The following is a 277860-nucleotide window of genomic DNA, read 5'->3' on the forward strand; positions in this document are numbered from 1 at the left end:
AAAGCCATTTTGTAACGGTGTTACCGGTCCTGGTCGGTCGGATTATCCTTCGGTGGTGGTTGCACCCCCCCCCCCCCCCCCCCCCCAGCCGGATGCTCGGAGTCGACCAGGGTCAGTTTTTAGGAGGGAGTAGGATAAGTAAATAATTGGACACGTTATTAAATTGATAATTGTAGTTTTATTCAAGCGTCACTTCGGATCGCTAGGAAAAACAGAAATACAAAAAAGCGTATGCTGCAATCAACTTGGTTTTTAACAATTAATTATAACTAACATATATATATGTGCAAAAGGTCAAGAAATATCTTTATGCATTAGACAAGGTATGACAGGTAATAGATCGGCGGTGCCGGTACAATGGATATATATGTTTATATATTTATGTTATATATATATATAACAAGTTAGCAAACCAACTTCGCATTTTCGATATGACTTCTTCATATCCTTCTTGGGGGGCCGCGTCCGTCCAACAGGCTTGAGTAGTGATACCGAGTTACACTCTCAGTCTTACACACTGTACTGTCTATAACATCTCACAGACACAGTCAAATTGTGCCTCTGCGACGAAATTCACATTTCTTCTACATACAATACGGCACACGAAAACAAACAGTTCGAATAAAGGTTGATGAGAGAAATTAATGACACTGGTGTCAGGGCGGCTAGGTGGTCTAGTGGAGTAAGTCTCCGGCTAAGCATCGCTAGATACCAGGTTCGATTCCTGGCTCCGTCGTTAATTTTTCAAGTCAACCAATTAATATTCGAAATTAAAATTTTTCTAGCAAACCAACTTCGCATTTTCGATATGACTTCTTCATATCCTTCTTGGAGGGCCGCGTCCGTCCAACAGGCTTGAGTAGTGATACCGAGTTACACTCTCAGTCTTACACACTGTACTGTCTATAACATCTCACAGTCACAGTCCAATTGTGCCTCTGCGACGAAATTCACATTTCTTCTATATATATATATATTTTTTATATATATAAAATTGACGCTGAAGCGTCTGGCGCCCAACGTGTATCTTTTCGTATCTTAAATATCGTATCGAATAATTGGAGAATCGCGCCAAAGTGTTAACGGTAAGTCCTCGTCAGAGGGTATATATATATATATATATATAAAGTGTTAACGGTAAGTCCTCGTCAGAGGGTAACAGAATTTAGCGTCACAATATATATATATTTATTGTGACGCTAAATTCTGTTACCCTCTGACGAGGACTTACCGTTAACACTTTGGCGCGATTCTCCAATTATTCGATACGATATTTAAGATACGAAAAGATACACGTTGGGCGCCAGACGCTTCAGCGTCAATTTTTAGAGAAAAGGAAAAGATACGAGACAATAATAATAACTAGAGAACCCGTTGTATGGCTGGCTAGGCTCAGGTACTCACACGAACTGGTAGAGTGGCGGTATCCAAAGGCAGTTACAACAGTTACGGAAATAAGGAAAATAACGAAATCAAGAAATAAGCTCGAATCAAGTAAATTAACAAGTCAATCAGTCTTATATTATTGATCAGTTCACAAGCGGTAGATTAGTCAAATTGGTTACAGAAAGTTAACAAAAGATAATTAGTCAACGAGAGTGATTTACAAGATTTTCGATAAAAGAAGCTAAGCGATAATTCGCACAAAAGGGATAGGTAACAAAAGAAATTAATCGCAGGTCGAGAGAAGCGATATAATGCAAAAAGTCTACTTAAACTAGACGTCACTGGGCGACGTGATCTTACCCAAATTTCAAAAGCGGCACTACGAGAATTGTTAATTCGTTAAATTAAAGCAAGGGTGGAACTTTAGCGAAAATCGGTAGTTGACGGAATTGACGGTAGCTTAGAACGATAGTGACAAAAAAATAATATTGAAATTAGGACAAACGGTAATTAGCGAGAAAGAGTGACAGTGATATACGATTTACAAATGTCGCTAGCTTATACGGAAGAATTATTCACGGCAAGCGAATCGATAATTACAACAGTCAAAATTACGATATTAAATTAACAAGGAAATTCGAAATTACGGTAACGAGAGAAAATACAAAAGTTATACGAGATTGAGAGGTTTATAAAAGGGATCGCAGAGTAAAAATAATACACTAAATACACCTGGTTACAATAAGCAACTTAAGATAACACAGAAATACGATATTCGGGAAACAAGAAAATATTACAAGGTAATAAGAAATGTAAATCAATATAAGCGATAGAAAACAAAGGTGGGGTAGTATTTAGCGGCTCAATCTACGCTCAGCTGTATTCCAAGTAGCTCGATATACGATACGAAATTTCATGCACAAAGCAAATAATATAAAACAAGCGATACGATACAAAGCGATAGGCAATACTAGTAAGAAAAGTAAAGATAGCGATAGCGATAGACAGTAGAAATTACACAAGCGTTTCTAGCATAAAATTATGAGAAGCAAAGAAAATCAGAGATACAAAAGATAAGCATTAGGCAAAGAAATTCAGAAATACAAAAGATAGTTATTTGGTAGTTACGAGGTCGCTCACGATAAGTTTTCGGAAATTAATTACGAAACGAAATCCTGCAGTCGCACGGCGGCTTACAGCACCTCAATGTCCGTGGACCATGATTCACAAAGAAACTGGCATCATTTGATGCAACCAAAACGATAATTAAGATACGATAAGAGAAACAGAAATTAGAGCAACTTCGTAACGGTACGATATATAGGCCTTACCTAAAGCCTTACCTTAGTCGGCGACGAGATTAGGCACTGATTTTATTTTAAATTAAACTTAAAGAAAAGCTAAAGAAAAAAGGAAGGAAGTGATTTTACAGGAAGGAGTGAAGCTAAAAGATCAAAACGGTAGTGGGTGCGAAAAAGGTAACGATAGCGATAGCGATAGAGGAATAAGCAATAGTGGTAGAATATAAGAGGAAGGTTAAGGGATTTCTAACTAAACGAGAGCGAGGTGGTAGCGAAGCTGTCTCCTGGCGGGTTGAGCGTAGAATAGGCAGAGTTCGGAGTCCGGATCAGCGATCTCGCCGGTGTCGTCAGGTGATTCTTCTTCCCCTTCGGTGGTCATTCAATCCCCACCATAATTGGGTCATCCCTCTGGCGAATATCGGCTACGCGTTATCGACGATTACCGCTAGATGAGCGTAGTTGACATCACACGTACTTTTCTTCGGCTGCTGCGTCGTACTGTCCAGGTTGCCTGTCATTGGGGTTCCCTCCACGAAGGCAGGTACGTAGGCTACCTCCGGAAGGTTACCGGATGGAGTGCAACTCCACATTGTTTGCCTCCACCGGCTTCGTCGTCCAGGCAGTGGCCAACTGCCCACGATATATCACGAAGACCATGCAGTCACACGGCGGCTTACAGCACCTCATCGTCCGTAGACCATGACTCACAATGATTGTAGCCCTTACTGACAGGGAGGCTGCGTCAATCCTCAGGACGAGGGCTTCATCAACTTTGGACGTAGTGTTTTGGGTTCGGTCCGGCTCCTGGCCGGTAAGTCGGTGAACGACAGGCTGCGGTCTGCCCTTACTGTCGACCTTACGGCATCCGAAAAAGTAGGCATTCAAAGTTGTACGGGAGATTCATGTTTACGAAACGGTAGTTGAATTCGTCGGTAGCTGGGACTGTAGTTTTCGGTAGTTGTCGATCACTCGGTGAATCAAAGAAACGTGTTGATCCCTCGTTGATCGTGGTTGCGGTACCTGTTTAGCTTGCGCCGAAGCGCGGGATTACAAAATTTGTACAGAAAATATTAGTAACTAGTATTTTCGCCTATATTTTATCGAGCTTGCCTGGAGTACCCCGCCAGGGACGCGTTTTCGGTAGTTTCCTTTAGATTTTTAGCCTTGTAACGAGCCATTCTGAAATGCCACGTTACAATATATATATATATTCACTATTGTGTCAAAACTCTCACTGATAATGTAACTTTCTTTGGAAATTTGTACCTTTCTATTTGTGTAACATCTTTCTTATGTCCTGATAAACGTTATCCTGAAACCTTGTACTACTCTTTGTCAATATTGGGGATGGAACAGTAAATCGGTACTGCTCAATAGGAAGGTACCCATGCGCAGTCATTGAAATCATAGTTAAATTGCCGTTCGCATCAACGTCAAACCAATGACAAATTACTCCGATAGATTTTGTGTTCCCGATTATTTTGGCAAAATTATTCGAATGTTCCCTTGTCTTCCAAGTACGTCCTTTCGTGTACGAAAATCTCAGGATGAAACCTGGAATGCAAGCATTGCTATCACTTGATTGGAAGAAACACCACTCTCCAACTCGTATCTCCTCAGACACAAAAACAGAATTAAGTGCACAAGATTTCTGCAACATCAGGTTGTTGTCCAATTCTGAATTACGAACTCGCTGTAATCTATCACTACTTAACTTAGACGTCTTCGAATTTAACAACCAATATATAGAGGACTTTCTTACAACATGTTCGTTGCCTCGCGGATCTCTAACGACCGTGAATGGACTGTCAATAGTTATCTGTTGTTGAGTTGTAGAGTGGTCCGGTAACTCTAAATCCCCTGTTATATTACACAAAATTTTCAAATCATCAAGAATTTCGGGATCGCATTCTTCGGCTTCGACTTTATTATTTGAATTATTCATTACTGTTTCTAAATAGTTTTCTGTTTCTAATATGTCATTGTCATAAAGACAATCGTCACTGTCTGCATTCACGTTAGTTATATTCTTGATTTGAATGTTATTTGCTTCTTCTATGCTGACGTTCATACCTAACATAGAAGTAATGTAATGTGCATCTTCTTTCGCGCGATAAAGAATATCTTTAACACGAGAATGATCCGGAAATGTGCAAGTTTTGTCTAGCAAGGCATTGGGCGTAGGTAATGTTGCGTCTTGAATTTCGTAGGATGAGTTTAAATGTCGCGTGTGGGGAAACAAAATAGTCTCTCCTGTAGATTCAAAATCGAAAACAGATATGTCGGCCTGCAGTTGGATTCTTTGAATTCGGTGAATTGACTCTAGAACACTGTAATTTACTACGGTGGAAAAAGTTGTGTTTGTCGATCGTCAATTTCTGTAAAACTTTCACACTGCTGACTACCTAATTGCCATGGTAAAAAAATTTCTTCGCATTTGTCCCTTGAGCATTTAAAAACCATATTTAACAGAGCGTGGGCGTTAAATTCGATACATAGATATGTATTTGCTGTTATACAATTATTTGTCACAGTGTAATGTACATGGAATCCTAACCAAGCTCGCCATAATCGAATAAAAAATACACTATGCCAAAGAAAATAAATTCTGTCTTCTATTGTAAGGGATGTTGAGAGAAAAGAATTGATAACGTAATACACGATTTTGAGATATACACGAGTACCTTCACTTCCAGGAATATGCTCTTCCAGGGATGACCAAACTTTTGGATTAGCTATTTCGACGACCGACGCGAAATTCATTTTATCTCCGGAGTACAAATCAGATAGTGCAAGAAGGTGTTTATCTTTCGAGACTGTACTGATTAATGCTTGCAAATGCCCGGGTGAAATAACAAAATCCCCTACCGCCAGGATTACGGATGATTTTAAAAACCTTGATTTCAATTTATTGCCTATATGAACGGTATCTTGAGTACATATCATTGTAGGATTACGAATGATTTTTCACATAGTTTTCATAAGACGAGAATCGCCGTCGGAAGAGAAAGCAACAATTTCTATTTTCTGTTCGTCGAGCCCCTTGGTTATGAATTTCCATCGTTGCATTACGTGATCTGTTGTGAATTGATTATCTGTTCCAAAAATACATAAACAGAAAGAAGAGGCATCGTGTTGCAATGGGTGAGCCATGATGACGTACAATAAAGTTGAAACTCTATTATTTGCGAAATGATCTTCAATGGACTTGACTGAGGTAGCTAAAAATGAATGTGTTACAGGCATTCCATTCTCACCGAAAGGTAGAACGAATCCAACAAGTTGATTCGTTTGAGGACAATACTGAATTTTGGAAGTTACACGTGAAGCGTCTTCACTCAGCCAGACTTTGAACGGCAAATTTCTAGACTTCAAGAATTCTTTTAATTCGATAAAACGACATTTCCCTTCTACTATTGACCCAGCATAGACGCTTATTGTACGACTAATTGTACTTGGCGAAGGTAATGGTAAGTTTGTTGCTAATGTATCATACAGTATTTTTCCGCCTATAATGAATAAATATGCTGCTATAAGTTTCATTGCTTCTTCGTATCTAAATCCACCTTTCTTGGACTGCATTTTTTGTTCGGCGCACCGCACAAGCTCCTTTAAAAATGAAGAAGACTTAGACTCCTCTTTTTGACAACTGTTGAGCGTGTCATCTAATTCGGTATCATTTTTTTGCAATCGGACTCTCTTTATACCTGGGTGTTCAAGGTCAAGGCGGTTAGTCCGTTCATCACCTGAAAAGATTGTTAAGGTTTTTGCCTTTTTCCTAATTTTCCTTCAGTGCAAACAATTCCTATTTTTCAAATTATTCTGTATCACGCTCCAATTAGCTTTTCCACAATTAATCATGGTGCTTCTAATTTTTTAAAATTTGCAACATTTTTTCTTACAATTTATTAATAACCAGACTTGTATTATCTACTTTTTGTGTAATTAGCTATTTCAAAATTCACGACACCTTTCTTCTTTTTTATTAGTTATCATTTTTAGAATAATACTATTTATCTGTATCTTGACTGGACAAATAAAGTTTATATTTAAGAAGTTCCGTAGTTTTAAAAGATAGAATTAAATGTAATTACATACGATACTGAGACATTCGATTACCTCATTTCATAATTTACATTTTTCTTTTTTCCTTCTGTTCACTTTTAATGAGTTACTTTTAGTCGAGTTCAACATACCTTGACTATTTATTCCCCCGTCATTAAACCGGAGAGAGCACCCATTGCTGCCCCCATCGCCGTAGGGGGATCCAACTGCGTATCGGGAGCGACTGCTTTCGGATGTTTCAATGTCCAAAATTTGCTTCTGCGAAGTTCCAAGCGAGGTTCTAGGTAGATGTGTGTCGGAAGGTTGATAATTAAATTCTTTGAGGTGGCCAGCAACGTGCTTTCTAAAATTCGACAGAATCCATCGAGGTTGTGCGGTGTCGCTTCCGTGAATTTTCGCAAATGTTAGGCTTTTATTACATATGAAACAAGCAACAGTTGCTTTCAATTCACAGCGTTGATTGTCTTTTGATGGTTTTGAAGTTATTGCAACATTAATATTGTTTTGAAATGAGGCCTTTTGAAAATCGTTTAGGAAGTGGACGTTTTTGAGAATAAAATGAATTTGTTTTACGACTTTCTTCTTCTCTACATCGTGATCTGTTGATTTTGGGTTTTGTTCAATTTTCGTAAACTGAGTAGGGGTAAGAGCTCAAAAATCCTCAGGCTTACTCTTTGAGAAGTCTGCTAATCTGAGTAATTCTGATCTGTCGCCAACAATAAATCGGAATTGCTCTGGTTTTTTGTGAAAATTGCCATAGTATTACTTGTAATCAACATTATCCTTTTCTCTGAGTAGTTCAAGCATCGTTATCTTCGTGAAATTTTCTAACTCGGTAATTACAGCTTCGTTGAGACATTTCATCGAAAACGGATTGTCGAAATTATTAAATTTGAGTATATTTTTCAAATACTGTGGAATGCGACAACCTGTGCTGTCGTGATTTTTTTTCCAAAAATGGGCAAAAAGACTTTCTTCCGAGTAATCATCTGTGGTGGCACAGGTGTCTTGAGAATTGAGCATTGCTTTGACGTACACCGTGTACCCTGTAACATCCACCAAAAATTCACTATGTTTTACAATAAATTTGTAGCCAAAGCCAATACAAGTGAATTCCACTCTACATTCTTAATAAAACTGCCTTGTTTTTTTTTTTTTTTTAATTTATTATTCAGTAATTTTTATTAAAACCGTAGAACGACGTTCCAATCAACCCGATCTCCAAAATGTAATAGCAACAACTAACACAGCACTGCGAAAAATTGTATGATAAGAAATACCTCGAGAAATACAATTTTCAATTATGAAACAGAATTATCAAGAACTCGCACGGTTTCTCCCAGTATTCCCTGCCGAACGTTTTTACGAGTGCTTACCATTGTATTACAGAAATGATGATCGATCAATTTGAAATTAGTTAAAATTTAATTGTAACAAAATCTTGAGATGTAAATGTAACTGAACTTGAATACCTATATATGAATGGTAAATCAGAAATTTACACGAGTCAAGTCAATTCTGAAATTGGAAAAAAACCTATGATATGTTAAATTCTTCGAATGTTAGGAATTTATTGCAATTAATTCGTCAATCAATTCAATGCAACATTCTATTTTCAGTTTTATAAAAAATGAGAGACTTCGTCTAATATTTGACAAGTGAGAACGCGAGCACAAATACTAAACGCTTGACAGCGTGTTACTGCTGCGGAATAGATAACCATTGGGCTCGTGATTGTTATCATCGATTTAGCACGTGCAATCCATGTAAAAAAGGGCACCTGTCAACAGTGTATAAAGCACAAAAAGCTGTGCGACACTTCAAGCAGGTATTCAAGGGCCAACAGCGAGCCGAGTACAACTGCGACAACGCAAACGACAATTTCTTCGTGACGGATGAGAGCAGCAAGAGGAAATCATCGAAGATGACTAGCAGTAACGCGAATCGCAATAATAGAATCATTGATAACGTAACCGCCGAACCAATGTATCTAGATGTGTTAATTAATTGTAGGGTCGTAAAAATGGAAATCGACACCGGCCCGTATGCAACCATCATATCTAATAAAGATAAAGACAAATATTTTTCAAATTGCGAAGTAAAATTAAGTAGTAATCCATTAAATGTATAGGGGACGGTAATTTTAGAGCATGTGGGAATACTGGAGGTAACAATAGGCAAACAAAAATCATCACTCGCCACGAGGGTAAAGAAAGGAGATGGTCCAATATTAATCGGCAGGCAATGGCTAAAAGTTTTCGAATTTGGCCTCTCCAAATGAATAAGGAAGCAATCATATGCAACATAATTGAGGGAGTAAATGAAACGATGTGGTTTACAACTAAGTTTCCGAAATTGTTAGGTAAACATCCATTTAGAAGCGCTGAATACAGTATTTAAAAGACTCGAAGGCTGTGGTTTGAAGGAAAATATTAGCAAATCCGATTTTTTCAAAGAGCAACATTTTAGGATTCATTAAAGATCAGAATGGGCTTCACAGATCAAAAACTAAAGTTAAAGCAATGGTAGAAGCACTAAGGCCGGCAAATAAAAAAACAATTAGATTCATTTCTTAGTTTGATCACTTATTACGCGAGATTTTTGCCAGAGAGAGGAGAAAAGTTAAAATGTTTTTATGATTGTATGACTCGCACTAGCGTCTCACTCATAGGAGTTAAGCCAAAAATTCGATTTTGAAAACCCCTCAGTAATCACCACCGAACAAAATTGCTACAAACGCAATACCAAGGAGATGATACACATATGCAGGAACAATAACAAAGTCTGTAGCCGTAAAACAGATATTCAGAATCTAAGCTACTTTTATCACGACATTGTTGGAGTCTCGTAAATTCGCGCATTGGAGTATCAATTGACTCACGATTTTGTGTATTCAAATGTAACTTGATGAACAGTAACACTTCCCATCATCTCACTTTCTCACAAATCGCGCAAGCATAAACATCCTGGTCAGAAGGTTGTCAAAAGTAGTGGTTAATCCGTAAATATAAACTGTAATCAAGGAGTCAAATGATTTAGTTTAATACGTAACTAATAATTCACCTACGGATTTCATAAATTCTGTAATATTATATCTAATTTAATTTAGTTTAATACGTAACTAATAATTCACCTACGGATTTCGTAAATTCTGTAATATTATATCTAATTTAATAGAGTCACTGTACATGAGGGTAAAATTTATATTAACACGTATTATCTAAAGTAATAACCAAGATTTACACATGCAATTAATTGTAATGTTTGTATGTACTACAATGTTTGTAAATAAATGACAGAGTGATACATTAATTTGTAAACGTAATATTCTAACCCGAAGACACCTGGCAGCTGCCCACCCAAAACGTCGTGAAATAAACAACGTTCTATTATACGTTCTATATACTGTGACGTGGCGGGTCTACCAGCCCGTCACCGACCCGCACCTCCACTCCCAGGCGGCCGCGTCGAGCGCTCTTAAAGAGCAAGGGAGAGTCCTGCCGTGCCGCAAATGAACAACCAGAGTTAGCTTTAAGATTTATGTATTGTTGCTAATGCTTTTTGTTACTCCCCCAACCCATTCTCTGAGGTGACCGCCACTGCCGCCGCCAATGCCGACGCCATCCAACGACCACCCTGCGCTGCCGTCGCGGGAAACGCGGAGGGACCACAGGACGACCGGCGCGGAGTTCGAAGCCCCGGACCCAGTAGTCGCGCTGTTGCTTGCTCGGACCTCGATGCCGTCAAGGACATGCTGCCGCTACCGCCCAGGGGTCGAGTTGCCTCCACCTGAGCCTCCGACAAGACCGGCCTTGCCACCCGGCACCCACAAATAACCGGACTCAGTCTCCCCCTGGGCTCGCCGATGCCGACCGGACATTTCCGCCTTCGCCAGACCACCCTCGCAACACGCAGCACAGCGCGGCGAACAGACCGGCTGCCTAGGCTCCCGCCGGTCTCTCGCCAATCTACCTATCATCCCCTCCCGTAGCGCCACCGCGGGATCGCGATCGCCGAGGGCCGGCGGCCACCTCACTCTCCCTTGCGCTGCCCTGTGAAAACCTCGTAACGCACCGTAGTGTATAATCGTTCTACAAGTATATCGAAATATTGAAGTCGAGTCAGTTTTGTTGGCTGTTGTCTGCGTCTCTGCCGAGGAGGAACCGTTGCCGTTTTTGTTTCGTGAAGAACCGGACGTTGTTTGCCGTAAAAGGTAGGCTGTCGCTATCCCGAATCTCGCTGGCTGTAGATTCTCAACGGCCTCAGGCCATTTTTCCTTTTTGCAACAGGTTGCCGGCCGGCTTCGGTCGGCCATTTTGTGTGAAAGCCCGCGAGCCTCGTGGTAGCTAAGCTTCTCTAATTGATTAAATTATTATTCTTGGTTGCTATTCTTATTTTATAACTAGTATTACATGCTCTGGTTGTTCATTCGGTAATTTTTTGCCGCTTTATTGTAACGCATAATTTGTAATAGATCGTGTACCGTGTCGCTTCCCGGCCGCGTACCGAGTACGTGAGTGTGAGAGAGAGAGAGAATCTGTGAGTGAGTGTGTGCGCCCGTGCCGTCGTTGCCGAGCGTAACTACCACCGTCAAGCGGCGACAGGCGACCGTGCCGATAATATAGAAAAAGTGAAGGAGGATTACCTCGTGTTTGTGAAACCGTTAGATTATTAGCAAGCTTGTTTCTAGAATTGTTCTGCCTTGGTTTGAGATTGGAAATTGTTAACGAACTTGCTTCACCACGAATCCGTAGTCGCACGAGCTATTGAATTGCTACTGATTTTATGCCGCTTATTATTCGCTTATCTTGGTCGCTTGCCGCTCGTCGCTTCTAGCTTATACTGCTTGATTTTGCCGTGTTCTATTGATTTGTTTAATTTTGTTGCTGTGTTATATTGTATGCTATTGTGTTTTATTTTTTTATTTATTTTGAATTGTATCGAAGCGTACCGCCACCGATAAGACCGCTTGCCGTGTAAATAACTATTTTGTTGCCTTCTGCCTTGCCGTAACGGCATTAGTTGTTAATAAACGCTGGTAATTACATCTATAATCATTCGATTATCACATATACTATTTCACCTCCGCGCCCACGTTCCCCTCACCGCTAGCTAGTCGGCTGTTTTTGTGTGTGTTTGCCCCTGCTATAGTTTCGTTTGAGATTTGGTGGTGTGAGTTAGGTTCGCCGTTCGAGTCGGCGAACGAATGCTATTGGACGGTAAATTTTGAATCTGGTAAGAGTGTATTCTCTTACGGCTCTCTCGAGCCTGGCGCCCAACACCTGTTCTGCAGTGCCGTCAATCTTTATTCTTTTTTTCATCTTTCTATTGCCGTGTTGGTCAACGCCATTTTTGTAAACGAGCCTCTGTGCCGACCCCGCTTTCCCCCGGGTGAAGTAAAAAGCCCGTTACAAATTTGGCGCCCAACGTGGGGCCCACGAGGTGAAATAGGTGAATTTTGGGGAAAACCAGCTTGCCGATTGAATTTATAAATAATTAAATTGTACATAGAATTTTTAGTCTGGCGAGAAGAATTTCCCGGATTCGAATCGGACGGTTACGCTAGATTTTATTTTTCCGTTATTTATTTCTCCGTTATTTATTTCATTGTTATTTATTTCTCTGCTATTGGTTTCAACCGCTATTTATTTCTGTGTTATCTATTCTGTACTTGTGCCTTTCTGTACCTGTGAATTGCGGTCTCGCTCCAGCGCGCGGAGCGAGCCGAGTTTGTTTACGCTCGGCGACTGCGGCCGGTACGCCCTTGCCGTACCGTGCCGTGCCGATCAGCCTGTTGCTTAGCCGAATATTAGTACCTGTGTGTTTGCTAAGCGTGTGTGCGACTTTCTTTTGTTCGAGCTCTACATACGCGGTCTGCCGATAATTTCGAATTTGCTTGCGATACCGGGTGTTCTGTAAAATGTCGGAAGAAAATTGTGACTTGCCGCCTGGCGTGCCAGCGTTAGAAACTGTCGCTCAGGTGCGAATCTGGGCCGAAACTTTGGTATCGGAAGAGGTGAACGCGTTTTTAAATTATTATGGTCTTTCGCGGGAGGGAACAATTTTAGTAAGACAAATACGGGCCGCATCTGCTTACGGGTTCATAAGAGGATGGTGGCGGACGTGGGCGCCATCGGAGGGACCACCACCGCGGGTGCCTCGCCGAAGGCTGCCGCCGCCCCCGTCCCTGTTCGACACGTGGCTTGCCGAAAGACAATCGGCGATGACCACCCAGTCTGGAACTGGTCCCATGCCGATTAGTAGCTCAACCAGCTTGCCGACACGACCATCGACTACCCTGCCTGAGATGCCGCCTTCTAGATCATTGCCGACGCGAGTAAATTTTGGACCTTCTGTCGAAATCTTGCCATCTACCAGGGGGGAGGGACCCAGTGCCGAACCGACGAGTAGCTCGCCGTTGAGGCGCGGGGGAATCTCCGGGGTCATCCCGGAAGGAACCCGCCGACTCGCGGCGGACAACCCATTTTTGGCATACTGCTCCCACCCTGCTTCACCTGTCACAGCCTACGGGCCTGCCGCACCGATTACCGACCGCGTTCCGGATCCGTACGCATACGTACACCACTTGCTTCCACCTCCAGCACCCCTGCCGGAGTATGGCTATCCGCACCATGCCGTTTTGCCGCCCGGGTCGCAACCGACTGGACTACCCCAGCGTTCGTATTCGCGTGCGCTCACGGAGCGTACCCGAAATTTACAAGATGTCGTGCGTAAATGGGGGGTGACTTACGCCGGGGAAAGAGATGCGAGTGCCGAAGAGTTTCTGGTTCGCGTTGCCGAGTGCCGGCGCGGAACTGGCTTAACCGACGAAGACCTTCTGGAGGCCATGCCGTTTTTATTAACCGACACCGCGCGTAAATGGTACCGCCTTTCAGAACACCGATGGCTAGCGTGGGCCGAGTTCGTAGAAGACTTCCGTCGTCGTTTCGGGGGAGTAAATTTCCAGCACCGCCTACGAGATGAGATTAGGCGTCGATTCCAGGGTCCCGATGAACCAGTTGCCGATTTCATCCTAAATTTCCGCCTAATGCTCGGTCATATACAGCCCCCGTACCCGTATGCCGAACAGCTCGAACTCACCTACACGAACTTGCATCCCGACTTCCAGGCAGCCATTCCCCGGGGTACCTTTAGAACCTTTGACGAACTTGAGCGTGCCGCCGAATCCGCCGAAGCCACCAGGGCCTTACGAAGATTTTATACTCTGCCGCCGCGACCGGAAGAATCCGTTTTGCCGGAGTTCGCTTACCGGGCTCCGGTTCGCAATAGCCGATCGCGAATGGCCGCGGCCGCGGAAGTGGAGACCACCGTTAATTCGACCGCGACGGGGACAGGCGCTCCTGCGTCTGCCGCCCGGAAGAAAGGTAGGACCTCGGGGGTGACAACGTCTGTGCAACTGGCCGCCGCGAGCGTACCTGCCGTGCCGACCCAGGACACCGTCGTCAGGGCTGGCAGCTCGACCGGCGAGAGATCGGCCGGGAGCATGGTTCCTCCGGTTCCCTCGGCCCCGGGGGCCGCTCCCTCCAGAACGACTCCGCGAACGGGGTACCGGGGGACCTGCTGGAATTGTGGTGCGACCGGCCACTTTCAAAGGGAGTGCACCGTCAGGCCACGGCGACGGTATTGCCATGCCTGCGGGTACTCGGGGGTTAGTACTGAGAATTGCCCGTTTTGCCGGCAATCGAACTCGGGAAACGCCGCGGGGAATTAGGGGGGCGAGCTGCCGCTAATTCCCGATTTATAACGAACCAGCTCCCTGAATCTGAACCTGTTGCCGACCCTGCGCCTGTCTCTGGACCTGAAACCGCCTACGAAACTGAACCTGCCGCTGAATCTGAAACCGAACCTGAACCTGCCGCTGAATCTGAAACCGAACCTGAACCTGCCGCTGAATTTCAAACCGAACCTGAACCTGAACCTGCCTCTGAAACCGAACCTGCACCCGAACCTGCCCCTGAAACTGAACCTGAACCTGCACCCGCATCTGAACCTGAATTAGTCAACGAACCTGTACCTGTTCCTGTCCCTGTCCCCGTATTAGTCCCTGAAGCTGTCCCCAGTGCCGCCGAACCGCGTGTTATTGTGCCGGAATTTTGTAGTCCAGTCACTGCCGGCCATAATGACACCCGTTATTATTTAACCGTAAGCATCGACGGGAAGTCCGTCCACGCTCTCTTCGACCCGGGGAGTTGCCGCACGTATGTAGGGAGGTTAGCTTATTGCCGCTTCGCGGATGCGTTAGCCTTAACCTCTGGGTGTGGCCGACCCCAAGTCCTGTTGCCGAATGGCACGATCGAGGAGACGGAGGGAGAACTCGTGCTCAGCGTCCGCTTTGGCGCACTGTGCCGCGACCTAACGGTCAGATTTGCCTCGTCGTTCGAGTACGAATGTATCGTAGGAATCGATTTTGCAAAAGCCTTCGGCTTTACAGTGGATTTTGTTAGAGGAACGTGGCGTCTGGAGAATGGCTCGAGGGGTACCTTTCTACCCCGGCCGGACCTCCCGCCGCCCGAACCTCTAGAAGAAGTTTCTCCAGGCCCACGAGGGCGAAGAACCAGACGACGACGTGCCGGAGTGAGGCCTCCCGTCTCCTCAGCCATGCCGAGTCGCTCTGAGGTGCCAGGGGGTGCAACATTTACCGAGGGATATCCCGTACCGTTGCCGATTCGCGTCGATGCCGTGTCGGATCTCGCGTTGCCTTCTCCAAGCGCGGGACTATCCGAACTAACCGTCAGCGAATCAGAACAACTCGCGTTATTCCTTGCCGAAAATGTGCCGCCTCCGATCTCACAACCAGGAGTCACCGATCTTGCCGTCCATCGTATTGATGTCCAGGGCCACGAGCCCATAAAGCAGCGCTATTACCCGGTGTCACCTAAGGTCAAAGCCGCGATGTACGAAGAAGTCGACGCGATGCTAGCTGCGGGAGTAATCGAGCCATCGCATAGCGATTGGTCCAGTCCGATCGTCATGATTAAGAAACCGAATGGAAAGTATCGATTTTGCTTAGACTTCCGCAAGGTGAATCAGGTCGCCAAGAAGGACGCGTACCCGCTGCCGTACATGACGGACATTTTAGATAAATTAAATGAGGCGCGTTATATCACGAAAATCGATCTTAGCCAAGCGTATTTCCAGATCCCGTTGGAGGAGGCAAGCCGCGAGATCACGGCATTTACCGTGCCGGGTCGGGGTTTGTTTCAATTTAGGCGAATGCCATATGGATTGTCAGGGGCGCCTGCCACCTTCCAACGATTAATGGATAAGTTAATCGGAGCGGAAATGGAACCGCATGTGTTTGTCTACCTTGATGACGTGATAATTGTTAACCGCACCTTTGCCGACCACCTAAATTGGGTAAAACGCGTGCTACATAAAATCAAAAGTGCCGGCCTGACAATCAATAGGGACAAGTGCGAGTTTTGTTGTTCTCAAGTCCAGTATTTAGGTTTTTTGGTCGATAAGGACGGCCTCCGTGCCGATCCAGATAAGATTTCCGCGATCGTAGAATACCCCGCACCCCGCACGGTCAAACAGGTGCGTCGCTTTTTGGGAATGGCTTCGTGGTACAGGCGGTTTATCAACAACTTTGCCGAAAGAGCCGAACCACTCACGCGTCTCCTTAAAAAGAGTCGTTCGTGGAAGTGGGGAGGCGAACAAGAAGCCGCGTTCGAAGATTTAAAATCGGCCCTCACCACGGCGCCTACCTTAGCGTGCCCTGATTTTGCCGTGCCGTTCGTACTACAAACCGATGCGAGTAATACCGGAATCGGTGCCGTCCTCACCCAAACCATCGACGATGCCGAACATGTAATAGCTTATGCGAGCCGCGTATTATCAGACGCGGAACGAAACTATTCGGTCACCGAGCGTGAATGCCTTGCGATCATCTGGGCGATACGGAAGTTCCGTCCGTACCTGGAAGGCGACCATTTCACCGTCATCACGGATCACAGTAGCCTTCAATGGCTACGGAGCTTACAGAATCCGACGGGTCGACTAGCCCGCTGGGCCCTGGAGCTCCTGGAGTATGATTTCAAACCGATCCATCGAAAGGGTGCCTTACACCACGTGCCGGACGCGTTATCACGCATGTTTGAGGACGACACAGACCCAGTTGCCGCGATTCTGGAAACTGCCGACCCCTGGTACCGAAGACGAATAGAATTAGTTGCGACTCGCCCGACTCAATTTGCCGACTGGAAGGTGGAAGAGGGTCGCTTATATTTTCACAAAGTTGACCCGCATACAGATCCGTTATTGCCTGATTTAGACGCCTGGAAATTGGTATTGCCGTCCGAACTTCGCGCTGCCGTACTTGCCGAGGCTCATGCCGTGCCGACCGCGGGCCACTTGGGGGTCGCGAAGACGCACGCTCGCCTCGCCCAGTTGTATCATTGGCCGGGGATGTATAAAGATGTTGCCGAATATGTCCGGGCCTGTCAGGTCTGCCAGGAGTGTAAAGTCGAACAGACCGGTCCTCGCGGACTCATGGGTAGGAGAATAGTAGAACAGCCCTGGCTGGTGGTTGCCGCAGATATCATGGGACCGTTTCCCAAAAGCCACCAGGGTTATACCTACATTCTCGTGTTGCAAGATCTCTTTTCGAAATGGGTCGAGTGTTGTCCGCTCCGGCGGGCAACAGCGAGCGCGGTCGTCAAGGCCCTCGAGGAGCTCGTCATATTTCGATGGGGAACCCCAGAGGTCCTGCTGACCGACAACGGGACGGAGTTCTCAAACAAACTTGTCACTGCCGCCTGCAAAGAGCTCGGAATATTCCAAACTACCATCCCGCCGTATCATGCACAGGCGAACCCTGTAGAGCGCGCGAATAGGACCATCAAAACCATGATCGTCTCCTTCGTAGAAAAAGACCACCAAAATTGGGACTTACACCTTGCCGAGTTTCGCTTTGCCGTGAATACCTCCGTGCATAGCAGCACTCGCGTTACGCCAGCCTTCCTAAATTTTGGCAGAGAGCTCCGACCCGCAAAATCGGAACGCAGGGCCGTCGAAGGTCCTCCGGAGATTTTGCCGTTGCCGACTGCCGATTGGCACACGCGAATACAGCGTCTGCCGGAGCTACGAGACTGGGTAGCCAGAAATCTAGAAGAGGCGTCCGACAGACGCGCAAGGTACTATGACCGGGGCCGACGAAATGAGGCCTTCAGAGAAGGCGACGAAGTAATGCGGCGACAGCGGGTGCTGTCCTCGGCCGCGAACTTCATTGCCGCCAAACTGAGCCCGAAGTATAGCGGCCCGTATACCATAGTGCGCGTACGTTCACCTCTTGTCTACGATTTAGCTGATGCCCGCGGGCGAATCTTAGGGAAAGTCCACTTGGATGATCTGAAACCGTACCATGCCGCGTTGATTAAAGAAACTGCCGCCGACGTAGTCGAGGATGTAGAGCCGAACCTGCCGAGAGTGAATGTCGAGAATGGAGTAAGTGTCGTACCGACCGAGCCCGAAACTGACCCTGCCTTGGTTACCCTGCCTCCTTCCCCTCAGGATGTCGCACTCCTACCGCCGGGGGCGAAGGGGCCGACAACCATGCCGTGCCGTCCCGTCCGACCATCCCCCGGGCTTTCCTCGGGAGGACCCACGGGAAGAAGAAGAGGCGACCCCCGGAACCGGGGACTGGGGCTTCGAGCCGCTCTACGGCCCGGACCCGGAGGAGGTGGTGACCCCCGAACCCCGGCAGCCGCCACCGACGATGGTTCCACCCGCGACCCGGACCGACGCGGAGGAGGTGGCCGAGGCTATGGCTTGGATCCAGGCGATCCCCCCGGATCCGCGCCTCCTGCGCCTCCCTACGCCTTGCGGTCCCTCGCGGCCTACCGCCCTGCCGGTGCCGTTGCCGGACCTGCGGGCGCCCCCGGGCTCACTGATACGGTCCCCCGCCGTATACTTGGGGCTGCCGTCAAGGCAGGCGCCGGCTCCCGTGGCCGCCCTGGGCCCGCCTCGCGCCGCGGTCGCCCCCGCACGCGCGCACCACCCGCCTGGAGCCCGCCCGGCCCCGCGGCTGGAGCGCCTCCGCCCGCCGGTGGGCAGGTGCTATAATTGTGAGCGGGCGGGACATGACTTCGGTCAATGCCCCCGCCCGCTCACCCGGAAGTTCTGTTTCCGATGCGGGCTGCGGGAACACACCCTGAGGGAGTGCCCGTTTTGTCAAAACGCTTGGCGTCGTGGGGAGACGGGCCCCCACCTTCCGTGGGGGGAGGAACGCCGCCGCCCCCGACTACACCCTCAGGGTGCCTCTCCCGCAGCCCCTCTGGCTCTCGGTGAGGACGCCATCGCACGGATTGTGCGCCGCGTCCTCACTGAGGCCACGGAGCGCCGGGGGGGCCACGCGGGCTAAGCGCCGCCCTGCCGTCATTTTTTTTTCTCTTCGTGTTTTGTTCTTTTTTTTTGCGTGTAGCTATTCGCTCACCTTGCCGTTGCCGTTTCACTTCTTTACTTTTCTTTTCTCATCTCTTTTCTGCTTTCTCTCTCTCTTGTTTTCTTTTCTTGTAATTGCCGTTTTCGCGTAAGCCTTTGCATTGTGCCGCTAGACGAGCCCCGTCTTGTCCGGGGTTGTTCCCCGTTTGACTGTAGGATTGTGCCGATAGGCATCCTCCTTCTGAGTGACGCGAGTTTCTGCCGTGCCGTTTGGGTTGCGGAACACTTTCTAGTCATGACGCGAGTCGCCTAGTCGCTCCCTCTGAGACCCAGTTCGCGATCGGAGTAAGCACCGTCACGCCAGCCCCAGGTGGGGAGCGGGGACCCCTTCTCTAGTCGTTTGTATATTGTTTTGCGTGAGGAGCTACGCCCCTCACTGCCTGTATTGCCGCTATCTGTATGTAACTGCCGACCTATATTGGGCCTGTGCCGAAACTGAGTGTGGATGTATGAATGTGAACCGAATGAACTCAACATACCGCATACTGCCGAGCCCGAGTGGGCCTCTCCCTCGTTACCTTTCTCGTTCTTAACCGCCACCAGACTCGCGGGCTCTTTATCCCAGCCAGTGGAGGTTCGGGTTGCGGAAGCCTACGAGGCTCCTTCTGAGCCCCGTACGTTCCGTCTGGGGGGGGGTGTTGTGACGTGGCGGGTCTACCAGCCCGTCACCGACCCGCACCTCCACTCCCAGGCGGCCGCGTCGAGCGCTCTTAAAGAGCAAGGGAGAGTCCTGCCGTGCCGCAAATGAACAACCAGAGTTAGCTTTAAGATTTATGTATTGTTGCTAATGCTTTTTGTTACTCCCCCAACCCATTCTCTGAGGTGACCGCCACTGCCGCCGCCAATGCCGACGCCATCCAACGACCACCCTGCGCTGCCGTCGCGGGAAACGCGGAGGGACCACAGGACGACCGGCGCGGAGTTCGAAGCCCCGGACCCAGTAGTCGCGCTGTTGCTTGCTCGGACCTCGATGCCGTCAAGGACATGCTGCCGCTACCGCCCAGGGGTCGAGTTGCCTCCACCTGAGCCTCCGACAAGACCGGCCTTGCCACCCGGCACCCACAAATAACCGGACTCAGTCTCCCCCTGGGCTCGCCGATGCCGACCGGACATTTCCGCCTTCGCCAGACCACCCTCGCAACACGCAGCACAGCGCGGCGAACAGACCGGCTGCCTAGGCTCCCGCCGGTCTCTCGCCAATCTACCTATCATCCCCTCCCGTAGCGCCACCGCGGGATCGCGATCGCCGAGGGCCGGCGGCCACCTCACTCTCCCTTGCGCTGCCCTGTGAAAACCTCGTAACGCACCGTAGTGTATAATCGTTCTACAAGTATATCGAAATATTGAAGTCGAGTCAGTTTTGTTGGCTGTTGTCTGCGTCTCTGCCGAGGAGGAACCGTTGCCGTTTTTGTTTCGTGAAGAACCGGACGTTGTTTGCCGTAAAAGGTAGGCTGTCGCTATCCCGAATCTCGCTGGCTGTAGATTCTCAACGGCCTCAGGCCATTTTTCCTTTTTGCAACAGGTTGCCGGCCGGCTTCGGTCGGCCATTTTGTGTGAAAGCCCGCGAGCCTCGTGGTAGCTAAGCTTCTCTAATTGATTAAATTATTATTCTTGGTTGCTATTCTTATTTTATAACTAGTATTACATGCTCTGGTTGTTCATTCGGTAATTTTTTGCCGCTTTATTGTAACGCATAATTTGTAATAGATCGTGTACCGTGTCGCTTCCCGGCCGCGTACCGAGTACGTGAGTGTGAGAGAGAGAGAGAATCTGTGAGTGAGTGTGTGCGCCCGTGCCGTCGTTGCCGAGCGTAACTACCACCGTCAAGCGGCGACAGGCGACCGTGCCGATAATATAGAAAAAGTGAAGGAGGATTACCTCGTGTTTGTGAAACCGTTAGATTATTAGCAAGCTTGTTTCTAGAATTGTTCTGCCTTGGTTTGAGATTGGAAATTGTTAACGAACTTGCTTCACCACGAATCCGTAGTCGCACGAGCTATTGAATTGCTACTGATTTTATGCCGCTTATTATTCGCTTATCTTGGTCGCTTGCCGCTCGTCGCTTCTAGCTTATACTGCTTGATTTTGCCGTGTTCTATTGATTTGTTTAATTTTGTTGCTGTGTTATATTGTATGCTATTGTGTTTTATTTTTTTATTTATTTTGAATTGTATCGAAGCGTACCGCCACCGATAAGACCGCTTGCCGTGTAAATAACTATTTTGTTGCCTTCTGCCTTGCCGTAACGGCATTAGTTGTTAATAAACGCTGGTAATTACATCTATAATCATTCGATTATCACATATACTATTTCACCTCCGCGCCCACGTTCCCCTCACCGCTAGCTAGTCGGCTGTTTTTGTGTGTGTTTGCCCCTGCTATAGTTTCGTTTGAGATTTGGTGGTGTGAGTTAGGTTCGCCGTTCGAGTCGGCGAACGAATGCTATTGGACGGTAAATTTTGAATCTGGTAAGAGTGTATTCTCTTACGGCTCTCTCGAGCCTGGCGCCCAACACCTGTTCTGCAGTGCCGTCAATCTTTATTCTTTTTTTCATCTTTCTATTGCCGTGTTGGTCAACGCCATTTTTGTAAACGAGCCTCTGTGCCGACCCCGCTTTCCCCCGGGTGAAGTAAAAAGCCCGTTACAATACCTACCTTAACGAATTGAAACTTGATATCGAAAACGACTCATTACCCTCGCTTCACCTGTCAAGCACACGGATTTCAAATTTCCCGCCGTTTCGCATGCGCAGTAGGTCGATATAATTTGAAAAATTTTGATAACCCAAAACCCGCGTAGCCTATCTACTGTGTGCTCCGCCAACTCTCTGCTTCGCTGTCACAGTACCAAACCACGAGTGAGAGGATCACGTACGCGCACGCGTATCGTATTCTATTTTTTGTAACACCTGTAATTGGAAGTTTGACTTGTGCCTGCGCGTATATGAATCGCGCACGTGTGCCGCGAATATGTGCGTAATCCTAAGTGTCCTGAATTTTCTCTGGTGCTTACGTACTTTCGAATAACTCAATCTTACGCACTGTGTCATCGAGCGTAATAGAAGTACGGAATTATTGGAAGCAGCTTTTCGAATTGAACAAATTTTCAATAAAATATTAAACCTGGTGGTTCCTATGGAAAACCCTCTAAAAGTACAATTAGGCAGAATATGAACGAATTTCAGAGCCTCACAATTTTTCGTTGTCCGCTTCATGTGAAATTCCCCATACGTCACAAGTGTAGATGGACGATATCTGACTTATGTAATTACAGCACTCACCTTGGCCCATCCTACGTACACTCTTGTACTCGTGCCATCAACTTTGCGCTTACCGGAAATCACCCACTTTCTACACTTGTAACATAATGCACTCCTCCTTCCTTTTATAAAATAGGAATGAATTTGCGTCTCAGTCAAGCTAATTTGCAACTGAAAATATTTATTTAAAATCTAATATCATTCCATTCAGTACTGTAATAAAACGAGCATAGTGATACAAAATTCTGCCCTTTGAATACACAATAGTATACATTTATTTTTCTAAAAAATCTCATGTAAGACATAATTAGAGGCAATGAAGTGATTTGACTTTCAATGGGTTCATTTATATAATGTTTATTGTTATTTCTCGCTTGAATACACATACGCACTGTTGCATTCTCGACTTAGAATATTTTTCTCCAACAGGGAGACAAGTAAAAAATTTTGTGTCTGCAAACAACAAGTACGATGGCTTGACGCTAGAAACTTCGACGCATGGTGGTGGTTAATGAATCAGCATCCTGTATTTCTGGCTGATCGACGAATCCAAGCTTACCGTAAAATTCATGTGCTTCTTTGTCTGTTTTAGAAACCGTTGTGTGTACGCCAAACGAGCCTAGAGTAAATTTTTTCCATTATTCGTAGTGAGCAAAAAATAAATGTTAACGTGCAGTAAATATTATATGTTGAGTATTGACAAAACTAATGAGAAGGGGTAAGTGGGTGGGTAGAATTTTACCCTTTATATGTTGATGCTGGAGGATCCGGGAAACTGCTTAACGAATAAGTTGGTGTATTTCCGACGTATTTTGGTGCACTGAATACGATGACATTAACCGTTGTTTTGCCGTCACGTCAGGATTTCGAGATATTTTATCGAAAAATGTCACATTTGAAGAAAATTCTGCTTTTTGGCTCCTATTATCTCACAAACCGTTACATAAAGTACAATAAAGAAAATTTTTGTTATGCAACCTGCGAAATGATTTACTACTTTTTTCTGAATTTGATTACACCTGCAATTAGCCACAAACATTTTTTTAACTAGGAAATTTCATATTTTTCACATTTATCAAAATATACGTATTTGTCCTTATTTTAAACATATTATCCAAGATATTTTCAATATGACAAGAGTATTTTGATTTGATTCCCATAAAAGGTTAAGTGGTGTAATTTGACATATTTGATTAGCACGCATATCTATTTTATAATGCTGAGGATAAAAATTTCGGTTTCTTCTGTCAAAGTTTACTGTAAGCTGGTATTTTAAGTCGGATGAAAATACCTTTGTTAGATTGAAATCGTCTTGCATGGAACGTTCAAATACGGATATCTTGACAAACGTAAAAAATATGGAATTTTCGGGTTGAAAAAATTTTTAATGGCTATTTTTGAGCGTAATAAAATTGAAAAGGAACGGTGTATCACTCAACAGGTCCTACGTGAGATAAATTTTGTTCCACAGTATTTTATGAAACGCCCCGGAAGATATTACGAGTAAAAACAGTAAAATTTTCGTAAAAAATTCAATTTTCGATCTAATATCGTGCTACCCTGGTGTGGTGGAAACAAACGGGCAACATCATCGTATTCTGCGCCCAAATAGGTCAAAGTACACTAATACATTCGTTGAGCAGTTTTTATAAAAAAATTTTGCAGGGCTGTGGTTATGATAAAAATTGACACTCTGGAATGAAATCAAAATCAAATGATTTTTAGAGGCTTCCTGAAATTGTTATTTATGAACGGAAAGAGATGAACTTAATTCCCAGCAAGTGAGTATTCGCTTTAATTTATAGAATCCCCGGACCATAAAGTCGAGAATTCTGGGAGAAGATGCATTTTAAGGAGGTCGTACAGTTAAAAATCAACCCTATTTTGTTAATTTATCACAGTATGATCGCACTTCAAGTGTTTATCAACTCCGTACGTTCGTAAGCTACGGTGTGTGCCCCAGAAATGTACAGAGAAAAAAAAAGAATGGAATTATGAACAAGTACTTCCATATCTAGGTTTTATTTGGAACTCTTGAAACACGGCGAAAAATGAAGTAAAATTATTCGATTACACTTCACTTTTGCTTATTTTGTTTGAAAAACTATTTTTAATAAATTCAATTTACTGATTGTTTTTTCTTTTAATAATTAACCCAGTATTCCTGCTTGTTGCGAAATATGTTTTCTTACGTATTTTTTAACCCTGAATCCGAATCTGAAGACAGATTAGGGGGTTTTTCGGGCCGATTTTCAATACTCGTAAATGGCTGTTGAAAGTAAGAAAATAGTGATACACAATCGATTGAGCTTTCGAAATCATAATCGTCATATCTACAAGTTTTTGGGGTCACTAAATCCGAATCTGGGGTCCGTTAGGACACCATAAAGACCGTTGTTGACACGAGCCTAAATGAATAGAGGAAAGTTGCGATTTTTATGTTCCAACTTATTCTCAAGCCAACTAGAAACTGCTGAATAATCCTCCTACTACGAAGAATAACTGAAACGATGACAACTGCTTCAAAAGGAGATGTGTAGAATGTTCTACACATCTGCTGATTAATCCTGCTACCACGAAGGATAACTGAAACGATTACAACTGCTTTGAAATTCATTCGAAGCAGTTGTCATCGTTTTAGTCATCCTTCGTGGTAGCAGGATTAATCAGCAGTTTCTACTTGGCTCGAGTGTAAGTTGGAACATAAAAATTCCAACTTTTCTCCATTCATGTATCCTCGTGTCAACAACGATCTTGATTGCGTCCTAACGGATCCCGAATTCGGATTCAGCGAACCCAAAAACGTATAGTTACGATGATTGTCTCTGCTTCGACAGTTGTTGATCGTTTTGACCTTGAAATGATCTTGACTTTGATCTGATAGGATCAAACTGACCCCCGATTCGGATTCAGCGACCCCACAAACGTATAGTTATGATGATTGTAATTTCGTAAATTCATACGACTGTGTATCACTATTTTCTTACTTTGAATAGTCATTTACTGAAAATCGGCCTGGAAGACCCCCCATTCTACCTTAGGGATTCGGATTTAGCGATAGAAAGTACGTGAGAGAACTCGTTTCGCTTGCCGAATTCAGACACTTTTTTTCTTTGTGGGACTGTGTAATATTCTGAGTAAAATGAGACCTCACAAAGTGAAATCAAACTAGTTCATCAAATTGATCGCTGTTTTAAGTCGGTTTGAAATAAATAATCGATATCGAAGCTCTTATTTATAATATTACTTTTTTTCTGGGTTATTAGAGGAAATATTGTAGTTTTCGAATACTATGGTTTCGTCACAGGGTGGATGGTTCTAATCACGACGAGTGGTTATTATCAATGACTGCACCCATACCCAGCTGTGACATTATTACAACCTATTTTCAGTTCGTAACATGTCGATTATGTGCACGTACGAAGGATAAAGGGATTCCGAAGTTCATTGTTTGCGTATGCAATTGTTTTATTGTAAAAGATATGGAAAGTACAATGCGATGATTTGGACGACAAAAATGGGAAGAGAGGTGGAGTCAGATGTTGGCCGATTGAAAGATGAATTGCGAGTGAACATATGGGAGAAAGGATCCAAGAGACCGGTTTGTTGCAGTTTAGGAGTAGAGGTAGCATTCTGCTGATGCGCTACGGAAGCCGAGATACTGAGAGGATTATAAGAAGAGGATTCATGGTATAAAGTAGCTAGAACAGTGTGGGAAAAGAATTCAAGGTTTGGAGGTTGTAACAATTTGATAATTACATGACGTGCGACAGTTTTGTAATAAAATTATCAAACAGGAATCGATTTTCAAAATTACACCTCATTAACATAAATCAAAAAAGCAATGGGAATGATAGGAAAATGTTTTTTGATATTCATTCTATCGGCACAAACATTTTTCTGTAATTATAAAACAGATGTCTTCAATTTCATCCAAGGTTGCAGAGTCGTCCACGTAACCAAGGTGGACAGCGATGCAGTACAGTTCCTTATCATGATAGGTGTATCTTGTAGCGTATGAAAATAAACCGTTGCAGAATGGGGCATTACAATAAATGATAGGATTGATAGATATTTATTACGGATAAACGAAAATAATTTAGAAAGGTTTCTAATAGTGTTATATTATATGCAGGACTATTGTATCCTCAGAGAGCTGACATAAATACGCGTAGCAATGAATAACAAACTCGGATGGTGTACGCCCGACGCGGAGCGATACATGTGATGCGTTACAATGCGTAGGTGCCGCGGTGATTGTATACATATAAGCAGAGATACGCCGCAGCGCGAGGTGATATTGTTGCAATTACTTGATAGAGCAGCTCAGTTCGTACTCAAGTTATTCTAACTGTTTCTTTGAATTCAAAGAGCAGATCTGTTTGTACTTTGGTCATTCGAACTGTTTCTTCATACCCTTTTTGTAGATAGGCAGCGTTCGTAATACAATAGTTCTCAAGCCTGTTCTATTCTATGAAAAGTATTTATTTCCGAGGGTGTACCTAGGTCTTCCCTGTGTCTGCTTCGACTCTCTCCTTTTTAAGTCAAGTGTATACGTAGGAATATTTTTGAAATAGATTAGATTCGTAGATCAATAGAGAATTATTAGACCAGAACGAAATAGGATTTAGATTTCATAAATCGCAGGCAGATTATTAAGTAATATCAATTCCCGTTCAATATAAAAGGAAATCAAGGATTTAATTATATTGTCTTTTAATTTGCGAGAGCTCTGAATTCTATAATATTAAATATCCCATAATTCTATAATTATACCTGTGTTAAACGGAGATTATATAAAAACTCCAAAAGTTGTTGCCTGTAACCCAGTTGTATCATTGAACGTATTTCTTGAATTCCATGTTTATAAATAAGAAATTTGGATTAGGCCTGATCAAGTAATTCCAAACCGCCTGGCAAATGGCGTCCAACCAAGCAGAAAAATAGAAAATAGCCGAAATGTCTTACAAGGGGAGGGTAAGATGCTTGCATTACCGATTCGATTCATCTTTATTACACGTGTAGATCATGATTAGCAGTATAAGAGATGCAAGTAGTAAGGTGCGCATATCAGCGTTCCGAGAAATTAAGTAAATGAATTATCAGTTGACTAATAATCAAAATTAAAAATTAAAATTGATAATCAAAATTTTAGTGCGTGCGTCTGAATTTTGCGTCAAAGTCAAGCTACTAACAATAAGAACGTGGTGCAGCGGCAAGAGCCCCGTTTCGTAGGTGCTGGATTGCTCTATTGAATCCCGCCGGTAAACTTATTTTCTTTCTTTTTTTTTTCCTTCAAATATTTCACATTTCTTACAACTTTAGGTGTCTTGAATAAAGCTAATTTTAGAATCAATTGTCATAGCTTCCTTTTTTAGTGGGAGAAGGCATTCTAAAAAATCGTATAGGAATTTGAAGAATTAGTACTTTTATTGCCAGTATTTTGTACTATTTATTCGACCATATTTTTTATTCACTATCAGGCTGTTCGAGTGACGAATTACTGCACAAGATGGAATGATATCGATCATAGAAGCACTGAAAACAATGATTATTACGGCATCTTGCGCATGTTATAAATCATGTATTTTTGTATAAGCATGGTTTTTTTAAAACATCAGTCGCGAAGCAAACTTCGTTCAAGTTCATGAACGTATCCTGTCATCAGACAATTTGGCCGCAAACCACGCGTATTTTATCATGCTACAGAAGATTGGTGCTGACAATTGATAGTGTACCAGAGACTGAATTTTGATTATCAATTTTAATTTTCAATTTTGATTACTGATCAATTGATAATTGATTCAATTAATTTCTCGGAAATGGCTGAGAAGCGCACCTTACTGCTTGCATAGGTTATACTTCGGGACATGAACTACACGTCAAATAAAGATGGATCGAATCGGCAATGCAAGCATTTTACCCTTCCCCTGTCAGTCTTTCTTAAGAAATCTGTTATCGAAAGCCAAATGTAGCAAATGTGACACTACTGAATTACAGAATAAATCAGAAATCGGATGGACTTCGTTCAAATAATCACACATTCAGAATCACAACCAGTCCCGTCATACGTTTTCGAATATGTCCCCATAAGCGGATAGCTTGCGCGGGGCGAATGAGGGATGTGTTAGTAACCATAATTAAGCGTCTGCAGCCATCTTGAGATGTTCAATAGAAACACTTGCATTTGCACAGGGGACCGGAAAAACTGCAGTAAATCTTGCCAAAGTATAGCCGGACTGAGTCCAAACCTCAGCTTCCAGATTGAGAACCTGACCGAAGTGACCTGTTTAACAATTTTCACAGGCTGACGCTCAGGTTTTTCTCAATACATGAAAGATTTGAACCCAACTTCTCCCATACTATAGTCTCGTAATTGCCAGCACGATGCTTCTACGCTCGTTAGACGATCATAAGACTGAACCAAAAAACGTTCTCAACAAAGATACATCTCTGACAAGGTCTTGTATTGCACCGCTTTTGCCTCGGTTTTTGGGGGAACTACGGTATTTTCAATTTTCTCATATTTTTTCCGGATCAAGAAGTGATAACTAACATCAATTCTCTTCAACTTTTTTCTATTAAATATTACTATCAACTTAGACCGTATGATTGATTCGGAGGAAAAATATTGATTGTCGTTGTTTGGGCATTTTAGATGACTGTTTATTTTGCACAGAGATTATTTCGATGTCACCTTATACATTGTGTCAACAATATCGCAAAAATGAAACAGGAATGTAAGCAAGATGTGATTAATTTGTTATCTTAAATGGAACACGTGACCATAACTTTGAGAAGGTATTGTGAGTGAAATATACGACATTCCTGGCATCAGAATCAAGTAATTCGTAATTACAGAGAATATTTGCGTCAAAAAAATTAGAAGAAATTTTTTTCTGCCAAGTTTATTATCATCAACCGCATTAAAAATACAAATTCTCTTAGAATTCTCGAATTTGCTGAATTGAGATTTTTTATAAATAATTTTTATCGATCTCATCCAATTAATGGTAGTGTAAGTTCGCAGGTGTACGTAGATCCAATGAAAACAGTAAACCATGCTTGACGTTTCGGCCCTTTGAGGGTGGCCCACCTCAGAAACTGGCTGATATATTTGAGTGTAAGTAATACAAGAAAGGAACAATATATAATCAAAAGAAGACCCAAAAAAGTTAAAATCAATTACAGTAATACTACTTACCTCAAATACTTGATACATAGCCAAAAAACATGCCAATAAAATTCTTGGTTGTAATACATCAGGACAGTACCGAAATCATTAGAAACTCAAAGTGGAATAACCAGGTCATCGATATTTATAGTATGAGGTTATGAGTTGCGGTTCTTAGAAGGAATCACCGCAAAAAGGACAATCAGTCTAAAATTTACACAAAGAACCACTGGGGCATGCTGAAGCTTTATTGGAATCGTTTCGTATCATTTCAGGTAAACAAGTAATAAAACGTAGCTCTTAAGCCGTGATCAAATGGAATCACCCCATGGCATATGTAACGTGACCTTTAGTCGTGCGAAAAGCAGGAACGAGTAAACAACCTAAGTATTTTGAACACAGATATTGTCAAATTTCAGTTACAATTTGTTAGGGCTGTTTGTTTTACCGAAAAATGTGGTTTCCATTGAAAATAAGTTTAACATTGTGCATAAAATATCTTGATTGTGACCAATGTAACATTGGTAAAACTGGAAGTCTTCCATAATTAGAATCAATGAGCACAAGAGAAACATTTTTGTGGATACGGATAAACAAACGGCCTTGACAAAACACAGGATTGCTTTTGCCAATAATTTGAATTTCAATGATGTTAGTATTGTTAATTTGATTTTGAGTAAGTTCAGCAAATATCCCCTTTCGTGGCAAAAGATCCAACTAGTCTAATAGTTAGAATTGTTGGCGCCGGGATGATTGACACCTTGCTTTCACGAATTACGAGTTGTCACTCTCTGTGTTCTTAACACTGTTCTTCACTTGTACCCGCTTTTTATACGACTAAAGGTCACGTTACTCATATCACAGCGTGATCCCATTTGATTACAGCTCCAAGAGCCATGATTTATTACTTGTTTACCTGAAATGATACGAAACGATTCCGATAAAGCTTCAGCATGCCCAGTGGTTCTTTGTGTAAATTTTAGACTGATTGTTCTTCTTTTTGCGGTGTTTCCTTATAAGGCGAGAACTCAAAACCTCATACTTTACAGATCGATGACCTCTCAGCTCCACCTTACTTTCTGATGATTTCGTTACTGTCTTGATGTGTTACATCCAGGAATTTCATTAGTATGTTTTTTGGCAATATACCATGTATTTGATGTAAGTAATCTTACTGTAATTGATTTGACTTTTTTGGATCTTCTTTTGATAATATATAGTTCCATTCTTGTATTACTTACACTTGAACATCTAATGCAACTTCTGAGGAGGGCCCGCCTTAAAGGGCTGAAACGTCAAGTATTATTGACTGTTATTATTGGACCTATGACACTGAGAACGTACACTACAGTGGAATTTTTTTTTTGGATTGTATAAATTATAGTGAATAATCATTTCTTTTGAATTTCATTGCCCTTGATGTGTTTGAAAGTCATTTTTTTAAAAAGCCTTTGAACATGATGCAGTGAAAAAAATCATGACATATCTGTTGTACACCAAAATTCAACAAATAAGAAGCTCAGTTGCAGAAAACATCGATGATATTAACTGCGGCTACATGTGTGACGCGTGTGAACGTCAACAAGGGCTTGGAAAAGGAAGACCGATAGTATTACTAAGGATTGACTACATATTGGTTCACCTATATCTTCAAATAGTATTCGAAATAAAAATCAATTATACGTAGATTTTGGGCTATTGAATATCGTACAATCCGTAATCATGCAGTGCTCTTTTACCAACCTTCAAACACACTTTGAAATACATCATACTGAACTAAGGGTATGATATTTGATTGCAAATTGTCTGCACTGCATCCTCGTTATTTGTTGAATAAGGTCTACACGTATAAATTTCATTACATGGGAACTTCTGGCGCCTTGTAAACAAACAAATCGTTTCCACTATCTACTGGAATCAATCTCTGTAATTTGAGAATATAACTACGGTAACTTTTGTAACAAACAATCATCAGGTAACCGAACGAATCTTGAATGGCTAGTGATGTAACTGGTTTTGCACCAGGTTATTTCTTGCAAGGGCTCTATAGAGTGCTACGATGTACAAGGTCAGAGAACTTAATGTAACCTCAGTTATTGAAGCACTACGAGTCGTGATTCTTTGCAGTTATATGTAGTTGTATTGTAAATTTACAGAGACTGCGATTCATTCACTGGAAGAAATCTTACAAGTAGCCACGAAATTTTGGGATAGATTATTCTAACTTTAATTTTACCATTTCACGTTATAGTTTATTGTAAGGATTTTCCTCAAATGTCGTACTTTGTTTTAGTTTCAAGTACAAATATGTAGTGAATTTACGTCAAGAAAAATAATAACGTGAACAATTTATTTTAGCTTAGAACTTCTAGTTGGATTTTATTATACATACCGGGAATCTCTGATAAAAGCGCAGTTTCCGAGACACGCGTTCACCACCAGCGCCAACACACGCACAACTTTTACGTGAGCCGAGCAAAGCGCACAAATGCTGTGAACGAAAACTTGCACATGTGTTGGCGCTGGCGGTAAACGCATGGCTCGGAATGACACTTTCACCAGACTCCCGGTATGGACGAAACTTTGTATTTTGTTGAGTAGTAGGATTTAAAGTGGTATTACTGAAAACTTACCATTTGCCCTTAAAGCAGCAAGAACACAAGTGACAAGCCTCTTTGCAACCGATTGATCTGTTACACTGGGTAGTATTGAACATATCAGTTTGGAAGGGTACTGTCTGGATAACTCTTCCGCAACGTCAGGCACGAATGAGTGAAAGTATTGTATTGCCTCCTACAAATTGCAATTAATCAAATCAATGCAACTATTCTGGATGTCTGGATACTATCTGGATACTGGATATTACTGCAGCAAACGGTTCAGAAATATACATGAATACTGTGTACTAATTACTAGGAAGTAAGGACATCTTAAATTTGGTGTATTAATAGCAAAAGTGAATATACGATATTTTTGTGGGCTCTATTCTGAAAGTCACATCATTTTTACTGCATAGTCACTGCATTATGTGAGGTTTAAGCATGCTACGGATCTCATGTCTACACGTACCAACCGATTAACCAGTGATTGATAGTATTCGAACGAAAAATTTTATTTAAATAAAAAACTGGATCTAACAGAACAGTTCGAAGACCAATGTGCATCAAAAATTTTTTGGGTGTTCATTTTCAATCTTCAAGAGAGTCAGTGACGAAGAGAATGATATAAGTTACGGAATTACCTTCTCATATTGCGGTAGATTTTTGACACTGTCTTCCAACGGATATTTAGCTTGAAGTTCTGGAATCCAGGAAATCGCCAGTTTTTGATTGAACGTTTTGAGGTTCAAAGCAGCGAGTGCATATCCCACAATGCCATCTTCATCCTCGACAACCATGCACAACTCAGGGCTCAGTAATAGGTAGCCTCCCACCAATCTAGACTCGCGTGAAAACAGTAGAATGACTTCATCCATAGTAAAATTTAGTAGGAGTAGCTAAATGCTTACCTATCAGCTATAATCGAAGTACCTCCAGATATTTGGTTGCAAATTGTCCGCACTGCATCCTCGTCGTTCGTTGAATAAGGTCTAATCGTATAAATTTTACTACACGGAACTTCTGGCGCCTTGTAAACAAACAAATCGTTGCCACTATCTACTGGAATTAATCTCTGTAATTTGAAAATATAACTACGGTAAATTTTGTGATAAACAATCACCAGTTTACTGAACAAATCTTAAATGGATAGTGATTTAACTGGTTTTGCACCAGGTCATCTATTGCAAGGGCTCCGTAGGGCACTACAATATACAAAGTCGAAGAACTTAGTGTTAGCTCTATTATCAAAGCACCAAGAGTCGTTACTATTTGCAGTTCTTGGTAGTTGTATTTAAATTTACAACTACTGTCTTGTTTAATTTAGCTGCAGATCCTGACAGACGATGACACAACTTGCTGCATACAACTCTTCCAGGGTTATAGCACATCGTCGGTTGAGGTATAGCCATTAGGACGAAGAACTCTTTATGGGACCTTAGCATGAAAAAAATAACTACATTTGAAACATCGATCCACCTCCCAATCAACTCTATTGGTTCTTACCCTGTACTATTTTCAATTTAGCTGTTAATTCTTTGAACGAAGTCTATTTCTTTTTTAATGGGTAACACCACTGTAAAAATCTAAAAATTTGACAATTTTTTTTTTTTGGATCAACGAAAGTGCTTTAAGACAATGATATTTTTTAAGAAATTTATTAGGCACATATTGAAGTATAATACAAAGAATTATTATCAACAAATATTCACAAATGGCAACACTCGCGTCATTCTAGCAAGACATATTAAATTCTACGGCAAATTTCTGGAAAATAAAATACTTATTTACATGTTTATAGCTAAGGAAATGTGTAGGGGATTAAAGAAGTATTGAATTTTCTGCGATTAGTGAGTATCTAAATAAAAAACATTGAATTTTCGACAAAGAAAGGGCAATTATTTAATAATGAATAATATTTAAATTAACTTATCGAGAACCCCTACGTATTTCTTTAGATATGAATAAGATATTTTTTTCCGGATTCAAATTTGCACCAGCTACACTACGTGCCGCAGAATTCAACTAGTCTCGCGAAACGGGCTCCAGTGTCGCAATGTTTTAATATTCGTTGATAATAATTTTTTGTATTATACTTAAACATGTACCTAATGACTTTCTTGAATATCACCTTATTAACTTTTGTTACATAAAAAAAAAATATTCAAGTATTCAGGTTTTCAGAGTAGTTTTAGCCATCAATCAACTTAATTTCTGAGCTTCTCTGACATCTTACTGTTGTCTAACTCTTATGTCTTATCTGAAAAAATTATTAATTACTAGTTTATGTGATCAGATAATCTCTTGAAATAACGTTTCAAGCGACGCAGTGTGTTTGCACCAAAACATATTTGTCTTTTGAACAAACTGAGGGGGGCAGGCGAGTTTTAACAACTTGACATTAATGATAGGCTGCTCGGCTACTTGAAGGTCCGCAAGCTTCACGGCAACCGATGGCGAAGGTTAATACTTAGAGAGGTGATAACTAATTTTGACAACGCAATCGATGCAAAGAGAATTAGTAAGATTGTGGACATATTGTGACATGCAATTACCGAGTTGGTTGGAAAATGTAGTTAAAATAATTGAACGAGAAACAGTTATTACAATGACTGTGGATAATGTTGCCAAATAATTGTATTTTAAATAATTAGAACAGCATGTAGGTAAAACGAAATTTTATAAAACAAATTTACCACAAATAAATTAGTCGACGGACAGCGGGGAAGTCCACTAATAAAATTCAGTCTACACACAATTTAGGATTAACTGCTTGAATTTGTTCGAATCGAAAATTGAACGTCTTGCATAAAAAAGTAGAAATTTACTAATCATAAAGTAATTGTGATCAGAATATGGATTCCTATTATTAAAACAGGAATACGGGATTAAGTAATTCGAATAAGTCATACACTGTTTTAAGCCTTTGCGGTTGTTTGTCTACTCTCAGCCACCAAAGCACACCTATGTCCAAATTAATACGACCGCAACGGGTTAAATTTATTCAGAAGATAGATCAGCAGAAAAAAGTAATTCCACAGGGTAAAGCGTAGTTGTCCGTTATATCCTCACAATATTCCTAGCCCAACTTCAAAAGTTGGTTCGAAAAGTTTTCGAACTCGGATGTCGTTGAATTACTGCGAAATAATAAATTGTGTTAGTACTGCATATCGTGTCAAAAAGTATTCGAAAAGTCGCCTGGAATTTTTCATGAGATGACAGTGAAGACATATTGATTCAAAAAATTAATCTTAGAGACACTGTCGGAGGATTCACAGCAGTCTGAACATAGCATATCCTCTCCTTTTCTCTTTGTAAGCAAGCTTTCACGTGCTCTTGCTACGGTCCAAGGGCCCCGACGCTATCCTTCCTGCTGTTACGCAAATGGTTTGTGTTGTAACGCCCAAAAGACGTTATGTATTATAATCCACGGAAGCAACCCACTTCCTTCGAGTCAACCACTCCGCGAATTAACTTTAGCCGCCACAAAGCACGAATATAACATATAAAAGACTGAAACTAGTCCTATAATATTCAAAAACGAGCAAAGCCAAAGAGAATAGAATAATATGTATATACTAAGAAATATACCTATAGGAGACACGCTAATCCGGCACAGCAAGCAAAAACCCATATCTATATAACGCACGGCGTCCGAGCCTCGCGCGCCGACAAAGAGGGGGAAGGAACCAAAATAGTATATAAGCCGGCACCTCGGACACAGGAGGATACTCTCTTCTTCAAGCTCTCCTTTGGAGAAGCTAATTCGCAAACAAAGGATCAACTAAGACCGCTCAGTTGATCCAATTATATACATTGTGTTCTAACCGTATAACGGCTATTTAAAGTATTATATTCTTCTATTTCGAAATCTCAGACCATTCTAAACAGCAAACCTACATAAATTTATATTATCTTTATTTACTGCTCTGCAGCACGTCAACGACTCGTAACGACTGTCATTAATTACAACACACGGCTGCGGTCGTGCGCTATTGCAGCGCACTCTGCATTGCTAACTCACACATCCATCCATATTAACGGCTGCGTCTTCTCACTATTGCAGTGAAAGATTCATTGCTGACACACACACACGGCTGCGGTCGTGCGCTATTGCAGCGCACTCTGCATTGCTAAATCATACATCCATCCACAACACCGGCTGCGTCTTCTCACTATTGCAGTGAAAGATTCATTGCCGACACACACACACACACGGCTGTGGTCGTGCGCTATTGCAGCGCACTCTGCATTGCTAAATCATACATCCATCCACAACACCGGCTGCGTCTTCTCACTATTGCAGTGAAAGATTCATTGCTGACGCACACACACACACGGCTGTGGTCGTGCGCTATTGCGGCGCACTCTGCATTGCTAAATCATACATCCATCCACAACACCGGCTGCGTCTTCTCACTATTGCAGTGAAAGATTCATTGCTGACACACGCACCCACACCTCCGGCTGCATCTTCTCACTATTGCAGTGAAAGATTCATTGCTGCGACACACACACGGCTGCGGTCGTGCGCTATTGCAGCGCACCCTGCATTGCTAAAGTACACATTCACTCACCCCCTCGGCTGCATCTTCTCACTATTGCAGTGAAGGATTCATTGCCACTACACACGCACACACGGCTGCGGTCGTGCGCTAATGCAGCGCACCCTGCATTGCTAAATCACACACCCATCCACCTCGCCGGCTACGTCTACGCACTATTGCAGTGGTGGATTCTTCGCCGCTTCACCCATGTAAATCCTCATACTCCCGCGCACAGCGTTGCACCTCCGCATCGAAGGACGAGCAGCACCCTTGGGCAGGGACCGCCCACACCAACACTTATCGACATAACCGCCCTTGGAAAGGGGATAAAGTACGTCCATCGCGTCTGTGACAGCCACAGAAAAACGAGACGTTACAGTGTCCTTGGACTTGTAATCGGAACCAGGGATCTGATCTGTGCTCGTAATTCAATCTCTTGCTCGATGGTTCATAAAAACAAGTACGCTTCTGTTCCGATTATACTTGTCAAGCTTCGTGCGATTGACATATCTCCAACTCATCACTGCCTAGAAAAGGCATGGCTTTTTATTCTCTTCGCACCTTGAGCCTAATCCCGCTGGTCTTGTGACCGCAATAAATGGCAATGAGGTTCGCCCTGGGGACTTCTACAAACTTCGGTTTGCTAGTACAGCTGATGTTAAGACCAGAAGTTTCAAATATATGTGGCATTACGATAGCGTCGTTCATATGGAGTTTGCGGATGGTCTTTAAAGTAAAGTCATCCCCTAGCTCACCGCTCAAGTCTGTGGAAAGCTCATCGTCTGCCTCTGGGCCTAGGTCGTTTCTCCTGATTGCGTGTGGATCTCTTTACGCTCGGCCCTGTGATTGGTCTTGTTCTGGCTCTGGTGGCATGTCTCGTGGTGGTTCACACACTATATCGCATATTGGGTTCTCAGCTCAAGTTTTAGAGTCAGTGGCAATAACGCTACTTTGCTAACTCTTCTCCATCCCATGTCAGCGCTTGTTCATCTACCAGGTTTGTATCTAAATCTGAACCACTTTGATGTGAATTCCATCCGTGGTCATCTGGATTACATGCGCTTTCATTTTATCTTATTCAACTATCAGGTCATCGCTGTCACCGAGTGTTTGCTTTATCCGGAGACCTTTGATAACTCGTAGTCCCCTTAGGTTACTCTCTGTTTCGAAATTATCGTATTGGTAAGATGGGTGGTCGTGTCACACTTCATGTTCGCAACTTTCTTCATGGAACATCCTTCGTGAGTGTTGTCGGTTTCTTACTAGATGAGTATAATATCCCGGAAACTAAAATTGAGTGCAAAATCTTTTAGACGAACGTTATAAGGTTCAAAAGGGGAAAAAAGATATCCGATTTTCCGTAAGTGGACCCGCCCAGGTCAGATGAAGGTCGACTCGTTTTTTTTTTTTTTAATGGAACAGTATATTTTTTTCATCGGCATCTGAAAAGGCATCAAAATCAGCATTCAAAAATACTGCATACTTACTACCTAAATTTGACTGGTGATGAGATACGAGCCGGTCGAGTTGCTACGGAAGGTTCCTGTCCTACTTGCTTTATGAATTTTGCATGTTAAGCAGGATTCGCAGAGGTCTGCATCTGACAAAGGGCACGAAATGAACCCTTCCACGGTGGCCCCCTTTTACATTTTATTTCTAAATATTCGTTCTTTTTTTTTAACTTTGTCTTAAATTTTTTTGATTATTTCATTTATTTAACTTTTAATAATGAAAAATTTTCCTTTTTCAAGTATTTTTCAAAGAAAATTTTGTTTATTTTATCGGAAACTTTAAAAATAAAACGCTATTTGGAAACCACATTTACGATAGCAAATTACGTACGGTTATGAATCACCTCAATAAATGTTCCAAAACATTTCTGCGCACTTCCATGTACCGTTTCTCTCGCATTTGAAATTGTTCGACTGTGTATAGTACTACAGCTCTCGGAATAGCGCGACATGCGTTGATGATTCGATAATTTGCTATCGTAAATACGGTTTACGAATAAGGTTTCATTCTTAATTTTTGATGAAAAAAGCAAGCATCCCTTCAAAAATATTTGAATAAAATAATAAAATCAGATAATTGTTACGTTTGGCGTTCCGCCAAAAGTCTTCCCGATCGTTTCGCTGCCTGCTAACTCTCCCACGATCCTCATAGCAACCTCATGGTCTCCACTCCGACTTTCTATCTCTATCCAGCACTATCGGCCTTAATCTGTTAATTTTATTACTCACTATTCTGGATTCTCTCATCTTTCGTGCACTCGTACTCTCTGCCCAAGCATTTCGATTCTAACGTCCGTCTAATATAGTTCTATTCCACTATCTATCAAATACACTCGACTTCCAACATTCAAACAATCCACTTCGTTTAACTATATATTTAAATACGTCACTATTCCAATAAAGCATTCACACATTCAATCATAAACCTTATTTAAATCAATTCTTAAGTACCATTCACAAACTTAGTGCACTGATAGGGGCAATGGTAGTGCAGTGCGGAAGTTTGAGAATACGAATACCACGCGAGCTTTCACATTGGAGTAGTGCAGGCGGTAGTGGGAACAGTAGAATTAGTGGAAAACCTTGCAATCTCCAAGCTTCTGTACTGCACCACAAATCAAACGACTGCAACGACCAATCAAAACAGACGCCTCGAAAATTCGTGCAGAATCCTCACCAAAAATTAACAGGATAGATGCCTGATATAGACGAATTAATCACTGAGAAATTACAAAATTATCCGGTAGTATGGGATCGATCCTTAGCAATCTTTCGTCAGTCAAGAAAGAAGAAAATGCCTAAAAAGAAATATTTTTAGTAATATTGCGCGAGTACACAAGACTTTCTAGGTGAGAGGTTTATTTTCATCCATTCTCGATAAGGTCCGTTGGGTTATTCAACTTGTTTTGAAAGTCTTTGAAACTCGAAATGGCAAATCCTCCTACACTGCAATACCGACGAATTGTGAACGCCATTCTGCACTAACGCTACACGCTGCACTACCACTGCACTACCACTGTACTATGTCTGTTGTGAATAATACTTTACTCCATCCTTCATTTCTTAGCTCAAAAGCAGTGACGAGATCGGACCCAAGGATACCCGAAACAACATCTCGGGTGAGTATGGAGATATATCGTCAGCCACTTCCTAATTCAGTAACATAATTTAGAAAACTAAAGGTAAAACTTGGAGAAAATATGAATATTTAGAAAAAAAGGTGAAAGGTGGCCAATCACGAGTATTCATGCCGCGGCCGCTGTCAGTGGCCGCCTTTGAGAATCCTGCTTAACATGCAAAACTCATGAACTTAGCACGACAGAAACCTTCCATTCAACTTGACCGCCGCGTATCTTCCATACCAGTCGAGTTTGAGTGGTGAGTACATAGTACTTCTTGATGCAGAATTTGATGCCCTTTCAGATACCGATGGAAAAAATATGCTGTTCCATTCAAAAAAAACCATGTTGATCTTCATTTGACCTTGGCGGCTCCACTTATGGAAAATCTGAGACTCTCGTGCGACACCCTGTATACTAGTCTCTGGCGCTAGTCCACTACCCTTTCCACTCGGCTTCATTCGTGTGCTTGAACGTTGAACCATATGTTTCTATGCATTTTTCACCTACTTCAAGGCAAAATAACGCTAAACTGAGATAAACGATTTGTATATGGTATAGTCTACTTTAAAAATCCGTTTGGAAAATTGAAGTCAGACCATTTCTTGAGCAAGGATTCATTATGCAAAATGACTTACGAAAAATTCAATAGGCAATTGTGCAAAAACCACTAATACGACAGCACCCGTCCTTAGCCAACGTATTCTGCATGTTATTGGCTAATATGTCGCAGATGGCCTACGCTACAACTTGTGAATTGGCATTTTCGAAAAATAATCCCATTTGTATGGTTTTTAAAAGTTTTTTCGGGATGAAAATGACTCAATCACATCGATTTTAGGCTCATTTTCTTATTGAAGTACAAGGATTGTTTTGTCAGTTTTCATCCTAGAAGCGAAAAATTATCTCTATCATCATAAATTATCTATTAGTTGTACCCCGAACTGAGTGTTACAAATATGTAAAATTTCACCTATCAATCGTGTTTCTTTCAGTATTTACGGAGGTCTTTAGCGAAGGTAAAGACACAGCACGTTTGGCTTTAATCTCAGTTTATATTTGAATAACCAAATTATATATTGAGAATCATGTAGTGTTAGCGGCAACTCAATTATTGTTAGCTCGCGTAACGGACTATTAGAGCCACGCCCGGAAGTGTCGTCATGCAAGTCATAGAAAAAAGATGGCGGGCTTGTTCGAGTCACTACAAAGAAGTGGGGTTATGTCGTTTACTTTAAAAAACTCCAACACTTCCTCTTAATGAAATCTCCGATCCCTTGTATTTTCTTGGCGATAGCCCCAATATTCTTACACACTCATTGAATTTTGGCTTGATACGTGACTTCGTGAGTACGTTGACTGGCATTTCTTCCGGCGGAGCATGTTTCAAGACGAGTAATCGGGACTCAACAATCTCTCGCATGAAATGTTAACAAACGTGGATATGCTTGGTTCCGGAGTGGAAGATAGGATTTGTGACAGGTGTCTAGTGACACCTGCCGACACTTGCTAGATTTAAAAAAAAAAAGAAAGTCAAAACAAGTATACATAAGCAACTAGAGTCAAGCAAGAAAGCTCGAACTTCCGTTAAGCCACGTTCTTCTCTCGCCGAGTAACCGTCCGAACAGTCAGTCGCCGAGTGGCCGCTCAACTGAGCAGTAGTTTCACATATAACTCCTTATGGCAATGAGTCGCTCAAATTTACGAAGCCAAAATACATGTAAAAAACCACGATAACGATCATCTACAATTACCAGGCCATGAATACGTTGGCGTTGAAAAATCCTTTATGAACAACGAAACATGTGGGCAAGGATGAATAAACCAGGAAGGAACGATCAATCGGAGCACATGGCCCAATAATGAACATCTTATCCGGACATCACGAACTGTTACCTCATTGTGATACAGTTCTTGATTGCACGTCGACGTTATTAAGTTAAGTAACTCATTGTAAAACCTCAATTCATAAGCTCCTTGTTAGACATGAATTGAAAATCTCTGGAATTTAGCTTCTTTTTTATTCAATTTCGAGTCACTGGCAGAGATTTTCTTTTTGTGTAATAAAATATAGAGTCAGAAATTTCAATAATTTAGGGAATCGTCCAGATAATTTAAGCTTTAAGAGCTTCTCGGCCTGTTAGCCTTTCTGTTTTTGGTTTTTTTTTTATGTGTAAGCATGAATGTGTGTGAATGTGAAATCTAGTTGATAAAAATCAAACAAATCATTGTTCGAGAATCTCAAAATAATGGAGCTTTAGCTCGAATAAATATCGCCTTTCAAGTGTTAAAGTAAAATGTTTCCTGCTTCATTTTATTCCGATTAATCTTAATCCTTATTCTAAGGCAACGTAACGAAACCGTTACAGATTCTTTGCGGTTTTCTGACCGCAATAGTTTTCATTGCAAGGAATAACTCCCTAACACTAACACTAACCCCCAATTCCTCGGGAAACCGCTGGCAATAAATAGCTTCTCTCGCAGCGTCGCAAAGTGACATGTACTCGGCCTCCGTCTTTGACGTAGGAGTGGACGCCTGTTTCGTCGATCCCCACGTGGCGGCGGCGCTGTTCATGGTGAACGCGTGTTCAGTTAAATATCGCCTGTTTTCGATGCATCCGGCGTGATCGATATCAGCATATGCAAGAATAGACTCCTCGCTGTGTTTGTAGATAAACTCCAAACCAGCCGATTTCTGCAAATAGCGCAACGGCTTCTGTCTTGCACTCTAATAAGACTTGCCGAAATTGTCGTTGTATTAACTCAACACGCTCACGATAAGGATGCTAATTTTCACCCGAGGGTGACTATGCGTCTTCTTTGATAAATCTCTCGCCGATGAGCACGGGTGTCGAAACTGGGTTGCAGTCTTTATTACAAAGCGCTCAAAAATTGACTTGATGTAGGTGTCTTGGCTAATAATCTTCTGGGTCCTTGAGGTCAAAGACTTTCTGTAGGGCGGCTCCGAAACTTGCGATCTTTTCAGGATCGCAGCTCGTTACAAGGATTTCATCAGCGTAGATGACAACAGAACAAAAATACAAGGATCAGTGGTGGTAGGCAATGCTCCGAGTATTCGTAGTTCTTCGTCGAAACGTTTGTAACAAACGCGACCTGCTTGCTTCAGGCCGTACAGCATTTTCTGCATGCGTCAAGTCAAATCTTTTCTCCTCGCGAGAGAGCTTTGAGCTGTTTTCCTTTTCATTTAAGTGTCCGTTGAGATATACTTTTGTCATGTCAAACTGGTGAACTGGCACATTTTCCTCGTTACGACAGCGATGGCGATCTTGATCGAGTCGAAGCGAGTGACGGGGGTAATGGTGGAATGCAAGTCCCTTCTGTTCTCCTGCGAATATCTTCTGACGTCAACGCGTGCTTTGTACTTCTCAAGCGCATTGTCATTGACCAACTTTTCACACAGAACGAGGCGACTTCCAATGGCGTTGAGTACCTTTGACCTTGGCACGTCCCCTCACGTTTGATTCTTCAAAATCTATCTGACTTCGTCGGTCATAGCGTCAATCCATTCATGTAACTCTGGGCTGAAGTGTGTCGTCAATAAATGTGCAAAAGTATTTACTACCGCGTTGTGAGGCTGCTCACAGTGGTCTGCATACATCCGCATGTATGATGTAGCCTGGCACCATCTTTTTGAGCAAAGCCGTGGAAAAAAGGTAGCTGACCTGAGGTTTCTTGTTACACTCTGGCTTGTTCTTGGTTTGACAGTAGTTCAAATCGTCGAAGCGCCTTGCAACGAGTACGACGCTTCCATTCTTGTTGAAAGTCACTCGATATACCTAGTCAGTTATCTTGCTAACTGAAATTTGGTTAACCCGCTAGTCGTGGACGTACAGCGTACTGTTGAAAGTCACATTATTCACTTCGTCTTTCACCTTTATTGCGACAGACACGCATGTCCTGCCCTGTCCACGAATGTTTGCATGAGCGTCGCTCACCAAATGGAACTTTCCCGCTGCAGTTGGGTTCAGCTGTGTAAATACCTCTACGACCGTGCACATGTCAGATATGCAGTCGCTTTCAAGACACCATGTAGTGCGTCAAGTGTCTTCGGCGACTCGATGAGTTTTGGCCGCTACGTGTGGTGAAACGAACAAGGTAACATTCGCGTTGCTTTGCGGAGCACGCGACTTAATTGAGTTTTGTGACTGTGGACAATTTCTTGATCGATAATCAATCTTGTTGCATCCGTTTTACTCTTGGTTGCTTCTTATTTTACTAGGTATGATCATTAAGCTTTCGGACGTACAAAGCGTTTTGAGTGTCATTTGTAGCTGTGCCCTTGCGAAAATCGTATTCTTCTACAATTTTGAAACGTAGCGAGTCCGGCATCTGTAGCTTGTCACGCGTGGCAATCACGCAACGAAAGTTCTCTCATGCGTCGTGCACGTTGCGCAGTAGAATCACTGTAAGTAAATCCTCGTTGATTTCTACTTCCATGTCAGTTAACCTGTCGAAGAAACGTCCTCTTCCTCTTGCTCTTTTATTTTCATTGACATGAGCAGATTGAACAGGTTGGCCTTACGCGCCGACCTTTTCGACTGATATGTTTCTTCGAGCTTTCTCTAGATCTCGTTTGCCGTGTTGCATCCCCTTACTTGTTTGATTTCTGACAAGCTTATAGCTCATTTAACGCTCGTTAACGTAAAACTATGTTTGACTGGGCTTTCACGTCTGCTTGGTTCTATTTCAGTTCTGCTTCGACATCAGCTTTGTTATTCTCGCCCGCAGGAGCGATAGTCTCGTTGGCTTAAGGTGCATATAAAGACCCGTTGTACACCTCGAAAACGCGGTGAGTTAAAACTCCTATACCGCTCAAGCGATCAGAGTTAAACTTGGGCAGTTAATGCCTTACTTTGGCAAAAAGTGGAGCGTCTTTTTACTTTTTCAAAATTTTGAAAAAAAATTTACAGATTAGTTACCACCCACAGAAATTGGCCAAATTTCCACAGTTACACTGAATTGATCGAACTATCCGGTATGATGCCACTCGGCGGTGATGAAACTCACATTTTGAGCCCAGTCCCATGAGGTTTGATGGTGAATTGACAAAATGGCAGCTAATCTGGTTTTCGATTACGAAATACACCGAAATCTCATTTTGGCGATATTTGTTATCGATATTACGCGCATGCCGGTAATGTGTATATGCACCTTAACCCCAAGCATCGTTTTTTTTTTTAATACGACACAGATGTGGATCTTCCTCGTATCGCAGTTCTCGTTATTCAACACTTCGAATCTGGCGGTGGTCGTATTCATCGTAGCGGGCACTCGAATATTTCGAACAGTTGAAAAAAAAGTCGGTCACCGTGAGGCAAACTCACTTCTTATTGTTACATCAAACTTCTTGGAACGCCTGGGTCCAAAAACCTTTTAGTATTTAGGGAGAACTTTAGCGAGAGTAAAGACACAACAGGTTTGGCTTTGAACTAAGTTTATATTTGAATAACCAAGTAACAAATCAAGAATGATCGAGTAATAGCGGGGACTCGATTGCTGTTAGCTCGCGTATCGGAGTGTTAGAGCCGCGCCCGAAAGTGTTGTCATGTGAGTCGTAGAAAATAGATGCAGGCATGTCCGCATCATTACAAACGAAAGGGATTGTGTTGTTTAATTCAAAGAACTCCAACAATTTTAAGTTACAGTTAGTTTACGGGTGCGATTCAAGTCCAGAAATCTCGTATTATTTTCCAGATTGATTGGTCTATTATGTGTACAGTGCAACTTCATGTATATGTTTTTCAAGAGGTGTGGCAATACTGACGCTTAGGTGAGAGTAACGTTGAAGTGGAATACGTGAATATTCCCACTCTTCATGATTGGAAAATAAGAAATGCATGATTTTTAGCGGTTTCACGCTACTGCGGTTGGTTGTGTTCATTACGGTTCTCTATTTTCCGACCGGCCTAGGCTATTTTACGTCAAACATTCCCACATCAGGTATCATTTCCCTACGGAACGTTTAGAGAAAACTTTTCCGGATTCGAGAATTTATCCCGCGGAGAATGGAGTGGTGATAGTCAGGCGTCAGGCTGACTCTCAATATTGACTTTTTGAATCGGTAGTCCGTCACTGTTACCTCCCAAACAATGCTCAATGTCTTCCTGAATACATTTCGATGCGTTGTACAGTACTCATACAGTTTATTATTTTATAGTACTTCCACGACACTCAAGTTTCTATACTTTTTTTGTATTTATATACATATACACTTTCTGGTGTAGAATTACTTTTTTTTTGTTTATCTGTTTTCGTGAATAAATTTGAAACGGTTTATGACTTAAACTGAATTGCTGAAACCCGTTCTCCCGTTTCAGTAACACAAATGCCCATTCTGTTTACAATTCCTTTATAATTTATAAATTTGGATTTTTCACGTAAGGCTTTCAATCGCAGCAATTTCAGTTTTTGATTTGAAGAAATTTAATTACTTGACCCTAAATTGATCAAAAAACACAGGCCTGCGAAATATAACTTTATTTCATCTTATTATAACGATCCCTTTTCTTTAGGTATTTAGGTATGTTGAATTAAAATATAGCACTAGTTATTTTACAGCACTTCCGAGATTTATTTTTATGCAAGATATGAATATTTACAGATTTCAAAACAATTTTTACGAAAAAATGAAATATAATGAATACAAAAGTGAATGTTCAGTTATCAAATAAACAGCATTGATTTTAAACAAGATACAATAGACTAGATAAAATAAAAAACTTGTATTATCTTTTTCTACTTTCTTCAAACCCCCTGTTCAATCTACTTCGCTTGTACTTACGTAACTCTAAATATGTTTAAAAATACCATAAATAACAACTAGTGAGGGGAGATGAATATTTAAATCTCAACACTATTATCAATACATATAATTAACACAGAAATTGGAAGTTAACTCTAGTAGAACTAAGAAAATATGAAAACGAAAATCTCAGAAAGTTTATGTAACAGAATTTTTTAAATATTTTATTCATAGATTCTTTCATAATACCTATCGAAATTTCTACTCAATTTTGCCAGGAAAAAACTGATTTTTTATTACTCAACTTCCAATGTCTTCCAACTTCCAACGTCCAATGACTAATTGATTTGTAATAAATTTACTTTATCAAATTTCGTTTCACTTGCATACTATTTTGATTTGCTTGATTTTTTGCTTACCACACTCTGCACAAAATTCAATTATTTCACAATATTAACCCTGCGCGGATCATATGTTTTTCTATGACACCCTCGCTCATATGGGTCCTTCTCTGGAATATCCTTTATTGATTCTACTTGAAAGTTTCACAGTTGTCATAGTCGTTGCATTCTTTTATTTTTAAACGAAACTTTGCTCGCCTTCTCTTGGTTTCAACATTAATATCAGTAAGGCGTGTGCATGTGAACCAAAATGAAAAAGACCCCAAAGTCGTGGAAAAAAAATCACTGCTAGTATTAAGTAAGTTCGACAACCACTTTTCGAAAACGACCAACCGCATATCCCGCAATAGTCAGGGCACATTTGCAGTTTTTTTTACTCCAAGACCTTTACACACCAAGTACAAAACAATTCATCGGCTAATCAGTCTTGAATCGTTATGTCGGGTGTGTTCTTTTGAATCTTTAATATTTAACTTGAAAATTATAATTAACGATCTCAAAAACTCAAACCTATTATTCTTGAGTCTTTGTCGGCCATTTTGCAGCCACTATTTCAAAATTTTCAAATTTATTTTCAAAACGATGGTAAATCAAATTTCAATTCGGAATATTTGTTACGAAATTCAATAAAGTTGCTGTTCTTTTTTATGCACTTGATAAATTTTCAACTAACTGGTTGTTTCGGATTTTTTTGGTTTTATTCTTGAATTAAAATTGAAAAATAGATCAGTGTCGTGATTGTATTAGATCATCTCGTAAAAGGATGCAGAGGAATAGAATTGTTGGAATGGTGTATCAAATATTTTGGTTGTCCATGGATATGTGGGAGAGGACCGTTTCTACAAGTGGCGACCCCACAAATTCGTTTCTTCCGATTTGCTTCGAAAGGTTTGTTTTTACAAGTTGCGGTCTTACAACTTCGTCCCAAAGGTTTTTTTTGACAAGTTGCGATCCTACAAGTTAGTTTCTACCAACGAACGGCGGTTTTAGTATTGTTGCCGTCCCAGACATAATTTTTCACCGACATTACACGCATGCATTACCAGCATGTGCGAAATGTCGGTAATAAATGTCGCCAAAATGAGATTTTGGTGTTGTTCGTAATCGGAAATCAGATCAGCTGCCATTTCGTCATTTCACCATCAAATCTCATTGGACTGGGCTTAAAATGTGTGTTTCATCACCGCCGAGTGGCATCATACGGGAGATTTCGATCCATTTAGTGCAACTGTGAAAATTTGGCCAATTTCTGTGCGTGGTAACCAACCTGTAAAATTTTTTTCTGAATTTTTAAAAACTAAAAAGACGCTCCACTTTTTGCCAAACTAAGGCATTAACTGCCCATGTTTCACTCTGACCCCTCAAGCGGTATAGGAGTTTTGCATCCCCGCGTTTTCGAGGTGCACAACGCGTCTGCATAAACACCTTAAGATACATCTGACGCTTGAACTCCATACCGTCTTCTTACTAAATCACTCCCTAGCCGTTTCCCTAGTTGTTTAATACCCTAAATAATATTGTATAATCTTAGTCTACCTAGCACGCAGTATTACTGTCATTTGTTACCGTTTTTGAAGTGATTATAAGACTGTTTATCAGAGTTTATCGTTGTTCCCGACTGATTAAAAAATCTCTAGTCCCGTAACAACCGACTTTTGTATCCCGCCTCTAACTCCCTTGCATTGTATTGAGCCTTCTGCTATAAGCTGTCCCGTTTCGATTATTTCGCACTTTAATTTGTCAAGCTCCTTCTTATGTTAATCCCGGAAATCGTTTGTAACGCGTTTTTCGTTTATAATATAAACGGTTTGTTAGTATCTTACTATTCTGTATTTTTTTAATTTAACCGTCTGTTTGAGACTAACACTGTAAAACGTTTCTCTTTTGTTACTGTATTCTCATTATTGAAAATTGTTTATCCTAGTTTACGTTATTACTTTCGTTTTGTATCGAGTCCTGTCAATTATCCTTGTTCGTTACCCCCATTCATAGAAGGCTGTGTACGACATAGGTGGTTTAGAGACCTATTTCTTTTTCCCTCTAATGAATTAAGATTCGTTAACCGTTAATTTGGCAAATTTCAAAAGTGTGTCTAACATTCTCTATCCGGCCACTCCTCTCCGCCAGATACTGAGCTGCCGAGTTCCCTTTTTCCTTCCTCCCTCCTCCAGCCTTTTCTTTAGAGTATCGTGGTACTTCGTACCTGGCGTCCAACAAGACATCCCTTTTCAGCTCCCGTGGATTATCAACGCGAGTATCTTTTTGGTAAAATATCCGTTCTAGCTGTTCCTTTTTTTTGTGCCGTTTCGATTGCTTTATTTGTCCTCATCCCTGCTGCTGACACAAATCCCCTGGTAAGTAAGCATCGATTGACAGGTCGCAGTATATATGTATGTATACATGTATGTATATATGTATGTATTGTAACGTGGCATTTTTTTTTTATGCTCGTTACAAGTGGCTCCCCGAACCTTAGGCGGGACTCTAACAAGGGATTTCGCGACAAGAATGATTATCTAATTCGTAAAGAGCGCCAGGACAAGGGTCACGCATCCGAAACACTGAGAGGGGACCCTTTACAGGCTAGCGAATGGAGTATTACAGGGTCTTTTTGTTTAATTTTGTTTTGAGTATTTTCGACACCAACCAGGGAGATAGACGACGAATTCGAGGGTGTGGAACCGGCCGTAAAGAGAGACCTCAACGGAGGATACACCGCGAGCGAAGGGTCTCACACGAGGCTACGGAGGGAGCGCCAACGCCGAGCTCTGCCGCGAGGGAAACCAAGGCGGACGAGATTCCCGCTGTTGGCCAGCGAACCGTAGCCTGCCTTCCTCGCGATATACCATCATGCCAACGATCGTGCTGCCTCTACGCCGCGCCACTGACGAGGACCGAACACCGGAGAGTCCGACGACCAATCTGCGAGCCGCGACAGCGGAAACCGACGTTAGCAATAAGCTAGAATTTAAGAGTCGCGTAATTCGATACTCAATAAGATACGTCAAATTTCGGAAACGACAACGCCTCGGTTTGAATTTTTGGCTCGGCGTGACGGAGCAGGACACTTGCGTCCTGGTGCTGAATCTAGCGAAGGCTGAGAAAATTTTGTAAAGATAGTTTTTTGGGTTATTGAGAGAGTTGAGCGATTGGTGTTAAAATTTTGGGATTCGCGGAAGACGGGACTATTGTCCAATTATCGTGACGGAGATTTTTCTGGTCTGGATTCATTGCGGTAAGCGCTATTGCTTCTTTGCGGACAAATTTCGAGAACGGTTTTGGTCGGCGCACCGAGTAACGGTTGGCCATGTTGAATTGCGTCAAACAATACTCGAAATTCGTTTGCCGATTTCCTTGGTTGGTGGCCGGAGCTTGATTTTTTTTGCGATAACGTATCGAGTCAATTTAGGCTATTGTACATGTTGAGTAGAGTCATTCGTTTCGTTATTTGCGAGCAGCCCAAATTCCGCTGCACAGGGTCAAGTCGCGTTCGCGTGCTCAGAAAGTGTCACCTCTCGTGTAGGTCGCGTATCGCTAAGTGTGAGCGCTCTGTTTGGCTGGGTTATTATTTCTAGTTTCCTTGTTCGATTTGTTTCGGAAGATAGTGAAGTTTCGGATGCGTCGCGATTAATCGCTTCGGTTTAAGTTGTTAAGTAAGAATTACTGTCGAGTACTTGTAGGGTATGTTTTGCGATTAGCGCGATAATTCTGTTTGAGTTTGGCGAATAGCGCCGATATTTATAATTAAGGGAAGGACGATCACGAGTAGAGTGTTCGTATCGTTGTCGATTTTCTGTATTTTGATTTTTGTTTTGTTGATCTCGTTGAGACGAGGAACGCGACTAGCACACGTAGATTTAAGGTCTAGTTAAGATTTGATTTTCTTTCTATTTTGTTTGTGGAATCGCGGGAGGCGAATTGAGTATCTATTTCTTTTTCCTTTTGTTTTGTATCGCTTCGATTTTTTTTTGAATATATTATTTTATTTTATTTTGTTAAATTCTGTATCGTGTCGAGTGTCCGTTCTTTCTCTCCGCAAAACTACCCACCCCCTCTCCGCGGTACTGAGCTACCTGGCATAGAGAAGGACAGCCGAGGAATTGCGAAGGTGAAGATTCGAGGCGTGTTTATCACGCCAGGCGCCCAAAAAAATTTCGCGATAGCTTTTGTAAGCTGTAGATTGCATCGCGGGTTGCCGAATCATTGTGCACCAGGTTAACTCTTGGGAACTTCTCCGGGTGACCAAGAGCGGAGAAAAACCTCGTCACAGTATATATGTATGTATTAGGGTGATTTTTTTTGAACGACTATTTTTTTTTTCAGTCCCCATCGAAAATTTTGTTCTATATGTCGAAGGAAAAATTCCCTGAAAGTTATCGCCCTTAATATTAATATTAAGTAATCGCCCAGGGCGTGAAAAGATTTCTCATATAAAATACACGTGAATCGAAACGTTTTTTTTTTCAAATCTCTACAACTCAGCGGAATTTCTTGATATCACAATGGTCTTGGTCGCAAATTACGCAGAATTGCACGATCTTCAAAAGTGTTCAAAACGGCGTAAGTGCAACTTTCATTTGTGTGGTGGTACAGGGCACTAAAGTTGATTTTTACCCAAGATTCTCCTTTTTTCGCTGTTATCTCCGAAATGATTAACTTTGCCGAAAAAATGTGAAAAATAACTTTGTTGGAAATTTTATTTCCTACAAGAAAGGTCCTTTAGACTGAAATACTCAGATTGATATTTCTTGAGATATCGGAATTCAACTTACTTGACGCATAAAATTTTTATGTTCTATTGAATTAAACGTTTTAATCTAATACAACCAATGAACATTATGGTTTATTGAATCAAACGTTTTGAATTACTAATATTCCAATGGAATAGATCGAATGGATCGAATCAAATCGAAAAAAATCAAATTCCAATACAATATCAACAATTCAAAACGTTTGATTCGATAAACCATAAAAATTTTATACGACAAGAAGTTAAAATTCGATATCTCAAGAAATATCAATCTGAGCAATCAGGTCTACGGGACCTTTTTTGTAGAAAATTGAATCTCCAATTAAGTTTTCATTCACATTTTTTTGGTAAAGTTGATCATTTCGGAGATAACAGCGAAAAATGGAGAATTTTGGGTAAAAATCAACTATAGTGACCTAGACCATCTCAGCAGTGTAAGTTGAACTCACGACGCTTCAGCCACTTTTGAAGATCGTTCAATTCTGCGCGAATTGCGACTAAGACCAATGTGATATCATAAAATTCCACTGAATTGTAGAGATTTGAAAAAAAACGCTTTGATTCACGTGTATTTTATACGGGAAAATATTTCACGCCCTGGGCGAGTACTTAATATTAATATTAAGGGCTATAACTTTTAGGGAATTTTTCGTTCGACATACAGAACAAAATTTTCGATGGGGATTGAAAAAAAAATGGTCGTTCAAAAAAAATCACCCTAGTATGTATGTATGTATGTATGTATGTATGTATGTATGTATGTATGAATGTATGTATGTATGTATGCATGCGCGCGCGCGCGTGCGTTTGTGTGTGTGTGTGTACGTGTGCGTGTGTGTGTGTGTGTGTGTGTGTGTGTGTGTGTGTGTGTGTGTGCGCGCGCGTGCGTGTGTGTGTGTGTGTGGGTGGGTGGGTGGTATCTTATAATATACATGTCTAGCTTAGACCGACCTGGCGCGGCCATCTTGTATCTCGTAGTTAGGGAGCTGGGTACCAAAATTTCTAAATGATTTGTTCGTCTGACAGACCTTAATAATATCAATTTTTTTACCATAAGAAACATTAAGGACCGCGTCTGCCACCATGACTTAATTTATTCAACAATTATCCAACGATTTATTAGTGAGTTCTAATTTTCAGAAAGATACACAAATTTAATTCCCATAAGAAAACAAAGAACTGACCAACAAATTGTTGAATGATTATTTGTTTAAACAATTTGTTAATAACTTTTGAGCAATATTATCATTGATAATTGATGTTCATAGCATGCCGAATGTTGATGAATTTTTTCAGATTTTTATTAAGTAACAAAGTACGAAAAGACTGATCGTATACAATTTTTGGCTTGAACGATCCAGGACATCCTTAAATTTATTTGCGTCTTCAGACGTTGTAATAAACTGTTTTTTTCTTTCTTCTTTTTATTGGATCCAATAAAAAACACTGAGTAATATAATAACACTAAAACTATTAATACCAACAATAAATAGCCGCAATACCCACTTTCCCTTGATTCTGCGTGAACTTCAAAAAATGGTACACCTCAAAATCAGTGACCAAAATGTCTGCCAACTTCTTTTTGTATTCGGGCAGTCCTATTGAATCGAATGGACGCAACTAGAACGACGAACAAATGATTTAGTAGAGCTTTTTTTTTTACATTTTTGCAACTACGTCCCGTGATAATGCAGGGCCCTGCATGTTTGCCTCGGGATTTTCAAAGTTTTGAGGATGATTCTGACCATCAGTCCAAGAGGCAGACACGAAGACATAATTTAGTACCCTTATTTTTTTACATTTTTGAAGCGCTGTAACTCAAAAACGCAGGGGCGTAGGACCTTAATTAACTGGACCAAATCGATTTGTATTGATCTGAACTTTCATCCCTACCGATATGAAAGACGAATAAATCATATACCAAAATGGCAGCCAGCTCCCTAACTATCGGTTGACTGTAACGTTTTTAAAATTTATAATGTAGTCAAATAAATACCGTTGAATATTAAGTATTGGGGACTCCAAGTATTATTTAAACATGGCGCAGTCGACAAATAGGAACTTGCGATCCCGTTAAAAGTAAAAATTGTGTGTCAACGCAAGTTGTCAACTGTGGGAGACGAACATTACCGCATCATAACCTCTAACTATGGCGTGAATAGACCGAGGCCACGTGAAGCTGCCACGGGGCCATTCATTAATTACGTAAGGGTTCCCAAGGGGAGGGGGGGTTAGGAAAATCTATGCATGCCCTTATCTTGGGGGGAGGGGGGTAAAACCCATTCTTACATAATATTTTACAAGTCGAAATTCATTATTAAAAATCTATTTCTATTTCGGATGCTAAATGATTGTCTTCATTCCATAATGTGCACTTCGATTTACATCTTATCTTAAAAATTTTTATTGTTTATTAAAATTTAAAAATCTCAAATATGTTCATTTTCATCCATTTTAAATGTCATAAATAATAATTATATCATAGTAAATTCTTCCTGCGTATTAATTTTATTTTAATCATTTGGAAAATAAAAAATGATTCTTGTGTTAATCGTTTAAAGATTGTTCAGCTGATTCATGTTTGTTCACTTTAAGATTATTTAAAAACTTACTTTTAATTATAATAATAATATTCCAAAGACTATATAGTTATTTAATAATATAAAGATAATCTATATCTGATAGCAATGATAAAGTATAATCAAAATTATCTGCTAAAAAATAAAAATATTTGATTTACGTTAAACTGTGAGTTTTAGTCTAATTGATTCTTTTTTAACAACGTTTTATTATTCAGAAAAACGAGATTGAATCTTACGTAAGAAAAGGGAGGGGGGGTTCGAGAAATCATATATATCCTTACATCGGGGTAGGGGGGGTCAAAAATCGTCAAAATCATCCTTACGTAATTAATGAATGGCCCTCACCGGACTTCGACCTACGAGCACCAAACGTCGGGAGTGAATAGGTTTTACGGAGAACTATTTGATTGCGACCGGTCAACACGAGACCGGCGACCGTGTTAAAATGTCAGTCCTGTGAAATATTATAGGGACAGACTCCGCCCACATTATAGCGATATTCGATTCGCACAAGCAGATGTCAACAACTACACACATATCATTAGTCTCATCGACAGATTCGTGAAACTACGCGTGAACCAGTGTTGGGACCGCTACCGGTTTCTGAGCAGAACCCAGATAGAGGGAGAAAAATTTGATCAATTTTTAACGTCTAACGTCTATTATTACTATAATTGAAGATTAACCCTCCGCGGGTCATATGGGTCTTTTTCAACTTAAGCTCTCCGTCACCTGGACAAAAACTGCAAATATGGTGTCATTTAACCCGACAGCGAAAGTGAAGAGCACAAGGCCGTCAGAAACAAGATCTTTACCGGTATCCATGAATCTACTGTACAGGTCACCCTGTTGAGAATCGATAACCTGGCCCTGGAAAAGGCCACTAATTTTTGTCGCACAGCTGAATAGAGCCGTTCTCAGAACCAGTAATTCCAACAGCAAGAATTCACAACAGACTCAACCGCAGAATCAGTGCGTAGACTTTGTGAGAAAATCTAAAAAATTCGTCAGTAAATCTCAATCTCAATATTTTATCAAGAACCAAACACAGTGAAAACAAATTTCAGTATGTGAGAGAAAAACTGTAGTCAAATGAAATAGTCACAATATACATCCCTACTGAATCACAACTCCCAGATCTTTTCACCAAGAATTTTAATAAACAGTGTTTTGCTTTGCTTAAGAGAGAATATTGGAAGGCAGTGGCAAAAAACTGCTTTATGCGCCTATGAAGATATTTTTTCTTGTAAATGAAAATATTTAAACAGGAGGTGTGTGGAATGGTGTATTAAATATTTTGGTTACCCATGGAATATGTATCAATGTGTATGTTGTACTGTATATTTTCCTTTAATATGTTTGGATCATGCGTCGGTCATGCGTGTATCGGAAACTTTGCCGGCACTTTTAGTGTTGTTGTCGTCCCCAAAAGGAAAGCATGTACAGTCAAACTCGCGCATCGTCCCTTGTTTCATGTTTGTATCGTTGTTAATTCGTACACAACACCATCGGGTGCTACGATAAATAAATCATTGTCAATACCTGACAAATTCCGTATTGAATTTATTCGCTATTTTAACGACCTAACTCAACAAAAAGGTATAATGATAACGATATAAGAGATAATAGGAGGAGAAGGTAGAGGAGTCGAATTGAAATAAGCATTGAAGAAAGAGAAAAAAGATAGAGAGCAGTGACAGATGAACATAAGTAGAAGAGTTCAATGAAAATGAAGAAAATATTTAAAGATTCAGATGTTTAAGTAGGACAGAAAAGTTATGCAATGGGTATGAAATGAACATCAATCAGATATGAATAGACGTTACTGATTACATCAAAAGTTGAATAAAGTAGTTAAATGATACATAATACCCTTAACTAGGGATGCAATAGGGAATATATATAAGGTACCCCTAAATTCCATTTTACGGGCCAACCAGCATGTCACCTATCTAAAATCCAACCAAATTTTTTTTTGCCAGAAGCTCGTCAGACGCATAGTTATTAAAGTATAAGAAAAAGCGCTGTGCCAATCCGTGTGTAGCATTTCCTTCAAAAATGATGCTACAAAGATTAACCATTTATTTTCCTGGGTGAACTATTTTTATCTATTTACGAATGAGATCGATTCTCTACACTAGAGCCTTATTTAGCGCAGGAACACTCTCTAGTCACTCTATTTTACGCAATACGTCATTGATCGTAAGATATCCAACTTCAATTTTATTTTCTGTGAGCTGGACTTTTAGTGCTTTTCAAATTAGTTTCCTTCGCAATTGTTAAAAAATAAACCCGTGTCTTACACGTGCGAGTGGGCGATATTTGACTTGTGTGATTAGAGTGATTGCCTTGGCTCATGCTGCATTCCTACTCATGGGAAATCAGCCACTTTTTGTACTCATAGTAGAAGCATTGATTGGATTAACTAAATTAAGTCATTGGTTCAACCGTTGAGTTGAACACCCTGCTAGGTCTGGATGATTTAGTTTATAGTCATTTTACAGTCAACTTGACTAAAACGTTTTTTCAGACCGGTTCGAATATTCCTAGGGTTTTTCGATTGACCTTTATCTATATTATGATTGGTGCAACGGGGAGGTATGTAGTTCTACGGTGTGAGCGATTATTAAATAGCGTTAGTGCGATACTTTCTAGAGAAGTATGTAGAAGAAAAACTTTGAAGGTAATTATGCGAAGTGCGTCCTCAAAGTAATAAGAATGATGTCTAAAATGAAATTCCTCTCATTCAAAAAATATGCACTCTATTTAGATTTGATTACCTTCGAAGTAAGACATCTGAAACTGAACATAATGATTTCAACGATGTTGCCATTCTTCGCAAGGGGCTAGTCAGAAATCAGCTTCAGGTAACTACATTTTCGCGTAGTTTCGCCACGATATCTGAAAAACCGCTCACAATATCAATCTCAATTTCGGGTAGAATTTCGGTAAATATCATACGCATGACCTGTATTCGAAATTAGATCGAGAAAAATTCTGTAATCTATTTTATAAGAATAAAAAATAAAATTAGAATTAATTTTCTTCACATTCTGATGTCATGTATTAATTTGATTCGTTTTTGTTCTGATTTTCTAGAAGCAACCGATATAGGAATGCCCGATGGATACAAAATTAATAGAAAAAAAATATATCCGGACTTCTTCTCCAGAAACCGTAACGAAACGTTATTGTGCACAATAATCCGAAAGGCTTTTGTGTATCCTCAAAATGTTTTTGAGTTACTGTGTTTTTTGATATTATTATAACGTGCCTGACAAGAATGATAGCAGGGGTGGTAGAGGTTAGTTTATATACAGTCGTACTTGATTAGGGCACGAAATTACGATTCTGATTTCTTCAATATCAAACTCCCACATGTGGATCAAATCAGGATTACAGTGCGAATTTCTAATCTATTTATAAACCCTGCTGGTTAGAATATGAACACCCAATTAAGAGTTCCATTTAAGAGACATATAGACAGTCAGAATCCAGTAACCTAAAGAATACAAGATGACAGAGGGATAAGTGTGATTCAAATTGTTAGATACAGCACTCAGATACTCGATTAATCAGAACTTGAATGCACTATTGAATTCAGAGGCTTGTATAGATTTTTATGATAATTTTTCAAATACTTCAACAGCCTGTATTTTTTATCAACTGACTGGCAAGCTCTCGCATATGAAGACATAGTTTGAGAAAGTTGGGATTGCGATTGAATTATTTTCTTGCTGCATGGTTGTACATTTTTCGTAATACTATATGGGGCAGTTCATTCCATTTCGAAGTGCGTCCGACCCTTGACCTCTCGGAGTTGGCCCGCGATTTTTTATATGATACTTCTCACATTAAAAAGCACTATTTTTTTTTCAGATCTTTCAGCGGGAGTCATTGTATTATGAATGGTTGCTGAAACATTTTTATATGCTACACGGGATTTTAGAAATTTTTTATCCAATTTTTTTAGAGTTCATTTTCTTATTTCTTTGTTTTGTTAACAATCGTTTTTCAATCACGATCATTTCGAAAAAAAAACTAATTTGAGATCGTAAAAAAAATTCTCAAAAATCCGGTGTGAAATATGAGAATGATTTAGCAACCACCTATAGTAAAACGACGCCCGCTTCTAATTTTTTAACCTTTTTCGGAAAAAGCTTGAAAACGGTAAGAAGTGAAAATCTTCCCACTTCGGCTTTAGGCTTCAAAATTTTTTCAGATTATTAAATTGTGTCAATTAATAAAATCACTTAAAACAAATGTAGAAAATTCAAATCGTTTCGGAAAAATCTAAAAACAATTAGTGTTTTTAAATCTAAGAACAATCATATAAAAAATCGTGAACCAAATCCGAGAGGTGAAGGGTCAGATGCAGGTCGAAATGGGATGGACTGCCCCATATGCTTAAAGATAGACTTCCAATCGACATACACTGAGAGAAAAAAATAAAATATATGTACCAACCTGTAAATCTGCAGTAAGTCCTCCTCGGAATACCCAGGGTTCTTGATCTCCGCTCATAAATGTTTCTTTCCATCCATTGGAGAACCCTGATGCATTAAAGAGTTATTAAAAACCGATTACGGGGATTTACCAGAAGTATGTAAGATTTTTAAATTCACATCTACGTTCAGATTTAAACTGAAATTCGAAACGAATACTACAAGATATAGATAGTTGGGCATCCATCAATTCCTTCGGTATAAAATCACTCAGGAGAAAATAATTTTTGAGCACAAAAATGAAAACTTATTTGTTTATATTGCGATTAATACAGTTTGTTAATGTCATCGAAAGTCTATGAAATAATAGTTCAGGTAAGCTTGTTAGTTCAACGATTGTCGATAGAGAAGTTTCATCACAGTGTAGACTAACAGGTTGAACTGGCATAGAAAAAAAAACAACATAAATTTGATAAGCTTGATTTGTTCAACAAAAACCATTCATAAAACTTACCTATCGATTTATTGGAAATTGAAGTATGATTTTATTGTATTATAACTATTACAGAACTGTTGAATAAAATATCAAGCAGTTTAACAAGCTGTTGCACCTACGCACTACAGTACTGCCTCGTTATAACAGTCTTGAGCGAGTTTGACAGCTTTCCCCACGCCACTTGTGTACCCGAGGTCTCCCGACTTTAGCGCGGACTCACCGTATAAGCGAACGAACGATTGCGTTGAATCATACGTGTTTAGACAATGAATACATATGTAGACCGTGATTCTCTTAGAACGAGAAGTAGTTCTGATCATCGACACACACGAGGGGACGTTCCGGCGAGGAATTTATTGAAACACTATTTCCCTAACCGCCCTGATACTCTCTTATAATGAAGTAGTACTGTATTAAGCACCGTGCGCAGGATGGGTGCTAATACTACCAAGAGGATATGTGTGAATGCATCCATATCAGCTATGAGTTGTAAAAGTAGTATAATTCACGCGTAATGTTTTGAATTAAATCAAGACTTCCGAAGTTATCGAACATCGATATTTGGAGTAATTGTGTCGTATGAAAAATTTTGTCACGATTTAGATTTTTAATCAGTAGAAAATCGTCAAGTTTATCAGATTCTAATTTTGTACTAGTGACCATAAAAGCGTGTTGAATTATGTATACGCAAGGCGCGAGGTTGACATCTTTAGGGTTCCTATGCGTCAGAGTTTTCGTTTCTGTTTTTTAGATCAATTGATATAATAAATCAGTAGAATATAAATTACTTTGAAATAAAATCATTCCCTGATAGCAGAGAAAAAAAAAATTATCGGTTCCCCAAATTATCCGCCAGCTTGAAATTAGTAAAACCAACTTTGTTTCTGACATTTCAAATCAAGTCAAGTCGAATTTTTTCGCTGATACGGAATTCTCGATTTTTGCAATGTTTTGATCCTAAAGAAGACTCATTCAAACAAAAAAATTGAATAGTATTACGTGCTCAGTCTCTCTTCGCATTCATAACTCATCCTTCGCCTCTCTCATCTGGAAGCCTCTTCATTTCATTAGACTAAACAATCTGTCTAATGTCCTGTGCACACCTGACTGTCTGCTCTCATTCCCGGACTCTGATCGTGCAATCTGGTTTCTGCATTCACTCACACTTCGTTCTGCTCATCCTAAGTTACTTTCCATCTACTTTTTAATCTGAACACTTCGTTTTTACCTCTCGACCTATGCATTTCACTTTGCTACTTTCGAATTACCCGATAACACGCATATGTTTATCATTAATAAATTACGAAGTACTATTTTACATCCGCAACCCATCTTCACTTTCAATATCTCAATCACGAATCCGGATCCATGTTGTTCCTAAATGAAAAAGTGAAGATGAACCGAGTCGCCCTGTATTCATTGCCGCTCGAAAATGAACGATTCTCAAGTCGTTATGATATAATAGTATATTGTGTAGCTACTGCGTGAAGCAGGCGATATCCGACGAGTGTGAAGTTTGCAGCACAAGCCGACAGGCGAGTGCTGCAATCACACGAGGCAGGTATCGCCTTCACGCACTAGCTACACACGCTATTTTTTGTAACACATGCGTAGAAAAGTGTTATTTGAGAGGCAAACCAACGTCGAATTGTATAGAGTGCCGCGCGCGAGGCGGGGTCCTAACCTGAAGTTAGGCAATAGTCGAGACCGTACATACGCCGCTCAAGCCAAATGGCGTTACTGTCGACCGTGTTGTCGGTGACAAGAATACGTTGCACCGGGAAATAGAGCATATCGAATGCGCGCATGCGCCAACTCTATTATTCAGGAATAAGGCACTTCACGCACGCTACACGACCCTCGAAAATGACACTTTCCATGCAGGTGTTACAAAAAAATTACAACTTATAATTGAACTTCAATTGATAATATACATCTTTCTATTTGGAATTGGTGTAGTGGATTTCCAGTGGATGTATAAAAAATTTTTTGATGTATGAACATATTCCGAAGATAAAAAAAGACTGATTAAAACTGTAGAAACCGTGAAAACCTATATTTGAAGCACAAAAAAAATTTTGTGTCCGCTGCCATGAATTCCCATCGGGGTGCAGTGCTGAAACTTTGTAGAGATATTTCATTATGGATTCAGAAGCAGTTCCGAGATGGAAACGGAAAAAATTTTCGAACTATACTTAAAATCCACATGTAGCACAAAACATGTTATATCAAAATGCTACGTCAAATTTCATCTGCAGAAGAAGTTATATCAAAATACAAATACAAAACATATTGATTTTCTCTGAAAATAGATTGGCAACAATACGGTGTACTCAGTATTAATTTTTAAACTTGTACGACTATATTAGCAGATCTACTAACTTCCGACCGACTTTTTAGGAAAAAAATTTCCGCCTGGCTGCAATTAGGGTTTTTTATAGTGTATAGTAGAATATGAAAATCCTCTAATATTTATCCTTAGCGTAGTCATTGACGGAAACACATTCATTGGTGTTATCCACTTGAACTTTGGATACTTGACATAAGTTTTTTCGAATCACATTTTGATTAAACAAGTTATGGCTCCAATATGTCTAAATAATAAAACATGCGTATTAAATATTTTGTATAGTTGCTAATTATTATTACACTTCTTTGTGTTGATTTTAGGTTATCGATATTTTATATTATTATTATCTTCGTGTGAATTCATTATTATTATTATTGTTGTTGTTGGTATTGTCAGTTACGTCACGTCAGGCAGCCATCCGTGTTCTTCCGTCTTAATAAGGTTTCTGTGTAGGTGGCAACTCGTTGCCACCGCTCTGTCCAGTGGAGCATTACCTCGACAATGTTGTCGGAGTTGATATTTCCCACGGTCGTCTTCAGTCTCCCTGTGAGTTCTGTCCAGCGGTCACATTCGAAGAACGTGTATTCCGCGTCGTCTCGTTCGTGTCTGCAGTACTTACAGTCAGGCGTCCGTACTCGGTTCATATTGTGTAGGTGCCATCTAAAGTAACCGTGGCCTGTCAGAAGCTGGGTAATGTAACAATTTACATCCCCAAGCCCCCTCTAGATCCACGGTCTCAGGTCCTTTATCAATCGTCGTGTCCAGTTTCCTGTCGGGTTTTCCGCCCAGCGGTCTTGCCATACCTTTATCGTCTTGTCCTTTTCCGTCGATGTCGCGTCCCATCGGGTTATGTCCGCGTCTCTTCCATAGATTCTCCTTCGTCCAAAAGCGAAGAGATCTATGGGAATCACGCCCGCCACCACTAGGACGACCTGTGCTGAGACCGTCCGGTAGGAACAAGCGATCCTCAACGCGCTCCGTCTCTGTACCGTCGTCGTCGCGTGACAGTATTTCTTAGTCTTCAAGGAGTCTGCCCAGATCTCCACACCGTAGAGGGGGATCGAGTTCGTCGTCGACATTAGTAGTCTCCGTTTCCCTGGTCTCGGTCTGTTTGTGTTTGCCATCAGACGGCTTAGGGATGCGATCCTTTCGGCCGCCTTCCGGGCTATCCTTTGTATGGGAGGCCAGAAGGTCATCTTCGTATCTAGGGTAACCCCCGGATACTTGACTTCCCAGCCGGTCTCCATCTCGTCTGTCCCAACCGTCATACGTCGTCTGGCCAGAATTGTTGTTGTTGTTGTTGTTGTTTCCTGGTCAGTTTATTGTCATTGCTTACTTTGGTTACTATATATTAAAAATATAACTGTACGTAAATATATGATCGGGATGAAAATAAGAACTAGTGAGCCGATTTTTATCAAATTTTGACTAATGGACGCTTTCCTTCGAGCTGACACAGAGCGTTACAGCTAAACACACTCCGGCGCAGTGTTGCAGGTGCTGATGCATATAATTACTAGAAGGGAGAAATAATGCTTCAGGTTTAAATATCAAACGAGTAAAATAGGTACCGAAAGAGTAGCCCAGAATTGGCCTAAAAAGTTGGAAATCCTGCCTGGACACAGCTTGCAAGCTGTGTCGACTGAGGTATGTTTTGTCGTTATTAGAAAGCACTTTGTCTGGCGCTATATCGCACTGGGTCGACTGATTTCGTCGATGGAAAGCCCCAAATATCTTCCTCATAATCGTGAAAGTAACATAAACTATGTGTCATCATTCTATCGCATCCGAAGATTGAAGATAGAACAGAACTAACAATGTTTTCAGCCGTCCTCGTAACTGCTGAGTGGACCAGCTATGCATCGCTTGACTCACAACAAGACTAGAGAGGCTGGTCATTTTGGACTTTGGACTGATCTACGATTCAATGTGTGTTTCACCGTTTCTAGTAAGGCTCTATATGTTTTGATATCATAATCTTGAATTTTCGGAAGCTCGGGTCGGTTGGAATATGAGCGGTAACACGCACAACTGCAACTTCGGTAACACAAGGCGAGCGCACTGCAGCGATGTAGCCAGTAACGCAGATTTTTCAATGCCCAGAGTTCAACTTCACCCACAGAACATCAGATCACTCATGTGTGTTGTGACAGCATTAGATTAGCCAAAGCAGTGTGTAAAGTAAGTGGTCTGCAAGTGAAACTGAACACTGGAAAATTTGTGTTGCCAGTTTCAGCACCTTACTGTCAGGTTCGATTCCCTGTACGTTGTTTTTGTTGTTATATAATATGTACGTAAATAGCATGAATACAATTATAACTTTCTCAAGATTACGAACAAAACTCGATATCTATGGTTTCAGAAGAAACATCCGGAGACAGGAAATCGATCTTAGAACTTGCCCCCTACTACTTTAGTGCTGTACTGCTGCATCCACGCTTCGTATGCGAAGTTACGGTTAAGCTATTGCTGGAACTGACTTAAATTTCATAAATTTTGAAATCGTGAATACTCAGCGGCCAGAGCCTATGAGATCTAAGACGGTGACCATGACGATTCAGAGGTCAATGAAATCCGCTTTGACTAGCCTCCTTACTCTGAATTCTCTTTGTCAGGCGATAAATTACGTATGATTCGTTTGCAATACAGTCCGCTATCGTAATAGTGTTACTCCCAATAGTGCCCTTTCCTCTTATGCTCGCTCGAACGTAACCCCCACCACGGGATCACTTCGGATTTTATGTTTGTCTCTCTCGATAGTGCTCAATGAAATAGCGCATAATTTTCTGCTTTAAATTCAATTCATTGTCACTATTTTTTGATAGTGTTATTTTATCACAAAATTCATATAGTAATAATATAATTTTTTTTTTAATGACATAAATTTCGATTATCATGATTAAAATAATAATTGATTTCATTCAAAGAAATAGAGATTATATACATTTAAGGATTTTACTAGAATAATGTGTATTTTTAACACATTTTGTGGAATAAATAGGTATACGTGTGAAAAATTTTCTTAAAATAACGAAATTTAGAATAATCTGAATAATTCATTTTTATATGATAAGGAAAAATGGGTAGAGTAGAACAAAACGATGTGTAGGTACAACAAACTTATGTATTTATGTAATGAAGTATCACAGAAAAGTACATGATATGAACATATTCTTAATTTCTCACACATATAAGATTCGTTTTTAGAATCACAAGTGCTGCATAGAATAACTTCTAATTTATCGAGTTAAACGAGTTAACTACATATTGATCTCACTCATCCTTTCTAATACATGGTTTTGATATTGATTTTTATATTCGAAAAAGAAAATAAAACGCAAATAATTCTGACGAAATAATAAATCACAACGACATTTATGAAAATCGTAATTTTTTTAAAAAATTTTTGTGTCATTCAAAGTTCTGGAATTACGTTACGAGTAGTCACAGTTTACCCGGTGCAGCGGCACTATTACGAGAGCGCGACGAGAACTATCGTGTGAACGCGCGTCGTGGTGAGGTACCTGAGTTCCAAGAAAAATCCCCCCCTCCCCCCTCCGCCCCATAACCGGCACTGTTATGAGAGCGGACTGTACATGGGTTCTACTTTTTTTAACTTTTCGAGGTCTAGAATTTTCTCAACTAGTACGAAGATTGAATGTGATTCGACGTTCAATAGGTCGGTTGCCTCCGACCACGACTTTGTTTACATTTCTGCTGATTATTTATAATCAATGGAGATGAAGTATTCAAAATTTGCAATGAGCTGTGTTAAATATAGGTATCGGCTCTAGAGTTATAATAGCATCTCATTGATTTTCAATTTTTACAATTGATTTAAAATCTTAAATACCATTTTTTTATTACGCACTTTATATTATATTAGCATCACACGATCCACTGAAACCATCAGTATTTACCACTGTCCAACAATAATGTGACGCGTTGGAAAGAAGAATAATGGCGGGGAAGTAGGGACCATACTACTTCCACCTCCTCCACATCTTTCAGCTCACGTTTTGGCGGACAAGGAGGGGGGCCAATGGTGGCCCTTCCTTCCCACCTTACTCCCATAGACTTATACATAAAATAGACTGAGCATTAGATCAGAGCGAGTGGCCCCTGAACCTCTATTCTCCCGTTTTGGTGCTATCATTGTTTTAAACCCGCAGTTGATACTAATATTTCCTTCGAACGATCTCGGGGCGGGGATATGTAGGATGGGTAAATGTGTATGCGTAATGAAACGCACATAACCAAGCTACCGGCTGTTTCGGAAAATTATCCCGTTGGAAGATGAATAGCAAAACAATTTGGAAAATTTTTTATATAGTATTAAGGGAGGGAGTAGGGTTTTGAAATTTCAAATTTTTCATTTTTTTTTTATTTGCTCATATGAAAGTATAGATATTTAAGAATAGTGTGTAAAATTGGAATTAGAGTCGGAAGGAGTGCGTGCGAATGGGCGAGCGCGGCTGACGATCTTCGAGTAAATAGAGCGGACGAAAGAACAGAAATGCAAACTCGAGAAAACCGAGTTTTACGTCAGCAGCAGCAACAAGATGCTCTAGACATCCAATCAGACAGTTCTCTACTGTATGGACCTGGGATCGATGACTCTGTGTAAGTATGCAACATGAAAAACTCGATCATTGATGTTCAAATCTCGAAATTCGAGCGCTGAACGCTTTGAAAACTTTAAACGCGTTTATCTCGAAACTACCTTTTTCAAAGTCCGTTGCCGCGATATCTCGAAATCTAATGAACCGATCCTTATGAAAATTTAACCCCATATTCTTGATCTACTTTTTCAGACATTGACATCGAGTTTTTTCAAAATTTACAATAAATATTAATTTTACAATAACAATTAGACCTTTTTTTTCGCCGAAAATCGCTGTTTTAACTTCAAAGTGCTGCCAAAAATTTTTTTAAAAATCCTAAAAAAAATTCCCTTCGTCAATTTCAGGGGAAAGTCATATAGTTTTCGAAATTTCCTGGTTTTTTTATTTCAGATGATCCAGTGACGAGTTATCAGGGCGTTGCGAAAACCAACTTTTTTCGAGGCATCTTCGGGAATCTGCTGCCAATCATTTATTTTTTTATATTTTCACAAAAAAAAATGATCCTTATTAATGATATGTTATTTTACCCGGAGCAGTTTATAAAAATAAATAATATTTAGCTCATCGCCGACAAAAAAATTATAAAAAATGGTCATTTTTTCAGCCTACAGGCCCTACCCCCCCCCCCCCCCCCCCAACATTCCTTACATATCTTCTTCGAAATGTATGTATCAAAGGTATTTAAACAGTAGGCGGTAAAATGTCATACTGTCGTATATGCAAAGTAGTAGTACATCTAGTACTCGTAATTGGGACCACATTAAACTACATTATCATTAACATAACAAGTTAATCCAAATAAAAACTTTTCTTGCATAAACACAAATTAGAATATTGTCATTTCATGTTTCCTAACAGCACAACCTGGAGCTGGCCCTCAATTGCTTTTCTCTTCCCTTCCAGCGCTTGGTTCCGCCACCATTGGCGGTATTGAGAGAAGAGTAGGCCGGAAACCCCCATAAGAGCGAACGAGACAGCACCGACAACGATGGGCATTCAGGGGACAAGGGAAATGGCCCGTCAGCTCAGTCTATTCTATGAGTCGATGCTCACTCCTCTACTCGCAAATAGGTCTTATAATGAGACAAAATTTCAGACAGCAATTTTTTAACAACTATAGTTCGGGCAAGTACAGCCTTGAATATCAGGAACAAGATGAATATTGGGAAATCATACATGCTAATAATCTTTGCGAATCTGAAGATTGACAATTACCGCCAACACGCCACTCTCACGCCTTGTATATTGTAGCCATACTACTTGGTCACGAAGGATATTTTGTTTCTTCGTCGGAGTCGAAAATAGTATAAGTAACGTATGATATGACTTTCACAACAAGCCGATATATTTACATGTCTTCAATTCTCAACGATTATTACGCGCATTGTTCGTGCTTTTTGATGCTCTCCTTTTAAGGAAGTTTTTTGATACAGATGGACATGAAACGATATTCAATTTACGATATCGATTTGAATGGATCTTGTAAGGAAGTTTTTTGACGCAGATGGACATGAAACGATATTCAATTTACAATATCGATTTGAATCGATCTGTATCAAATAGTTGACATGAAAATAAAGCAAGCTCTAGGAATTAAATGATTTACACATAGCTATAAACATAATCCAAAATCAAAGCTGAATTCAAGTCATATTGAATTGAGAATCTCCCCAGATAGCATTGTATCCCGGTACAAGAAATCGACATGAAAATAAAGCAACCTGTAGGAATTGAATGATTCACACACAGATATAAACATAACCGAAAATCAAAGCTGAATTCAAGTCATATTGAATTGAGAATCTCTACACAACATTGTATTCTGATGCAAAAAATTTTAGTTATACGTTGCAGTTATGTAACAGTACCTTGAGCAGAATAATTTGGAGTACAAATAGCTCACAGAAAACATGTGACTACTTACGGAAAACCAAAACTACGTAATCATGTGGAACGGTAAAGTACAATGAGTTGCTCTCAATCTGAGGGTGAATTATGCTTTGTTTATGACTTTATTGTGTGGTTGCTGAGAATCTTGACTGCTAAAAGTACATGTTGATACATAATTTCTTGCAATGCTGTTAATTGGAATCGAGAGCTCGCATACAATTAAGCAGGAGTGGATACCTCTTGCCTAAAAAACTCCTGAGTTTTGCTATCTAGGTCGTTACTAGGAAAGTGGATAGGAGTTGTGTATAGAGTCATGGTAATTACGCGCATTGCCTTGGGTTACTAAGTAAAACAGGTAAATGGCGTACATGTGTAGCTTCCTTGGGTAAATGTAGTCATCGTGGTTGGAAATCTGCCAAAAGCTAGTAAAAAACAAAAAGTAGAAACTGCAAGTTAGTCGGTATTCAGAGATATTTCAATCTTACAGTTTAAATACCAAAAGAGGGAACGCTTTCTACCATTGACATTTTCAACGAAAATCAATCAAATATATGGACGTAGAGAAGTACTTCAAATAAAATATGAGATATTTGGCGTTACACATTATGTTTTACCAATAAGGAGAGTTTTAGATCTCCGGATCACGAATTCTGCTACAAACTTCTAGGCATGTTTCTTTAGTTCAAAATATAGCGCTTCTCATGCGCAATTTCATCTATTCAGCCTTGCATCGCTCAATTTACAATGTACCAGGTTAACGAATATTTGCAATTTATACTTTGCTACGGCTTTGAAATAATAATATATCCGTTTAAACTAAAATTTATGTATAAGATCCTGTCGTTCAAACTTCAAGAGATAACAATGATAACAATGATTCGTTGATAACAATAAAAATTAGTATTGAGAGCAGAAATGGACAACAGGTTTTTTTTTATCAGGATATTCCACTGATTACACTGCTGATGTAGTTAATTTTAACCGGGCTGAAGAACGGCCCAATGTATAAAACTTTATGTCAGAAGCTTCATATCTTGGGACAAAGTAACACCCTGCGGAGTTGGAACAGAATTCGGAATCTGGAGGTCTTATAATCTCCTGATGAGTGTAGCAACTTTTCGATAAAACCTTCCCTGACTGGTAACTTCTGAGAAATCAAAGTCAACTACATGTGTAACATACATATTCACAGCTGGTACAATGACAAATTACCATATTATTCGTTGATTTTCACAAGTCACTGCTGGTACATGTTTGACATTTTCAAAAGATACAGTTCGCTACTTGCTTTATATAATACTCATTTGTAAAATATGAACTTGTACAGTCGCGCTTGCCACATGAGTAATGCAGACAAAAATCAGAGACCCGAAAACGATAGGTTGTTCATAACATGTCAAAAGATATAAGGCAGACTACATCAATGGTCTACAGCATATTTAATATTATGTGCGTGGGCTGTTTTCTCATTCTCTGCAGTGAAACTCCGGTAATAATATAGATCCTTTGGCATTGAATTCTTTGATGGGAGTGATCGACCTTCCTCTTTTTTCGAAAGCATTGAATCTCAAGCTTACAGCCTTTTCTATTCATCACACAGAATGCAAACAACCCCTATAGCATAAACCCGTTTCTATAGGCCAAAATGTTGGAAAATTAAACTTGGTGCATATGTAATTAGTAAGTAGAGAACAAGAATAAGGGAAGTACAGATACGAAAATTGATTCTGCGACAGCTAGTTTTTCTTCCCAGCTGGTTACGTTGGCAAGGAATTACAATTGGAGAATTTCAGCCGGTGGCACGCTACCGCTTTTCGCTCGAACGACACGATAGAAGCTGAAATTCTCCAATTGCAACTCCTTGCCAACGTAACTGGCTAAGAAGAGAAATTAACTGTCGCAAATCAATTTCCGTACGCGTATGTGTGGCACTTACCCGCCGATGTTGCCAACTTTTAATGGTCTTACTGCTAACAGAGTAATGCGGTGCTATAGAAAATTCAACACAAAATCCAAACATGGTAGAAAATGCCGATTGGAAGAAAATCAAAGTATCGACATGACTTCACAACCACAGTATGATATTGGAACTTGTAACGTTCAAAAATTCATGTCTGTCTGAAATTCGGCAAACCACGATTTTGTTTTATTAGCAGAAGATTTACATATTTTGGAGACCCAATTTTTTATGTCATTCTGAAGTTGGAGAATACTGATCTGTATTTCAATAATTTCTTACATTGGAAGGGAACTATATAGTCAGACTTTATTTACCAAGATATAATTTTTGGAAAATTTTCAAGTTACCACAATACAGCGACATAAATAGATTATGTTCAAAGAATAGCTCCAGCTAGCACCCCAAATTCGTTGAATTCGAAAAAAGTTGTCTCATTTTTTACCGTAAAATTGGGGCGTGTCATTTATGTTGAGTCTTATCTAAGAATACGCACCATTGGTACGGAAAAGTCATAGTTAAATTTTAAATCATTTTAAGTCGACTTTTAATCACTGGTGCTTATAACACCTACAAAGTAGTCGAGTTGTTCACAGAGATAGCGCAGAAAATGCTTTTATGTAACGCGAGCACGTTTTACACATTTTTCCATGGGTGTTTTTCGTACACAAAGTACCCGTTACTATGACGGTCCAGTGAGTCTGCGGGTGGCCATGTGCGGAGTACTAAGATGACCACTTTTAACTCCTACTTAAAAGTGTACATTTCTGTACAGCTTTTATGCGCTGTCGCGACAAACATAGTGAACCGATCTGACATTTCGCGACCCTAAGCTCAATTTCGTACTTCGTAAAAAAATGCGTAACATACTTTTGTTATATAAAGTATCGTGTGCAACATGGAGGCAACGTTCTTCTCGCCTCGCGTATTCGCAATATTCATCTGCAGCTCATATTGCAAACTTACGCTCGGCCCGAAAAGATCGTGTTTGCCTCCTTGTTATACAATATACTATTCCACAGTTCTCGGTATGTAATTGGTGATTGTTGACGGCTTGAATGAACCCTGATTATTCGAGTAAAATTGCATGCGTGCAGCTACTGTATTACTACACGTAGTATCACGTGACTCCTAATTCTGAGTAGAGTTCATTGGTTAGTGACGTGATACCAGTTGTGCCATCACAGCACCGGTAAACATGAAACTTTACCCGAATAATTACGGCTCGTCCAAGCCGTTGACAATTGCCAATTACCAACAATTCTAGGAATATATTTTCTGCAAGCACTGTTACGTGTACACAAATGTTTTTACATGAATGTATCGGACATTGCATATAAAATTACGCTATGACGTTTTCGTATCAGTCATGCGTAAGCCACGACAATAGTCAACGTAGATGACACCCAGATACTTCATGGTGCAAAATAAATCCATTTTTGCCGGTTTCAGTGGATTTCGGGTGCTAATTGGAACCAATTAATTATAAATAATCGGATGAATCCATTTCATATTACCGTTTCGGGTTGATATTCAAAATTAAAATCAATATCTCGGGCGGTAAAGACTGATTGTAGCATACTTTCAACAGTATATATATCTTCGAATATATGGAGTGCTCCTACATGCCATTCCATGGATAAGCCAGCATAATATTTTACTAAAATGCATCCGAAATTTTTTTTTGCGAAAAGCTCCTGAAACGCAGTTTTTGCATTATAAGCAACAGCGCTCAAACACATCGTGCGCAGTACTTCATATGCAGTTGCCGCACCGAAAGTTGACGTTTTATTTTTCTGGAATTGTAAAAAAAGTATGGCCAAAAGAGAAGAATAGTGGAAAAAACAATAAACAAAACTTGAAGTGAAAATTGAGCAGTTGAACGAGAGAAAGCGGATAGAAAGAAGAATTAGAGCAAATAAAAGAAGGAATAATGCAGCTTGAAGGAAGAAGCGGAGAAAATAAATAGCAGTATATGAGAAGGAATGGGAATAGAAAAGATGAAAACAAAATAGATAAGTACGAGAATAGACAATATAGAGAAAAGAGTAAAGATGCAAAAAAGGTGAGGAAAAAGAGATAATATAATGGTGAAAGGGATAGAAGATGAACGGGCGGACATAGCAAAGATACTGAAAGAGGCAATAGAGAAAAAAAACAAGGATCAAAGAACTAGGCAGAAGCAGAGAGAAAGAGAGCGTCAGAGTCATGAGATTGGAACTATACCAAGACCAAGAAGTTGAAGTTGAGGGGAACCAGCTTAAGAATGAAGGATGACCTGACCTGGAAAGATAGAGAAACGAGATAAGGACTATTGAGAATAGCAAGGAAGGAGAGAATGGGAGCCGTAGGAACAAAGCACAAATAGGAACGACAGATTCTGCATATAGGGAAAGTGGTGCAATTGGAATAAAGTGGACAAAACACTAAGAGAACAAGAAGAAACGCAATAGATATCAAAGGAAAAGATGGAGGGGAAATGATGAATACGTGAAAGAGTCGACAGAAGAATCAGGGAGACTAATTAGAAGATGGAATAAGGAAGAGGAAGGAAGAAAATAAAAAGAGATGAAAAAAAAGGATTCTGAAACGTAGCAGGGCTAAGACGAACTTTGTAGACAGGTAACGAAATGGGACACAATCAGCCTGGCGGAGAGATGGGTGGGGGGAAGAAAAATGAAAAAGGATAAAAGACAGACTAGCAAAGGCATAGGCGTTGTAATGCCAGCCGGCAAGAAGACTACACAGGAAAGGAAGTGTTATGAGAGTGATGTCCGGAATAAGGAAAAAACTCCGGCTGAAGGAGAAAAGGAGGAAAGATGAAACAAGGATGACGATAGGAGAGAAGGAGTGGGACACAACAACTTAAATAAAGATGTAGAGAAGAAGCTAGAGGAACTAAAAAGGACCATGGAAGAAGTTAATGTGTGAGAAGGACGAAAAAAGAGAGAAAAGAAACAAATAAAGAAGGAAAGCCATGATAAAATATATAGGAAAAGAGCACAGAAATTGAGCAGGTTAACAGACTGGCAAGGAAGGTATTCCAGGTCGGTCTCTCCGATTTGGAATCTTTTGTAATATGTTATAGTAGACTAAAAACTAAGTGACGCTTTTTTTATCTGCCATTAAACACTTGAAGGGGGTGAAACCACCCTCCAAATTAAAGCGATTTGAGAGATTTTTTTTTTCGTTTTTAATTTAGAAAATTAAATTTTTCATTTTTTGTTATAAAAAAACTTTTCCAGTTGGATTAGTTAAAAAATATTATGTTCTTGTGACTAAAACTACCAAACTGCCCCTTGGTATGCCTTACTTTGGAGGGTGGTTTCATCCTCTAAAAATGTTTAATGACATATAAAATAGCACATATCACTTAATTTTTAGTCTACTATAACATATTACAAAAGAAATCAAATCGGAGATATCGACCTGAGGTACCTTCCTTGTAAGGAGGAGCATACGCATTGAGAGACGGAAAACAGAAGACAGTAATCGGTATCGGAATCTTTATGCAGAACACTCTTGATTTCTCTACTACTTTACTCACGCGAATGCTTCGGCTACAACCTGCGAAGTACGAATGGGTTAGAGCCAAGCACAAACTTCGATGGTGATTATGGTTTCCTAAACTTCGTCACCATGTTTTCGTTTATCAGTGATCACGATAAATGAAAACAGAGCGGAAAAACAATACAACATCTACTCATGGTCTTTGCTTGAAACTGAAAGTACAGTATCCTTCCTGTGAGCCCCGAAGTGTTCTCTCTTGCCCATATATTTCTAACATATACGAAATGAATAATGGGTCCTCTTTTGGTATGCGAATAATAGGGATCAGAATAAAGGCATGCGACGATTTTGTGAAATTATGGATCTAGCACGTTCAGTCTAACAAGCTACGCATAGCGCGATTGCCAAAAATGTTCAAACTGCTTCTGATTCAGTACAAGATATGATTCTTATGTAAGTTGTGCGAAAGGAAAAAGAAATGAATACATGAGCAACGAGTGTCATTGGACATTATACTGGCACGGTACTTTATGTGAACGTTAAGTGCAAATATTGCAAGTCCTGTGAATTTGGAAAAACAAGGACAATACTGCTGAGCATGAGGACTGGGCAAACCGTCATAAAGATGCATGTACTATAAACCAGAAATGTTATTCCGGAAAAATGGGGGTTACGCAATGTCTGAATTGTTCGTAAGATCGACGGAAAATTACGAAATAACATATACCAACTATATAGGTGATGGAGGTTCCAAAACTAATAAGAGCATAAATGACAGAGACTCATATGGAGATACAAAAATAACCAAGAGGGAGTGTTTGGGGACTGATAGCCGTTTAAATTACTTTAAGAGAGAAAAAAGTCGTTGAATTAAAAAAACTTGCTTCCATCAACAAAATGCGGCGTTTACGGAGGGCAAAATGAATATTTGGTTATTGTAGCATTTTGTAAGTGGAATGAACTAAATGAAAAATACTTCTGCTGATCAAATTATCATTTAACTAAACTACGAGGATGTTCGTTCAACGAAATATTAGGTTGAAAGCCTTGCATTATATAGTTAATATGAAAATTATTTTGTTGATCTGAATAACCTACTTTTCTATCCAACAAATGTTAGATCTACGCAAATCATGTTCTATTGATTTAAAAAAATCTTAGTTAATAGAAATGAATATTTTGTTGGAAAATTCACAGCTAGGTAGAAGCAACTAAACATTCAGTTCAGTGTAGTGTTTCAATCATTAGGAATGGTTCTGATAAAAATAAAATTAAAATTTTTGCCCTAAATATCGCAGTTTACAGGATTTTCAGTAACACAAGTAACTTATAATTGTTGGCAAGTCGTATAAAACGCATTTTCAGATTTCCATTTGACGTCGCATGAAATTATTCGGGATTCGAACCAGGCCGCTCGCATATTCCTATCATCCAACCTAGTCGCACATCTATATCCGTGCCGCCAATCTATCGCACAAACTCTGGGTTAACTTTTGCTGACTTGGATGACGTAATATATTTATCTGGTGTACGAAGCTATTGTATATATTACTTTATATATAGAGATTTAACCAAGTGACATGAAGAGATTTTGTGCCAAAATGCAAGGATTTCATGAGTGTTTTAACAATTTGAAAACAGTAAAAATGTCGATGAAATAGTTTAGTTAACGATTGAGGCGCTCTTATCAACAACATATTTATTCGATGTAAATATTGCGATGTGATGAAAAATATTCAAAAGTAGCTAAAGGCTGACACAAATTTTGGCCCACTCCCTCCTTCTGCTGGCCTTCCACCATAGAAAACCCAATTTTTTCGACTTTATTTCGTAACTCATCGCCAAGTCGATCAATCCGCACGAAAAAAATACGGTGTATAGAGGATGTAGAGTTCCTTTAAATTGATTTATTTCAGTTTTTTTCACCTCCTCTTCTCGTCCAAAAAAATTCCCAAATTGTTTAATCATTTTTTCTCGACAACTATGATAGACGCGGATGTCACATTGATATCTTAAGTTTATTTTAACTTGACAAACACATTCTATTTTTTTGATATTTTACAAATTGGTGGAACACACTGAAAATTACGAAAAATTACTTTGAATGATGAAAAACGATTTTTTCAACTGAAAAACATTGAAATAAATGTTTTCTTCCCAATATAATACTCACGCGACGAATCGCACACATATTTATGTAGGAGCGAGACCGACAAGGGTTCGTTCGGGTGGTGAGGCCATGCCTACGACTCGTGTGCGTAATTCAGAGTGCTTGACTCACACCGGAGACCGCGTACGTCTATCACGACGACCGGCTCACTTCTGATCTACTCAGTCTCATGAGCTCACTCTTATATCTATCGTACGACTGACCTGCCATCTGTACTAACCTCTCAAGTGACCATACAAGGGATTCACTCCCACACTTATATATGTATATTTTGAAATACATTACGAGGTATTATTGCACATTAACTTTTCTTGAAGTGAAACTTCTTTTCCGCCACCAGACCACTATCTGTGAGGCCTAAACTCGGCAAAAAATATTTCTTATGTGAGTGCGCTCACTACTCGGCGGCGAACCGCGCCGAAACTATACGAAAGGGTACGAATGAGAATTGTTGGTTAGGTTCAGTTCACAGTGGTAGATATAGGGTGTACTGGCTTCTAGAAGTAGCATACAAGTCACGTATCACGTCCTAGTGTATGTAGTACAACAGTACAACACATGTTCAGACAGATTGTACTTCAGTGTGTGTGCGTGCTTGCGTGCCTGCGTGCGTGAAAACATAGAAAATATAGTGTTTAGAAAATATTTGATTGAATGTTTTTCCAGTTAAAAAAATCGTTTCTAGTCATTTAAAGTTAAGCAAAGTGTAGAAACAGCTGTAATTGAGGAAAATAACGTTCCTCCGTAATTTTAAGTGTGTTCCACCAATTTGTAAAATATAAAAAATAGAGTGTGTTTGTCGAGTCAAAATACACGTAGGGTATAAATTTGACATCCGCGTCTACCTTAGTTGTCGAGAAAACGATGTTTAAATAATTCAGAAATTTTTTCAAATGCGAAGGGGTGGTGAAAAAAAACTGGAAAAAATCAAGTGAAAGGAACTCTCTTCCTCTATACACTGAATTTTTTTCGTGAGGATTGATCGACTTGGCGATAAGTTACGAAATAAAGCCGAAAAACTGGGTTTTCTAGGGTGGTAAGGCCAGCAGAAGGGGGGAGTGGGCCAAAATTTGTGTCGAGCACTGTTTTTTGATTCCACCAACATAATAAAACCTTAATCAGCCAAAAATATTTCGTGGGCTAAATCACTATTTTCATCCGGCAATAGCCATTGGCTTATAGTCATAGTTTTTGAGTTATCTATTTTTTTAAATTGAAAAACTACAAAATTTCAAAATTAAGAAACATTATTAACCCAAAAAGTATGACTTTGAGCCAAATTTTGTAGAAATGACTTTCATTTTCAAATGGCCCAGTCATTAAAAAAAAAATGATGTACACAAAAAAAAAAAATTCTTTAAGCAATTGAGTGCTCGGGTGTTCGGAAAAAACTAATGCGATATTCGAATTCAGCGGATCAAAATACATAAGAAAAAGTATCACTTCGTCCACGGATATCAAAATTAAACGAAAAGGCAATATCGAGATGGGTCTAAAACTTTAAACGCGTTTTTGTCGAAACTATGTTTTCGAACTCGGTAACAGCTGTAACTCAAGAACCAGTGGACGGATTTTGATGAAATTTCCACAGCTTATTGAGAGCATCAAAAACTAGTCTTTAATCGAAGGATTTAATTTTTATTCAAGAACTTCTATTTTATGTTACCAAAATACTAGTGTTTTTGACCTTCAAGATCGACGAAAAAACTTTTAGAAGCCACCGTTTTGGTAATTTGCAAAAAAATCAAAAAATCTTCCACTAAAGACTAGATCAACTATTGAACTAATGATTCATTCTTATCTGATTGATTTCAGGTAAACCAGGCAGGTGTAATCGCTGTCACCGCAAACGATGCTTTAACAACCATTTTTTTTTTTACGTGATAACGTCTTATAAATCGATGAACGCCGGCTGCACTCATGAAAAAGCATGACTCATAGTAACGTTCCGCAGTAACGTTCCGCCTGAGCCGAGCGAAGCGTTCGGCTCGCTCCGCCTGAGCCGAGCGTGCAAGCGAGAGCGAGTCACGAAAAAAAGTGCGAATAAATGTTAATTTATAAAAAAAATTGTAATTTTCAATTAACTCCTTCTTTAAAGAACTTATTAAAGAACTTATTATTTACTTATTATACAAAATAATGATAATTCAGTGATAATAATTCAATTCAATTCATAAAAGTATGCAATTTTTCATCAATGTTTTCTTACGACGTTATCACGTAAAATTATCGTCCGTAAACCGACTTTACAGACAACTCGTTTTTTTTTTTATAAATTTGGTAGAAATATACTTGAAACATCAAAGAATAATTGTATATAATTGATTTTATAAAATTAATTTAATTACTATGAAAAGAAAACTATTGAAAACACTCATTTTTTTCCAGCTGTAACTACCCCTAACTCCTTAAATTCCTTTACCACCTCTGGTAATTCATTTTTGAACATTATTCTTATATTACTTTTCATAACTTTTTTTCTTATCCCTCTTGTCAGCATCACTTTAGTTTTCTTTAGATTTAGCAGTTGTCTATCAATTTCCATCCATCTGTCAATTCTTTTCATTTGTTAAGATTGTCATTTATTTCTTGGCTTAAATACCCTGTTACGTATACTAAAGCATCGTCTGCAAATAGTCTAATTTCACAATCACCACCAATAATGTTTGTCAAGTCGTTGATATACTGCAAAAGGAGTAACTGTCCTAACACTGGCCCTTATGGGAATCCCAAATTCACGGGAATGGAATCTGATAAAATTCCATCAAGTTTTACTCTTTGCCACCGACCTTCCAGGTAGCTCTTGAACCAGCTAAGTAGTTTCCCTTTTATTCCACACCACTCCATTTTCCTTAGCAAAATATTTCTATCCACTAACTCGAATGTTCTTCGTAAATCTAGGAACATGATTCCTATAATTTTCCCCTAGCCAATAATCTTTTTTAATTCTGACTAGGGGCTCCGCCCCTGCGCGCTTCGCGCCTCGCGCTTTTGAGTGTGAATACTACGGAGCGCTACTCCCGGAATCGTCCCTCTGACCCGGACCACGAATACGCTGGTTCCGTCGACCTGGACTACGAATACTACGGAGCGCTGCTCCCGGACTACAAAAAATATCGTACCTCAGTCCTAAAACACCTAAAAACATCGTCCCGTAAATATATACCACGTATACTACTACATATTTATACAATTATTATTCATATTTATAACCATGAAATATATTTCATTTAGAGAAATTATCGCTACAATTAAGTTAACGTTTTAGATGTCGACCGCGATCTTACATCCAGGTTCTAAAGCTCTCGTTATGTGGATGTTGCTTCTTCGGTCCAATAACGTTACGCAACGATCTAGTATTTATTCAATACGACATCAACTCGTTTTTCGCTTTTCGTTTTGCTGTTTATATTTTTTGTGATTTCGATCATGCCCCTGGCATACGTAGTCCGAACTTATTTTAACGTTATCCTGGTGATCTGCACCACTAACACTACGGAACGCTGTATGTAAAACATCGTCTCATCGATCTGTCACACGAATTCGGTGTTTCCTTTGACTTTGACTCTTGTACGACAAAGAACATCGTTACGTGGACCTGTACAATGAATACCACAGAGTGCTGTTCCTGTAACGCCATAAACTACGAAGCGGAAGACCTTTACAAACTTGGTCACGTCAAACTACGAAGCGAAATATCTATACACCTGAAACAATGAATCGGAACTTGAAGAATTAAGAATATTACTGATCGCTGGTCCTGTACGATTTTAAACATCGTCCCGTAGACTTTGACCACGAATACTACGGAGCACTGCACCTGGACGACGAACAACATCGTCACTCCGACCTGGACGACGAATTCGCTGGTTCCTTCGACTTGGACAACGAATACTACGGAGCACTGCACCTGGACGACGAACAACATCGTCCCTCCGACCTGGACGACGAATACGAAGCTCTTCTCCTTTACTATGAAAAACATTGTCCCTCTGACCTGGACCACGAATACGCTGGTTCCTTCGACTTTGACAACGAATACTGCGGAGCGCTGGTCCTGGACGAAGGAAAATACATTTCCAGCGACCTGGACCACGAAAACTACGAAGCACTGGTCATGGACAACTTTACCCACGTACCGCTTATAATCTATGGTATATTTAACCGCTAATCTATGTGATTCGTCACCCACGATATAACCTTCATAATCGCACCAGTTTTGAGTAACGTACGAAACGATATCTTCCCTTACCTTTAGGTGATTCTCTTGAGTATTATATACACACTGATATCGCCCTGAATAAACAATTCCCATCTGGCACCATATTTATAACTTTTACACTAATTTCACTGATGTAATCAATTTATCTCTCTTTTTTAAAACTGTTATTTTTGTTGCTTCCATGACTACTTAAAACTGAACACGATTATCTGAAGTCACAGTCGGCAATACTGCAAGTATATTTCGGAATGTACCTTTCCTGGACGACCCCTCGCAACCTTGACTACGAAACTCCTGAGCTCTGTCCCTGGACGACGGAAAACACATTCCCGTCATCCTGGACCACGAATGCTACGTAGCGTGGACCACGAAAACTACGGAGCGCTGGTCCTGGACGACAATCAACATCCTCCTATCGACCTGGACCACGAATTCTACGGAGCACTGGTTCTGGATTGCGGAAAACACACTCCCGGCAACCTGGACCACGAAAACTAAGTGGTGCTAGTCCTGGACGACGGAAAACACATTCTCGGCAACCTGGACCACAAATACTACTGAGCGCTGGTCCTGGACAACGTAAAACACCTTCCCGGCAACCTGAACCACAATAATTTAATAGATAGAGATAGGTCCAGAGTAAACTCAAACTCTGGAACCTTAAACTCTGAACTCGACTACTAAACAGCTCCCTTCATGCGTCTTAAAATTTGGTCTTAAAAACGTTAACTTCAGTCGTTCAATATCTTTTTAATAGGTAGAGAGAGAGAGATACAACTCATTGCAGAGTTGTTTCACATGAATCTTTTGCTCTAAACCCCGATTGACACATATCCAACAAATTGTTACTCTCCGGATACTGCACTAACTGATCGTGTACTATTATTTCTAGTATTTTCTCATAAACTGGCAATTTATTTATTAGTTTAAATTCTTCGAAGAGAGAGAGGGGGAGAGAGCGAGAGGGAGGGAGTGAGAGAATTGCATGAAGGGGCAGAATGCTTTTTCCTTACATGACGGAAATATAAAAATATAAATAACCTAAATCTCTATATCGAATTACATTCGGCATCGAAGAAAAAGCATTAGGAACTTCGTTCTTGATGGGGGTCCGCCAACCGCACACGTTTTTTTATGCAACGGTATTATATGTGATAATTTTCATACCATAGGAAATATTCCTGTTGATAACGATTTATTGAATAATTCCTCACATGCCAGTAATAAAAGTGGTAATACTGTTTTATATACTTTAATTGTGAAATTATCTGGACCAACAGAATTTGAAGTTGATTTTTGATTTTCTAACTGATTCATGGCTCAGCTGATTGAAGTTAAAAACCACAACGCCATTATTATTATTAGATAATGATGCATCAATTATATCAATACATGGCTCACTCAAATCCCTCAAATCACAAGCAGATTTTATGAAATAGTCATTTCATTCATTTAAATTAATCCTCACTGTAGATTCGACATTTTTTCGTTTAATCAACTCAAGCCTCTGCAAATCATTTCATAGTGCACAAGAGTTCGTTGCAATGCCTGATTGCCTATCAAAATATTCTTTTTTCACTTTACTTATTCGCTTCTTTGCGAAACACCTTACATTCAAATACTCATTGTATGCATATCCCGTCCTTTTAAATATCCAATATAATTTATGCCGACGATGCTGCAATTTTTTAATGTCATCGGTAAACCAAGGTGCAGGTGGGCGTCGCAGATATAGTTTTTCAGGAGCAACTGTGTTAATAATTTTATTCAAAGATTCATGTAAATACTCATTTAGGTTATCAACTGAACCAGATTATTGTATGTTAGTGTTTCCAATTTTATTACATAAATCCCGAAATAAGTTCTCATCAATGGCATTCCAGTTTCTATATTTGAAATTGTTTTTTTCAATTGTTGACGATTTCATTGCTAAGGTCTAAATTAAAATCTCCTAGTATAATGACATTGTAGAATGATATTAAAATCGTTCCAAACTCATCTTCAAGATCATCAAGGTAGCCTATATTGCGTGGCGTATAAAAAACACCAACCAAAATTTTTTGCTTAGATGATTCTGCCCCTTGCACAAATAAATACTCGGGATGCTTGTCCGCAAGATTAGAAGACGACAAGACAAATTTAGAAATTGAATCATTCCTAACATAAATAAGTTCGCCACCACCGCTCCTAAGATGATGGTCATGACAATAAAAAGTCAACGATGGCAAAGATACTAAATTATCCGATATAAAAGGATTTAAGCAAGTCTCAGAGACTGCTACAATGACATAATGATGCGTTTTAAAATATTCAGAGACCAGTTCGAAATGTCTTTGATTCTTCAATGATTAGGCATTAACATGACATACTTTTAATTTATTAGCTGTAGAATTACGTATGTTGATTGTAGAAACCGGAGCAATTAGTGATATAGAGGGAGCATCGGGTTGTCAACCTAGGACATTTTTTAATGGTTCAGTACTTACTGAGGGCCATAATTCAGTTAGTGGCTTATCAGCTGCATACCGCACACAGGACGCGGAATATGAATTCCAGATATTCTTTAGTGGAATATGAGGTTACGGTTTTTTAATTTCTAGACAAAGTTTGTATAACGCTGATGGATGCCTCCGATGTAGGTGCACTGGGGTGTCCAGCCCTCGAGTACTAGATATTAATGTTCCGACTTTTTTTAATATTCTCCATCAAATCACTTACATGCATTTGGCTTTCAAGTTTCACCAAGATATCGCGAGGGTTCACAAGATGTTTATCACGCCATCCCATATGCTCCACCTTGTCAATCTCAGTACTAGTAACAGATATATTTAGGTCTTTCGATAAACGAAGTATAATTACCAAGAAGTGTTCATGCAGTTGCTCAGGTACTCCACTTACAGTCATTTCATCTGCCATACCCTGTGTTTCCAACTACAATGTTCTCAACTCTACATTACTGTTCTGTATCACTTGAGCAACTTCTTTAACTTATTCCAAAAGATCTTTACCAACCGATGATTCACTATTTTCTCATCTCTCACAATGACTCATAACACCTGCACACAAAAAAATACGTGGTCTGCGCATTTGACTAGACCGACCTAGGGTTATGTATTTCGATGCGTTAAATTCGAATTTGTGGTCCATTTGGTCCATACATCCCGAAAGTTTTAAGTAAATTGCAGAAAACCGCTAAAATGGCTAAAAATCGCGAAAAAATTCTTCCATGCAAACGAAATTTTTTTTTCGAACTAGACCAAGTATGTTCCTCATATATTTCAATGCTCTGAATCCAAATCTGTAGTTGATTTACCTTGTTAACCCTCCAAATTTAGAGTAAATAGCAAGAAATCGCGAATAAATTCAGTAATGTAAACGAAAAATTTTTCTCGAACAAGATCAAGTATGTTTCTTATGTATTTCGATGCCCTGAATCAAACTCACAAGTTAATTTAGCTCGTAAACCTTCCAAAGTTAGAGTAAATTGCGCATGAACAAATACGTACAAAACATAAAAATTGATAAACAAACAGGTCGTGTATTTGGTAGAGACGAAGAGGTTGCGGCTAAACTATTCACATATTAAATGTTCTGTGTATAAATATAATCTAATGAGAATTAACGAAGTAACATACCGTCCAATATGAATGAAGCATCGTGAGTATTCTTCCAATAGCTTTGATTAGTTTTGTTTCAGTGCATTTATGACGAGCCAACAACCTTCTTCTTGGCATTTGCTTAATAGTCATATATGCATGTCACAAATGTGGCTGATTGAATACTGTTTGTTATTCAGGCTGTTTGTTGAATTTGTATCCGATTGCAGAATATTTCATCTTTTCTTTGATTCGATTCTGAATTTACACCTACCTCGGACGATCCGTTTTGTAAAATCACAAGAGCCCGTAAACAGATGCCACTAATAATTAACCTTTAGAGGAGTGTAGATAACTCGGAAACTTCACTGGACGTGTCGACTGTTTATATGTATACACAAATCATACCTCTAAAAAATATCGAATTTCAAGGGCAAAATGCCAGCTCTTTGAAGGTTAATAATAACAATTCAGTAGGCTATTTTTCGCCTCAAGGTAACTTGGCGGCAATTCGCTGTCACGAATCTTGATAACCGCTGAAAGTCGCTAAAAGATCGTCAAAAATTGCAATTATACAGACGAAAAAAAATGTCTCAAACTAGATCAAGTATTTTTCTTATGTATTTTGATGCGCTGAATCCAAATCCAACGTCGGTTTGGCTTGTACACCCTTCAACTTTAAATAAATTGCAAAAAAACGCTACAAACAGCAAAAAATCGTAAAAAGTAGTGATGAAGTAGTAGAGAATATTAAAAAATGGTATTGTTCTGACTCACAGTAATAAACTAATATGATGCCTTTTAAATTATACTATAAGATCAATAGATTGTAATTAAAATTAAAAAAAAAACGACCTTCCTTGATTTTACACTGTTCTTCGCTTGTATCGAACTCTTTTGTCTCTATCCTGTATCTTCATGTCCTATGCAGCGGGTTCCTTTTTCGCATTCTATTTTCTTTCGGTATTTCTCTTTTTAGCGTCCACTAAAAATTTGACATTCCAATTTCCTTGATACCTACTCTCCATTTCACTTATGTCTTGATGATATCGTTCTCCTGTTCTTGACTGTAGTCTCCAAGATTTTCAGCAGAATAGTTCATCTGAAGACAAAAGACTTCGATACAAGCGAAGAACAGTGTAAAATGAAGGCAGGTCGTCTTTTTAAAAGTTTAATTACAATCTATTGATGTTATAGTATAATTTAAAAGGAATTATGTTTAGTTTATTACTGTGAGTAAGAACAATACTATTTTTTGATATCTTCCACTACTTCATGACAATTTTTTACGATTTTTTGCTATTTTTAGCGTTTTTGCGCAGTTCATTCAAAGTTGGAGGTTGTACAAGCTAAACCGACGTTGGATTTGGATTCAGCGCATTAAAATATATAAGAAAAATACGTGATCTAGCTTAAGAAATTTTTTTTCGTCAGTATAATTGTAGTTTTTGACGATTTTTTAGAGATTTTCAGCGGTTATTCGCAATTTACTCTAACTTTGGAGGGTCTAGGAGCTAAATTAACTTGTGATTTAGATTCAGGCATCGAAATACATAAGAAAAATACTTGATCTTGTTCGAAAAAAAAATGTTCGTATACATAACTGCATTTTTTCGCGATTTTTAGCAATTTTTAGCGGTTTTTTGTCGTTTACTCTGAATTTGGAGGGTTGGCAAGCTAAATCGACTACGGATTCCTAGAAAATAAACGACGTGAACGACGATGCGTCTGCGAATAAGCAACTGAAGTTACATCTAATTCTTTATAGGGTGGTGAACGTGGGACCATGCACGGCGTCTGCCACAAACCCATCTGGCTTGAACAGCTATCGTAGCTGACGCGGACGCTACAAGAGGTTAGCTTGCACTGTAGAACATTGAGTTTAGAATGATATGCTTTTAAAATACGAAATTTTGGAAAGTGCTCGAAACTGTGATAGCGATGTAGCATCGAATCTGAAAATTAAAACATGATTATTTTGAAGTAACTTGGATCGCGATCAGCATCATTTAAGTGGTAAGATAGTCAGGGAACTCGATTCATTATGGATCTTGCATTATTTTTCCAGACAAGCAGTGTTACGATCTGAGCTAGATAGAAAACGGTTCCAAGACACTCACTTGAGAGTCCCGTGAGACTTGTTCCCGGTTAGAATTCACAAGGTCATCAAAATGCCGCATTCAATCGGTGGCCGGAGTTGAAATACATGTAACTCCTTTAGAACTGTAGAGCGCTGACTTTTACCCGAGTACTTGTGAGTTGATTGCAAGTCTAACATACTAAAAGTACGTTTGTGTTATATACCGATTTTATTTTAATCGATTTGATTATGAGCAAATTGCGTAATTTGAGAAGCACATATTACGAAACTTAAATGTTGACAGCGTCTTTTGTCGAGTCCGTGGCAGCTACGACAGCTGCTCAAACCAGATGAGCTTGTGGCAGATGTCATGCATACAACATGATCACATGTTTACGACCCTACAAAGAATTAGACGTAACTTGGCTTGTTTATTTGCCGGCACACATAGTTTGTATCGTTTCCTTTCTAGAAAACTCTCGGTGCGTAATTTCGATTGCTATAAATATCGAGTGTAGACTCATCTAGGTATAATTTATAGCATTGTGGTCTATGATATCCAACATAGAATTGGACGATAATTAATAAATATGTGAATACTCATAATACAGGATCATCAAGTGCATTGTGTGGACCCTGATCCACTAGGGGGATACAATTACCCATGCCCGAAATTTAACTTCTGACTTCATTTTCCAAGCTATCAACAATTTGTTCATCTTATTTTCAACTGTACGAATGATGATAGCTGATGACTTGAGTCAAACTCTGACAACCGTCTCTGTTTCGCGAAAAACCATTAGAAATCGTTAATATTGGCATTGATGTACTTGCAGTGAAAATTTTTTTGCCAAAATTCAATGAAACTTAAGACTCGAATTCACCATTTATCTCTGTAATTTAAAATTCAAACAAACGAAATCGGATTTGCAGTCAGAAAATTATCTGGTAAAAAGAATGCCTTGAACACCTTGGTTTCTGTACAAGGTAAGGGGTTTTCACTCTTGCTCAGCCGGATCGAATAGGACGTGGAGTATAAAGTCACAGTAGTCTGGTTTACTTAAGTGGCAAGCGCCCTCAATCCTGTACCTGTTCACCACATGGTTCGGCTAAGCACAGGTTCGTGAGAGAACCCATACTTCTCAATTTAGCACCACCCTCGTCAGAAATACTATAGGTTAATTGTTCTGGTAAAACCATGAATTGTGCAACTTTCAACAAGGTTGAAGTAAGTAACGTTAACGTAACGAAACATTGGGAAAAAAATAATTATTGCGTAATTTGAGAATGACTTTCAGAATTCACTTTTCGGAATATGAATATGTTTTCTCTATTGTGGTTTGCTAATTTGCGGACATTCCCAAAGATACGAAGTAAGGGTTTTTTCTGAATAAAGATCGTTACAGTAACATTACTAACTTTGTACTCATAACTTCAAGTAAAAATCATAAAAAGTTAAACGTGAAATACGCTTATGAATATATTTACCTTAAAGAGGTACTGACTTTTAACTCTAACGTTTGACACATTGTGAGTAATGATCTTCACTTACCAAGCCATTTGATATAACTATTCAAAAGAGAGACAACTCCTCTCATATCCCATACATATGCATAAAGATCATATAACAGCTCTCGATTGTTGCAGTATGTGAGTCGCTGAAACAGCCTGTTGACTGCAGCACACATGTCGTTCATTTTAGCTGCCCGAGACTGCCACTCTTCAACCTGATACAAAAAAAAAAATATTAAGAACTAAGTAGGCATGAAACATGAGTTGTTCTATTCCAAAAATCATCTTTAATTCACTCACGTCCGCTTTGTTGTACACTTCTTGATTTTTTGGTTGTTTCATAACAATATGAGCATTGCTCTTCAGCCAATTGAATTCTTGCAACAGTTGAATTCCTTGCCCACCATGTTCGAAAGGTAGGTAAAATAGATCACAAAGCAAAGAAAGGTCCTCTATAGTCAGTTGTTTTTCTGTATCTATGACATTTGAACTTTGCGTCTCCAAGGCTTCATGATTATCATTATCGGTCTCAACTACCATTTGAGATCCATTTACAGCTGATGATGATACTTCCAGCTCAACTTGCATACTGCCAGATGCTCCACTGCATGTCTACAATCAGGAAACATTTTTTTATATGACCAAGAAGAAAATACAACATTGAATCGCTAGCTTCATTTTCGAATAATTTTTGTCATACCTAATCGCAGGTTAAAAATATCAAGGAAACACGTTACGTGATCAAAACTCCAGTAGGTTTCATTTTAACATAAGCAAAAGAGACTCCAAGTAATCTTACCGAAGTATTTTCTATCATTGCATCATCTTCAGTGGTGCTTTTTACCAAATGTGCAGGTGAATGACCAGGTGTAATGGTACATTCCATTGGTTCAGTAGCTGGTAAAACATTGGGTACGGTTTCACCCCCGGAGTTTGGGACCACCAAAGGTATAATCGATTCATTGACTACTTTAGTATCGGATACTAAAGAATTCATAACAGGTCCACAAGCAGGTTGCAAAAAGGTTTCAGTACCTGTAACGCTCGAACAGACCTCTGCCAGTGCTTTAAGGTGATTTGAATTATTGGTGGACGTTGTAGCTGCCGATACGGTAGTATTTGTTGTTGATGTAAGGCTCATGCATGTGTTGACCGAAGGAATTATAGGGATTGGAACTGTAGGAGCCACGCATGGTTGAGGTTTTACAATGACTCCCCAAGCTGCACGTTTTTTATGAAATTCAACCAACCAATCACTTATAGCATTTTTAAGAGCGTGCCGAGGATGGTACATATTAGGGCACAAATTTGATGGTACATCTTCACCAACCACGCCATCTTCCGTTTCAGTTTCCAGTTTGATATCAGCCGATACGGTATCATCTAACGGAAAAAATAATTATTGTAAATATAAAATGTATATTTCCATATTTTCTTACTATTGCAAGTTTTATATAGTCAAAATTCAATTTATCATTAAGACTGGGGGCAACACTGATGATGAGACAACCACTCGGGGATTTGCTCTCTTTTCTTTCCTTGCCAATGCGCAGTCGTACGAATGTCATACAATCTGTCTTAAAACCTACTACTATTCAATAAACCCATAAGGTTGCATGTAATAATTTTTAATCTGATAGTACACCAAAATGAAAGAGATCACTGATTTTTTTGGCTCTTTCCTGAGACGCTGGCATAACTAGTCACATTCCAGTTATTCTGAATTTCAGTGAAACCTAACCTGAAATGCGACGAAACAACTAGATGTTTCACAAATATCTTATGCTACTCGAATGTGAATTCGACTGTCCCAGTGGTATTCCAATCTTTCAATCCATTTTTAGTTGAATCACGAATGCGTTTAAATAACTTCAAACTATGTACTCAATTTTGACCAGCAATTTATTGAATTTTTTGGCTCTGAACCATCTAAAAACAATGATCTTAGTAGCCGTCGAACGAAAAGTCATTAAAATTCATCTAAAGCATTTTTTTACTATTGGGATATGATATAAATATGGGTGAGTTTTGCAGCATAACTTTTTTCTATCAAATTTCAATTTGGAGGTATAATAAGGAAGTCAAATAAAATAAAAGAAGCCATAAAGTTTTGTTTCACTATTAGTTGTTTCTCTAAACTATACATTCTCGACGTTAACTTCCAAAATTTTATATCCGTTGTCTGTACGTAAGAATTACAATCGTTACCTCAAATTCTAACAAATTGCGACAATTTTTTTAACATTTCAGTTTTTAGCTACACTCAGTAAGATCGACGAAGTAGGTATTTCATAACTTACTGAGGCTAAGATCTCTTTTGCCATCGATATTGCATCGACTCCATTGGGCCAAGGTATGTATTGCCACAAAGTTAGCACCATATTCGCAATTAGGGTTTGTCAAAACTCCTCTCAATTTAGGAATGAGATCTGGTGATCTTCCAGAATAAGGGCCAAGGAACACTCTCTTTTGATCGTAATCATTGGCGTGAAGATTATCCCAGATAACTGGAGGCCTACGTAAGACCTCAGTGATTTCCTCTATGGATTCGATTGTTAAGAGCCGTGAAATGACCTTCGGTCCTGTCCACATTACATCAATTTCTTGTGCTAATTTATTGCCCAATGTATTTAGGTATTCTGAACTGGGGACGTTCGGCATAGCGCGCGTCGCACAGTATTGCGTTGGACAGAGCAGAAAACGTGGTTGTCCAAGGTGTTGAAAAATATCATTTGTAACAGAGACCTGAAACAAAATGTGGAAATCATTAGATTACATTCAAGAGAAAAAGAAGAATGTCGTTTTATTACAGGCATAGGGAGGACTCTATTTGCACAAAGAGAAAAATAAATATGTGCAGCCTCTTAGCCGGATGATGGTTTAAGAGGGCAGGGCTGGTAGCAGTTAAGTTGTGTCAAAAAAAAAAAAAAAAAAGAAACGCGACTCCAAAACCTAAAAAAGCGACTGGAAACTGACTGACCAGAATTGATTATTGTACAGTAATTAAACGACGTGTGCTACCACAGTGTTATTCATATCATCAGAAATATCCCCATATTCTAGTAAGGTAGTTACTCCCAAAATGCGTTCTCTTAGAATCGTTCTAAAAAAAGCTATTCTTTCGTTACAATATTTTACACAAACAGTTAAAATTTGAGTGAGCTTGATCGTGACAATCTCGAAATATGAATTTTCAGAGTTTTGCCACTCAACACGTGATTACCTATCTTGAGCCTCTGATGAAATAATCAGATTTATATGTCGGTGAATTTCTCGGAAACGTTTCCTAGAATCCTTATGAAAAACGTGATAAAAATTTCCCTCGCTGAGTGTAATATGCTCCACGGTACCGTTTCAGTGCAACTTTAATCCAAAGTTGCGGATTTTACGGTGCAATACCTTAAGCCGCTGTATACGGATTCTTTTTGAATTTCATGTCTTTTTCCGTATTATAAAAATATATCAGAAACACAATACTTATTAAATGAATGGCAAATAAATAATAACTCTGGTTTATAAATTTATTATCATTTCGGTCAAAACAACGTGACCACAATTGTTTGTCCGAAATCAGCCTGAAGTAGATTTTCTCGCTAAAAAACTTTTATACTCGAGTCAGCCATAGTGGCCGCCATTTCTTTAGTTGACCGCAGCGTTAACTGGTGGTCAATGAAAGAACCTCCTCCATCAAGAGAATACTCCATCAAGTAATGGTGCCTACCGGGCCCTAAATTTCTGACATTTTTTTCTACGGAAGCATGACGTTATTTCTTTGGTACCAAAGACTGGTTCGGTCGTGATGAGGTATGATTGGTACTTTCATTCCTGTGGTACAATTTAAAACAGAAAACTACTTCATAGCTAACAGCTCGATTACTGTAAAAGAAGAATTAAATAATCACTTTGTCCTCATGCGAATGCGGGTGTTTCTATTCAACACCATAAGTCGGCTACAGCCGCACAATAACGGTTACTTATTCATCCCTCCCTCAGTATGCACGGTCTAATCACTTACAGGGACATACTCGAAAGAGTGGGTGGTTTGGAGTGACGGGTTTGGACGTCATTATTGTATTTTTTATTGTTATTATGTGCAAATGAAACCACTTTTGTTCATAATTAACTTTTGGGGTAGACAAAGCGACCTTTCATTAGATGATAGAAAATTCGTGGATGAAGCTGGAATGCCAACCTGTTCGTTAAAAGTAACCCCTAAGTACACCTCTACGTCAACCATTTGACGAATACTTTTACCAACAAGTGAAGAATTACGTCCGACTGCAGAACTGCGCCGTTCTCTTTGAACGACAAAGAGATATCACAACTCGACGTGATGCTATCAAATTACACACCTTTATTTATAATAAAATGCACGTGCCAGGATTTGAAAAAAAAGTTTCGGTATGTATTGTTAACTGCAAAATTATCAACAGATCGTGAAATTTTTAGTGACGTCAACAACGTTGCTTTTCCAGATGACATTCACACCCACAAATGTGGTTTTGGTCTCAATTTATGCTTTGAATAATAGTATAGTAATGAATTAATCTATTGTTAACACCATTAGTATTTATACTTTTTTAAAATTTAAATATATTAATAAAAAAATGTAATTATCTTGAAAAAGTTAACACAAAAATATTCAGCAATTCTTGTCAGAAAATAATATCATTCTTTAATATCAAATGATATCGTTCTTCTTATGTACTTGAGCATTTAAATTTTAAAGTAGAGAGCAATTTTTTTTTTTATAGAGAGTAGTTATTTTATTATTGATGAGAAATCCTATTTATAATACATAATGCAGTCCATAGCGCATACATTGTGCATAATGCAGAATTACTGTTCAAACAAAATTTGATAAGAATAATATAATAAAGTCAAGTCAATGTCGTCAATTCGTCGAGTGGGCGAGCGGACTTATTTGGAGGTTGACCTGAGAATTTTTTGTGGCGAATTCGGACCACGGGTGGGAGTAACTTATTTCTCGGAATTATATTCTCCTAACCGCCCGAGCCCGGTCATATTCGGAGGTTGCACTGTATATATCGTCAGTCAGCGATGCGAGCTGATGCGCTCGCCGACCTGACTGCAGTGAGTGGGGTCAAATGCCTGCTGCAGCGGCTAACGATGTGCTCACAAGAACCGCGCTAAGATTCTTAAAACTCCCAAAGTGATTACAGCAAGTTGAGCAATGCTGTCGACGTGTTGTTAACTGAATTACATAGTTTCAATTTCATTGCAAATTTTGGCCTATAGTTTTTGTTCTGCTTCACCCGTTTCCAAAATCATGTACTTGCACATCTAAACATCTAAACTCCTTGAATTTAAGTCGTGTAAGGTCCCGTTTTATCGCCAACCGGAGTTATGTTGGACGTACGTATTATTTTTCTTTTGCGGAATTATTTGTTTTGTTCAGTGGCAGAGGTATGTCGACTCGAGTTGAGTTGTTGAGAATAGTTTCCCAATATGGGAGGACAATCCACTGATTCTAGCAGTAGGTCACGGGGTGCCTCGTGCTGGCGGTGGAGACGAGACGACTATTCCTTATACTAAGGAGTATTCGGGTCCCTTTTCTATGCGATAGTGTGTTATTTGGCTATACGGCTGTACCCCGTAGTGACTTACGATCGCGCTTGATGATTATGTGGGCGTGCGGACGTTTGCCTATGTATGTGTTGGTGTGCTAGCAGGCCACCTGTACACTGCAATAGTGCGCAGTCGCCGCCGCGTGAGTGTGTGTGCTAGCAAGTCGCCTGTGCACTGCAATAGTGCACAGCCGTCACTGTATGGGTGTGTGTGCTAGCAAGTCACCTGTGCACTGCAATAGTGCGCAGTCGTCGCTGTGTGAGTGATAGTAGATACCCTGGGGGCGTTAGTGGTAGTATAAAAGCAGCGCTAAACGCCAGGGCATAATCCAGTATGGCGGTGGTTTGAATGATTCTTCTCATGTTCGAATGAAATAACAAGAAATTGTTTTCATGTCAACTTCGTGGCTGTAACGATACAAATAATAAACAATATAATTAGGAAATGCGTGTATCGATTAAAGAAATAATTACAAGTAATAAACAAAATAATAAAATAATGCTCTTATGTGTGTACAAAGTTAAATAGATGTGGCCTGATATCGGCGCTAACTACCGAGGTAATAAATCACTAGGATTGTCAAAGTGAATATGAACAATAGGCAACAAGCGTAAAATAAGTAATGGATAATTATCAGATTTCTAATTCATATCTATGAGAATCGCACCCGGATTGTTTAGACGTCTCTAGTGAGAATAAAAGAATTCAGCAATGGAATCAAGTTTTCGATTAAAGTATCGAATACGAAACCGACTCAGCTGAGGAGTTTCAGCTGACTGTTGGGTTCGAAGGATTAGCGCTTCCAAAGGAGCGGGCGGAGTGAAAGTGCTACTGTTTTGTCGGCATGTGTTTATATACCTATTTTGAGGGCTCCCCCTCTTTGTCGGTATGCCGGCTCGGGCGCGGAGTATGCTACAGCTATTCTTTTTTACTACTTGTTTGCGCCAATTTGACTATATCTACTACTAGGGTTCATTTGTATTCCCGGCTTTCTTAAAGGTTCTTATACTAATCAAGATTCGCAGCAGCGAATCGTCGCCAAGTAACTTTAAGCTAAGAGCTAGCCGTGGAATACTTACCTGGCCTAACTACTTCTCTATCTTACCGTGTATAAGCATTGTGTTATATCTCGGGAACGCGTGAATATTTTTGAATGAGACTTACGTAGTTGTTACCCCCAGCTCATACGACCGCAGTGTTGCAAACTGATCGAAATCTGTCAAGTGGTTTGCGTGGTATTAGCTGTCAAAGATGACGTAAATCAAAATTAATTATCTTCTTTTTCTCCTTCTTCTCCACGCCTGAGCGCCTTGTGGATACGATTCCGCTCTAACGCGTGTATGAATCGATTTTGAGTTTTAAACACAGAATTTTAGCATCGAAATCTCGCCCCTATTGATTTTGGTATAAATCTGAATCGGTATTCGGACGGTATAATAGCATGAAGTTGCAATGTGGGTCGATAAAAGATAAATAAAACAAAATGGCCGCTGAGTAAGGTTGTTATTAATTAATGATGCAACAGCCCGACGGCACCGCCTCGCTTAACCAAAATGGGCGCCTCATGACACTGTCACGCTGTCACGCTGTCAATCGTAAAATATCAATGATAACTTATTACTTATTTACTTATATTATCGAATCTTAAAATCAATGTGCAAAGTTCGTAAAAATCGGTTATGTCGATGGTGTTGAGAAATAAGTTAGTGAGTGAATCAGTGATCGCGTCTAGTAAGAAGGAAATAGAATGACCACTGTGGTTTCAAGCAGATTGTTATTATTAACCTTCAGAGGAATGGCATTTTTCTCTGCAAATTTAGTATTCTTTAAAGGTATGACATGTGTATATAACCAGTCGACACATCCACTGGAGTTTCTGAGTTATCTACTGACGCCTGAAAGAGCCAGTCCAGCCGTCTGAAGATTAATTATTAGTAGAATTAAGCGTTCGTCGAGTTAATTATTAGTGGCACCTGCATAACAGGCTCTTGTGATTTTACGAAACGGATCGTCCAAGTTATGTATAAATTCAAAATCGAACCAAAAAAAGATGAGATATTCTGCAATCGAATACAAATTCAACAAACAGCCTAAATAACAAACAGAATATAATCAGCCACATTTGTGACATGCATACATGGCTATTAACCAAATGCCAAGAAGGAAGTTGTTCGCTCGATATAAATACGATAAAAAAAATGCTAATCAAAGCTATTGGAAGAATACTCACGATGATTCATTCATATCGGACGGTATGTTACTACGTTAATTATCATTAGATTATATTTAAACACAGAACATTCAATATATGAATAGCTTAGCCTCAACCTCTTCATCTCTACCAACTGCACGACCTGTTTGTTTAATAATTTGTATGTTTTGTACGTATTTGTTCAATACATTACTTCAATACAGAGTCGCACGGCGTAGTATTTATGGTAATAAAATGGATTATTTTCCTTGCTTGTTTGTTGTTTCGTTTATTTCACAGTCATTTGGAGCATTCATATCCTCCTACGCATCCATTGGAACCTTTAAATGTGACACTTCGGCAAGACAATATTCCGAAGAGAAGGTAACCGACAGCTGTGCAAAACTCAATATTCTACATATTGGTACAAAGGGTGAAATCACCCGTCTTACCCCCTTTCAAGGATCCAGTATTCATCATAAAGAAAAGATATGTAAGATAATCATATGTTCTAAAATGAATAAGGTTGATGCAGCAACCGATATTATTCTAAAAAAAAAAAGTCTTGTCTCGGACGTAAAAAATATCTGACGTTTTTTCAATAAACCAGATATTTTAAAACTCTCACCCACAATTTTTATTTGTTACATCGCCCAGTATAACAATATTTTATTGGAATAAACCAATTGTCATCAGACTACTAAGCATTTACTTCGCTTATCTGTTGTTCAGCACCACAAACAACTCACCAAGGAGACTAATATACATCTGTCAATACTTAGATCAACGGTATGATATACGTTTTCATATTGACCGAATCACCTAACCTCATATGATATCTACAAACACAGAAATAAGATGAGGATGAAGTTAATAACGTTGCTGTAGCGATGCATGTTTGAGAAAAATCTTGACATTGCACTTTCGATAGTGTACGATATTTAGTAAACCATGATAAACAAAACGTACTCGTATTTTGAAAAGCCAAATGTTTGAAAAGTCATTCTAAAATTGGGCAATAATAATTTTTTCCCTGATGTTTTGTTACAATAACATTACTAACTTCAGTATCATATATTAAGCTAGAATCATTTCGTTTGCTTCAACTATATACATAATAAAATCCTGATTGTTTTCCGTTTATGACTCACAGTCACCTGGTCCATTCTTATCCGACCACTCTGTTAAAATCACTAACATTATGCTGCGGCATAATTACGTCCTAACACAAAAGGTCAGCTAGTTAGAATTTGGCACTCTATATATCACTCATTGCTTCGAACCGTCTTTCATTAACTTGCCAATCACTTACTTCATCTACCTATCCATCAGCACCAATAACTTTCCAGCAACAAGCGGTATGGACTAACCACAATACTATTACTAATAAACCACATGTTACCATACGAAACAAAGAATAGACTTTATAAACATATTGTTATAAAGGGAGAAATCTCCCGTTTTACCCCCCTTTGTGATGATCTAGTAGTCATCATGTAGAGACACTCATATGTTATAAAAAGAATGAGGTTGCTATTGAAGTACATATTATTGTAAAAACAGTCTCATTCCAGACCTTAAACGGAATACTCATCTTTTAGACATAAAAGCCTGTTCAAAGCATTTCTCTCATTTATTTACGCCTTTTGATTCGTAATCTAGTTAAGCTCGCGAACCTAGTATTCTTTCGTAACGTCGTCCAACGTTACAATATAATTGTAGTACAAATGCATGACTAATTGAATGTTTTTCGTTTCGTACGTGATTTTTTTTCTGTTTGTTTTTTACAGATACTTCCATTATTTTTATTAACACGATTGTAACAGAAATTGTGCTCCGTGTTAACGACAGTGAAAATTAGGATGTGAACTAACTGGATACTTTAAATGAAAGAGTTGAACACTTATGAAATATGGTGAATGCCCCACTGGGAACTTGTGAATTTCTCCTCGGATTGTGAACTCTTTTGTAATCGTACCTCTCGAGCGTATCTATCTGCTCCGACTGTCGAAGTATGCGACGCTGAAGCTCACGCCAGAATTAGCAACTCAACGTCCTAAGGTTTATTCGAATAAGGTAGCAAGGGTCAAAAATCAAAATTTTGTGGAACAACTGGAATCCCCAACACTATTATAGAATTATGAGGATAAGACTGAACTGCATTATTCTTTTTTACAAAAGTTCAACACGTTTGACTGATAACTTCAGTTGCTACTCTTAACTTCATTTAAAGTAGTAGTGTTGCATTACAAAGTACAATACCGAATTTGATAATCAGACCGAAAATAGTAACGTTAGTGTAGCAAAATCTCAGACTAAAGAATCATCATTATTAAGCAATTTAAAAACGACTTTTGTGGAGTTAGTTTTACAATATTGAAGTATATTTTATTCATAATGGTTCCCTAAGTCTGAGACATTTCTAATGATGCAAACTGGCGAGTTTACTTAAAGGGGGTAGGATTTTGAAAGCGAAGAAGAGGCATATTTTCCTTGATTTTTTTGTGGCGATATAAGCAAAATTATTTGATTCAATGTATCTACATATTGTGGTACAACTTCTGTAGTATGTTGGAAAAAATTTTCAATAAAAAATGTTGGGAAATACGCCTGTGACGGCGAATCTCCGGAGGTGCCTTGAAAAAGAATTGTTTTGCGGTGAACATTATAACTCGTTAACGGATCATCTGAAACAAAAAAATCGATATGCATTTTAAAGGTGATATGTTTCCCCAGGTAATCAGGAAGAGCTTTTTTTCCATTTTTCCAACATTTGGAAGTGAAAAACGCGATTTTAGCTAGAAAAATTTCGGTTCATTTGTTATTAAAAAGTAGAAAAAATGGGGGAAAAAAACTCGTCCTGATTACCTGAGGAAACGTATCACCTTTAAAATGCACATCGATTTTTTTGTTTCAGATGATCCGGTAACGAGTTATAATGTTCACCGCAAAACAACTCTTTTTCAAGGCGCCTCTGGAGATTCGCCGTCACAGGCGTATTTCTCAACATTTTTTATTGAAAATTTTTTTCAACATACTACAGAAGTTGTACCACAATATGTAGATAAATTGAATTGAATAATATTGCTTATATCGCCGCAAAAAATCACGAAAATATGCCTCTTTTTCGCTTTTAAAACCCTACCCCCGCCCTTAAACATTCAGTGTTATAGTAACGTCATTAATTTCATCGTCATACTTGATACGCTGGCAAATCAAAGATACAAGTAGTAGGATTTACCTCATAGCTAAACAAATATCAAATAAACTGTTAAAGAATTTACATCATTAACATTCGCACAGAATTGTTCAAATTGTTTTCAATTTATGAAATCTTGTCATATTTAGAATCTACGGGTGACTTTTGTATTTAAAATAAAATTGTTCCAAATGTTCTACATCACCGACAAACTTGCAAAATAGTTCGAAATCATTTGAAATATATGAAATCTTGATAGTTGTTCAGCTACTTGTGCAATCATTTCACGTCAAATCGCTTGAAGTTGTTAAAAGTATTTGGAATAGCTGATATTTGTAAGCCAATGAAATCATTTACAATAAGTATATGCAAAGCTAGAATCTATTCGAAAATGCTGAAATCATTGAGAGTGATACGAAATCTACTAAAATCTATGAGACTTCTCCAATCGGTTAAAATACGGGGGCAGGATCGTTTCTATAGAGTTCTTTTCTACAGAGCTCGCTTCTACAGAAGATATTTTGCCACAAAGTTCGCTTCTACATAATCATTTTTGGCCTTCAATTACTATAGGCCCGTTTCTACAGAGACATGATTTCCAATTGTTCGTTTCTACAGAAGTGCGACCTACAGCTCGTTTCTACAGAATTCTGTTCCGGAAGTACGGTTGTACAGAATTCGGCCCGGCATAGCAAGCGGTTTTGAAAGAGACAACCCGAATCTTTCAACAATTTTTCGTACATTCACTGCTTGATGAATGCAGCCTGACAAATATTTTCGCATCCCAAAGAGTGATTTTGCAACGTTTTGCGCAATTCGCTAGATGTTGTCTCTAAATTTTCTTTAGATTTTGCTACTAGTATACCATCGTTCACGAATAACGCAAGATACACTTTTTCATTTTTGTACTTTCCCGCAAAAATGCACCAATCTGCAACACTGGCTTTAAACTCAAACTGATTCAGGAACTTTACAAACTTTTCAATCCAACATCTAAGGGCCTGCTTGAGCCCGTACAACGACTTCGTTAGCTTGAACACGACACTTTTCTCCAATCTTCTTTTCTCTTCTCCGACATCGAGTCCTTCAGAAATCCCCATGTAGATCTGTTCATTCAGCTCACCGTAAAGAACCGCAGTCTGTACGTCGAACTGCAGAAGTTTCAAATCCTCTTCCGCCGTTGTTGCAAACAAAGCTCAAAGTGAGTCGTAGCGCACCACTGGCGCACACGTCTCTGTAAGCCCTATGCCTGGTGCTTGCATAAAACCCCCTTGCACAGAGTCGCGCCCTGAACCTCTTTGTTTTTGTTTTTTTGTGTGTCTTCTTTAACCCGAAACACTCATTTCGGATCGATGAGCCTTTGATCTGATTTTTTCTGAACAAGCACCCTCGTATGATTTTTCTCATGTATGTACCTGGAGCTCCTTCTGAATAGCACTAGCCTGTTTTGCTATTTAGTGCCTCACTGTATATTTCAGGAGCAACATACTTGGGACATCCGCAAACCTCACTGGTGGGTGGATATCCACTCGAATCCTCAGAACACGTCCCTCTCCCTCGTTTACTTATCCTCTCATAGGCCGGTTGGGTTTGGCGGGACTTTTTCGACTGTGTCGTCTGCCTCGGCATCTGAATCATTGTTTGACTCATTAGCTGACTCGTCGGAAATTTCGATCAATTGTTGCTGCCCTACTGGATCCACTGATCCTTTCAGTACGATCGTATCGTCTTCGGGCCGACGAACTGTTGCTTCTTTTCCTGTCTTTTCGTTGAATATCACTTCGCGTGACACATTGACTTTACCAGTTTCTGGATCGTAGACCTGATAATTTGAAGTCATTTTGATACCCGACGAAAACCTTTCACTTGCCACGCGCATCGAGTTTTCTTTTAAATTACTTCGGTGTGTGTGCGAAAATCTGAGACCCAAAAATACGCCAATTTTCGGGGTTAGGGCTTCTTGCCAGCCCAGAGATCGTACGGTGTCGTACTTTTGGAGGATGCCAACCGATTCAACATGTACACTGCTGTATCAATTGTCTCGGCCCACAAATAAAGTGGTAGGCCTTTCGAATGTGGCATTGATCGCGCACTCTCAATTGTAGTTCTATTGTCCCATTCCATTTTTCCGTTTAGCTCTGGCGTATAAGGAGCAGTATTCTTCCATTCAATACCGTTTGCAGCTAGATACGCGTTTATTTTTGTTTTTAAGGTGCTTATAAACACACGCTGTACACCTTGCAAACGTGGGGATGGAAAATTCCTGTACCGCTCAAACAATCAAGAGTGAAACTTTGGCAAAAAATGCCATATTTTAGCGTAAAGTGGGGTGTTTTTTAATTTTTCAAAATTTGGAAAAAAATTTTACAGATTGGTTGCCCCTCACAGAAATTGTCCAAATTTTCACACTTGCACTAAATGGATCGAACTATCCGGTATGAATGATGCCACTCGACGGTGATGAAACACAGATTTTGAGCCCAGTCCTATGAGATTCGATGGCGAAATGACGAAATGGCAGCTGATCTGCTTTTTGATGACGAAAAACACCGACATCTCATTTTGGCGACATTTTTTACCGGCATTATACGGATGCATCTTGCCTCTTACTTCCTGCATGAAGGATACAGCATGGCGGCGCTAGTGATATCTTCTGCGACGATCCGGTATTGTTCGTGCTGCCACGGGCAAATCATGTAGCAATATGTGGACTAAATCCGCGACTACGACCTTTTCTCTTTGTGACGATTGTTCTTCCTGCATCGCTTTTTGTAGCTCTGAATTGTCTGAATTTGTGATTAAAATAACAGGTTATTTATCTCGCACTGCTTTTATTTATTCTATGAGAACGAGAAAACAATAACGCTAATAAACACTCGCAGATCGCAAACGGCATAACCTCACCGAACTTAAACACAACCTAAAATCTGTATATACGCAGAGTCGACGAATTCATCATAACTGAAATTACGACAAGTTTGTTATTTCTGCCCCTTTCATTCGGCATTTTCGAATTGTGGAAATGATGTAAATTAGATCGAATAATGGACTTCAAATCATGGCCAATCTACCCCCTCTCGACTGACAGCTCACAGAAAATAAACATTATATGGTAAACGGCATAACCTGTACCCGCCGACACAACCGCAAGAAGACTCATTCAGCCGTGTCTTTCTTTGTGGTGGAAAAATAACGAACACTGGCCGGCTATACGCTTGACTATGCACATACTATACACATAGCCGCTTGAGTTAGCGCGATTTTAGTCTTTGAATGCAAATAATTCCAGAATTTCAAAAAATATGAGCGTGTAAGGGGTGATTCATTAACCATAAATTCGAGTTTGTGCGAAAAACACAGTCTGCAAAAAAAAGTATGTAAAAAAAAAAAAATTGGGGAACGGTGTCATTTTTCACTTTCTAACTTTGAGACTCAAGATTCATAGTGAATATTCGAATTTAAAATTTTGCAAATATTTTTTGTGAAAAAAGTGGGTGTTTCTCCCATCGCGAAAGTGGGTGTTTTTCTGTTACTTGCGTCGCGAAAGGTCTGAAATTTTCAGTTTATTCATTCTAATGCGCTTAACAAAATACAAACAAAAATTTAAAATAGAAATTTTAAGGCCCAAAACCTATGCCACTATTTGTAGATCCTCTCAGGTATGAGTGAAAGCTTTGGTTAACTAAGTACATCTTTAATTGATGAGACTATACCTACTTAGTTACACGGACGCTAACGCAACACGAGGTACAACATTTCCCGCGCTTTCAGCAAGAGCGTCGTGATCACGGTCTTCGTGACAGACGACGCCAAGCCTGTAGAAACACGTGCCTCGTTATGCGATCAGCTGTCAGAGTTTTTTATTAGTACAACGCAGATAATATAATTATTGGAAAATTATGGAATAATAAGTTTTGACGAAGTACAGATGTACAAGTTGACCTCGCTACTATTCCTATTCGGTTCGTCAAGATTATTTACGACTGTGATTGCAGTGCACTCCGACCTGAACTCAAATAATAATGGCGAAGCGTGCCGGAACATGCAACAAAGTAGAGGGTGCACTGTAAAAAATGTTGAGGGTAAATTTACCCGTGTGGGTAGTACAACGCCTTGTTACTTGTTCTGGGTAGGGAAATGTGCCTACCTCTAGGTATGCAATTTTACTTTTTTTTAAGGTCGATAAATTTACGTGGTATGTGGGGATATAAATTACGTTTATCCTCGATGAAGGGTAAAATTACCTCCGAGGTGAACGAAGACGATTTCACAACCCATGTAGGTAAATTCGATCTGCGTGATAGGTGATTTGAATTACCCGCAACTACAAAGTATGCATTAGAAATGAATTAGCCATAGCAAATAATACATTTATTACAAACTTGTGATTCATGATATTTTTCTTTGATAATATTAAGGTACAGATTTATATGCTTAAACTAGGAGGTCAATTATTTGAATGCTACATATTTTTGTTGGTGGTAGAGTATACATTTATATGCGCAAAATACCCTATGATCTAAATACCCCACAAGCTCCGATAATTATCGAAGTCCCGCATGAACGTTTAGACTTGTGGAGAAATCATTGCTGGACTTTTGTACAACAGTCCTTTCGCTGAAAGTTACAAGATAATTCTAGTAATTTGATAAATCAATTGATTGGTTGCATGAAATTATATACGGAAAAGTGAAAACGAACAAGCGTAACAGTTGATAAATACATTTCCAAAAAAATTGTGACAAAACAATTTGATAATCAATAACAAAATACAGTTATGAGTCAACGAGTCAATATTATACTTGATAGCTGTAAATTAACAACAATACTCTGATCAGAATAAAAGAAACGAAATTTGAAAAAAAGACAAGAACACGACGATCAGGCTAAAGCAAGTACCTTCGAACCTAACCTTAAAAAGTTAGTTTGAGAACTACATACTTGAAATACGAGCAAACTCCACCATCTACGCCAAAACATGCGTTGCTACTCGTATAACCCGAAACGTCATGTCAACCGATATCACATACCTTTATTCTCTGATGAAAAATACAAAAAATTCCACTTGATCCACTCCACCTATTTAACCATGCACACAACGCCGAAGCGTGTCTAATGCATAGACTTATAAGATAGACCGAGCGCTTCTATAAGAGGCACTGACGCTTACATATGAAGGACAGAGATACCCGGGAGTACTGCTCTCTGTTTCAATCGGCGTCATGGTGGGAGACAACGGAGCAGTGGAAGTGGAACAGCTTTGCGCCTGTCATATGCGTATTTCTCCTCGTTCTCCTCTTCTCACTCCCCGCCACTAATATCGCCAGACAGAGAGAGAAATACTCCGGACATATCTCTGTCCTTTATATCCTTGCTTCAAGCGACTCATAAGAGCGCTCAGCCTATGGTCTAATGTCAGCCGCCATATCAGCTGGTAAGCGCGTCGCACACATAATTGTATCGGTGATGCAGGTACATAATTATACCACTTCGGGTGCGTTAAGCCAAAACGTATGCCCAAACACTGAATTTACCGTTCAGCACCAAAAGTTATCTGTCTGTATGTGAAAATTACGTATAACTTGGCTAGTAAAAAATGTCTGCTGGGTAGACGATCGGTTGTAAAAGACCAGTGGGTGTACAATACTGATTTACAGTTAAATCCAGTGGGTGTACAATACTGATTTACAGTTAAATCAGTATTGTACACCCACTGGTCTTTTACAACCGATCGTCTACCCAGCAGACATTTTTTACTAGCCAAGTTATACGTAATTTTCACATACAGACAGATAACTTTTGGTGCTGAACGGTAAATTCAGTGTTTGGGCATACGTTTTGGCTTAACGCACCCGAAGTGGTATAATTATGTACCTGCATCACCGATACAATTATGTGTGCGACGCGCTTACCAGCTGATATGGCGGCTGACATTAGACCATAGGCTGAGCGCTCTTATGAGTCGCTTGAAGCAAGGATATAAAGGACAGAGATATGTCCGGAGTATTTCTCTCTCTGTCTGGCGATATTAGTGGCGGGGAGTGAGAAGAGGAGAACGAGGAGAAATACGCATATGACAGGCGCAAAGCTGTTCCACTTCCACTGCTCCGTTGTCTCCCACCATGACGCCGATTGAAAGAGAGAGCAGTACTCCCGGGTATCTCTGTCCTTCATATGTAAGCGTCAGTGCCTCTTATAGAAGCGCTCGGTCTATCTTATAAGTCTATGCATTAGACACGCTTCGGCGTTGTGTGCATGGTTAAATAGGTGGAGTGGATCAAGTGGAATTTTTTGTATTTTTCATCAGAGAATAAAGGTATGTGATATCGGTTGACATGACGTTTCGGGTTATACGAGTAGCAACGCATGTTTTGGCGTAGATGGTGGAGTTTGCTCGTATTTCAAGTATGTAGTTCTCAAACTAACTTTTTAAGGTTAGGTTCGAAGGTACTTGCTTTAGCCTGATCGTCGTGTTCTTGTCTTTTTTTCAAATTTCGTTTCTTTTATTCTGATCAGAGTATTGTTGTTAATTTACAGCTATCAAGTATAATATTGACTCGTTGACTCATAACTGTATTTTGTTATTGATTATCAAATTGTTTTGTCACAATTTTTTTGGAAATGTATTTATCAACTGTTACGCTTGTTCGTTTTCACTTTTCCGTATATAATTTCATGCAACCAATCAATTGATTTATCAAATTACTAGAATTATCTTGTAACTTTCAGCGAAAGGACTGTTGTACAAAAGTCCAGCAATGATTTCTCCACAAGTCTAAACGTTCATGCGGGACTTCGATAATTATCGGAGCTTGTGGGGTATTTAGATCATAGGGTATTTTGCGCATATAAATGTATACTCTACCACCAACAAAAATATGTAGCATTCAAATAATTGACCTCCTAGTTTAAGCATATAAATCTGTACCTTAATATTATCAAAGAAAAATATCATGAATCACAAGTTTGTAATAAATGTATTATTTGCTATGGCTAATTCATTTCTAATGCATACTTTGTAGTTGCGGGTAATTCAAATCACCTATCACGCAGATCGAATTTACCTACATGGGTTGTGAAATCGTCTTCGTTCACCTCGGAGGTAATTTTACCCTTCATCGAGGATAAACGTAATTTATATCCCCACATACCACGTAAATTTATCGACCTTAAAAAAAAGTAAAATTGCATACCTAGAGGTAGGCACATTTCCCTACCCAGAACAAGTAACAAGGCGTTGTACTACCCACACGGGTAAATTTACCCTCAACATTTTTTACAGTGCACCCTCTACTTTGTTGCATGTTCCGGCACGCTTCGCCATTATTATTTGAGTTCAGGTCGGAGTGCACTGCAATCACAGTCGTAAATAATCTTGACGAACCGAATAGGAATAGTAGCGAGGTCAACTTGTACATCTGTACTTCGTCAAAACTTATTATTCCATAATTTTCCAATAATTATATTATCTGCGTTGTACTAATAAAAAACTCTGACAGCTGATCGCATAACGAGGCACGTGTTTCTACAGGCTTGGCGTCGTCTGTCACGAAGACCGTGATCACGACGCTCTTGCTGAAAGCGCGGGAAATGTTGTACCTCGTGTTGCGTTAGCGTCCGTGTAACTAAGTAGGTATAGTCTCATCAATTAAAGATGTACTTAGTTAACCAAAGCTTTCACTCATACCTGAGAGGATCTACAAATAGTGGCATAGGTTTTGGGCCTTAAAATTTCTATTTTAAATTTTTGTTTGTATTTTGTTAAGCGCATTAGAATGAATAAACTGAAAATTTCAGACCTTTCGCGACGCAAGTAACAGAAAAACACCCACTTTCGCGATGGGAGAAACACCCACTTTTTTCACAAAAAATATTTGCAAAATTTTAAATTCGAATATTCACTATGAATCTTGAGTCTCAAAGTTAGAAAGTGAAAAATGACACCGTTCCCCAATTTTTTTTTTTTTACATACTTTTTTTTGCAGACTGTGTTTTTCGCACAAACTCGAATTTATGGTTAATGAATCACCCCTTACACGCTCATATTTTTTGAAATTCTGGAATTATTTGCATTCAAAGACTAAAATCGCGCTAACTCAAGCGGCTATGTGTATAGTATGTGCATAGTCAAGCGTATAGCCGGCCAGTGTTCGTTATTTTTCCACCACAAAGAAAGACACGGCTGAATGAGTCTTCTTGCGGTTGTGTCGGCGGGTACAGGTTATGCCGTTTACCATATAATGTTTATTTTCTGTGAGCTGTCAGTCGAGAGGGGGTAGATTGGCCATGATTTGAAGTCCATTATTCGATCTAATTTACATCATTTCCACAATTCGAAAATGCCGAATGAAAGGGGCAGAAATAACAAACTTGTCGTAATTTCAGTTATGATGAATTCGTCGACTCTGCGTATATACAGATTTTAGGTTGTGTTTAAGTTCGGTGAGGTTATGCCGTTTGCGATCTGCGAGTGTTTATTAGCGTTATTGTTTTCTCGTTCTCATAGAATAAATAAAAGCAGTGCGAGATAAATAACCTGTTATTTTAATCACAAATTCAGACAATTCAGAGCTACAAAAAGCGATGCAGGAAGAACAATCGTCACAAAGAGAAAAGGTCGTAGTCGCGGATTTAGTCCACATATTGCTACATGATTTGCCCGTGGCAGCACGAACAATACCGGATCGTCGCAGAAGATATCACTAGCGCCGCCATGCTGTATCCTTCATGCAGGAAGTAAGAGGCAAGATGCATCCGTATAATGCCGGTAAAAAATGTCGCCAAAATGAGATGTCGGTGTTTTTCGTCATCAAAAAGCAGATCAGCTGCCATTTCGTCATTTCGCCATCGAATCTCATAGGACTGGGCTCAAAATCTGTGTTTCATCACCGTCGAGTGGCATCATTCATACCGGATAGTTCGATCCATTTAGTGCAAGTGTGAAAATTTGGACAATTTCTGTGAGGGGCAACCAATCTGTAAAATTTTTTTCCAAATTTTGAAAAATTAAAAAACACCCCACTTTACGCTAAAATATGGCATTTTTTGCCAAAGTTTCACTCTTGATTGTTTGAGCGGTACAGGAATTTTCCATCCCCACGTTTGCAAGGTGTACAGCGTGTGTTTATAAGCACCTTAAAAACAAAAATAAACGCGTATCTAGCTGCAAACGGTATTGAATGGAAGAATACTGCTCCTTATACGCCAGAGCTAAACGGAAAAATGGAATGGGACAATAGAACTACAATTGAGAGTGCGCGATCAATGCCACATTCGAAAGGCCTACCACTTTATTTGTGGGCCGAGACAATTGATACAGCAGTGTACATGTTGAATCGGTTGGCATCCTCCAAAAGTACGACACCGTACGATCTCTGGGCTGGCAAGAAGCCCTAACCCCGAAAATTGGCGTATTTTTGGGTCTCAGATTTTCGCACACACACCGAAGTAATTTAAAAGAAAACTCGATGCGCGTGGCAAGTGAAAGGTTTTCGTCGGGTATCAAAATGACTTCAAATTATCAGGTCTACGATCCAGAAACTGGTAAAGTCAATGTGTCACGCGAAGTGATATTCAACGAAAAGACAGGAAAAGAAGCAACAGTTCGTCGGCCCGAAGACGATACGATCGTACTGAAAGGATCAGTGGATCCAGTAGGGCAGCAACAATTGATCGAAATTTCCGACGAGTCAGCTAATGAGTCAAACAATGATTCAGATGCCGAGGCAGACGACACAGTCGAAAAAGTCCCGCCAAACCCAACCGGCCTATGAGAGGATAAGTAAACGAGGGAGAGGGACGTGTTCTGAGGATTCGAGTGGATATCCACCCACCAGTGAGGTTTGCGGATGTCCCAAGTATGTTGCTCCTGAAATATACAGTGAGGCACTAAATAGCAAAACAGGCTAGTGCTATTCAGAAGGAGCTCCAGGTACATACATGAGAAAAATCATACGAGGGTGCTTGTTCAGAAAAAATCAGATCAAAGGCTCATCGATCCGAAATGAGTGTTTCGGGTTAAAGAAGACACACAAAAAAACAAAAACAAAGAGGTTCAGGGCGCGACTCTGTGCAAGGGGGTTTTATGCAAGCACCAGGCATAGGGCTTACAGAGACGTGTGCGCCAGTGGTGCGCTACGACTCACTTTGAGCTTTGTTTGCAACAACGGCGGAAGAGGATTTGAAACTTCTGCAGTTCGACGTACAGACTGCGGTTCTTTACGGTGAGCTGAATGAACAGATCTACATGGGGATTTCTGAAGGACTCGATGTCGGAGAAGAGAAAAGAAGATTGGAGAAAAGTGTCGTGTTCAAGCTAACGAAGTCGTTGTACGGGCTCAAGCAGGCCCTTAGATGTTGGATTGAAAAGTTTGTAAAGTTCCTGAATCAGTTTGAGTTTAAAGCCAGTGTTGCAGATTGGTGCATTTTTGCGGGAAAGTACAAAAATGAAAAAGTGTATCTTGCGTTATTCGTGAACGATGGTATACTAGTAGCAAAATCTAAAGAAAATTTAGAGACAACATCTAGCGAATTGCGCAAAACGTTGCAAAATCACTCTTTGGGATGCGAAAATATTTGTCAGGCTGCATTCATCAAGCAGTGAATGTACGAAAAATTGTTGAAAGATTCGGGTTGTCTCTTTCAAAACCGCTTGCTATGCCGGGCCGAATTCTGTACAACCGTACTTCCGGAACAGAATTCTGTAGAAACGAGCTGTAGGTCGCACTTCTGTAGAAACGAACAATTGGAAATCATGTCTCTGTAGAAACGGGCCTATAGTAATTGAAGGCCAAAAATGATTATGTAGAAGCGAACTTTGTGGCAAAATATCTTCTGTAGAAGCGAGCTCTGTAGAAAAGAACTCTATAGAAACGATCCTGCCCCCGTATTTTAACCGATTGGAGAAGTCTCATAGATTTTAGTAGATTTCGTATCACTCTCAATGATTTCAGCATTTTCGAATAGATTCTAGCTTTGCATATACTTATTGTAAATGATTTCATTGGCTTACAAATATCAGCTATTCCAAATACTTTTAACAACTTCAAGCGATTTGACGTGAAATGATTGCACAAGTAGCTGAACAACTATCAAGATTTCATATATTTCAAATGATTTCGAACTATTTTGCAAGTTTGTCGGTGATGTAGAACATTTGGAACAATTTTATTTTAAATACAAAAGTCACCCGTAGATTCTAAATATGACAAGATTTCATAAATTGAAAACAATTTGAACAATTCTGTGCGAATGTTAATGATGTAAATTCTTTAACAGTTTATTTGATATTTGTTTAGCTATGAGGTAAATCCTACTACTTGTATCTTTGATTTGCCAGCGTATCAAGTATGACGATGAAATTAATGACGTTACTATAACACTGAATGTTTAAGGGCGGGGGTAGGGTTTTAAAAGCGAAAAAGAGGCATATTTTCGTGATTTTTTGCGGCGATATAAGCAATATTATTCAATTCAATTTATCTACATATTGTGGTACAACTTCTGTAGTATGTTGAAAAAAATTTTCAATAAAAAATGTTGAGAAATACGCCTGTGACGGCGAATCTCCAGAGGCGCCTTGAAAAAGAGTTGTTTTGCGGTGAACATTATAACTCGTTACCGGATCATCTGAAACAAAAAAATCGATGTGCATTTTAAAGGTGATACGTTTCCTCAGGTAATCAGGACGAGTTTTTTTCCCCCATTTTTTCTACTTTTTAATAACAAATGAACCGAAATTTTTCTAGCTAAAATCGCGTTTTTCACTTCCAAATGTTGGAAAAATGGAAAAAAAGCTCTTCCTGATTACCTGGGGAAACATATCACCTTTAAAATGCATATCGATTTTTTTGTTTCAGATGATCCGTTAACGAGTTATAATGTTCACCGCAAAACAATTCTTTTTCAAGGCACCTCCGGAGATTCGCCGTCACAGGCGTATTTCCCAACATTTTTTATTGAAAATTTTTTCCAACATACTACAGAAGTTGTACCACAATATGTAGATACATTGAATCAAATAATTTTGCTTATATCGCCACAAAAAAATCAAGGAAAATATGCCTCTTCTTCGCTTTCAAAATCCTACCCCCTTTAAGTAAACTCGCCAGTTTGCATCATTAGAAATGTCTCAGACTTAGGGAACCATTATGAATAAAATATACTTCAATATTGTAAAACTAACTCCACAAAAGTCGTTTTTAAATTGCTTAATAATGATGATTCTTTAGTCTGAGATTTTGCTACACTAACGTTACTATTTTCGGTCTGATTATCAAATTCGGTATTGTACTTTGTAATGCAACACTACTACTTTAAATGAAGTTAAGAGTAGCAACTGAAGTTATCAGTCAAACGTGTTGAACTTTTGTAAAAAAGAATAATGCAGTTCAGTCTTATCCTCATAATTCTATAATAGTGTTGGGGATTCCAGTTGTTCCACAAAATTTTGATTTTTGACCCTTGCTACCTTATTCGAATAAACCTTAGGACGTTGAGTTGCTAATTCTGGCGTGAGCTTCAGCGTCGCATACTTCGACAGTCGGAGCAGATAGATACGCTCGAGAGGTACGATTACAAAAGAGTTCACAATCCGAGGAGAAATTCACAAGTTCCCAGTGGGGCATTCACCATATTTCATAAGTGTTCAACTCTTTCATTTAAAGTATCCAGTTAGTTCACATCCTAATTTTCACTGTCGTTAACACGGAGCACAATTTCTGTTACAATCGTGTTAATAAAAATAATGGAAGTATCTGTAAAAAACAAACAGAAAAAAAATCACGTACGAAACGAAAAACATTCAATTAGTCATGCATTTGTACTACAATTATATTGTAACGTTGGACGACGTTACGAAAGAATACTAGGTTCGCGAGCTTAACTAGATTACGAATCAAAAGGCGTAAATAAATGAGAGAAATGCTTTGAACAGGCTTTTATGTCTAAAAGATGAGTATTCCGTTTAAGGTCTGGAATGAGACTGTTTTTACAATAATATGTACTTCAATAGCAACCTCATTCTTTTTATAACATATGAGTGTCTCTACATGATGACTACTAGATCATCACAAAGGGGGGTAAAACGGGAGATTTCTCCCTTTATAACAATATGTTTATAAAGTCTATTCTTTGTTTCGTATGGTAACATGTGGTTTATTAGTAATAGTATTGTGGTTAGTCCATACCGCTTGTTGCTGGAAAGTTATTGGTGCTGATGGATAGGTAGATGAAGTAAGTGATTGGCAAGTTAATGAAAGACGGTTCGAAGCAATGAGTGATATATAGAGTGCCAAATTCTAACTAGCTGACCTTTTGTGTTAGGACGTAATTATGCGTACATAATTATACCACTTCGGGTGCGTTAAGCCAAAACGTATGCCCAAACACTGAATTTACCGTTCAGCACCAAAAGTTATCTGTCTGTATGCGAAAATTACGTATAACTTGGCTAGTAAAAAATGTCTGCTGGGTAGACGATCGGTTGTAAAAGACCAGTGGGTGTACAATACTGATTTACAGTTAAATGCTGTAAAATTACCTTCCCCTGTGACAGTTAAATTTACCCGTATTTGTTACAGTGTAGAATCAACACTTTAAATGGGTGTAGGATTTTCAGTTCACTCTGACATAATTTCGTGTTATTTTGTAACTTCTATTTAAACAATTATTGCTGAACTTTGGGCTAACCTGTGATTGCTTGATATATCAAGCACTTGTAAGCAGGATGGTTCCTATGGTGGGTTCGTATTATTGATTAATGATTTTGATACTTTTGTGAACGCGTAACTAGAATAACTTTCCACAAACGTGACCTTCCGGCGAGCTTCGTGGCAAGGACTTGCAGTTTCGCTTGCTCGTCACTCGGCTAATTGTCGACAGAGATCTGTAATTTGTGGATTTTATTCAATTTTTGAAAGTTTCCGTTTGAATGATTCTTCACGAATGTGAATCGTCCTGCTCCAGGGCGAGAATTCAGAATTTTGCTTGTCGTCATACCGATTCATATTTAGCAGGAATCCCTATAGTGGGTTCACCTAATTAATTTTATTTACTGAAAGGAATCGAATAGGAAATTGATTCTTCTGAGAAGTTCTGTTTCAGGACAAGATCTCACAGCTTTACTCGCCTATCACTGGCCTCATTGTGGTCAGGTGGTCCCTACTTTTCAAGCTCTGTATTGATTGACTGATTTTATGTTATAGATATAAGGAAAGTAAAATAAGTTACTTTTCACTAGTTACTAAACCACTCTGCTCAAGAGCGAGAGACAAATGTTTCGTCAGTTGTATGGTAGATCCACACTACTTTTCAACCTATGTATTTATTTACTGATTTTATGCCTTGTCATAGATATAAGAAGAGTGAAACAAGTTACTTTTCACTGGTTAACACCGCTCTGCCCAAGAGCGAGAGACGAAAGTTTCGCCAGTTGTATCCATACTACTTTTCACCCTCTGTAATGATTCACTGATTTTATGCCTTGTTATAGAAATAAGGAGAGTGAAGTGAATCACTTTTCACTTGTAGACACCACTCTACCCAATGTGTGTGAAGTTGGCGACGCCATTTTTGAATTGACCAAATCTACTAATTGTGCTACATTGTGCTACGATTGTGCAACATTGTGCCGTAAACTACAATCCTTTACATCAAAGAGACGAGCTTAAAGCTCAAAAACCATTTTTTTTTTTTTACGAGTACCGCCATTTTGAATTTTTTTGAAACTTGTGCTGGATTCGAAAATCCTCGCCAAGTGTTGTGCCGAAATCAGCGCGTACCTGAATTATTCGGATTTCGAGTAAAAAAATTTTTTCTTCAATATATCAGCACCGCCATCTTGTAATAATAATAATCCGACGATTGTGCTAGATTGTCTGGGCTTGTGCTACGTTGTGCCGTAATCAAGAATCCCCATCTTTACGGCAACGACGAAGGCGGAAGAATTTATTTAAGGAATGGAATTTTTCAGTCAGCACCGCCATTTTGAATTTGTATAAAAATGAAACTTGTGCTGGATTCGGAAGTCCTCGCCAAGTGTTGTGCCGCAATCGGCGCGTGTCTGAATAATTCGGACGTTTGGCATTAAAGCAATGTTTATAATATTCCTGTAAAAAATCATAAGTTGTCTTTTAGAGAGAATTATAATTATGAATATTGTGCTGAGTTGTGCTGAACGTGTGCTAACTTGTTCCACTGTCCCGCTTTTCCTAACTTCGACAGTTTTCCAAAAAATCGCAAAAATCAAAAATCTGATCAGCCGAGCACTTTTGAAATATCGAAAAAAAATAATTGTGCTAGATTGTGGCCGATTTGCGCTAACTTTTGTCGTATTTGGTTTTTTTTTTTAAATCCGTACACGACATTTTAAACATGAAAGAAAAAAAAAAAAAAAAAAAAATTTTATGTAACGAGTTAGGCGGAGTTGGTCTAGTTGTGAGTGAAAAAATTTTATGTACTATCTACTTCTGATGACCACAAAAATACCTGCTCTGATCAAAAATGTACGCATATAATCACCTCATGCAAAAAAAGATTCAAATCGCATACTAGTGCCAATTACATGTCTTTTAATTCACTATAATAGTATGGTTGGACGTGAAATGGTAATAAAGTATGAATAAAAAAAAAAATTATTCATGGATTGATGAAAATCCAAAAAATAAGATGAAATTGGTATGTGAAACTTGGCGGGCCTCTTTCAAGGCATGATACTTATGTGAAGCGATGATGGAATTCAATTAATTCTTCAAGGTATTTTCTAAAGAGACTCGCCAAGTATCACTTACTAATTCAATTTTTTTCTCTAGATTTTCATCAATGTATGAGTTGATTTGTTTTCTAATCATACGTAATTACCTTTTCCAGTTTCAATCATGCTTTTCTTACGAATCAATAGAAATGTACTTGGCAATAGTATGTGATTGGAATTTCTTTTTTTGCACAAGGTCATTAAATGCATACATTTTTTATGAGAATAGGTGTTTTTGTGAGTAATAACCATATTATCAATGTACTATGCGATAGTTTTTGGCACCAGAGGTGCTTTTGGGATGATCCATAATACTTTTCAAACCATGTATTAATTCACTGATTTTATGCCTTGTCATAATTAAAGGGAGAGTGAAGTAAGTTTCTCTTCACTCGTGAACACCGCTCTGCCCAAGAGCGAGAGACGACAGTTCCTCGGTAGTTGTATGGTAGGTCCATAGTACTTTTCAATCTCTGTATTGTTTTATCAATTCTATCGCCTTATAGAGGTAATGAAAGTGGAATAATTTTTCATTAATTACTGGGTTTAATACCATTTCTTCTACAAAAAAGTTTGTATTCTACTAATGAAATCAAAGTTTGGTTTCTCAACAATTTGAAATTCGTGGAATGCAGAATCAACGAACATTTATGTACGTAAATAATTTCCGAAGCAATCGGATCATGATTTGATCCAATTGATTGCATGCACTGCGATGCTTATGAACATTGTTGTGAAAGGTTCACGAATTTTTGTAATGCAGCGGGCATCGTCTATACAGGTTTCTACTATTCAACCTGGTTACAAGACGAGCTCTGCGTTAAATCTAATTACTTTTTTCTCAGTAATCGGAATATGTCATTAGTTTTTTATTTTGATAAATGTTTTTTTTTTCTTTAATATCGGAATATCTCCGCTAAAAATTATCGTAGAAGGATCATTATTTTTAAATAAAATTATTTTTTCTTAGTTTTTGGAATTTGTCATCAGTTTTTTATTTTCATCAATTTTCACAACGACGTTGTTACGCCCCGACGTACCGCCTAGGCGAACCTTTTGTTCAATCGTACATAGCGACCAAAGACGGCTTATTTCAATAAAACATCTTGAACATTTGTGAATAAGCTGCAGCGCAATAAACAGCGCTAAAATAACAGATTGTCTAAACAGGGGATTTCCACCGCTCTTAGAGGAAGCAACGCAGAGCCTCAGTATTAGTTTTAGTTTAGGGTTATTTAGCGGTACCAAGAACCTAAATTGAAGTGCGGACATGAAACGCAGTGGCACTCAGCCCAAAAGTATCTTCTTTTTCTAAATCAAAATTATAATTATTAATAATTAGGCTAAACCGATTATACAATATGTACCAAGTTAAAATAGGCTATTTATTAAGATGTCTGCTCGAATGTGTGAGAATTACACCTACATATCTTTTGCTCATAGTTATAGTATGTAACCGACGAGATTGAGAATCGTCGGAACACCGTCTTAACACTCGAGTCGGACCCGGAAAAACCCTGACCATGCCGATTCTGGCACCGGGAGGTCGCCCTTGCACCCCATTGGCTGATTACCGTTGTACTTAGTTGCACCGAGGGTTCTTGGACCGTCAGGCCCAAGAAACAATGTCTTTCGTCTGTCAAGTCGCGTGGTGCGTGGACGTCAACCCGGGTCAGCCCTTCTGGTCGATAGTAGTGTTCGGAAAATCTTCGTTGTGACCGGCCTAAAGTACCAAGCTGATTCGTCATCTTAAAGCTTTCAATTTGTTCTGTGAATTGCAAAGACTTTCTATCACCTAACTTCATTTCTTTCCTGTTTCTGTACTAACTCTCTTATTTTCACGAATAGACATTTTTATGATATTCATTTCCTTCAATTTAAAATCAAATTAAGCTCCGCCCTGATTCTCAAGAATCAGGTAAAGTTTAAGTGTTTGACTAAAATAATTAATAGTAACTTCGGGACAAACCATATTAATAATCCACCAAATAACTTCTACGAAACCCGAATACTCGTCTACATCTGAGGTGAGGCTCTGCTCCAGTTACCAACGACACGATCCGGCGGCTCTCAATCTCGTCGTCACCAACATCAAAAGATAAGTCAATTCGAGCAGCGTTCACCAACACTTTTCAAATTCTTGTTTTTACCAAACCATCAAAATTATCTTTCAATTAAACACCAAGAATTGGTGGTGAGCTTTTCTTGCCATCTTCGAGACGCATGTTGTTTTCTGAGAACCTTTATACGAAACAATATTAGATTTGGAGCCTAGTTGTGGAAAATATCCTTTGGGTATTCCGAGAGTGATTCTCCAATCTTCAGCTCGGCCCCAGCATCTAAGCCACTTCAACATTGTAATTAACCACGAATTTTCATAACGTGATTTCATAAAACTTGTTTGCATTGACCGGCGGAAGCACGTATACAAAGTCTTTTACACAAGGTTGTCGTCCGTGTGCTCCTGCACATCCCGAGAGCGATTCTCCCGACACGACCTTGTTGGTTTTATTAGAAAGACGTAAGGTTGTCGTCCGTGTGCTCCTGCACATCCCGAGAGTGATTCTCCCGACTCAACCTCAACGGCTATTTTCTAAATTATCAGAAACACTTCTAGTGACGGGTGCTTCCGCGGGCCAATCCAATTGGCACGTTAGTTTACCAATCTCATAAATGTAGAAAGAAAGAAGGATACAAAAATTTAAAAGACCATATAGTATTAATACGCGTTCAATATAGATGTTCTTGGTACAAGCTTCTATTTTGTTTCATTTCCGTAACCATTTAAGAATCCGAATTGTCCGTCTTCTCAAAATTTAATCGTTAATATAACCTTTGTTCATTGTTATCAATTTACCAATTACATTTACCTATCGTTTGAATTATACATATTCTCTTTTACCAGTTAACTCAAAATCACCATTTATTTTGAACGACGACCTTCCCCAATTTTAGAATTAGCCTCAACCTATTTAAACAAAGCTCACAGCCCTGTATAGGACTAAAGTAACACGATCCTACAAATACCGGCGTACCGAAAGGTAGGTCCTTCTTAGTTTTAATTTTTATTCAGCGCTGTTACGTGGGTGCATAATTGATTATTATCTTTAATAGTCATAAACTTCCATCGCTCTCCACACGTTCACCCTCCCACGTAACATCCTGTTTTGGTGGCAGCGGTGGGATACTGTTGCTTAAGCTGAGATTTGTTTAAATAAAAAAAAATTATTATTTTTGAGATTTTGAATTTTTGAATTTTTGAAACCCCTTTTGAAATTGGTCAAACGATTGATAAGAAATGTATCTTCCTTTCTTTTTGTATTTGTATTTAATTTGTAAGATATTGTGCATTGAAAACCTGTAATTTATAAATTGTACAATCGTATATACATATATATATTGTATACCCTGTTATCGTAAATTGCCGAATTTCCATTGGTCAATTGTGTATCTATCTGTGTGCTGAATTTTTGCTAAAAATAGCGCACATTTCTTGTGTAAATAAATTATCACTTTATTAAATAACGATACAAAATGCCGAATCAGAGCGCGGACCGATCTAATGTATCAGGCTTAGACGCAAGTAGCATGATGATGACGTCTATGGCAGAATGTTTCGCGTTACAACAGAGCACCGCTAATATTCCCATTTTCGACGGGAAGAACATTCCGTTGAAAGATTTCCTTCAAGACGTACACAACGGGTCGGTATACGTCCCGCCGAATTCAGAAACCGCGTACGTAAAGGCCGTTTTATCCAAATTACAAGGTAGAGCGCGAGATAGCACCTACGGGAAGAAATTCAATACAATCGATGAATTAACTAAACATCTGAAAAACCGTTTCGCCGCGAATAAAACATTCGCTTATTATCAGCAGGAAATCTTATCATTGAGGATGAAACGCGACGAGAACGTTAGTGATTTTTACGACCGCCTCAATATACTTGTACATGGAGCTCGACTATCGCTAGAAGATAGATATCCTTCACCGGAACTAGAAGGAATAATAAAATCTTTGAAGGAAAGCGGTTTAGACGCGTACATGCGGGGATTACCGTTAAATATCTTCAGGTACGTAGAGGGACGAGTGAAAACCCTGGAAGAGGCACACGAATTAGCTAGTAAAACGGAAATGCGGATAGAGCAAGGGATAATCCCTTCGGAAGAAACCCAGAGAGTGCAATTCACTCGACCGGTTTCCCCCGTCCCATATGATGTATATGACAGGCACCGTAGATATTCGAATTACCCGGTTTTGGAGGATAGGGAAACACGTGTGAGGAGCCCGTCGCCGAGCGTAGTAAATAGCAGGTACCCGACGACAAGCGCCAGCGGGAGGTCATCGCCGGAACCGCGTGGGTATTACCGACCCGCGCCACATGGTTTTTATGCACCCGCGGCACATGGGTTTTACCCACCCCAATATAATTCGAATACTCGGTATGAACAACCGTTTTACTACCAAACACCACCTCACGTGTATCCACCGATGGGTTGCCCTTGTGTATCACCTCATGGGTACATACCAGCGATGCCCAATTCATCCCCGTTTATTCAGCGACCGGTATTAACTTCATCGTCTAGATCGATATCGCCAACTGGAAGGTGGGCCGAAAACATCAGACCAAGCTCGGAAAATCGGAATAATTACCGACCGAATTCACCAAACTCCTTCTCGCGTGCATATGATGACAACCATTCAAATAACAGAGCGCGATCACCATCTCCGCGAAGAAATGATGAGAATTTAAACTCCAACGCGACTCGCCGAACCGACGCGACGGCGAGGAGCGCGATGCCCAAGCGTCAGCCGACGATACGGTTTGCAGAACCGCCGTCCGGAGAGTCTACTCGTGCGGACCAAATCGAGAATCGCCGTTAATTCGAATAACAGCTCCAGAATTAAAAAATCACTCAGGCGAATTCTTAATCGACACTGGCGCAGATATCAGTTTAATAAAAGCAAAGATTTTACATCCTGACGTGTTAATTTGCACCGACGAAATTTCAATTATCACGGGAATAACAACTGAAGAAATCGAAACCTTAGGAGTTGCGAATTTAACAATTCAAAATTATCCAAGTAAAATTCACGTGGTACGTTCCACATTTCCATTACCTTGTGACGGAATCTTGGGAAAAGATTTTTTGCGTGAACGAAAGGCAGAAATTTCATTTACACACAATACGATAGTCATGGAAACAGCGCCGATAAAACCGATTCGATTCATTGGACATGAGGACGATTCAGACTCTGATTTAGAAACGAAACCGCGGAAAAGATTTTACAAAATTAAAGCGAGAACGAAACAAGCCATTGGCATTGACGTCATCAGCTGCGGCAGAAACGAAGCCTATTTACCACGCATAGAAACCATCGAAGGCGTATACATTGGTGAGGCTGCCGTCTCGGTTCAGGATGGCGCGTGCCATGTCCTGGCGATAAATACTCTTGACAAGGATATCGAAATAGAGATTCCACCACAGGAATTGACCCCTTTTGAATATCATAATTTTCCTGAAGAACGTGAATATTTTGATTCTAGTTCAGATGAGTTAAGCATTGAGCCTGTAACGACCAACCGATTTGAGGAAATTCAATCAAAATTACATTTAGGTCATTTAAACAAAGAGGAACACGAACACGTGTTAGATATCATTGAGGAATTTCCGGAACTATTCCATCTACCCGGGGATAAATTAAAATTTACACCCGGTATTAAACATCAAATACCTACTACAGATGATATTCCAATCAACACGCGACAGTATCGTTTTCCTCCAGTTCATAAAACTGAAATAGAAAATCAAATTAAAGTCAAAATCGATAACGGAATAATAGTTCCTTCAAACTCGCCGTATAATTCACCTGTGTGGATTGTACCGAAGAAACCAGACTCAGCGGGAAAACCAAGATGGCGCATGGTGATAGACTTTCGAAAATTAAATGAAAAGACCATCGGAGACGCGTATCCATTGCCGAACATTACCGATATCTTAGATCATCTCGGTGAGGCGCAGTATTTTTCAACCTTTGATCTTGCTAGCGGTTTCCAACAAATTGAAATGGATCCACGCGATAGAGCCAAGACCGCGTTCACAACACCAAACGGTCATTACGAATACGTTAGAATGCCGGAAGGGTTGAAGAATGCGCCAGCGACATTTCAACGGTTAATGGACCAAACATTACGCGGATTGCAAGGCGTCGAAGTTTTCGTTTATTTGGACGACATAGTGGTTTACGCGAAGAATCTGGAGGAACACGGTAAAAAGGTCCGACGATTATTCAATAAATTAAAAGAAGCAAAATTAACTTTACAACCGGATAAGTGTGAATTTTTGAAAACCGAGGTCGCATATCTAGGCCACATAATTAGCAGATCGGGAGTTAAACCGGACCCGAAGAAAATAATTGCAGTTCGAAATTTTCCAACACCCAAAACTCAGAAAAATATTAGAGAATTTCTTGGACTCGCTGGCTATTACAGGCGCTTCATAAAAGACTTTGCGGCTAAAGCTAAGCCACTCACTGAACTTTTGAAAAAGGAAACACCTTTTAATTGGGGAAAAGATCAAAAGAAAAGCTTTAAAATCCTTAGAAAATCTTTATGTCAACAACCAATTTTGCAGTATCCAAATTTTGATAAACCTTTCACTTTGACTACTGATGCATCTGACTATGCCATTGGAGCAGTTTTGAGTCAGGGAGTCGAGGGCTATGATATGCCTGTCGCCTACCTGTCTCGTGCTCTGAACAAGGCAGAACGAAATTATTTTACAACTGAAAAGGAATGTCTCGCAGTCGTATATGCTGTTAACCAATTTCGACCTTACCTTTATGGCCGAAAATTCCAACTCTTCAGTGATCATGAACCATTAAAATGGATCGACAATTATAAAGATCCGGGACAAAGATTAGTACGATGGAGGCTTAAACTTAGAAATTATGATTATGAATTTAATCACAAAGCTGGACGATTGAATGTCAACGCGGATGCGCTTTCGCGAAATCCAGTTCCCGACACCGATGAAAACAACCAAATGTCGGACTCAACCGATAACGATAGTGACAGTAGTGATTTTATAGTCAAATCAATAGATGATTTTCCAAAATATTCAGACTACTTAAAAATTATTAAAACAGCAGATATTAAAAATCCAGACATTATAGAAATAGATGAGAGTGTTTTCGACAAACTCGACAATTACGCGCATACAGTTTCAGCGGATCTAGAGATGAAAGCCGGCATTGCAGCCGACTTCCGAAAACGGTACGGTGTACCGGATCATCTCATTAGTCAAGCCGATTTACACTCAGTAGCAAAATTAGAATTACCGGAACACAAAATTTATTACATTATGACTAAATTAAACTTTTGGGATAAACCTACTTACGAAGACTTGTACCGTAGTTTGGTAAATTTCCGGAAAATTTTAGAAGACGATACAGTAAAGTCAATTAGGATACCTAGAATGGGTTGCGGTTTGGATAAACTGGAATGGCACAAGGTGAGAATCATGCTACGATATATTTTCGGAGGAACAGGAATTAAAATTTATGCCTGTACAAATTTAGCCTTGATAGAGAACCAAAGTCTTAGAACGATATTTGCTATTACCAACCCGTTACCAGTTATTAGACCTAAGCCGAAACATAACCAATGGCGGATTTTACCAATTGACTCGAATCCTACAAAATTACCATCGTCAAAATTTAAAAGACCAATTGCGAAATCAGTTACCTCAGCGAAAGGTAATCGACCAACTATTGCATCAAGCTCATCTAGCAATACCAGAAAATCAGCTGACGACACGTTTCAGCCAAGGTACGAATATCAAAAGATAGTTGACCCAGGTACAGATGCGATTGCATCAAGAACGCGATCGCGGGCGAAGACAACAACAGGAATTAGGGAAAATCTAAATCTGATACCGGAGGCCGATTCGACAGATTCATCCGATGATGAATCCTCCGAACCGCCGGCCTACCGGAAACAACGTAGTGTACTACCGAGTTTAAGGTCAGAACAAACGACCACATCGCGAGACGCGGTAGAACAGGAACAAATTGACTTACAGACAGACGCAAATACTGACGCGGACGATGAATCTGATTTAGAGCCCGAAAATATAGCAATCGAATTGAAGTCTACACGGATAGATAACGAGTCAGATGACGATGTATTTCTGCCAATAGAACGAGAATGTAGGGTCAGAAGACCACTGATAGACCCAGCAGAGTTACGGAAATCTTTTGACCGTTTTGACAAATCATTACATGAGAGGAGTATCATAAATAATGTAGATGAGGAAGGCATAGAACTACCAGGTTCTATATCGGAAGGCGAAAATTTAGAGGAATTAGCTCGCGAAGTACTAGACGAACTCGACGAGACAGATGACGAAATTCTAAATAACAAAATTGAGAGATTTATAGAACGAGTAAGGAGTAATAAAGGCAGTAGCGACGAGGCTGACAAGACTGGGACCAGTCAAAGTAATTTGAATGAATCTTTAGTCACTCGACCTTTTCAAAAATCGACTATACCAACACCTTTAGTTGTTCCCCGACCAATAGCACTCTCGACTCCGTATCCTTTAAGTATGATACCAGAATCGAATGAGACAGGGGATATTTTAATACAGAATAAGGTCACTAAGACGCCAAGACGCTTACAACCAGAGTTAGGAAGTTCCAATATAACAAACAGTATCAAAATTACTGAAAGGATACCACCAGACCTAGAGGTGAGACAACATTCAAATTTACCAGCTGCAACTCGCACTAATCGAGGAAAAATTTCACTAAGTAGAGAGAATTTAACATACGTAAAAGATAATTATGTCCATTTCACTTCCATAGATTCAGAACTAGCAACACCAATTAGCAGACTGCTAGGTGATTTGGAGATTATAAACCCCGACAAACAACGCGATGCGAACCCAAAATTAGGGCAGATTATTGTAACAACGCAAGGAAAGTACAGAGTATTTAGCCTTGTGATCAAAAAGAAATACTTTGATAAAATTGAATTACAGAATGTAAAACTAGCACTGAAAAATTTGAAAAGGATATTGTCTGATCTGGAAATCAAAACTTTCAGAATTTCAAAATCAGGAGACACGACCGACGAACTACCAACAGATATCTGGCCAAACTTATTACTAGACACTTTTGAAAACGAAAACATAGACATTACCATCTGTACTGGAACATGTAGTGTACCTCCAGCAGATATTAGATCTGAGATAATAGCGGAATTACACGCGGGAGTGATCGGAGGACATAAGGGAATGACAAAGACGTACCGCAGGATTAGGGAAAGGTTTTATTGGCCACGAATGCGTGACGATATTAGCAATTTCATTAGAAAATGCGGAAGTTGTCAAGAACAGAAATTGGTTCGAGTAAGAACTAGGGAGCCAATGTTGATAACGGACACTCCATCAGAGCCGTTCGAGAAAATTTCACTCGACACTGTAGGCCCATTACCACAGACGACTAATGGTAATAAACATATTTTAACTATGCAAGATAACTTGACCAAATTTTGCATCGCCGTGCCTTTGCCTGATATTAGAGCCGAAACCGTAGCTCACGCGATGGTGAAACATTTGATTTTGCAATTCGGGACACCGAAAATAATTTTGACAGACAGAGGAACAAGTTTCGTAAATAGTTTATTACAGAAATTAGCTGATGCTTTTAAAATTAAACACATAACTACATCAAGTTATCGCCCGCAATCTAATGGCGCTTTAGAACGCAGCCACATAGTTTTGACTGAGTATATCAAACATTACATAAACGAATTCAACGATTGGGATGAGCTAGTTCAATTCGCGATGTTTTCATATAATACGGCAGTTCATGAAGCCACAAATTTTACACCGTATGAATTGGTTTTCGGAAGAACAGCGCGCTGTCCAAACTCATTCGAGACAAACGAGTATCCTCCAACGTACAACTCTTATCTCAATGATCTAATGATTAGAATGAAAGAAATGCAAACTATAGCTGCTAATAATTTGATACAGGCAAAGCAAAGGTCGAAAATGTATTACGACAGAAAAGTACATCCTTTTAAAGGTAAGCCAGGGGACATGGTACGCGTTCAGATAGAGGCTAGGAAAGGGAAGTTTAGCAAGCGATATCAGGGTCCATATAAAATCATAAAGGTCTTGGAAAACAATAGCGTGGTGTTGGAAGGTAATAATGGTGAGAGATTTGTAAAACATGTAGACAAACTCGAATTGGCTTATTGAATGGATAAAAGGAGTCAGAACATGCAGAATAGATGAAGAGCACTCATTTTCGGAACCAGTAACGAGGAAGGTCATGTGGAAACCAAGGTGACACAGATGAGCCCAGAAGCGAGTACAATGCGAAAAGACCTGCGGAAACAATCCGAAGAAATTTTCATATAAAATATGCGTAGATTCTTTAATTTTAAATAGTTTTAAGATTAACGCCATCGGCTGGGGCGTGACCAACCGCAACGAGGGATACGCATCTGTAACTAGCTCTAAGTTTGAAGTTGACATCTAGGATGAACGTTCACCGTTGAACTCCATCCGCTCTTAGAGGCCATTCAGAAATTTCCCAAATACCCAGTATGACGTTAACCTCAAAACCCGTCCTTTCTTTCGAAATTCCTTCCTTCCCAAATTGAAATCAAAAACTACAGTACATTAGTAAATATGACCATTGGAATTCCGGCAAACACTTATGTGAAACGGCAATCTGCTGAAAATTTTTACAAAAATTAACAGGAGAAAAGGCGAGTACGAGTGGCTGTATGCAGTCTACAAGCTGTTCGAGTCCAGACTGAACCTTTTCCAAAGAAACCCAGGGAAACATCACTCTCCTGAGGTGACGGAAACCTACGGGCACATAAAAGGGATGTCGATCCGGTTGCCGATACACCGCAGCACTTCAGAGTACTGCCAAAATGTCTGCTCGTCAACCAACATCGATGAGGATCCGCTGCCAATGTACTCACCCTACACCTACGGAGGTGGACCACCACGAGTATCAGTGGGCTACATATTACTGGATCCACCAGAAGGCTACTAAAACCTAAGCCTTCTCTACGAGCAAATGCTGCAGACCTCGATCACCAGCCAGAGGACACAATACACCTGATTTCCAGTAGCGCCGAATGCTGATGAAAATATGCATATTTAATTTAAAATTTATAGACATGTTCATGTGATGGGGAAAATTGGCTAATCAGTTCAACTGATTACCGAGAGTCAGTCTCACGCCAACTGAATCCTTCAGAAACATTAACAGCAACCTCACCGTAGAAATGACACGCACGACAAGTAGGAAACAATAACAACGTTTCGGCTAATTAGCCTAACCGATCACCGAAAGTAGAATCCACCGCCGAAAAGGAAAAAATAGGGCCGCACAATTCACGAGATCCTCGCAATCACAATCTTACTGGACGACTCCAAAATGTTTAGAAAACACTTAATGTGTCCCGTTCGATACCCGAACTCTTTAATAGCAAAAAGTAAAATCCCATGAATGCCTCACCCATTATAGTTGAAGAATCCTCTATTCACAAGAGAAACCGGCTGACCAGCATTGCTGATCAACGAGAGAAATTCTGCCGCCGGCTACTCTGTCGTGGATAGGACACAAACGTCAAATAGAATAAGATATTTACCTTATAGGATTTTTATAGATATAACCTTAAGCAATTGTATACATGCTTCATTTTTATTAATATACATCAACGAGGACGTTGACTTTTTCTAAGTGGGGAGGGATGTTACGCCCCGACGTACCGCCTAGGCGAACCTTTTGTTCAATCGTACATAGCGACCAAAGACGGCTTATTTCAATAAAACATCTTGAACATTTGTGAATAAGCTGCAGCGCAATAAACAGCGCTAAAATAACAGATTGTCTAAACAGGGGATTTCCACCGCTCTTAGAGGAAGCAACGCAGAGCCTCAGTATTAGTTTTAGTTTAGGGTTATTTAGCGGTACCAAGAACCTAAATTGAAGTGCGGACATGAAACGCAGTGGCACTCAGCCCAAAAGTATCTTCTTTTTCTAAATCAAAATTATAATTATTAATAATTAGGCTAAACCGATTATACAATATGTACCAAGTTAAAATAGGCTATTTATTAAGATGTCTGCTCGAATGTGTGAGAATTACACCTACATATCTTTTGCTCATAGTTATAGTATGTAACCGACGAGATTGAGAATCGTCGGAACACCGTCTTAACACTCGAGTCGGACCCGGAAAAACCCTGACCATGCCGATTCTGGCACCGGGAGGTCGCCCTTGCACCCCATTGGCTGATTACCGTTGTACTTAGTTGCACCGAGGGTTCTTGGACCGTCAGGCCCAAGAAACAATGTCTTTCGTCTGTCAAGTCGCGTGGTGCGTGGACGTCAACCCGGGTCAGCCCTTCTGGTCGATAGTAGTGTTCGGAAAATCTTCGTTGTGACCGGCCTAAAGTACCAAGCTGATTCGTCATCTTAAAGCTTTCAATTTGTTCTGTGAATTGCAAAGACTTTCTATCACCTAACTTCATTTCTTTCCTGTTTCTGTACTAACTCTCTTATTTTCACGAATAGACATTTTTATGATATTCATTTCCTTCAATTTAAAATCAAATTAAGCTCCGCCCTGATTCTCAAGAATCAGGTAAAGTTTAAGTGTTTGACTAAAATAATTAATAGTAACTTCGGGACAAACCATATTAATAATCCACCAAATAACTTCTACGAAACCCGAATACTCGTCTACATCTGAGGTGAGGCTCTGCTCCAGTTACCAACGACACGATCCGGCGGCTCTCAATCTCGTCGTCACCAACATCAAAAGATAAGTCAATTCGAGCAGCGTTCACCAACACTTTTCAAATTCTTGTTTTTACCAAACCATCAAAATTATCTTTCAATTAAACACCAAGAATTGGTGGTGAGCTTTTCTTGCCATCTTCGAGACGCATGTTGTTTTCTGAGAACCTTTATACGAAACAATATTAGATTTGGAGCCTAGTTGTGGAAAATATCCTTTGGGTATTCCGAGAGTGATTCTCCAATCTTCAGCTCGGCCCCAGCATCTAAGCCACTTCAACATTGTAATTAACCACGAATTTTCATAACGTGATTTCATAAAACTTGTTTGCATTGACCGGCGGAAGCACGTATACAAAGTCTTTTACACAAGGTTGTCGTCCGTGTGCTCCTGCACATCCCGAGAGCGATTCTCCCGACACGACCTTGTTGGTTTTATTAGAAAGACGTAAGGTTGTCGTCCGTGTGCTCCTGCACATCCCGAGAGTGATTCTCCCGACTCAACCTCAACGGCTATTTTCTAAATTATCAGAAACACTTCTAGTGACGGGTGCTTCCGCGGGCCAATCCAATTGGCACGTTAGTTTACCAATCTCATAAATGTAGAAAGAAAGAAGGATACAAAAATTTAAAAGACCATATAGTATTAATACGCGTTCAATATAGATGTTCTTGGTACAAGCTTCTATTTTGTTTCATTTCCGTAACCATTTAAGAATCCGAATTGTCCGTCTTCTCAAAATTTAATCGTTAATATAACCTTTGTTCATTGTTATCAATTTACCAATTACATTTACCTATCGTTTGAATTATACATATTCTCTTTTACCAGTTAACTCAAAATCACCATTTATTTTGAACGACGACCTTCCCCAATTTTAGAATTAGCCTCAACCTATTTAAACAAAGCTCACAGCCCTGTATAGGACTAAAGTAACACGATCCTACAAATACCGGCGTACCGAAAGGTAGGTCCTTCTTAGTTTTAATTTTTATTCAGCGCTGTTACGTGGGTGCATAATTGATTATTATCTTTAATAGTCATAAACTTCCATCGCTCTCCACACGTTCACCCTCCCACGTAACAACGTTTAGAATTTTACGCTAATTTTCTCCTTTTTGACGTGCATTCGGCAAAATCACTTTATCTATGAATCAAAAAAAGATCAGTCGAAATGAAATAATTTATCAGTTACTTTTTGCTATCATTGAAAAAAGATGAAAAAATTAAAAAATAGACGAACAAAAAGAAAAATAAATTTAAAAAAATCATTGAATTAAAAAAAAAAAACATCTATCAAAATAAAAAACTAATGACATATTCCGATTGCTGAGAAAACAGTAATTAGATTTAAAAAAAAAGAAATCCTTCTACGACAATTTTTACCGGAGATATTCATTCAACAACTAACGTTCGACCGCCCGCTCTCGTATGCCCCCCACCGCGTCGCCGCGCAGCCGTTTCACGTTGCCGCGCTGCTGGGATGCGATGCCTCGCGTTTGCCTCGATTCACTAGTTAATTTTTATGAAAATGGAGCTCAAATCAGAATGAAAAAATTCATGGTTGACCCTTGAGGTATGGACGAGATGTAGTATTTTTTTCAAATCTTAATATTATTAACATTGATAATAAATCGCAAATAAGTAAAACAAGTATAACTCCGGTTCTAATACAGATAAAGAGGTTGTTTTTTTTTCAATTTTTCGTCTCAAGAACAGAAATAACAACAATATTAAAAAATGTTTTTCGTAAGTCAATAATTTCAGCAATAATCCTATTTGTTAAGTGAGAAAAATATTCTTTCCTTTTTTTTCGACCTTTGTCGATGGAAAAAAAATTTTTTTCAATCGCATTAGTAATCTCCATATCTGTAAGTACTACGAGAAATTTTTGTTGGATTCTATTGGTACCTACCCAAAGTTTTTTCGAAAATCGCTATTTGTTGCCATAATGTATGAGATAATCGAATAATTTTTGGACTGGTTTTTGAAGCACTAATTTCGCACGCGACATGTGAGTTTCGAAGGTTTAAATTTATAATTAAGGAAACTGAGTTGAAATAAAAAAAAAAAATGGCTGTTTTTTTACATTTTGCGGCTAAACTAAAAATTATTTTTTAAATCAAGAAATTTTTTTCTTATACACGAGGTGAGACCTACTACTTTTATATCAAACATTTTTTCCTGGCGCCGATAGAAAAAAAATTAAAAATAGAAATTCGATTTTGTTTTTTCAACATTTTTATAAACAATCAACTGTTAAATTGATATGGCGGCAAAATCAAAGGCTTATTGGTTGAGGTCAATCTACCTACAAAAAAATCGGCGAAACTGTTCTCGAAAAGAATAGGAGTCAGTCGATTACATGCGTTATTCGCCTGTACTATAGTGTGCGGAGGTAACTTGGTACTAAGCTCTGTATTACCGCGGTGGAAGGGGCCCGTGTCGGATATTTCAAGCGTCTTTATAAGCACCTTGAAAACTCGCGGGCATTGTCTGGTCGGAGCACTTTTATTTTTCTCTCGAACTTGTTTGCGGCTACTTTTGCGTACTCTTTAAATTTATCAAACACCAAGTTCATGTTTTATAAAATACACATGACGAAAACCGGTTGAATCATCCTTAGGGTCACGAAGTACTGCGCACCGCCCAGTGAGTCGACAGACATCGGTCCACACACGTCTGTGTGGACTTTCCTTTACGCTGACCACTGTCATAATTCAATTATTTGATGATTAACAAAAAAAACTAATTATATCATTTGAATCGTGTACCTCCCATAAAACTGATTCCTTGTTTCTTGTAACATTTCTGCATTGTCAGTACTGGCACGTAAATGAGCGGATCCACGTCACTTCACTCAAAAAAAAACCGTCAAGTCACGGATCTTTGCGCCATTTGAAATATCCGTAGTACTATGTAAAAAAAAAATACAATTTCAAGGATTTTGAATTTTTTTCAAAAATGGCCGAGTTCGAGCTATGTAAAGTTTTGTATACCACTGTTGCACTGCTATGTTTGAAAATTCATATCTCCGAAAGTATACAGCGGAGCGGACTGATCCTGCAACCGTTCTGTTCGTAAAAGAATGCGCTTCGATAAAAAAAAATTTATTTGGGAAAAAAAAATTTTTTTCAATATTTTTTTACCGTTTCTTTTTTTGATTTCGCTGCCATTTCCGCGGGACTAACAACAATCCATGGAGATAATTTTTTTCGGATACCTGTATCCTTCCTCTTCAATCCTGAAAAAAAAAATTGATGGAGAAGTTGCCAGGGCTGGAGAAAAAAAATGAAACGTCTCGTCGCGCGTCACCGCGCGCGCCGGTCCACGTCAGCGCTACTCCCGCGAACTCGGTGTGTTGTGTATATGTATATGTATCGAAGTGAGGAGGTCAGTCACATAATTCCAGGTCAAAGAAGCTGCATAACCGTTGAAAGAAATGGTGAAAAAATATCGGTTCAGAAGCATCTGATGTTGAATAATCTGAGAGAATTGTATCGATTATTCCGTGATCGTTATCCGGGTAAAAAAATCGGTGTTTGTAAATTTGCAGAGTTGGTGAATTTTTAGTAGTATACGATTTCGCTGAGAATTATGCATTTGTTGTACAAGATTCCACGCAAGGGTTTCACTAGACCAATAATCAGGCGACTATTCATCCAATCGTGGTTTACCATAAAATTGACGCCGACGACCAGTTGAGACATTTTAGTTTTGTGATAATTTCAGAGCATCTGAAACATAATACAGTCGCGGTTCATTTATTTCAAAAAAAGTTGATCAACTTTATCAGAGAGAAGTTTCAAAATTCGATTCCTATAGAGAAAATAATTTATTTCTCCGACGGAGCAGCTTCCCAATATTAGAACAAAAAGAAATTTCATAAACATAACACATCACTTCGAAGACTTTCAATGCGAAGCCGAAAGGTATTTATTTGCTACATCACATGGAAAATAGCCGTGTGATGGTGTTGGTGGAACTGTTAAGAGATTAGCTTTGCGTACGAGTTTACAACTGATTGGCAATTCCGATCCTATCCAAACACCGCTGGATCTGTATAATTGGGCAGGTTCTTATTTTCGGAGCATATCTTTTGCGTACTGTACGTCTGCAGAATATCAAGCGGAAGAATCTATTTCACAAAATCGATTCGATAAAGCCTTGACAGTTCGTGGCACTCTAAAATTACATGCGGTTATTCCAGTATCTCATAAACTCATCAAAACAAAATTTTTTTCCGCATCAGAAAAATTTGATTCGACGAAAATTATGAATTCATTTCAAATAGAGGTTGGCTACTAAGCGTTATCCTGCGAATCATGGCTGAAAATATCGGCCCTTTTCAGACCACCAACATATTGCAAGATTATCTATCAGTCATGTAACACAAACGAAGTGAAATAGAATTAAACCCAATTTCAGCACAGGAGTGCTCAACGAACCATAACCGTACTGGAATTCTCAGAACAGGTATACAGTTTAACTCCAAGAAAGGATGACCAGTGGACGGATACTTGAGGGCTAGGGTGGTTAATATCTATTTCCGTAGAATGGATAGCCCGGGTGAGTGGAAAAGCATCAAATCAAATTGAACTCCACTTTATCGTATATAATATACGCTACACACCGAGTTCCCGGGAGTAGCGCTGACGTGGATCAGCGCGCGCGGTGACGCGCGACGAGACGTTTCATTTTTTTTCTCCGGCCCTGGTAACTTCTCCATCAATTTTTTTTTTAGGATTAAAGAGGAAGGATACAGGTATCCGAAAAAAATTATCTCCATGAATTGTTGTTAGTCCCGCGGAAATGGCAGCGAAATCAAAAAAAGAAACGGTAAAAAAATATTGAAAAATTTTTTTTTTCCCAAATAAATTTTTTTTTATCGAAGCGCATTCTTTTACGAACAGAGCGATTGCAGGATCAGTCCGCTCCGATGTATACTTTCGGAGATCTGAATTTACAAACATAGCAGTGCAACAGTGGTATACAAAACTTTACATAGCTCGAACTCGGCCATTTTTTAAAAAAATTCAAAATCCTCGAAATTGTATTTTTTTTTTTACATAGTACTACGGATATTTCAAATGGCGCAAAGATCCGTGACTTGACGGTTTTTTTTTGAGTGAAGTGACGTGGATCCGCTCAAATGCATAATCGACGGGTACGAACCCTAAAATAGCCAAATAAACCTTAGCTGGGCGTCAAGTAGGTTTCGATACCTGCCCGTCGAAGTCTACACGTTTTACTCCGTAACATTTGGATGAGCTACTTTTGCAATAATCAAATAAATCTTATATTTTCTTACACTTGAAAATATTTCATAGACCATGTGGAACCAAAAAAGTCGGTAGTTGTTACCAAAAAAATAGTTTAATAAATAAAAAGCTTTCAAAAAGGTGGGAGGTTAAGCATCTCAGCGTGAATTATACGATTTCAGAATTCAGTGAGAAGTCAAAATGTAATTTAAATGTTGAGAACTGTAACGTGGCATTTTTAATGTAGGTCAAGAGATTTTCAAATCACTCTAGTTCTGGCCATCGCGTAATAGAGACGTTCTTTTTTCTTCGACAACGAGTTTTTTTTTCAGAATTACCAGCTGACGACTCTGCAAGACTCCGAAGGAGGGCGTGCTTTTTTTGGTAGTTGTAGACCAGTACCCGTGTGGAAATTGATCGAGGATGACCCGATTTACGCCAGGGACCCCGACGGAAAGTCCCCATTTGGAATTTCCAGTGGGGCCCCAATGGGGCACCATCGGGGACAGTGAGTCTAGCCCGCCCTATGAGTACCCTAACAGAACTGCGAGTAGCGAGTCGGTAACGTCGCGTAATTATCACGCATAGTATTTATTAGTTATATTGATCCACGGTTTAGATATTGGTTGGTGAAATGACATTTACACTATATTCATCGTGAAATGGCCGCACTCGAGCTGAAGTGAAATCTATTGTTGTAGTCAGTCGTTCAAAAGTGCTCAAAATGAATCAATCCACGAAACGAGATAAAAATAAAAAGCGTGTGAGAAAACATCGTGAATTAAAAAAATCGTTGGAAACTGAATTCCAGAATTTTAAGTACAGCTCGCCTTCGGCAAACTCATTGAATCCAGGTAATTTAATTTATTTTCAATTAGGTTAGTTTAGGTTAGGTTAAGTTGGATTCAGGCGTGATGTTTGCCACAATTTATCTCTCTTCCTTATTTATCACACGCTGTCCAGTAGATTGATACGGAAATAATAGAATTATCTTTTCTCTTCGATCTTACTACACAGCCACACAAAAAAAATGTTTGTTCTGATCTGTAGGTCGGACCATGTCTATTATATGTTGTTGTCTTTGACGTAATCTCATAAAATCTTATAATTACATGTGGATACTTTTTGAGCTTATGTCAAAAACCTGACGTGATGGGGTAAAATGGACTTCAGATTTCGTTTCGGCAACCCCAAAAACACATAATAAACATGATGTGACCTCTGGTTGAGAAAAAACAATTTGTTTTGTGTGGCTGTGTCGTTATTTGTGTGCTAAATCTTGTATGTGTTGAATGTTATGTGTACAAATCGAATCGAAATTGTGGCATGATATATGTTTCGAAAATTTCGGAATTAAGTTCTGGGAATCACCAATATATGTAGATGATTAATAACAGCTGTTTTTCAACAGATGACAGTCAAAATTATGAGCGATTACCTCGAAACGACAATGAACTGTTAGCAGTTCATCAAGAAAATCAAACTACTGATTCTGAAGTTCAAGACACGGTTTCTGAAAATCAAGATATTGTTTTTCAAAATGGTGAAATAAATCAGGAAATGGAAATGAGAATTCCGTCTGAGGATATTGCCTGCTGTGCTAGAAAATAACAGCCCCGAACAAGAACCAAGAACAGACGAAGCTGAACTTATCAAAGAGTGGGTACTTAATTGCAATATCTCACATGTAGATCTTGATAAATTATTGATAATCTTCAGGAAGAGATTAATTCCAAGTCTCCCACAATCTGCAAAAACATTTCTTAAAACAGCAGAGGCAGAATACAACATTCGACCGATGCAGTCCAAAGATACTAATGGAAAAGGAGAATTCGTTTATTTTGGAATCGAAAAGGGTTTGAAATTATGCTTCCATAAGAAACTGCATTTAGATAAAATCATTGAATTCCAATTCAATGTTGATGGAGTGCCCTTATTTAAATCCAGTACGCATCAATTTTGGCCAATTCTTTGTAGAATTCACCACAAACTTGATGTTTACAATCCATTTGTAGTAGCTATATACAGCGGTGATTCAAAGCCTCAAGTAGAAGAATACCTTTAACTATTCATCGAGGAACTTAGTAAATTACAAACAAATGGCATGCAAATCGCAGGGGAGCATTACGATGTTCGCACCAAATGCTTTATATGCGACACACCGGCAAGATCATTTTTAAAATGCACCAAAGGTCATAGTGGATATAGCGCTTGTGAAAGATGTACAGTGTATGGTGATCGAATCGCAGGAACGACTGTTTACCCAGACATAAATTGCCAAGAAAGAACTGATGAGTCTTTCCGAAGTCTTGACGACCCCGAATATCATATAACTGTTTCACCGTTGACATTAATAGAACCACCTCTAGATACCGTCAAGATATTCCCACTGGATTTCATGCACCTAACTGGAGTCATGAAAAGATTGTTGGTTAATATTTGGTTACAGGGTAGTTTTGATGTCAGATTAGGTCGAGTAGCCAAAAATGAACTGTCGAGAAGATTACAGTCTCTAAAGTCACAGATACCTTATGAATTTCAACGCAAGATCAGATCGATCAATCTCGTTAAGTTTTGGAAGGCAACTGAGTTTAGGTTCTTCCTAATATATTGTGGACCAATTGTACTGAAGCAGATTTTACCCAAAAACTTGTATGATCACATTTTACTGCTGCATGCTGGGTGCAGAATCCTATGTGACGATGAACTTGCTATACCCTATAATGAACAAGCAAAAATTTATTTGAGGAGTTTTGTCCAAATGTTACCGATATTTTATGGGCGAAGTGCTACAGTTATAAATATGCACAATCTAATACACCTGGCAGATGATGTAAAGAATATGGAATGTTCTTTGAGAAAAATTACAGCTTTTCCTTTTGAAAATGCATTAGGCAAAATTAAAAAAGTTCTACGTACTCCAAATCGTCCATTAGCTCAGGTTTGTCGTCGTCTTCAAGAAAAAGATTTAGTTGATAACATACTTCAAAAACACAAAGTTAGTTTACCACGGAATGTGACAATTTTAAAAGAAAGTTCTGCCAACAATAACGGCGAAATTTCTGTATCAAAAGTTAAATGTGAATTTGGTGTTCTAACAACGTCTATGCCAAACAACGTTGTACTGCTTAAAGACGGTTCAATTGTACAAATTGAAAATATGTGTTACTCAAGTGAGTCAGTTGAAAATATTCAGTTTGTGGGTGTACTGTGGAAAAAGTACAAAAATATTTTTGAATATCCCACCAGTTCAAATGATCTGTACATGTGGCAACTTACTTGCAAACCTTCCACTAAACTTGTGAGGTTCCCAATCGATTCGATACGTCGAAAAGCATTTATAATGTCCTCAAGGCTCCACTCACATGGAAAAGTGAGGCATTATATTTCAACACTTACTCACGATTAGAAGGTAAGTTTGGGTAACAGTGCATTTACATGACATCTTTATAGCATTTAGAAGTTGTTTCGTCACAAAATAACAACAGAAGAATTGCATATTTTAGTATATCAAATCAAGACAGTAATTTCGTAATTATGAGAAATGTCAGATACTATGCAGTTATTAAATTAAAAAATCTCAATTCAATTTCAACCCATTATTTAAATTAATAGAATTGCTATAATTTATGTGATAGATGATGAAGTACATAGTTAAGTAACATTTTTCTTTAAATTATATTTTTCCAGTTTTCATTTACATGGGTCATCGCTGAGAAACCCCCACGAAGTGACCTGAATGTAAGTCGTTATTTATACATGCAATTAGTGAGAAGTTTTAATTTTATTGCAATGGTTTGAACATTATTATTTATGAACAGCGTGATCGATGTAGATTTTGTATGTGAAAAAAAAACAGTTTGATAATCTTAGTCAGAATCTTTTAGCTTGGATATAACTGTTTCAATAAATAAGTTGCAATATATTTCTTCAATAAATACAAATACCTCATACATATATGAGGTATTCCATCCCAAGTGTGTAAACCCGTGACCCTCACCCTCTCGGATTTTTTTTATTTTTTTTTTTATATGATCGCATTGAGTCTAAAAGACACCATCATATTTTTTAGATTTTTTTAAACATCCCTTATTTAAAAAGATTTTTAAAAAAAAAAAACGCCATTTTTTTAAATCTTGAAAAATTCTCCAAAAAACCGTGATAACATATAAAAATTTTCAAGCTATCACCCGTAGTGGGCAGATTTTTTTTTAATGTGTTTTACGAGCTATTAACGTTCAGAAAATTCCAAAAAAATTCTCAAATAGCTCACCTTGAGCAGATATTGAATTATTTCCCTACTCAAAATGAATATAAAATTCATAATTGATAATATAAAATTCATAATTGATAATATAAAATTCATAATTGATAATATAAAATTCATAATTGATAATATAAAATTCATTTTGAGTACCAAAATAATTCAATATCTGCTCAAGGTGAGTTATTCGAGAATTTTTTGGAATTTTGTGAACATTAATAGCTTGTAAAACACATTAAAAAAAATCTGCCCACTACGGGTGATAGCTTGAAAATTTTTATATGTTATCACGGTATTTTGAGAATTTTTTCAGATTTAAAAAAAATTGCGTTTTTTTTTTAATTTTTTTTTTTTTAAATAAGGGATGTTTGGAAAAATCTAAAAAAAATATGAGGGTGTCTTTTAGACTCAATGCAATCATATGAAAAAAAAATCAAAAAAATCGGAGAGGGTGAGGGTCACGGGTTTACACACTTGGGATGGAATACCTCATATATGTATGAGGTATTTGTATTTATTGAAGAAATATATTGCACCTTATTTATTGAAACAGTTATATCCAAGCTAAAAGATTCTGACTAAGATTATCAAACTGTTTTTTTTTTCACATACAAAATCTACATCGATCACGCTGTTCATAAATAATAATGTTCAAACCATTGCAATAAAATTATTCCAAACGAGCTTTTCGAATACTTATTTTCAAAATTATAACCAGAAAATTAAATCAAGGAAAATAAGAACTATTTGTTCTGAAAATATGTTCTTTTTAACAAGAGCCTTTTATATACCATATTTTTGTAGGATTTTTTTGCAACTTGAAGAAATGGGCGATGAAAAAAAAGGAAACAGTAAAGAAAAAGAAAAACAATATCCATTTCAATTAATTGAATTCGTAAGTAATAGTACAGAAACGCCAAAAAATTCAAAGACTTGTAATGTGAAGTCGTAAATCTGAAATACCAAGGGTTAAAATAGGTTTGGCTAAATCACTATCATCACTTCACTATCACTATCACTACATCACTATCACTTTATCACTATCACTTTCATCACTATCATCACTATTACTATCACTATCACTGCATATTATAAAACAAAGTCCTTTGCCGCGTATGTCTGTCTGTCTGTTCGCGATAAACTCAAAAACCACTACACCGATTTTAATGCAGTTTTTAGCAATAGATAAAGTGCTTCAAATACCAGGGGTTAGAATAGGTTATGCTAAAATTTGGATGCGGGCAACGTCGCACGGAGCAGCTAGTTATCTATAAATTTCTCCATTCGTCATCATCTGTGTTACAAGACTTGTGCACACATATATTTCTAAACTTATTTTTATGTACGAATTACAATTTCCATTTGAACCGCTTTATTTTATGTCTGTTTGACAGAGTTCCAATCCTAATCTATTATAATCTATTTCTTTTTAGAAACTTATTCTGAGGCTGTTGAGAGAGTTGAAGTCCTAAAGTTCAAGGAATATGCATATACTACGGAGAGTGATGCTCCATCAGTGCAAAAAGCAAAGTTTGAAATAAATAATTATCAAAGACAGGCCCTTAAGATGAACAAACTCGAAATGAAAACAGTTATGGATGTTCCAAAACTCACCAAATCTACTAAACCATCGATAAACAACAATGTGTATTCGGAATCTGATAGTTAGTATACTGTTTTTGTACTGCATATTTATTTTCTACTGTAATTTTCTATATACTTCAATTCCTGACTTTTTTGTTCATGATACTTGCAGACAACAGTGATATCAGCGAATCCGTAACTTCAGATGATGCTGAACCTATTATGAAAAAGAAGGGTGTTCGACCCTTGAAACATGTTTCCAAATTCAAACGTATAGTAACAAAACCAATGAACTCACAAAACGAGAAGAAAAAAACCTCTGTTCGACCTGCAAAGCGTGTACAAGGTGACCTAGTTTAGTAAAGTCGTCTATTTCTTAAATTACTTACATAAAAAACTATCTTGCATATTCATTACTATACGCAATAGTACTATTTATATTCCAATTTTTCAGCCATTGAGTCTGCTAGCGATGTCGATTCTCCTGATATACCGGTAATTGCACAAGAATGTTTATCTAGACCTTTGACCTCTAAGGGTAACTAGTCATCAAATACAAATAGATACTCCCGACCGTCTTATACTATTGCAAATACATCTGATTCAACGTCATCGCCTCCATCGACAAACAGATCGGGTACGATAAATAAAAATATGATGTTTCTGAGACAATTTGAAAAATTTAAATTACGAGAGCTATTATGTAATTGCAAAAGATAAGCAAGACTTGGCATACTGTGCTGCAGATAAGTCTGAAGAGACCAATCAGTTTAGTGAGTATTCTCTTTGAGATACCAAAAAAATTATCGCTTGACTCACCAATATTTATTTGCAGGAGATAACAGTCCAATATCGGACAAGCGTGGAAAGGTTTCCAATGGCGGTTTAAATGCGGCGAGAAAAACCATTCAAATTCGACAAACAGTTATTGATAACCTTTGTGATGATGATCCAGGTTCACAATGCAAGATGAACAAAGGTAGGAATACCAAATTATCTTACCTGGTAATTCCATTTACTTTTATGTGTATATTTTGTTAAATAAAATTTGGATTCAATTGTCGGAAACTCGTGTGCTGTTAAAAGCCATAAAAGAACTGTCTATCGGAGTAGAAAGTTGTAAAAAAACAATAAAAAATATGCAAGCTTTGCTGGAGCGCTCTCAAATTGTCCAAGACATGGCAAAAAGTGCTCGCAGCTTTGCTGTCAAGTATAATTTGGAAGTACCATTCCAATCTGTACTCGAATTGAAAGAATTTGACCGAAAGTTGAGGGATGATGATGAGTGCCGTAAGGATTTTGTAAGTGTAAAAATATAATTAATATTGATAGAATTTGAATGACGTGTGGATTTTATCTAATGTAAATTTACAGGCCGCATCCCTGCAGTTTCTCGTAAACCCTGCAGAGAATAATCCAGGACGAACTGTAACTGCAGTTTTGAAAAAATATATGACACGATACGTTGCATTAAATTTCACTGCGGTGAAAGATTCGGCAACAAAAACAGCATTCAAAGATACGACGTTTTGCTCTTGTTTGCTAGGTAGGTTGTATACTTCCTAATAGTCTAATGATATATCAGTACAAACAATTCACGTATAATAGTATGGGCAGAAGCTAAGAATCGAGCGATGATATTTGGAAAAAAAATATGTAGCAGCGAAGCCAACTTTCAACTCGACATAGTGAGTTTTCGATAGGAATAACCAATGAGGTTTCTTTTACTATGTTTTGCAGTATTATAGAAATAGGTCAACGGCAAACTTGACAGCTTATTCAAGTTTGTTTTTTAAAATAAATATTATCGACAGTGATGATAGTTTTATATTATTTTATGTCTAGATATGATTGTGCAAGTCCACACCGACAAAAATGGGGCACCGGTTTGTGAGAAAACTTTCTACAGAGTTCTTGGAACAAGTTTCGCCAATGCAAAAGATTGGGATGGCCATAGGGCACATGGACCTCGTCGTTGAGAATCGTAGAATCACCTGAACTTCAACCAGTATTATAGTGCAATACTTACGTACTTTTCAATGTACACTATAATTATCAATCTTATTTTTTTATAGGTTTTATAACTATATAGTACTATACCTTTAATAAATTCTCTTATTTCGTTACTCGTTCGTTATTATACAGAGTGAGGCCTATAAAGTGTTACAGAGCAATAGCACCCAAACTATTGATCATATAGAAAAATGTTTCATACAAAAGTCTCGGTGTTCGAGAAGGCCGTCATACTGGACCACCCTATTTTTTTATCGGTGGAGGCGCTGAAGCTACATCAAGGTCAACTCCACTTTTTTAAACGGAACTGTGAATTTTTTTTCGGTGACATTATTACCGACTTTGAGACGAATTCAGCGACCTACAACACATGGTCATTCTAGTCACGCAAAGTATGAAAATAGTCGAAAAATCGGAACATATCGGAATAACCACTTCCAAATGATTGGTTTGGGTATACATACACAAGATGCTCGAAATGATATCCGTTGATTTGTAACCACTTTCTCTGTTTTCATTTCTTACGATACCAATTGAGGAATGCAAGCTAAAAGCTATTATAAAAGCTACAACTATTTTCATGCTTTGTGTGACTAGAATGACGTTGTGTTGTAGGTCACTGAATTTGTCTTAAAGTCGGTAATAATGTCATCGAAAAAAAATACATAGTTCCATTCAAAAAAGTGGAGTAGACCTTGACGTAGCTTCAGCGCCTCCAACGATAAAAAAAATAGGGTGGTCCAGTATGACGGCCTTCTTGAACACTGAAACTTTTGTCTGAAATATTTTTCTACATGATCAATAGTTTGGGTGCTATTGCTCTGTAACACTTTATATGCCTCACTCTGTATCTATAGTTTCCTATATATAAGTTTGTCAAAGTGGCATTTATTAGTTAAGCCTACTATTTCGGTATATTGAGTACCTGTATTCATCAAGTTATGATCTTTATTTTCTATTTTCGACACCGACTTCTATTCCACATGCATAATACGATAAAATTTTATCACTAGTCCACGGATGTCGATGACCGTCCAGAATCTCGTTCCTTACTATTATTATACAGAGATTTTCCCACAATTGTAGATCCTAATTAACGCTTAGTCTCTTGGGAATCCCAATTCAGGGATTGATCTTGAATTAGGGTCTACTCGAATATGGCTTGAACCTTCATATTGTGAACATAGTTCATTAAGATGTCACGAGAGGACTGTAGAAGTTTCAGTTTGTCGTTTTTTGTTTGCTGTCAATTAAATGCATTAAAACGCTTAAATCATTATGTTTATCTACATATATAATTGGCAGTGAACAAAAGAAAGGCAAACTGATACTTTGACAGTACTTTTGTAACATATTGAACTATATTCAAAAGAAGTTTCAAGTAAATTGAGTAGACCCTACCAATAAGATTGATCCCTAATAAGCTAGGACTCACGAGACACTGAGCATCAATTATGTGTCCTATAATATTAGTGTGAGAAAATCTTTGTACCATACTACTTATTTTGAATCTGCGTCGACATTCGCGAAATAATAGTGGCAATATTCTGTACCACTACACTAGAATACCCTATATATGTAATACTTAATACACATATTATGTATGTATATAATTACTGTGCTATTATATATTTAATAGAATGATATTATTTATTTCGTTATGTTTTTACATATAATATGCATGAAGCAGTATAAATCAAAAATTGTGTATAAAATTTTTTTCCCTTTCCATCGGATGCAAAAAAAGGAAAATCTTTCTTTCGTTGTCAGTGATTTGGTTAGGGGCTGACCAGGGTAATCTAGCAGGGGCCTAATAGGGTAATCTATTTCGGGCTGTGTCTAGAAAAGCGTTACAAGCCCGTCGGGAGGCTAGATAGTTTTCCCTAATAGCGCCCCGATAGAAACGGGGAAAACTAATAGGGCCCCCTCCCCCGCCCCATAAAAATTTCCACACGGATAAGCGCTGCTTAATTTCTCGCTATCGAATTCGAGAGTAACGAAGGAACGGTTTGCTGGATAACGCATAGCTATTTTGCGATATCGATAAGTGCTCGAGATTCGTTGGCCGATCTCTTGCTTGGGGACCGTAGCCTGAGCCCCACGTTATCAAATAAAAAAAATGTATCTTATAAAATATTTTGAGTAGAGTCCCGGTTCCGAATTGAGTCTTTTTCGTTTAATTTGAGTAGGTACAATCCAAACTCTGTGGTAAGGGGTCAAGTCGCGGTATCGTGTTTCGCAGTGTTACCTCTTAAGTAGGTCGCGAATTACCGCAATTGAGTGTTCGGAATAAAAAAAGGGATTAATTAGTCATTTTCGGAAAATTTCAAACTCGAATGCGTTGCGATTGCGTTTAGTTGAGTCTAAACTTATGATTTCTGATTAAGCTTATGGTTACGATTTGAGTCTTAGTCGTATCGATTTAGGTACAGTCCATTTTTTGATTTTCTGGTATAGTGGTGCCAGCTTAACGTAGGTGAAAAACCTGCCTCAATTGTTAAATTCATTATGGGTACGTCAATGTTGAAGTAAGGTCACCATTTCTCTTCTGTGAAAAAACATGTGAAAAAAGGGATTTCATACCTCCAAAAATTCATATCTCGCTTTTAAGAATTTAGCTGGCCACTAGTTGCTGATTTTGTTTCGTCTTTTCGTAAATAGGATGTAACTTTTGATCTAATGATCGACATCAAATGAACAGCAATTGGAATCACTTTGTCGGTTAATGCTCTGAAAGTTCGATCACTTGACTTTCTGTTTTACATGCAACCGTACGGCTAGTATTTGCCAGTATATAAGCAAATAAAAGAACCCTTCTCGCGGTTTTTCACCAGAATCAACTTGTTTTTCATAGTATTTTTCCTTGACTTCAAATGGTTCTCTTTAAAGAGTGTATCGATGGCCGTTGTTTATAAATTATCATAAACAATTATGACCTTAAAAAACAATGTTCAGTACAGTTAGGACAATCTGGAACACGTTGAAAAGTTGTATTTTGAAAATGTAAGTGACCAGAAATCCCGTTTTTTTACTCTTACGAGTCCATGTTTGGACTCGCTACATCGTGCTTTTGGGACAATTTTCAGTACGGCTAGAACAACCCAAAACAATAAAAAAAACTCAAGTTTTAAAAAAGTGGGGGGCCAGTCAAAAATACTTTTTTTTGGCCGCCGTTGGGCCTACGGTGGGCGGCTCGGTCAAAGAAACGGTTTTTTACATTTTTCAATTGGGTTACATAAGTTATCAATATAAAGTTTTGGAACAATGTAGAATAAACCTAGAACAATCTGAAGCAGTTCCTGAAAATTGTAATTTCTCAAAATGGGGGGGCAACTTCACGTAGGTCCAAGGGTTTGTAGATAAGAAGAGTAACAAAAGGCGACATAACGACCTCCGTTAAGCTGGCACCGCCACAACGGAAAATCAAAAAACTAACTATACCACAATTTTAGGCTCATTTTAGGCTAATTAAATGCCACAACGCCGAATTTTGTGCTCTTCAAAAAACCGCAAAAAACGGTGGTGGTGCTAAGTTAACGTTAAGCCAGCACCGTCACGCCGAAAACTAATGAAGGGTAAATAATTTTGAAAAAAGGATGACGTAGGAATTTTAGGCTCATTTTAGGCTCTTCATGCGCACTAGTCCCGAATTTCGTGCTTTTGAAAAAACCGAAGAAAAAATAGTATTGGTGCTACGGTAACGTTAAGCCAGCACCACCACGCGGAAAACTAGGGAAGCAGAAACAATTTCAGAAATGCGATGACGCAACAATTTCAGGCTCATTTTAGGCTCAACATATACAGTAGTCCCAAATTTCTGGCTTTTGAACGAACCGAGAAAATCTATGGTAGTGCTGAGTTAACGTTAACCTAGCACCACCACGCGTAAAACTAACAAAGTAGAAACAATTTATAGGATACGAGTACGAGAGAATTTCAGGCTCATTTTAAACTCATGAAATGCTACTCTGAGGAATTTTTATGATTGAAGATACTTTAAAAAAACAAAAACAGTATCAGTGCCGGCGTTGAGCCAACTAACGTTATAGTTAGGGAGCTGGCTGCCATTTTGGTATATGATTTGTTCGTCTTTCATATCGATAGGGATGAAAGTTCAGATCAATACAAATCGATTTGGTCCAGTTAATTAAGGTCCTACGCCCCTGCGTTTTTGAGTTACAGCGCTTCAAAAATGTAAAAAAAAAAGGGTACTAAATTATGTGTTCGTGTCTGCCTCTTGGACTGATGGTCAGAATCATTCTCAAAACTTTGAAAATCCCGGGGCAGACATGCAGGGCCCTGCATTATCACGGGACGTAGTTGCAAAAATGTAAAAAAAAAAGCTCTACTAAATCATTTGTTCGTCGTTCTAGTTGGGTCCATTCGATTCAATAGGACTGCCCGAATACAAAAAAAAGTTGGCAGACATTTTGGTCACTGATTTTGAGGTATACCATTTTTTGAAGTTCACGCAGAATCAAGGGAAAGTGGGTATTGCGGCTATTTATTGTTGGTATTAATAGTTTTAGTGTTATTATATTACTCAGTGTTTTTTATTGGATCCAATAAAAAGAAGAAAGAAAAAAACAGTTTATTACAACGTCAGAAGACGCAAATAAATTTAAGGATGTCCTGGATCGTTCCAGCCAAAAATTGTATACGATCAGTCTTTTCGTACTTTGTTACTTAATAAAAATCTGAAAAAATTCATCAACATTCGGCATGCTATGAACAACAATTATCAATAATAATATTGCCTAAAAGTTATTAACAAATTGTTTAAACAAATAATTATTCAACAATTTGTTGGTCAGTTCTTTGTTTTCTTATGCGAATTAAATTTGTGTATCTTTCTGAAAATTGGAACTCACTAATAAATTGGTGAATAATTATTTGTTCAAACAATTTTTTAATAACTTTTGAGCAATATTATTATTGATAATTGTTGTTCATAGCATGCAGAATGTTGATGAATTTTTTCAGATTTTTATTAATTTTTGGCTGGGACAAACACACACACGCACGCACACACATGCACACACACACGTATATGTATAGGTATATACCTACACATATATCTATGTATAGGTATGCCCCAACTCTCTACGGAGTTATAACGTTCTCACTTTCTTCTCTCTAAGAAAGAAAGACAAACTATACAGTTCATTTTATACCTGCGGGGCGGCAGGTAACAGATTTATAACCCGAATATTTGAAATATGTTTTTAAAATTGATCCTATCGATTGTTTGTATGTGACATTAATTATTTTCATTAACATTTTGTAGGCGCAGAATTTTTTACTTGTGGCTTGGCGCGAGCGTAGAGTAAAAAAAAAGTTTATATTCAAATGGTCTGCCTTTGGAAAATCAGGGGTCTGGATGTCTGCCTCTGAATTTTAAACGTTTTGAGGACGATTCTGAGCATCAGTCCAAAAGGCAGACACGAACAAATGACTTAGCGCACCTTTTTTTTTACATTTTTGAAGCGCTGTCAATTGACAACGCAGGGCTGTCATGGTGGCAGACGCGGTCCTTAATGGTACAAAAATTGATATTATTAAGGTCTGCCAGACGAACAAATCATTTAGAAATTTTGGCACCCAGCTCCCTAACTATTAAGCCAGCATAACTATACCAAAACTAGAACACGAAGAGTTTCAAGAGAATTATTATGTAGGAATTGAAGGCTCATTTGGGGCTGATTATAGGTATGTATACCACAGTCGCGAATTTCACGCTCTCGATAAATACGAGATAAGCTCAGCTATATATACCTGGAACCGCCATTTTGGAGAATTTACTTTTCAACCACATCGGAAATACGGGCCGAAATCCCGATTTTTGGGCTTCATCATTTTTTGAAAAATCTGTGGCGGAGCTAGATCGAAAAGAGCCAGAATCATCACACTGGAAAATAAGGGGTATCAAATTTGGCTTTGGACTGGGATAATGGGCTTTTTATGGGCTTTCAAATGCCTGTGACGAAAAAAAAATCCGTATCCGATGTAAGAAAATTTTTTTGTTTTTTCTATTTTGAGTCATGCCCAAAAATCGTCGGTTCATATTTGAAGAGCCTATAATTTGCCTAACACTTCGAGCCCCTGAACATCCCGAAATTCCCATTCGTTCACCTACTTTACTCCTGTGGTCAATGTCTGTAAAGAATTTTGAGTATTTTTTTTTTCCATTTTCCAGTTGAGCCCAAAAATCGTCGGTTCATATTTGAAGAGCCCATAATTCGCCCTACAATTCGAGCCCCTGAACGTCCCGAAATTCCCATTCGTTCACCCACTTTATTCCTGTGGTCAATGTCTGTAAGGAATTTTGAGTATTTTTTTTCAAAAGCACAAAATTCGGGACTAGTGCGCATGAAGAGCCTAAAATGAGCATAAAATTCCTACGTCATCCTTTTTTCAAAATTATTCACCCTTCATTAGTTTTCGGCGTGGCGGTGCTGGCTTAACGTTAACTTAGCACCACCACCGTTTTTTGCGGTTTTTTGAAGAGCACAAAATTCGGCGTTGTGGCATTTAATTAGCCTAAAATGAGCCTAAAATTGTGGTATAGTTAGTTTTTTGATTTTCCGTTGTGGCGGTGCCAGCTTAACGGAGGTCATAACACCGGCTTAATGAAAAAGAAAAAGTAGCAACAATTTAGCCCCTAAATTGTGCAGAATTATCATAAATATATTCTAATTGCAATAAAATAAATTTGTAATGTATTCATGAACCTGAAATTTTGTAGTATTTAGTCCCGAGTATAATTTTTTTCAATAATCTGATTCGATAATCTATTTCAACCAAAAATTAATCAAACAAGGCATATGTGGAGAGATATTACAACATAATATTGAATTTTGATACAATGTTACCTATTTCAGCCAGCCATCAAATTTATCCAAATTCCACTGCGTCACCTTTCAAATTTTTTTCGCCAATCTTATTGTTAACATAGGCTTTCTAATTGTGAAAAACTGAAATTAATTTTTTTTATAGCAAGGACTCGAGATAAAAAAAAATTTTGCATCAGCTTTGAGGATATTACATTCAAAGTTTCAATTCATAGCTACTACAGATACTATCAAAACTCATGATAATAATCTTGTGTCACGATTCTTTTAAGCAGTCCTAATTCCTATCTCCAGATACATTATTACTGCATAACACGGTTATACTTGGCAACTTTAACATAACAAAACATTTTTTTTTAAATCATAATTTTCAAACTTTAGAGTCATTCTAAAATTATTCTTGCGAAATAAGTACACTTGGCGTTACTTAAATCGGTTGGTAAGCCAAAAAACTACCTATCACAAATTATATTAAAAGAAAATCACGCGTTGAGTATTTATCAAATTAATATCAATATATTCAGAAGCTATATATCATGAAGTAAATCTTACATGTAATTTTTAATTTCAAACTGCTTCAAAATTAGAAACAATAATGTCGTTTGATTTTACTCAGCAATGATTATTTTATTCTCATGATAATTTTCTATAGTCCCATTAGAAATTTTTTTATTTGCCACGTTGGTACTATTGAATATTTAATTTTACAAAATTGCACTAATGTTAATTATGATCAGCAAAGAGTAATATCAAATTGGCTAATAAAAAATACAGAATCTGTAACAGTGAATTTGTAAAAAATAGTTTTCTGAATAAAATGAGCTATCATAGAATGAAATCAAATGAAGCCAGTAGATTTATCATAATATTGAAGCTGTTTAGGAAGAAATATTGATTTGCAAGCTTGTTTGATTTCGGCATAATCTATTTTCGATTTTTTTGAGAACTCACTACAGCTTACAACACGTAAATTGATTGAATGCTCAAAGTGCTACTATCTTGTAATAAAATCTATAAGAAGTATCAAAAATTCTTTGTTCAATAGCATCCTAAGGTTATAATGAACTATTATAATTCGCCAATCAGCCATTCTATTTGAATATGCCCTCTTACATTACTATCACGTTCTTCAGTCTCACATTTTTTTAATCGTCATAAATAAATAAATCACACCATTTCACACTGGCAAAAATTATAAGACGGGTCACGCCGTTTAAGCGCTAAATCGGCGAGTTGAGATTTGAACTCGGTCTGCCTAGACCCCGGGCAAGGTTTTCTGCAGTTTTCCTTGTCCCCTGTGCGAATGTGGGTGTTTCTATTGAACATCTTAAGTCGGCTGCAGCCGCATAATGATGGTCACTAATTTATCCCTTCCCTTGCCCTGTACAAGTCTCTTGTAGATTTCTGCGACATACTCTATCGAGTATGGTGGGAAATGGCGTTGATTATCTTTATTATTATTATCTTGATGAAACTTACTTGAGCGTGTGCAAAGGACTGAAACACTTCTTTATCAGCTTCACTCATTTCTGGTTCAATATCGTCGAAGAGCAGAGCAAATGCGATGCAACCGAACTGGCTAACTTGCTCTAGTTTCCTTTTTAAAGCAGCAACTTCTTTTGCACTAGAATAAGTAATGTCTAAACCAGGCGACAAAGCATAGTAAAAACTGATTCCACACTCTTTAGCTGCCGTTATAAGACCAGTTAGATGCTCAGCTTCTTCAACTGTATATAAATCTCGCCAGTATGCACGATGTTTGTAATCATCTTTTGGTGCATAAAGATATGAGTCCATTCCCCACTTTTTCATTCTGAAACAGAACAGGAACAGTTATTCGCTATATTTCACAAATAATGAAAATACGTCAAGTTGTATGTGAAATGTTTTCAATGTAAAATCCAAAGATGAAATCGACAAAACGAGAGGTATATTTTATTATTTCTGGTTATTAATGATTGAAAAAGCATTCTTACTTCTGGAATAAATCCTTTCTCTGTTCTGTTGTCCAAGGACGGCCGTAGAATCCTAAAATGATGAGATCACATGTAAATTTCAAGTCGATTGAACGCATCGAGCCAGAATTAAAGTCGTAACAATAATATTATTGCGCCAGATTCATCTTTACTCAGCTCCACATAAGGTTAGAAAGTTTTATTGAAAACTTCAGCGGTGATGTAGTGGTCAGGGGAAATAACGACAAATCATGAACAAATTGTTACCTTCGACAACGCCACATATGAAATTTCCATTCTTCATGTGTGAATTATCGCTAGCTCCATTTGTCACCGCCATCGTGAGCTACGAAATTTGTTTTTATTTCGATTTCCTGAGTTCGAAGTTTAAAATAACATTCGAAACGTACAAACTCGACCTGCGTAGTAAAAAACCAAGGCAAAACCATAAGGTTTAACTTTCTACTTTAATCCAAACGTCACTGAATTTGCATGATACACAACGACAAGCTTCAATAAAGTAAAACCTACACTGCGGTAAGACTTCGCCAAAAGTACGATCGATTCTATTCTCACAAACTGTTCACGATCGGTGGTACACTCGATACAGTGAAAGCTTGATAACTTTCTACCATATTCTTAGCGTTTTCACTGGCTGCACTCGATGCGCACTGAATGCAAGTTTTCTAGGATTCCGCTTCTGCTATTAAGTTGGATATACTTTAGCCCCTAATTAACATCCAAATGTGTTGATTTTTCTCGAAATCATTTGTCAGTCGTTTGTTAGTGTTTGACAGTGAGTTCCCGACGTTTGATATTGAATAGTTTAGTCTTTGTCTTTATTAATAAAACAAATTCCACTAGGGAATACAAGTGACGTCAGCCCCTTTTGGTTGTATTTTGGGATCGAATTGAGTTCTACCTGTGCGGAATCATTTGTTGGTCGTTTGTCAGCATTTATTAGGGCTTGACCAATCTTCAATCATCACACGATTATCTGTAAAAATTGGAAAAATTACCCTAAAAAAATAAAATGAAAGACTGTAGTTAGGTCCTAGTCCCGGGAATTTGTCCAATCCCAGCGCAACTAACTTACGACACTCCCTTAGAGCATAACTGTCAATCGTAGTTGATTGTTGTGGGAGCATTTATTCGTAAAAAATAAATCAGTTGTAGTCAGGCATTAGACCAGGGAGTTTGTCCAATCCTAGCGTATCTATCTTATAGCAGCTCATTATTTAATTGTAAATTACGGTGAAAATCAATTTCCTGTACTGGCAATCGTTTGTTGGTGGTAGATAGTAAGTCCCCGACGTTTGACATTCAATAATTTAGCCGTTATTAATAAAACCAACTTGGCCAAGGAATTCAAGTGCCGTCAGCTCCCCACAATTATATTTTGGAATCGAAGTAAGTTTTAACTCTGCGGAATCGTTTGTTGACGTTTGATAGCGCTTGTCCGACCTTCATTAGCCTCTGATTATATGTGAAAGTAAAAAGAAACATGTCCGTGGCAATCAAGCGAGACAGAAGTAAAACGTCTGTAATTTATATCAGTGATTCACCGTAACTTCAACTAATTGAAAAATATTCTCATCCGGTTACAAGCACGGATAGGACAATCGTGACGTCATAAATACGTGCAGCGCCTCTGAACGTTGAACGGTGAACTAAGGCCGCTGATTTCATTGGCTTGTTCTGTTAGATCCAACCAATGATGTCAGTTACAGATCGGAACATACTTCTTGTGGACCATAAACGGGCTGCTGTCACATGAAAAACGCCTATACAAATCGAGCCATGTTTACAAAAAAAATAACTGATAGTACAAGTTTTCCCGGATAACGTGTGTGCTTTTGTACGTGAGAATCTCCCTGGCGAGGGTGAAACAAATTGTGGAACAGTGCAATCAGTGAATATTCAACATGCGGTAGCTCCGATCGGCCATGTTTGTTGTCGAGTGATTTTATTCACTTCATCATTCTTTATTATAAACATTATCAGCTATTTGCCTGAGCAGTGACTGAGATTCACACGTACACTATTATTCAAGATACGATTTAAAATATTTCCGAGTAAGATTCATACTGTCGTTATCGCGGGATTCGTATAGGCGTTTTCACCCAATTTCCCCGCTTCTGACGTCACGAAATATATATATGACATGCCAGGTCAGCGGGGCCTTGAGGACGGACACGGTGTAAGAATAATAGGTGGTCCGGCTGCCCTATCCCCGCAAGCTTAAGGCTTGTGATTCTTTTAGCATAATTCAGTGCTCGGCCACCAGGCGATTACATGTCGCAAGGGCCAATTGTAAACAATAATGGCGACACGTTAGGTTTCAATCCTTAGAGCATATAGTAGATGGAGGGAGCCTGTCCTATCCTGGCCCATAAGTGGCGGTGTTACCAAGAATAGATATAGTAGCATGAGAACCTATCTCTCTCTTATAAAATGTGATTGGTCAGTTCAAATCAGCCAGGTGACTACGTCAGAGCTGTACCAAGCAGTACGGTGAGGGTGTAGTGCCCGATGTGCCCATGTAGTGAGGCCTTAGAGCTGAGAATGAAGCAGGAAGCATTCCAAAGCGTGCACTATTAATGAAACATTAACAATCGCATTAGTAACCAAATTTCAGAATGGTTCTGAAATGCATAGTTTGTAAAATTCTCAATTATCAATGATATTAGGTTTTGTATGAACACAAGTACTGGAAATATATTTATTCTGAGTGCTTAATGTCAAGTTAAAGTATAGTGAGGTACTAAGTTAAGTGTACAGTTTAATAAGCTATTGTCAAAGTGTCATTATATGAATAAAACTATTATTCTTTTGTCACAGTTAATGCATTAGCATATGCATATGCATTAGCATAATGAGTTTTGAGGACATCAATGATTTCTTTAAACCCAAAAATTCAATCCAAATCCTAAATTCGGAAAGCAAGTTTTCTTTCGAAAGAAAATTATCCTTTTTTGTTACAATTGTGATTAATTCTTCAGTGTAAATATATTATGTATATTACATTGAAATGTACATAACATATTATATAAGATATACGATAATAATAAATTTCATAAAAAAATTTAGTTAGGTGCCTATTATTGACGCGGGTACTAAATTTACCACGCTACGCTCCTGGTTTAGTAAAAGACAGGTTCTCAAGCTACTCATTCCCTCTCTGTCGTCACACTTTTCGGCCAGAAGGCTCCCTCCATCTACTATATGCTCTAAGTTTCAATCACAACAGAGGAGGTATAACCACTGGAATATAAATCGTGAATATAATCAACGATAACGGTGTTCAACGATATAATATTTATTTATTATTCATTTAGATAAGAATACATTTAAATATGGTCAAGACTTCTTGTGTCTGTCATCGACGTGCTTCAGAAGTATATGGGAAGAACATATCTTTTTTCAACGTTCCGAAAGAAATTGATCTGTACAATAAATGGAAAGATGCAATTGCTCGTATTGGTGTAGTTTTAAAAAAGGTGCAGTACGTTTGTGAAAAACATTTTAAAGCAGAGCCGTGAAAAGCGAAAATTATCTAGGTTGATGAGTACGTAGTTTTTAACAGGTTGAAATTCGTAACGTCGCTGCAATAGGATATTCGAAAAGGCGCAATTTTGTGAATCAAATATTGTTATGATTGCAAAATAAGTGAGACATATAATGTTTAACTAAACTTTGAAAATTTCATACTGTAATTTCCTGTGTTTGAAAATTTCATACTTTTATCGATTATTCTGTTGCGTCAACATTACGAACTTCAACCTCATAAGTTTACTCGTATTTATTTTATGTTATTTTACATGTTTTATATATTTTATAATTTGATATCATTATTGTTATTTTATGTTGGCAACTGCAACTTTTGCTCAAATTTTAATATGTATATGACACCCTCATCTCCTCTTTTTCGAACACTGTGTGCGCCATAATTGTTTACAATTGACCCTTGCGACACGTATCCGTCTGGTGGCCGAGCACTGAATTATGCTCAAAGAATCACAGCCACCAAGCCGCAGCCGAACCACCTATTGTTCGAAAACATGACCTCAAATTTCTCAAACTTTGCAAATGACGTGGTCCAAATGTACGTAAAAATAATGAAAATCGCATAAATCGTACATCGTTATATATTTTTAAGAATATCGTGTGCCATTATCACTTCGTCATCGCAAACCACTTATTGTTTGAGAAATTTGAGGTTATGTTTGCGAACATTACTTTACCATTAGTGCCAACTAGCGGTAGCGCTGAAAAACAAAAACTGCAGCGTAAGCGTACTTCCCCCACCACGCAAATTTCGACGAGTCCCCAGACCTGTATGTAAGACCGTGTCCTATAATATCACTTTGCGCTCCGTCCATAAGTCCGTGGTTAGAAGGGAGTGGAGAACTTTGCGTCGTTCGCTTAGAGCACAGTCTTACATACAGGTCTGGAAACTTTAATGGTGGGGGTAGGTCACTTACGGGCGAAAAATGTTGTCAAGAATCACCACACGGCGCTGTGATCTCGTCCCCAGTTAGCATTACCTCAAAACTCGGATCAACCGTAATTTTATAAACAAAAGTGAATTTTTGCCAACAATTGCCTCAATGATTCGTAATTAAATTGATAAAAGTTAAAAAATGCCGAGAATCTGTGTTGTACCGGGGTGCAACTCTGGGAGCAGATTGGACGAATCAAAGATTGAAAAAAAGAATTTGTTGTAAAAAAAAAAATGGTCAAAGTTGACCAATACTTAAGAAAACAGGATCAATAAAATTAATTCATCATCTGTCTAGTCATCGCAAAAATAAAGTGCTACCTGGTAAAATCGGTTTTGCATTGTTATTTACCTTTAGTTCTAAACCTGCAATGACAACCAAAAAACGATTGAAAAATATCAAAAAATATGTTGAAAAATTTATTCGACTGTTTTTTGCATGATTGTCTATAATAGAAACTACTAGAAAATGTTCGAATACAAAAACACGCTTTCAATTGAATGATATTATTTTAGATCAATATTTGTGATTACTAGGAAGATCTCGAAAGAAACTGTTTGAAATTTTTAAAAGAAAATCTTGTTTAGGCCGATTGATTCACATATTTCGCTTCCTTTCTGATGTTCGGTTACCTGTAGAAATGGGTATTGAAGAAACTAAATCTCTTATAAAATAGAAAAGAAATTCATTTTCACTTAAACTTTCCGGAGTATTTCTGAAATATGGGGCTGAATAAAAAAAAATATTTATTAATATGTTATTAATACAAAAAATGTTGGAATTATACGATTATTGATTGAATAATCTATGCCATGATGGTATCATTAATTACCAATTATACAGATCATTGCCGGCAAAAAGTGACTTTTGTATACAAAATTACAGTTGATCCGAGTTTGGAGGTTCTGTTAACTGGGGACGAGATCACAGCGCCGCGTGGTGATTCGTGACAACATTTTTTGCCCGTAAGCGACCTACCCCCACCACGCAAATTTTTATAGAATTTCCAGACCTGTATGTAAGACCGTGGCTTAGAGCATATACAGTATGGAGGAAGCCTGGCGACGGAAAAAGTGTTCACGAGCTGGCGAAAGAGATTTCTCTCTTTCTACAGCAAGAGCGTACCTATCGTAATTGAGTGCCCCAAGCACTGCGGCGATATTGTAATACGAAGAACATGTCCTACACATACAAATGCACTAGGGGGTCAGGCTATGGAAACAAATCGGTAAACTGTCAAGAAATATATGATTGAGTGACACAAAATTGTTAATACAAACCCTATCATAACCTAAAAAATTAGTAACGTTACACCTGTAATTCACAAACGAATTGAGTTCTACTTAGGCGGAATCATTTGCAGTTCATTTGTAGGTGATTGCAAGTGACTTTGCGTCGTTTGTAAGTCAATAGTTTGGTTGATATTGCTGAATAAAATTCGTCTAGGGAGTTCCAGTGACGTCGGGTGATTGTGAATTATTTCTCGACGTTTGTAAGTCCATGGACTAAACTATTAACTTATAAACGACGCATACTCACTTACAATCACCAACGAACGCCTAAAAACAATTATGCACACTCAGAACTCAATTCGGTCACAAATTTTGTTAATACCAACTGAACCATGGACTTATTTCACAATCAGCTGACTTCACTGGAACTCCCTAAACGAATTGTTGTCATGAATAACGACTGAACTATTGACTTAAAAACGACGGTGAATCACTTACAATCACTTACAATCACCTACAAATAACCTACAAACGGTTCCAGGCAAACGGAACTCAATTCGTTCTTTTCATTCTTGAATTACAGGCGTAACGGGCTGACGTCACTCGAACTCCGTAGACGAACTTCTTTTATTCAATAACGAGGAAACTATTGATTTACCAACGAAGCAAAGTCACTTACAGTTACCTACAAATGACCTACAAACGATTGTATACAAGTAAAACTGAAATCGTAAATTGCAATCATGAGGGGCTAACATCACACGCATTCCCTTATCAAATTTGTTTTATCAATAACAATCGAACTATCAACTTCAAGACGACGGGAAACGACTTAAAAACGATTAAAAAAGAATCAACTCATTCGGTTGTTAATGCGCGGCTAAGTATGTGGAGCTGAGTGGAGTCCTGAAGATCTACATAAAAGAAAGAACAATGATAGATGTCATTCGAGGGTTTCATATCATTACGTTCCACAATATTCTGTAGTCACCTCCGCTAATGAAGTTTCACTCAACAAAATTCAGACAACAAAATCAAAACGATTGTAGTTAGGAATTTGTCCCAGATGTTTGTTCAGTCCTAGTACATCTAACTTACCACATCTCGTCATAAACTGTGACTTGTATTGAAATTTGATTTTCCATATCAGCAATGATTTGTTGGTCGTTTGTAGGTGTTTCATAATGCAACTCCGATGTTTGATAGCCGAGCGATTATTCGTGAAAAATAAAACAGTATAGTTATGTATCGGACTTAGGAATTTGTCCAGTTCTAACGCATCCACCGTACGGCAGTTAAACATTTAACTGTAGATTGCAATAAATTCAATTACCCGTTCTAGTAATTGTTTGTTGGTCTTTTTCAGATGTTGAATAGTGAGCTTCTGATGATTGATAGTCGAGCGTTTATTCATCAAAAATAAAATACTTGTAGTTAGGCGTTAGACCAGGGAATTTGTGTAGCTTTAACGCATCTACTTTACGGCATATCCTCATTAAAATAAATTGCCATGAAATTCAATTTCCCGTGCAATCGTTCCTTGGTCGTTTGCAAGTGTTTGATAATGCAACCCTAACATTTGATGGACAATCTTTCATTCGTAACGATTACAACAACTGTATAAGTGGCGTGAGTCCCCCAAGTTTGTTCAGACCTAGTGCATCTAGCAACTCTTTATTCAAACTGTAAATTGCATTGGAATTCGCTTTTCTGTACGATAAATCGTTTATTAAACGTTTACGGGTGTTCGATGACGCAATCCTGTAAAACCCTTCGTAAACTACAGAACAAACGATCACTCGTACAGAAAGTTGTATTTTAGTGCAAATGGTTAGTGTTGAACATCCGTAAGTATGTGTCGTCTGAGCTGCGTTCTGAAATCTTACCCAAGTTAACTCAGGTATCATCGAATCTCTGTCAAACGCATAAGATCGGACAGAGAAGCAATAAAACTCGAGTAACTCGATTAAGGTTTCAGAACGCAGCTCTGGTGAATGCTGTCAGATAACGTTCCTAGACAAAAGTTGTCTTTTTGCGAACCAAACTGATTCAAATATGACTTTACAACACGACTCATAGTCGACATTTAGATATCAGCTTTTATACGTTTCTACATATAGAATATACATTACCTTTTAATAATCTGTAAGCTGTATCAGTACCTAATACTTATTATTATTTGAGCATATTTGTCGTTTGAAAATAAAGATGAGTGGTTTCAGTCTACGTTCACAGCCTCGTGAGTATGTTTTTTATCTTGAGGTAGAAATTCATTGGAAAAGGTCATATTAAATAACTTACACCACAACCAGGGGGGTGACACTGGCACCTTTTCCTATACGATAGATGCAAACGCGTTTTGTCTCGGAATCTGAAGTTCTTGAAAGCGCCACCAGCAGCGCTGGCTGTTACCTGAGCGGCCTGAGCGTCTTCGATATAAATAAGCATATAAAGCGAGGCTGTCAGATCCGTCTGTAAACAGAAGACAGAAGGCCAGGAGACTGCCAGCGCCACGCTGCGACGGTTACAGATTGCGGACTACTTTTCTCCGCCTGTGTCAGGGGGCTGACCACAACTATACATGGTGGCATTACCGAGCAGGGTAGTGTAACATCCGACCGGAACGTCCGTATGTTTTATTGTTTATGATTATTCCCTAACATTAGTTACCAACTAACCAAAACTCTAAATGTGAGAACTCTGTAAGAAAGTCATTCAAGGAAACTGCTTAACCATCTGAAAGCCCCTAGATGAGGCATAACAACCATTATCATTAATCAAGAGTCCAGAAACCATATTACAGGATCCTCACATTACAGGAGACTATGATATTATTATTTTATTATCACAATTTACTAACACCATTATATCGAAATATTATACAATACCTAGTTGCAAACACGGAGTTTAGAGCCACATTATAGGCAACCTGCGCTACAGCCTACAGCCCACGAGATAGATAAGACTATAACATGAAGATATATAATCAATATAATATGAAATTAATAACATTAGAGAAATAACCTGTAAAGGCCAGGACTGCGATGCCTCTAAATACGTAAATACAAATTATTCAACATTCCCTTCCAAAACGCCGTATTGTAGGCAACGCGCCCAAACTTTGGAGGTAACGTAGACCTCTATTGCAGAACCGTACAGAACGCCACCTGGAGAGTGTATCAGTAACATAATAACAAAATCACCGAAGGTAAGCTAACTCACGGGATGATTCTGTAGGGCGAGGCAATCAAAAGGTAACTCAGGAAAATAATAATGAATAGACTATTATTAAATCATCAAAATCAAAACATCCACATTATTTTTGGAGACGAAGTATAATAGTGTTCCAGGATTAATTATCTTCTATAAAATATATCAAATATTATATTAGAGAACGCTCTTGTATCGCAGCTAAAACATTAAGCAAGCAAATTGATCAATTATCTTCTATATAACCCTTCATTATATTCCCTAGCATACTAGAACATTCTAGAAATAAAAGTACGCTTGTAATATAACGCCCCGTACGCTCGAGAACGCCGACATTGTATAAAATCAAGACCAATATAATGATGTAGGTAAAGCTCACACGGATTCAACCCTAGGAAGCGGCGATCTCGAGCATACGCGCGTTACGCGCCCGAAGGCCACCTCATAAGGTTGTGTTAGACCCCCTACTCCTTCAGTACAACTACCAAGGGACCGCGCGCCTATCGACGAATACACTAGCGCGTTGCACCAACACACATATACATGAAACTCATACCCATAACATACACTAATTCAAATCCTAAAAAACGAATACCACTCTAGTTCTCAATCTTAGAGAGGGGGTATGGAGCAAAGAGTTGGGGGCACAGTCCAAAGTCCAACTTTGCACCCGACACCAATAAATCCCATAGCATAGCATATCAGCCTAGTTTTAATTCTTAGAATAAGGGGAAGAAATGCGTTTTGTGAGGCAATGCTCGAGGAGAGGATTTCACACCCCTATCGTTACCGCTCTGAATAAATACGAGCACCCAGCGTTCATTCGCTCTCTTGGTTTTTATCTCCAGTAGCTACAATTACTCAGTAGATCCTCGCGGTAAAATCCTCTAGCATTTGCATTCCAACGACGAATCTCTGCCCGATTCATTATCCAATTTTATATTATTAAAATTTGTTCATTCTTATTCTGTGTCTTTAATCAAAATATATTCTACTTTAAACCAATTCCAAATCTAAATTCTGTGTTCATTTAAAACAAGTTCCTTCATCACGCCTATACCACAGTTCCGGAAGAAGCCGTCTCATAAAAGGTAAGGTAAATGTTATTCTAGTAATTTATAACAATTTCCAACTCTCCGTTAATATCCAATTACGCGAATTCGATCAAGTTGTCCATTTCACTTCAGTGATTAATCGATATTGGCGACCCACAACTACTGATGTGAAGTCTAGCTAAACATCCGCGATAATCTCTAGTGGCAGTTTTGGGGATTTTTCGTGGAGTGCCGCTCCGACGTCACAGTAGCGTTCACCAGAAAAATGATTCCCTAACAATATAGGGATTTCCTTGGACAGCTGGTACCACTGAACTCTATAGGATGCGTTCCGAAATTAACTGCCGGTGTTATCAGCAAACTCCTCATCTCTTGTGCGCTACGGAGTTTGTACCTAGCTTTGTCTCTGTCCTAGGGAGTTTTCAGTGCTGCCAGCTAGTTTCGGATTGCACCCATAGTATAATATAGAGTCTTAGAGCATATACAGTATGGAGGAAGCGTGGCGACGGAAAACCCGCGAAAGAGAGGGACATAGTAAGACGAGTATTTCTCTCTTTCTACAGCAAGAGCGTACTTATCGTAATTGAGTGCCCCAAGCACTGCAGCGATATTGTAGTACGAAGAACATGTCCTACACATGCAAATGCACTAGGGGGTCAGACGATTGAAACAAGTCGGTAAACTGTTGAGAAATATATGATTGAGTGGCACAAAATTGTTGATACAAACCCTATCATAACCTAAAAAATGAGTAACGTGAAACTTACCGATGAAAACTAATAAAACCTTCTATAACATCTTGCTCAAGTTCGCACGTAGAAACATTTCCCTGTCATGATTTCATTCATCAAGTATTGAAGTCTGCTATAGGCAGTGTTTATAAGCTTCCAAGGTATGTTCAACAAACCTAGGGCGCCGGGGCCCTGTGCAACGAGCGTGAGTGTTCGGGGCGCTGCCTGCAGTCATCCAATCGCGAGCGTGCGAGACAGAGAAAGGTACTCGTCTTAATATTCCCCTCTCTGTGCCGTTTTCCACTTACACGAAAGGGTATACAAGGCTTCCTCCATACTGTATATGCTCTAAGTATAGAGTTCAGTGTACACATCTCACTCAAAGGCTTTAACCAAAGAGTATAGGATAGAGCGGAAGGTACCCGTATCGCCCTATTACAGCGCCCCTAGCGGCTCAGAGGAAAAATATAACGTGTATGTGTAGCGTCAGTGAACATGCGATGTATGTAGTATTGTCGGTGTGATGACGGGGTCGCCATATTCTTTTAGTAAACATTGGGTAACAAACGAACTTTTTTCCAAAGATGCCAATTTCATGTGACGTCAAATTATGTTACAATATCAAGTATGTAAAAAATCAAAGCATAAATAATGCCAAACAAGTGACGTTTTTCTCGTTACCATAAAAATCAGCAACTGTAAGTAAATATGAATATATAACCTCACTTTCGCGGGAATGTTGTGGGTCCTCACGTATCTTTATATATTGTGAAAACAAATGTGCACAATGATTTTCGTGTATGGTTGTTTTGGTAACAGTAATGTTCATCGATGCATGCACTGTGGCTAACTTTATTTTTTCAACTTTTGTTTCTTTTCTACTCGTATTTTATGTGCCTATGGCCGGTGAAACAGTGCACAGGAGAAATGGGAGAAACCACGACGACAGCCTCTCGGCGCTGTCATCCATATAACTTCTAAGATTGCGAGGGCACGAATAACCTCTTTCACAAAGTGCATAAGCCGTCAATTTAAGTATTAATATTTAATTTTATCATATTTATATATTCGTCGAGTCTTAAATTAAGCCGTCAATTTAAGTATAAATATTTAATTTTATCATATTTATATATTCGTCGAGTCTTAAATTGACGGCATGTCGTCGACAAAGGATGTACATACATCATGTTGATGGAAATATACTATATCTATCCAAATATAATCAATTGCTCTATTGCGTATATCCCTGTATCCCAACAGAATCAGAGCGGTCAGCCATCTTGATGAGCTAAATAGCTATACGTATACCCATATATGCGTATACCACGGACACACACAGATGTGTACGCACGTGAAGTTGTTTGTTATCATTGTATAGGTTAAGTCAGAAGGTAGCCGACACGGACTGAGAATTCAGAATAATACAACATGCCTTATTGTGTAGCGCCTAACTGCAAAAACAGATCATTCTTAAAATCCAAAAAACAATGTGAGGTCGAAGTAGAGAATAATGGATTATTAATTTGAAGTTGAATCTGCTTCCAAGGGCCGATTTTACCAACTTTGAATACCGTGATTCTTCCGAAAATTATATTCAACGAAGGAAATTGAATATTTTCCATTCCATCTAACGACAAATAGCAACAATTCAGCACCTATTCAATTTATAATTAATAATATTTTCATCCAATAAATAAAATTCCTCCGAAAAAACGATAATATTTATGGTTGCTAAAACCGACACTTGTTCTATATACAATAATTTACGAATTATTCAACGCGATATTTTCTATCCATTCTGTCATTGTGTTATCATTTTTTTTTTTTTTTTCTCTGTACACATTTATACTTATGGTATTATTCTGGTGCTTAGCACCTCTATAGAATGTACGCCGGAATTAAAATTGGATTTAAAGAAAATGTGCTTACCTGCACAGTTTCTTATACAAAAGAATTGAAGCTGTGTTCGTACATACCTATGCAGTTCGAGCGTTGACTGAGGATATGTAAAGACTTATAACCCTGGGTTATTTTTCGTAACAGTTCGGCGGGCCTGGGCGGGTTTGGGGGTATTAGCAGTTTCACGTATTATCGACCAAGTAACTGACCAGGCCGGTAAAAGAAGTTCTTCATAATCAACAACTACTACGTGCAAAACGTTGGTAACATACCGTCCAACGTCGTCGCCATCGTGAATTTGATACGTTAAGAAAGTCCTGTACGAGAAATATGTACGCCGGAATTATACAACGGAGAAATAAAAGTCAATCTTGCACTTAGATCTTGCATGAACGAGTGTCGTTTACATGTACCTGAATATAAAAAATATTTTATAGGCGACAGTGGCATCTCTAAGATGTTTAATTTACGTTTTCAAAGTTTTTTTAGGAAATCAACTTTGAGATACAAACATTTTGGAAAAATTTGACACTGCTTCATTTTCAATTCTAATCGTTTCAAGAATGTCCCTACGAAGAATTCTTTGGCTCTGTTGCGCACTTCTAAAATTGTTAATTGAACAAATTCAATGTTCCAAGTTTTGAAAACATCCGAAAAATTCTAAAAGAAAAGAAAAAAAAGATTTAGAAGCGCTCATTAGATTTTAGTTGAGAAAAATTACGCAAGTTCTTCAACAAATATGAAAATGAATAATGAAAATGGATCTACCATGGGGTTCGTTGCAAATTAACTGAATTCTAGAACAAAAGTCTTGTGCATTTATTGAAAATTTTTATAAGATGTTAACATTGTCTTTCAGTAATACAACTTTTTGGAAATGAGACGACAAATAGGTAGAAAAAATTATTTTACCTTCTGCATAGTATTGAACTACTTATCAAACCATCTTTTTCTTCTCAATTGTTGAGAAACTAAATATTGATTATTATTAATTCATCAAGTACCAAATAGAGACGCAAAAAATCTTTTCCTCAGGGGGAAAATTTTGAAATGTTCAGAAATACATAAATAACATTACTGAAAAATCAACGGTTGTTTTTCATTAACTGATTTTCAAGTGGGGTAATCCGATGGCTCTCAAATCATTAAATTCTATTTCCAACGCAACATTATCCGTATAGTCAATTTTCATCCCGTCGGCTGTACGTACTACCGTTACCAAAAGTTACTCATAGTCGAAACCTGCTATTCCACATCAAAGGAAGTTGAAAAAAGTATAGTTACACCTCGCACTGTTGCACATTTATTTGATTTCAAGAAGTGAAATTTAACTATATTGTTACCTGTTCGAAAGGTGCAGTTGAAAAAGTTGAAGAGACTGTTCAAAACAAAAGGAAATACCAGGTTTGTAGGCGCCTAGAATAAAAAGAGTACCGAAAACGTTAATCGAAAGTAGTGTAGCAAGAGGATAACCCAAGAATTTGTTTGTACGTATTTATAATTGAACACAAAGATCACTTTGTCGCAGACCATAATCTTCCTTCTTATATGAAAATGTTTTTTCTGGAATATTAAGAGTTACAAGTGCGCGTGATAAGTTTTTATTATCGTTAAGTGAAAAGCGTGTCAGCCTAAAAAGTACAGATACGTAGCTTTGGAATTTGATTTACGTGTCAAAAAAAGTCGATGATTGGTTGCAAAATCTTCCGAAAGCTTTGAGTCTTCTGCGTCCAATCCCTTGCTGATCTTTGAAAAAAATTATCAACGCTAGCTATTACTATCGATATGTCGGAGACGTATTTTTGTTCACAGAGCTATCCGAAAAATCTGAGAAACATCAGAAACCTGCACCCTAGATATTACTCAAACCTCGACTCAAACTCATGCAATTTAAAATTTTGATAAATCTCGAAAGACTCAACTTTCAGGAGTTTAGATGTGCAAGTACATGATTTTGAAAACGGGTGAAACAAGACAAAAACTCTATAGCGCAAAATTTGCAATGAAATTGAAACTACGTAATCAGACCCTGCACCCAGTAAAGTCGTGTCGGCGGGCGCATCAGCTGACACCGGGGTATCGTCACATACAATGTATGCATTTACGCAATAGGTATAAATCCCTGACGAAAGATATAGGTATATCTTCATCAACGTTCTCTACAAGTATGTAGATCTATTCCACCTGTCAAAAATATGCTTGTATTCCATACTCCGACAAGCCAATTTACAACTCCTTCTTCATCGAGTTCTACTACTTTTATTCTCTAAGTTCTAATTACTCTGGAAGTATCGATTCCAACATTTTAATATTTATCAATCTTCCGAATCAACTTTCTACGAATAAGAATTTGTCACTCAACAGTGCTTGATATCAATTTACAGTAGTTTTGTCCGTTGATACTACTTATCTTTTTGACCGCTCATTCCCTGCGTGGAGAATTAGAGAGTAGAGACGTGTAATTACGTGTAGGTGACGAGTTCATCTAGTTCAAAAGGTCTATATAGTTCAACCCATGAGTTCGACAGCCGCTCGTCGGAACTGGTTGACTACCCCTAAAACACATATCGAATTATGCATTTTTTATTTGTAAATTGTTAAATTTTACGCATTAAAAGTCATTTTTACATAGAAAGCACAGATTAGCCTTGATAGGTAAGCCAGTACCTACTTGAATATAGAATGTAGTAGCAAAGTCTCAATTTTGAGATGTTTTTTATTTCTTGATTCAAAAAATTTGACGTGATTATTTTTTTGTACTCCAAGAAATTGAAGTAGGAAATTTTTATATTTTTCAGAATTATTTCTCACTCTTTATTTCGAAAAATTCTAATGGGAATTTATTTTCATTCTCTTTATCCGGAACATCAAATAATGAATCAGTTCTTCTCTTTATCTAAAATTTAATTCAGAAGTAAATCTCCTTCTTCAATGAGCGAATTCGCATTATTACTCTCAATTTTTTTATTCAAAAACTCTAAGTAAGAATTTTTTTGAAAATTTTGGTTTGATTAGCGTAATTAAGAATGAACGGTGTTATCCGTAATTTCTAGTTTGAAACTAAAGAATAACCCGACACTGTGACGTTTTATTATGTAGTAGTGTCAAAAACGTACAGGCAGTGGGTAACGAGTTGCAAGCCGATGCGTTTGCCGGCCCAAGCACAGTGAGTGGTTCGAGGCAGCGGCTGGGCGAAAATACCACACGGCGGCGGCCAGACTGACTGTGAGTGACGGGGTAAGCGGCACAGCGATGGGTGTTACGCCTCTCTTCGCCGAGTGTGCACAAAGTAAGTTATTTGGTATATTATACCAGCCCGATTCAATTTCTTTTGAACGGAGCAAAAATACCTTTTTTTTTTATCGATTTTCGCGATATTTGCACTCGAGTGCACTTCCGTTTTTCAATATGAACATATCTTCCGAAGGAGACAAGTATTTTACATACGCAGTGTTTTTCAGTAAAATCGCTATGAACTAAATAGTATCAATTTTTATTCTATTCTTTCAAATATTCAGCTTCGTCTGATGGCTTCATTCGATCGTAAGACCGAACCTCTTTCGTTATTTCAACAACGAGTATTTTCTAGAGCAAGCCTGTGATTCTTATTTGGGTTTCCATGTATATACTCTAACGACTGACGATGAAACGAATTGTACTTACGGTAACGATCTGCAAAATAAAATCAAAAAATTGAAAACCACTTTTTCCAACCTATTGCTGGTGATATGCTAACGTCAAAATCTTATCTCAGACATGTTCGATGATTCGTTGGAAGTAGAAGACTCTTGAGGCTTCCGAAAGGTCTTACGACATTTCCTGTATTTGTTTTTGACAGAGATATGATGCTTCATACCTTGACCTTTGACGCATTCATTCGAGCGATAAACTGTTTAGCATGAAACCATCCATATATAATCGGCGATAATTGATGAGAATTCGATTATAAATAATCCGGAAAAACCATCTCTAGGTAATATCAGTCTTTAGTTTTTTATGTCCAATTTAAAATTTGAATTAATTTTTATGACGTTTCAAAAAAGTTTTATGAGTGAAAAGAGGGATTGACGAACATTGAATTACGGTCAATCGCTTTACTCTACTTCGGCAAAACCGTATATATTTGAATACTACTTATCATTGTCATCTTTTGTCTGTGCATACTTGGATTGCGTGTTCCAGCAATTGGATTGATGCTGTAATTTCTTTCTTCCAGACTTTCAGCATGTAACTAGCAATTGTCTACCGAATTGGTCAATGAATGATTTTCATTAACTTTTATTCATAATTATTTATCAATTTCACTTATTCGAAAAAATATTGACAAGTAGTATTTTTGTGTAGAAAGGTCTGCGTTTTCCGCTGCAAACATTATATTTTTTAAAAACCATGTAAAATATGAAATACAGTAACAGAAATACAAATATTTTTGACCTAATCTATACATTGAATGACGAACCAAGTAACTAACCAATCAGACTAAACTAAACTAAAGCGTAGTAAACATATTACATTGCAAAGAATAGGTAGCCTGAGGCGCTTGTATAATTTGACGGATACTAAAGTGTAGCTATGATTATGTAATTAGATGGCTTGAATTCATACATATGGATTATATATAATCTATCATTACTTAATTGCATTACTATTAACAGGTATCTTAGTTATTATTTTCTTTTCTTAGTTTTCAAGTACAAGTTGTGCACTCGTTTCTTCAGTTTCTTACTGTTGGGGATTTTGTCTTCGGGTTTGAAATGTGCCCCGCACATCGTATATACTTTGTAAATATGGTCATCGCTGATTTCGTTGAATCTCGGATGTTGTGCTCGTTGTTTCCAAATTTAAAACACATTTTTTTAGTTTTCCGGAAATCTGTGCCGGATAGATGTTTTATCACAACAGTTTAGCACACAGCACTTTGCAACTCGAGACATTTTTGATTTAACACTCTTCGTCAACAAACATTTCAAATAATACGGCAATGCGACAAGCAACAGGTGATTCCAAGGTGATTGTTGAAAGCAGAATGGTTGACAAAATGGCGGTGGCTGACGTTGAGGGCATCCAGGAAGTAAGAGGGAGGCGTCGCACTGGGAATTGGCCTGCGACTGCAGCGCCAAGGAGTGTGCCGTGGTTGTGTGCAGTACTAAACACGGTATCGGTCGGCCTATCTTAGATTCCAGGCCCTGGTACAGGGCAGTAATTATTTCCGATCTTAACGCTTTTTATGTCTATCTCGACTGGACTATAGACTTATAAGATAGACTGAACGCTCTTATGAGTTGCTTGAACCAAGGATATAAAGGACAGAGATGTGTCGGGAGTATTTCCCTCTCTGTCTGGCGATATTAGTGGCAGGGACTAAGTATAGGAGAACGAGGAGAAATACGCATATGACAGGCGTAAAGCTGTTCCACTTCCACTGCTCCGTTGTCTCCCACCATGACGCCGCTTGAAAAGAGAGAGCAGTACTCCCGGATATCTCTGTCCTTCATATGTGAGCGTCAGTGCCTCTTATAGAAGCGGTCAGTCTATCTTATAAGTCTATAGTCCAGTCGAGATAGACATAAAAAGCGTTAAGATCGGAAATAATGAGAGAGTGCGATTTTTTTTTAACCTTCAGGAGGGGTGGTCGGTAGTCTAAATTTCGATTTTCGGGAAAATCCCCCCATTGCGTTTGTCGCCATCTTGATTTAAAGGGTGATTTTTTTGTTCTTTGAATAACTCGCTTAATTTTAACTTGAGAGTGAAAATCATAATAACCAAAGTTATGGAAAATGCAATTCCCCACATTTTTGGTGATTATAAATTTTACCCTAGGACCGATATTTGTAGAGTTAGAATGCAAATAAGGGTGAAAAACTGTTTTTTCGGTTATTTCGTTTATTATCAACTTTATCCCAAAAATGGTAAGACGCAATCTTGTCGGAAACTTTATTTTCTTCAATTTAGGTGATTACCATTTTGACCCTAGGATCAATATTTTCCGACTTACACTTCATTCAGAGGTGGGAATTTTTTTTATTTACAATTATTTCGTTTATCATCAACTTTATCGTAAAAATGGTAGGGTGTAATTTTGTAGAAAACTTTATTTGCTTGAATTTTGGTTGATACCATTTTTACCCTAGGATCAACATTTTCTGACTTACACTTCATTCAGGGGTGGGGATTTTTTTTTTATTTACGATTATTTCGTTTATCATTAACTTTATCGTAAAAATGGTAGGAAGTAACCTTGTCGGAAACTTTATTTTCTTCAATTTAGGTTATTACCATTTTTACCCTAGGATCAATATTTTCCAACTTACACTTCATTCAGGGGTGGGGATTTTTTTTCTTTACAGTTATTTCGTTTATTATCAACTTTATCGTAAAAATGGTAAGAAGTAATCTTGTTGGAAACTGTATTTGCTTAAATTTTGGTTATCACCATTTTTACCCTAGGATCACTATTTTGAAAGACGTAATAAAAATAGCTGTGCAATTCTTTTTTCAGTTCGTTTATTTCAAAGTTTTGTATAAAAGTAGGCAATGAACACACCAGGTACGATATTTGAGTTCCTCCAGTTTGGTTGAGTCTTCGCACCGTTAAAAGGCTTTCCACCCTAAATAAAAAAAATTCTCACCCCTGAATGAAGTGTAAGTCAGAAAATATTGATCCTAGGGTAAAAATGGTAATAACCTAAATTGAAGAAAATAAAGTTTCCGACAAGGTTACTTCCTACCATTTTTACGATAAAGTTAATGATAAACGAAATAATCGTAAATAAAAAAAAAATCCCCACCCCTGAATGAAGTGTAAGTCAGAAAATGTTGATCCTAGGGTAAAAATGGTATCAACCAAAATTCAAGCAAATAAAGTTTTCTACAAAATTACACCCTACCATTTTTACGATAAAGTTGATGATAAACGAAATAATTGTAAATAAAAAAAATTCCCACCCCTGAATGAAGTGTAAGTCAGAAAATGTTGATCCTAGGGTAAAAATGGTATCAACCAAAATTCAAGCAAATAAAGTTTTCTACAAAATTACACCCTACCATTTTTACGATAAAGTTGATGATAAACGAAATAATTGTAAATAAAAAAAATTCCCACCTCTGAATGAAGTGTAAGTCGGAAAATATTGATCCTAGGGTCAAAATGGTAATCACCTAAATTGAAGAAAATAAAGTTTCCGACAAGATTGCGTCTTACCATTTTTGGGATAAAGTTGATAATAAACGAAATAACCGAAAAAACAGTTTTTCACCCTTATTTGCATTCTAACTCTACAAATATCGGTCCTAGGGTAAAATTTATAATCACCAAAAATGTGGGGAATTGCATTTTCCATAACTTTGGTTATTATGATTTTCACTCTCAAGTTAAAATTAAGCGAGTTATTCAAAGAACAAAAAAATCACCCTTTAAATCAAGATGGCGACAAACGCAATGGGGGGATTTTCCCGAAAATCGAAATTTAGACTACCGACCACCCCTCCTGAAGGTTAAAAAAAAATCGCACTCTCTCATTATTTCCGATCTTAACGCTTTTTATGTCTATCTCGACTGGACTATAGACTTATAAGATAGACTGACCGCTTCTATAAGAGGCACTGACGCTCACATATGAAGGACAGAGATATCCGGGAGTACTGCTCTCTCTTTTCAAGCGGCGTCATGGTGGGAGACAACGGAGCAGTGGAAGTGGAACAGCTTTACGCCTGTCATATGCGTATTTCTCCTCGTTCTCCTATACTTAGTCCCTGCCACTAATATCGCCAGACAGAGAGGGAAATACTCCCGACACATCTCTGTCCTTTATATCCTTGGTTCAAGCAACTCATAAGAGCGTTCAGTCTATCTTATAAGTCTATAGTCCAGTCGAGATAGACATAAAAAGCGTTAAGATCGGAAATAATTACTGCCCTGTACCAGGGCCTGGAATCTAAGATAGGCCGACCGATACCGTGTTTAGTACTGCACACAACCACGGCACACTCCTTGGCGCTGCAGTCGCAGGCCAATTCCCAGTGCGACGCCTCCCTCTTACTTCCTGGATGCCCTCAACGTCAGCCACCGCCATTTTGTCAACCATTCTGCTTTCAACAATCACCTTGGAATCACCTGTTGCTTGTCGCATTGCCGTATTATTTGAAATGTTTGTTGACGAAGAGTGTTAAATCAAAAATGTCTCGAGTTGCAAAGTGCTGTGTGCTAAACTGTTGTGATAAAACATCTATCCGGCACAGATTTCCGGAAAACTAAAAAAATGTGTTTTAAATTTGGAAACAACGAGCACAACATCCGAGATTCAACGAAATCAGCGATGACCATATTTACAAAGTATATACGATGTGCGGGGCACATTTCAAACCCGAAGACAAAATCCCCAACAGTAAGAAACTGAAGAAACGAGTGCACAACTTGTACTTGAAAACTAAGAAAAGAAAATAATAACTAAGATACCTGTTAATAGTAATGCAATTAAGTAATGATAGATTATATATAATCCATATGTATGAATTCAAGCCATCTAATTACATAATCATAGCTACACTTTAGTATCCGTCAAATTATACAAGCGCCTCAGGCTACCTATTCTTTGCAATGTAATATGTTTACTACGCTTTAGTTTAGTTTAGTCTGATTGGTTAGTTACTTGGTTCGTCATTCAATGTATAGATTAGGTCAAAAATATTTGTATTTCTGTTACTGTATTTCATATTTTACATGGTTTTTAAAAAATATAATGTTTGCAGCGGAAAACGCAGACCTTTCTACACAAAAATACTACTTGTCAATATTTTTTCGAATAAGTGAAATTGATAAATAATTATGAATAAAAGTTAATGAAAATCATTCATTGACCAATTCGGTAGACAATTGCTAGTTACATGCTGAAAGTCTGGAAGAAAGAAATTACAGCATCAATCCAATTGCTGGAACACGCAATCCAAGTATGCACAGACAAAAGATGACAATGATAAGTAGTATTCAAATATATACGGTTTTGCCGAAGTAGAGTAAAGCGATTGACCGTAATTCAATGTTCGTCAATCCCTCTTTTCACTCATAAAACTTTTTTGAAACGTCATAAAAATTAATTCAAATTTTAAATTGGACATAAAAAACTAAAGACTGATATTACCTAGAGATGGTTTTTCCGGATTATTTATAATCGAATTCTCATCAATTATCGCCGATTATATATGGATGGTTTCATGCTAAACAGTTTATCGCTCGAATGAATGCGTCAAAGGTCAAGGTATGAAGCATCATATCTCTGTCAAAAACAAATACAGGAAATGTCGTAAGACCTTTCGGAAGCCTCAAGAGTCTTCTACTTCCAACGAATCATCGAACATGTCTGAGATAAGATTTTGACGTTAGCATATCACCAGCAATAGGTTGGAAAAAGTGGTTTTCAATTTTTTGATTTTATTTTGCAGATCGTTACCGTAAGTACAATTCGTTTCATCGTCAGTCGTTAGAGTATATACATGGAAACCCAAATAAGAATCACAGGCTTGCTCTAGAAAATACTCGTTGTTGAAATAACGAAAGAGGTTCGGTCTTACGATCGAATGAAGCCATCAGACGAAGCTGAATATTTGAAAGAATAGAATAAAAATTGATACTATTTAGTTCATAGCGATTTTACTGAAAAACACTGCGTATGTAAAATACTTGTCTCCTTCGGAAGATATGTTCATATTGAAAAACGGAAGTGCACTCGAGTGCAAATATCGCGAAAATCGATAAAAAAAAAAGGTATTTTTGCTCCGTTCAAAAGAAATTGAATCGGGCTGGTATAATATACCAAATAACTTACTTTGTGCACACTCGGCGAAGAGAGGCGTAACACCCATCGCTGTGCCGCTTACCCCGTCACTCACAGTCAGTCTGGCCGCCGCCGTGTGGTATTTTCGCCCAGCCGCTGCCTCGAACCACTCACTGTGCTTGGGCCGGCAAACGCATCGGCTTGCAACTCGTTACCCACTGCCTGTACGTTTTTGACACTACTACATAATAAAACGTCACAGTGTCGGGTTATTCTTTAGTTTCAAACTAGAAATTACGGATAACACCGTTCATTCTTAATTACGCTAATCAAACCAAAATTTTCAAAAAAATTCTTACTTAGAGTTTTTGAATAAAAAAATTGAGAGTAATAATGCGAATTCGCTCATTGAAGAAGGAGATTTACTTCTGAATTAAATTTTAGATAAAGAGAAGAACTGATTCATTATTTGATGTTCCGGATAAAGAGAATGAAAATAAATTCCCATTAGAATTTTTCGAAATAAAGAGTGAGAAATAATTCTGAAAAATATAAAAATTTCCTACTTCAATTTCTTGGAGTACAAAAAAATAATCACGTCAAATTTTTTGAATCAAGAAATAAAAAACATCTCAAAATTGAGACTTTGCTACTACATTCTATATTCAAGTAGGTACTGGCTTACCTATCAAGGCTAATCTGTGCTTTCTATGTAAAAATGACTTTTAATGCGTAAAATTTAACAATTTACAAATAAAAAATGCATAATTCGATATGTGTTTTAGGGGTAGTCAACCAGTTCCGACGAGCGGCTGTCGAACTCATGGGTTGAACTATATAGACCTTTTGAACTAGATGAACTCGTCACCTACACGTAATTACACGTCTCTACTCTCTAATTCTCCACGCAGGGAATGAGCGGTCAAAAAGATAAGTAGTATCAACGGACAAAACTACTGTAAATTGATATCAAGCACTGTTGAGTGACAAATTCTTATTCGTAGAAAGTTGATTCGGAAGATTGATAAATATTAAAATGTTGGAATCGATACTTCCAGAGTAATTAGAACTTAGAGAATAAAAGTAGTAGAACTCGATGAAGAAGGAGTTGTAAATTGGCTTGTCGGAGTATGGAATACAAGCATATTTTTGACAGGTGGAATAGATCTACATACTTGTAGAGAACGTTGATGAAGATATACCTATATCTTTCGTCAGGGATTTATACCTATTGCGTAAATGCATACATTGTATGTGACGATACCCCGGTGTCAGCTGATGCGCCCGCCGACACGACTTTACTGGGTGCAGGGTCTGATTACGTAGTTTCAATTTCATTGCAAATTTTGCGCTATAGAGTTTTTGTCTTGTTTCACCCGTTTTCAAAATCATGTACTTGCACATCTAAACTCCTGAAAGTTGAGTCTTTCGAGATTTATCAAAATTTTAAATTGCATGAGTTTGAGTCGAGGTTTGAGTAATATCTACGGTGCAGGTTTCTGATGTTTCTCAGATTTTTCGGATAGCTCTGTGAACAAAAATACGTCTCCGACATATCGATAGTAATAGCTAGCGTTGATAATTTTTTTCAAAGATCAGCAAGGGATTGGACGCAGAAGACTCAAAGCTTTCGGAAGATTTTGCAACCAATCATCGACTTTTTTTGACACGTAAATCAAATTCCAAAGCTACGTATCTGTACTTTTTAGGCTGACACGCTTTTCACTTAACGATAATAAAAACTTATCACGCGCACTTGTAACTCTTAATATTCCAGAAAAAACATTTTCATATAAGAAGGAAGATTATGGTCTGCGACAAAGTGATCTTTGTGTTCAATTATAAATACGTACAAACAAATTCTTGGGTTATCCTCTTGCTACACTACTTTCGATTAACGTTTTCGGTACTCTTTTTATTCTAGGCGCCTACAAACCTGGTATTTCCTTTTGTTTTGAACAGTCTCTTCAACTTTTTCAACTGCACCTTTCGAACAGGTAACAATATAGTTAAATTTCACTTCTTGAAATCAAATAAATGTGCAACAGTGCGAGGTGTAACTATACTTTTTTCAACTTCCTTTGATGTGGAATAGCAGGTTTCGACTATGAGTAACTTTTGGTAACGGTAGTACGTACAGCCGACGGGATGAAAATTGACTATACGGATAATGTTGCGTTGGAAATAGAATTTAATGATTTGAGAGCCATCGGATTACCCCACTTGAAAATCAGTTAATGAAAAACAACCGTTGATTTTTCAGTAATGTTATTTATGTATTTCTGAACATTTCAAAATTTTCCCCCTGAGGAAAAGATTTTTTGCGTCTCTATTTGGTACTTGATGAATTAATAATAATCAATATTTAGTTTCTCAACAATTGAGAAGAAAAAGATGGTTTGATAAGTAGTTCAATACTATGCAGAAGGTAAAATAATTTTTTCTACCTATTTGTCGTCTCATTTCCAAAAAGTTGTATTACTGAAAGACAATGTTAACATCTTATAAAAATTTTCAATAAATGCACAAGACTTTTGTTCTAGAATTCAGTTAATTTGCAACGAACCCCATGGTAGATCCATTTTCATTATTCATTTTCATATTTGTTGAAGAACTTGCGTAATTTTTCTCAACTAAAATCTAATGAGCGCTTCTAAATCTTTTTTTTCTTTTCTTTTAGAATTTTTCGGATGTTTTCAAAACTTGGAACATTGAATTTGTTCAATTAACAATTTTAGAAGTGCGCAACAGAGCCAAAGAATTCTTCGTAGGGACATTCTTGAAACGATTAGAATTGAAAATGAAGCAGTGTCAAATTTTTCCAAAATGTTTGTATCTCAAAGTTGATTTCCTAAAAAAACTTTGAAAACGTAAATTAAACATCTTAGAGATGCCACTGTCGCCTATAAAATATTTTTTATATTCAGGTACATGTAAACGACACTCGTTCATGCAAGATCTAAGTGCAAGATTGACTTTTATTTCTCCGTTGTATAATTCCGGCGTACATATTTCTCGTACAGGACTTTCTTAACGTATCAAATTCACGATGGCGACGACGTTGGACGGTATGTTACCAACGTTTTGCACGTAGTAGTTGTTGATTATGAAGAACTTCTTTTACCGGCCTGGTCAGTTACTTGGTCGATAATACGTGAAACTGCTAATACCCCCAAACCCGCCCAGGCCCGCCGAACTGTTACGAAAAATAACCCAGGGTTATAAGTCTTTACATATCCTCAGTCAACGCTCGAACTGCATAGGTATGTACGAACACAGCTTCAATTCTTTTGTATAAGAAACTGTGCAGGTAAGCACATTTTCTTTAAATCCAATTTTAATTCCGGCGTACATTCTATAGAGGTGCTAAGCACCAGAATAATACCATAAGTATAAATGTGTACAGAGAAAAAAAAAAAAAAAATGATAACACAATGACAGAATGGATAGAAAATATCGCGTTGAATAATTCGTAAATTATTGTATATAGAACAAGTGTCGGTTTTAGCAACCATAAATATTATCGTTTTTTCGGAGGAATTTTATTTATTGGATGAAAATATTATTAATTATAAATTGAATAGGTGCTGAATTGTTGCTATTTGTCGTTAGATGGAATGGAAAATATTCAATTTCCTTCGTTGAATATAATTTTCGGAAGAATCACGGTATTCAAAGTTGGTAAAATCGGCCCTTGGAAGCAGATTCAACTTCAAATTAATAATCCATTATTCTCTACTTCGACCTCACATTGTTTTTTGGATTTTAAGAATGATCTGTTTTTGCAGTTAGGCGCTACACAATAAGGCATGTTGTATTATTCTGAATTCTCAGTCCGTGTCGGCTACCTTCTGACTTAACCTATACAATGATAACAAACAACTTCACGTGCGTACACATCTGTGTGTGTCCGTGGTATACGCATATATGGGTATACGTATAGCTATTTAGCTCATCAAGATGGCTGACCGCTCTGATTCTGTTGGGATACAGGGATATACGCAATAGAGCAATTGATTATATTTGGATAGATATAGTATATTTCCATCAACATGATGTATGTACATCCTTTGTCGACGACATGCCGTCAATTTAAGACTCGACGAATATATAAATATGATAAAATTAAATATTTATACTTAAATTGACGGCTTAATTTAAGACTCGACGAATATATAAATATGATAAAATTAAATATTAATACTTAAATTGACGGCTTATGCACTTTGTGAAAGAGGTTATTCGTGCCCTCGCAATCTTAGAAGTTATATGGATGACAGCGCCGAGAGGCTGTCGTCGTGGTTTCTCCCATTTCTCCTGTGCACTGTTTCACCGGCCATAGGCACATAAAATACGAGTAGAAAAGAAACAAAAGTTGAAAAAATAAAGTTAGCCACAGTGCATGCATCGATGAACATTACTGTTACCAAAACAACCATACACGAAAATCATTGTGCACATTTGTTTTCACAATATATAAAGATACGTGAGGACCCACAACATTCCCGCGAAAGTGAGGTTATATATTCATATTTACTTACAGTTGCTGATTTTTATGGTAACGAGAAAAACGTCACTTGTTTGGCATTATTTATGCTTTGATTTTTTACATACTTGATATTGTAACATAATTTGACGTCACATGAAATTGGCATCTTTGGAAAAAAGTTCGTTTGTTACCCAATGTTTACTAAAAGAATATGGCGACCCCGTCATCACACCGACAATACTACATACATCGCATGTTCACTGACGCTACACATACACGTTATATTTTTCCTCTGAGCCGCTAGGGGCGCTGTAATAGGGCGATACGGGTACCTTCCGCTCTATCCTATACTCTTTGGTTAAAGCCTTTGAGTGAGATGTGTACACTGAACTCTATACTTAGAGCATATACAGTATGGAGGAAGCCTTGTATACCCTTTCGTGTAAGTGGAAAACGGCACAGAGAGGGGAATATTAAGACGAGTACCTTTCTCTGTCTCGCACGCTCGCGATTGGATGACTGCAGGCAGCGCCCCGAACACTCACGCTCGTTGCACAGGGCCCCGGCGCCCTAGGTTTGTTGAACATACCTTGGAAGCTTATAAACACTGCCTATAGCAGACTTCAATACTTGATGAATGAAATCATGACAGGGAAATGTTTCTACGTGCGAACTTGAGCAAGATGTTATAGAAGGTTTTATTAGTTTTCATCGGTAAGTTTCACGTTACTCATTTTTTAGGTTATGATAGGGTTTGTATCAACAATTTTGTGCCACTCAATCATATATTTCTCAACAGTTTACCGACTTGTTTCAATCGTCTGACCCCCTAGTGCATTTGCATGTGTAGGACATGTTCTTCGTACTACAATATCGCTGCAGTGCTTGGGGCACTCAATTACGATAAGTACGCTCTTGCTGTAGAAAGAGAGAAATACTCGTCTTACTATGTCCCTCTCTTTCGCGGGTTTTCCGTCGCCACGCTTCCCCCATACTGTATATGCTCTAAGATGTGAACCTAGTCTAACTACAAGAAATTTAATTTTTTAATTCCGTATTTTTTTTCATTCCTAGAGATAATACCTCTATATTCATAAAGCTACATCCAGTGCAGCTGGCTGTCAGTTCTCTTTAGCAATATTCAGTCGACGATCGTAACTAGTAAGGCTAGATTTTCACAGGCAAAATGACGCAGCAGCAGACAGCGCGACGCTACGACAGCAAAAAACTACCCGTGAAAATGCTTTTGCAGCAGCAGCAAAACGCTGCCCAACATAGGGCATTTTGCTGCACGTGAATAAAATTAAATGTCCTAGGGAGTATTTGGCACTGCCAGCTAATTCAGAACGCACACTGTAGGTGCGTTCCGAAATTAGCTAGCAACGCTACAAACTCCCTAGGACAGAGGCAGAGCTACTCGCGAACTCAAAACTGCAACAGAGATAAAAGATTGTTGACAGCATTCGGAGCGAATATCGGAACGCACCCTATGCTTCCTATGGTCAGGAGTGTCAGGACGATAATTTAAGAAGGGTAATCCGTCGTTGATTTGGTTTAATTACTGCAGATTATCTGACCGTGTCCAGATGAAGTTGTAAATAATCATAGTCAGGGCAAAACATAGTTTTCAGTGCTTGAGAATGAACGTGTTGCGATCCGTGCCCAGCGTAATCTGTAACATCACCAGATTTGATGGTTATGTAGCACGAAATTATGCCTTCAAGTCAGCTCTCAAAATAAAATGGGTTCGCCCCGAAAAAGTTCCATTTTACAAGCCAGAAAAAACCGGAGATCTTGGTTTGAATTTCAAAGTAACGCCGACAAATTTTGCTGGTAGATATAGCGAGTCTAAGGAATTGCAAGAGTAAGTCTTGTGTTTTTTGCCAGACTTTGCATACACTTTGGCTTTCATTTGAAATCTTTGTCTAGTATTCAATTTCCTGCAAAGGTTTCATTTTTCATATTAACCATTTGCAGCGCCGACGAGGTAGTGAAGAAGCTGTTTACGCTGGAATTTCTTCCAGAACAACAAACAAGAAAAATGAAACGAAACGAAGCAGTCGCTCTTGTAAAGAGGCACGAATTGGACTGGGGCTCAATGGAAGCAAAACGTACGTGATTCAACGTTATTTTGATATGAATTACTCAACCCTGTTTTAAAAATACAAATTATTCGTCTGTTACAGTTGCAAAAATGACTGCTATCATTCAAGACATGCAAAAAACAATGGATAAATTTCCGAGGAATGCAATCCTTAAAGTTGAACTGAATGAACTGATTCATAAGCGGAAAAAATTCCTTGGATATTTACGTCAATGGGACTATAAACGATTCGAATGGATTCTTGAGAAGCTCAACTTAGTTTATAAACCATATCCTCCGTAAGTCAAATTAGTTATTGTTGAATAATGTCAAGATCAAAGGTCAGACCACTTCAGATTCAGATGATTGAAGTAGAGAATTGATTTGTTTCGTGATGTCAACAAATATAGTTGACTTCTGAAATAAATGGATATTGTTTTTTTTTTAGAAAACTTCTCCCAGTAACACGGAAAGACTCGCTCCGCAAGCTGACCCAAAAGCATTGTGATGAAATTGTACAAAAGAAATTGGATGCTTACAAAGCTGAGCTGACCTCAAAGCAAAAACAGTTCTTCAAAGAAAAAGCAGAAAAACTTGCCTTCATCAGACAAGAAGAGTTGGCATGTGGGTTGGAACCTACTGTTACTGAAGAAGAAATACAACAAGCTAAAAATAAGTACGAATCGCTTCAATGATTGTATTTCTTTACCCAAATAACTTAGACCCTGTATATACATATGAATAAAAATTATATACCAAATATTATCCAAATAGTAACTGATGATTGAAGTTAAATTAAAGATAGAGGAATATTTGAATGACTAAATATTAACTGGTATATATAATCCATGAATCCATTTTATTAAATTCATCACATTACAAGATGATGCTAGAAATATTTAGTCAGACATTGATACACCACTCCTTTTGAAATATTAATTATACTGAAAATACGCGTTTTTCGAATACATTATACGTACACATATGTTGAATCGAAGACAGGAAGAAAAAAATTCACTGCACAATGTTGAAATTAATTATACTAATATTAGTTGGTTATATACATATATGAGGGATGAAATTCTCCATGAAAAGCTCCGAAACATGTTTGTCATCTTTTTGTTCGTTTTTTATTTTGTTGTGTCATTATTTTGACCTGCAAAGTATGAACCGTCCTTCAAGTGCTATAGACTTCATCTGTGCCTGGACCGTTTATTATTACTTTTTTTTGCACTGCTTGAAGAGGATCTATTCTTGTGAGAATCTTTACTATTGGTATGGTTGTCCTTGATTGGAGTAGTTACATGATCTATACTGCCATTAGATATCGGCCCATTAGTAAACTGAACGTTACTGTTGTCTGCATTATTTAGAGTACCATTATTCTGAGAATAACTCGTTTGAAGCAACGTGTGATTTTTTCCACTTGTTTCTTTGTTATTGCCTGCCGTTAGAACTGAATTTGTAAAGCTGCAATTGTCCTCGCTTCCGCTGTTACCAACTTGAGATTCTGACTCGCTGTATCGCTCAACTGGAATCATTTTTCTCTCGTTAATAGTAAAAAAGAAATGATAAGCAAGTCTGTTTACACAGCTTAATTATAAAAGTCATTTTAGCTCAAATTTTTATACTTCACTTCAAGCAGAATGCTAATAAATTGTTTTCACTCAATTGTCTATTTTGCCGATTTAAGTTTTGGAAAAGATTAAGATTATTGAACAAATTTCACATCCATAGCAATGTAACAGTAAGAAAGTGATGGATCGAAATCAAAGAGCTAACTAGAAGATAAATGAGCCAGCGATAGACAAAAATAGAATAGTGGTGTGTGTTGCTATTCTATTTTTGTCTATCTCTGGCTTATTTATGTTTACTTGGAAGCTCTTGGTAAAAGTTGCGCTGTTATAAACAAGCAATGATTACATATACATTAGCGTGTTTCAATAAAGACGAATTTTTTTTTTTCTTTTATGGTGTCCAAAAATTGATAGTATACCTGAAACCAAAAATTTTGGCGCCAATATGAGCTCTTAATATCAATAGTAAGGTTTGCCTCTATCCATTTCTTTATTTTCTATTTAAATAACACGGGAAATTTTTTTTTTTTTATTTTTGAATTTATATTACTTTGGAACAGTTCATTGTAACAACAATCTGAGAAAGAAATTTGTAAGAAATTTCACGTTCTACAAAATACGTCTGAAGATCAAAGTTCCTCAGATCACCATAAGAAAAAAAAAATTCGTCTTTTTTTGAAACACCCTAATATATATATATATATATATATATATATATATTTGTATGTAGTAGGTAATATACATGTATATGTATAATGTATACATACATTAGGATGTTTAAAAAAAAATCGATTTCCAACAGGCCACACCTGAAATAGTTAGTATTGGTAGAAACAAAATTTCTGGCAAAAGATGGGCATTGTCGATTGAGTGGAAGATCAAGAATTTTGCTTTTGATTTTTAATTTTGTTTATTGCTCTTCGTCGAATTTATAGTGTGTAATTGTTGCTAAACATTTTTTTTTATGCTCACAGCGGCCAGTGGATCAGTTTGTGTCTTAAATAAGATGCTCCTGGAATTTCAACTCTTTAGTTGATATTTAATAGGGAGGTTTAACGAATTTTTTTGATTATCATTCAATTAAATCATAGAAAAACATTTAACAAAAAATTAAACAAATAACTCTTGTTTAATTAATAATTGAACATAATTAACTCTTAATGGCATTGTAATGGGAAATGTGTAAATATTGAATAAAGTATTGAAATCTGAATGAGAAACTGTTTTTTATGTGTTTTAATTGAATAATAATCATAAAATTCTTCACCGTCTTTACTGAATATCAACTAAGGAGTTAACATTCCGGAAGCATCTTATTTAAGACACGAACTAATCCGATGGCTGCTGTGAGCACAAAAAAAATGTTTACGAACAATTATCCATCATAAATTCGATAAGAAGGAAAAACAAATGAAAAATCAAATGCGTCCGATCTTCCACTAAACCGACAATGCCCATTTTTCATCAGAATTTTGGTTTCTACCAAAACTAACTATTTCAGGTATGGCCTGTTGTAAAGTCAAAATTTTTTTTTTAACACCCTTATATATACATATATATATATGTATTTTTTTACAAAATTTATATATATATATATATATATATATATATTAGGGTGATTTTTTTTGAACGACTATTTTTTTTTTCCAGTCCCCATCGAAAATTTTGTTCTATATGTCGAACAAAAAATGCCCTTAAAGTTATAGCCCTTAATATTAATATTAAGTACTCGCCCAGGGCGTGAAAAGATTTCCCATATAAAATACACGTGAATCGAAGCGTTTTTTTTTTCAAATCTCTACAACTCAGCGGAATTTTATGATATCACGTTGGTCTTGGTCGCAATTTACGCAGAATTGAACGATCTTCGAAAGTGTCTAAAACGTCGTGAGTCCAACTTACACTGGTGAGATGGTACAGGTCACTATAGTTGATTTTTACCCAAAATTCTCCATTTTTCGCTGTTATCTCCGAGATGATTAACTTTACCAAAAAAATGTAGCGGATAACTTTGTTGGAAATTTGGTTTCCTACAAGAAAGGTCCTATAGACCAAAATGCTCAGATTGATATTTTTTGAGATATTGAACTTTAACTTCTTGCCGTATAAAATTTTTATGGTTTATCGAATCAAACGTTTTAAATTATTGATATTGTATTGGAATTTGATTTTTTTCGATTCGATTCGATCCATTCGATCTATTCCATGGGAATAACAGTAATTCAAAACGTTTGATTCAATAAACCATAATGTTTATTGGCTATTTAGATTAAAACGTTCAATTCAATAGAACATAAAAATTTTATACGTTAAGTAAGTTGAATTCCGATATCTCAAAAAATATCAATCTGAGCATCTTGGTTTATAGGACCTTTTTTGTAGGAAACCAAATTTCCAACAAAGTTATCCTCTACATTTTTTCGGTAAAGTTAATCATTTCGGAGATAACAGCGAAAAATGGAGAATTTTGGGTAAAAATCAACTGTAGTGACCTGTACCATCTCACCAGTGTAAGTTGGACTCACGACGTTTTAGACACTTTCGAAGATCGTTCAATTCTGCGTAAATTGCGACCAAGACCAATGTGATATCATAAAATTCCGCTGAGTTGTAGAGATTTGAAAAAAAAACGCTTCGATTCACGTGTATTTTATATGGGAAATCTTTTCACGCCCGGGGCGAGTACTTAATATTAATATTAAGGGCTATAACTTTAAGGGCATTTTTTGTTCGACATATAGAACAAAATTTTCGATGGGGACTGGAAAAAAAAAATAGTCGTTCAAAAAAAATCGCCCTAATATATATATATATATATATATATATATATATACAGCGCATCCGCTTCAAACCATTTAGTTCGTTAGCAATTTACTCTGTATATTGTTGCATAAACAAAGTCAGTAGCTACGAACAAGTAGTCTAATACGTATGTGCTAAAATTCTAGAACGAAAGCAGTTGTTCTGTCATGACGACCTACATTTTGGAGGTTATATAGATTACGGCAACCTGTCATCTGAACTTATGGTCCACCTGATAAAACGATCGCTTTTGTTCTGGAATTTTAGCGAATGCACGTTAGACTATTCGACCATTAACTACTCACTCTGCGCTCGCATGCACACACATACACACACACGCGTATACATGAGCTTTTAAAGGTATGTAACAAGATAATGATACGATGTAGCTTTAGATAAATACAACTATCAAGTACAAAGCTACGGTGTCTACAGTGAAATTATAAAGGATTGAGTAATTTTCTGGTAAAACAGTATCGGTAATGGAAATAGATTTATGAAACAACAAAGTCAGCAACAATAGTGACAGATTAAGAGGATGAGGATTCAAAATTTAGTTATGGATATCCATTGTGGACCTTACTTTTGTCTTGCGTATTTTCCAGTATTCCATTTACAGCCTGTAATGAAAGATATATCATTTTCAACGTATATCTGCAATTTGGCTTGGATTACTTTGCATTACTTTAATCAAATGTGCCTGTACAACAATTTAAAACATTAAAAATACTTGTTCAATGCAGGATCCAGCATACTTACAGCAACAGATGTGATTGACGATTTGGAGAAGAGCCGTTCCGCTTCTTTGAACTTTCTGTTCCGCTTATCTGCCTTGCTATTTGTGTTCTTATTGCTTGCTAAGTAACGATCCCAGCCTCGTATAATATTTCCATACAGTTGCGTATCCTCAAGGTAGCTTCCCTCAAAAGCGTATATTTGTCGTTCTAAATTTGCTAGCGTGTCCTGAAATTGAAATTTCTCTTATTTGTCAGTCAGAATTTAGTGACTCTGTTTGAAATATCTTGAAAGCCAGCTGATTCGGCTTTCCTGACTGTGGTTCAGCGCCTAATAAGACGGGAACCGAGAGTAGGAATATACGATAATAACCTCAAAATTAAATCGAACATCAGTGACGAGACCGTGTATCGTGTGACATGAGGAATCGCTTTGGAATATATATTATAAACAAATGATATCCTAAGATGTAAAGTTTATCCAAATCCATACTTATCTTTAATAATTTGACGGTATTAGTAGTATCGTATTATGTGACAGATCGGACGGGCTTCATTAATACCAAAACCTTTTCACGTTAGTCTATTTGACTCACCGCTATTTCAGCTTTACGCTTAACAAGCTCTGCTAATTCTGTCCGCAAATCCGCTGATGATTTAGTTGACATGTTTTTGACGACAAGTTTCTGTTGCAATTCTGTGTCTTATAAGTTGAGAATTTGCTTGAAACCACGGTCTTCTATACAGGTCTGGCGACTCGGCCGGTTTTATGGTGGTGGGGGTGTCCCGCTTAAGGCGCCGCTGACCTGACTTGAAAATATCAAATCGTGACGTCATAAATACGTGTAGCGCCTCTGAACGTTGAACGGTGAACTAAGGCCGCTGATTTCATTGGCTTGTTCTGTTAGATCCAACCAATGATGTCAGTTATAGATCGAAACATACTTCTTGTGGACCATAAACGGGCTGCTGTCACATGAAAAACGCGTATACGAATCGAGCCATGTTTACAAAAAAATAACTGATAGTATAAGTTTTCCCGGATAACGTGTGTGCTTTTGTACGTGTGAATCTCCCTGGCGAGGGTGAAAGAGATTGTGGAACAGTGCAATCAGTGAATATTCAACATGCGGTAGCTCCGATCGGCCATGTTTGTTGTCGCGTGATTTTATTCACTTCATCATTCTTTATTATAAACATTATCAGCGATTTGCCTGAGCAGTGACTGAGATTCACACGTACACTATTATTCAAGCTACGATTTAAAATATTTCCGAGTAAGATTCATACTGTCGTTATCGCAGGATTCGTATAGGCGTTTTCACCCGATTTCCCCGCTTCTGACATCACGAAATATATATATGACATGCCAGGTCAGCGGGGCCTTAAATAATTGTATGTACAGACACTCTGATTGATTGACACATTCAATATCCCTAGAAATTGTATCACATGTCGTGGGATGAGCACCGTTTGCACTGCTGGCCGCGCTCCTCATACACCTGTGACGTCCTATTAGACACTTGCGGAAATTACCGTAGTTAGACAATAGATCTTGTCGCGAAAATATCGGCAGACCCAAGATCAGTAATTTCGGATCGACGAGTACCGATTTAACATTGAAATGCAGTAGACGAACCAATTCAACCGTATAATGCAGATAAACCGGGAATAAATGATCATAATGGGATTGAATGTCAAAGTTTTCTTACCTTTCATAGGCGACTGGAAATACATCTTCAGGCAACGACTGCACTACGAATAAAACCACTGCAAGGACCAATCAACATAGACGCCTTGAAAATTCGCGTAGAATCCTCACATAAAGTTAACATTAAATATGCCTGATATAGATGAATTAACCACCGAGAAATTACAAAAATTTTCCGGGGAGTTTTTCTTACATTTACAAAGAAAATATGAAAATTATTCAACCGATAATGGACCATCAATAAGCGAAAAACGTATTTAGATCAAATTGCTTTGAAATAGTTCAACTATATTTTTATCGAGAAGCTAGGGGAAAAAATTCGCATAGGGAATTTTTTATAGTTAGCCCCTTGATGGAATTGTTTCCGATTAATTTTGATATTAATCGATCTAAAATCGTTTGTTGGTAATTGATGGATCATTCTCACATAGCAAATGTGAACAATTTCTACAAAATCGTAGAAACAAAAATCTAATCCGGTTATCTATTGCTAATCGCTGCGTGGAAACCTACCATTATGGCGGCGAACAGAATCAATTTCTTAACGTCGCTCTACGGCCATGCTCTACGGTATCTCTACGGTATTCAAAATGATTCATAAGTGTGAGCTCGGAAAAAAATGTGACTCAAAAATTGAGGTTAAATAACCAACTAGTGGATAATCAACGCTCCGGTGAGATTACGACGGTAGGGTGGGTCAAATATAATGACTATTTTTTTTCCCCTTGATATAATGAAAAATTGATTGTATGGCATCTCAAAAAGGCTGCAACCGTCGAGGTTAGGAGAGTCTTTTTAGTACATTTCTGTAGAACTTTTTATGTTCTACAAAAAAGCTCTCTTGTATCTAATCGATAGAAGTAACCGTTCAAAAGATAATCGCTGTTGCTTGAGTTTCTTAGAGTTTGAGTTTCATCTAGTGTTTAAACTAGTATTCATGGTAAAAATAATTGAAGAACTTTAAAGCGATTATTTTTTGAACGGTTACTTCTATCGATGATGAGATGCCATACAATCAATTTTTCATTATATCAAGGGAAAAAAAAATAGTCATTTTATTTGACCCACCCTACCGTCGTAATCTCACCGGAGCGTTGATTATCCACTAGTTGGTTATTTAACCTCAATTTTTGAGTCACACTTTTTTCCGAGCTCACACTTATGAATCATTTTGAATACCGTAGAGATACCGTAGAGCATGGCCGTAGAGCGACGTTAAGAAATTGATTCTGTTCGCCGCCATAATGGTAGGTTTCCACGCAGCGATTAGCAATAGATAACCGGATTAGATTTTTGTTTCTACGATTTTGTAGAAATTGTTCACATTTGCTATGTGAGAATGATCCATCAATTACCAACAAACGATTTTAGATCGATTAATATCAAAATTAATCGGAAACAATTCCATCAAGGGGCTAACTATAAAAAATTCCCTATGTGAATTTTTTCCCCTAGCTTCTCGATAAAAATATAGTTGAACTATTTCAAAGCAATTTGATCTAAATACGTTTTTCGCTTATTGATGGTCCATTATCGGTTGAATAATTTTCATATTTTCTTTGTAAATGTAAGAAAAACTCCCCGGAAATTTTTTTCCAATAACATTCATTATCACTTCATAGAAACTCACCCAGTTAACACTTCAGATCCGTATGGTCTTTTGGCAGGTATGGATGCATGAAGAATAGAGTAAAGGAGCCCGAACGCTGTACTATGGATGGGGACCCTGAAAGCGACGAAAAAGATATATAGGCTGTGGTGGCGCTGCTGTCGTTAGTATAGGATGAATAAAAAAATTAATTTATTGTAATTGTTGTAATAACATGTAACAGTACGGACGTTAACCTCACTTTACACAATCCCCGAATTACAATCACAATACGTTTAAATTATTATTAATCACACTGAAAATTGTACTATTAACAAAAATACCGTTTTTTCTTACCTGTTCGTTAGACAATCGGGAATAATCAGCTCACTAAACTTTTTCGCACGTAAAAAATAAAAGATTGAAATAATCGCGGCGTGTAAACACTAGACATACGTATTATTATTTCAGCAATGACCGGGCGTCGATAACGAAACGAATACTCCTCACTTCATGGCATCACCAATGCCATACTTCATATCCGAAACTGACAACACAAGCGCGCTCGTGGCTGAATTTCAAACTACAACCATCATATATCTTTTTCGTCGATTTCAGAGTTCAAATTTATCGTGATTCTCCTATGCCGTTCGGGCTCCTTTACTCTATTCTTCATGTATGGATGTGTGGTGGCTCACCGCCATATTGAAAATGTAATTTAATTGCTAGTCCATGAAATAAACACATATGGTAGGTTTCCGCGCAGCGATTAGCAATAGACAACCCAGATTAGATTTTTGTTTCTACGATTTTACAGAAACTATCCAAATTGACTATGCGAGAATGATCCATCAATCACCGACAAACGATTCTAGATCGATTACCATCAAAATTAATCGGAAACAGTTCCGTCAAGGGGCCAACTAGAGAAATTTTTTATGCTAATTTTGAAAAATTATTTTCTAATCGAGGAATAACCGACAAACGTTCGGATTAATCCATCATTGACCGACAAACGACCGACAAACGATTGCAAAAAGAATTAATCCAATCCACACACATGGGGGGCTAACTATATGGAGGTTACATACATACCCATTAGAAGCTTGGAATGCGATGTTTGCGCTACCTGGCAGTCAGCCACAGTACTACGCTCACGGGCGTTGTTTACATACTTATAACCAAGAAACATACCGCGATCTAATAACAGAAAGAAAAATTCAGTGATAACGATACGCAGAAAAAGAATTAAGGCCCCGCTGACCTGGCGTGTCATATATATATTCCGTGACGTCAGAAGCGGGGAAATTGGGTGAAAAAGCCTATACGAATCCTGCGATAACGAGAGTATGAATCTTACTCGGAAATATTTTAAATCGTAGCTTGAATAATAGTGTACGTGTGAATCTCAGTCACAGCTCAGGCAAATCGCTGATAATGTTTATAATAAAGAATGATGAAGTGAATAAAATCACGCGACAACAAACATGGCCGATCGGAGCTACCGCATGTTGAATATTCACTGATTGCACTGTTCCACAATCTCTTTCACCCTCGCCAGGGAGATTCACACGTACAAAAGCACACACGTTATCCGGGAAAACTTATACTATCAGTTATTTTTTTGTAAACATGGCTCGATTCGTATACGCGTTTTTCATGTGACAGCAGCCCGTTTATGGTCCACAAGAAGTATGTTTCGATCTATAACTGACATCATTGGTTGGATCTAACAGAACAAGCCAATGAAATCAGCGGCCTTAGTTCACCGTTCAACGTTCAGAGGCTCTGCACGTATTTATGACGTCACGATTTGATATTTTCAAGTCAGGTCAGCGGCACCTTAAGAAGTGCTGCACCAATACTATCGGAAAATGGGAAGATGCGTATCTTGCAAAAAATCAACGACAGAAAACGGATTAACATTTCACAGGTAAGTACTCTAAACTGAATTCTTTGGAGGCTAGGAACAAACAACAATTCTTTGAAATTTTATCAGATTCCCAGCTAATGAAATTGAAAGGCAGAAATGGATCGAAAAATTGGGGAAACCACTCTGGGTACCTGCCAAAACAGCGGTTCTTTGCTCTAACCATTTCACGAGTAATTGTTTTGAGCGCTGGTGGAATATTACAAGGTTACGCAAAGGCAGCGTACCCACGATTTTTCCACAAGCTGCAATTAAGACACACATCAGTTTGGATGAAGGCCAGGTTTCGCATAAAAGTACGTATATTGCAAACTCGTTCATTAATAGTGATAAATCGCTATCGTTTTTTCGTTAAGTAATTTAAGAAAAAAATAACTAACCACTGCGCAGAATTAAAGGTTGACATGTCAACTACAACAAGTACAACACCTACGAGAAGTGTTCACCACCTGCTCCGACGAGAAGAATAAACTGTGTGGAGGAGTCTAGTTCTGAAGAAGCAATACTTCCCTCAATAAGTGAGTAGGCTTATTGAGTAATTGGTCTAATTCGTAAAAAGTTACGTTTACATACTTCATTCTGAAAAAATGTACGCGTTTGTGAATTATTTTATTCGTACTTCGAAATTTCAGGTCCTGAAATTTCAATACCAACCTATACTGCTCCTACTCCCAAGGCTTTTACTTCTCGGGAAAAAGTAAAAACTATGCTCACACCAAAGACATCACGGCGACGAGACTTAGTCAAACACGATCACCATTGCGAAGATACTCCTCGGACAAGTAAAAAAAAACTAGATCTCATGTGGCAAAATTATGAATCATCCCAAAAAAAGGTTAAAGCTTTGAAGAGACGAGTCAGTCATCTAAAAACCACAGTATATTCCTTGAAAAAAGCAGCGCACCATATGAGGGTCACGCAAGAGACGAATGGCAGTAATACTGAGATGCTTCGGGGAAATCCCTGAACTATGTTTATTCTTAGTTTGTTAGTGTATAGAAAATGATTTTGCACACAATCCTGTAAATAAGTAATCAATTTCAATTTCAGCAGCTGCTATTCACTTTTGAAATGATAACAAACATTTTGAAAGTAATATTTTTATTACTGATTTTAATTTACGAACATCATGTTCAAGATTCTAAAAATACGATAATATGTACATACATAAATGACACACATACGCATAAATTTAAAATATTTTGAGGTACACGTTGTAATAAAATGCCACCTTCAAGTTCCTATTCAAATTGCGTCCCGGTTTATTACTCATATTCTTTCCGAATCAAAATGATTCGTCGTTTTCTATTACTGTACTCACTGTTTGTAGTTTTGAACAGGCCGCACCCTACGTAGTACTGTGGCTGACTGCCAGGCAGCGCGTACATCGAATTCCAAGCTTCTAATGAGTACACCAATATGGCGGCGAGCTCGTATCCCATATCGTATCCAGTTAATATATATATCAGTGGCACTAAAGCTACACGCCGCGCGCCGCACTATCACTGCCTCTACCACTGCACTTAGGGTGTGTACCGAAACTGGCTGGCAGCGATGAAAACTCCCTAGAACAGAGACAGAGCTACTCACAAACTCAGCAGTGCAAAAGAGATAAGAGATTGCTGATAGTACTGGAAACTAATTTCGGAACGCATCCTTAGTTGAGTGTAAATGATACTTTGGAATAAGGAGAAGAACGTGGTAGTATAGGGCAAAAGTTGGGGGAATCTTCCATAGTCTAACTTTGCACCCGGCACCCACAATAGTCCCATGGCATAGTATGCTGACCTAAGTTTACCTAATTGCAATGCTTAAAATATGGAGAATATGTTTTCGAGGGGCAATGCTCGAGGAGGAGAATTCAAACCCTTCAGTGTCATTTACAATCGACTTAGTGCAGTGGTAGTGCAGTGCACGAGATTGAAAATACGAATACCATGCAAGCGTTCACAATCAGCGGCTTAGCATTACACTAATCGGATGTGAACGCTCACATGGTATTTGTATTTCCAAATTTTGGCACTGCACTAAGTCAACTGTGAATGATACTTTACTGCTACCGATCTGAATAAATACCAGTGCCCAGCGTTAATTTGCCTGTTAGTTAATCATAGTGCTAAAATAATATTATGTTACCTCTCTGTAGTGCGGCGATTTCGCAATATGGTTTTAAACTCTGGTTAATGATTTCTACCGTTTTTTTCATCTAGGGATATTCAAATAGTTAGACGCTTGTTCAATACCTCCTGGTCACAAGATTCTCGTTAGAGTTGAGTTATTTGCGGCATGTAATGACAATAATCAATAAAACATACATAATGGGCGCTCTTCTTGTATGTCAATTTTCTGTCAAAGTACGACACTCAGTGATTTCATTGTCCTATTCCGTTAGATCAAAACAATGTAATCACTTAGTGTCGATTTGTGTCAGAAAACTAATATAAAAGGAAAATGCCGACTAATATAACTCCAAGTGCTTCCACCGCCAAGTTACCGATTAGAGTGAGAATGCCAGGCCAGCCATTGCTCTTTCTCTCTCTCTCTTTGTTCTGTCACGCATGATCTCTACTTGTAGAGTAGAGATCAGTGTCCAGCTCGATACACAGCCGCGCAGCCGTGCAGTCTGAGCTATCTTTATAAGCCTATGGGTTGGACGAGCCATTTGTCGTTCTCGTGCCGTGGTGTGAGAGACTCACCGCTTCGTGAGTATTCGTGCATTTCCGTTTCCGAAAGGTCTAAAAGAGTAGAGGTGTTGGAAAATTTGTTCGTAACTGGAATTCGATGTGTTAACTAGAAGTGGACTCTAAGTAAATAACAATTATTGTGATTGGAACAGTGTGTTGATAATAAGCGGTGAAAGATGTACGGAACAACAATAGTAAAATAAAGATACTGGGATAGCTGCAGATGACAGCGTGTAGAGGTCTAACTGAATGATACGTAAGGTATGTGTAGCTTATAATAGAATTTAAAATGGCCTCTTCATCCGTCGTAACGAACCTCTGCGGAGTTACCGAGTACATTAATACTCACAGTAAACGCATACTAAACTGCTGATAAATTACGGGAATCGAACAAATACACTGTGTATATTTTCACAAACCTCGGCTATTGCCTTTCCACCTACTGCAAAAATTTTACCTTATGAACGGCAACCAACGTCTGCGCTTCATTACCGCAAACCCCGCGAACTGATCATGATACTCCGAGTAACTTTTAGAATTAGAATAATTTTTACCATTGTTTGCCCTGAACTAATAATCACTATCCATTTTCCCCCCTCACTTATTCGCATAGTCTGATTTTTTCATCACGCAGAATTGAAGTACGAATCATAGGAATTGTCAAATAGGAATAGCCGATAAGGCTATTATTATTGCACGACTATCATCCTGACAGTCTGACACTACAATGGGCAAACAGAAAAGAAGTTACACCAGATTACTCCCCACTCTTCAGCTACTTTAATTATTATATTTGACATTTCCATTTAAACCCCAAACATGTTACAATGTAACTGATGATTACGTTGACATAAGTAGGACATAATTGAATTTATTGTTGTTGCATCATCATATTTGCTCTGACTTTTTTCTGCACAGACTAGCATTAGCTCTCTATTTGTTTCTGGAAAATATTCTGGGACCGGTGGCAAGTAGTTTTGTCTCAATGTCGATCGTCGTGCAAATCACTGTTTATCGTTCTAGTTGCTTTTGACTTACAGACTGTATTAGCATTTGCCAAAGATTTTGTCATTTCTCTTATGACAAATATGTTTGAAAATCTTACATGCAGCATTTCACTTAAATTTAAAATAATGCAGAATAATGACTAATTATCCATTTCACTGTAAAGATTAAATTGTTCTAATTTAATATGATGATCTTGTTTTCAAGTTTATATCTGTTCTATGCGGAATCATGCAATACGATTTGAATCTTCGTAGAGAATGTATGCAAAAAGTCATTAGGCATAAAAAACTACACAAGTTCTTGGCAAATAAAAATATTAGTAGATCCATTTGATACTTGTGCAGAATTTTGTAACAACTGCTTTCTCTTCAATTTGCTATATGAAAAGAAATTTAGTTTTCATTAAATTGTTATGACAAGTACGGAAGAGCGAGGATATAGAAGGTCACAAGCTAACGAAGTCCCTCAGTCACAAACAGAGAACTAAATAATGCAGTAAACAAGAACGAATGGCAGTATAGTTTCATTGCAATGGCTTCCTTCTAGGTGTGTAATTGAATTGAGACTAATGATGTTCGTGTTGTTCTACGACACGTCGTAAATCCAGGCAGCCCAGAAGTCAATTTGAAATACCTAATCACAAGCAGTGAAGCAGACACTCTGTGTATGCACAAAACAGTATCACAGAACTATTTGCCCAGGTGTTGTTTTGTCTTATTGAATTTAAAAGTATTTTATAAATTGGAACTTGATAGAGATCGGAAACAAAATTTTTTCATATAAACACAATCAACTCTCACTTTTTCAAAGACTCAATAAATATGCTCACATGAATTAGTGTACAATAAGTCGAAGATAGTCTGCAATCGTAATTCTCAACCTTATGTTGAATTTTTATAAAGAATTTTTTTCTGCAATTCAGATTGAGTTTTGATTTTGTACAGTATTTAAAATTGACCAACACTAAAGAAGATTTGATCCAGCACGAATTTCAGCCATATAAATATGTACTCTCATGAAATTGAATAGTACAGTCGACTCTCGTTAATTCGAAACTCGAGGGACTCTTAAAATATTACGAATTATCGAGTGTTCGAAATATCAAATGGTTCGGGATTTTTGAGAGAAAATAAATAAAACTTCGAATTATTGAGTGTTGATCAATTATTATTTATAAACTGCTATTCTTAAACAATGGCAAAAGTTTAGCGGATACGTGTACATATTCATAATGGGAATTAATTAATATTTGGAAAGAACTTCGTTATATTTGTTTGTTTCAAAGCATATTGCTGCTGCTCAGACTGCTCAATAACTTTTTTCAAGAAATAAAGTGCCTGAAATGCAGTTTGAGCAGCATGAATTTTCTCCTTGTGCTTTATTATGGTTGAGAGAGTACTCAGAGGAATCCTAAATTCTTTTGCAACATCACTTTTCTTCTCACCTCCCTCTACTTTTTCGATTACATTCTTCTTTTCAGCAATCGTCAAGCATTTATACTTTTTAGGACTCATAACTAACACAAACTTTTAATCTGTATACAAACAACGAAAGAATAACAGTAACTGAGACTGAACTGAACAACCAATTCGTGCGGAAGTGTGTTTCGAACTAATCATAACAAAAACAATCTTTCTGTCTCTTTCTCTCTGCAACTTTGAATTATCAAGTGTTTGACGCCGATGAGTTCGAATTAACGCGTGGTTTTGTTACCTAACAATGATTTTTTCGTTCGAATTACCGAGTGCATCAAAATGTATTGATTTTGTTCGAAATATCAAGAGATTTTCTAGGGAACTCGTGATAACTTTGAATTATAGAGAGGTTCGAATTATCGCAGGTTTGAATTAACGAGAGTCGACTGTAGTAGGTAAAAGTTGCAATTATGAAGTGAATATATACTTTGCTTGACTTTACTCTGTAATTTATATTCTGGAATCAGAAGTTTTTTGCAAACAATCTCATTATGCAAAGTTGACTTTACAAGTTTCTACTTTGTATAGAATTGAGGTATGTAGCAAGAGCCTACAGGATTACAATTTATTGCTGTAATTGCTTTCAATACAAAGCTAATCAGATTTATTATTTTGAACTTTAGGAACACTTCTTTGAATATTTTATCATAATTAATTGAATTCTTCATATTCCATTGGTTCGAAAATAAAATTGGTTCAAACTCATTTTAAAGTTACAAATTAGTAATTTCTTATGGTGTGTCCTTATGTTAACAACAATAATTTCAGCTTTCTGAGTATGCTCAGAAGTAGTTTTTCTTGATCAGTCATTGGCAAGCTTTGATGTTCAATATTTTTTTCACAAATACATCATCGTAAAGAATTGATAAAATGCTATTGAAAATGCAGTAGAAATTGAAGACGCACCTTTTCATTTTTGCAAACACAACTGGTTGATATTTTTTTCCAGACGTTATTGAAAAAATTGAATAATATGCTAGGAAGAGTCAGAATTTGAATTCATTCAGAATCCAGACCATATATATATGTACAGAGTCCGCAGATTTGTACGCCATCATTCTGAGCCCTACTCACAAGGCTTTCACATTTGAATTTCTATAATCTTATCGATATAAGTTTGGTAGTGTGGTCTCCCAATCTGGGGTAAAGTAATTTTCTTAAATATATTAGACGCATTTTTTATCTGCAACTTGACTGCACTTAGGGAAAAAATGCAACAATTTCGAAAGGCCTGACCTTTGAAAAATGATCTTTTTTACCACATTTCATATTCGTTTATCTTGCGTACTCGATTTCTCTCTAATTTGCTATTTTTCCCAATTCTACTTGTTCCTTTTCCAAAGTTCACAGGGTTACAATGCATCGGAGAGTAGGGCACAGTACTTACGATGGCAAGATTGCTGGCCTTTATGATATGGAGGAGACACTTGGACGGGGTCATTTTGCCGTTGTCAAACTTGCTCGTCATGTGTTTACTGGTGAAAAAGTTGCCGTCAAAGTTATCGATAAAACTAAACTAGACGAAATATCACGTGCCCATCTGTTTCAAGAAGTGAGACATTATTTTCATCCTACAATATATTTTAGTTGTACTCATCCATTTCTGAAAGGAGAAAAAAGTATTTAAATGTTATATTTAATATTCTCCTTTCCAGGTGAGATGCATGAAATTGGTACAGCATCCAAATGTCGTTAGATTATATGAGGTAATAGACACGCAGACAAAGCTCTATCTTATACTCGAATTGGGTGATGGAGGCGATCTCTATGATTACATTATGCGGCATGACAGTGGATTGAGCGAAGAGGTTTGTGCTGTATAGTATTTGTTAGGAATTTCAGAATATCAGTCCTTGCATTTGATTATGTTGGGACCTCTATTATATAATGATTGAAGAACTCCAACCCAATATTTCCGAGTAAAGGAATACAAGCACATTCTTGAGTTCTAACGAGTATGGATAATAATAATAATATAATAATTGCTGCCCCTATCCACCATACCTGATAGGGTATGTCCCCAGAAGCCACTTTCTGGTTTGTATGGAGCAAGGAAGGAGATGGATCAGTGACCATCATTATGCGGCTGCAGCCGACTTAAGTTGTTCAATAGAGATACCGGCATTTGCACTAGGGACTAGGAAATCTGCAGAAAACCTAGCCCGCTTATATCCAGACCGAGTTCAAACCCCAACTCGCCGATTCGGCACCTGAATGGCCAGACCCGTCTTACCATTTTTGCTCAGGTCCTCCTCGACAAGCAAGGGATTTGAACTCAGGTCCTCCCGTTCTGCCATCTCGCATGCTATGTGCTATACTACTACGGCCTGTAGATAGACAAGACAGGCTTATATAACAGCGTTTTATACAGGGTGTTTCATTTTAATTGCCCCAGGCTGGTGACACCAAAATTAACCTATATTTGAAAAAATGTTTTGTATAAAATATTCAAGGTTCGAAGGAGAAAGAATATGAAGACAACAGATTTTTCTTAAATGGAGCCACCAAGGTCAGGTGAAGATCTAGTTGGTTTTTTAAATTGAATATCTTCCAAAAAGTGTATATTTTCCCTTGTATCTGAAAAGACATCAAATTTCGCATCAAAATGTACAATTCAAATGTACATCCGCATCGCCTAAACTCGACCAGTGATGACATACGTGCTATGCAGCAAGTTACCAGTAAGTTACCAGTAAGTTACCGAAAAACCTATAAGTACTTTTTAATGCCCTTTCAGATACCGATGGGTAAAAACCACCTTTCAGATACACCACTTTAAAAACAAAGTTGAACTCTACCTGACCTCAGTGATTCCACCTATAAAAAATTTGGTACCTTCATGTTCTTTCCCCGTTGAAACCTTAAATATTTTGTATGAAACATCCTTGCTTAGTTTGGGAATAAGCGACCTAGAGCGATTGAAATGAAACACTCTGTATAAGTTTGAGACAAGCTTTGAACAATCACAAACTCAGATAAGGAGGGCTCATATAATTAAGGCTCTATCAACATTGAAAGTAATCTTAGTGCAATTATTAATCAGATGTCAATGTCACCAAAAGTTACTCTCTGATTAAAAAATTGATCATTAACCACTTAATTATTCCTTTCACTGTATAACGCTACCGTTTTGTGATAATTCAGGTTGCAAGGACGTATTTCAGGCAAATAGTTAGGGCCATCTCTTACTGCCACAGACTCCACGTTGTGCACAGAGATTTGAAGCCTGAGAATGTTGTGTTTTTTGAAAAACTCGGAATGGTGAAGCTTACGGATTTTGGGTTCAGTAATAGATTTTGCCCGGGGCAAAAGCTGGAGACATCTTGCGGCTCTTTGGCTTATTCAGCACCAGAAATTCTCCTCGGAGATAGTTATGACGCTCCTGCTGTTGGTGAGTGTGACATAAGCTTTAAGATAATATCAAACTAACGTGAAAAATAATTGTCTTTCAAATGACATTTTAATTAAACATACCTATTTTCATAGATGTATGGTCTCTTGGTGTTATATTATACATGTTGGTTTGCGGTCAAGCTCCGTTTCAAGAAGCAAACGATAGTGAAACCCTCACCATGATTATGGATTGCAAATATTCAATTCCAACACACGTCTCTGATGGGTGTAAGCAACTGATAGCAAGAATGCTTGTCAGACAGCCAGAGCGGCGTGCTACCCTCGAGGAAATAGCATCCAATCCCTGGCTTGTTTCAGGGTCAGATTCTGACCCTATAGAATCGTTGCCCCTTGTATCAAGGCAACAAGTTTCAGAGGAACACCATAATCTCATTATTACCAAAATGGTTAATGGAAACATTGCTACCAAAGAAGAAATACTTGAGTAAGTAAAGCACTATATGACAATATATCAAAGCATATCACCTTGTTCCTGACTGTATCTTGATTTCTTTTTTCCGTCTTCCAAACCTGCTAATAAACTGGTAATCCTTTCACCGAAATCGTTGAAAAAAATATTTGGTCAACTTTCTTGGTAGAAATTGTGAGGAATTTAATTTTCCATTTAGAAAATAACACTATGCCTATTTGCAGTTTACTTAAAAATAAGTTGCTAGCTAAGTAATGTCAATTTCTAAAAGAAAGGTTTAATACTTTGAAAAATATTGCAGTGCACTAGATAAGAATGAATACAATCATATCACTGCGACATATTTCCTGCTGGCGGAAAGGAAGCTTCGTGCCCACAGGCAAGAGCAAGTACAAAAAAATGGTTCCGAAGTACTTAACATCTCGTCCAGGTGAATATTGATATTGGTAATGCATGCGATAAGTTATTCATATTTTTTTCTCTACCATGCTACTATAAATATTAAACTGAATTATATTTATCAACAAGGTTTAACTACTCTAACCTAATCCATTTGAACTCCTTTGCTTTAATTTAATACCACAACTCAATTAGGTTAAGTATATTAATGCCCATAGCAATGTTGGACAACTAGTATTCCACTTTTACTATTTCCGTATATATCAAATAGTAATACTATGTAAGATCATGTTATTTAATCTAAAACAAAATTCTCAGCCTCTCTTACTATCAAAAAACCTAGGATTACTTTCTGTATTTTTCTGTGCCGAAGTTATTGTTACAAAATTCTATCGTTCCTACCCTCGAATTTATTGTCTTCGTAAATTCGTGTAAGAAGTATATAACGCTTAGAGCTACATAAAATGCACCAACTTTCGAAAATGGATATAGTTGAAACGAGTAATAATTGATTGTACTATTTAGATATACTTACCATAGAGTACAAAAGAAAGAAAGAAATCATTAAGGCCAATGTGAGAATTCACAGAATCTTCATCAGTTTAATTTTTGATATATTTTTTTTTTCACATTTAGGGCACTCGCAAGTCAAGTTCTAGCCCTACGATATATATATGCTACAAAGCCTCCGATTTTTTTTTTGTACATGGTTTTAGATAAGAAATGATGTCCCATTTCTGAAAATAATTCCGGCATAATCTTTGCTATTTTTGAAACTGATATTTATGAACGAAGAAGAATGTGGCATTGAAAGAGGAGATACATTTTTAAGTAAATAAAAAAGAAAAAAGTTTATCGTAATGGGGTTTGTATATTCATATAAATTTAAAAATTGTTTTATAATGTGGTTTGTATATTCATATAATATTAAAAGTTGTTTTATCATGGGGTTTGGATATTTATATGAATTTCAAATTTTTCTTTGACTTTCCCGTTTCACTCCTGCTACTTCCACTACTCATAGATCTATATCTCATGACAGTGGAAGTCGTGAAACATGAAATTGAGGGGCTTGCTAGTACGAAAAACGACTTTTTACTGATTTTTATGTACGTAAAAATGTATCTCTTCCGCTGACTCTTTTACATGTCCTGTTGACCATTTCGAACAACTTCACGCATTGATTTTGCGACGTTCTTCTTTGTTGAAAAATATCAATTTCGGAAATAGCAAAGGTTTTTCCAGAATTATTCTTAGACACGGAACATCATTTCATATCCAAAACTGTGTATAGGAAAAAAAAAATCAGAGGCTTTGTAGCATGTATGTATCGCAAGGCTAGAATCTCATTTGCGGGTCCCCTTAAACTCATACAACTGTTATTATGCCTATGAATACAGTTCACAGTCTTTCAATCTGTAAGATAATTTACAAATTTTTGTCTGTGTCAATGATTAACTAGTAGATAAATTGTTGCACTTGGAATAAGTGTATTTAATAAAAATTGTACACGGGTTCCTGGAAATGCTCCTAAGCTTAGAATCTACAAAGTCGTCTCAAATAGATAAGAGCATTACGTCTGACTCAATCCAGATTTTGCATTGTTCGAAATTATTGTTCAAGCTGCTTATGTTATCATTCTTACGTTCTTGCACGTTTTCGGATCAAAGAAACATTCGCTATTTGTTAACGTGACGTGCTAACAAAGTATCAAAGTACTAAAACAGAACTTATTTCGTGCGCTTCGCTATTGTGTCCTAATAGGATATTATCATAGGTGACAAATGGTTTACATGCCTTCTTCTTGAACGTAGAGAAATTGTACACACATTTATTAGAAATCATCAGCAGCTTATGGCTGTTTTGAAAATTTCAACCAGTGCATAAAAAACTCTAATAAGAAACGCGCGAATGAACGCTGATCTGTTTGTTTAAGAAAAATACGCGACTCTAACAAAAGTATAGAACGCGATAAAAAAAAAAAATACTCGTAAATTGTGTTATTAACCAATGTCAGTGGTGGTAATGTAATTTCATCTAATGAATGGAATAGTGATAAAAAAATCTTACTTTTTATCTTCAATCTTCTAATCAAATGATTACAGTGTTTCTATCAAGGGTTTTATTTCACTGGAGTATATTGTTATTTCATCATTTGTTTCCTAGTCTTTTATCTTTGGCTGTGTCATGAACTGAAACATCTTCAATAGTTTTTGTTTCAGTATGTATTCAGCATTTCTGCGTGGTGTGTGTTCGACGCACCTAATTTGACTGATTGTTTATTGTTTCAGCAAGCAAAATGTGCTCGCTCCAAGTAATGCAGAAGTCGATCAGAATGCATTGAGCAATTTAAATGAATCAGTCCGAAGTATTCCACGAACAGCTGGCGACGTACCACAGGTAATGATGATCACTAAGAAAACTTTTGAAACTATTGAACATATGGTAGCCATTCACTCGTCTTACCTTTATTGTTTCAATTGTATAATGTGTTTGAAAGCTTGCTTCCACTTTTGTACCGTGTAAATCGAATTTTTAATTTTTTTTTTTTATTGGTGACATTAATCAGACTTATGTTGTATAATTCGAATGATGAAAACCGTTTTTCAACATAAGTCTCAAAATGTCAACAAATTTCTTATTCTTTTTTTGTGTTTCGCGATCCGTGAGTTGAATTGTGAAGAAAGCATTTTGCAAATAATTGGTCAGGCCTGTACAATGTATGAAACATGACTTAAATTTTTTTCAAAAGAATCGTTCAAATTGTAATCAAATCCAGATACGGTGTGATTTATACTGTAAATTCAAGAAATTGTGTCTGTAAGTTTATGTGTGTTTAATGTATTGTGCGCTTACATTTTCGATTTATTGCATAATATATCTGCAAACTAATCAGACATTAAGAATAATATATGGAATCCCATCACATGAAAATACTATAATTCTCTTCCGTTTATTATGAATAGGTATGTCTAGTTCTACAAGTCACCTTTTATTTGCTTTGATTTTCCGAAAATGTCACTCGTTTCACTATTCCAAGATGAGTTCCATGTCACGAGTCTTGCTATCACAATAGAAGTCCACTTCTGCAATACATGGATTCTTCCTTTATTTATCGACAGATAGATAGGTAGAATACCACCAGTTATCTATAAATGATTTTGACATTTATCTATGCTTTTATTATACTTTTATCTGAGAGTTCTTAATCTCTGATCACTTCATGTCGTGGCTATTTAAATGAACTAAGTCCTGTTTCATGATGGTACAATTGTAAAGAACAAAAATTTCGCATACCGACTTTCCGGTGCTACTGTACTTTGGGAAAACTCATACATAAAATTAGGTCTTGTAACTTGAGATCGTTTCATCATATAAATAAGGTAGATAAAAGATTCGATAGCTTGTAGGTATTTCGATACAAAATAATTTATTTTACGTGCCTTGCAGAGTTTTCGAACAAGAAAATGCAGTATTGTCCAAGAGGAGGATGACGAGGACGATATGTCTTCCTGCTCAGGTCGAGATGATCATGGTAGTAACTCGACGCAAAGTTCGGTTAGCAGAAGAGGATCGAGGTCAGAGGGAAAATTGTCACACGTTATTCAGGAGAAACTTTCTCAAAATCTGGAGAAGCATTCCATCCACAACAGTCACATACATACTCACTCTCACCACACGCACGATCCAATAACAATACCTGTGTGCAATAAAACAACAATAACCAGTTCGCGGGATGATTGTGATAAGTTCATTAAGGACAGCAATAAATCTGGGTATAAATCATCAGTCAAAATTGCTGCCAGCGGCGGAGATGTTGAAAATTTATCTGAAGCAATGAAGGCTAACCTGTTTGACGCCAACTTCAGAAATAATCTCGACAATTCCGGACACGAAGTAGCCTCAGAGGACTGGATACAAAAACCTGCGAATATAGACAGGCGCCCTAAGTCTGTAACTGATTATTTAAAATCAACCCCCTGTAACAAGTGGCGAATGGGAACCAAGCACCAAACCTCTTTGCAGTCTCCGGAGAGAATAAAACCCAGCGTAGATACTTCAGCTCCAGTAACTGCTACAATTCTTACAGTATCATCAACTGTTCCAATTCCCTTAAAGACAGCCACAATTACAGGTAATAGTCAATTGTTGCCAAGCTTTAAATCCTTGCCAGCACCACACAGTGTAACACTTCCAGAATTGTCTTTCAACGAGATTCTCGAGGATCAGGATATGGCCTCTATAGACTGGGCAAGAGACCGTATCGTTAGACGGACGAGCTACGAACAAAGGCGAAGTAAATTTCACAAAACTCGCACGGCGTCTTGTTCAAGTTCCGATGCCAGCGATGACGACAGCGAAGGGAGAAAAAAGAGAGCCCACAAACTGGGGACTTCAGGAAAACCGCTACCACCACGAAGGGATAGTCATGACGATTCAAGCGATTCTCAGGACCCAGGCGGCAGCGAAGGAGGAGGAGGTAGCGGAAACACAACTGGACATGGAAGCGCTTTATCCGACAACAGAGAGTGCCCTCAGAGTTCATCGAGCACGGAAGATAACAAGAATAATAGTGGGACCAACAATGGTACAGAGGGAAGTAAACGGTGTACTATAAACAGGGCGACTGTTTTTGAAAGACGGCACAGAACTGGTAGACGAAGGTCTGGTGAAACGCGATTAAGAGAGAGCCAATCTTTGAATCGCATTACTGAAGTTCAAGAAGCCGAGGGTCCTTGTCATATACATAATTCTAGCATTGTTGTCACTCAGCATACTTCAAGCTCTTTGTCGACTAATGTTAAACAGAAGGCGAAGGGGTTTGGTGGGAGATTACTTCACAGCTGGTCACTTACCACTAATAGTATGAACAGCAACAGCAGTAGCAGTAGTAGTAGTAGTGGTAGTGGTAGTGGTAGTGGTAGTGGTAGTGGTAGTGGTAGTGGTAGTAGTAGTAGTAATAATAATAGTGGTAGTAGTAGTAGTAGTAATAGTAGTAGTAGTAGAAGTAGTAGTAGTAATAGTAGTAGTAGTAATAGTAGTAGTAGTAGTAGTAGTAGTAGTAGTAGTAGTAGTAGTAGTAGTAGTAATAGTAATAGTAATTGTAGTGGTAGTGGTAGTAGTAGTAGTACGACAACTAATAGTAGTATGACTAGTAATACTAATAGTAGTAGTAGTAATAGTTGTACTAGTAGTAGTACTAGTAGAAAATCTATAATCTTAGAAGTGAAGGAAAAGATGATGAAACCACAACAACAACATTCAAAAGATGACAAAACCGTAAATCATTATCAGTCTGAGAAATCCCAATGTAAAAATTTAGTATTTGTTGAAGCTTTTAGTAATAGTAAACTTGATGAGTCAGTTGACATAAGTGACAAAGAAACAATTAATTCAGAAAGTCATCACCATTTGGTAAAATCATTGAAGTTACAAAGCAAGAGAGTATTTTCGTCTAATAATAAAACGCCAAACAATAACGAAAATAATGATAATCATGCTACGGCTGCTATTACAAGGAGTAATTGCAAAAATAAAAAGCTCCATTTGCTTAGCCGTTACTTTGCCATTCACAAAAAATTATGCATTCCGTTACCCTCGATATTCGGCAAAGGACGCTTATACAAGACTCAATCTTGTGGCAGCATTACGAGAGATAAAATATCTGCTGCGTCTCCTAAATCTGTACTACTTTACCGTCACGGTACATGTTGGAGGGAACAGCGACACTGGTGCGACAACAATCATCGGTATCGAGGCAGTGACGGTGACATTAATCAGAACTTGGATATCACCCATCAATTGGTTAATACAATGGGTCAAGAGTGTTCGGCCCCTGCAACTTGTCACATTCACTTTGGTGATACATCTAAGTGCTGCAGTCTTTGTTGACTATTGAAACACTGTTAATATAAGCATATATACATCTCTATATGTACTCATGCGCGTGTGGACATGTGTGTGTACATATGTCTTTTAAAACACAAATTTACACCTAGTTCACTGAACTTTTGGATTATTATTCAAATATTAACAAGTATACTTACTTCGTTTGCTTTTCTCAATATATCATAACGTATTACCTAATTTATCTTTTTTTATTTTCCTCAACATATCAGAGTATTATTTCATTCTTTTTTTTTCACACTTTGTTCATTAGATAATATGCTTTATATAAATTCATTGCCTGCCCGTCTGGATAAAATTCTTTTTCGTGTAATATTTGACACTATAGGTGAAAATATATGGAAAATATTCCATAAAACGAATAAAGAAGCAGGCTCATAGGGGGAAGTTTTGAAGCAATAATTTGAAGATTTAAGCTGTTACACGCCTCTGTGCTGAAAAAATAACAATAGTAACTAGTATATAGTTAAAATAAGCTGAGTTGAAATAGTACGGTAATACATTTTCGTACTTATCATTTGATGAAATAACTGTCACAGTATTTCCTGTTTGATTTTAAATCGTTGTTTGAAGGGCGAAGATGTATAGAAGCAAATTTACTATTGATTGTCATAATATAGTATATAGGTAACTGAATAGTATTAACACATATATATTAAATTATTTACAAATTATTATATGTTTGACAGAAAATAAATTGGTGTGTAACAAATGATAATAATAGTTATAAACGTCATTAAAGTCGTAATTCTCGATTAACAATGAGAATTAACTGCAATAATCTGAAAATGTGTAAAAATGTAATTATCCTTTGGTTGTTGCTGCTACTACATTACACATTACAAGTGGCATATCTAGTCTGTGAGAACAAACTTGTCTTAAGTACTGCAGAGAGTTTATTGTCGGCATATCTCGTTTAGTTGTATATTAAATGTAAATTAGGATGAAAAGGTATGCATAAATATGGATATGTATAAATATAATATCCTATATACATTTGATGAAAAACGTAATAGTAGATTTCTGTGTCCAGTTAAACGCTTCATTTTAAGTGAGGGTTTTTTTCAAAGTGTATGTATTTCTTTAAGCTAAACACAATGAAAAAAATAGGGTTTTAATCTCGACCGATTATATTTAAAAGATTCGAAATATATTCAAATTCATACGGTTTTGAAATATTTTTCCTATTTTAGAGACTGGGAATTAAGTACGTGCAGAAGATTAAATTTTATACGACAAATAGAGGTACATATGTAATGTTTACTATGAATCATCTTTTGGTCTAGTATTTCGAATGTTGGTTAAAAAAACTTTAGTTATAGTAATAATCGTAAATTTCCAAAACAATACTGTCTGGTTGCATTTCAATATTTTGGCTTGGATTGGATCGGAAAATTCAACTGAAATTGAATAAAGGATATTTTAACGTCGATGTATCAATGTAAAAACTAATCCATACCAAAAGGGAACAAGATGAGAGAAAAAAACATCTAGCTACAGTTTCTCAAAAAACAAAAACGAATATGTATGTTATATGAACTTACTATTTATAATGATATGTACACATATGTATATTTAGTATGATAAAAATGTAGGTAAAATTTTATTTACATCAAGCCGTATCATGTACGCCACATCGTGTTAGGAGAGAAATAAAAAACAGAAAGAAAATAGTGATTATGAATCTTTATTAATATTTGTTTCAGAAATGAACATGTTATTATTTATATCACAATAAGATTACTATCATTACTGGCTCAATGATACATATATGTAACAACACAACTGTCAGAGATTTTCAAAAAAATGTGTTAAATAAAAATTCAATGTACTATGTGAAATGCCGTCTTGTATTGTTAATTATTCAATCCATGTTATTATTTTATTTTTGCGCTTTGATCGCGAAAAATTCGACGACCTCGTGTAACTGCAATATTCATGCTACAATAAATCATTATGATGAATATCGAGAGGAACGAAATATAAAAATGTATTAAGGGATCAGAAGACAATTTCTTCCTTAAAAAGGAGTAAAAAACAAAAAAATTCTGACATTGACATAGAGCATCTGTATGGTGAAACAAGGGATCAAATTGAAGGCAACGGAATATAGCAAGTTATTTTAATAAATACCTTTGCGGGGTAGGGGTGAAGTTTAACAAGAAAACTCTAAACTAGAAATAATAAAGGTAGTGTACGTAAAAGTAAATCCGTCAAAAACTCGCATTTTTCTTGAGCTTACTGATGCCCTTGAAATAATATGTATCATTGGCAAATTGAAAAATAAAGCTGGAGGCGTGGATGATATTCGTGCCAATATTGTAAAGATATACGGCCAGAAGACTAATTTTATAAGGGCGTCAGTTTTCGTGTGTAATCTCAGTATTTCTACTGCGATATGTCCTGACCAATTCAAACTTCCTGAAATATTTCCTGTTTTTATGGCTGGTGATAAGCATTCTCTATTAATTATAGACCCATTTATCTAACTCATTGTTATCTAACTATATTTATCACTTACATATAATTTTGCAAAAACTTTTGAAAAGCTGTTGTATGTTAGGATCACAGGTTTCAGAGAGAAATATGAAATCCTTTCAAACTTGCAGTTTGGTTTCAGGAAGGGATTTGGAGCAAAATATTCAATAGCAAAGTAACTGAAATTATTTACGAAAATTTAGGTCAAAGTAAACCCACTTTCGACAGGGTCAATCATGGAAAACTTATCGAAAAACTTGATTCGAATTATTTGGCATAAGAGGTTTACCACTAAAACTAATTACAAGTTATTTTGAAAACAGAAGGCAATTAGTTAACTTCAATGGTATAAAAAGTAAATTTTTGAACATCTAAACAGGGGTACCACAAAGGACTGTTTTGGGGGCACTATTATTTATATTAACGATAAATTATTTGTGGGAAGTGATGATCAATGTTTCATTTTTTCATACGCCTGTTACGTTCTGAGAGGAACGCCACGAGTCGATTATGATTCACTGCGTGATTTTGGTTAATCTCTTGACTTACGTAGTTGATGTTCGGAAATCTGCTGATCAGCTCCTCAGCTCTTCTCGTTCGGCTCAATTAATTCTGAGAGTTTGTAAGGTAATTAGGCTCGTGCCAACCATCACTATGCGTGATTGAAATAATTCTCTTTACACAACACTTTAATTTAGAATAAAAATTTATTAATAATCAACAATCTTCTTCAACTTCTCAGTTGTCGAATTTACAATGGTTTATAAACTGGTGTTTTGCTTATCACAACCACAACTGTTATTAAATCTTCGAGGTTCTGAGTTTGACTTTTCTTCACTGAGTCTAAACTCTTCTATGATTTCTGGATTAACTCTGTTCTAAAGTTGTTCTGCTTTCTGTGATGTCTAAAACTGTTCTCTATGATGTCTGGATTTATTCTGATCTAATTTGAATTAGGGTTGAGAAAAGAGGTGGAAAAAGTAGGAGGAGTTCGAAAGGGTTACAGTTTCTCGCGGGTCTAGGATGATTGGATGAGGATATTAATTAATATGAGGGTAAGGTTTCTGATTAGTGCGTAGGATCTTGGCGGGGAATTAGCGTGAGGTGATTGGTTTAAAAAGCAAGCGGCGATACGCTAATTGGCCGCGTGATCATTAAACAAGGGCGCTATTCCTAATTCTGAGAATAAGGCTTCTTTATTTGAGAGCTATTCATGATTTCTCTTCCCACGTTTCCTCTGTTTAGTCTACTCGACTATCTTTATTGAGTGATAATTGCAAGCGATTATTGACTTGAATTATTGCAGGTGTTTATTACTTTGAGTTATTGCAAGTGTTTATTTCCCTGAATTATTGCAAGTGTTTATTACTTTGAAGCATTGCAGCTGCGATCGTAAATTAAGGGATTTATTTGAAAGCTAATGTTGAAAAATATAACGGTCAAATGTGAGAAAAATATATGTGCCATATATGTATATAAGTTTAGCTGATGAAATAACGGTTAATATAGCGTAGAGCAAAGAGTATAGGATAGAGTGGAAGGTACCCGTATCGCCCTATTACAGCACCCCTAGCAGCTCTGAGGAAAAGTATAACGTGTATGTGTAGCGTCAGTGAACATGCGATGTAGTATTGTTTGTTGGTGGGATGACGCGGTCGCCATATTCTCTGAGTAAGAATCACTGGTAAGAATACATGGTGAGAATTGAGTAACAAACGAACTTTTTTCAAAGATGCCAATTTCTTGTGACATCAAATTATGTGACAATAACAAATATGTAAAAAATCAAAGCATAAATAACGGCAAACAAGTGACGTTTTTCTCGTTACCAAATAAACAGCAACTGTAAGTAAATATGAATATATAACCTCACTTTCGCGGGAATGCTGTGGCTCCTCACGTATCTTCATATACTGTGAAAATAAATGTAATGATTTTCGTGTATGGTTGTTTTGGTAGAAACTAATAAAAAATACAAGAGGTTTTTGAGTTGATATAATATTTTATGTAACCATTCTTTATGATACAGTATTATGTACGGATATATACTTTTATTAAGATTTGACATTACTGTTTACGTTTTTTAAATATAAGTACTTTTTTGATGTTATATATTGAAGATTACCTATTTAAATATATAATTTCGATACAATGTGTTTGATATTTGTTGCCATTTATTTCATTAATTTTGTCTTATACTAAATTCACATCACATTCATAGAAGAAATGTGTATGTGCGATACTTACGTTATGTTCTGTATCCATGCAAACATATTTATAGGCTGCCAGATATGGAGAAAAATATGAGATCGTTCTGTAACAACAGCGTTGACTGAAGAATTCATTGGAAAAAATTTATTATCAGAAGTTTTAAGAATTCTTCACTGTATTCCCCGGTTTAAAGGGAGCGCCAAAATCGTAGTGGGGGTACTTTACTTTTCCTCAGAGCTACCAGAGCGTGCTGAAAATCGAGGTACGCTTTTATACATTGGCTCTTATGGGACCTTCCACTCTATCCTATACTCTTTGCATATAACCTTTAAGATCGCAAGGGCACGAATAACCTCCTTCACAAAGTGCATAAGCCATCAATTTAAGACTCGACGAATATATAAATAGGATAAAATTGAATATTTATACTCAAATTGACGGCTTATGCACTTTGTGAAAGAGGTTATTCGTGCCCTCACGATCTTAGAGGTTATGTGACGTCCTAACGGTCAATTCCGGACAAATTTAGAATTTGATTCAAAATTGAGTTGCGAAAATGAACTGGGACGTACATACAATCAGGTAGTTGTGGGTCGCCAATACCGACTAATCATTAAAGTGAAATGGGTAACATCAATAAATTCGCGTAATGGGGGGGGGGGGGGCTTTGGATGATTTGAAAGGAATTTGAAATAATAGAATATTAAGTCAACTTACCCTTGTTGTTTGCGCTTGGTGGTACAGGACAACAGGTAGCTTCGTGGAGCGGCGAAGGACCAGGTAGTTGGAGGTGTTTTAATTAAATTGAATGATTTTGATTTTTAATTGCACTTAAATGTTTATTAGTTTACGTTACGGTTACAAATACACAAGATAAGGCTCTCAGGTGGAGCAACAAAGTATCAATTACAAAGTTAAAATACTGCTCTGGGACAGAGTGACGAAGTAACAGTTCAAACTTGGAAAATAATGCTCTGAGGCAGAGTGACAAAGTAACAGTTCAAACTTATGAAAATTAATGCTCTCCGAGTTCAATCTGCACCCGTTTATATAGGGCAAAATCTTCTATGCTCCTGTACAATTTTTGGGTGACAGATTTATTACATTGAGTCACCAGTGAATATTTGGGGGGTAGCTGGACTGTGATTGGTTCCGATCAAGGTGACCTAATTAACGTCTTGGTTGTTACCTTATATGGTTTGCTTTGCGTAGCCCGGCTAGCTTCTAGCTGGCTACCAAAGCCTTCTTTGTTCGGTTTTATAATACTTAATAATTTGAATTTTGGATGTTTTTCGCTGGTGGCTTCATGTAAGGACTCAGAAATGTCTTTTAATATTAGGTAAACAATAGCTGTGTGGTTTATTATTAAATTAGAATAATTGCGTAAAAGGAACGCACAGGTGTGCAAGGTTGAACAGGTGTCTGGGGGTGTGTTGCGTTTAACGTTTGCGGGGTTGCTTCACCTCCAGGGTTTATTCATAATGTTTAATATTTAATATTGAAGGAAAGTAATATCGGCCGATAGGCTTTTTCATCTATGATTGAATATATCCCTCAAGGCTCTGCAATGTTGCCAGTGCAGCACACTAATTCTGAGAATTTGAGTTGCGTCACCTAGCTTTAGGTTGACGGTGGTGCGACATGGTATGAACTAGATTCGCCCGTAGTACAAGCTTGTAATATTATTTGGAATCGAAAGTGTTTTGTTAACTTAGATTTGGCTTGTAGTATTTCTTTGATACGGGAATAAGCGTAGTAATTCCCCAGATACTTAGGTTTGTAAGAATAGTGGATTAATAGTAACAATTCAAATGTAATTGTAATTTAGATTAATAGTAACAATTCAAATATAATAGTATTAGTAATAACGCAAGTAATATAATAATTTGGTCATTTAAGAAGAATGTTTTAGTTTAGATATTTTGAGATATTGAGATATATATATATATATATTGATAAAATTGAATATTCTGATAATATAAAAGAGGCAGGTATATATGCATGTATTTATACGTGTATGCAAGCATTAGGTATAAGTATAGATGCAAGCGCAGTATTGTCGGGGATATATGTTGGTTGTGTCTACGGTATCATTACCGACGGAACTACTCCGTGTAAGAAATGCCTGCCTATAATACGGCGTTTAGTCTTTGTTCTCCAGGTAGTTTTACTCTAGGGGTTTTTTGTGGGCTTGATTAATGCTAAATAACACTTTTAACGGTTTAAATGATAGCTGTAGTATTACTGAAGTTCTGTAAAAGGATCTCGCGACCTTTGAGGTGAGTATATCCCTTCAATTAATAAAAGGTAGTTAGATGAATGTAACTAGGTAATATCTAGTAACTTTTAGGTTTGTTGCAAGATTCTTGTACTGAAGTTAGGCGTAGTTGGTTAGTTTATGGAATAGAAAGGAAAAAATTGTGGTGGGGCGGTCGGATGTTACACATTTCTCCTGTGCATTGTTTCACCGGCCATAGGCACATAAAATACGTGTAGAAAAGAAACAAAAGTTGAAAAAATACAGTTAGCCACAGTGCATGCATCGATGGACATTACTCCATTTGCCTTGCCGTGGTTGTGTGCAGTATTAAAAAGATCAACCAGGATTCTATGGCGGGAGATTCGAATTCAGAATAAAGGTAATGGTTCAGTTATTTCCGACGGTTGGGTATAGGTAAAATATTAAAAACTTCAACAGGCTGATTAATTATCATTACGTAGTTATTTATATTCTTTATAATCAACAATACAATCACTGATTTCTCCATTATAAACTACGTAACGTTGACTGATATATTCTTCAGTCAACGTACGTAATAAACGTCAAATATTAAAAACTTCAAGAGACTGATTAATCATCAATACAGTTATTTATATTCTTTATAATCTACAATACAATTACTGATATCTACATTATGAACTACGTAATCAACTAGATGTTTGTAAAATATGAAATACAGTAACAAAAATACTAATATTTTCGACCTAATCTATACATTGAATGACGAACCAAGTAACTAACTAATTAGACTGAACTAAACTAAAGCGAAGTAAACAGATTACATTGCAAGGAATAGGTAGCCTGAGGCGCTTGTATAATTTGACGGATACTAAGGTGTGGCTATGACTATGTAATTAGATGGCTTGAATTCATACATATGGATTGTAAATAATCTATCATTACTTAATTGCATTACTATTAACAGGTATCTTAGTTATTATTTTCTTTTCTTAGTTTTCACGTACAAGTTGTGCGCTTTTGTTTAATTTCGTCGATGTCGTTATGTTTCATACTAAATATCAAAAATTTGCTATTTTTTCCGCACAATATTTTATTTACTGACTTGCACTAATGGAAGACTAAAAGTTTTGTGATTATTTTCAAAAATCTGTCGAAGATTTTGTGTTTTTTGCAATTTATCATTTTCAACGGCATATTTTTTTTGGATGAGTCGATAAAATCTTGATTACATCATTCCGATAGCATATTTTTGGTAAAAGATGGTTTGTTAATCCAATACACCGACCCACAATATAATTAAAATTATAATTGGACTTCGTTAACACGCAATTTTTATACTGTTTATCTTGAATGAATTCAGTATCACAGTTGTTATTTACGTCTTCCAAATTTGCCATGCAGTCAGACCATTCTCCTACTGATTTTTTCATTTTTTTTACTATGTACCCACTTACATAAGCTTGAATACACTTTGAAACTTTGGTGGATTTCAATGGTATGCTAATTGGAACCTTTATATTATCTTTCATTTGTTCCGTGGCAATTTTTTCAGATTCGTTATTCAAAAGATTTTTTAAATTGGCCAAAACGCCATCATAAATTTCGTCTTCACAATTAAAATTTTTTGTGTGGTAGCTGGTGATTTTATTTATAGCTGTGCTTTTAAAAGAAGACGTAAACGCAGTTGCTGTGGGTTTGATTGCTCTGACGGCATGGCTTCTTATACACCCAAATGAATTCTCAAGTGCGTCTTGATTGAAAATTCTAGGCGTTATATAGGTGCACCCGTCATTAAACAAATTTTGATGGATAATAATTAAACGGCGGAGTGTATTATTCCAGTTTTTAGCTGAGGGTGGCAAAACAAACTTTTTTCTCTTCGCGTCATAAAATTTCATTGTCTCAAAAACTTTTATAGCTGCGTACCAATGGGGAATATGTAGACTAGATGGTGTGACAGCGGATCGTAATTCCTTGCCAGGTGGCTCATTAAGCTGATAACCGTTCACGACGTCGAATGTTCGGTCCACGAACTGGCAAACGTCTGCCGTTGCTGTTGTCATGGTAGTCGTAGGGTCCCATTGAATGAATCTTTTCATGACGGCTGAAACGGATTGGCTCAAACCTGTGCTGCATAGGAAACCTGTGGCAATTGAAATAAAACGTCATGTCGAGTATATGAAAAATACATATATTGATAACAACATCTCAAAGTCATATTTACTGCAGTGGTTTGAATTTTTAATTTTTTTTTTTACGTGAATTCAGTCAGTATTTCAACACAAATATTTATAAATTGTAAAATCAAATATAACTTGTATAATGAAATACCTTCATTTTTTTTATTTTGTCAGGCAAGACGTGCCAATCAGTCAGTTTAGTCAGAATTCTCATGTCGCCATCGCCTGTGTCCATCATATAGAGATCTATAATGTCTTGCCATTTGGCAACTCGCTTACCTCCATTGATTTCGAAATGTAATTCTTTGGAGTGGAGATTGTTGCGCATTCCCTTCAATAAATGCGGTGGATCATAGAGTGGGAAGATTTCGTCCTTGCCTACACAAAAGCTTAAATGCTGTCTTGGTTTAGTTCTCAACAAATAATTGATTGCCGCTTGATTGCACGTCCCCTGATCACAGACAGTTCCTATAACTTGAAAGCCAGCGTTCTGAAGTGCTTCTATTACTTTTACAATAGATTTCCGAAATAATTCCGTTTGGTCCCCAGTTCCCGTGAACGTGTACGCTAATGGTTGTTTCCACTTTTTGCAAATACCCTTAGCCATAAAAACTAAAGCATGAGATGCAAATTTTGGACTCCGTGAACTATTACCATAATCTTGAAAGCCAACGATTTTATCTGACTTCTGATTATAAAATAGATTTGGCTCTATGGCCATTTCATCCCAAACTAATATACAGTTTTTATCTTTTTTACGCAAGGAGCGACTGTTTTTTTTTAGTATTTCGAAAAAAGGTGCATTGATTCCAGGTTGTGAATTAACTTTTTGAAGTAAAGTTCGCAGAGATTTCTCACTTGGCAGAGCAAAGATTTTCCTGAGCAGCCTATAAGTTTTTCCGCTTTGTTTCATTAAGCTTAGAGCCAAAATCTTATCGTCTAATGTGTAACGTCTACCCTTATGGTGTTTGTACTGGTTACGGAGCTGGCTTGTGAAAAAATTGAACGTCGTGCTGTTTAATTTGTCCGTCAAATACTGTAAAGATGCACTCTTAAATGCACTTTCCGCCATACTGAGTCTCTCTTTAAATGAGATGCATTTTTTGTGCAATGTTCTGGAAAATCTTTTGAATCGACTAGCCATTTCATGTAATTTTCTAGCCTTGGGAGTTAAATCATTGATTCTAGTAACCCCAACATCATGTAACGAAGACAATCGTTTTTGCCAGGCCCCAGATTTCAGTTTGTTCCGTAGTATTTGTTTGTCAGGTCTTTTTGGGGTTGAGTGGAGGTTATTTGTGTTGGGTTCAACCGTAACTGTAAATGATTGTAATTATAAATTTACGGTTTATTATATAATTTAGACCTTTAAAATTTTAAAGGAGCCAATTTGAATACATGAAATATGCTCATATACATTAATAACACAGGCTAATAAATTATTATTTGCAAAAGATATTCTGATTTCAAGGACTGCCTAATTAATATTAATTGTTTCATCGCGAAAGGATTGTCACAACACAGACATGTAAATATCGTTACTTTTAAAACGTAAAAGAGAACAGGAACACGTTGCAAATGAAGAATTATTTTTAATCTTTCACACTGAAATCAATATGTCCGAAGAATTTCAAAAAACATTGTCAGTATGTTTTATTTACAAATTAACTTAAGATAACTAATGTACAAATTCTTGAGAAAAAATTCATATGTACAATTTAATTTACATTTATCGACATTTGGCGTTTTGCCCTATGTATCTATTATTACCTGATTCTTCATTAACGAAAATTCCTTGGTCAAAGTTGTCGATCGCAGAGGGAATTCTGGATTTTTTATGTGCCTCATTTTCCAGTAACTCTGGTTGTGAGACTTCTAATTTTCGTTTCACTAGAATTGTAGTATGAATTATTGTGATTCTATAAATCTAAGTACGCGATACAAAATGAATTATTCTTGATCAAATTACCTCTCCTTGTGTTTAACTCGACTTTTAGTAGAACTTGCTGATGACGTTGATGAGCTGTTGTTTCGTCTTCGAAAGATACATGTTGGATCATTTTCGTTGCTTCATCCAGGCCTGCAATGGAAATTGGTGTTATTTTTATGTTTAGTTTTCATACAAAGATATTACATGCTTTTTAAATGCTATAAAATTTTGTATGGCTTTGCCCTGACAGATCTTCACTATTATTGTATGGAATTACAGATAATATTCAAGAACAAAGTCTCCGGACTTTCCCTAAAAATTATATTACTTGCCTGGTATATTAATTGTCGGTAACACTCGTTTCTTCAGTTTCTTACTGTTGGAGATTTTGTCTTCGGGTTTGAAATGTGCCCCGCACATCGTATATACTTTGTAAATATGGTCATCGCTGATTTCGTTGAATCTCGGATGTTGTGCTCGTTGTTTCCAAATTTGAAACACATCTTTTTCGTTTTTCGGAAATCTATGCCGGATAGATGTTTTATCACAACAGTTGAGCACACAGCACTTTGCAACTCGAGACATTTTTGATTTAACACTCTTCGTCAGCAAACACTTCAAATAATAGGTTCATAAAGTCGGCACCCGAAGTCAAGATAATCGACTGAAAGTTGTTTAGATCGTTTGCGCGTAGCTTGAATATGAAGAATAACACTCGGTCTCGTTTGCGCGTTCACTCGTTTTTGAGAAAAATGCAAATAAAGTTAGGGTGCTGAATTTCAGCACCCGTGTTTTGAAAATGGTATCACGCGATAGACTCACAGAATTTGAGATATACTGTCGAGCCAATCGTTTTCGCGTCGTTTGCGCAATCAGCACCGTGAAATAATTCCGCAGAAAGAAATAAAATCACCAGTAAAAAAAATTATTTTTGATAATTTACAATTATTCAATTATTTGGCACCAGAATGAATTACTGCGCATGCGCCGGAAGTAGTTCAGTTGCGTGCGGTCCAGATTCCAACCGGGCAGCCCATAACACGTAACAAATGTAGCAAATAGCTTTACAGCTAAAATAATGCGTTGCAATCATTTCAAATCGTTCACGTTGTTTGCGCATCGCCCAAAATTTAAAAATGTCACAATAAATCGTTTGCGCTTTCGCGCGGTGTTGAGAAAAAGTGGAATGTACACCGGATGCTGAGTTTCAGCACCCGTGCTCTTCAAATATCAATCACTGCGCTGGCTGTTGAGGCATGCGCAATTCTGACGAACAGATAATATGAACGGGTGTAGAATTTTTGGGCTCCTCTTGGGTAGCCTAATTTCTCTTTGCTCTGCATTATAACACGAACGTTGTTATTTCCTGGATAATTGTTGCAGGTGCTGTTTGCGCAAACAGCGCGAAACGATCTAGCGACGAGATGCCTCGAATTTTCCAAACTGGGTTCCTGTGCGATTGATATTTAAAGTGCGCGGGTGCTGAAACTCAGCACCCGGTGTACATTTCACTTTTTCTCAATACCGCGCGAAAGCGCAACGAATTACTGTGACATTTTTAAATTTCGGACGATGCGCAAACCACGTGAACGATTTAAAATGATTGAAACGCATTATTTTAGCTGTAAAGCTATTTGCTACATTTGTTACGTGTTATGGGCTGTCCGGTTGGAATCTGGACCGCACGGAACTGAACTACTTTCGGCGCATGCGCAGTAATTCATTCTGGTGCCAAATAATCGAATAATTGTAAATTATAAAAAATAATTTTTTTACTGGTGACTTTATTTCTTTCTGCGGAATTATTTCACGGTGCTGATTGCGCAAACGACGCGCAAACGATTAGCCCGACAATGTATCTGAAATTCTGTGAGTCTTTCGCGTGATACCATTTTCAAAACACGGGTGCTGAAATTCAGCACCCTAACTTTATTTGCATTTTTCTCAAAAACGAGTGAACGCGCAAACAAGACCGAGTGTTATTCTTCATATTCAAGCTACGCGCAAACGATCTAAACAACTTTCAGTTGATTATCTTGACTTCGGGTGCCAACTTCATGAACCTTCAAATAATACGGCAATGCGACAAGCAACAGGTGATTTCAAGGTGATTGTCGAAAGCAGAATGGCTGACAAAATGGCGGTGGCTGACCTTGACGGCATCCAGGAAGTAAGAGGGAGGCGTCACACTGGGATTTGGCCGGTGACTGCAGCGCCAAGGAGTGTGCCGTGGTTGTGTGCAGTACTGAATACGGTATCGGTCGGCCTATCTTAGATTCCAGGCCCTGGGTCAGAGCCTTGTCGAATTGACCTGGAATGCCCCAATATATATATAAATATATATATATTGTGACGCTAAATTCTGTTACCCTCTGACGAGGACTTACCGTTAACACTTTGGCGCGATTCTCCAATTATTCGATACGATATTTCAGATACGAAAAGATACTCGTTGGGCGCCAGACGCTTCAGCGTCAATTTTTAGAGAAAAGGGAAAGATACGATACGATAATAATGATTAGAGAACCCGTTGTATGGCTGGCTAGGCTCAGGTACTCACACGAACTGGTAGAGTGGCGGTATCCAAAGGCAGTTACAACAGTTACGGAAATAAGGAAATAAAGAAATCAAGAAATAAGCTCGAATCAAGTAAATTAACAAGTCAATCAGTCGTATATTATTGATCAGTTCATAAGCGGTAGATTAGTCAATTTATTACAGAAAGTTAACAAAAGATATCTAGTCAACGAGAGTTTACGAGAGTGATTTACAAGATTTTCGATTAAAGAAGCTAAGCGATAATTCGCACAAAATAATAGGTTACAAAAGAAATTAATCGTAGGTCGAAAGAAGCGATAAAATGCAAAAAGTCTACTTAAACTAGACGTCACTGGGCGACGTAATCTTACCCAAATTTCGAAAGCGGCACTACGAGAATTGTTAATTTGTTAAATTAAAGCAAGAGTGAAATTTTAGCGAAAATCGGTAGTCGACGGAATTGACGGTAGCTTAGAACGATAGTGACGAGAAAATAATGTTTAAATTACGACAAACGGTAATTAGCGAGAAAGATTGACAGTGATATACGATTTACAAATGTCGCTAGCTTATACGGAAGAATTATTCACGGCAAGCGAATCGATAATTACAACGGTCAAGATTACGATATTAAATTAACAAGGAAATTCGAAATTACGATAACGAGAGAAAATACAAAAGTTATACGAGATTGAGAGGTTTAGAGAAGGGATTGCAGAGTAAAAATAATACACTAAATACACCTGGTTACAATAAGCAACTTAAGATAACACAGAAGTACGATATTCGGAAAACAAGAAAATATTACAAGGTAATAAGAAATGTAAATCAATATAAGCGATAGAAAACAAAGGTGCGGTAGTATTTAGCGGCTTAATCTACGCTCAGCTGTACTCCAAGCAGCTCAATATACGATACGAAATTTCATGCACAAAGCAAATAATATAAAACAAGCGATACGATACAAAGCGATAGGCAATACTAGTAAGAAAAGTAAAGATAGCGATAGCGACAGACAGTAGAAATTACACAAGCGTTTCTAGCATAAAATTACGAGAAGCAAAGAAAATCAGAAATACAAAAGATATTCGGTAGTTACGAGGTCGTTCACGATAGTTTTCGGAAATTAATTACAAAACGAAATCATGCAGTCGCACGGCGGCTTACAGCACCTCAATGTCCGTGGACCATGATTCACAAAGAAACTGGCATCATTCGATGCAACCAAAACGATAATTAAGATACGATATGAGAAACAGAAATTAGAGCAACTTCGTAACGGTACGATGCATAGGCGAAAGCCTTACCTTAGTCGGCGACGAGATTAGGCACTGATTTTAAATTAAATTAAACTTAAAGAAAGCGAAGAAGGAAGGAAGTGAAGTTAACGGAAGAAATTGAAGTTAAAGGAAGGAGTGAAGCTAAAAGATCAAAACGGTAGTGGGTGCGAAAAAGGTAACGATAGCGATAGCGGCAGAGGAATAAGCGATAGTGGTAGAATATAAGAGGAAGATTGAGGATTTTTAACTAAACGAGAGCGAGGTGGTAGCGAAGCTGTCTCCTGGCGGGTTGAGCGTAGAATAGGCAGAGTTCGGAGTCCGGATCAGCGATCTCGCCGGTGTTGTCAGGTGATTCTTCTTCCCCTTCGGTGGTCATTCAATCCCCACCATAATTGGGTCATCCCTCTGGCGAATATCGGCTACGCATTATCGACGATTACCGCTAGATGAGCGTAGTTGACATCACACGTACTTTTCTTCGTCTGCTGCGTCGTACGGTCCAGGTTGCCTGTCATTGGGGGTTCCCTCCACGAAGGCAGGTACTTAGGCTACCTCCGGAAGGTTACCGGATGGAGTGCAACTCCACATTGTTTGCCTCCACCGGCTTCGTCGTCTAGGCAGTGGCCAACTGCCCACGATATATCACGAAGACCATGCAGTCACACGGCGGCTTACAGCACCTCATCGTCCGTGGACCATGACTCACAATGATTGTAGCCCTTACTGACAGGGAGGCTGCGTCTATCCTCAGGACGAGGGCTTCATCAACTTTGGACGTCGTGTTTTGGGTTCGGTCCGGCTCCTGGCCGGTAAGTCGGTGAACGACAGGCTGCGGTCTGCCCTTGATGTCGAACTTACGGCATCCGAAAAAGTAGGCATTCAAAGTTGTACGGGAGATTCATGATTACGAAACGGTAGTTGAATTCGTCGGTAGCTGGAACTGTAGGTTTCGGTAGTTGTCGATCCCTCGGTGAATGAAAGAAACGTGTTGATCCCTCGATGATCGTGGTCGCGGTACCTGTTTAGCTTTGCGCCGAAGCGCGGGATTACAAAATTTGTACAGAAAATATTAGTAACTAGTATTTTTCGCCTATATCGTATCGAGCTTGCTTGGAGTACCCCGCCAGGGACGCGTTTTCGGTAGTTTCCTTTAGATTTTTAGTCTTGTAACGAGCCATTCTGAAATGCCACGTTACAATATATATATATTGATAAAATTGAATATACTGATAATATAAAAGAAGCAAGTATACATGTATGTATTTATACGTGTATGCAAGTATTGGATATAAGTATGGATGCAAGCGTAGTATTGTCGGGGATATATGTTGGTTGTGTCTATGGTGTCATTACCGACGGAACTACTCCGTGTAAGACATGCCTGCCTATAATACGGCGTTTAGTCTTTGCTTTCCTGGTAGTTTTACTCTAGGGGTTTTTGTAGACTTTATTGATGCTAAATAACACTTTAAACGGTTTAAATAATAGTTGTAGTATTACTGAAGTTCTGTAAAAAGATCTCGCGACCTTTGAGGTAAATATATCCCTTCAATTAATAAAAGGCAGTTAGATGTATGTAACTAGATAATATCTAGTAACTTTTGGGTTTGTCGCAAGATTCTTGTACTGAAGTTAGGTGTGGTTGGTTAGTTTATGGAATAGAAAGGAAAAAATTGTGGTGGGGCGGTCGGATGTTACATAAGCCCCGTTCTTACAGAACAGCTAGCGCCACAGTGCGGCAAACACATTTCGCGTGCCACTTTTATCTACCAGTTGTTACGTGCCAGCCGGTATCCACCGGGGCACCCTCTCTGTATCCTACATTACCAATGTGCAGTTACCATAGGAGAGCTTTAGGAGCTCTTACCCGTAGTTCTTAGACTAATACCGACATGCTCAATTATAATCATAACGTGCAATATTCTTATATCGATAGTTCTCTACGCCGAAGAGTATAAGATAGAGTGGAAGGTCCCATAAGAGCCAATGTATAAAAGCGTACCTTGATTTTCAGCACGCTCTGGTAGCTCTGAGGAAAAGTAAAGTACCCCCACTACGATTTTGGCGCTCCCTTTAAACCGGGGAATACAGTGAAGAATTCTTAAAACTTCTGATAATAAATTTTTTCCAATGAATTCTTCAGTCAACGCTGTTGTTACAGAACGATCTCATATTTTTCTCCATATCTGGCAGCCTATAAATATGTTTGCATGGATACAGAACATAACGTAAGTATCGCACATACACATTTCTTCTATGAATGTGATGTGAATTTAGTATAAGACAAAATTAATGAAATAAATGGCAACAAATATCAAACACATTGTATCGAAATTATATATTTAAATAGGTAATCTTCAATATATAACATCAAAAAAGTACTTATATTTAAAAAACGTAAACAGTAATGTCAAATCTTAATAAAAGTATATATCCGTACATAATACTGTATCATAAAGAATGGTTACATAAAATATTATATCAACTCAAAAACCTCTTGTATTTTTTATTAGTTTCTACCAAAACAACCATACACGAAAATCATTACATTTATTTTCACAGTATATGAAGATACGTGAGGAGCCACAGCATTCCCGCGAAAGTGAGGTTATATATTCATATTTACTTACAGTTGCTGTTTATTTGGTAACGAGAAAAACGTCACTTGTTTGCCGTTATTTATGCTTTGATTTTTTACATATTTGTTATTGTCACATAATTTGATGTCACAAGAAATTGGCATCTTTGAAAAAAGTTCGTTTGTTACTCAATTCTCACCATGTATTCTTACCAGTGATTCTTACTCAGAGAATATGGCGACCGCGTCATCCCACCAACAAACAATACTACATCGCATGTTCACTGACGCTACACATACACGTTATACTTTTCCTCAGAGCTGCTAGGGGTGCTGTAATAGGGCGATACGGGTACCTTCCACTCTATCCTATACTCTTTGGTTATATGGATGACAGCGCCGAGAGGCTGTCGTCATGGTTTCTCCCATTTCTCCTGTGCACTGTTTCACCGGCCATAGGCACATAAAATACGAGTAGAAAAGAAACAAAAGTTGAAAAAATAAAGTTAGCCACAGAGCATGCATCGACGAACATTACTGTTACTGGTAGGGATGAAATGTATTATTATTGGGTTGGCGCTGCATTACGCACGCGTTGAATATCCATCCCTCGATCACAACGCCGACCCGGCGGCCATAAAGTGAGATAAATAAGCGCCCGTGAAATGAGCCACCCCCACTAACTTCGTTGCAAGACCTGTACGCACGATCTACTATACAGGTTTTGTAACTCTAGTGGAGAGGGTGTCCCGCTTTACGGGCCTCTTTTACGTAGTTCTTACATTTACCGCTAGAGTCGCATGTTGAAATAAGTTTTGTTATGGAAATGCCTGACTGTGGACGACGCGACCTTATCGATCGGAATGACTTATGCGGTGATAGAACTAACTATTGAAAAAGAGCCCGTTAAGCGGGATTCCCCCACCACCATAAAACCGGCCGAGTCGCCAGACCTGTATAGAAGACCGTGCCTGTATGTAAGACCGTGACTCCGTCCCACCTCAAACCACGGCAGATACGCTTCTATAAAATTTCTATTCTCGGTATGCAAGCATTGGATATAAGTATAGATGCAAGCGTAGTACAAAGAGTATAGGATAGAGTGGAAGGTACCCGTATCGCCCTATTACAGCGCCCCTTCCAGCTCTGAGGAAAAGTATAACGTGTATGTGTAGCGTCAGTGAACATGCGATGTAGTATTATTTGTTGGTGTGATGACGCGGTCACCATATTCTTTGAGTAAGAATCAGTGGTAAGAATACATGGTGAGAATTGAGTAACAAACGAACTTTTTCCAAAGATGCCAAATTCTTGTGACATCAAATTATGTGACAATAACAAATATGTAAAAAATCAAAGCATAAATAACGGGAAACAAATGACGTTTTTCTCGTTACCAAATAAACAGCAATTGTAAGTAAATATGAATATATAACCTCACTTTCGCGGGAATGTTGTGGCTCACGTATCTTCATATATTAAGAAAATAAATGTAATGATTTTCGTGCATGGTTGTTTTGGTGGAAACTAATAAAAAATACAAGAGGTTTTTGAGTTGATATAATATTTCATGTAACCATTCTTTATGATACGGTATTATGTACAGATATATATTTTTATTAAGATTTGACATCACTGTTTACGTTTTTTAAATATAAGTACTTTTTTGATGTTATATATTGAAGATCACCTATTTAAATATATAATTTCGATACAATGTGTTTGATTTGTTGCCATTTATTCAATTAATTTTGTCTTATACTAAATTCACATCACATTCATAGAAGAAATGTGTATGTGCGATGCTTACGTTATGGTCTGTATACATGCAAACATATTTATAGGCTGCCAGATATGGAGAAAAATATGAGATCGTTCTGTAAGAACAGCGTTGACTGAAGAATTCATTGCAAAAAATTCATTATCAGAAGTTTTAAGAATTCTTCACTGTATTCCCTGGTTTAAAGGGAGCGCAAAAATCGTAGTGGGGGTACTTTACTTTTCCTCAAAGCCACCAGAGCGTGCTGAAAATCGAGGTACTCGTTTATACATTGGCTCTTATGGGACCTTCCACTCTTTCCTATTGTAACATCCGACCGGAACGTCCGTATGTTTTATTGATTATGATTATTCCCTAACATTAGTTACCAACTAACCAAAACTCTAAATGTGAGAACTCTGTAAGAAAGTCATTCAAGGAAACTGCTTAACCATCTGAAAGTCCCTAGATGAGGCATAACAACCATTATCATTACTCAAGAGTCCAGAAACCATATTATAGGATCCTCACATTACAGGAGACTATGATATTATTATTTTATTATCACAATTTACTAACACCATTATATCGAAATATTATACAATACCTAGCTGCAAACACGGAGTTTAGAGCCACATTATAAGCAACCTACGCTACAGCCTACAGCCCACGAGATAGATAAGACTATAACATGAAGATATATAATCAATATAATATAGAATTAATAACATTAGAGAAATAACCTGTAAAGGCCAGGGACTGCGATACCTCCAAATACGTAAATACAACATTCCCTTCCAAAACGCCGTATTGTGGGCAACGCGCCCAAACTTCGGAGGTAACGTAGACCTCTATTGCAGAACTGTACAGAACGCTACCTGGAGAGTGTATCAGTAACATAATAACAAAATCACCGAAGGTAAACCAACTCACGGGATGATTCTGTAGGGCGAGGCAACAAAAGGTAACTCAGGAAAATAATAATGAATAGACTATTATTAAATCATCAAAATCAAAACATCCACATTATTTTTGGAGACGAAGTATCATAGTGTTCCAGGATTAATTATCTCCTATAAAACATATCAAATATTATATTAGGAAACGCTCTTGTATCGCAGCTAAAACATTAAGCAAGCAAATTAATCAATTATCTTGTATATAACCCTTCATTATATTCTATAGCATACTAGAACATTCTAGAAATAAAAGTACGCTTGTAATATAACGCCCCGTACGCTCGAGAACGCTGACATTGTATAAAATCAAAACCAATATAACGATGTAGGTGAAGCTCACACGGATTCAACCCTAGGAAGCGGCGATCTCCAGCATACGCGCGTTACGCGCCCGAAGGCCACCTCATAAAGTTGTGTTAGACCCCCTACTCCTTCAGTACAACTACCAAGGGACCGCGCGCCTATCGACAAATACACTAGCGCGTTGCACCAACACACATATACATGAAACTCATACCCATAACATACACTAATTCAAATCCTAAAAAACGAATACCACTCTAGTTCTCAATCTTAGAGAGGGGGTATGGAGCAAAGAGTTGGGGGCACAGTCCAAAGTCCAACTTTGCACCCAACACCAATAAATCCCATAGCATAGCATATCAGCCTAGTTTTAATTCTTAGAATACGGGGAAGAAATGCGTTTTGTGGGGCAATGCTCGAGGAGAGGATTTCACACCCCTATCGTTACCGCTCTGAATAAATACGAGCACCCAGCGTTCATTCGCTCTCTTGGTTTTTATCTCCAATAGCTACAATTACTCAGTAGATCCTCGCGGTAAAATCCTCTAGCATTTGCATTCCAACGACAAATCTCTGCCCGATTCATTATCCAATTTCATATTATTAAAATTTGTTCATTCTTATTCTGTGTCTTTAATCAAAATATATTCTACTTTAAGCCAATTCCAAATCTAAATTCTGTGCTCATTTAAAACAAGTTCCTTCATCACACCCATTCAACAGTTCCGGAAGAAGCCGTCTCATAAAAGGTAAGGTAAATATTATTCTAATAATTTATAAAAATTTCCAACTTTCTGTTAATATCCAATTACGCGAATTCGATCAAGTTGTCCATTTCACTTCAGTGATTAATCGATATTGGCGACCCACAACTACTGATGTGAAGTCTAGCTAAACATCCGCGATAATCTCTAGTGGCAGTTTTGGGGAATTTTCGTGGAGTGCCGCTCCGACGTCACACTATACTCTTTGGCGTAGTATTGTTGGGGATATATGTTGATTGTGTCTAGAGTATCGTTACCGACGGAACTACTCTGTGTAAAACATGACTGCCTATGATACGGCGTTCGACTCTAGCGGTAAATGTCAGAACTACGTAAAAGAAGCCCGTAAAGCAGGACACTCTCGCCACTAGAGTTACAAGACCTGTATAGAAGACCGTGCTTTCAGGTTTGTTGCAAGATTCGTGTACTGAAGTTAGGCGTGGTTAGTTAGTTTATGGAATGGAAAGAGAAAAAATTGTGGTGGGGCGGTCGGATGTTACAACAGTACGGAGGACCTCCATATAGTTAGCCCCCCATGTGTATGGATTGGATTAATTCGTTTTGCAATCGTTTGTCGGTCGTTTGTCGGTCAATGATGGACTAATCCGAACGTTCGTCGGTTGTTCCTCGATTAGAAAATAATTTTTCAAAATTAGCATAAAAAATTTCTCCAGTTGGCCCCTTGACGGAACTGTTCCCGATTAATTTTGATGGTAATCGATCTAGAATCGTTTGTCGGTGATTGATGGATCATTCTCGCATAGTCAATTTGGATAGTTTCTGTAAAATCGTAGAAACAAAAATCTAATCTGGGTTGTCTATTGCTAATCGCTGCGCGGAAACCTACCATATGTGTTTATTTCATGGACTAGCAATTAAATTACATTTTCAATATGGCGGCGAGCCACCACACATCCATACCTGCCGAAAGACCATACGGATCTGAAGTGTTAACTGGGTGAGTTTCTATGAAGTGATGATGTATGTTTTTGGAAAAAATTTTCAGGAAGTTTTTCATGCATTTACAAAGAAAATATGAAAATTATTCAACCGATAATGGACCATCAATAAGCGAAAAACGTATTTAGATCAAATTGCTTTGAAATAGTTCAACTATATTTTTATCGAGAAGCTAGGGGAAAAAATTCGCATAGGGAATTTTTTATAGTTAGCCCCTTGATGGAATTGTTTCCGATTAATTTTGATATTAATCGATCTAAAATCGTTTGTTGGTAATTGATGGATCATTCTCACATAGTAAATTTGAACAATTTCTACAAAATCGTAGAAACAAAAATCTAATCCGGTTATCTATTGCTAATCGCTGCGTGGAAACCTACCATTATGGCGGCGAACAGAATCAATTTCTTAACGTCGCTCTACGGCCATGCTCTACGGTATCTCTACGGTATTCAAAATGATTCATAAGTGTGAGCTCGGAAAAAAATGTGACTCAAAAATTGAGGTTAAATAACCAACTAGTGGATAATCAACGCTCCGGTGAGATTACGACGGTAGGGTGGATCAAATAAAATGACTATTTTTTTTCCCCTTGATATAATGAAAAATTGATTGTATGGCATCTCAAAAAGGCTGCAACCGTCGAGGTTAGGAGAGTCTTTTTAGTACATTTCTGTAGAACTTTTTATGTTCTACAAAAAAGCTCTTTTGTATCTAATCGATAGAAGTAACCGTTCAAAAAATAATCGCTTTAAAGTTCTTCAATTATTTTTACCATGAATACTAGTTTAAACACTAGATGAAACTCAAACTCTAAGAAACTCAAGCTTTAACAGCGATTATCTTTTGAACGGTTACTTCTATCGATTAGATACAAGAGAGCTTTTTTGTAGAACATAAAAAGTTCTACAGAAATGTACTAAAAAGACTCTCCTAACCTCGACGGTTGCAGCCTTTTTGAGATGCCATACAATCAATTTTTCATTATATCAAGGGGAAAAAAAATAGTCATTTTATTTGACCCACCCTACCGTCGTAATCTCACCGGAGCGTTGATTATCCACTAGTTGGTTATTTAACCTCAATTTTTGAGTCACATTTTTTTCCGAGCTCACACTTATGAATCATTTTGAATACCGTAGAGATACCGTAGAGCATGGCCGTAGAGCGACGTTAAGAAATTGATTCTGTTCGCCGCCATAATGGTAGGTTTCCACGCAGCGATTAGCAATAGATAACCGGATTAGATTTTTGTTTCTACGATTTTGTAGAAATTGTTCAAATTTACTATGTGAGAATGATCCATCAATTACCAACAAACGATTTTAGATCGATTAATATCAAAATTAATCGGAAACAATTCCATCAAGGGGCTAACTATAAAAAATTCCCTATGCGAATTTTTTCCCCCAGCTTCTCGATAAAAATATAGTTGAACTATTTCAAAGCAATTTGATCTAAATACGTTTTTCGCTTATTGATGGTCCAATATCGGTTGAATAATTTTCATATTTTCTTTGTAAATGTAAGAAAAACTCCCCGGAAAATTTTTTCCAATAACATTCATTATCACTTCATAGAAACTCACCCAGTTAACACTTCAGATCCGTATGGTCTTTTGGCAGGTATGGATGTGTGGTGGCTCGCCGCGATATTGAAAATGTAATTTAATTGCTAGTCCATGAAATAAACACATATGGTAGGTTTCCGCGCAGCGATTAGCAATAGACAACCCAGATTAGATTTTTGTTTCTACGATTTTACAGAAACTATCCAAATTGACTATGCGAGAATGATCCATCAATCACCGACAAACGATTCTAGATCGATTACCATCAAAATTAATCGGAAACAGTTCCGTCAAGGGGCCAACTAGAGAAATTTTTTATGCTAATTTTGAAAAATTATTTTCTAATCGAGGAATAACCGACAAACGTTCGGATTAGTCCATCATTGACCGACAAACGACCGACAAACGATTGCAAAAAGAATTAATCCAATCCACACACATGGGGGGCTAACTATATGGAGGTATGTATGTATGTATGTACAAGCGCAGCTGCTGCGGCCATAGCAATCCCGTATCCAGTCAATATATATATCAGTGGTTAGTGCAGAATAGCGTTCACAATTCGTCGGTAGAAGGATTTGCTATTTGGAGTTTCAAGGACTTTTAAGACAAGTTAAATAATCTAACGAGGCTTGTCAAGAATGCATGAAAATGAATCTCTCACCAAAAAAGTCTTAAGTCTGTACTGCCGCAATATTACCGAAATTATTTCTTTTTAGGCATTCTTTTTTTTCTCAGCCTCACGGACGATTTGTGAGGGCCAGTCCCATATTACCGGATAATTTTTCTAATTTCTCGGTGGTTAATTCATCTATATCAGGCATATTTAATGTTAACTTTATGTGAGGATTCTACGCGAATTTTCAAGGCGTCTATGTTGATTGGTCCTTGCAGTGGTTTTATTCGTAGTGCAGTCGTTGCCTGAAGATGTATTTCCAGTCGCCTATGAAAGGTAAGAAAACTTTGACATTCAATCCCATTATGATCATTTATTCCCGGTTTATCTGCATTATACGGTTGAATTGGTTCGTCTACTGCATTTCAATGTTAAATCGGTACTCGTCGATCCGAAATTACTAATCTTGGGTCTGCCGATATTTTCGCGACAAGATCTATTGTCTAACTACGGTAATTTCCGCAAGTGTCTAATAGGACGGCACAGGTGTATGAGGAGCGCGGCCAGCAGTGCAAACGGTGCTCATCCCACGACATGTGATACAATTTCTAGGGATATTGAATGTGTCAATCAATCAGAGTGTCTGTACATACAATTATTTAAGGCCCCGCTGACCTGGCATGTCATATATATATTTCGTGACGTCAGAAGCGGGGAAATCGGGTGAAAACGCCTATACGAATCCTGCGATAACGACAGTATGAATCTTACTCGGAAATATTTTAAATCGTAGCTTGAATAATAGTGTACGTGTGAATCTCAGTCACTGCTCAGGCAAATCGCTGATAATGTTTATAATAAAGAATGATGAAGTGAATAAAATCACGCGACAACAAACATGGCCGATCGGAGCTACCGCATGTTGAATATTCACTGATTGCACTGTTCCACAATTTCTTTGACCCTTGCCAGGGAGATTCACACGTACAAAAGCACACACGTTATCCGGGAAAACTTATACTATCAGTTATTTTTTTGTAAACATGGCTCGATTCGTATAGGCGTTTTTCATGTGACAGCAGCCCGTTTATGGTCCACAAGAAGTATGTTCCGATCTGTAACTGACATCATTGGTTGGATCTAACAGAACAAGCTAATGAAATCAGCGGCCTTAGTTCACCGTTCAACGTTCAGAGGCGCTGCACGTATTTATGACGTCACGATTTGATATTTTCAAGTCAGGTCAGCGGCGCCTTAAGGCCCCGCTGACCTGGCATGTCATATATATATTTCGTGACGTCAGAAGCGGGGAAATTGGGTGAAAACGCCTATACGAATCCTGCGATAACGAGAGTATGAATCTTACTCGGAAATTTTTCAAATCGTAGCTTGAATAATAGTGTACGTGTGAATCTCAGTCACCGCTCAGGCAAATCGCTGATAATGTTTATAATAAAGAATGATGAAGTGAATAAAATCACGCGACAACAAACATGGCCGATCGAAGCTACCGCATGTTGAATATTCACTGATTGCACTGTTCCACAATTTCTTTCACCCTCGTCATGGAGATTCACACGTACAAAAGCACACGCGTTATCCGGGAAAACTTATACTATCAGTTATTTTTTTGTGAACATGGCTCGATTCGTATACGCGTTTTTCATGTGACAGCAGCCCGTTTATGGTCCACAAGAAGTATGTTTCGATCTGTAACTGACATCATTGGTTGGATCTAACAGAACAAGCCAATGAAATCAGCGGCCTTAGTTCACCGTTCAACGTTCAGAGGCGCTGCACGTATTTATGACGTCACGATTTGATATTTTCAAGTCAGGTCAGCGGCACCTTAAGACGATTACCTTTCTCTGTCACGCACGCTCACGATTGGTTAAGGTGCCGCTGACCTGACTTGGAAATATCAAATCGTGACGTCATAAATACGTGCAGCGCCTCTGAACGTTGAACGGTGAACTAAGGCCGCTGATTTCATTAGCTTGTTCTGTTAGATCCAACCAATGATGTCAGTTACAGATCGAAACATACTTCTTGTGGACCATAAACGGGCTGCTGTCACATGAAAAACGCGTATACGAATCGAGCCATGTTTACAAAAAAATAACTGATAGTATAAGTTTTCCCGGATAACGTGTGTGCTTTTGTACGTGTGAATCTCCCTGGCGAGGGTGAAAGAAATTGTGGAACAGTGCAATCAGTGAATATTCAACATGCGGTAGTTCCGATCGGCCATGTTTGTTGTCGCGTGATTTTATTCACTTCATCATTCTTTATTATAAACATTATCAGCGATTTGCCTGAGCAGTGACTGAGATTCACACGTACACTATTATTCAAGCTACGATTTAAAATATTTCCAAATAAGATTCATTCTCTCGTTATCGCAGGATTCGCATAGGCTTTTTCACCCAATTTCCCCGCTTCTGACGTCACGAAATATATATATGACATGCCAGGTCAGCGGGGCCTTAACTGACGTCAGCGCCCCGAACACTCACGCTCGTTGCACAGGGCCCCGGCGCCCTGGGTTTGTTGAACATATCTTGTAAGCTTATAAACACTGCTTATAGCAGACTTAAATACTTGACGAATGAAATCATGACAGGCAAATGTTTTTACTTGCAACCTTGAGCAAGGTGTTATAGAAGGTTGTCAACAATTTTGTGTCACTCAACTACTGCAATTACTAGAAATGAAATGCTTAGATTACCCGATGAAAAAAAAAAAAAAAATCGGCAGAAGTCACAAGTATATTGCCACGCTAAACTTCAACAGTTTCGAAAATTTTATGAGAAACACAAAAAGCAAGAACTACAAAAAACTTATGAAGAATTATTCAGTGAATGCTGAGGTGCAATAACAATGCCTTTCACAGCCTTACTACATGACTTCTATTGTAATTTTTATTTCTATTTTGTTGTTCTTTCATATTAAGTTTTGTTGAGTAAAGTTTTCATTTTTTAGTGGCCAGTCCATGGACAGATGCATGAAATCTCTGCAGAATACAGCACTGTGTATTGTATTGATACGATGTAACCTGATTAATAATAATAAAAATAATAGTAAGAAAAAGTAAAATGTCAATTCAATATAATTGAAATTTTTTGTGATAATGTATACTATTTGCACAGTCCATATTTTACCAAACGCTTGGCGAAGAGTTACTTATGAATGAACGACAAATTGTTTTTTATTTCTTACGCAATTTTATTACGTTGAATTTTTTGATGAATCAGGAGGTGATTAGATTAATAATAAGCAAAATCACATTGAAAATCACTCACTTTATTATGTATTTTGGAAATTCCACAATTAATTATCGTTATTCACGTTTTGCAGTAAAATTACAATTTAGAGGTACAATAGATGTCAAAATATTCTTTTCACTCCGATTTTTCGGGAAAAAAAACTTTTTGTTTATTCAAGCTTTCTGATTCTAGTTTGGTGACTTTATTGGAACGAAGCACTGCGCCTGGACTCGGATATGGCCGCATCTGATAAAGTGGTCCTGATGCCGTTGTATCTGCTCCTGTTTTAGCTTCATTGTGTCTGGCTAATCCATCGGACCATTTTCCTCTGCAAAATAGCATGTTTGAAAAAGATTAAGTATGATGCGTTTAAGGACTTAAGAAAATTATACTAATATAAGATTGATATTAAATTATGATAAAGTCAATTATTAGAATAAAGATAATAAGTATAACAACCTTGGGATATCGCTGTAAGATGCTGGATCCATGGGATCCAAAGATCGATCTTTCTTCTCTTTAACACCTTCATGTCTTTGAACACGTCGGTTGTCCAAACCCATGTATCTGTCTATAATTTCAAGTTTTTGTTCCCGTTTCGCTTCTATCTCATCTATCTGTAAATCATGGTTGCATTACACACATACACACGGCATAAATGATATGTATTTCAATACTATACAAGGGTATTCAAATTTCAATTTTCGATTGCCAAGAACTTTCTGCTTATTCATCTCGATTTAGAGGTTGATAGCAGGTAATGTCTAAAAGCAAAACTTTTGGTATGAACACCACTCACTTGTTAATTTAATTATATAATGAAAATACAAATAGTATATAGCTCGAATAAAGTTTGGTAAGATATTGTGAGATTGCATAGAAAAAGTGACTTGTTACCTGTGTTACGGTCTACGATTAACCTTATATTATGATTTTGTTTTCATGAGAATCAGATTGAGTCCTATAGTAGATACTTGAATCTATAATCCTAAATATTTTTTAATTTTTTGACGCATATTAACATACACAAAATATGCGTTAAACACGAACGACCCAAAGTGCGGTTAATTTGCGGCATAAAAAACGAAATGCATGGTTTGAAGGTCAAGAATTTTAAACTTGACGTTGCTTTTGAGAATTGAAATAAGATAAGTTTCATTAATTGCATAGATTGATTGCTTTCTTTAAGTTGTTGCAGGACATGCACCTCCATGGGCTCTTGGTCACTAGTGCTTTCGTCACTGGACATGTTATCATCTTGATCAGCTGCTTTTAAGTGCAATTCCTCACGTAATTGGGAGGCTGGTTGTGATATCTGGCACTTAGGATGTCCTGGTGGATACCATGCCACCAAATCTGATGACCAATCCCAGTAATAGTGTTGTCCACTGGTGACAATGATTAAAAATACATGAATTATTGAAATGCACAAAAAATGATGAAAACAAAAAGATTTAAACTTACGATCCTGGATCGAATACAGCTTTCCAAGTATCAGGTAATGGATACTTTAGCAAAAGTCTCATTTGTTGTTTGATGTACTTTTCTGAAGGCTGAAGTCGTCCTGCTCCCCATAATTCTTTGCATTTACTGTTGCATTCGTGATAGATATTGTACTTGTTTGGGCAGCTGCTATAGCCCTATAAAACAGTAATTTTATTCTACAATAACGGATATTGCCTGCTCATGGAAATATTGTTAATCAATCACTTTCATTATTGTTATCTTTATCACGTGTGCCCTCAGACATATGAGAATGATTGGAGGAAAGGCCAGTGGCACAAGCCACTACTAGATGTTTGGAATAAATCTTTAGTAAATAGATAAATATTGAGGAAAAAAATTCCAAAATTCCAATGTTCTACACGTGTAGAATTTCACTTCAAGCAGACTATTTTTCCAAACGACTACTCACGAATTCGACCTTCATGGTTTAGCAGGTATTTTGTACCACTTGTGGATGTAAGTCTCTAAACAAAACTTAAGGCCACTGCGCATTGAGTTGGCTGTCTAATAGAGAAAACAGAGATGCTGTTTTTGCCCACAGTCTATTCTTTCGCGGCTCATATCTCAGTTGTTTATGGCTTAAGCCTCAATTATTTACAGTGGTTTTAGTTGCTAATTTTACACAGTTTTGAGCTAATACACTCACATCTCTACCCAACCTTGATATCGTAACAGAAAAAGCGCTGTCCAAATTACATATTTGTTTTTCATGCATTCGGGTCCATTGAAAAACTTTGTCATTGTCGTTGTCGTTTCTAAAAAGACTAAACATATGCACAATATACAGCCCAAGTGGCAAAGTGGAATCATTTATTGCTCAGTAGCTATCATCAGGAGCGAAAAATATTGAGACAGACATGCTAAATTAAAATTTAAAAACAAATTTTCTTTCTACCACCTAAGGTATATTTTCAGCGCTTCTCAGAATTTAAAGCAACGAATTTCAGTACAAGGGGATTACTTGTAAAATGAAACTCTAACTTAAGCAGCATTTTTCAGTACTACATCGAGATCGAGTAGAAACATGAGTATAATGGTTTAACCTTTTAATGGTGGGGAAATGAGAATTAAAATTGACTTTCTGTTAGACATGAAATTTATAAATAAATTCAATTAATATCTTATGTGGAGTCATCAACCTGACTGTTGGTCGATATATGGATGTATCGACCAGCCCTGCTGGAAAGGTAAACTTCAATGCAGAAAACTCGACGCCAAGGTTTGAGAGTATTTTCGTATATAATTTAATGCGCTAGATACAGGGAAAATCTTTTAAAAAATCCTGGTGGTATCCTTGACCTTGAAAATTGCTGTTTCAAGATGAATTTTTTTTTCTGCTAATTCGGTCTGGAAGTTGGTATAGTCAAGTTTTTGAATGCACTGAGTACAAAAGAGGTAGGAATGCCATTTTTAGGACAAACTAGCAGAAAAAAAAATTTATGTTGAAATAGCGATTTTGAAGGTCGAGGATGCTTCCGGGAATTCTTAAACTATTTTTGTCATATTCACGAAATAAAATTTTCCCTGAAAAAACATCAAATATGATGTGTTCCCTGGTTGGTCTATATATCGACCACTCGCTGATAAAAGGTTAAAAGTATGTAAATTAGTTGCAAGAATCATTTTGAATAATTAAATGTGTCCTCTTTGAACAATTGAGATATGAGCCACAGAAGAAAATACAAGAGGTTGAAGTAAGTAACGCTAATGTCACGAAACATCAGAAAGAAATTCATTGCTTTACAATTTTAGAATGACTTTCAAGGAGTTGGCCTTTAAAAAATATGGGTATTATTGATTCCGTAGAATTTACTACATTTTAGACAATTATCACGGTACAAAGCAAAGATTTTTCTTGAACATGCATTGTTACATTAATGTTATTAACTCCAATCACATTAAAATACTGTGTGTGAAAACAACACTTCTTGTGCCACTGTTAGGTAGCCAACCAAATTGTATAGTAGCCTTTGGTATGGTTTAGAGACATATAACTATTAGCAGTACAAAATAAATTGTCGAAATCAAATTGGTATTGATCATTCAAAGAATTAGTGCGTTTGGCATGCATTACTATACGTGTTGAGTCTGATAGGGATGGTTCTTTAGTACTTTGCATGCATCTGCAATACCCAGAGAGCAAAGTTCCAATTTTTGCGAGGCAAGAGGAATCCATTCCTGCTTGATTAAATACCAACTCTGATTTCTGTGTAAACAATATTACAGCAGATCATAAAATGCTTTTAGCATTTAAGATTAATAGTAAGCAGACAGCAAGATGCTAACTGAAGCCAAATTCACTCTCAGATTGTCAGAAACTGGTACTTCATTATTTTACCGAATTGCATAATTTTGGTTTTTTGTAGGTTGCCCTATTTTTCTATAAACAAGTTGTCTTTCAAATTGTTTCCTCAAGGTGCTTTTAGTACAAGCATAACGTATAACTAGCACTTTTTGCTGAGAAACAAAATGCTATCTGGGTATCCTCATAGTCGGCACTGATCTTTACCATAAACTTTTGAGATATATCTATTTGATTAACATCATCCTTTGCGTTATCATAGTCCTCGGCAATGATTTCCTCGTGAACCTTCTTCTTCTGATCCTTTTTTACAGATTCTGTAAAATTTTATTTATTTGTATTTGTTCGAAAGTTAACATGGAGGTTATAAGTTAGGCTAGGTGAAGTTCGGTGAAGTTGGATAAGGTTACGATAAGTTGGGATTTTCGACGCTTACCATGTTTTTCACTTCCAGAAATAAGACCTCGCTTGGCAAGACGAGCTACCAAAGCAGCTGGAAGCGGCATTTGTGGAGATCACCGTTTAATAATTGGTATTCTTTGGAATAAATTTGATAGTTGGATCACTTGGATCAGTACGTGCATTGTTGCCAACTCTAAGCTACCAATGTTACCAATCACCAGACTTAAACGTAGTTGTGACGTCGAGCGGTACTCCACGCAAATTCCCCAAAGCTGCCACTAGAGATTATCGCGGATGTTTATCTAGACTTCACATCAGTAGTTTGTAACATCCGACCGCCCCACCACAATTTTTTCCCTTTCTATTCCATAAACTAACTAACCACGCCTAACTCTTAGAGCATATACAGTGTAACATCCGACCGGAACGTCCGTATGTTTTATTGTTTATGATAATTCCCTAACACTAGTTACCAACTAACCAAAACTCTAAATGTGAGAACTCTGTAAGAAAGGCATTCAAGGAAACTGCTTAACCATCTGAAAGCCCCTAGATGAGGCATAACAACCATTATCATTAATCAAGAGTCCAGAAACCATATTACAGGATCCTCACATTACAGGAGACTATGATATTATTATTTTATTATCACAATTTACTAACACCATTATATCGAAATATTATACAATACCTAGTTGCAAACACGGAGTTTAGAGCCACATTATAGGCAACTGCGCTACAGCCTACAGCCCACGAGATAGATAAGACTATAACATGAAGATATATAATCAATATAATATAAAATTAATAACATTAGAGAAATAACCTGTAAAGGTCAGGGACTGCGATACCTCCAAATACGTAAATACAAAGTATTCAACATTCCCTTCCAAAACGCCGTATTGTAGGCAACGCGCCCAAACTTTGGAGGTAACGTAGACCTCTATTGCAGAACCGTACAGAACGCCACCTGGAGAGTGTATCAGTAACATAATAACAAAATCACCGAAGGTAAACTAACTTACGGGATGATTCTGTAGGGCGCGGCAATCAAAAGGTAACTCAGGAAAATAATAATGAATAGACTATTATTAAATCATCAAAATCAAAACATCCACATTATTTTTGGAGACGAAGTGTAATAGTGTTCCAGGATTAATTATCTTCTATAAAATATATCAAATATTATATTAGAGAACGCTCTTGTATCGCAGCTAAACATTAAGCAAGCAAATTAATCAATCATCTTTTATATAACCCTTCATTATATTCTCTAGCATACTAGAACATTCTAGAAATAAAAGTACGCTTGTAATATAACGCCTCGTACGCTCGAGAACGCCGACATTGTATAAAATCAAAACCAATATAACGATGTAGGTAAAGCTCGCACGGATTCAACCCTAGGAAGCGGCGATCTCGAGCATACGCGCGTTACGCGCCCGAAGGCCACCTCATAAAGTTGTGTTAGACCCCCTACTCCTTCAGTACAACTACCAAGGGACCGCGCACCTATCGACGAATACACTAGCGCGTTGCACCAACACACATATACATGAAACTCATACCCATAAAATACACTAATTCAAATCCTAAAAAACGAATACCACTCTAGTTCTCAATCTTAGAGAGGGGGTATGGAGCAAAGAGTTGGGGGCACAGTCCAAAGTCCAACTTTGCACCCAACACCAATAAATCCCATAGCATAACATATCAGCCTAGTTTTAATTCTTAGAATAAGGGGAAGAAATGCGTTGTGTGGGGCAATGCTCGAGGAGAGGATTTCACACCCCTATCGTTACCGCTCTGAATAAATACGAGCACCCAGCGATCATTCGCTCTCTTGGTTTTTATCTCCAGTAGCTACAATTACTCAGTAGATCCTCGCGGTAAAATCCTCCAGCATTTGCATTTCGACAACGAATCTCTGCCCGATTCATTATCCAATTTTATATTATTAAAATTTGTTCATTCTTATTCTGTGTGTTTAATCAAAATATATTCTACTTTAAGCCAATTCCAAATCTAAATTCTGTGCTCATTTAAAACAAGTTCCTTCATCACACCCATTCAACAGTTCCGGAAGAAGCCGTCTCATAAAAGGTAAGGTAAATGTTATTCTAATAATTTATAACAATTTCCAACTCTCCGTTAATATCCAATTACGCGAATTTGATCAAGTTGTCCATTTCACTTCAGTGATTAATCGATATTGGCGACCCACAACTACTGATGTGAAGTCTAGCTAAACATCCGCGATAATCTCTAGTGGCAGTTTTGGGGAATTTTCGTGGAGTGCCGCTCCGACGTCACAACAGTATGGAGGAAGCGTGGCGACGGAAAACCGGCGAAAGAGAGGGACATAGTAAGACTAGTATTTCTCTCTTTCTACAGCAAGAGCGTACCTATCGTAATTGAGTGCCCCAAACACTGCAGCGATATTGTAATGCGAAGAACATGTCCTACACATGCAAATGCACTAGGGGGTCAGGCGATTGAAACAAGTCGGTAAACTGTTGAGAAATACATGATTGAGTGACACAAAATTGTTGATACAAACCCTATCATAACCTAAAAAATGAGTAACGTGAAACTTACCGATGAAAACTAATAAAACCTTCTATAACATCTTGCTCAAGTTCGCGCGTAGAAACATTTCCCTGTCATGATTTCATTCATCAAGTATTGAAGTCTGCTATAGGCAGTGTTTATAAGCTTCCAAGGTATGTTCAACAAACCCAGGGCGCCGGGGCCCTGTGCAACGAGCGTGAGTGTTCGGGGCGCTGACGTCAGTCAACCAATCGCGAGCGTGCGAGACAGAGAAAAGTACTCGTCTTAATATTCCCCTCTCTGTGCCGTTTTCCACTTACACGAAAGGGTATACAAGGCTTCCTCCATACTGTATATGCTCTAAGGCCTAACTTCAGTACAAGAATCTTGCGACAAACCTAAAAGTTACTAGAAATTACCTAGTTACACACATTCAACTACCTTTTATTAATAGAAGGGATATACTTACCTCAAAGGTCGCGAGATCCTTTTACAGAACCTCAGTAATACTACAGGTATCATTTAAACCGTTAAAAGTGTTATTTAGCATTAATCAAGTCTACAAAAACCCCTAGAGTAAAACTACCAGGAGAGCAAAGACTAAACGCCGTATTATAGGCAGGCAAGTTTTACACGGAGTAGTTCCGTGGGTAACAATACCATAGACACAACCAACATATATCCCCAACAACAATACGCTTGCATCTATACACGTATAAATATATACATATGTACTTGTTTCTTTTATATTATCAGAATATTAAATTTTATCAATATATGTAGGAGTGAGACTGGCAAGGGTTCGTTCGGGTGGTGAGCCTATGCCTACGACTCGTGTGCGTAATTCAGAGTGCTTGACTCACACCGGAGACCACGTACGTCTATCACGACGACCGGCTCACTTCTGATCTATTGAGTCTCATGAGCTCACTCTTATATCTATCGTACGACTGACCTGCCATCTGTACTAACCTCTTAAGTTACCATACAAGGGATTCACTCCCACATATATACCTATATCTCAATATCTCAAAATATCTAAACCAAAAACATTCTTCTTAAATGATCAAATTATTATATTACTTGCGTTATTACTAATATTATTATATTTGAATTGTTACTATTAATTTAAATTACAATTATATTTGAATTGTTACTATTAATCCACTATTCTTACCACACTTAAGTATCTGGGGAATTATTACGCTTATTCCCGTATGAAAGAGATACTATAAGCCAAACCTAAGTTGATAAAACAATTTTGATTCCAAATAATATTACAAGATTGTACTGCGGGCGAATCTAATTCATACCATATCGCACCACCGTCAACCTAAGGCTAGGTGACGCAACTCAAATTTTCAGAATCAGTACGCTGCACTGGCAACGTTGCAGAGCCTTGAGGGATATATTCAATCCTAGATGAAAAAGCCTATCAGCCGATATTACTTTACCTTTAATGTTAAATGTTAAACATTATGAATAAACCCTGAAGGTGAAGCAACCCCGCAAACTTTACTATACATACTTAAACGCAACACACCCCCAAACACCTGTTCAATCTTGCACACCTGTGCGCTCTTTTTACACAAGTATTAAAATTCAATAATCAACCAAACAGCTATTACTTATCTAATATTAAAGACATTTTTAACTATAAAATAATTCTGAGACGTTACATGAAGCCACCAGCGAAAAACATCCAAAATTCAAATTATTAAATATCATAAAACCGAACAAAGAGAGCTTTGGTAGCCAGCTAGAAGCTAGCCGGGCTACGCAGGGCAAACCATATAAGGTAACAACCAAGACGCTAATTAGGTCACCTTGATCGGAACCAATCACGGTCCAGCTACCCCCAAATCTTCACTGGTGACTCAATGTAATAAATCTGTCACCCAAAAATTGTACAGGAGCATAGGAGATTTTGCCCTATATGAACAGGTGCAGATTGGACTCCGAGAGCATTACTATTTTAAACTTTTAACTGTTACCCTGTCGCTCTGCCCCAGAGCATTATTTTAACTAACAAGGGGACATCGCCTGGTCAGGTGACCGATTCGGACCAAATTTATACCACACGTAGGGTCCACCCAGGAGTGTAACAGGTGCAAGTTATAGGACCCACATCTCAAGCATTCTCGAGATAGAAAAAGTTAATATTTTCCAAATGTTCATATACTATCCGCGTGGGACAGATCCTAACCGGCGCGCAGCGCAGTCGGGAACGACTCCATTTCGTAAGCGGTGGATCGCTGGATCGAACCCCGACGGGTGTATTTTTTTTTTGTTGTCAATTTTGTACGGCTCCTGCTTATGTAATTACAGTAATATTCCTGCAAATGAATAAATAAATATATTTTTTTGTGGGTTATTTTGGTGTCACAAGGAAAAGCGATCAGGTTTCATTAATTTATTTATTTATTTATTAATATATGTCAGATAATCGATAAATTATAAGAGAATTACACAATTAAATTACAGTGACACGGAAAACACAACTTTATTCAATCTTTAGAATATCAAATCTATTTGAAAAACAGTAACCAAGCCAAACAACAAAACAACAACAATCAAACTAAAACAAGCCATCGCAATATTACATAACCGGTGACCAAAATACAATAACCGAACAACATGGTGATGGTGAAGCGACACGGCCGTACTGACTAGCACGCGTCTCGAGTGCCAAGTTTTCATTCTTCTAATTCATTTCTGAAACAATAAAACAGACATCGAACAAACCATCATTAGTTCTCGTTCGGCTTTCCTGACCATACAAGTCTGGCATATTAGCTCAGTTGAATCCCATGATATATCTACATCATGTGTGCAACCATGTGCATCGTTTTATCTATTTCATGACATTTCTCAAATTCCAAGGCACCAATAGCTCTGCAGGCATGCCTTATGCATCCGTACATGTTCTAACTATTGCCTTCATCCACAATAGCTCTGCAGGCATGCCTTATGCATCCGTACATGTTCTAACTATTTCTTCCATTCACAATAGCTCTGCAGGCATGCCTTTATGCATCCATACATGTTCTAACTATTATGACTTGCCGAATCATTCTCAAGTTTCATTTAGGCTTTGCGTTCGAGGATTCTGGGTGATCAAGTCCAGCGAGCCACGAAAGCCAAAGTCGTACTCGCGAATTGAAACAACGATAACCAACAGAGTCTCATGCTCTCTTCGGATTTCTATAAATAAATCCGGTTCAATCAAAACCACATGTTTCTGCAAATTATTGCTACATCTGTTCTCAACAACTTATTGTCTTAACCCACAAGGGTTCATCTCAGCAAAACATGTTTGCATTCATGACCAAAAACTTTGGGCACATCAACAGTTTTCTCTTTAAAACAAACAAGTCACTTCGCGACTTTGTTCTTACCTTCTTCGCTTTCTGCGACATGATGTCAGATACTCGATAAATTATAAGAGAATTACACAATTAAATTACAGTGACACGGAAAACACAACTTTATTCAATCTTTAGAATATTATAAGCGTGCAAACGTGTGAGAGAATGCGAGTGAGAGAGTGCGAGAGAAAATGGCGAGGGACGAAAGGAAGATGTACGAGGGAGTGGGTGCATGTACCTCAACTAGTCGGCTACAGGCCTTTGTCTAGAGAACACGCAAAGTTATTAAACTCTTATATATATATATATACGCTGTTCGATCTCCTTGTTTTCTTCACCCTTTCCTCTTCCGAAAAGTACGTGATAATAAATCAGAAGTGGGATCAGGACGAAATAAGACTGAACGAGTGTAAATGTGATGTGCGACCGAGTTATTTCGACGAGAAAAAGCTCGACGTGAAAACACGGCCGACAGTGAAAAACACCAGCAAATGATGACCCAGACGAGACGACAAAGTGAAAGACTTAAAAACTCTGAACAAACGCTGGATAAATATTACAAAGTGTTAAGAAAAGCAGTAATGAGTTCGAACGACAACGTTAGACAAAATCTAGACAAGGTCATGACGGATTCTGGTGATTACGAGTTTCATCAGAATAAAACGTTTGAAGACACAACGGTCGGCGGGGTTAGTCAGATATCTGTTGTATCGACTAATCCGACACATACGAGTACAATGTCAAGTTACCAGACGGGACAATCGACATTACCGACGAATACGACGACGATCAGTTCGATCGCGAACACGGCCACAAACATGGCGCCAGGGGTGCAAAACACAAGCGAATATGGATTTGCGAACGATCAGCTGACAAGGAATCCGGTGACTGCACCGAACCTTTTCGTGCCGCATATCGCCTCTACGCCATTTGTGACGAGACAGAACCCGACCCTGATACCGCAAACGACGATGCCTGGATTTCCTCAACACGGATTTCAACAACACGCAACGCAATATCAATACGCAATGCCACAGCAAGCACCAGTGATGTCAACAGGACTAAATCAGGTACCACCGTTCGATTTACAATCTTTGCTACAGACACTTATACGAGAAACGGTTTAGAGTGTAACTGAGGCGCGAAATCTCGAGCGACCGCAACCGGTCGTATCAACAGGGTTCGACAGACAACTCGCCAAACTCGTACCCGAGTTCAACCCGAATAAAAATTCGTTGCGAACGATCGATATGTGGCTCGCGAAAATTGATGAATACGCTGAAGCGTATGGATGGTCCGGAAAAGCAACTATTCGTCACGCTTTGACAAAGTTGAAAGGAAGCGCCAAAGTTTGGCATGATTCAATGTCGACGGTGCAACGAACATGGAACCAATGGAAACGACTGCTCAAGGACGCCTTCCCGAGTACTGTGAGAATTCAACGCAAATATCACGAGATGATCGAACGTAAGAAGCAGCCACGAGAATCGATCGAGGAATATTTTCACGCGAAGGTAGGCTTGGCGAGGCAATGCCGAATGAACGACGACGACATTATTGAAATCGTAATCGGAGGACTGATCGACAGTAATATCATCCAATCCTTGAGTATTAAGGATTTCCCATCTCTCAAAGTTCTTTTGCTAAGTCTCAAGAGAATGGAAGACCGTATGAAGATCACAAAATCCGAAGAAACGAACAAAAAAGCAGCTAATCCGAAGGATGGAGAATCCCGAGGAGCGGCTCGGAATCAAATTAAAAAAAAAGCGACTCAAAACGAAAAAGGGGATCCACTGTGCTTCAATTGCAACGAGTATGGGCATATTTCTCTGAAGTGTCCAAAAGAACAGCGACGTAAACGATGCAATAAATGCAACAAAGTTGGTCATTTCGCGGTGCAATGCACGGCACAAGCGACTACCGTGAAACCAGCGGCGAAAAATCTCCAAACTCTCCATATCGTTGAGGACCCGGAAGCATCACGCGAGACTGAAGAAACGAAGCAAACCAATGAAGCGGGTTGCGAACAACCACGAATATTGGCCATTAGGAATCCAGGAGAAACTGATGGAAATCTGAAATGTTTCACAGACGCTATGGTAAACGGATTAGCTGTAAGAGCGTACGTCGACTTTGGGAGCAAATGTGTAACGCCGCGAGAGGAAGACGCTCGTAAACTGAAGGTGAGGATACGAAAACTTGACAAACCACCCATCATCGAAGGCTGGGGCTCAGGTAAAATCAAGGTCACGGAAGCAACCGATATACATCTGGTTATCGACAAAGCACAAGCGACAGTTCCGGCCTACATCGTTCCCGATTTCGTCTAGGAAATTCCACTACTCGTAGGACAGCCATTTACGGAGCTACGAAACGTTACGGTAATCAAGCGCAAAAATTATGTACGAGTCTTCCAAGAGAACGACGATGTTGACGACGACTTTGGAAAACTAACGACCCTAACGATTCCGGAGCTGGACGAGAGGAAAATCAGTCGCTGGGCGAAAGAACAAGTTGTTCTTCCACCGAATTACATCGGCTTTATTGGTGTTTACGCAGAGGCGACGGAAAAAGCCTCGGACTTGTTTATCGACTGGCAACAACGAATAGAGGGGAATAAACAACATTTCGTCCCGAGATGCATTATATCCCTGAACGACGTGAAGGTAAGCCACGTGCCGGTTGTGAACAACTCTAAGGAGAATATCGTTTTCAAACCAGGCGTGCGAGTTGTACGAGCGAACAGTTGCAAGCCGGATGGTATCGACACACGGTCGACCATAGTCCACGTCGAAGATCAAAATTTGGAGCCGTTACCTCCCGATGCTGTACAAACAGACCCAAGTTTGAGTGACCTTCAACGTACGAAGCTAATTGAACTTCTCCAACGGTATCGCGATGTTTTTGCGATGACAGTTCAAGAATTGGGAGTGGCACGAAACGCAGAAATGAAGATTGAGCTTACGTCGAAGGAGCCAATGACTTTCCGACCTTACCGACTGTCACATCACGAACGGAAACTGGTTAATGACATGACCATGGAATTGAAAGACTGTGGTATTATTGTTGATTCGAATTCACCGTACTCATTTCCGGTTTTGATGGTGAAAAAGAAATGGGGAGAATCGCGTATGTGCGTGGACTACAGGGCGCTGAATAAGGTAATGAAAAATGATAAATATCCCCTTCCCCTTATTGACGATCAATTAGAACGGCTAGCGGGATGCAAGTATTATACGAGCTTGGACATGGCCATGGGCTATTATCAGATACCTCTCGCCGAAGAACCCCAAGAACTGACAGCATTCGTTACGACTGATGGCCAATATCAGTTCACACGAGTTCCGTTTGGATTGGCGAACCCACCCGCTGTATTTCAACGGATGATAAATAAAACGCTAGGCCCGCTGGCCTACACTATTGCTTTAGCATACATGGACGATATATTGATACCTACGAGGACTTTCGAAGAGGGTCTGGAGCATTTGGAGCAGATACTGGAAGTCTTTCGGGGAGCAGGACTCAAGTTAAAACTTTCGAAGTGCAAGTTTTTACGCGAAAAGGTAACCTTTTTGGGATACGATATCTCTGAAAAGGCATCCAACCTGGTAACTACAAGCTGAAGAGCGTCGAGAATTTCCCCAAGCCAAAGAACGAACACGAAGTTCGAAGATTTGTTGGTCTGATGAGTTATTTCAGACGGTTCATCCGGAATTTCGCTATTCAAGCAGCGCCGTTAACAACACTGCTACGAAAAGATTCCAAGTTTGAGTGGAATGAGGACCAGGACGACGCGTTCCAGTTCCTACGAACGAAACTCGCCGAAAAACCGATTCTAGTCGCGTTCACGCCGAACATGTCAATCGAGCTGCACACGGACGCCAGTAGGGAGGACTCGGAGCGATCCTTCTGCAAAGGCAACACGACGAGACATTGCGACCTGTTTGCTATGCGAGTAAACAAACCACTGAAAACGAGAAGAAATATCATTCGTACGAATTGGAAACCCTCGCAGTGGTACGGGCCACCGAGAAGTTTCGATCATTTCTTCTGGGCGAGGAGTTCACCGTGGTTACGGACTGCAATTCTGTTCGCAGCACATTTTCGAAGAAAGACCTGATACCAAGAATCGCACGATGGTGGTTACGTCTTCAAGAGTTTACGTTCACCGTAAATCATCGACCGGGAACACAGATGTCACACGTAGATGCGCTGAGTCGGGCACCCTGGGGAGGACCCGAAGAAATCCAAGACGTAGACGGATTAACGATCCTAACAAACAACGTCGAGATCGACGATTGGTTATCAGTTGCCCAACGCGCTGACCCAAAATTACGAGAGATAATCGATAAATTACGACTCAAGAACGAAAACGATCCAGACTTTGTATTAGAAAATGGTCGTCTTTTCAAACGCGATGAAAACGAAGACGGAGTCAAACTTAAGTGGGTTGTGCCGGAAAAAGCACGATGGCAAATACTCAGGAAAAATCACGATGACATTGGACATTTCGCACTGGACAAGACTTTGGCGAAAATTAGAGAGCTGTATTGGTTTCTGAGGATGCGTCGCTACGTGAAGGGTTACATTGGAGCATGTCTGCCGTGTTTACGACACAAACATCCAGCGGGGAAACGACCGGGAAATCTGCACTCCATCGATAAGGTTGGTCAACCCTTTCACACGATCCATATCGACCACTTGGGGCCATTTGTCAAGAGTAAACGAGGGAACAAGTCATCTCATTGTGGGAGTCGATGCATTTACGAAGTACGTAGTTTTGCGACCAGTTAAAAATACGAAATCGGCGCCTGCGATTCGCTTTTTAAAAGACATTATCTTGTTTTTCGGAGCACCGACACGACTTATAACAGATCAAGGAACTGCATTCACGAGTCGAATATTTGAGGCGTTCTGCAAAGAAATGGATATCGTTCACGTCCGAAATTCGACGGCGACCCCGCGAGCAAACGGCCAGGTCGGAAGGTACAACCGTATGATCACTCCCGCCCTCGCGAGCATGACTCAGGACAACGTAGGAAGAGATTGGGACGTCCACGTACGAAGCCTACAATGGGGAATCAATAACACGATTCACAAGATAACGAAATAAACCCCGTTTTCGCTGTTGTTCAATCATACTCCAAGGAGCATAACGGGAGACGGACTCGAAAACGAGATAAAAAGCACTCCAGACGTAGACAAAAAATGATAACGAGCCATTGAGTTGATTAGGAGCGATCAACTGCGACAAGGAATTCGGTACAACGCAAAACGAGCAAAATCCCAAAAGTACTTGCCAGGTGATTTGGTGATGGTAGAGAGAATACCCGCGGCTACTGGGCAATCTCTGAAATTGGCTTAAAAATACAAAGGGCCGTACATTATCACGGAGGTGTTGCCACATGATCGTTATCGCGTGGAAGATCTCCCAGGACTACAGAACACGCAGCGATTCTATTCCAACACCGTGCCTATCGACAAAATAAAACGGTGAGAATTATTTGAAGCAGAAACCGCTGGCGAACTCGGAGCTGATTCTGACGACGAAAGGGGCGGAGATCCGAGTGACCTCAAGGAAGTCTCGAGTAATATGGACACGCTCGACTCAAACGGTAACCACGAAGATGAAGCCCACGATGATGTCGGAGATGTTCGTCAGGACGACGGGAATAAAGGAACGACCGCGTCAGACGGGCAAACTGTCCGAAAACAGCCTCTTCGTAATCGAAGAAGACCCAAACGTTACGAAGATTGAAGATCCAAGTTTTGTGTTTTCATTTTCTTTTAAGTTCAAAGTTTTAAGTTTTATTCGAGTTTATTTACGTCAGTTGACTTTTCAAAAGTTTATTGTTTTGTTGTTGGTAAAGAAAAATAAATCGAGGACGATTTATTGATGAGGACGGCCGAATGTAAGCGTGCAAATGTGTGAGAGAATGCGAGTGAGAGAGTGCGAGAGAAAATGGCGAGGGACGAAAGGAAGATGTACGAGTGAGTGGGGGCATGTACCTCAACTAGTCGGCTACAGGCCTTTGTCTAGAGAACACGCAAAGTTATTAAACTCTTATATATATATACGCTGTTCGATCTCCTTGTTTTCTTCACCCTTTCCTCTTCCGAAAAGTACGCGATAATAATATCAAATCTATTTGAAAAACAGTAACCAAGCCAAACAACAAAACAACAACAATCAAACTAAAACAAGCCATCGCAATATTACATAACCGGCGACTAAAATACAATAACCGAACAACATGGTGATGGTGACGCGACATATATATTTATATATATATACTAGGGGCTCCGCCCCTGCGCGCCTCGCGCGCCAACCCCACCTCGGCGCTACGCGCCTCACTAGTTCCTTATACACTGTCTATTCGACAGGTGAATTCATTCATGCTGATTTCATGACATTTGATTACTTTTCTTTTTTTCATCAATCTAAGCTTCTGTTCGTTGGTTGAAAATTGGTGTTCCTTCTCCATTGATATCGATCTATCCCCTTGACTTGATATTTCTTCACTCTCCTTGAGTTCTGTTACATTACTTATGCTGACATGTTTGCCAGTATGATTGGTTGGTAGTCCTCTTGATTTATTTTCCAAATCAATAATCACAATCGATTCTTCTTATTCTTCTACACCCTTCGCTGAATTATTGTGGCTACCACTCACCATTGCTGAATTACTTTTGCTACCTCTCTGCCTGTTATTCTCCAAAATCACCGTCTTTATATTATTTTTTTCTCTATATTTGCGTTGCTGTTCACTCCGCAAAACACCTCTTTCTCTTGTGGTCAACATAGATCCTGGCCGTTCTCTTGCCTGGTTATACGAATATTTGTTTGATATTATTCCATTGCTTATTTGGTTATTCGCACTTATAATTTTATTTTCCTTTTTCTTTTGTGATACGTCCGACCATCCATCGTCTCCATCGTCTTGTCTGCTGATTAAAACTCCTCCTTTCTCCATTGCCAACGTAAATCCTGGTTGTCCTTTTGACTGTTTGGTGATATATTTATATTTACTATCACTTGCTTGTTACTTTTGATACTTATTACTCATTATCTGAATTTTATTTTGGTTCTGCAAGACATCAAAGTGTCCACCGTCTCCGTCGCCGGTGAAGAGTCGCGAGAATTGTCTTTCATTTTGGGATCTGATTTGGTGTGGATGAATTTGTTCTCCACGATACACGATTAAACATATCTTAAAAATTTCCGCAGCTGCAGCTAATTCTGCTTCTCCCCCGTAAATTCCATTTTTATTCATGTGTGATTTGTAATCACCAGGTGACCTAATCACGGCACCGTTTGACTCATTACCTGTGATAAAACCCGCAAATGTAGACCAATTATCAACTATGTTTGAAACGATACTCAGTCTCACCTCTGCGTGTCGATCTTGAGTGCCGCGTACACAATACGCCAGCGCGCAAAAAAGGCAATTCCCATCGGGAATCATCTTGATAATTCTCGTTTGCATTTTTATATTTTGTGTGTCAGAAACAGATAACTATAAAAATATTTGTCAAAGACTGTCATAAACAGCCGATGACAGCTGTCAATCACTTAACACTAACTTCATAGCAACAGCAACTTCATTATTAAATGAGTTTATTTTAAAATACTCCACGTTCGACTTCTCTGCGCACATCTTGTTATGAACATAGGAAGTTTTGTTTGCTAGATGCTTTTCGTTTTTTTTTCTGCATCTCACCCCACCGCCAATTTTATGCGTATACTATTGTTATTATAATCTTTTTTACCTGTTGCTATGCGGTACAGGATTTTTTTATTAGAACGATATATACTGATGTCGGAGAAAGGCCAGATATCACTCGCGAACTTTGAGTTTTGCGTGTGGGACGCATGTTGAACCACCGTTTTATTTAACAAGATGAAACTGAACTTAACTTATCTAACAAAACTGTTTATAACGAGATTAATGTTCAATATTTTATATACACGTCCATTTGAATTTCGTGCCGTTTATTATTTTTATGTCGTTTCCCTAGAGATCGAATAGAAGAAGGCGGTGATGATCCTCTTCGTTGTTCATTTCATTATCCTCGACACGGCCAGGGTGACCAAGATAAGGTGGCCAACCCCCTCCAAAATCCAGCCCCGTGGGTTTTAAAAAAATTTTTTTCACGATTTTGAGAGGAAATTTGACGAACCTTCCGATGGCAAGGTCGAAATTTTTTTGGAAGTTACCATTTTTGCGTGCAAAAAAAAAATTTTTGATTCCGCACATCAAAATAGGTTTTGATTTTTTTTGTTGACAAAATAAAATTTACCGAATTCGGAGATCAAAAATTTTCCGAGATCCGTCAAACCACTCGCCCACAAATAAATCGCAAAATTCGACTTTTGTAACCAAAATTCGGTTCTAACTGGCGGAACAGGTGGAATTGGAATATCTGTCAAAATTGATCCGCGCCAACTTCACCCGAGTCCAGGTAGCGTATAAGATACGTCATTGACGATTCTGCGCGATGGGTTTCGCTTGACAGACTTTCTCACAATGCTATGGCAGCTAGACAAGAAGCAAGATTAGAATTCCGAAAATATCTGCATTGCGCCAACGGTGACAAAAACGTCGGCATTTGAAATTGGCAATGATAATTAACGCCCCAGCAGCATAACGGGAGGTTAAAAAGCATCTTGTTAACGCCGGTTGCCGGTGGCAACCGCTGCAGCGCTCGCCCGTAGCCAATCGGCGGCCGATCGGCATTCTGCTGTAACCCTTTACCGATGACGGGTTGATGCAACGCAAAAATTGCAATACTTTAGTATTTTTCAGCGATGATACGTTGTCTTGGATGTGGAGCTAGCTTACGTTCGGAATTTTGAAGATTTTGCAGAATGCGGTGGGCTTGGTTTGATTCATTACCGGGCAACCTAGCTGTAACACCGAACACACACGGGCTGAGTTGAGTTAAGCTGTTCTGTCAGAGTGCAGCCTTATCGACGGAGGCAATGCACTCTTATTTCATGCGAAAATCATTTGAAAAAAACCACCACACTCGACCCAAAATCCAACAGTACATTTATCGTTCGCCTCCAAATTTGAGTGTTGAAGAAAAGGGTTTGCAAGTTTTTTTTTTGTATGAGTGAGACTCTCTATTGGGCTTCGGGCATCCTCGGCTATATCCGATTCATATAAGAAAAAAAGGGGAAGGGGAAAAGGATGCTCGTCAGCCAGCTTAGTTATCTAACCGGTAGTCTTTAGTCCTGATGTGTAAGCCGCAGCGACAGCGTGCTTGATCCTGTGATGTACCTGTATTAATAAATAACACTTAAACTATCATAACCAGTGTCAGCTCCTCCAAATACCTCAAAATTGAGGTTAATTCATTCATCTTGCGGAAGAAATACCAAATAAATTGTTGATCCGGACACTGTGTATTTCCTTTCGTATTGAGCGTATTTCCGCGGTAGCAACGGTGGCCAAATTTTCTGTGATTCTAGTAGTAAAAAATGAGTGCAGTATTGAAGTATGGCGGAAGTATGACTGAAACACGAAAGATGTACGAGGAGGATAAAGAAATTATCGCAAGTTAAAACAGGTACATATACCTTTTACCTGTGATTTTTTTTTTACTCTGTGGGCGACAAACATTTTTTTAAATAATTTTTATTAATTTTTTTTTCATAAATACAGTTGCCACGCTTCACGTTCAATTTCAATTCGATGACAGTCAACCATTATTCAATGAGTATTTACATGTGCAATACAACGTTTTGTTTCATTCAAATATGCAGAATCCATCAATTAGTGACCCAGAAAGAGGGGGTGAATTTTTTTCATGAAATTATATGATACGGATCAAATCCTGATTCAACTGGGCTATTCCCGGTTCGACTCATCTCTTTCGAACGATCGGTACCTAAGATAATTTTCAAGAGCGCGCGTGTCGTTTCTTTTGGACCATTGTACATATTCTCACTCTCGCTTTATTCACCCATTTGTTCGTTTCTTTGTTTTTATTGCGACTGAAGTCGCAGTTTCATAAATACAGTGATACAACATAGGGCTGGAGACGTGAAATTGATGCATTATTTACTGAAAATTAAATTTTTTGACAAGCCACAAGTGCACCAAGCCGACTTACAAGTCTGAATTGGTGAATTGGCGAAATCTGTGAGACTGTATTGGTGCAAGTGCTGTTTTTTTTTTGTTTTTTTTTCGCGCGTCCGTGGCCAAATTGGTGGGGAAATCTTTTATAGACTATCCTGGGTAGAGTACCGTCACTCCCAGGAGTGTGGGACTCGCCTTACGGAATACCCACTAAAACCACCACCAAAAGCCATTCCTTGCGGTTCCCTCCTCACCTCACGGAACTGCCGTCGTGCCTGTTCTGAAAAGTCGAATATTACAATAAGTGGAACGTCATATTTCGATGAAATTTAATCTAATATTTCCGAAACGATAGATGGAGTTTTGCGTGCGTCAAAGTCAAGCGTATTTATGAGCTCGACTTTTCACCACTGATCGCAACACTATTCTCGTGTTACAGCCATAATGAGGATCAGATTTATGCAAAATAAGAAACGTTCGTCCGAATTTTGTAGTATTCAATACGAGCGTTTATTAAAAATAATATGATCTTACGGTTTACTTCGGATCTCGCTCGGCATTACCGTCCGACAAATGCCATTCCTTGCTGTTCTCCTCGCCTCACGGAACTGCCGTCGTGACTGTTTCAAAGAGTCAAATATCACAATAAGTAAAATACAAGGCGCATATTTCTACGAAAATCTATTCAATATTCCGGAAACGATAGATTCAGATTTACGTGCATCAAAATCAAGCGTATAATGTGAGCTCGACTTTTCACCACTTATCGTGACACTATTCTCGTATTACAACTATGATGAGGCCCAGATTTAATCGAAATAATAAACGTTCATCCCAGTTTCGTAGTATTCAATACAAGCGTTTAGTAAAAAGAATCTGATCTTACGTTTCATTTCGGGTCTCGCTCAACGTTACCGTCCGCCAAATGTCATTGCCTTGCTGTCCTCCTCACCTCACGGAACTGCCGTCGTGCCTGTTTCGAAGAGTCAAACGTTACAGTAAGTAAAATACGAGGTGCATATTTCTACGAAAATGTATCTAATATTCGGGAAAAAGTTAGATCCAGTCGTGCCTGGTCGTTTGGTAGATAAAATCTCATCTTACGTTTCATCTCTGGCCACGCAGTCACTGTTACCGTTCGCCAAAAGCTACTCCTTGGTGTCGCCCTGCTGTTGTCTGCCTATTTTCAACAATCAAATATCAGGATGAAAAAAAATACCAGGCCCATATTTCGATAAGAATGAATGTATCATTTTTGAAACGATAGATGCAGTTTTGTTTTTATAGCAATTGAACGGATGTAAATTCTACTTTTCACCATTTTCGTGACACTATTCTCGCATTACAGAAATGCTGAGGCTCATATTCATTTGAATTGAGAGAAGCGTTCGTCACAGTTTTTCAGCATTCAATACACTCGTTTGGTGCATAAAATCGGATCTTACGTTTCATCTCTGGTCACGCAGTCACTGTTTCCGTCCGCCAAAAGCCCCCCTGCTGTCGCCCACACACCACGAAACTGTCGTCATGCCTGTTTTCAACAATCAAATGTGACGATGAGAAAAATATGAGGCGCATATCTCGATAAGAATAAGTGTATTATTTTCGAAACGGTAGATGGAGTTTTGCTTGTATCCCAATCTAACGGATGTAAACTCTACTTTTCACCATTTTCGTGACGCTATTCTCGCATCACAGAAATGCCGAGGCTCAGATTTATTCCAAATAAGAAGTGCTCATCACAGTTTTGCAGCATTCAATATGAAAGTTTAGCAAAAAATAAAAAAACTGCTCTTACGTTTCATTTGTGATCACGCCAGCCTTTCGTGTCCGCCGATAGTCATACATTGCTTGTCCGCGAGACCTATCCACGGAACTATCGTCGTACCTGTTTTCAACATTAAAAAGTCAGAATAAAAAAAAAATACGAGGTGCCTTCAGAGTGAAAATGACTGTAATGTTATTCAAAGATCACCAACAGTTTTGTGTGCAGTAGCAAACAAACATCGCCTTAACGTTTCGCCGTTTTTCGTAATATTATTTTCAATAAGAATAAATCATCATAATTTCGTACTATGATCATTATATTATTCCTCTATCGTATTATTATATTCATTGAATATTTGTAAAAAGAATCACATCTCACATTTCATTCCTGGTTCCGCCGCCTCAGGAGCTGCTCTATGTGCCCTCCGTTCCTCTCAACGGTGAGTGCGAGCCGTTTTGGAATCGACCTTCGCACCCGTTGCAGCTCCCTAACAGGAATTGCGGCACACGCTTCGGCGATGCGGTGCCGCATGTCGTGTTTCGTGGTGGGCCTCCGTGCGTACACGATTTCCTTGATTCTGCCCCAGAACCAGAAATCGCAGACCGTAAGATCCGGTGAGCGTGCTGGCCACCTCACCGGTCCTCTCGTCCCGATCCAACGCCCCGGGAACATGGCGTCCAGGATTGCCATGTTCTCGTTGCTGTTGTGAGCAGGGGCCCCGTCCTGCTGCCACCAAATCTGGTCCATAGGGATGGCGTTTCCGTCCATCAGACGTGGGACTTCCTCGGTCAGTACAGTTCTGTACTTGGCGGACGTCAAGTTTCCGTCGAGGAAGATGGGCCCGAGGATCCTGTCCCCTTCTATTCCGACCCAGACGTTGAGCTTCCAGCGGTGTTGGCGGTCCTGCTCTACAATCCAGCGTGGATTTTCCTGAGCCCACCAACGGCAGTTCTGCTTGTTTACGATCTCCAGGTTGGTGAAGATCGCTTCGTCCGTGTGGCACACCCTTCGGTAGAAGTCTGGATCTTCCCGGAGTCGGTCCAGTCCCCAGCGGCAGTAGGTCAACCTTCGCTCGTCATCGCCTGGGTACAGCTTGTGTAGCCGAACGTGCTTGTACGGACGGAACGATTGTCCTTTTACGATCGTTCTTACAGATTCTCGCGGAACCTCTGTAGGGAATTAATTATTTCGTTTACAAGGCATAAATAGACAACTATTGCATTCGCCCTTAAATACACGTCGAATTCCCCACTATAATTTGCGTGAAAATTTCTTTTCTCTGACAAATCTCACCGAGTACATCCACGGATGACTCGTAAAAAAAATTCGCATCAACCGCGGCGGAAATTACTCGCTGAATTGACGTGTGAATAGATTTGTGAATTTATTATGATTCACCCGAATTAATGAGAATTAGATCAAATTAATGCAGGATAACTTGATTAATGTGAATCACCCACAATAGATTTGTGAATTTATTATGATTCACCCGAATTAATGAGAATTAGATCAAATTAATGCAGGATAACTTGATTAATGTGAATCACCCGAATTTTCTGAGAAATAACCGAATTGCTGTGAATTAAGTCAAGTTGATTTTGATTAGTTTGGATTTATGGTACAATTATCTTTTCACAGAGAGCAATAATGAAATTGACGTCAGAAATTGGGTTGATAAAAATGAAAAAAAAAGAAAATGAAAATAATAATAATAATAATAGTAAAAATAATTTAAATTAACAGAAAATACAAAAGAATGAATTGAAATTTTTTCAATTTCGCTCGGATTAGACTCAGTTATCTAGAAAACATTAAAATTCATAGATTGAAATGAACTTATTTCAATACAAGAAATGTATCTGAATTGGAAAAATTAATTTGAACTGAGAAATAAAAATTCAATTGGACAGAAAGGAAAATAATGTAAATTAACGAGAATTGCAAAAGAATGAATTGAAATATTCTCAAACTCGCTGGAATTAGTGTGAATTATTGAGAAAAAATTGAATTAATTAAGTGGAATTAAAGCAATCTAACTGAATGAAAAAAAAAATTAATTCCAAATATTTATTTACACTAATTCAGCTAAAAAATTATGGTGTCACTCAAATTTCAATTTATCTCCCCCTTGCATGAAATGGACCACTCAGCTAGGCTACGCAGCATTGATTTGAATGTGAATGAATAAGATAGCGTCGATGCTGGTAAATTTGAAATTTCTGGAGATGCCGGAAGAAATATTTGAGAAATCATACAATCACCGGACCAATCACAAGTTTATCAGAAAACGAAATTTAATTTTTTACAGCTTTCACAGACGCTTCAGAAGTTTTTGATATTTTTCACTCCGAAGCGGATGCATGAAAAAATGAGGCGCGAAAATTGGTGATTTTATAGACGCTATTACGTCAAAAAATTCAAGAAAATCATCGCCAGACAGGGTGCACATTAATGAATTCGGCACGGAATGCCCCATACGCACAAAAAGTATAACTCAGAAAAAAGAAACATACGCAGTGTTCTGGCCAGGCGTCTGAGACTCTGTCTCCCGTTTTCCCGGATAGCGTTTTCCACTTCTTCTCGCACGGGACCGTCCACCACCGGCTTGATCCGTTGTTCTCGTGGCCGCTCCAGCACGCCGTGCTCCGCCTCCGTTGCCGCAAGCCTAGACACGAAGTTTCGCATATGCGAATCATACATTCTTAAAAACTTTGCTAAGCATAGTTTTTTTTCTTACAGACACAGAATTGACGTAGCCGATATTTATATCACATTTAATATTTGTAATATACTCTCGAGGGCAGTGTGCGCAAGCTGCATCGAGTTCTAGTGCAAATTTGAAAATTATTTCATTGCGAACACGGTACCTTCGGAAGGACTGCCTCGACGGTGGCTGCTCGTCCTCCGGGAACCGCTCTCGGTACGTCCTCGCCGATCCCGCGAAGTTGTTCCCTGTCTCCGCCAGTATCCGGTGCATCCTGGTGAGCCGCACTTCCCTGTCCATCCTGATCTACAATTTTCTATCAAAAACTATTCTAACAATACGACTATAACAACTTAGCGGTAGTAAAATTAACGTTGAAATAAAAATACTCTTAAACGGCTAACAATGCTACAGATAAATGTATGAAATTAACAACTATCACTGATCTTAAGGGTAACACAATGATTGAGAACGTAACAAGAATGCTTAAAAGGTAAAAAATACTGTAAAGGATGTGATGAAAGTTGAAAATGATGTCGGTTTTTTGTTGATTTGCGGATGAAAGTTTTTGGGTGCGTGGAGATGCTTCGAATAATTCTTAGCGTCTGTTTGCCGAAATAATCGGGAGACGATGCCAGATCTTAGTTTGTTATTTATCGCGCGATGCGCCGAGCTGCGTTTGTTGGTCACGAAGGTATTCATTTGTTATAACAGGCCGCTGACCCATAGTTCGTGAAATAATCACGACAATTGACGCAGCTCGGCGCATCGCGCGATAAATAACAAACTAAGATCTGGCATCGTCTCCCGATTATTTCGGCAAACAGACGCTAAGAATTATTCGAAGCATCTCCACGCACCCAAAAACTTTCATCCGCAAATCAACAAAAAACCGACATCATTTTCAACTTTCATCACATCCTTTACAGTATTTTTTACCTTTTAAGCATTCTTGTTACGTTCTCAATCATTGTGTTACCCTTAAGATCAGTGATAGTTGTTAATTTCATACATTTATCTGTAGCATTGTTAGCCGTTTAAGAGTATTTTTATTTCAACGTTAATTTTACTACCGCTAAGTTGTTATAGTCGTATTGTTAGAATAGTTTTTGATAGAAAATTGTAGATCAGGATGGACAGGGAAGTGCGGCTCACCAGGATGCACCGGATACTGGCGGAGACAGGGAACAACTTCGCGGGATCGGCGAGGACGTACCGAGAGCGGTTCCCGGAGGACGAGCAGCCACCGTCGAGGCAGTCCTTCCGAAGGTACCGTGTTCGCAATGAAATAATTTTCAAATTTGCACTAGAACTCGATGCAGCTTGCGCACACTGCCCTCGAGAGTATATTACAAATATTAAATGTGATATAAATATCGGCTACGTCAATTCTGTGTCTGTAAGAAAAAAAACTATGCTTAGCAAAGTTTTTAAGAATGTATGATTCGCATATGCGAAACTTCGTGTCTAGGCTTGCGGCAACGGAGGCGGAGCACGGCGTGCTGGAGCGGCCACGAGAACAACGGATCAAGCCGGTGGTGGACGGTCCCGTGCGAGAAGAAGTGGAAAACGCTATCCGGGAAAACGGGAGACAGAGTCTCAGACGCCTGGCCAGAACACTGCGTATGTTTCTTTTTTCTGAGTTATACTTTTTGTGCGTATGGGGCATTCCGTGCCGAATTCATTAATGTGCACCCTGTCTGGCGATGATTTTCTTGAATTTTTTGACGTAATAGCGTCTATAAAATCACCAATTTTCGCGCCTCATTTTTTCATGCATCCGCTTCGGAGTGAAAAATATCAAAAACTTCTGAAGCGTCTGTGAAAGCTGTAAAAAATTAAATTTCGTTTTCTGATAAACTTGTGATTGGTCCGGTGATTGTATGATTTCTCAAATATTTCTTCCGGCATCTCCAGAAATTTCAAATTTACCAGCATCGACGCTATCTTATTCATTCACATTCAAATCAATGCTGCGTAGCCTAGCTGAGTGGTCCATTTCATGCAAGGGGGAGATAAATTGAAATTTGAGTGACACCATAATTTTTTAGCTGAATTAGTGTAAATAAATATTTGGAATTAATTTTTTTTTTCATTCAGTTAGATTGCTTTAATTCCACTTAATTAATTCAATTTTTTCTCAATAATTCACACTAATTCCAGCGAGTTTGAGAATATTTCAATTCATTCTTTTGCAATTCTCGTTAATTTACATTATTTTCCTTTCTGTCCAATTGAATTTTTATTTCTCAGTTCAAATTAATTTTTCCAATTCAGATACATTTCTTGTATTGAAATAAGTTCATTTCAATCTATGAATTTTAATGTTTTCTAGATAACTGAGTCTAATCCGAGCGAAATTGAAAAAATTTCAATTCATTCTTTTGTATTTTCTGTTAATTTAAATTATTTTTACTATTATTATTATTATTATTTTCATTTTCTTTTTTTTTCATTTTTATCAACCCAATTTCTGACGTCAATTTCATTATTGCTCTCTGTGAAAAGATAATTGTACCATAAATCCAAACTAATCAAAATCAACTTGACTTAATTCACAGCAATTCGGTTATTTCTCAGAAAATTCGGGTGATTCACATTAATCAAGTTATCCTGCATTAATTTGATCTAATTCTCATTAATTCGGGTGAATCATAATAAATTCACAAATCTATTGTGGGTGATTCACATTAATCAAGTTATCCTGCATTAATTTGATCTAATTCTCATTAATTCGGGTGAATCATAATAAATTCACAAATCTATTCACACGTCAATTCAGCGAGTAATTTCCGCCGCGGTTGATGCGAATTTTTTTTACGAGTCATCCGTGGATGTACTCGGTGAGATTTGTCAGAGAAAAGAAATTTTCACGCAAATTATAGTGGGGAATTCGACGTGTATTTAAGGGCGAATGCAATAGTTGTCTATTTATGCCTTGTAAACGAAATAATTAATTCCCTACAGAGGTTCCGCGAGAATCTGTAAGAACGATCGTAAAAGGACAATCGTTCCGTCCGTACAAGCACGTTCGGCTACACAAGCTGTACCCAGGCGATGACGAGCGAAGGTTGACCTACTGCCGCTGGGGACTGGACCGACTCCGGGAAGATCCAGACTTCTACCGAAGGGTGTGCCACACGGACGAAGCGATCTTCACCAACCTGGAGATCGTAAACAAGCAGAACTGCCGTTGGTGGGCTCAGGAAAATCCACGCTGGATTGTAGAGCAGGACCGCCAACACCGCTGGAAGCTCAACGTCTGGGTCGGAATAGAAGGGGACAGGATCCTCGGGCCCATCTTCCTCGACGGAAACTTGACGTCCGCCAAGTACAGAACTGTACTGACCGAGGAAGTCCCACGTCTGATGGACGGAAACGCCATCCCTATGGACCAGATTTGGTGGCAGCAGGACGGGGCCCCTGCTCACAACAGCAACGAGAACATGGCAATCCTGGACGCCATGTTCCCGGGGCGTTGGATCGGGACGAGAGGACCGGTGAGGTGGCCAGCACGCTCACCGGATCTTACGGTCTGCGATTTCTGGTTCTGGGGCAGAATCAAGGAAATCGTGTACGCACGGAGGCCCACCACGAAACACGACATGCGGCACCGCATCGCCGAAGCGTGTGCCGCAATTCCTGTTAGGGAGCTGCAACGGGTGCGAAGGTCGATTCCAAAACGGCTCGCACTCACCGTTGAGAGGAACGGAGGGCACATAGAGCAGCTCCTGAGGCGGCGGAACCAGGAATGAAATGTGAGATGTGATTCTTTTTACAAATATTCAATGAATATAATAATACGATAGAGGAATAATATAATGATCATAGTACGAAATTATGATGATTTATTCTTATTGAAAATAATATTACGAAAAACGGCGAAACGTTAAGGCGATGTTTGTTTGCTACTGCACACAAAACTGTTGGTGATCTTTGAATAACATTACAGTCATTTTCACTCTGAAGGCACCTCGTATTTTTTTTTTATTCTGACTTTTTAATGTTGAAAACAGGTACGACGATAGTTCCGTGGATAGGTCTCGCGGACAAGCAATGTATGACTATCGGCGGACACGAAAGGCTGGCGTGATCACAAATGAAACGTAAGAGCAGTTTTTTTATTTTTTGCTAAACTTTCATATTGAATGCTGCAAAACTGTGATGAGCACTTCTTATTTGGAATAAATCTGAGCCTCGGCATTTCTGTGATGCGAGAATAGCGTCACGAAAATGGTGAAAAGTAGAGTTTACATCCGTTAGATTGGGATACAAGCAAAACTCCATCTACCGTTTCGAAAATAATACACTTATTCTTATCGAGATATGCGCCTCATATTTTTCTCATCGTCACATTTGATTGTTGAAAACAGGCATGACGACAGTTTCGTGGTGTGTGGGCGACAGCAGGGGGGCTTTTGGCGGACGGAAACAGTGACTGCGTGACCAGAGATGAAACGTAAGATCCGATTTTATGCACCAAACGAGTGTATTGAATGCTGAAAAACTGTGACGAACGCTTCTCTCAATTCAAATGAATATGAGCCTCAGCATTTCTGTAATGCGAGAATAGTGTCACGAAAATGGTGAAAAGTAGAATTTACATCCGTTCAATTGCTATAAAAACAAAACTGCATCTATCGTTTCAAAAATGATACATTCATTCTTATCGAAATATGGGCCTGGTATTTTTTTTCATCCTGATATTTGATTGTTGAAAATAGGCAGACAACAGCAGGGCGACACCAAGGAGTAGCTTTTGGCGAACGGTAACAGTGACTGCGTGGCCAGAGATGAAACGTAAGATGAGATTTTATCTACCAAACGACCAGGCACGACTGGATCTAACTTTTTCCCGAATATTAGATACATTTTCGTAGAAATATGCACCTCGTATTTTACTTACTGTAACGTTTGACTCTTCGAAACAGGCACGACGGCAGTTCCGTGAGGTGAGGAGGACAGCAAGGCAATGACATTTGGCGGACGGTAACGTTGAGCGAGACCCGAAATGAAACGTAAGATCAGATTCTTTTTACTAAACGCTTGTATTGAATACTACGAAACTGGGATGAACGTTTATTATTTCGATTAAATCTGGGCCTCATCATAGTTGTAATACGAGAATAGTGTCACGATAAGTGGTGAAAAGTCGAGCTCACATTATACGCTTGATTTTGATGCACGTAAATCTGAATCTATCGTTTCCGGAATATTGAATAGATTTTCGTAGAAATATGCGCCTTGTATTTTACTTATTGTGATATTTGACTCTTTGAAACAGTCACGACGGCAGTTCCGTGAGGCGAGGAGAACAGCAAGGAATGGCATTTGTCGGACGGTAATGCCGAGCGAGATCCGAAGTAAACCGTAAGATCATATTATTTTTAATAAACGCTCGTATTGAATACTACAAAATTCGGACGAACGTTTCTTATTTTGCATAAATCTGATCCTCATTATGGCTGTAACACGAGAATAGTGTTGCGATCAGTGGTGAAAAGTCGAGCTCATAAATACGCTTGACTTTGACGCACGCAAAACTCCATCTATCGTTTCGGAAATATTAGATTAAATTTCATCGAAATATGACGTTCCACTTATTGTAATATTCGACTTTTCAGAACAGGCACGACGGCAGTTCCGTGAGGTGAGGAGGGAACCGCAAGGAATGGCTTTTGGTGGTGGTTTTAGTGGGTATTCCGTAAGGCGAGTCCCACACTCCTGGGAGTGACGGTACTCTACCCAGGATAGTCTATAAAAGATTTCCCCACCAATTTGGCCACGGACGCGCGAAAAAAAAACAAAAAAAAAACAGCACTTGCACCAATACAGTCTCACAGATTTCGCCAATTCACCAATTCAGACTTGTAAGTCGGCTTGGTGCACTTGTGGCTTGTCAAAAAATTTAATTTTCAGTAAATAATGCATCAATTTCACGTCTCCAGCCCTATGTTGTATCACTGTATTTATGAAACTGCGACTTCAGTCGCAATAAAAACAAAGAAACGAACAAATGGGTGAATAAAGCGAGAGTGAGAATATGTACAATGGTCCAAAAGAAACGACACGCGCGCTCTTGAAAATTATCTTAGGTACCGATCGTTCGAAAGAGATGAGTCGAACCGGGAATAGCCCAGTTGAATCAGGATTTGATCCGTATCATATAATTTCATGAAAAAAATTCACCCCCTCTTTCTGGGTCACTAATTGATGGATTCTGCATATTTGAATGAAACAAAACGTTGTATTGCACATGTAAATACTCATTGAATAATGGTTGACTGTCATCGAATTGAAATTGAACGTGAAGCGTGGCAACTGTATTTATGAAAAAAAAATTAATAAAAATTATTTAAAAAAATGTTTGTCGCCCACAGAGTAAAAAAAAAATCACAGGTAAAAGGTATATGTACCTGTTTTAACTTGCGATAATTTCTTTATCCTCCTCGTACATCTTTCGTGTTTCAGTCATACTTCCGCCATACTTCAATACTGCACTCATTTTTTACTACTAGAATCACAGAAAATTTGGCCACCGTTGCTACCGCGGAAATACGCTCAATACGAAAGGAAATACACAGTGTCCGGATCAACAATTTATTTGGTATTTCTTCCGCAAGATGAATGAATTAACCTCAATTTTGAGGTATTTGGAGGAGCTGACACTGGTTATGATAGTTTAAGTGTTATTTATTAATACAGGTACATCACAGGATCAAGCACGCTGTCGCTGCGGCTTACACATCAGGACTAAAGACTACCGGTTAGATAACTAAGCTGGCTGACGAGCATCCTTTTCCCCTTCCCCTTTTTTTCTTATATGAATCGGATATAGCCGAGGATGCCCGAAGCCCAATAGAGAGTCTCACTCATACAAAAAAAAAACTTGCAAACCCTTTTCTTCAACACTCAAATTTGGAGGCGAACGATAAATGTACTGTTGGATTTTGGGTCGAGTGTGGTGGTTTTTTTCAAATGATTTTCGCATGAAATAAGAGTGCATTGCCTCCGTCGATAAGGCTGCACTCTGACAGAACAGCTTAACTCAACTCAGCCCGTGTGTGTTCGGTGTTACAGCTAGGTTGCCCGGTAATGAATCAAACCAAGCCCACCGCATTCTGCAAAATCTTCAAAATTCCGAACGTAAGCTAGCTCCACATCCAAGACAACGTATCATCGCTGAAAAATACTAAAGTATTGCAATTTTTGCGTTGCATCAACCCGTCATCGGTAAAGGGTTACAGCAGAATGCCGATCGGCCGCCGATTGGCTACGGGCGAGCGCTGCAGCGGTTGCCACCGGCAACCGGCGTTAACAAGATGCTTTTTAACCTCCCGTTATGCTGCTGGGGCGTTAATTATCATTGCCAATTTCAAATGCCGACGTTTTTGTCACCGTTGGCGCAATGCAGATATTTTCGGAATTCTAATCTTGCTTCTTGTCTAGCTGCCATAGCATTGTGAGAAAGTCTGTCAAGCGAAACCCATCGCGCAGAATCGTCAATGACGTATCTTATACGCTACCTGGACTCGGGTGAAGTTGGCGCGGATCAATTTTGACAGATATTCCAATTCCACCTGTTCCGCCAGTTAGAACCGAATTTTGGTTACAAAAGTCGAATTTTGCGATTTATTTGTGGGCGAGTGGTTTGACGGATCTCGGAAAATTTTTGATCTCCGAATTCGGTAAATTTTATTTTGTCAACAAAAAAAATCAAAACCTATTTTGATGTGCGGAATCAAAAATTTTTTTTTCGCACGCAAAAATGGTAACTTCCAAAAAAATTTCGACCTTGCCATCGGAAGGTTCGTCAAAGGGCATAGCCGAATAAGCATGCCAAAAGTGCCCTTTCACCAAATGGATTCTTCGATGACCAACTGTTTCCTCTTAGTAAATGACTCACCCATACCAAATTTAAGCCTTCTACCTCCATTTTGTTCGAAGTTATCGCAAAAAACGTGATTTTTAGCCGTTTCGCGATAACTCCGCTATTTCTACTCGAAAAATTCCAGAAAAAATCACAAATCCAGCAGATGTTCGTACACATATTGAGGATTTTTTTCAGATTTTTCAGTATTAACCTGGATCTCACAAAAATTTTTGAACATTTGGATCGCTGGTTTCCGGTGGATTTTGAAAAGGTACCACCTTGTTCTTATTACAGTATAAACATCTGCATTTATGTGATTCTTTGTAATTTTTTCAGATTCTTACGATCGGTGCGTCATTGTCAAAAAAATCAAAAACTGACATTCTCAACTATTTTATGGGCACGACTTCAAGATAAGGGCACAGCTAGATAGGCCGGTCGAAAGTGCCTTTACGCCACATGATTCGCGGACTAAATTTTGTTCCGAAGCAAGTGAAATACATATTTTCACATGTAAGTTGATGACCCCCTCTTCTCAATTTTTTTTCGGTGCGACACCTATCATTAGAAAAAATCGGCCAGAATAAAAAGGTTCCTGTTTGTGGAAAACGTGAATTTAGTGAATGGAATTGTGAATACGTGATTCACTAATTCTACAGAATCACACTATGCAGATCGGCATGGCACATGCCCCTAGAGGGCGATAGCCATGATTTTCTAGAGGAAAATTGGTCAAAGTGCAGCTCCTTCAGATGGATGATTTTCTGGAAGAAAATTGGTCGAAGTGTAGCTCCTCCAGATGGCATGTCGAACCTCATCATGGCTATCGCCCTCTAGGGGCATGTGCTATTCCGATTTGCATAGTGTAGTTTTGTAAAATTAGTGAATCCCATATTTACAATTCCATTCACTCATTCACGTTTTCCACAAACTGGAACATTTTTAATCTGGCCGATTTTTTCTAATGATAGGTGTCGCATCGAAAAAAAATTGAGAAGAGGGGGTCATCAACTTACACGTGAAAATATGTAGTTCACTTGCTTCGGAACGAAATTCAGATCTGCGAATCATGTGGCGAAAAGGCACTTTCGACCGGCCATAAAATTTGGTATGGGTGGGTCATTTACCAAGAGGCAACAGTTGGTCATCGAAAGAATCCATTTGGTGAAGGGGGACTTTTGGCATGCTTATTCGGCTATGCCCTTTCCTTTAAAAATCGTAAAAAAAAATTTTTCAAATCCCACGGGGCTGGATTTTGGAGGGGGGTGGCCACCTCATCTTGGTCACCCTTTATATAGGTGTATTCGTCCAATCTTTATATTAACTTCTTATTGGCTACCGCAAGAACTGGGATGGTATCGATCATAAAAACATGGCAAACAATAATTATTTCGACAGCAGGCACACGTGATAAATGATGAGTTCCCGCATCCGCAGGATTTTTTTAAAATATCCACCGCAAAGCAAACCTCGTTCACGTTTTAGAAAGAACTCCTGTCATCAGTTAATTTGGCAGCGAACCAAGCGTATTGCAGCATGTCGCAAAATATCGGAGAAGATAGCTGATGGTGAACAATAGATTGTATTTTGATGCAATCTTCCCTTGAAGTTATTTCCCTGTCTTGTTCAATAATATAAGGACAGTTCTGAAGTTTCTTGATCAAATTTTTAACTTGGCGATAGAAATATACGTCGCATGGCTGCACCAACGGAGTACACTTTGGTGGAATGACCTTCAAGCTACACGTTGGTAAACCGTCCTCATCGGTGAAAATCTTGTCATACAATACTGGATTCGTCTGGCCACCCCAAGAATCAATCAGCAACAGAAATTTCTCCTCCTTAACGTATGGCTTCATCACGTCAGTCAAAAAATCTCTATAAAGTGCTGTGGTCAGTTTACCGGACTTGGACGATGTGATGACGACGTTCGTATACTTTTCCGCGTATTCATCTACAGATTTTTGGAACCATGGTCCAAACTTGCCCGTGGTCTCTTGCAAGCAAACGTAGACAGTCGGAAGTAGTTTACCCGATAGGCTCATTGCATACTGTGCCGTGTATGAATGCGTCACCTTATTCATGTCTTTTCGTTTCACCAGGACCACTTTAGACCCACACGCGGCAAGTGTTCTGTTGTACGTGGATTAGTATTGACACCCTAAACAAAAGAAGTGGAATAATTACATCATGTACACGGAATTTTTGTCGGATACGTAATAAAATTACATTTTTAAATACCTGTTTGATCAGTGTTTATCACGAAATCCTGGTCAAAATTCGGAATTAACGCTCGTGTCTGGAGCCTGAAGTTTTCTGCCCCAGCCAGGGTTTCCTCGATAGTAACGGTTTCTTGTTCTGATACGGATTTTCTTATTTTCCTTTGGCGAATGTTATGTCTTGCTTTGAATTGGATTACCCAGGACTGGGAAGCTTTGAATTGCAAATCAGGAAATTAGCTCGCAGTAGCTAGTGCCCATTGCTGTAGGTTTCTCGTTGTGACCTGCTGGTTGCATTGTCGAGCTTCTGTGAAACGATCGTTTACCCAGAAATCAAGTGTATTATATTTGTCGTTGATAGTTCCACCACTTCTGATTTGTTTTTCCCATCTTCTCAAGTCGTCCATTCTCTTGAGGTGATGTGCTCCTTTTCTTTTTAGGGTCTGCAGGCTCCACTCTGGATTCGTTTTTGCCAAATTCACCACCTTTATTTTATATTCCAGGGGAATGAAGTCTTTTTCGGCATTCATAATTTTTTCGGGTGGCTCGTAATCGTCATCTTCGTTGTCCGGTTGCGATGCGGATTCTTTTACCTCTTCCCATAAGCCTTTTTGACAAATTTCGTCGAACGCTATCAGTTCATCATCCGTCACAAGTTTATTTTCTGTAATTGTTTCCCGTATACTGTGATACATTTTCTCGCCAATTTCGATGTGTTCTTGCTTGATTACCGTGGGGGTTTCCGTCGCGATGTGATCATTTTCCACAAGAAGTTGTTCGCAATATACATACAAACGCAGGTTTGAATAACACTTTCGAATCTTCAATATCTTGGGCTTCCACATCAGGTACACTGTCTTCGGCTGGTGAAGGACCGGAAACTTCACTTTTATCGTCGGACATTTTTCGAAAATAACGATGCTGCTACCTCGGAGTTTAACAAGCGAATGTGGCTTACATGACTCACAAGAACCGGTACCCCCTATTCCAAATCTTTTGTTCGTATGCAGCTGTCCTTAGCAGGTCAGAACAGGCCCAAGTGATAGACCCCAACGAGTTCTGCAGGCCTGATTTACAGTTGGAATGGGTCAAAACTTCTTGGAATAGTATGGGCGAAGTTACTTGTATTATTCGTGGAAGCCGAGACCTCGGAATCACGAAGGTGTATCTTTTTCACAGTCGAATATTTATTCATTTATAGGAATATTATTGTAATTGCATAAGCAGAAGCCGTAGAAATTACAAAGTTGACAAAAAAAAAAATTACACTCGCTGGAATTCGATCCATCGATCCACCGCTTACGAAGCGGAGACGTTTCCAGCTGCGCTGCGCGCCCGTTGGAATTAGCCTCACGCGGATAGTATATGAACACTTGGAAATTATCAATTTTTCCTATCTCGAGAACGCTTGAGATGTGGGTCCTATAACTTGCACCTGTTAGACTCTTGGGTGGACCCTACCTGTGGTATGAATTTGGTCGGAATCGGTCACCTGACTCAGGCGATGTGCCCTTGTAAGTCTGTAACTGTTGCCCTGTCGCTCCGCCCGAGAGCATTATTATTTTAACTTTGTAACTGATACTTTGTCGCTCCATCCGAGAGCATTGTCTTGTGCATTTGTACTCTTAACTATAACGTAAATTAATAAACATTTAAGTGTATTAAAAATCAAAATCCTTAAATTTTAATTAAACGCACCTCAACTACCTGGTCCTTCGCCGCTCCACGAAGCTACCTGTTGTGCAGTACCACCAAGTTCGAGCAACAAAGGTAAGTTGACTTCTATATTTCCATTATAGTGAATTCCTTTCAAATCATCAATCCCATTACGCGAACTTATCAATGTTGCCCATTTCACTTTAGTGATTAGTCGAAATTGGCGACCCACAACTACTGATTGTACGTCCCAGTTCATTTTCGCGACTCAATTTCGAGTCTAACTCTTAAGTTGTCCGGAATTGACCATTAGGACGTCACAAGTTGTGTGTAATAATAAAGGCCGTACCACGATCAAACGCAGACGCGTGCGCAAACGCAAACGCAATCGCAAGCGGAGGTCGATCGCCATTGGTTGTTGAGGCCAAGTCGTCCTACTTTAGCCAATGAAACTTGATTGTCCAATAAAGTTGTATATTATTTTGGACAAATATCTAGGAACATAAGCGCAAGCCATTTTAGAATCAGTTCTAATTTTGCGTTTGCGTAGGAAGGAAGTGTTGTTTGTGATGTCATTACGCGGTGAACGAATCTGAATTTGAAATGAGTGACGAAATAAATGACATTATAATTATAAACATCCAGGGATTCCCTCATCTATATAATAAAAAGGATCCGTATTATAAAGATTCGATAAAACGCGAAAATTCATGGAAAACCATCGCTATACTCACAGGAATGACTGGTATGTATATATTGTTACGAAGGGTAAAATCACCCGTTTTACCCCTCTTTCAAATGATCTAGTAGTCGGCTTGTAATGCAAGAAGTATAAGCGTTCTCATGTTACAAAATGAATAGGGTTGCTGCGTCAACCGCTATTATTGTAAAAACAGTCCTATTTCAGACTTAAAACGAGAAACACATATTGTCATTAAAGCCTTTTTCTTCCAAATATTTTACATACCGCCTTTTATTGATTCCGATAACTAAGCTCACGTACCCACATTTTATTTGAAACGCGAGTCCGTTTCACTGGTGTCAGAATCGGGATTTAGAGAGCTTTTCTTTCGCGAATCAATTCTGTGCGCGATTTAAAATGAGTGCCAGCCGTCAAACACGCTCCAGACGCCAAGAAAGCTGCGGAGATCGTCCTTCTCAGGACGAGACGCTTCAGGCACCCGCGCCAACCTTGGCGCCTTCTTCGGCTTCTGTAGAGACAACGCCGACCTCAGTTATACCGCTTGACTTCCTGAAAGTCCTGCAACATCAACAAGATGTAGCGGAGCGTCAACAACAACAGCTTTTCCCGTTACTACAGGCACAGGAACAACAACGTTGTCAAGAACCGCGAGAGCTGCGTGAGCAACGCGATCAAGAACAACGAGAGCAGCGTGAGCTGCAGCAGAGAATCCTCGAGGCGCATTCACGCTCCGAAGAAAGGATGCATGAACTCGTTCAAATCACACTAGCAGCTCTCGGAACCGACAGAGAGACCAGAGGATCCGAAGGAAGTCCTAGAACTCTACGACCCTCTCCTGTTCCCTCTCCTGTCGTTCTGGCTGCTCCAAGGTCTGTTAACTTCCGTAGAGATGTTGAAACATCTCCTGTCGTCAGATCAAACGTGCATCAAAGTAATTTAGATCAGTCTTTCCTGAGCTACCAAAGGGGTGACCCAGAGGTTCATTTAAATGACGCTAGAGAAATTTCTCAAATACCTCAAACAAGGCTTACAGCGTCCGTAAAACCTCCTACTTTTGACGGGCAGATTTCGTGGTCAGACTTTGAAAGTCAATTTTTAGCTGCTGCCTTCCATAATAATTGGAACACTGTAACCAAAGCGACTAATCCCGCAGTTTCTGTCTTATCAACTTTGTCTCCCTCTGAGACGTTGAATTACGAAAAATTGAGCTCTGCTCTGAGACTGAGATTTGGTACAGAACATTTAAAAAAATTACACTTGACTCAGTTACAAAACAGACGACAGAAACGAGACGAGGATTTGGCCACTCTTGGTCAAGACATTGACCGGTTAGCTAGAGCAGCCATTCCAGATGGCGGACATTTAACTGATTTTATTGCCGTGGATGCGTTCATTAAAGCAATCAGTGATCCCGAGATTAGAATTGCTGTAAGTACAGCCGGGGTCACTGCACTTCGGGAAGCCATTGTTAAGGCCCTCGAAATCGAGGCAGTTCGACGGCAACAGAGTTTGCCAGGTAGAAGTTGGAAAAGACGCCCCTGAAGAGCGTCCGCAAAACAGCTCAGGACAGACCAGGCCAAATGCCCAAAAGAATAATAGCTGTAATAGAAATTTTCAAAATAAAAATAATCGTGGTTCTCCTCACAACCAGGGCGGAAGACCCGAATACGCCAAAGAGAGTGAAGACAATAGGTCCACTCTCAGTTGCTTATTTTGTAAACGAAAAGACCACGATGCCAATCATTGTTTCGCGCTAAGACGTAGAGCAGAGGCTCCGTCCGAAAATTCAAACTCAGATATATGTAATTGGCGTAGTAAAAATGCTTTATACTCTGAAAACAATAATTGGAGAAACCATGATTCTCGAGTCAGAGCAGGAATAGAGCTGCAGATGGGAATTTTCCTAATCAATAACCTTTAATTTTATTCTAATTTTTGTTGACAGCTACTTCTAATTTAACTTCAACTAACTCTTCACAAGATTATTGAACTTTGTTTAGGATTAGACATTCCACAGAGACTCTTCTGTCAAACGAGAATATTTCTAACCTTGTATTCTCATGTATCACATGTCAAAAAGAGACGTTAACAGTCAACTCCTTTTTGTTCCATATCTTCTTCCACAAAGGTTAATTTTACAAAAGCTGATTTTCTCTCAGTTTTGTTTGCTCCTAGAAGATTCTTCTTTTGAATCGACTTTTGTGTCGGACCGGCTCTGATTTCTTTATAGTCTGAATGGAGCCAAGATTACTATTTTCATGGTCGATAAGCGATTATTTGATTTTCGCGTTTTTCTAACCCATGTGTCAGTTTTTGTCAGCACTTTTTCAGGTTGCTTTTTGACACAACTCCGTTTTCCTTTACCCTCTTCTAGAACCTTAGGATGACTGAAGACCCCGATTTTAAAGAAGCACTCAACATTAATCCAGATAAGATCGTTTATTTTCTCTCTTTCAAATGAAAATAAAATCTATACGATCCGTGGTTTTCCCAAATTCGCTTAGCGAGATCGGATTGGTCTGCCTTCAGTCACGTCTGTCCTCCCAATCTAGGGTGTGCAGTTTCCGAAAGAATTCGGGACCGGCTCGCCTCCTTTCCCCTCCCTCGTTCCCGAAGGTTGAGAAGAGGCCCCAAAAGCTTCCTAAGGCCACCGTCAATTTTGGACTCCTATTGGAACCTCTCCTGTCCCCGTGGTCCTTTTCCCAGATCATTTCCGCTCGATTTGGGTTTTCCTGATTTCCGGAATTTGGGAACTGGCCGCTCCTTCGGATTTTACACGAAGCTGTACACCACACACTTTTACACTGACCTTTGTGAAAACACGGCACATAAAATTTTAGAAATTCAGTTCAATGCTCGAATATCTGCTCAAGGTTTTCTGTGGTTTACCTTGAGACTGTGGGCAAATGCCAGATAGCAGAAAGGGAGTCTTTGGATTTTTAGAGCCACAGCTTCGACTCACCTTCGAGCACCGTCTGCTAGATCAAATTCATTATCGTCTTAATTTGTACGAGTCGGGACGATTCTTTTCGTCAGGGGGGAGTAGTATTACAAAGGATAAAATCACCCGTTTTACCCCCCTTTCAAATGATCTAGTAGTCGGCTTGTGACGCAAGAAGTATAAGCGTTCTCATGTGTGACGTTACTTTTGGGGCTGCGACCTTTCACGCCACAATTGAGTTTTTAAATGTTATACGATGAACAAATCGGGGTAAGAATAGTAAGAATAATAAATAAATATACGAACAAATCACGAATACGTTATCACTGAACAAAGACCCCGTTTATTGGAATTGGTACCCGAGAGGGTAAATGCAAAAAATGCAGCGATGGTATATCCATAAATAAGATAACAATAGACAATCATTCACACACTCAATCACACTCGTTAAAACACGCCGAAGTTGAATTTACAAAGGCAGAAAAAAAGAGACTACTTGCTGTGAAATGACGCTAAATTAAAGAAATGACTCGACGTTCAAAGGATTCTAAGTTGCAGCAAGTAGTCTATGTGAGGTAAAGAAAATAATACAAGTTGTCCGTATACAGTAAAAAGACGAATGAATGAATGTGGCACAGGCACCCACTATTCATTCATTTGTAAACTGAGCTATAATCGTCCTGGTGAAATGGATGGCTCCACGGCTCCGAAGATGTTAAAGTTGGTGATGGTCTTGTGAAGAAATCAATAATTGATCGTCACCAATTATTGATTTTGAGGTCCATCTGGATCCGGTATTGATTTCGATATTCGTTTTTTGACGTGAAAACTTGTAGGCGGATGCGTTTGAACTTTCTTGATACTTTATAATTACATTACACGTGATTGCAAAGAAAGGGCGAATTTACGGCGACCTGTCGCCTCGGCGTCTTCCCGTAGAGTAGACCGTCTCGTTGTCGGAAACCAGCGTTCCAGCAACTTGACCTATTAGTATGGCTCTTTGCCTATGGTAATACAGATTCCTGTTACACATGTTATAAAATGAATAGGGTTTCTGCGTCAACCGCTTTATTGTAAAAACAGTCCTGTTTCAGACTTAAAACGAGAAACATATTGCCATTAAAGCATTTTTCTTCCAAATATTTTACATAGTGCCTTTTATTGATTCCGATGACTAAGCTCACGTACCCACATTTTATTTGAAACGCGAGTCCGTTTCAATATGAATAAATTGATTTTACTATCATCGAAACGGTACTACTTTGTACTGTACGTTGACTGTACTTCATTATTGCAACTAATCATTGTGGATATTGCACGCTTAAAGTGAACGACTGCCAGACAAGGTGAAAATCATTGCGCGACAGGCATTGTCATGAGAAGAAGAAGGCTGACCTAGTGGAATTGGCGCAATTTGCATGTCTGAAAGTTCTCAGCAACTGGTCAGGAGCATGAGTTTCCTGGATACAATTGTATGTATGTACATCACAGCAAGTACTTATAGCAGCTGAAAATTTCAAATACAACCAGATATTGCACATAATTACTAATCTCCTGAAATTAGTGTATAAAATGTTCTTATTATTTCATTGCTTTATACATCACGTTCCAGCACCAGTGGAAATTATGGAACACGATTCATCAGTAAACAAATATAGGGTATAGCGATTCAGAAACCGTACCCGTTGATGGGACCGCCGCTTCTCCACAGCCATCAACATCTGGCATTTACGTGGTGTCTGCTTGCTCAGGAAGAATAATTTCAAGTTTGCTCACGAAAGAAAGTCAAATGCTATCTCATCATGAAAGTACTGTTTCTTCTCGATCGTTCGTACGTATCGCTCCTCCATTATCATCTCCAGTTGCAAATCCATCTCCGTGGCCTACGCATACATCAAAAGTATCCACCCCAGTTGGTAGGTTTCGCACGATATCGAGTAGTGATCGTGAAGAATCATCTAGTTCAATTAGCTATTCGGACCCTTCTCTAAAAGAAGAAATACTTTGGAATCAAACTGATGATGCCGATCCAGTGCATAGAAATTCTGGCACTGAGTCCAAAGAACACAGGCTGAAGCAATCACGGAATGATGAGGCGAATGTGGCTATAATGATTGCTCTGGGATCAAAGAACTTTTATAAAGGGGAAATTGATGCATCTTATACCCGCATATGACAAAACAGAGCTACAATAAAATATTATAAAATTTTGCGTGCCATACTGGACTACTTGCGAATGTGTGCTAAATATGTTTATTTAGTTTAAGAAGAAACACAAAGAAGTACAAAATTATTTCATATCTAAAAAGATTTTTAATATTGCTGAACAATCAGATTATGATGTATCCATGGAATATTGTATATTTAAACTATATAATATACTGTAACGTGGCATTTTAGAATGGCTCGTTACGAGGCTAAAAATCTGAAGGAAACTACCGAAAACGCGTCCCTGGCGGGGTACTCCAAGCAAGCTCGATACGATATAGGCGAAAAATACTAGATACCAATATTTTCTGTATAAATTTTGTAATCCCGCGCTTCGGCGCAAACTAAACAGGTACCGCAACCACGATCATCAAGGGGTCAACACGTTTCTTTGATTCACCGAGGGATCGACAACTACCGAAAACTACAGTTCCAGCTACCGACGAATTCAACTACCGTTCCGTAAACATGAATCTCCCGTACAACTTTGAATGCTTACTTTTTCGGATGCCGTAAGTTCGACATTAAGGGCAGACCGCAGCCTGTCGTCCACCGGCTTACCGGCCACAAGCCGGACCGAACCCAAAACACTACGTCCAAGGTTGATAAAGCCCTCGTCCTGAGGATCGACGCAGCCTTCCTGTCAGTAAGGGCTACAATCATTGTGGTCCACGGACGATGAGGTGCTGTAAGCCGCCGTGTGACTGCATGATTTCGTTTTGTAATTAATTTCCGACAACTTATCGTTGAGCGACCTCGTAACTACCGAATAACTATCTTTTGTATTTCTGAATCTCTTTGCTTATCTTTTGTATCTCTGAATTTTTTTTGCTTTTCGTAATTTTATGCTAGAAATGCTTGTGTAATTTCTAGTGTCTATTACTGTCGCTATCTTTAATTTTCTTACTAGTATTGCCTATCGCTTTGTATCGTATCGCCTATTTTTATATTATTTGCTTTGTGCATGAAATTTCGTATCGTATATCGAGCTACTTGGAGTACAGCTGAGCGTAGATTAAGCCGCTAAATACTACCGCACCTTTCTTTTCTATCGCTTATATTGATTTACATTTCTTATTACCTTGTAATATTTTCTTGTTTCCCGAATATCGTATTTCTGTGTTATCTTAAGTTGCTTATTGTAACCAGGGGTATTCAGTGTATTATTTTTACTCTGCAATCCCTTCTCTAAACCTCTCAATCTCGTATAACTTTTGTATTTTCTCTCGTTATCGTAATTTCGAATTTCCTTGTTAATTTAATATCGTAATTTAGACTGTTGTAATTATCGACTCGCTTGCCGTGAATAATTCTTCCGTATAAGCTAGCGACCTTTGTGAATCGTATATCACTGTCAATCTTTCTCGCTAATTACCGTTTGTCGTAATTTAAATATTATTTTCTTGTCACTATCGTTCTAAGCTACCGTCAATTCCGTCAACTACCGATTTTCGCTAAAGTTTCACTCTTGCTTTAATTTAACAAATTAACAATTCTCGTAGTGCCGCTTTCGAAATTTGGGTAAGATCACGTCGCCCAGTGACGTCTAGTTGAAGTAGACTTTTTGCATTATATCGCTTCTCTCGACCTACGACTAATTTCTTTTGTTAACTATTATTTTTGTGCTTAGCTTCTTTTATCGAAAATCTTGTAAACTACTCTCATTGACTAAATGTCTTTTGTTAACTTCCTGTAACCAATTTGACTAATCTACCGCTTGTGAACTGATCAATAATATACGACTGATTGACTTGTTAATTTACTTGATTCGAGCTTATTTCTTGATTTCTTTATTTTCCTTATTTCCGTAACTGTTGTAACTGCCTTTGGATACCGCCACTCTACCAGTTCGTGTGAGTACCTGAGCCTAGCCAGCCATACAACGGGTTCTCTAGTTATTATTATCGTATCGCATCTTTTCTTTTTCCCTAAAAATTGACGCTGAAGCGTCTGGCGCCCAACGAGTTTCGTATCCTAAGTATCGTATCGAATAATTGAAGAATCGCGCCAAAGTGTTAACGGTAAGTCCTCGTCAGAGGGTAACAGAATTTAGCGTCACAGTACATATAAATAGGCCATTACATATTCAACCTCATTTGCTATTATTTGATTCGCAATATTGTTCATCAATTGTCATTAATCATTCAGAACAGAGGAACAAGCTAATGTTTTGGGGGGAGGGAGAAGGGGAGGGGTACCTGGGGCAACGGACCCATAATGTGAGTACACCCCTGGGTAGATATTTCGAAACTACACAATTTTTGTCGAAACCATTTCTGTATACTTCAGATTGCCTTTTTCGAAATTGAGAAAAATGCACTTTTCAATACAAAAAATTGCACCAACAGCGGTGGCGCAAAAAGGCGCAACTTTTTATTTTTATTTTCACTAAACAATACATCCAGCTACAAGTTAAAATAAAAAAAACCGCTGGACAATGCCGGACAAGTCAAGTTTTCTCTGAGTGTTTACGATTTTTCGTTGCAATTTTACGGTAATTTTAGCAAGAATCATTCTTTTTTTGATATCACATGCATCAATATTATGAAATGAGAATTTCATGATGATATTGTCCTCACCTTCCCTTTTCGAATCCATTTTTTGGATATTTTTTCCGTTGGTTATTGTGGCCTTCAGCACGTTCTAAATATAACACTGAGAATTGCACTCGGAGCGCGATGCGTCTAGCTCGAGCGAGGGTCACTTTAGAACTGGAATACAATAGCAGGTATAAGGGATGAACCCCTCCCAAGACTGGAATCTGACGCTCCGACTATTACTCTACCTGACCCCCCACTTCAAAACCCCGAAAATAAAACTTCATTTTTGACCTTTTGGCCAGAGATTTGCGATTCTGTCCCACTGTGCGTTGGTTGTATTGAAGCTTTTGACTTCCGCGGCAACCCCCTCGTGCTTCACGTTTTCAAATTTACACGTCAGTATGATGTTGACCTTCACATTTCCCTCATCACGCTGTACCAGCTTCAATTTTTTCGACGGTAATCCGCTGCGCGTCACTCAGAAAGGCCTCCAAATCCTTATGGCCAAGATTGGTGACAATGCCGGTGCGAATCCGGTTAGCAAAAGCACTATGGCTGGTTTCATTTCAAACCACCCAGCAAGGTCAGGACAAAAAATTCAAACGACTTGTAAATAATTTATATGATTCTTTGGGTAATTTAAGGGGACCCGTATTTGGGCATTTTGCTTCAGAAAAATTTCATCTCTCTGCACAGCTATTACCATTTTTTGTCAAAAACTCGTATTTACGGATTCCGTAAATTTACTGTTTTTTTTAAAGTGCTATAACTTTTGAACGAATTAACGGATTTGAGTGACTTTTTTTTCAAAATGTGCGTATTTTTATCTTCTTTCAGAAAATCATAAGTTTAGGAAGATCGACACAAAATCGCCGGAGTTATTCAACGTAATGTAAAATAATCCGAAAAAATTCAACCCCGATTTTCGGGAATTGCGTATTTTTTTTTTCTTTCACCAATTTTTTCTCGAATAGTTCTTCAAAGATACTAACTTTTCGCACAAGTTTCGTTAGCGGATTAGTTCTGTAAAAAGAGTTATGAATTTTTCAATATTACGATTTTTTATATTTTCAGGTAGCTTATATTTTGTACTGTAAATCGATTTCTTTATGTCGCTACATTGTTTCTTTCTGTTTCATACATGTATACGACGAAATAAGTGGGTAAGAGAAGTATGAAAAATCCATTCAAAAATAAGACTATATTAATCCCAAAACAGTTCAATATTACAATAAACATGAATTCACTATAACTATGTTTGAAGCATCTCACACATCGTTAAATTATTTGAATTGTTGCTTCTTCAACCCAAGGGTGCTGACTTGTTCTTGTAGTAAAGGTACAGTTCGTATTTATATAGATATATAGATATTTCATATAGACACGAACTGTGTGTCCACATAGATATATAGATATTATATATAGACTAGCTGCTGATATTCCCTCACTCGCTAAAGCCCGCTCGGATTGGCTGATTTTTGTGCTCGTGCGCTCTCACAGTCTACTGTACCGACCGTCGATCAAAATGGCGCTACCTATTTATCGACCGAAGGTTCAACCTTACCGACAGTGTTATCAGCCGAGGGTCAAAATCTTGCTGCTTTACCGACTGTTTCATCGACGGAAGGTCAAAATCACGCGGCTTTACCATCGGTCTCGCTGTTATTCCCCCCCCCCTACCGACGGTCGAGGTTTAGCGGAGACGTAAACCCTTCTGTTCCCAACGTGCCCATCTCAGGAATGTTCCGGTTAACTTTCAGCGGCTTGCGGTGTGATATTTGACACCCTACATTCCGCAATTAACAGTTCCGAGAATTGTTTTCGTTAACCCGATATCAATTACGTGACATTCTTTTCTCGAAAACTGCTTGTGTGGTCCAAGGACCAGTATGATATCAACCACGTAACATTCGACAATTAATAATTCTGAGAATGGCTGGGGTGAACCACGTGACATTCCGTTCCCACGATATCGAACCACGTGACGTTCTGTTTGAGTCCAAGATCCGGTGCGTTATTAACTGCG

General features: G+C 38.4%; 7 protein-coding genes across 8 annotated transcripts; 2 read left to right on the top strand and 5 right to left on the bottom strand.

Annotated features, from left to right (window-relative positions):
• Nucleotides 1-22814: 22814 nt before the first annotated feature.
• On the bottom strand, nt 22815-149513 carry LOC124414604 (protein O-GlcNAcase). Of its 2 annotated transcripts, XM_046895585.1 has the most exons (13): nt 149034-149513; nt 148788-148839; nt 148291-148624; nt 89571-90015; nt 88070-88653; nt 87571-87882; nt 87311-87485; nt 68592-68645; nt 58885-58970; nt 33156-33319; nt 32889-33084; nt 32281-32440; nt 22815-23092 (listed from the first exon to the last, which is right to left on the bottom strand). In XM_046895585.1, exons 1-13 carry the CDS (start codon nt 149104-149106, stop codon nt 22956-22958), a joined length of 2772 nt encoding a protein of 923 aa, XP_046751541.1. In that variant the 5' UTR covers nt 149107-149513; the 3' UTR covers nt 22815-22955. The 2 variants fall into 2 exon arrangements, with proteins under 2 accessions (XP_046751541.1, XP_046751542.1); XM_046895586.1 differs by lacking the exon at nt 68592-68645.
• Nucleotides 149514-177156: 27643 nt separating this feature from the next.
• On the top strand, nt 177157-178502 carry LOC124414710 (28S ribosomal protein S15, mitochondrial). Its single transcript, XM_046895736.1, has 4 exons — nt 177157-177518; nt 177632-177765; nt 177841-178036; nt 178186-178502. Exons 1-4 carry the CDS (start codon nt 177295-177297, stop codon nt 178430-178432), a joined length of 801 nt encoding a protein of 266 aa, XP_046751692.1. The 5' UTR covers nt 177157-177294; the 3' UTR covers nt 178433-178502.
• Nucleotides 178503-178573: 71 nt separating this feature from the next.
• Nucleotides 178574-184252, bottom strand: LOC124414711 (chromatin modification-related protein MEAF6). Its single transcript, XM_046895737.1, has 5 exons — nt 184237-184252; nt 183447-183580; nt 182876-183079; nt 182700-182736; nt 178574-179268 (listed from the first exon to the last, which is right to left on the bottom strand). Exons 2-5 carry the CDS (start codon nt 183516-183518, stop codon nt 178931-178933), a joined length of 651 nt encoding a protein of 216 aa, XP_046751693.1. The 5' UTR covers nt 183519-183580; nt 184237-184252; the 3' UTR covers nt 178574-178930.
• A 6528-nt stretch (nt 184253-190780) lies between these two features.
• On the top strand, nt 190781-203498 carry LOC124414428 (probable serine/threonine-protein kinase MARK-A). Its single transcript, XM_046895374.1, has 10 exons — nt 190781-191024; nt 194590-194798; nt 194902-195054; nt 196391-196637; nt 196733-197084; nt 197371-197499; nt 199760-199868; nt 200919-202457; nt 202577-202581; nt 202637-203498. The coding sequence occupies exons 2-10, from the start codon at nt 194604-194606 to the stop codon at nt 203358-203360; spliced, it is 3453 nt and encodes a 1150-aa protein (XP_046751330.1). The 5' UTR covers nt 190781-191024; nt 194590-194603; the 3' UTR covers nt 203361-203498.
• A 27571-nt stretch (nt 203499-231069) lies between these two features.
• LOC124414799 (polyglutamine-binding protein 1) lies at nt 231070-235383 on the bottom strand. The gene is made up of 6 exons (XM_046895877.1): nt 235254-235383; nt 235025-235134; nt 232474-232649; nt 232217-232397; nt 231469-231626; nt 231070-231337 (listed from the first exon to the last, which is right to left on the bottom strand). The coding sequence occupies exons 1-6, from the start codon at nt 235321-235323 to the stop codon at nt 231145-231147; spliced, it is 888 nt and encodes a 295-aa protein (XP_046751833.1). The 5' UTR covers nt 235324-235383; the 3' UTR covers nt 231070-231144.
• A 12116-nt stretch (nt 235384-247499) lies between these two features.
• On the bottom strand, nt 247500-248135 carry LOC124414429. The gene is made up of 3 exons (XM_046895375.1): nt 248022-248135; nt 247817-247961; nt 247500-247648 (listed from the first exon to the last, which is right to left on the bottom strand). Exons 1-3 carry the CDS (start codon nt 248109-248111, stop codon nt 247500-247502), a joined length of 384 nt encoding a protein of 127 aa, XP_046751331.1. The 5' UTR covers nt 248112-248135.
• A 30-nt stretch (nt 248136-248165) lies between these two features.
• LOC124414587 (OVARIAN TUMOR DOMAIN-containing deubiquitinating enzyme 10-like) lies at nt 248166-248860 on the bottom strand. The gene is made up of 2 exons (XM_046895564.1): nt 248810-248860; nt 248166-248706 (listed from the first exon to the last, which is right to left on the bottom strand). The coding sequence occupies exon 2, from the start codon at nt 248622-248624 to the stop codon at nt 248181-248183; it is 444 nt and encodes a 147-aa protein (XP_046751520.1). The 5' UTR covers nt 248625-248706; nt 248810-248860; the 3' UTR covers nt 248166-248180.
• Between the last annotated feature and the right edge of the window lie 29000 nt (nt 248861-277860).

Source organism: Diprion similis, chromosome 14, assembly GCF_021155765.1.
Source record: "Diprion similis isolate iyDipSimi1 chromosome 14, iyDipSimi1.1, whole genome shotgun sequence".
NCBI lineage: Eukaryota > Metazoa > Arthropoda > Insecta > Hymenoptera > Diprionidae > Diprion > Diprion similis.

Coding starts and splice junctions, on each gene's coding strand:
- LOC124414604 (XM_046895585.1), bottom strand. CDS start 149,106: ATGGCGGTGACAAATGGAGCTAGCGATAATTCACACATGAAGAATGGA. Junction 148,625..148,787: donor AGAAAGGATTTATTCCAGAA/GTAAGAATGCTT, acceptor GTTCTGTTTCAG/AATGAAAAAGTGGGGAATGG. Junction 88,654..89,570: donor CAAAAGAGATCTTAGCCTCA/GTAAGTTATGAA, acceptor TTTTTCCGTTAG/ATGATACCGTATCGGCTGAT.
- LOC124414710 (XM_046895736.1), top strand. CDS start 177,295: ATGAACGTGTTGCGATCCGTGCCCAGCGTAATCTGTAACATCACCAGA. Junction 177,519..177,631: donor GAGTCTAAGGAATTGCAAGA/GTAAGTCTTGTG, acceptor AACCATTTGCAG/CGCCGACGAGGTAGTGAAGA. Junction 178,037..178,185: donor GTTTATAAACCATATCCTCC/GTAAGTCAAATT, acceptor TTTTTTTTTTAG/AAAACTTCTCCCAGTAACAC.
- LOC124414711 (XM_046895737.1), bottom strand. CDS start 183,518: ATGTCAACTAAATCATCAGCGGATTTGCGGACAGAATTAGCAGAGCTT. Junction 182,737..182,875: donor CGTCAATCACATCTGTTGCT/GTAAGTATGCTG, acceptor CTTTCATTACAG/GCTGTAAATGGAATACTGGA. Junction 179,269..182,699: donor GGAAAATACGCAAGACAAAA/GTAAGGTCCACA, acceptor AAATGATTCCAG/TTGAGCGATACAGCGAGTCA.
- LOC124414428 (XM_046895374.1), top strand. CDS start 194,604: ATGCATCGGAGAGTAGGGCACAGTACTTACGATGGCAAGATTGCTGGC. Junction 195,055..196,390: donor ACAGTGGATTGAGCGAAGAG/GTTTGTGCTGTA, acceptor GTGATAATTCAG/GTTGCAAGGACGTATTTCAG. Junction 196,638..196,732: donor TTATGACGCTCCTGCTGTTG/GTGAGTGTGACA, acceptor CTATTTTCATAG/ATGTATGGTCTCTTGGTGTT.
- LOC124414799 (XM_046895877.1), bottom strand. CDS start 235,323: ATGCCGCTTCCAGCTGCTTTGGTAGCTCGTCTTGCCAAGCGAGGTCTT. Junction 232,650..235,024: donor ATATATCTCAAAAGTTTATG/GTAAAGATCAGT, acceptor ACTGTTTTATAG/GGCTATAGCAGCTGCCCAAA. Junction 231,627..232,216: donor GTGACCAAGAGCCCATGGAG/GTGCATGTCCTG, acceptor CATGATTTACAG/ATAGATGAGATAGAAGCGAA.
- LOC124414429 (XM_046895375.1), bottom strand. CDS start 248,111: ATGGAGAAAGGAGGAGTTTTAATCAGCAGACAAGACGATGGAGACGAT. Junction 247,962..248,021: donor AGAAAAAGGAAAATAAAATT/ATAAGTGCGAAT, acceptor TCGTATAACCAG/GCAAGAGAACGGCCAGGATC. Junction 247,649..247,816: donor AGGTAGCAAAAGTAATTCAG/CAATGGTGAGTG, acceptor GTGAAGAAATAT/CAAGTCAAGGGGATAGATCG.
- LOC124414587 (XM_046895564.1), bottom strand. CDS start 248,624: ATGCAAACGAGAATTATCAAGATGATTCCCGATGGGAATTGCCTTTTT.